The 243793-nt window shown below is 49.2% G+C and overlaps 5 protein-coding genes across 10 annotated transcripts; 3 read left to right on the forward strand and 2 right to left on the reverse strand.

Moving 5' to 3' along the window:
* The first annotated feature begins 21494 nt into the window (after positions 1–21494).
* On the forward strand, positions 21495–34180 carry OSM (oncostatin M). The gene is made up of 2 exons (XM_065568420.1): positions 21495–29437; positions 31026–34180. Exons 1-2 carry the CDS (start codon positions 29402–29404, stop codon positions 31512–31514), a joined length of 525 nt encoding a protein of 174 aa, XP_065424492.1. The 5' UTR covers positions 21495–29401; the 3' UTR covers positions 31515–34180.
* An 11759-nt stretch (positions 34181–45939) lies between these two features.
* On the reverse strand, positions 45940–189635 carry HORMAD2 (HORMA domain containing 2). Of its 2 annotated transcripts, XM_065568149.1 has the most exons (14): positions 189534–189635; positions 185299–185387; positions 178947–179091; positions 176611–176674; positions 173928–173964; positions 170908–170928; positions 169443–169469; positions 167827–167894; positions 161060–161211; positions 159826–160073; positions 140980–141088; positions 138707–138771; positions 87671–87734; positions 45940–50658 (listed from the first exon to the last, which is right to left on the reverse strand). In XM_065568149.1, the coding sequence occupies exons 2-13, from the start codon at positions 185347–185349 to the stop codon at positions 87672–87674; spliced, it is 1050 nt and encodes a 349-aa protein (XP_065424221.1). In that variant the 5' UTR covers positions 185350–185387; positions 189534–189635; the 3' UTR covers positions 45940–50658; position 87671. The 2 variants fall into 2 exon arrangements, with proteins under 2 accessions (XP_065424221.1, XP_065424220.1); XM_065568148.1 differs by lacking the exons at positions 45940–50658; positions 87671–87734 and adding an exon at positions 117207–117885.
* Positions 60735–71167, forward strand: LIF (LIF interleukin 6 family cytokine). Its single transcript, XM_005278805.4, has 4 exons — positions 60735–61095; positions 61366–61488; positions 65409–65587; positions 66695–71167. The coding sequence occupies exons 2-4, from the start codon at positions 61470–61472 to the stop codon at positions 67130–67132; spliced, it is 636 nt and encodes a 211-aa protein (XP_005278862.3). The 5' UTR covers positions 60735–61095; positions 61366–61469; the 3' UTR covers positions 67133–71167.
* LOC135975783 (uncharacterized) lies at positions 181505–184037 on the reverse strand. Its single transcript, XM_065568151.1, has 2 exons — positions 183069–184037; positions 181505–182074 (listed from the first exon to the last, which is right to left on the reverse strand). Exons 1-2 carry the CDS (start codon positions 183643–183645, stop codon positions 181599–181601), a joined length of 1053 nt encoding a protein of 350 aa, XP_065424223.1. The 5' UTR covers positions 183646–184037; the 3' UTR covers positions 181505–181598.
* Positions 189636–192702: 3067 nt separating the features above from the next.
* On the forward strand, positions 192703–226981 carry LOC101939023 (acyl-CoA dehydrogenase family member 11-like). Of its 5 annotated transcripts, XR_010592867.1 has the most exons (15): positions 192703–193165; positions 198351–198583; positions 199333–199432; positions 201030–201147; positions 202127–202269; positions 202413–202562; positions 202803–202897; positions 206370–206469; positions 211676–211816; positions 215929–216021; positions 216865–216972; positions 221864–222035; positions 224312–224378; positions 224718–225510; positions 225681–226981. XR_010592867.1 is itself a non-coding variant. In XM_005278806.5 (14 exons), the coding sequence occupies exons 1-14, from the start codon at positions 192863–192865 to the stop codon at positions 224842–224844; spliced, it is 1950 nt and encodes a 649-aa protein (XP_005278863.2). In that variant the 5' UTR covers positions 192703–192862; the 3' UTR covers positions 224845–226981. The 5 variants fall into 5 exon arrangements, 3 of the variants coding, with proteins under 3 accessions (XP_005278863.2, XP_005278864.2, XP_042711992.2); XR_010592868.1 differs by lacking the exon at positions 202413–202562; XM_005278806.5 differs by having other exon boundaries at positions 224718–226981.
* Positions 226982–243793: the final 16812 nt, after the last annotated feature.

The raw sequence follows: 243793 nt of genomic DNA on the forward strand, positions 1-243793 counted from the left end.
CGTTTTCCTTAATACCCCATCTGCCTTGCTGGGTGTGGAATGGAACAGGTTAATGAACTGAAGTTGTGGACTAGAGCAAAAATGGGGGGAAATGTTCAGTTTTTTGGTCAGCAGATGTGAAGCGACTGAACTGTGCAGATGTGTCAAATTTGCCCAGTTGCTTTGGTGAACCACACCCCCCAAGCACAATGTTTATGTTAACATTTTCCAGACGCACCAGTCAGACTTTGTTTCAAATTTTGTCACTTTTCATTTAAAAAAAAAATCCTTCAAAAACCAAACCAAAAAGCCCCTCAAATTCAAATTTCAATGGCAGCTCTAAGGAAACATTTTGTTTGAGTGAAAGAAAAAAATTGACCTTAGCTACCCCCTGTACCTGAACCATTCATCCCTTTGCCCCACTCTGCAACGGCCTGGCATTCAGGCAGTGTCAGTATTGGCGTCCACCAGAACCAACTGAGCAAACCCCCGGCCCCCATCTGAAACCCTCACTGTGCCTGTGCCTTCTCCTGTCGCAGGCTCCTGCAGAGCCCAGCATTACCGCTGGTGCTGTCCTATCCCTTCTTTTAGGCAGAATGTTCTAAACCCCTCCTTGGATGAGCAGCTTTCACGGTGGAGCCAGCTTGGAAAATAAGGAGAATTTGAAGGAGAAGAACTGGGCTTGGCCCTATTATCCCTGCTGCGCCCTTTGTACCACTATTAAAGCACAGTGAAGGCTGTTAGAGAGGTAAGGAAACTGAGGCACAGAAGGGGGAAGTGAGTGGCCCAAGGTTGCACAATGAGCCTGGGGCAGAGCTGGGGTGAGACTGGGTGTTCCTGGCTCACTGGGCCATAACATCCCTGTATCTCGCTAAGAACGTTCTTCCTCTTAGTCCAAACCTACGGCGCAATCTCAGTCCTGCGCATCTGCCCTCGCTGCTACGTCCACAGGCCCGCGCACTCCTTCGCGCTGCAGCAGCGTCTCCCTGAGGCGCCATGAGGAAGCTAGCCTGTAGCAGTGAGAGGCATGGTCTGAGGGCAGGCCTGCTGAGCATCATGGGCCGCTGTTCTCCAACTCTCCCTCTTCCTCATTCCAGGGCAGTGAGTGAGCCCCCAAGCAATCCAGAGGCATTACCTCAGGGGGGCTGTGAACAGAGGGGAGAGAGTGGGGGTCATTCATTCCCAAGGCCCCCGGAGAGTCTGCTGGGCTCATTAATAACACCCATGTGGCTGTATCTCATCAGGCCGTGCCCTTGCATAGCTCGCTGTTATCTGCAGCTGTGACGTCCTCTCCTGGCCCGCGCTGCTCCACTCACCACCCAGGACGATCTGAACGTGTCATTGCAGTCGGAGCATGAAAAAGGGCCAGGATGTGACAGCACTGGGGGAGAATCTCCTGGGCCTGGAGCGAGCACTCTGCACTGCGTTCTTCCGGCCGCCCCCTGCTCCTGCTCTGCTCCTGCTCCGGGTCTGGCTGTGCGTGCTCATGCTCTGCTCTGCAGGGAAATTCCTGGCGCTCCTGGCAGCCCAGCCCAGGCTGAGCTGAGCGGCGTGGGAAACTGCCCACACAGGCGCTGAGCCAGAGAATCCTTTGGAGTGCAGAGGGAGGGAATGAGCCTGGATTCTTAAGTGTAATTCTCAGTGATTTGGAAATGACTGAAGGGAGAGTGCGTTATCCCTGCGCGTCACCGGCGTGCGGGGGCCTGAGAGGAGCTAGCTGGACTGCTGCTGCTAAGGGCCCTGAAATCGAGGATGTGCCTCTGTTTCCATTCCCCTGCTCTACAATTGCTCCACCAGGAGCCACCTTCCCAGCACGTTAACAGCAGGCTCCCTGCACCGCTGCAGCCTCCCAGCTCCTGGGAGAACATGGCTCTGAGGCCCATTACTCAACCGAGGGACGTTCCAGCTCGGAATCTCCTGTCGGGCTTCGTAGAGCTGGTGCTGGGCGGCTCAGGCAGCAGCCAGCTGCTCCTTATGCCCTTTCGGGGCCGTGCCAGGCTCCTGTTAGTCCTTGGGATCTGCACTGTGCACAACAGAGGAGAGAATTTCCCCTTGATCAGGTTAGGAGAGCCGAGGAATTGCCGTGTTTATCAATCTAGACACTTACTTTATAGGGCCTTGCTCACTGTAGTATGTGAGTGCCTTACAATCGCTCCTGGATTTTAGCCTCGCTGCCCCGTTAGGTAGGGAAGTGCTATTCTCATTTTACAGATGGGGAAACTGAGGTACAGGCTAGTGACTTGACTTGTGCAGGCAGGCTATGGCTGAGCTAGGACTTGAACCCCCGTCTCTCTCTATTAAATCATAGAAATCCAGGACTGGCCGCGATCTCCACTAGACAGTCCTCCTTACAATGCCATGCTGCCTCCAAGCCAAGCTCCAGCTACTCCGCTAGCCTGTCTCACTTGGTCCCAGACTATGATGGACTAGCCCCGCCCCCCCCATGCTTCCTACCCACCATCAGCTGGCTCATTACATGGAGCTCAGCGGGTTCCCCAGTGAAGCTGATCTTTGACCACGGTAACAATCTGACACAAGCAATGGGTTTCCGCTGCCTGCTAGAGCCCCACCCAGCCCAAGGGCCCAGGGAGGGTGGGGGCACATTCACTCTGGGGGGGAAGGAGAGTTCCAGACAGTCTGTCTCCTGCCAGGACTGAACCAGTCTCCAGAGGATGAGAGATGTGGAGGGAGGGGTGTGGGAGAGGGAGGTGCAGTTTCTGGCTGACTAAAGAAAGGTGTCTGCATGGGGAGATTGACCAGAGCAGCTGTGCAGCGCATCGTGTTAGACCCCTTTCCCCACCCTGCATCTGGCTGGTCTCTTTAGCTTGTAAATTCTTCAGGGCTACTCTGCATATATGCAGGGCCTAGCACAATGGTGCCCTGATCTTGGTTGGCCTCAGCCCCTCCTGTAATAAACACAGTTACTAACGGTGGACTACGCTGTCTATACTCTCTAAAGAGTCACTTGATTCCAAAATAATTGGTGAGCTTCCAAAGTGGAGTAATTATGTTGCAATTAAATCATATTTATTCCGGAACTGTGTCCATATGGCAAGCAACTCTGCAATAACTGCTGCAAAATAGCTTAGTCCCCCCTATTGTGGTCAGTTCCCCTGTGTCATCAAACTCTCAGCTGCGCTGCTCCAAGTGGGATGATTGGTGCCCAGGGTGAAATTCAGCCCGTACCCAGAGAGCCAGCGCAAGGAGTGGGCCTTGCTGCTACCATCCCCCAACAACACCCATCAGCGTTGCACAGGGGGGATTTCATCCATTATGAATAAAATAGCCTTGGGGGAAATCATGCTGCACCCCTCTGTATCGCTGGATTTTCTCCCCCCGACAAAGTCTCTGACTCTCCCTCCTCCTCACCTCCCCTTTAACCATCATGTGTCTCAACTGCTGCCTAAAAAGGACAAACGAGAAGAGTATCATACAGCAGATGGGTGCTGGAGGGGGGTTGAGCGGCTGTAGCTCCTGCAGCCTGATGTGAATGAAGGCTGCTGCTCTAGACCTTGCCCAGTGCAATCAGTGGGGACTGGATTTAAGTAAAAACCCTAAAATTGGTTTAAAAGTCTGAGGCTCAACTCCCCACCCCACCCATGCTGAGCGAGGATCCTGACTCCTTATGGTCATAAGCAGCATTAATGCTGATGAGTCTTGGAGTCTGTAGCAGTCCCTGTGCTAAGGTGCTGTGTGGGGGTCTCTCATGGGAATGCATGGTGGGCACCTACATACAGACGTAGGCTTGGAGCTCAGGACCTTAAGCACCAATCCCTGCTCCTGGAGCTTTCGTGCTCCTTTAGCACCTCAAGCCCATCTCCTGCAAAGCAAAGGGTGGGACTGGGAGGTCTAGGAACTCCCTGCCCCTACTAGGGAGAATTTGACTGGGTGCTGGGAACCTTGCCCAGCTCAGAGCATGCCATCCGGTGTGCCTGTCTCCTGAGCCGGATGCTGTGCTGATAATCCCTGCGGCAGAGGGAATAGGGATACCACTGGAGCAGACCCCCCTGGACCAGGCTAAGTGGATGGACCAGATGGGCCAGCGTGGATCTGGATTTGGGGATGGCCCCAACGAGCAGCCTGCAGAGGAAACAGGGAGCTTCAGACAGTGCAACTGCCTTCTTATCTGGGATTAAAAATGGGAGGGATTTCCAGGCGGTGCCCATGCAATTGGTATTAGACAGAAAATACAAGCAGGGGGTTGAATTTTGCTTCTCTTGAGGGCGGAAGCTGCACCATTGCAACCCCCTTCCCACCTCCCATGGGATCCAAAATGGGTTCCAAGCCAGGGGGAAAATTAAGCAAGCAGCCAGTGATGACATTTTACTGGTGTAACTTCCTGTGTGAAAGAGGGAGCAGGGAATTAGCCTTTGCAAGCATGGATGCGTATTTCAGCCTGTTGGGCTCGGTTCATCGGCATGCACGCCTGGCATTGCTGCAGTGTTTGAGCTGCCTGGATTATCAGCACCAGTGGCCATGACAGGTGGGTTTTGTTTCCTGGGTTCCATCTGCTCATGGCATGCTGTCTATGCTGTCTAGTGTTGTCCAGTGTGGAAGGTGGGTTGTCAGAAAACTATAAGGTATAAGGTTAGGGTTACCATATTTCAACAATCAAAAAAGAGGATGGGAGGAGCCCTGCCCTAGGCCTGCCCCTGTCCTGTCCTAGCCCTGCCCTTGCCTCTTCCACTCCCTCCCACTTCCCGCCCCCCTCAGAACTCCCAACCCTTCCCCCGCTCCTTGTCCCCTGACTGCCCCCTCCTGGGACCCCTGCCCCTAACTGCCCCCCAGGACTCCACCCCCTACCTGAGCCTCTCTGCTCCTTGTCCCCTGATTGCCCCCTCCTGAGACCCTCCCCCCATCCTAACTGGCCCCCTAGAACTCTACCCCCTACCAGTCCCCTGACTGCCCCAACCCTTATCCACACCCCCACCCCCAGACAGATCCCTGGGACTCCCACGCCCCATCCAACCACTCCCCACCCCCTGACAGCCCTCCCCCAAAACTCCCGACCCATCTAAACCCCTCTGCTCCCTGTCCCCTGACTGCTCCGATCCCTCTCCCCACCCCTGCCCCCTGACAGCCCCCCCCAGAACTCCCCCCCCGCTCCTTGTCCCCTGACTGCCCCCTCCTGGGACCCCTGCTCCTAACTGCCCTCCAGAACCCCACCCCCTACCTAAGCCTCCCTGTTCCTTGTCCCCTGACTGCCCCCTCCTGAGATCCTACCTGTACCCTGACTGCCCAAAACCTTATCCACACCCCCACCCCCAGACAGCTCCTCCAGAACTCCTGACCCATCCAACCCTCCCCCCTGCTCCCTGTCTCCTGACTGCCCCCTCCAGAACCCCCCTGCCACTTCTCCGACCCCTTGGCCCCCTTACAGTGCCGCTCAGAACAGCGTGTTGGGCTCCATATGGAGCCCAACACGCTGCCGCACTCTCCAGCGGAGTGCATAGCCCGGTCCCCGCCCTCACAGAGTGCTGCGGAGCGGCGTGCTGGGCAGGGGGAGGTGCTTCAGACGTTGCGAATGGCCGGCCGCCTGCGAATGCAGGGAGGGGGAGGGAGGGAGAGAGAGGAGGGGAGTGATCTCAGCTGCAGGGGAGAGGAGGGGGAAGCGGAGGAAGGGCTCTGGCTGCTGGAGCCCCGTGCGAGTGGCACGATCTGTCTGGCTGCCCTGTCAGCCGTGCGTGCTCTGCATGGGGGGGAAATCCGGACATTTACAAATTCCCCCCAATGCTATTTTTAACTCAGAAAAGCCGGACATGTCCGGGAAACCAGACGAATGGTAACCCTATATAAGGTAGCGCAGCATTGTATCGATTTGCCTATGAATGTTCACCCCCTCTGGGCTGGTGGTGCAGGAAAACTTCCCATGCATTACCAGCTCTGGATGGGCAGTTAGATTTTGGGCAGGGTGTACTTATTATGGCTGCTGATATAGCTAACCTGTCCCCTCCATTCGTAGCTCTGCTATTCTGTCACCAGATGCTGGAAACTCTCCTTTGCTCAGCTGACTGGTATTCCGTCCTCTGCTGGCCTCTTCCATGCTGATTGCTGTCTTCCACGGCTGTCCCAGCCTGAAATGATGTTAAAACTGAAACTAGTCATAGGGCCTTTGATAGGAATGTGACGGGTTCCCCCTGGGGTGCCACCTGGAATTGGGGTACTACTGAGCTCCCTTGACCCACCAGCCTGGGCTCCCTTTACACTATACTGCTGTGACCAGCCTGCAGTTTCACTCGCACACATACAGGTAGGGACACACCCAGCTGCAGTTAACATGCAGACCTGTGATCAGCGCTGCATGGGAATGCTCCAGTTACAGAACTTCCCACCTACTCAGGCACGCGCCCCCCCTCTGGAGTGTAAACCCCAAATTATACCATCTTGCACCGCACAGGGAACTGTACAGCTTGAGCGCATGAAATTTGCTCCCTCCCTCAACGTGGAGAGGAATATACAACAGCTTTCTGCCCTGAGTTATAACTCCCACACACTGGTTTTAGACAAAGGAAAAACAAATGTATTAACTACAAAAGATAGATTTTAAGTGATTATAAGGGATAGCAAACAGATCAAAGCAGATCACCTAGCATATAAACAAAACACGCAAACTGAGCTTAATATGCTACATAGATCGGATATGAATAGCAAATCCTCACCCTAAGTGATGATTCAAGCAGGCTGCAGATTCTTAAGGGGTAAGATGCATTTGCTTACAGCTTGGAATCCCCAGGCAGGGCCGGCTCCAGGCACCAGCGCAGCAAGCAGGTGCTTGGGGCGGCCAACAGAGAGGGGCGGCACATCCGGCTCTTGGGTGGCAATTCGGCGGCAGGTCCCTCGGTCCCTCTCAGAGCGAAGGACCTGCCGCCGAATTGCCGCTGAAGAATGAAGCGGTGGTAGAAGTGCCGCAGATCGCGATCGCAGCTTTTTCTTTTTTTTTTTTTTGTGCTGCTTGGCAAAAACCCTGAAGCCGGCCCTGTCCCCAGGTGTTCCATTCACAGGCTAAAAGTCCCTTTAGCCTGGGTCCAGCACTTCCCCCAGTTCAGTCTTTGTTCCTTAGCGTGTTTCTGGGAGTCTCTTTGGATGGGGAGTCAGTGAACCACAATGATATCACTATCCTGCCTTAAATAGCCTTTGTTTAAAAACTTAGTTCCCATACCAGTCAATGGAAAAACACTGATATTCCAAGATGGAGTCCAGCACCAGGTGACCTGGTCACATGTCACTGTAGTGTCACAGCAGCCATGAGTGTCTGCAGCATCCTCAGGAAGGCCCCCAGGTGGGATATAAACTTCTCCTAAGGCCTATTCTGCCCTAATGGCTCATTAACCTGAATGGGCCCTTCCCAGCCAGCCATCTAGATTGAGCCTTTTGCCTAGTGGGTGTTTCCCATGTGTAAAAACGTTTGTAATACAGATACATAGTCAATATTCCTATGTCTAGGGGAGGAGGGATAGCCTAGTGGTTTGCCCATTGGCCTGCTAAACAGAGGGTTGTGAGTTCAATCCTTAAGGGGGCCACTTAAGGATCTAGGGCAAAATCAGTACTTGGTCCTGCTAGTGAAGGCAGGGGGCTGGACTCAATGACCTTTCAAGGTCCCTTCTAGTTCTAGGAGATAGGATATCTCCATTTAAAAAAAAAAACTTCAGATACAAAAGTGTTACATGCATACAAATAGGATAATCATATTCAGTAAAGTGTAATCTTTTCAATGACACCTCACATGACATATCTTGCATAAAATACATCATAATTATGCCATAATCATCATAGCTCTATGAAGAACATGGGGTGCAGTGTCACGAGGAACACCCCCTCCCAGTCTTTAATTGTGCTATCCTTCCGGCCCCCTGCAAGAGAGGCTAGTGCCTTTAGCTCCTGTACAGATGGGCATTGAAGCACAGACAGGCTAAGACCCAGAGTTGTCAAGATGTTTAGGGGTTGCTGAGCTCAGCTGTGCAACACCTCACTGATTGAGGCACTGAGAGCCAAACTCCCCTGGACAGTTCATTGGATTTAGGCACCTAGATGAGTTAGGCGTTACACTGCTGGGCACAGCCCCACCCAAATACTTTGAACAATCTGGGCCTAAGTGACTTGCCCAAGGGCACGCAGCCGTCAGGGAAGGGAATTCATCTCAGGTCTGCGAAGCTGGGACCAGCCTCCTGGGTGCACCCTCCTGGAAGCAAGACTCCAGAGCAAGTGAGAGGCACCATGTGTCGGGTAACCGAGGAAACGTGTGTGCTCACTACTGACTGCCGTGCACCCCCCTCCCTCCTCCATTTGTGCCTTGTTAGTGCTTTCCCTTGGAGCCCCCTGTTGAATTTAGCTTGATCTCTGGGGCTGAGAGGCTGGTCACATGCTCCAAGGGGTGGGTAATAATACTAACAGGCCATTGTAACTTCTGAGGTTTGCAGTTATTGCAGTAACAAAACCAAAGGCGGAGCTGTGATGACAGCAAACCGCGCACTCTGATTGTCCCCTTCCCCCCACCCTTTTGGCTGCCTTGGCTATTGAGATGGCCAGCTCCGTGGGACAGGGGCTGTTTCCCACTCCGGGTATGGTCAGTGCCTAGCACACAGTGGGGTTGCTGATCCTGAGCAGAGCCCCTCAATGGTGCCATACTACACATACTGTAGGGGATTTTTTTAAGCTGCACCCACATGCTCAGTTTACACATCCCTGGGTGCTAGTTAATAAAACACTTGTCACTTGCACAAAAAACAGCTGGCTAGCTGCTTTCCATTGTGATGCCCTGAGCTGATCGGCTTGGCTTACAATGGCAAGAGGGAGCTAGTGATTTTGGGTGGGTCAGTTATGTGGGGTCCAACTTCAGATGCCTCCCAGAGGCCTGATTTTTAGAATGTGCTGAGCACCTGCTCGCTGCAAATCAGGTCTCTGACAGGGTCTCAGACTGGCCAAAGAAGTGTTTGTCCGTCTTTCTCCCGGGTGCTCTGTGATATGCTGCCTGATGCTGAGGCACAGGGTGCGGGACTGGAATAACTGAGCCTGCTTTGAAAAGGACGCAGGAACTAGAGCAGGGGCGGGCAAACTTTTTGGCCTGAGGGCCACATCGGGTTTCCAAAATTGTATGGAGGGCCGGCTAGGGGTAGCTGTGCCTCCCCAAACAGAAAGGCGTGGCCCAGCCCCTACCCCCATCCGACCCCCCCCCCGTTCCCTGTCCCCTGATGGGCCCCCCGGGACCCCTGCCCCATCCACCCCTCCCTATCCCCTGACCGCCCCCTGCCACCCCATCCAACCCCCCCTCCTTCCTGACTGCCCCCTGGAACCCCTGCCCCCATTCAACTCCCCTGTTCCCTGCCCTCTGACTGCCCCGACCCCTATCCACACCCCCGCCTCCTGACCACCACCCCCCCGAACTCCCCTACCCTCTATCCAACCCCCCCCGCTTCCTGCCCCCTTATCGCGCTGCCTGGAGCACCTGTGGCTGGCGGCGCTACAGCCACGCCACTTAGAGCCCCAAGACAGGCAGCCACGCCGCCCGGTGGGAGCCAGCCACACCATGGCGCAGCACAGAGCACCGGGTCAGACTGGACTCTGCAGCTGCGCTGCCCCAGGAGCTCGCAGCCCTGCCACCGAGAGCATTGCGCCAGCGGCGCAGTGAGCAGAGGCTGCGGGGGAGGGAGGACAGTGGGGGAGGGGCCGGGGGTGAGCCTTCCGGGCCAGGAGCTCAGGGGCCGGGCAGGAGGGTCCTGCAGGCCGGATGTGGCCCGTGGGCCATAGTTTGCCCACCTCTGAACTAGAGAGTGCCAAGCCACTTTAAATACTCTGGTTTCAGAGTCGCAGCCGTGTTAGTCTGTATCCGCAAAAAGAACAGGAGTACTTGTGGCACCTTAGAGACTAACAAATTTATTTGAGCATAAGCTTTCATGGGCTACAGCCCACTTCATCGGATGCATGTAGTGGAAAATACAGTAGGAAGATATATATATACACAGAGAACATGAAACAATGGGTGTTACCATACACACTATAAGGAGAGTGATCAGTTAAGGTGAGCTTTTATCAGCAGGAGAGAAAAAGAACTGTTTGTAGTGGTAATGAAAATGGCCCTTTTCCAGCAATTGACAAGGAGATCTAAGGAACTGTAGGGGGAAAAATAAGGATGGGGAAATAGTTTTACTTTGTGTAATGGCCCATCCACTCCCAGTCTTTGTTCAAGTCTAATTTAATGGTGTCCAATTTGCAAATTAATTCCAATTCGGCAGTCTCTCCTTGGAGTCTGTTTTTGAAGTTTTTTTGTTGTAATATTGCAACTTTTAGGTCTGTAATTGAGTGGCCAGGGAGATTGAAGTGTTCTCCAACTGGTTTTTGAATGTTATAATTCTTGATGTCTGATTTGTGTCCATTTATTCTTTTATGTAGAGACTGTCTGGTTTGGCCAATGTACATGGCAGAGGGGCATTGCTGGCACATGATGGCATATATCACATTGGTAGATGTGCAGGTGAACGAGCCTCTGATAGTGTGGCTGATGTGATTAGGTCCTATGGTGTCCCTTGAATAGATATGTGGACAGAGTTGGCAACGGGCTTTGTTGCAAGGATAGGTTCCTAGGTTAGTGTTTTTGTTGTGTGGACAGGCCCAACAAAGAAAGTAACAGAACGCCACTAGCCATCACCTTCAGCCCCCAACTAAAACCTCTCCAGCGCATCATCAAGGATCTACAAACTATCCTGAAGGACGATCCATCACTCTCACAGATCTTGGGAGACAGGCCAGTCCTTGCTTACAGACAGCCCCCAAACCTAAAGCAAATACTCACTAGCAATCACACACCACACAACAAAAACACTGGGGGGGATTGCATGGTGCATGTGTGAACCACAGCTGAGAGCTGGGTGTATTTACATAGGCTGGCTTGTTGGACACATGGACACGGGAGGTGAGAGAGACCTTCCAGTCCCATCTCCCTGCAGGCAGCATGTGGGAGCGTGTCTGTGTTGTAATGCTATGTGATTGCAGTTATGTTATTCAGCCACTAGATGTCTCTCTGTGCTCTAAAGAGTGCCAGACAAGGGTGGTGAACAAAGGAGACACATCTGGAACTCAAGCTGTGTGGGAGGTTGTTTGTGGCTCTTTTCTTTAATAAGCACCTCTTGTTTAAGAAGCTGCTCCCTGCCCCTCAGGAGACCAGAACATGATGGAAGGTCAGTCACACTCAGGGCCTGATTCTCCACTGCCTCAAAACAGGGCTGAAGTGGTACATAGCCCTGGTACTGGCCTTTGCCCCAGGGGTGAATTTCGCCCTTAGTTCTTGCTCAGTTCTCACGTAGGCAGTGGAATCTATGGGAGATTAGCTCAGCAAGGCCTGAGAAAGGGCCTAATCAGGATGTGGCCCCTGATGCGAAGCTCATTAACCTTTCCCTTCCATATTAGACATAGGGAGCCAGATTCTGCTGTCTGGTGTAATTCTAGTGTAACTTCATCGACTGCTGTGGGGATTTATGCCAGTGGATGGCAGTTCCCTATGTCCGGAGAACAATTTTAAAAATGATTGATACATGAAATATTAATGGTGGCGGGAATGTGGGGAGCAGGTGGTTCCACCCCCATCAAAGAACCTGCGCTGGCATGGCCATCCCTCTACCAAATGTTTACCCAACACGAATTGAACCAGATGCTTGTGAGCACCCAGCCATCTCAAGTTCCTGCTATGCAGCAGTGGTATGCAGTGCTCTGCCAAGTGCTCTCACACTCCAAAGCCCTTGAATTCCTATGAAGTCCGCCGGCTCCTTCCTTCCTCTGTCTCCCTGCCTTTTCCAGAGTCATAAGGCAGCAGTGACGTATGCCAAGAAGATTAAGAAACAAGTCACTGCCAGTGTGGTCACAGGCTCTATTTTTAACTGAATTTGGTGTTGAAACCTTCCCCCCGTTCTATCTTTATCCTGGTTCAATCAACGTAACCTAAAGACTCTGACCTCAGAGGAAAACCAGCATTTCCTTCTCTCTTTTTGGGGGCAGGACAGAAGATTCTGGGTATTTGAGACCAGGATTTCCCTCCTCCCACCTGGCCTCTACTTGGGACCGCTTGTGTTTCTCATAGACGGTGACTCAGGGGGATGAGCCATCTCTGGGGAGCATTGTGCATGCTCATGGCATCATTTCAAGAGCATCATGCTTGCTTCTGGGTGTGATGGGTCTGCTCCCCACACTGGCCCTGCAAGAGTGGAATTGGGCCAGGTGGGCCCAATCAGTGATTAGGCTGCAGTAAACAGGGGAGATTTAGGCTGAAGGCAGCTAATTAGAGAGGCTCACCTGTGAGGGACAGGGGGGGCTTTTACAAAAGCTAGGGAATGGGAAGCAGATGGGGTGGCAGGGAGAAGGCTGCAGTCCCTCCCTGGGAGAAGGGAGGAATGTTTGTGGGGCTGCAGAGATGAGTTGCCTGCAGTTACTCCCTGGGAGGAGGGAGTGAGGAGACTGGCAAACCCAGAGGAATGGGGAGGGCCAGGAGGTGCTGAAGCAGCTCAGGGAATGGACCTTGGCTGCTGTGTAGAGGGTCCCGAGAGTAGAGGGGGGGGCCTGGGTTCCCCTGCCAGCCACTGCGGGCATGGCACTGTGAGGCCGTGGAGCAGAAGACTGCCTGAGAGGGCTTGATACATTCCCTGGAAGGGGAAACCACACTAGTGACCTGGCTGGAAGGCTGAGTCATGAAGAGGATGCTGCGGGAGGGTGACCATAAGTCCCGGTTTTCCTAGACATGACCTCGGTTTTTGTCCTGCACCCTGTGGCTGGGCAGGCTTTTGAAATAAGAGGAAATATCTGGAATTTTTCTGCTCCAGATGTTGCAGCTCAGAAAGAGCCATCTCCACATCCCGACTGATGCCTCCCCTGCATCCGCAGCTTCTGGGTCCCACCTGCCCCAGCCGAGCCCGGACCGCCAGGCAAGTGCAGTCAAGCGCCTGTCAGCCAGGCAGCCTGCCCTGCCGTGGGACCTCAGAGCCCGTCCGAGAGGGGTGACGGGGCCAGGCCGCCGTTCCCCACCTGGGGAGGGGGAGATGCTGACTGACGGGTTGGCGCTGCGTCCTGGGCCCGTGCCAGCTGCCCTGCCACCATGACAGGGAGCAACACTGTCCCCTATCATGAGAGTGAGGCTGCAGTTACCCCCTCCAGCACTCAATAGCCCCTCCCACACCCCCAAATACACTCACATCCCTCCAGCACTCCCCTTCCCCTGGCAGTGTCCTCTATTTGGGAACTTGAAATATGGTAACCCTATGCTGCAGTTGCTGGAGTGAGAGAGGGATTGCAGAGGAGAAAGTGGGGGGATGTAACCACTGGAAGGGGTGTCAGCCTGACTGAGGTAATCCCCAGAACCGCCCGCCAGGAGGTATCGCCGTCCAGTGGAGAGTACAGCAACCCATCACACTTGGCGGCAAATACAGGCAGGACGGTTGCCTCTCATATAAGGGGTCCATTATGGACTGGGCCTGACAAGAACCCCAAAGTGAGGGCAGGAAGGGACTGTAAGATGGCTGAACCCTGTGGCAAGGGGCTATAACAGAGACACAGCCCCTAAGGAAGGCAAAAGTGGAAATGCCCCAGCACAGACTTGCTTTGCGGAGGGAAGTTGTCCCGTACTAAGGGGGGGATGCCGGAGTTGCAGCTCCCACAGGGGGGACCGGAGAAGCAGCAGGGGTGGGTATCTGCTCTGTGGGAACAGATATTAGAGAACCAGCAGAGACTGTGGGAAGCCAAAGTGTATTTCCAAGACTGTCTGGTGTGGGTGGCTGGTGAACAGCAGCAGCTGGACAGAATCCTGCAGGAGAAAAGCAGGAGACGTAGTAAGGACCAAGAATGGGAAGGGCGCTTAGGGACCAGGAGGCCGGAGGCCCATGCTGGAAGGTGCTACGGCTTTGGGAGCAGGGGCACCTGGAGAGGGATTGCTCCTATTTGGAGGGAAGGAAAGAGCCATGCCAGGTGGCTGAGACTGAGGCAAGGGCCCAGAGAGCCCCATTCAGTAAGCGACTGGGTCAGAGGAGGACCTGCTTTCAATGTGGGGAGAAGGGCCCTATAACAAGGCATTGCCCCACAGGCCAAAGACAGAGAGTCAGGGAAAGGGCCAGGGTCCGAGGCAAGACGGAAAGGAAGAGCCAGGGGCCTGTAAGGAGCCCATAAGAATGGTGGAGATGCCCATGAGGCAGGTAAAGACACGTAGGTGAAACTGGGGGGAGGAGAGACCCCCAGGGAGGAAAGGAATCAATGCAGGGCTAACACCGAGATAAGCCACATACCAGTGGGGACCCAGACCCTGGGAGCCTGGGTGCTGGAGGACTCGGTGGAGCAGAATGACCAACTGACAGAGAAGCTGTTAATTGTAGCACGGGCCTGCCAGGAGGCTGTACAGGAACCAGAGTTCCAGCGGGAGAAGCTCCAAGGTGCTCTGGAGGAACAGGACAGGCTGCAGCTCATGGTCAGGGGCCTCAGACAGGAAAGGGATGAGCTGAGAGCCCACCTGGGGCAGGTGCAGGGTAGGTATAGGGGGAGGGATAGCTCAGTGGTTTGAGCATTGGCCTGCTAAACCCAGGATTATGAGTTCAATCCTTGAGGGGGCCATTTAGGGATCTGGGGCAAAAATCTGTCTGGGGATTGGCCCTGCTTTGAGCAGGGGGTTGGACTAGATGACCTCCTGAGGTCCCTTCCAACCCTGAGACTCTCTGATAGGTGACTTAGAGTAGAATACCTGGCCACCCCTGGGTTGCAATCTGAGGGGGGGGGTGTGATGGGTGTGCTCCCCACTCCGGCTGTGGAAGTGGGCCAAGTGGGCTCAATCAGCTGATTAGGCTGCAGTAAACAGGGGAGATTTAGGCTGAAGGCAGCTAATTAGAGAAGCTCACCTGCGAGGGAGGAATGTTTGTGGGGCTGCAGAGATGAGTTGCCTGCAGTTACTCCCTGGGAGGAGGGAGTGAGGAGACTGGCAAACCCAGAGGAATGGGGAGGGCCAGGAGATGCTGAAGCAGCTCAGGGAAAGGCAGCAAGGTACAGGGAACGGACCTTGGCTGCTGTATAGAGGGGGGGCTACTGCGGGCATGGCACCGTGAGGCCATGAAGCAGAAGACTGCCTGAGAGGGCTTGATACATCCCCTGGAAGGGGAAACCACAGTAGTGACCTGAGTGGAAGGCTGAGTCATGAAGAGGACACTGTGGTTCCTGGAGCTGCGGAAGAGAAACTGACAGGGTGTAACCATGGGAAGGGGCCTTGGCCTGACTGAGCTAATCCCCAGAACCTCCAGGAGGCAGCGCTGTGCAGTGGTGAGTACGGCAACTCGTCATACTGGGGCTTGCGCTCTTCCTTTACGCCCCCTATGAAATCCCAGCACTGGGGCTGCCATCGTCAACCAACCAAGGCCCACAGTGGAATACAACGTGCAACAGACCCAAGATGATGGTCCCTACAGGAAACTTACAATGCATGGTTCCTTCCTGCAGTGCCATCCTTCCGCCAGTGGTGGTGTCAATCACTGCCGGCAGTGCAGGGGAAGGGAGGCCAAATGGAGGTAGAATGGAGGTAACTTTGGGGATAAAAATGACAGACATCCCTTGAAATGAAGGCCATTGGAGAGATCTGAGTACAGGCAGCTACTGCCACATGCTCCCAGCGAACAACCGACGGAGAGCTGAACAGTATGAGGACCTAGCTGGATTGACAGCCAGCGACAAAGACCAACAGCCTGTGATGAAGATCCTTGGAGAAGAGATTCCAAGGCCAGAAGGGACCACTGTAACCACCTAGTCCGACTTCCTGTATCGCACAGGCCAGAGACCTGCCCCAAAACAATGCATAGTGCAGATCTCTTAGAAAAAACATCTAACTTGATTTAAAAATTGTCAGTGATGGAAAATCCACCACGACCCTTGGTAAGTTGTTCCAATGGTTAATGACCCCCACTGTCAAATATTTACACCTTATTCCCAGTCTGAATGGTAAAGCTCAAGGCAGTCTCAAAGATGGTATGCAGAGATGGAGAAGAAATGGCATGAAATACACCATATTGCAACTTTCCCCAGGGGCATCAGCAAGGGTAGAGCTCAAGACCGTTAGCACCAAAAGCACAGGTTTCCACCGCTTGAACTAAGAGAGCAACTCTGTTAGTTGCTTGTAGCAGCTCTTACTGTCTCTGTGGGTTGGCCATTCACAGGAGACCTGTCACAACAGCACTGGAGAATGTGCAGAATGAAGGAGAGGCATGAAGAGCAAATCAGCAATGATTGTTGGATGACATGAGGGGCAGACAACAGCGGGGATAAGTTCAGAGCAGTGAAACTTGTTCAGTACTGAAAAGTTGGCCTGATGGGTCCAGAGAGCACAGAATTCTCCATAGCGTGATGAAGTACTTATGGGGTCGGAGCCATCCCCAAGAGATTGTCCCGTCTGCATGTATGCTAAACCCAGGAAAAGTGACAATCAGCTGCCTCTTGGGAACCGTGGCCATCTTAAGATTTCCTTCAAGCCTGTGTTACCTATTTAACCACCAGGCAGGGCCAGGTTCTGCGCTGGAGAGCAAAGGCCCCGATCCTCAAAGGTATCTAGGTTCCTAACTCCCACTGATTTCCAGGGACTTTAGGAGCCTAAATACCTCTTCATAGCTGTGCCCAATCATTCTCAGGCTGTGCTCTGTGGCTCAGCAGAGCTCTTTATGGTGGTGGGCCTCAGAATGAGTGGTTGTGAGAACTAGCCAACTTTCTCCCATGCAGTGACTCACAGGAAGAATAGGTTGGAAATACTATTATAATACCTATAGGAATTGTTGTCTAGTATCCTATTGCATCATTGTTCCATCCTGCCTGGTCTATCCTTCCTCTTGATAAGAAGGAATGTTTCTTCTCTGGACACCCACTCCCACCAAAAGCGTATGACTTGAAGCAGGCCAGTTGTTATTCTTCTGCAACATCTAGATCTAGAATAAAAGTAGGTGCAAATGTTCTCCCATTCATAAAACTGCTGCACCTCTTTTCAAATCCTGTTGAACCCTTTGCTGCATTGATTTGCAGACAGGTAAACTAAGGCACCGAGCAGTCAAGTGATTTGCCTGTGCAGTGAGTCAGTGGCAGAGCTGAGATAGATGTATTTCTCAAGTGCCATTTCCCAGGCTTAAACACTAGATCATGTTCCCAGAAACAGGGTGGCTTGCCCTTTAAGGGCTGGAGGCCTGGGGCCAACCAATCTTAGGTTACTAAGAAGGCCCATCTGAGCAGGGACCAGCTGATCCCTCTAGAAAGAGCAGCAGGAAGCCTCAGTGGTGAATGCTCAGGTGGAGCACAGAGGCTGCTGGGAGTGAGAAGCAGCAAATTTGGCAGTGACCCGGTATGAGGGAAAATGGATGGACTTGAGAACTTTAATTTAATAAACCAGAACCTCAGAGGGGCTGTGAATGGACAGAGGGTCTGAGAGTTACTGACAAAGTCCCTTGAATGGGGAGACTGAGGTAGCTGCTGCTTTCAGGGTTGTGCTGAGGGGGTGGCTATACCGACATTCCCTGCCTGTAAAGATGCAGCAAACAGGGGGCACCTTTGGTGGTGTTAAACCTTGTGAGTCAGATTTCTGGGGGGGTTGTTTGTTCCCCAAATCCCTAAGTGAGCCTGGTTCACGTCTGCCTTTCATTTCCTGCAAGAGGAGGCTGGGCAGCGCAGGAGGAATGGGGCTGGATTTGACTCATCTCGGTGACAGACAAGGGAAAACAAAAAGGGCTCCACTAAAAAAGAGGTTCAATATTGCAAACTTGCCATTTTGGCACCAGTCTCATGATATCTGATGTTTTACGAAGGCTCCGATCAGCTTCCTCTTTGGAAATGTGACAATCTGTCCTGCAGACTGCAAATAAATGTTACTCTTTCAACACACCAGTCAGGAGATGATATGAGAATCTCAGCTTTGATTTAAAAAAAAAAAAAGTCTAGCCCTTGTGGTTGTGACAAAAAGCATGAAGCTGTGGCCTAGCGGCTCCAGTGCCAGAAGGCAAAGAAAGAGATGCCAAACCATGGAAATTTTTTAAAAAATCTCATGATTTTTTTAAAGACTGTCTCGGGATTTTTGCACGTTTGGGATTGGCAACACTGGGACTCAAATGGGGCAGCTGGGTTTTGCAAAATTGAGCCCCAAAGTGGTTTGAATGGAATCTCCGCTCAGAGGAGCTTATGCTGTGATATGATACAACCTGGAGAATCCATCCTCTGTGACCTGCAGGAAGTGATCCTGGGAGCCTCTGCAGGTGACTTTGGGTCAAATATGGCAGTGGGGATGCTCTGCTTAGTTCTTATCAATTAAAAAAAAATCTCTGTATTCAGTTGTATCCGGACGAAATGGAACAATTTGGAAAAGACCCCATACACTGGCAGCACAATGGATTTCAGGGGGGAGAGAAAGAGATGAAGCTCAGAGCACAGACCTCCAAAGCAGGGGTGACAACAACAATACTGTAATACTCACAGAACTCAAAGGATTTACGGACACACTGCAAGTAATAACTCTTGCACACACAGGCAGGACTCAAACATGCAGCATGCTACCACCCCGCTGTCCCCCCAAATCACCTACAACAACCTAATAACATGCAAGACAACAACTTAGCAGCATATGGCACCATCAATTGGCAGGAGTGCTGTCTGCATTGATCAGTACAATAGGCAGTTCTCATTAATGGGGAAGGGAAATTAAACCTCATGCTGCAGGGCTCAAGCCGATCTCTATTAGAGTTGAGGATGAACCCTAATGTGGGGGGCAGATGATAGCACACCTGCTACTGTGGGGCTCTTACACCTTCCTTCGATGCATCTGTCACACAGCTGGGCTAGCTGGACCTCAGCTCTGAGCCAGTCTGGGGGTTCCTGTGGATGCACTCTGCCATCAAAGTCCGTAGCTATTCCAGATGAAACAAATCAGAACTCTGCAAGTTAGCGTCTCACTGTGTTTGGATCCACAACTACAGCTACTTCCCTAGGAGACCTCTTGAAACATTTGTTCTCTAACGCAATATAACTCTCTGGTCCAGTGTACAGGCCACGAGACTTGGTTGCTCTTTGCATCAAAGCAATAAGAGCTTCTGAGTAACAACTACGTAACTTTTTATTTAAACAGCTTGTTACTCTGACACAGCAGAAAAGAGCCTGCAGCTCCCTGGTCCCACTGCAAACCTGCCAGCTAGCAGGAGGGTTACACTGCTGCAGCTGTATCCCTGCACAACATTAGCTGTGCCCTACAGAGTTGTGGGTTCTATTCCCAGCTCTGCCTGTAACCATGGACCAGTTACTTCTCTTCTGTGTTTCCCATTGCTCTTATTTATTTAGACTGTAAGTGCTTCAGAGCAGTGACCATCTCTGTACATGTACAGTGTGCCGCTGATCTCAGACAGGACTCAAGGAGCTGCCCCAATACAAGTAATAATAATAAAAGGAAACTGCAAGGTATAGCTTTGAATCTGCCCAATTTTTTCTCTCTGTCTCCCTTACACAATGTATGTCTTGTCTGTCCCCCAGTTCTCTGTCTGTCTTTCCCAAACTTCTCTTTATTTCACCCCCCAGGGCACTTATTCAGATATACACATGCACCCAAAGAATGTACGAGAACAACATTATAAAGAGAGATTTTACACTGATGAGTTCATTCAGGAATGTGTGTGTGTGTGAGAGAGAGAGAGGTCGCATGACATGTAGGTGGACTCCCTGTGCTCCTAGGATGTCACATGTAAGGGAAGGGGATACCACAGGCCCTCTAGCTCTCAGATCTCAGACCTTCTGGACATCCCCGGCCTGCTCATCAGCATGTGATTTGGCAGCTGTGTGAGCCAGGAAGGAAACACCTGCATGGGGGAAAGTTTGTCAGCACTTCAGTGAAATGTCTGAGTGCAAGGGAAACCGAATGAGTTTGTCATGCAGATAAGCAGCATCTTCTCCTAGCAAGTGGGCACAATTTCCTAGAATGTGATTAGGGCTTTATGGGTACAGAGCCCTTCTCTGACAAAGCTGGCCCATCACTGTGCAAAGCAGCGAAAGCACCGTCATCCTCCTGATCTGGCAAGGAAGCACAGATCCAGCTTTGCCTATGCACAGCAACAGAGGGGATGCAGCCTCTGTTCAGCAGCTGCAGGGGCAGGTTGGGCCTTGAGCAATGCCCTGAATTGCACCCCTGCTTTACTGGGGCTGTGGGGCTCTGCAGGGCACAGAACAGCCAGGTATTAGAATGCCCCAGCCACACCCCTTCCCTCCTCCAGCCAATCCTTGGCCTTTGCAGGTTTGCCAACCCTCACAAGTCTCACTAAATTTGCTTGGTTTTATTTTAAAACTCCAGCCTCGAGTCATTTTCTCACCTGGAAATCTTGGCTTTCTTTAAACACGATAGTAAGTTTCAAACCCTCATGGTTGTGGAGAAAAGCTTGAAAATGTGATTTGGGTATAACAGAGAGGCTCGGAAATCAGAAGTTTGGAACACTTAGGGTTGGCAATGCTGCCTTTCCCAGAATTCCCCCTGCCACTTGGGATACAGCAGAGGCAGCCCTAAATTGGCTTGGCGCTAGGCATAGAGGCTGGGGAGGGGTTGACAGGGGTCTCTGGCAATCCTGAACAGAGGGGAAAAGTCACTTCTCTGAGTTGTTGAGTTCAAGGCCAGAAGGGACCATTATCTCATCTCAAGGGCCTGCGAGATCACATCTCAGCCCCCACTCCTGTGCTGTAACCACAAAGCCACCCTCAAATGCCTCAGTCCCTCCATGTTATGTTCGCTCCTTCCTGGGCCATGTTTCAGCTAAGGGCTCTGCAGCTCATGCAGCTCCATCGACATGTGCACAGCTTTAGACCATCTAAGCTGACTGCTGTGAGGTTCTTGACAGTATTCCAGCTTCTTTGGGCTGAAAGGGTTAACAGGAAGAGTGATGTGCAATTCTGCTCTGTAAAGTGATTGTGTAAAAATAGTCCCTTGTTACTCACTGGGTCCACCACCCACATAATCATTATTATTATTAATTGTTTCCGGCAACACCCACTGCCCAACCTCATGGGGCGGCTTGCCCCAGCCAGCTTACAGTCTGATAAAGGGCAAGACCAGGGATCCAGTGTACGGTGGCCCACTTGCTTCTCAAGCTTGGCCTTTGTGTGGATGTCCAGATGGGGCAGACATTAGGGCTTGAGAGATCTGGGTTCAGGTTCAGGTTCCTGGGGCCTCCCTGTGCCTTGGCTCCTCAGCTATACAGCGGGATAACAGCCCTGCCCTGACACACAGGAGGGTCAGGAGGGTAAATGCCTTAAGGAGGCCCCCAGAGGTTATGGTCATAGGGGCTATGGAGGAACCAGAGCTGGCAAAGTGTTCGTGGGATTCTGTGTGATGTGGGCTGGTGGCCCTTGGGGACCAGCTCAGGAAGGGGAAAGGGGTGGGGTGGCAAGACGCATGGGGACATTTATAGGATAAACAGTGCATCAGGACTGGTGTTGTTGCAGAGCATAGGGGACAGCAGCCAATGAGACAAGAAGGGGGGATGGGATGGGGGGGCAGGGGTACTCAGGGCCCTAAAGGGAAAGAAGGGAACCTGGGAGGAGATGACAGTGGGAATTCAGAGTCCTATTTGCTGACTGGATTGAGTTACCTATTCTTCCTGCAGAGCCAGTCCAGCTCTGGGAGAGGGAGCTGGGCCTATTCTGGCTCATGCCTCTGCAGAATCTATTGTTGGAGCCCCCACCTGATTCTCAGATCCCAGGCCAAGCTGGCAGGGATAGCAGCTAGGAGGCCTTGACCAGTAAACAAAGCAGGCTGGTTAGTCACTGGGACTCAATGAAGAGGGGACCCCGGGATGCTATTTTCAGAGTAAACGTTCAGAGCGGAACCACACTTGAAAGTAGGGTGACCAGATAGCAAGTGTGAAAAATCAGGACGGGGGGTTAGGGGTGTGTGTGTAATAGGAGCCTATGTAAGAAAAAGCTCCAAAAATCAGGACCGTCCCTATAAAATGGGGACATCTGGTCACCCTACTTGAAAGCATAAATTAACTCTGCTCGCACTTCAACCAGACAAAGGTGGGGTGATTCTGCAGACTACAGTGGCTTGTCAATCTGCTTTTGACATAGGGTGACCAGATGTCCCGATTTTATAGGGACAGTCCCGATATTTGGGGCTTTGTCTTATATTACTCCATCCCGATTTTTCACACTTGCTCTCTGGTCACCTATTTTGACATGAGGTGAAATTCTCTTCCTAGCGTCCAGCATGATTCACACAAAGAACGCACGACAGATAGACACACGAGGTCTGCAGGGCGTGTGTCGCACGCTGCGGAACAGATTGAGTGCGTATCAATGGAGCGTTATGTAGATTTCTTATCTCTGTCGGATGCTGGAATTGAGACACTGAGAGGAAAGGAGAGGGCGGAGCAGGAAACATGACTCAGAGGCGATGGTATAAACCATTGTAAGATAAACTTGGGGGGGGGGCCTGCCAGGAGCGCTGCCAGCTTTTCTGCCGCCCTAGGCGGCGGAAGGTCACGCCCCGAAATGCCGCCCCCCCACAGAGGTGGCGGAAGGTCCCGCCGTTGAAATACCGCTGCGGTCGCCGCCCCCCAAATTGTAGTGCCCTAGACGACCGCCTAGGTCGCCTAATGGGTTGCGCTGGCCCTGGGGCCTGCTTTGGTGACCAGGAGATGGCGGGGGGCTAATAGCTCACAGTGATGTCTCTAGTGGTAGATGCTTTTCAACTATCATCAAGTCCCTAAGAGGAAGGAGGGGTTGATAAGTCACTGGCTGTATGCTCAGTAGACCTGGCTTCAGTTCCGTAGTGTGCTACAAACTTAGGCCAGGTCTACACTACCCCCCTAATTCGAACTAAGGTACGCAACTTCAGCTACGTGAATAACGTAGCTGAAGTCGAAGTACCTTAGTTCGAACTTACCTTGGTCCACACTCGGCAGGCAGGCTCTCCCGTCGACTCCGCGGTACTCCTCTCGCCGAGCTGGAGTACCGCAGTCGACGGCGAGCACTTCCGGGTTCGACTTATCGCGTCCAGACTAGACGCGATAAGTCGAACCCAGAAGTTCGATTTCCAGCCGTCGAACTAGCGGGTAAGTGTAGCCAAGGCCTTACTGTGTGGCCCTGAGCACAGTCCTGTGTGTCTCTTGATCTGTCAGTGCCTCAATTCCCCATCTGTCAACTGGGGATGTTACTGCTCCCTCTCTGCCTGGTCTCTGTGGGTGGTGAGCTCTTCCTCTGTACAGCACCTCGCACAGCGGGGGTCTGATTGTGCTCAGCCCTCTAGACCCTATGTCCCTTGGGGTTTGGCAGCAGCATCGGCATTCAGAGTGGAGCCAGCCCTTGTACCTGTGAGGTGCATCAGCACTTTGGAGGCAGCACAAAGACAGCAATGAGCTTAGTCCATTTCCCTGGGGCTTCTATGAAAAGTAGAGAACATCCACGCCCCCATGCCCTCCCCTGAGCTATTGCGACAGCTGCAGTCTTAGCCAACACACACTAGGATAGCAGCTAAGGGCTGTAAGAGATTCCTTGGAGCTGGGCAATATAATGCTTGGCACTCATATAGCAGTCTCCATTGTGCAGTCTCAGAGGTGGATGTCATCAGCCAGGAGTGGATTTACCATGAAACAAACCGTGTGGTGGCACGGGGCCCCCAACAACAGCAGGCCCCCCAAAATGCAGGACAAATCTCAGCTGACAACCTGCCTCTGAGTACTGGCCAGTGGCGCAGCAGGGCTCAGGCAGGCTGCCTGCATGCCATGGCCAGTGGCCTCACGCTGCTCCCAGAAGCAACCAGCTGCTGGCACGTCTCTGTGTGCCCCTGGTGGGGGGAGGTGTCTCCACACACTGCCCCCGCCCTGGGCAGCACACGGAGACCCACTGCCCCCTTCCCCCCAAGGGGCACCCAGAGATGTGCCAGCAGCAGGGCTAAGACGGCTCCCTACCTGCTCTGCTTCCCTCCCTCCGCGCCGTGCCAATCCCAGAAGCGGCTGTCATGTCCCTGCAGCCCCCGACCCGAGGCTGACTCCGCAGCTCCCGGGAACTGCGGCCAATAGGAGCTGCGGGGGCGGCGCCTGTGGACAGCAGCGCGTGGAGACACACACACCCCCACCCCTCCACCTGGGAGCTGCTGCCGGGGGAGGGGATGCCGGTCACTTTGGGAACTGTGCCGCCCCCTTGACCCTCCTGCACCCCAACCTCCTGCCCCAGCCCAGAGCCTGCACCCCAACACCCAAACTCCCTCCCAGATCCCGCCCCCGCACCTCCTCCTGCACCCCAACCACCTGCCCCAATCAAAGTTCCTCACTTTATTTTCATTTACTTCCCATTACTTATAATATAGGAGGAGGATGAAGAAAAAAAGAATGAAAAACAAGGGGGGAGATAAGAGAGAATGTTCTTTTTCTTGGCTGGGTCCCGAGTGGGAGTCCCAAAGATGAAGCTGCGCACAGGCCCCACTAACTCTAAATCTGCCACTGTCTTCAGCCCATTTGATATACAGAGAAATGTGCATGATCTTTTTGAGGGCCAGATAACCCACCAGGCCAATGAAAGAGCTGGGAACCAAACCCAGGCCTCCCAACTCATTGGCCTGTACGCTATCACATGGTCCTCTATCTGCAAGCCTGGAGCCTCAAAAGCCCCTCGACCCTGCAGGGGGAAGACTCAGTGAATAAGAAGCTGTGAAACAAGCTACCCCCTTTCCTGCTGGACGGCTAGGGCCTGACAGCCCTTTTCTTCTCTGGCTGTATGGGAGTGTAATTCCATTGCAATCTAGGGAGTAACGCAGGGGCAAAGGCTATAGAGGATGGTCTATCGCTAGGTGCTGCAAGCTTACTCTAAGCAGCATCTTCTAGGTGCCCATAGGAGGGGTAGCTTTTGGTTCAGATACAGCAGCTACCATTCTGATTTTTTTTCCTATTTAAAAATAAAGAGCTCCCCGAAATGCCGTGTAGCTCCAAAGGGTGGAGCGGACTGGTCTTTTTCTGAAGCAGCCCTCTGACTAGGCACTTGGGAAGCTGCTTGCATCACAGATGAGGTCTGGTGGGATCTCGAGGAACTTATTCGAAGAATTAGCTAGTGCGCAGAGACATCATTTCCTCTGGGTGGCCGCACAGCGGAGAACTCATTGGTGCTAGTCATTCCGTTAGCTTCTCTCTTTTTTTCCTGTCACACTGGGCCACCTCCTGCAGTAGGTGTTGGCTAATCAGTATACTAAAGAAAGCAAGTTTCCCCATTTTTGGCCATTAGCAGAGGAAGTGGCAGTGCACTTCACAGCAGGCTGCACTGAACACTTGCCACTCTGAGCATGCTGTGGAACGTGGAGACCTTGGGCTTTCTACTAGGTAGGTTACGACGTTTTCTTCCCTTGCTCCACTCTTCGGCCAATTGCTTGCTGTCATGGCAGCTTTGAAAACGTCCCCCCCAGTGAGTCGCTGCCATTCTCCTTTGGCAGCAGGCTGTGATCAGAAGGAAAGGGCTGTGTAGGGTTTGGTGGAGGAGTATGTGAGAAAGAGTTAGTCCTTTAGGAGACTGAGTCACCCAAGAGAAAAATAGAACTGTGTTGCCAGACTGAAATTCAGCGGTGTTTTGCTGAATCTGTAACCTGTTCTGCTAAGCTGGGTCAGTGGAAAGTGAGCATTGGAAAGCTTTCGGGGGAAATGGCTCTTTTACTGGAAACAACTAAAAAGAAGAGTGAAAACTGGTTGCGAAAATCAGTACTTGCTCCGTCACAGAAGATACACTTTGTACTGGTCTGAAAAACATTTGCCTTAGGGTTTAGCTTTGCAGTTCTTACACCCTAGGTTTGGGGGGCGTGAGCTGCTGTACAAGGGAGTTTGGGGGCACTGGCTGGCATAGAGGGGACTGCCATTGGGTTTAGTCTTGGTTTTGGGAATGAGAGATGGTGCTTTTTGCCTCTGAGTTGTTGGTTTGAGACCAGCCACTACTGGTACCAACCCCAAGTGGTTTCTATTGCATGGATGTTCCATGGCATCTGTGAATGGAGCTTGGTGGGTCTCTCTAAAGGTTCTAGCAGGAGAGGAAGGTGTTCTTGTGTCAGCAGAACTGTAGGCAGCCTCCACAAAGAGATCTCGGGTGGGAGGTTATAGCAATCTCTTCTCGTCCCCCATATCCTTCCACATCAGGTGGTTTGATGGGATGCAGTTTGTGCCTGTTTGTGGACTGCTTAGGGAGTCCCAAAGTAGTCAGTCTGGTGCCTTTCACCATCATTTAGCCCAGAGATATGTAGAGATGGCTGGGGCCTGACTCAGCCCTTTTCTTCTCTGGCTGTATGGGAGCCAGGCAGCTTTCATATGGAGCCAGGCAGCTGTAGACTAGGTCTAGGACTTGATTTGACAGACACATGGGCATGATCTGGTACCAGAGGGAGATCAGCCAGTAGCTGTCTCTTCCTTAACTGCTGGCAGGAGGTAAAAGTTCAGCATGAGGTGACTCCTGGCTACAAGTGGCACCTGTAGGATCAGTGTATGAAGGCTAAGTGGGCCAGCACAGAGCTGAAAACTGTGTCAATATGTAACAATCCTGTTCCATCGCTCAGATACCTCCACCACAGCTAGCTTCAAGTGGCACAAGGGCTGGAAACTAGCAGGGAGAGATGCCTACCACATTAGCCTTCTCCACAGGTTAAATTTTCAAAAGCACCTATGTCCCGAGGTGAAATTCTACTGTATAGCCCAGAAGGACATTTGGAGAGTCGAAGGTGTCAGGGTCAAATGATGTCCTATGACACTGTGAGCAGCGCATCTGAGAATTACGTATACAAATTATCATAGCAGCAGTTATGGTGGGTTAATGGTGCGGTAGTTGTTTTAAAATGTGTGAATGCCTGCATTATATGCAACTCTATATTAATTATCAGAGGGGTAGCTGTGTTAGCCTGGGTCTGTAAAAAGCAACAGAGAGTCCTGTGGCACCTTTAAGACTAACAGATGTATTGGAGCATAAGCTTTCGTGGGTGAATGCCCACTTCGTCAGACGCAGTGGGCATTCACCCACGAAAGCTTATGCTCCAATACATCTGTTAGTCTTACGAGTGAAAAAAGTTCACCAAACTCAATTTCTGTCCAAACGTCACCTTCCCCAGGAGGGAGGGCTGCCTCCAGACCAGGCATACGTGGGGCAGTTCTGCCAGCGTCAATAGAGTTGGCCCCTTTTGCGTCAGGAGTGAACTTCCTCCAAGTCTTGTTTCTTCCCACCTGGGAGCCATGTGGGCGGCACTCTGAGGAATTCAAGTGCTCCCAAGATGCTGCATCTAGCAGCTCTGGCGATGGCCCTGTGGATCCTGGCTCCTAGCACTGGCTAGGAAGTGGAATTTCCATCCCGTGAAAAATTTCTAGTGTAAAAAGCTAAATTGTCCTGAATTGGGACCAAAAGTCAAAAATCTCAAATCTTTTTGCTGGAAAGGAATTCAGAAATATTTCCTGGAAACGCTCCACGTGCCCAGGCTCCCCAGCGCTGTGGCTGCCCACCTTGCCAGCAAGGAGTTGGGCAGCCCCAGGAGCCTGGCGAACCACCTGCCCAGGGAGCAGGGAAGGCTGATAAGCTGGCTGGCTGGCTCAGAGCTGCCCAGAGCGCCTGCCTGCTTTCTGTTGAAAGTTTAGATGGATTTGACACGTTCCCATGGAACGTCCATTGCGTCTAATCATCATTTTCCAACGGCTAAACTTCTGGTAGAAATCCTTTGCCGAACTCGCCTAGCTACGCTGTCTGAGGAAGGGGCACCCCGCCCAGGCAGTACAGAATCATTGAATCGTAGGAGTGGAAGGGATCTCGAGAGGTCATCTAGTTCCCTGCACTCATGGCAGGGCCAAGTATTATCTAGACCATGTTTACTTCAACTGCATCGTGTCATCGAAGCCAAGAGGGTGAATGCTGAATAACCAAAGGCAGATACCACAGTGATGCGTATAAGAGAAACAGGGAGATATGTGGGTAGGATTCACAAAGGTATTTAGGCACCTTCCTCTCCACCCTTGCGGGTACCTTGTATCCCAGCTATTGATCTAGAGAAGTAGATATAGTTAGGGGATAGAGCATGAACAAAAGAAATTACCCTGGAACACCCCGCAGGTTTCTGCCAGGAACACTGGATTGGCATTCGCTGGCGTTGATGAGTCTGCCTCATACAGTGGTTATGGGCTGGATGGAGATGTAATTTGGGCAGTGCCCTGGCCTGGGTTCTGCAGGAGGTCAGACTAGATGACCAGAATTAAACCGTCCAACCTTAGAATCTATGAATGTTGCCCAAGGAGTTATTAGAAATCTTGGATTCTAGTTTTTCTGCAATACTTATGCAGGGGGATGAGGGGAGAAAGCAGAACCTGTAGCTTCTTAGGTCTCTTCTAGTACCTTTCAGATACCCCCAGATACCCGGCTGGGATAGTCCCAAGGGACGAGCCACTCTGTGCTTAGCCCCACAGTGTCATTTACATCTCCAACGAGCATTGCTGCTTAGACGGACAAAGGACACGTTGGGCTCCTTTACTCCAGCCTCTGGGAAATTCCGCTTGGGAGCCAGAACGGCCCCCTACTGGGGAGCCCCCAAGCAGGTCGCCTGAGCATGGGCCCCAGGGGAGAACACTGTTATAGAGCAAATGACTCAGGGCCTCGTAGACATCAGTGGGAGTAAAATCAGGCCACCTATGAGCTAACAGGAAAAGAAACAACACAGGGATTTTAACTGGCTTCCTAAGAAGCAGGCACGTGTCAGCCTTGAGAGCAGACGCAGGGATCCTAGCTCAGTTACCCTGGACACATTAGAATCCACTTCCCAGGGACAGGTAGCCTGGCTCTCACGTCAGTCTTTGGCCCTCCTGCACAAGCATAATGCTACAAAGTTGGGGTTGCAAACATGCAGAGGAATGTTGAAATCCAAACCGAAGATTGTTTTCATTGATGCTTTAATCACGCTGGGTCTCACTTCCCCACCCTGGGAAAATCAGGGATGACTCCTGCTTTTGCAAAGCGCTCCGAGGTCCCAGTGTAAAACACTCTAAATAGCCACGTGTTATTGTTCTTCCGCACATTGTTATATGGCCAGCTGATGCACTCAGCCATTGCCAGTGCTAAAAGAGACACTTTGGGCTCTGATCTTGCCAGCTTTCGCAGAGTGGTATGTGACCAGTAGCTGATCTGAGAGCTTAAAGGAGAAGCAATTACATGTTACTTTTTTTCCTTCCAAAGAAAGCACAGAGGTTTCCAGCTAACACCTCCTTCATTATTGCCTGCCTTGATACAAGGCCTCCAATATGGGCTAAGGTATCTTGGTGTCTCCCTACTATCTGCATCAGTTGATGGGACTCTTTTCTATTCCTTTCTAGCCGTGACTCAGGGTCTCTTCATCCAATGTCTGGCACATGTAAACTCCAGCCCTGCCCCTTGCCGAGGGTGTCATCGGAATTCCCTGGACAAAATCACAGCAAAGACAAGACAGATGGAAAAGGAAGCCAAGGAGCTGTTCAGGTCCTATGTAAGTGCTGCTCTCCAGGGGGCACCTCTGGCTGGGGAGAATCTCTCAAGTGACGCCACTAAGCTCAGCATGGAGGGCACAGCTGCATCCAGCAGGGTTGGGAAAGGTGGTTGGCCCATGCTGGTAACTGCATAACTGTACCCATAAGGTGGCAGCCACAGGGATGGCCCCATGGAGTAAGCAAGGAGCTGACTGATTTCCCTGTAGGTGGAGGCCGGGTGACGTGTGTAGCACCTCATGCCCAGTACATAGGGGCCTGGTACAGCACACAGCCTCCCTCTGTAGGTCAAGCTATAAAGACTCATGCTTTTAGCTCTGGAGGTCACTAGTTCAGTCCCCAGTGTCTGTTACGAAGGTGGCTGTTTCACTGACATGCAATGATGTTGGGATCCTTCTGCCCAAAAAAGGCCTGGGACCTGCTCTGTGTCCTGTCTTATTGCTGGGACAAGAGTTCGCTGGAAATACCATGTGGTAGAGTCAGCATGACTCGCTGGGATGGCAGACTGGTGCGCTGTGAGTCGTTGGAGGTGTGTGGGTGGTCTGGGGGAATAACCCCGCTGACATAGTCACCTTCCCTCCAGCTAGATTTCCCCAGAGCCCATCAGTGCTTCCCTGAGCTTTGGCCAGAATGTGTGTGTGGGAGGGAACTCACAGGCCAATGAATCATAGATCAGAGGAATGTTAAGACGTGTTTGGTGCCTCCAGCAGCACAGCTGGTGCCGTCTGGCTGGATGTACCTGACTGCCATTGTCAAAGAGTAATCACCTGAGAGCTGACTGTGGAGAACACCTCCATCTAGCTAGGCAGGCCCAAGCAGTGTAAGCATTCCCTCTGACATACTCATGTTCCTTAGAGCACCATGACCAGCACAGCCCCCAACCCTGCCATGTTGCCAGAGGAGAACTGGGTTCCAAGCAATATAGCGTGTGGGAGTTTTCTTAGATCTTAAAAGCCACAGTCCTGCCTGCACTGTATGAACATGAAGCTGAAATTTGTCCTCAGCCAACATCTACCATTCTCCTGCTGTGGTTTAGCATGCTGGCTGCTACTCTCCACCCCAGAAGTAGCTGCATTTTCATGTTGTTGTCAAGCACTAGTACTGGATCCTCTAGTCTAGTGCAAGGACTATAGTAGAAAAAGCATGGTTCGGTAATTAAAGCACTGACCTAGGTACCAAAAAGTCTGGTTCTAGCTCTGGCTTTGTCATCAGCTCACTAATCAAGTTGCTTCATGTTTCTGTGCCTCAGTTTCACCATCTATAAAATGGCTGTAATAATATTGACCTATTTCTGTGGGCTGGTGTGACAATTAATTCCTTAACATCTGCAGAGTGCTTTGAGGTCCCACAATAGGTAGTGTCCTGTTGCTATAAATGTAATGTATTGTAGTGAATCATAGACATTTAGGCTGGAAAGGACCTCAAGGGGTCATTTAGCTCATCCCCTCATGTTGAGGCAGGAGTGAGACAATCATTGGCAGGTGTTTGTCTAAGAGGGTTTCCTTTACTGGCCACGTAACAGTGGCCCAAGCGACTCCGTCAATCTCTCCCATGGTGGCTGGCATTGTATCTGTTTATTTTTATTTCCAGTTGACTCACCAGGGCTTGCTTGCGTCCGACCTTCGCCGACTCTGCGATGAGGCTGTACAGTGGTTTCCTACAGAGAATATAACAGACCAGCCAAAGGTTGTCATGCTGCAGGAGCTATACCGGACTCTGGTGCATATGAAGGACGCCCTCGAGAACATCGGGAAGCAGCAGCAGGTGCTGAGCACCCCAGGTGCTGCACTACCTGACAAACTCCAAAACACCCAGTGGGCGGTGAGAGGGCTTCTCTCCAACACCGGCTGCGCCCTCTGTCTCGAGGGCGTCTCGCCCAACTCCAGGCACACCCCAGAGAGACCTGCAGCCACTAACGCTTTCCAGCAAAAGATTGACGGATGCAAAGTGCTCAGGAACTGGCAGAAGTTCCTGGAGAAACTGGCCAGGGGCTCAGTGAAGAAAGCGCCGCAGGCACTCAGAGATCAAAGGAAAAGACGGAAAGGCACAAAAAGAAAGGAGGGTTCCTCCCGCTCCTGAATGAGCCGCACAGTGGGAGCCAGGGAGCCCTAGATAGGTATGGGGACGGAGCCAGGCTTCCGAGAAATACTTGAATGAAATACACAACTCCTGTTTAACCCTGAGAAGCGGCTGCACAGGAGCCCAGTGCAGGTACACCAGAGCCATGTCATGTTCTGGGCCCACACTCAATGTGCTAGGACGACAGTCCCTCGGGGCCAGATTGGCAAAGTGCTTGGCATGCAGCAGCCACCATTGCTCTTGGGGGTGGGAGGGATTCTCTGTTGTTCTCAAGTGGTTGGAGGGGATTCTCCTTCGGTCTCAATGGGAGCTGCTGGGGACCAGGCACTTACGGAAAGCTGGCCTGAGAGCTTCCAGGTACCTCTGCACAGCATACAGAAGCCAAGGTGCCTTTTTTCTTATCAAAAGCACTACTGGATTCTGCAGGAATGGTTCATTACTGCACTGTTTGAGATCCTCTACAGTGGAACAGGCTGGATTCAAATGCACAAAGAACCAGCATCTATCCCAGGGGTGGGCAAACTATGGCCCAGGGGCTGCATCCGGCCCTTCAGACATTTTAATCCAGCCCTTGAGCTCCTGCCAGGGAGTGGGGTCAGGTGCTTGCTCTGCCTGGGTCCTGGAAGCAGCGGCACGGCTCCTACGTGTACGGGCAGCCAGGGGGCTCCGCATGCTGTCCCCACCCCAAGCGCCACCCCCGCAGCTCCCATTGGCCAGCAAACAGGGCCAATGGGAGCTGCAGGGGTGGCACCTGCAGATGGGGCAGCATGCAGAGCTGCCTGGCCGTGCCTCAGCGTAGGAGTCAGAGGGGGGACATGCCACTGCTTTCGGGAGCTGCTTGAAGTAAGCGCCACCTGGAGCCTGCATCCCTGACCCCCTCCCACACCCCAACCCCATCCCCAGTCCAGATTCCCCTCCTGCCCTCCGAACCTCTTGGTCTCACCCTCCTGCACCCCATAGCCTGCACACCCAGCCAGAGCCCTCACCTGCACCCCTGCCCAAGCCAAGAGCCCCGTCCCGCACTCTGAACTCCTCATTTCTGGCCCCACCACTGAGCCCGCACCCCCCAGCCAGAGCTCTCACCCCCTCCCTTACCCCAACCCCCAATTTCGTGAGCATTCATGGTGCACCATACAATTTTCATACCCAGATGTGGCCCTCAGACCAAAAAGTTTGCCAACCCCAATCTATCCTGATGATCCAACCCTAGTTTAACCCATTTTGCCCACTTGGCTGATTTTTTCCATTGCCCGACACCTTGAGCAATTATTTACACCAATGACAAGCGACTGTAATAAAATGCCCCTAAAACAGAACGGTAACAATTTACGCTCACTTAGCACTGGGGCAAATGATGACCCAAGATGCTGGGCAACGGACAATCTAGTCCCAGGTATAGAAACTTAAATTATATGTGAGATTAACTGGTTATTCCAAGTCACCAGCAGCACAGAGCTGTTGGGAGGTTGACAAAGGGTATGTCTACACAGCAAAAGCTGTGCATGGGCTACCTAGCTAGCTTGAATCCAGCTAGCATGAGTAACAATAGCACTGAAGACAGTGAGCTGAGTCCATGCTGGGCTTGTACTTCCTTCACTGCCATGTCTTCACTCTATTGTTACCTGCACTAGCTGGATTGAAGCCTGCTAGCCTGTGAAGCAGAATCATACCAGTCACTCCCAGGTCAGATCAGATCATGAGGTTACTGTGGCCCGGCAGCACTGACTGTCTGAGCATTAAACATGTTGTTAAACTTGGCCTGATTTTCCAGTGATTCAAAGGTCCAGTGACCCAGCCTGACTAAGTCGCTGTGCACTGTGGAGTATGTGTCTCTCCTAACCAGGATTCAACAACACTCAGCACATGACTGCTGCAGATGTTTGTTCTCTTTATGCCCCTTGTTGTGCTTTTCTAGAGGTGGTTTTGAGATCCCAAACCATGGTCTAGATCCTCAGCTGGAGTAACTTGATTTAGCTCCAAAGACTTCAATTCACACCCACTGAGGATCTGACCTGGTAATTTGTATTGCTGTCAAAATGACTCTAGAGGAGTTTTAATTCCTCAGTATTACCTGGGAGTGGCATCATCTGCTGGTGCTGTGCTGATGTCCTAAGGCACCGTTGTGCTGTACCCCTGGAGGGTAGTATGGCACTGATGCCAACATAATGAAACGTGACCTTTGAAACAACCAGCATGCCCTGCTCTGTAATAATTTATAGATTAATATTTGTACAGGTTCTGTATTTATTATGTACAATGGTTTAATTTAAAATAGCTTTGTACTGGAAAGATCTATTTAAAAATATGTGGTTTTTATATATATATATATATATATATATATGTATGTTTTTAATATATGTTAAAATATGAACACAAGAATATTTTATTTATGGATTTAAATGTTTTTCTCTCATGGGAGTAGGCTACCTGGGTCATTCTGATCATTCTGATAAGTCAGACCCACTTATTTTTGTATAACCAGATTGTTAATTTTATTTTAAAATATTTCATTAAAAGCAATGTTGAAATGAAATGTTGATCTGAATTGAAAAGTAGAACCATTCCATTTAGAAAATGGGGAAACAAAACATTTTGACTTTTTTGGAATTTTTTTAATGGGTGGGGTTTTTTGGTTTTTTATTTCACCAAAACAATTCTGTGAAATTGACTCATATTCTCAATGTCTGTGTCTATCTGAATCTGCATTTCTTTGCTGGGGGAAAAATGTTTTGTGAGAAAAATGTCACTAAGCTCTTTGGAAGACCTTGCTCCTTGCTGACTGGGGCAATCTCGCCTTGAAGTCAATGGGCGTTTTGCTTGCGTAAAGACTTCAGGAAGTGGCTCATCCAACTCTCTCTTTTTTCAGCCCTTGCCCATGTCCACACATTTTGTCATCCTGTAATGGAAATTAGTTCAATGGGATTCCCAGTTGCCTGCACTGTTACAAAATAGCCTCACATTTCCCTGTTTTCCTTACTTGCAAAACTCTTCTTATCTGGCCGAGCATAAGATGGCAATCACTGAAGAATGTAGTGCAGCAGAGATAGCCCCTAGAGTGCCTGGGGGAATTTAGGGATTGCCAGACTGGCTCTGACAAGTGGTCCATCCAATTCAGTATCATGGCTTTAACAGTGGCCACAATCAGATGCTTCTGAGGAAGGTGTTAGGATCCGTACAATAAACTGTTCATAGGGAAAGTTTCTTCCTGACTCGGAGCAGTGAGTGACTGGACTACGCCCTGAAGCATAGGGATTTATATCTCTTCCAAATGTTTTAGTTTGGGAGAGAGCAGAACTACCTGGAGCATGGTGTGATCCAAGGCTCCTCCGGCTAAGGCAGAATGCAGGTTTGCTTATTTAGCTACAGAGATAAGCCGAGCTGGAAAAGCTCTTGGATACTGTAGTGAGGGAGGTTCTGCATGCATCACTGGCAGCTCCATGTTGTGGGTGGAAGAGTACACCTTTGATAGCTGTTTGTAGCTGGTCCTAAGGAATTCCGCAACTCCCTCACACCAGCAAGTGTCACAGCAACAATAAGAGAACCGATGCTGGTGGCAGAGAGGGAAACTAGAAATCTACAGCAGTTAAATTAACTAGCCCATTACAGGTGCTGTCCTCTCCCCAATTTCTATCTTTGCTGTTCTTCATGGCCAGGAGCTGATTCTTTCCTTTGCAACGTATCATTATGAATGGATCATAAATCCTAAGAAACTGTCACAGTCATTAGGCCCCAGAGCAAGGTAACGAATTTTGTAAACCAAATTTCTGTTCCCTCAGGGGATTTTTGGCCACAATGTCTAGTAAATGCCAAGAATGTGTAAATGAAACAGATGTGTGGGAGGGAAGGGAGGGTCAGAGTCTAATAGTGAAAGTTAGACAAGAAAGCGACTAATTAGCAATAACCTGAAAGGAAAGTAAAAACTGGTGACAGAGCTCACAGGGGGTTACCTGTTGGAGAAAGTCTGTTTAAAAAATACAGGAGTACTTGTGGCACCTTAGAGACTAACAAATTTGGTGCCACAAGTACTCCTGTTCTTTTTGCGGATACAGACTAACACGGCTGCTACGCTGAAACCTGTTTAAAAAGTAAAACTAAAGGGCAAACTCTTCTGAAATAATCTTCAGCAGCCCCACAGCAAGAGCAACCGGTCGCATCAGCTACAGCCAGCTACTTTATCTGCAGAAAATCAAACATGACCCAAAGCTTATCATTGTAACCAGGCTCTGTCCACCCAGCCTTTCACCAAGGCCACTCACACTTTCAAGGCAACTTGGGCAGGGCAAAAATTTTCCATCAAAACTGGTTGTCCGAGGAAAATGGGTTTGCAACTTAGAGATTTTTTTGAGAAAAATATCAGCTTTCTATGTAAAATTAAAAAAAAAATTGTTGAAAAACCAAAAGCCCCAAAACTGAAATATTTTGGCCAAAAGAACCTAAGTATTTTGAGTCAGCTATTGAACTGTGGTGCCCCATGGGAGTCCTAAGTCAGTTTCCACATGGCCCCATTCTCCTCTATGGGCTGGGTTCTCCAGCCAGCCCACATCATCCAGGATGGGCCAAGTCTAGGGATTCCCAGGCTGTAACTGTCTCCACTCACCAAGAAGTAGGGGGACCATAGTTCCCTAAACTGAAAACGGGACACTGGCTGAGAGATGGTTGGTGCTCAGGGTCGGTGCTCAGCCTGCAAAAAAAATACAGCAGTTTCATATACTGTATACGTATGTTCATCTATTTTACAATTTCATTTATTTTACTTACAATTCAGTAGTTACTAGCATTGTTCCTTGTCTTGCTGCTGTTCTTCAGGGTGTGAAGCCACCTGGCATCACCCCGAGCTCTGCCGTTCGCCCCACATTTTGAAAACCTCTGGCTTATGGTGTTGAGATAAGGCACCACTTAATTGAGCCAAATACCTTTTCTAACTGTATGCTGGATGGTCTGAATAGTAAAAACGGTTTTATTATGAGTAGACCAGTCTATTTAGAATAGTTCATTCTGAATTGTATACGTGTCATCAGTTGGCAAGAGCAAACAGGCCAAATGTCCTGTGACACTTGGGTTGCCAACCCTCCAGGCGCCGACTTTTGTTTTTGCTGGTGGGTGCTTCACTCCCAGTCCCACTCAGCCTCTTCCCCCGAGAAAACTCCCACCACCACCACTTCACTCCACCTCTTCCCACCTCCATTCCCTCCCCCGAGGATCCCCCCTGGCACTCTCTGCCCCCTCCCCTGAGCGTCTCCCACTCGCTCCTCTCCGCCCTCTCCTGCCTTAAGGGTGCGTGATGGGGAGAGGGGGCAGAGAGGAGCAAGCAGCGGGAGTCTTGGGGGAAGAGGAAGAGCGGGGGCAGGAAGAAGCACAGCATGGGAGAAGAGGCCAAGCAGAGACAGGGCCTCGGGGCAGAGTGTGGGTGGAGCCACGGTCCGTGGGTGCTAAGAACTCTCTATTTTTTTTCCGTGTGTTCGCTGGAGCTCAAGCATCTTTTTAAGCTCTGTCCCAGATGTCACTGGGCATGGTTTAGCCTAATGCATGTCATTGTGTTGTTTCTTTTGCTGGCGTGCTTTCTGCCATGGACAGCCAAAGCCAGCCCTGAGAGGCCTTGCAGTGAGAGACCCTTACATATTGCGTCACAAAGCACTATCCCTCCGTGGAAATGGCAGGATTCAGAACCCAGAGATTGCTGCTGCGATTGACAGGTGGGAGGTTTCCTTTTGCAAGCAGAAGGGCTGAGTCTGCTCTCACTTGCACTCAGCGTAAAGCTGGTGTAACTCCCCTGCAGACAAGGACCCAGATCTTTGGCCCTGACACAGCCTCTTTGTACTTCTGGGCAGCACAAAGGGGTCATGAAGCCAGCTTAACCAGCTTCCTGGGGACTTCTGCTGGTGTGGGGGAATCTCAGGGCTGCACAGACCCAGCAGAACCAGACCCATGCCATTTCCCTCGCAGCCCCCAGGATAGGGGGTGTGGCTGGGAAAAGGAGAGGGGCGGGGACACTGCTGTGGTCCAGCAACCTCCAGCTGTTGGAGATGATCATTACCAGCCAGCGCTACTTAGATCAGCCCACAATCAGAAGGGTATTAAGGTGCCTTAAAGCATCTCTTCCCCAGAGCTGTGCCAGCCCTATGCCAGCACAGAGCCCAACAGAGTTATCCTGGAGTGAAACTGGAGTGGGTAGAAAATCACACCTGTATCTGCAGAGTTGTGTGTTGTGTGTTGTTTACAAAGACCCCTTTGTAAACAACAGCTGGCCCCGCCAGAGGCTCCTGTGACATAGTTTTGCTGTCCCTTAGAGATGACCTAAAGGATTTGGGGACGTCTGGATCCAGATGTGGAGCTAAACTTTGTGGCTCAGGCTCATCTCTGCTCAAAATCCTTTAACAATGGGGACCCAGTTAGAGGTTTCTTCTTTTGTCCCAGTCTGGGGTGGGAGGGGGGAAGGCTGAGTGCAGAAATACGTGCACACAGTGCCGGCTGGATGGATTCAGGCAGGAGGAATACAGGAAGTGGTGCGGCTGATTCAGTAGGTGGCCTGCTCCCTCTGAGTCAGGGCCTATTCTGTGCCACAGAGGTGGCCCCATTTCAGTGGTGGGTGCAGGGAGCAGGGGCCTGTTACAGCGAGTTGGAAAATGTCATCTTCGCACCATTGACTTTTTGGTGAGAAATTGAAATCAAATATTTTGATTCAGAAAAGCTGCCTCAGGGCCCCATGGGAGTCAGGTGCTTCATGATCCCTTTCTCCTCTATAGACTGCTGGGATCCGTGGGAGAACTGCACCTCCTATGGTTTCATGGTCTCCCTTCTTGGTAGGGTGACCATACGGCCCAAGCGTTCTGCACTAAGGGACATGGCTGTGAAGGATTCTGGGATATGGAGGGACGTGGATGGTTTTGAGGTCACAGAAGGACATGTGGGTGATATTGGAGTTGGGTTAAAATGGCTTCAAACCCCAGAAATAGAACGTGAACACTCTAGTCCCTGTCGCCCTCAGAAGCACACTGATCGGGAGCGGTGGCACAGATCCTCCTCGTGCTGTATCTTGTTTGTGGCCAGACTCTCCTGCCCGTGAGCCCTGCACTCACATCCATCAGGAATCTGTGTCAATACCTGACTCCTAGGGCCTCATCCTGCTTCCTTGTCAGGGCTGTCAGTCAGGAGTAACTCCACAGAAGCCAATGGAGCGACACAGGTGTGCAACCAGCGTGTCATGATTGGGACTTGGGCGGCCTGGCCTAGTGGGTGGGGCAAGGAGTCAGGCCTAATGGTCAGAGTAGCCAGCCAGCCAGAGTCAGGGAGCAGGAGTCAAGCAGAAGGTCGTAACCAGAGTCAGGAATCTGCACTGAAGCACAGAGCTGGGGTCCAAAACAGGGAATAAGGGTGGGCCTGTAGTAGCCACAGGCCAAGTACTGCTAAGTTATACAGAGAGCTTCTTGGACTGCCCTGCAGGCTTAAATAGTGCACCTGGACCAATCAGAGGGCACCGGGGTACTGCCAAAGTATTTCCATGGGCAGTCTTCCGGTGGTGCTTAGTCGCCCTGGGTTTGTAGTGCATTGATCCCATATGGCTCTGCCAAGTGGCGGCACAGAGGCATCAGTCACCAGGAACCCCATTAGACGCAGAGTCTAGTGGAGTCTCCATGCTGAAGAACACCCCCTGCAAAAAGCCCCTAAACCCAAAAGCCCACACTTCTCCTTTGGTTTACCCAACCTTCCAAACGGGGCCGCATCCCCGCGGAAGTGCACCAACGTCAGCGGAGCTGGGTTGAGTCACACCAGCTGGGGGGACCCAACCCAAGGGCTCCTCCAAACAAAGAAGTCACTCATGGACAGCATCCAGTGCGACGCCCTGCAAAGAGCCATTGCACTCTGGCCCGTGAGCAGCGGATCTGAGGCTCGATTCTCCCCCAGCTTTGCCCTTCGTCATTTACACCTGTGCAAAGGGAGCACGACACCTGCATTAAACTTGGAGCATTTTACATCCCATAGCACAGGTGCAGTGATCATTGGAACCCAGCCCCTCACGCCTTGTGATGAGCAGCCTCAGGCTCCTGCCTTGAGCAGAGCTGTTTATTCTCTGCCCCGGGAAGGGGTTGCATAAATGTACAGGGGGGCCGCTCCACCTGCTGATGTAACTCAGGAGTGCCGCCATTGAAGTCAATGTCATTACGCTGGTGCAAGGAAGAGGAGAATCAGGCCGTCTGAGTCAAAAGTCCTAAGGCACCATCTGGTCATGAGCACAAGAGGAGTCAGTCATTCCCTTGTGTCTGGCCCCGTCAGCACTGCCCAGAGCAGAGCCCTGGAGAATCAGCCATTGCTGTGAGTCAGTCCCTGGAAGGATCATTGCTAGGCAGCCATGCCAGCCCGTCCAAGGGCTGTACACTCTCTGGGTTCACCAAAAGTGCCAGTGCCCACCATCTGACTCTGCTAGGGAACGGTCAAACTTGATGGCACAAAGTCTTCTCGTTCTAGCTCAACAACTTCCTAACTTGCAGCATTTCGACAGGGCCACCCCGTGAAAGGGCCACTGAGGAAGGTCCAGCGCAGTGGCTGCTCCACAGAGGAGGTCCCCCTTTCTCCTGCAAGAGGCAAGCACCAGAGATCCTCAAGAGATGTCACAATGAAGCAGCCAGTGTCAGCTTCCTTTGCAGTCAGTGGACACGCTCCAGGCCTTAGGCTGCAGCGGCTGGATTCATGTTCTACGTCTGTCCAGTGCTCCCCAGCTGAGCTCCGAAGAGGACGTTGTCTGCACGGGCATCGAATGCAAGGACTGAGGTAATATGCTGCCTTCATTCACTGGGGGGCGGCATCTCCGCTAAGTGTGACTGATGCTCTGGAACATGGCCCCAAGGGGGAAGCCAGTCCAGTGTGGTGCAGGATTCATGCAGCTTGCAGGGGGCAGATTGTGTAGTCATGTTTAATAAGGGTGGGAGCAGGACTGAGGGTTTCCTGTGAGAGTCCATGCCCACAGGCAGCCACCGCAGTTCCTGAAGTGGCTTGCGCTGGTTTGGCAAGGCAGGAAGCAGGGTAGCCAGGGGCTGTATCAGTTGAGAGCACCCCTTCTGCAGCTGGTGCTAGCTCAGCTCCTATGGTGCTCTCTCAGTGGAGATCAGACTACCCTGATGGCCCAGAGGAGGCCACAGTGGAGAAAATGATGATGTGATTTAATTATATTATTATTATTATTACTGTTATTTATTTGTATTATCGTAGTGCCTAAGTGCCCTAGTCATGGCTCAGGACCCCATTGTGCTGGGTGCTGTACGTTATTTATTAGGTGCATTACGGTAGCGCCTAGGAGCCCTAGTTATGGCTCAGGACCCCATTGTGCTGGGCGCTGTACGTTATTTATTAGGTGTATTACGGTAGCGCCTAGGTGCTCTAGTCATGGATTGGGGGACCCCATTGTGCTGGGTGCCGAACGTTATTTATTAGGTGTATTATGGTAGCTCCTAGGAGCCCTATTCATGGCTCAGTACCTCATTGTGCTGGGTGCTGTACATTATTTATTAGGTGCATTACGGTAGCACCTAGGTGCCCTAGTCATGGCTCAGGACCCCATTGTGCTGAGCACTGTACTTGCCACCTCGTCTCTCCTGGGGGAGAATCCACCTGGTCTCAGTGGCCATCGCAGGAGGGGCCTGCACCATGCTGCATCACTGGGAATGGAGCTCTCCCTATGGCAGCATTTAACACAGGGCACCCCATTAACTCTGGCCCTTTCTATCTGGCCTTGAGAGCTGACAGCTGGAAACTAACAGAGGGGAGTACGCTGCCCTGCAGGGCAGCCCTGCCTAGGAGAGCAGTGATAGGCCAGTTAAATGTCTTCATGCTTGTCCCCATCCCCTAATATAAGACACCTCATGATGGGAGCTGGGGAGCAGTGCTGGTACGCCACTGGTTTAGCCTCGGTGGATGCCATGGGAGGTCAGCTGGGGACCAGGCAGGGCTGGTAGATTGGAAATTATTGTCCGATGGCAGGCATGTGAATCGCCACTGGGATGGTTCCTAACCAGCCAGTGGAACATTGTGCTAAGAGCATGGGATCTGTTTTCTAAAAGCTGGCTCTTTTGCACTGGTCGCAGAGGGCCGGTCCATTTCACCAGAGCCAATCTGTGGTGTCTCCGCATCTCGTGCTGGAGGGGAGATTTGCTGGAACAATTTGCTTATGATATGTTTTGGACCATGTGAAATCCTATAGAGCTGCTTCAGGGATAAACACATTGCGCCTCCTCATCCCTGCCCCCTGCCCATAATAGAGGCTAAACTTAAATGTATCCCCCAAATTAAAAAACATAGTAAGAGAACCAAAAAAGAGCCACCATGGCTAAACAACAAAGTAAAAGAAGCAGTGAGAGGCGAAAAGGCATCCTTTAAAAAGTGGAAGTTAAATCCTAGTGAGGAAAATAGAAAGGAGCATAAACACTGGCAAATGAAGTGTAAAAATACAATTAGGAAGGCCAAAAAAGAATTTGAGGAACAGTTAACCAAAGACTCAAAAAGTAATAGCAAATTTTTTTTAAGTACATCAGAAGCAGGAAGCCTGCAAAACAACCAGTGGGGCCACTGGACGATTGAGGTGCTAAAGGAGCACTCAAGGACGACAAGGCCATTGCAGAGAAACTAAATGAATTCTTTGCATTGGTCTTCACGGCTGAGGATGTTAGGGAGATTCCCAAACCTGAGCCATTCTTTTTAGGTGACAGATCTGAGGAACTGTCCCAGATTGAGGTGTCATTAGAGGAGGTTTTGGAACAAACTGATAAATTAAACAGCAATAAGTCATCAGGTATTCACCCAAGAGTTCTGAAGTAACTCAAATGTGAAATTGCAGAACTACTACTAGGTCTGTAACCTATCATTTAAATCAGCTTCTGTACCAGGTGACTGGAGGATAGCTAATGTGATGCCAATTTTTAAAAAGGGCTCCAGAGGTGATTCCGGCAATTACAGGCCTGTAAGCCTGACTTCAGTACCAGGCAAACTGGTTGAAACTATAATACAGAACAATATTGTCAGACATATAGATGAACATAATTTGTTGATGAAGAGGCAACATGGTTTTAGTAAAGGGAAATCATGCCTCACCAATCTACTAGAATTTTTGAGGTGGTCAACAAGCATGTGGACCAAAGGGATCCAGTGGATATAGTGTACTTAGATTTTCAGAAAGCCTTTGACAAGGTCCCTCACCAAAGGCTCTTACACAAAGTAAACTGCCATGGGACAAGAGGGAAGGTGCTCTCATGGATTGGTAACTGGTTAAAAGATAGGAAACAAAGGGTACATATAAATGGTCAGTTTTCAGAATGGAGAGAGGTAAATAGTGGTGTCCCCCAGGGGTCTGTTCTGGGACCAGTCCTATTTAACATATTCATAAATGATCTGGAAAAAAGGGGTAAACAGTGAGTTGGCAAAATTTGCAGATGATACAAAATTACTAAAGATAGTTAAGACCCAGGCAGACTGCGAAGAACTACAAAAGGATCTCTCAAAACTGGGTGACTGGGCAACAAAATGGCAGATGAAATTTCATGTTGATAAATGCAAAGTAGTGCACATTGGAAAACATAATCCCAACTATGCATATAAAATGATGGGGTCTAAATTAGCTGTTATCACTCAAGAAAGAGATCTTGGAATCACTGTGGATAGTTCTCTGAAAACATCTACTCAATGTGCAGCAGCAGTCAAAAAAGTGAACAGAATGTTGGGAATCATTAAGAAAGGGATAGATAATAGGACAGAAAATATCATGTTGCCTCTATATAAATCCATGATACACCCAAGTCTTGGATACTGTGTGCAGATGTGGTCGCCCCATCTCAAAAAAGATATTGGAATTGGAAAAGATTCAGAAAAGGGCAACAAAAATGATTAGGGGTATGGAACAGCTTCCATATGAGAGAGATTAATAAGACTGGGACTTTTCTAGCTTGGAAAAAAGACGACTAAGGGGAGATATGATTGAGATCTATAAAATCATGACTGGTGTAGAGAAAGTAGATAAGAAAGTGTTGTTTACTACTTCTCATAACACAAGAGCTAGGGATCACCAAATGAAATTAATAGGCAGCAGGTTTAAAACAAATAAAAGGAAGTATTTCTTCATACAACGCACAGTTAACCTGTGGAACTCCTTGCCAGAGGCTGTTGTGAAGGCCAAGACCATAACAGGGTTCAAAAAAGAACTAGATAAATTCATGGAGGATAGGTCCATCAATGCCTATTAGCCAGGATGGGCAGGGATGGTGTCCCTAGCCTCTGTTTGCCAGAAGCTGGGATTGGGTGACAGGGGATGGATAACTTGATGATTACCTGTTCTGTTCATTCCCTGTGGGGCACCTGTCATTCGCCACTGTCGGAAGACAGGATACTGAGCTAGATGGACCTTTGATCTGACCCAGTAGGGCCATTCTTATGCATTCTGGCAGTGCAATGGGCACAGAACCTTGCCACATTTCCTCTGCTAGCAGGACGGAGTTGCCAGAAGGTGTGTAGCTGGCAAAGCCAGCTCCTATGTCCCCAGCCCTTGCAGCAACCAGTAGAGTGGGTACTGAGGGCTGGGCAGGGTGGGAGCATGCTCTGGCTATCCCTGATTGGTAGATGGCTCCTTTGACACCTGTAATTACTTGGCCAAGTTTAGCCCCTGGGCTACTTTAACCTCAGCAGATAATAGCGAAGGGGATGGTGTAAAACTGGCTGGAGGATCAGGGAGCTGTAAGTGGCTCCTGCCCCACGGGGACTGATTGCAGCAGAGAATCTGAGCCATTGGGTCACTAGCACATTGGTGATAAAACTGGGTCCCCTTGCTCCATTCTGGCTAAGGCTATATGTTTGCCACAGCCAGGACTTTTGTGACTTATAAGGGGGTTGCCTGCCAAGTCACATGGCCTGCTACCCCCATGGCCTTGCACCTCTTTCATTTGTACCATGAGGGCATAAAATGCTCTGAGATGAGAGTTCTCCAAAGATAGCGGTGCTGGGGTTTTATGAGCACTCTGTATAAATGTAAGGGTGTGGGCCAGTGGGGACTCAGACCCATGCTTTTTGTAACCCGAGCCACTGAGTGAGATTCCCATGTATTTATACAGAAGTACTCTCTATGTGCTGGATTGTTAAGGGAGCCCAGCATCTCATTTGCATCTTCTGAAAACCTGACCATTTATTAATCTAAATGAGAGCAAAACTGAAAATCTGACCCTGATTGTCCTTTTGAAACTTTCAGCCCTATCCAGTGTAAAGAAATCTGAGCCAGCCCTGGGTTTTTAAACCATTTTCTTCAGAAGAACACGTTAGGATGAAATGTTTTCAAATCACCCCCACTGCAAAATGAAAGAGATTTGGCTCCACTCAGTGACAACATGTGACTTTCTCTGCAATCAGTTTTCCTCTGAATTTGTGACTTCTGCCCTTTTGCCATGACAAAGCCCTGCCTTTTCCCCAACATTTGCCATGAGAAAAATACCCCCCAGCCTTGGGCAGAGTCTAGAATGGAGGCCCACAAAAAACAAACACACAAATGCCCTTGTTTTTAAGTGAAGGCCTATCATGGTCAGTGCTCTGTGGCTGTGCTCTCTGAGCGCCCCGGAATCCATTGGGAGCTTCCTCAGCTCTCGATTTACGGGGCCAGGAGTGTGAGATCCTTTGACAAGGAGACGATTTCCCTGTGGTTAGAACAGCCGGGTTTCAGTTAAATCACTATTGATAAAAGAAGAGTTGGAAGTGGTCAGACGGCAAGTCACTGCCTTGGGGTGGATTTTAACCACAGGAAAGAGCTGATGTCTAAAGTATCAGAGGGGTAGTCGTGTTAGTCTGGATCTGTAAAAAGCAACGAAGAGTCCTGTGGCACCTTATAGACTAACAGATGTATTGGAGCATAAGCTTTCGTGGGTGAATGCCCACTTCGTCTGACGAAGTGGGTATTCACCCACGAAAGCTTATGCTCCAATACATCTGATGTCTAAAGTGCATCTGAGCTTTTCTTACAGGACCATGGAGACATTTCCCAGTCTCCAACAACACAGAGAGGACTTCAGCCTGCCTGCTGCTAAGGATTCCCCTAGTGTGAGGGACAAGTCAGGGCCATGCTGGGAGTGGGACGTGCACGTGGCTGGCGCATGCTGCACCTGGGCAAGACCTGCTGGCACAATGAGCCCTAAGGGTCGTTACAGGCCAGTTTAATGGAGAGCAGCCTGAGGCCCAGCTGCCCATTCCTGGATTAGGGGAGGAGGCAGAACAGTGACGTCTTTGGGCCTCCCGCCCCCCCACCCCCACCCCGGTGCCCCAAGTCCAGTTCTGGCCCATCTCGGTATCTCCAGCATTGTAGCAAAGAAGGCAACAAAAAAACACAACTTCTTGAAACACGCCAAGCTCCTTGAAACCCTGGGCCTGCCCCCACACCCAGACCCCAGCCCTCCCAGAAAGGGGGTAGTTCAGCCCCTTCCCTAGGAGCTGTTTCCTTGGTAAAGCCCTGAGTCAGCAAGGCACATGCTTAAGTTAGAAGTAGGGTGCAGCTCCTTCTAGGCCGACTGCTGAATATTCCCAGCTCCTGTGATGTGCTCCTCTAGTTATTCCTTTTCTCTCACTCCTAAGGAGATGAGCCGTTCCCCACTTCAGTTAATTCAGTTTCATTTCACTAGTACCTGTGATGGCAGATTCCTGCTAGTTCTCCAACTGGCCATAGAGTCTTTCAGGGTAGACAAGACCTGAACTCCTTTTGTACAAAACAACAGGAGGACGTGAAAACAAACCAACACTTTCAGGCAGTCTTCAAACCATTCTGCTCTAGTGGCATTTTTCACCCACTTTGCAGAGGTCAAAGCACTTATGCACAGGCTTTATTTAAAATCAATGGGACTTTTAAGTCTTTATTTAAAGTTAAACAGATGCATTAAGTGCTGGCAAGAATATAAGAACCAAACTGGGTCAGATCAATGGCCCAGCTAGCCCAGTACCTGTCTCTGACAGTGGCTGGTGCCAGGTGCTTCAGAGGGAAGGAACAGAACAGGGCAGTTATCGAGTGATCCAGCCCCTGCCATCCAGTCCCAGCTTCTGGCAGTCAGAGGCTTAGGGACACCCGGAGCATGGGGCTTCATCTATGACCATCTTGGCTAATAGCCGTGGACAAGGCAATGGAGAATCATCCCACAGCATCTCAGTCCTTGGTATGGAAGGATCATTCATCTCCATGAGTCAAAGGGGAATTTATGGCTGTAATTATTCAATCCTGGGCTTCCCCAGACTGTGGGTGAAGTCCTGAGCTCCTTACTCAGTCCCTACTTAGCCAAACTCTCCTTGATGTCACATTCGCCAAATGTGGGGAACTCTGACCTCAGACCTGGACGTTGCTGCTTGCTGGAGATGAGGTGTTTTAGTTAAACACACACCAGAGCCCCATCCTGGATGCCAGGAGCGAGCCACCTTCCCCTCGCCATCGCTCAGTCAGCCTTTCCTCAGTCTAGCACCCAGGCAATGTGGCTTAGGGCTCAAGCTTTGGACTGGGACTTAGAGAACCTGAGTCCTAGGCCCGGCTTTGCCACTAGTCTGCTGGTGACCTTGGGCAAGGCAGTTCTTCACTCTGTGCCTCAGTTTCCCCAACTGATGACACCAACCACCTTTATAAAATGCTTTGAGACCTAGCGAGGTGGTATTCAAATGTGGCCACTGATTTTGGTGTCTGGGGGCTGATTTCCAGAACTGAAACCACCAGGTGCCATGGCTGCTCAGCTCTTCTGGCCGCCCCATCTCAGCAACAGGCTTGGAGGGGCTCAGGGGCGTGTGCAAGGGGGGGGGCAAGCAGGGGCATCCCCCCCGCAATCAGTGCAGGCCCAGAACTCCTCCGGGGCTGGGGCAGGGAGATGACAGCTCCTCCAGCCCCAGGAATGCAGGGGGAGATCCAGCTCCTCCTCCTGGCTGCCGCGGGAGAGCAAGCTCCACTGGCCCCGTGGCTGCAGCAGGGAGAGCTGCAGAGGGCACAGAAAGTGACCCTCCAAAAGTGGCCAAATTTGTATTCCTGTGCGTGCTCCTGAAGGGGCTGGAACAGTACAGCAGTACCTCCCTCATTGATGCAATAAGCTGAGTCTAAACGTCACAGATAATTGGCATTCCCACCACCTCTGAGAGTGCCCACCCCCAATCACAGGGACCAGAGTATTAGAGAGATGTCTGGGGATGGGAATGTAGCAATGGCCACTTTAAATCAGACCTGAGTCCATGTAGGCCGGCAGCTTGGCTCTGACAGCGGGCAGCACTAGATGCTTTAGACAACTGTGCAAGAAACCCCCTTGTGGACAATTAAGGAACAGCCTGCTCCTCGGGGAAGTTTTTTGACCCCAGTAGTTGGCTTGTGCCCTGAACCATGAGGTTTAAATCCCGCGCTTGGTGTTGCTTAGCCTAACTAATGTATCGGGGTGCTCACTAGCCATAGGAATGGCAAGGCTTTTTTTAGACCACTAGAAAGGAAGGATAAGCTCTTGGGGCCTGGGACTCTAGTATGCGCATGACATCCTGGCCCTATTGTAATCAATTGAAGTTTTGCCATTGACAGGTCCGGCTCCGGGCACCAGCCTGGCAAGTAGGAGCTTGGGGCGGCCACTCCGGAGAGGGGCGGCACGTCCAGTTATTCGGTGGCAATTTGGTGGACGGTCCCTCACTCCCGCTCGGAGCGAAGGACCTCCCGCCGAATTGCCGCCGCAGATCGCGATCGCGGCTTTTTTTTTTGGCTGCTTGGGGTGGCCAAAACCCTGGAGCCGGCCCTGGCCATTGACTTAAATAGGTCCAGGATCTCTCACTACAGCTGTACAGGGCACATTGGAAACACACTCCTGACTGAGCCCCTGGGTGCTGCTTAATCCAAAGAGCAGTAATAATGGACCTGAGGGGCTGAATAGCCAGCTAGGCCATAGGCCCTCCTTAGCTGTGCTAGTGGTCTGCAGGGCATGTAGGGCAACTCCCTCGTAGAACATTGGGAACCAAGGGTATGATGTAATAGTCTGACCAATAATTCCCTTCTCTTACAGCATCCACGGCTCGCCTGGGCCTTGGGGCACATGCTCTCCCGAGCCGCTCTGCCAGTTCAGTCCCTCGCGCACAGGCTCCTTGGCCTTGCAGAACTCTTCTGGTTCTGGCCCTGCTCACATGCCAGCAGAGCTTAGCATTTGGTCAGCTTGATCCATTAGCAGGGTTTCGGCTGGAGCCAGGACTTTGGCAGCTCGCCTCTGGGACCAAGGCTAAGAGGTGCTTTATGCAAGGTGTAACGTGCAGGGGCTGTGGAACACGGAACTTGAGTTTAGCTCCTCAGGTACCTGAAGGGGTGGAATCCACTGACCTTAAAATCCTGGCAGAGCCAGAACAAACTTGTTCTTGATAATGGTGCTGATGAGCTGTTTGCTGGAGCACCTAGCGGATGACAAGGTTGGGGCCCCATTGTGCTGGTGGTATGCTAACATATGAGGTGAGATTTTTTGATGGTTTTTATCGTTGGCCTAACTCAGGTCTCATGGTTAGTAATGGCAAATCTCTCCATCACTGCAAGCCAGTGCTGAGAGCCCCAGAGTAAATGCTAGGCCTTGCCCCAAAGGCTAGAGGGTGAGGCATACCAGGTGGGTTGAGATGCATAGGTGCTACAACTCAGGGTGCAGGCGGTGCAGTAGCCCCCCCTGGCTTGAAGGGGTTTCCATCATCTACAGCGTTTGCAGTTTGGTTCAATGGCTGTCAGCCCTTCTCTTCCCCCCCCCCCCCACACTATACACATTGCTCCAGCCCCCCTGTCGAGATGGCGCAAGAGGATAATGGCAATAACACGGTGTGTGCAATTCTTGCTTGGGCTTGAAGCACCAGTGGGAGAGGGGAGGAGCCGGGTGTTTCAGAGGTTGAGAGAGATGAGAGCCCCACCGCTATGGTCTCTTTTAACATGACTAGAATTGGAGGGTATGTGAGGTTGTAGGCAGCTGGCAAGTTCATTTTGAAATTGAAACAGAGAGGGGCTGAGCTGTGAGCAGTACAACCAGACCCATAACGAATTCCGAATGAGGTGAGAGCTTTTGCTTCTCTAATCTGGCAGACTCAGGAGCCTACTCCAAAAGGAAGAGCAGAAACTGCATCTGCCCTCTCCTTCTTCCTCTTTAGCTCATCCACGCTTTGTTTAGTCAGACATGAGGCTTTTTGCCTCTCCAGAAGAACCTTGAGAATATTCTGTGCATGGCCTTGGCTAGCCTGCTTCAGCTCCACTGCCAGATCGGAGCTAAATGCTGGAATTACTGGGGGAGGTTCTCTGACCTGCGTTATACAGGGGATCAAGACCAGATGATCAAAAGGGGCCCTCCTGGCTTTAAACACGCTGAATCTAGCCTGGGGATTTGCCCCAATACAGCCATCAGTGTAGCTGCACAAATACAACCTCCAGTGAAGAAGGTCAAGCTGCTATTGGCATTGGGCGAGTTTACCCTGACTTCAAGCAGAAATAAACTCCCCCACAGCAAGTAATTGCTATACCTGTCTACACAGGAGTGCAGCCACATTGATAGTTGTAACCAGGGCAAATCCTTAGTCCAGACAAGGCTATCAATGAAGATGGGTATAGAACTGTTGAAAGGCAGAGAATAATCAAACTACCACTTCCATTTTAATGAGTTGTTAGCCCAGAAACCAGGAGGCCAGGCCAGTTATTCTGATCCTCTTTTATCTTTGTTATGATTGGTGCCTAATTTGAACAACACCGATTTACCATTTTTGAGATCTGTATTCCAAAGTGTCAAAATCCACGTGGAGAGGTCCAAGAGGGTGGAGAAATCAGCTACAAAACTGGGGCTGAGTTAATGGGAAGCAACTCCAGTTCCCAGGTTGATGTTATATCCTGAAAGCCATGCAGAACTCCTTCGGGGTTCGGACGGGGAGTTCACTGGGCTCAGCTGAACTAGACAGAAACAGGATCAGCTGCATATAGGGCACCAGTGGTCCTGCAGGTTCTTCAGCCAGTGTGAACTGCAGAGAGGAACCTATTCAGCAGGGCAGAGATTCAGATTTCAGCGATTTGCAGTCTGGAGAAGAATGTTCCTATTGTTCCAGATGGTCTTAATTTTCGTGTCTGGCACTGCTCTGGCTGAGACCTCTTGAACCACGGGTGACTTGATTACAGCCCATACATACCTGTCTGGGGAACAAATATGTAATAATTGTCTCTTCAAGCTAGCAGAGAAAGGTCAAACACAATCCAACAGCTGGAAGTTGAAACTAGACAAATTCAGACTGAAAAAAGGTGTACATTTTTAATGGTGAGAGTAATTAATCAATAGAACAATTTACAAAAGGTCGTGGTGGATTCTCTATCACTGGCAAGTTGTAAATGAAGATTGGGTGTTTTTCTAAAAGCTCTGCACTAGGAGTTATTATGGGACCGGTCTCTGGCCTGTGTGATACAGGAGGTCAGACTAGATCAGGGGTTCTCAAACTTCATTGCACTGTGACCCCTATTACTACATGATCCCAGCAGGGAGGACCGAAGCCTGAGTCCACTTGAACCCCGCCGCCCCAGGTAGGGGGGCCAAAGCCCAAGCCTCACTGCCCCAGGCTGGGGGGGGGGAGTTGAAGCCCAAGGACTTCAGCCCCAAAAGGGGGCCTGCAACTTGAGCCCCACCACCCTCGGGCTTCGGCTTCAACCCGGGGCAGTTGGGATCAGGCTTTGGATTTAGCCCTGGGCCCAGGCCCCAGCAAGTCTAAGCCAGTCCTGGTGACCCCATTAAAATGGGGTCAGGACCCACTTTGGGGTCCTGACCCACAGTTTGAGAACCGCTGGACTAGATGATCACAATGGTCCCTTCTGGCCTTGGAATCATTGAATTTAGGGGAGTCAGGCCCCCTCCTTTGAAAAAAAATCTCACTCCAAATTCTTTAGACTCCCTGGCTTGAGCCACCCTCTGTCACCTTCCCAAATCCGTATTAATTTTAAAAAGTCACTCAGCCCACTCAAATGGTTTTTCCTTGTTAAGTGAGAAAATTGCACCTCCCTCATCGGGGAGGGTGTATTACTGAGAAGTTAGCACATTGCTCTGGAACTCTGGAGAGCTGGCTTCTATTTCTGGTTCTGCCATTGGCCTGCTGAGTGACCTTGGACAAATCGCTTCATGTATTTGTGCCTCAGTTTCCCCCTCTGTAAAATGAGGGCAATACTACTCACCTTCTTTTGTAAAGCTCTTTGAGAGATACTGATGAAAAGCTCTATGTAAGAGCGAGGTGTTGTTATTATTCCCTCTCTTAGAGCTTTGCAAGTGATGCATCACACTGACGACATGATTGATGCTGTCTTCCGATGGGCTCCTACCTGGTTTAGATCTACCAATCCAGAGATGACAGGCTTTGTTATGAGGGGCAGCATGATCTAGTGGGTAGGGCATGGGCCTGCAGTTCAGGAAATCTAGGATCCATTCCAAGCTCTATCACTGACCTGCATTGTGACCTTGGTCAAATCATCTCTCTTTGTTCTCTTGTCTATTCAGATTTTAAGCTGTTTTGGGCAGGGGCTGTCTCCTATGTCTGTGTAGCACCCCGGACAATGGGGTCATGCTTTCAGGTGGGATCTCTAGCTGATACAGTAACACAAATGAATAATAGGTGCTTCTGGGGAATTTAAGCAAAAATCTTGAACTCCAAATTGACACAGGTGGTTCACTCTTTATTCTGTGGCATCCTCTCCTGGAGTGGGGATGACCATATAGACGCTTGGGCTAACTCACACAGGAGTTTTGCAAGAATTGGTGATAATTTCTGGGATTTTAAAAATCATTTTTCTGCCAAGCCAGTGTCCACTCTCACTCCCCACATAGAGTGATGGCTTTTGGAGCTGATCCTAGAATCTCTGACTCCTGTTCATATGTCTTTGATATTGAGAAAGAAAACAGGAAAGATCCTCTGGGCAAAGACTTTTCTAGACAATGTAGCAGATTTTAAAGTTATGCATCAAAGCTTAATTGATGGATTAAATCACAAACTCCCATTGAACTTGGAGAGATTAGTGTGGCTAAATCCTCTAAGTGGCTTTGGAAATAACACAATCCAGCGCATGTACCAGCTCAATGGAGTTTTTACAGCAAGTAGCATCTGCCTGTGGCAGGGGAATTTTTGGTATCTATTATTAATTATTAGTAATTACAATAATACCAAGTAGCCTCAACTGAGCTCAGGGTCCCATTGCACTAGGTATTGTATAGATGCAGAGAGAGACAATCCTTGCCACAAAGAGTTGACAAAAAGACTTTTCCAAGGTCACTCAATAGGTCAGTGGTAAAACCATGGTTAGCATCTAGGCCTGCTAACTCCCCCCAGGGCAGTAACCATTAGGACATGCTGCCTGCTAACTCTTCAGATTGAAGATAGTGCCTCAAGCGGAGTCTGAGGACAAAACGTGATCCCCACGTTAGTGTGGGGCCTGCCAGTTGAGATCCCCTGAAGAGGCCCCTCCACCAACAGCTGCCTTTGGTTTTTTCTTGCTGCTAACAATCCTTTTGTCCATGTCGAGTGGAGCATCCCACAATACAGCTGTTTGAACTGCATGCACAAGGTGGGGTTTTGTGTGCACCCTGATGCAGTGGCAGCTAGTGCGGGCACAGTTAGCGATGGGAACTTACTCCACCCTGGAAGCTGCTGCTTGACCACGTCCTGCTCATTGACATTTAAATCAGATACATGAAACAAACATGCTGGACCCAGTGGACACCCCCAGGGTACAATCCAGCCATGTGCTGGGGCTGTGCGCTCAGGCTCAAAGAAACCCGAACAAGTCGGAGTATCTTCGTATTTGTACAAATGGTTTCCATTGTTTGTTTTACTCACACCGCCTTCTCTAGGGCCAAAGTAAAGTGAGATCCAGTCTTCTCATGGCCACCATCCAGGAGCTGAAATATCACAAGTTCAGCCCTTGCCTCATTTGGGCTAGTTGAGACATTACAAAATCCAGTGAAAGAGGTGAATGCAAAGCTAATGAGTGAGAAGGAAGCGCAGTCTGGTGGATCTGGCACTAGACTAGGAAACATGGGTTCTATTCCTGGCTCTACTCTCTGAGGTTGTAAACTCTCTGGGGTATGGACTCTCTCTGTGTTTGTACATTAACTAGCATAGTGGGGCCCAAATATGATAGTAATACAAATGATTAATAATAGATACCAAATGCCTCACACAGATGCTACTTACTGTGAAATCCCCATGGATCTGGTACATGCACTGAACTGTGTTATCCCATGGATGGTAATAGTTTAGGTAAAATGATTCCTAGCTGCCATCCTCTGTTCTATAATATTTGCTTTTTGTGGCACAGGTTGTGGCAAAGGGGCGAGGCCTGAGTTGATTGGGCATTTGTAACACCTGCCATCTTGGCATGTACACTGGGGAATAAACCAGGAACCTCCAGAGCTTAAAACACCATGGCTCCAGGACTGACTCATAGCCTGTACTCCACAGGCACACAGGGGGCTGCAGTTACATGTCTGCTCCTCAATCAGCACTTGTATCACCTTCCCTGGGACACGACATCACGTCCAGATTCACCCCGCCCCCAGCTGTGTGCTGTGTGCTGTGGCTGCCATCAAAGGTGAAGCTGCAACAACCAGCCAAATTGGGCTTGTGCTCTGTTTTTTTGCTTTGTGAGGGTGAATGGAGCCCTAACCAGGGGCGGATATGCTTTTTTCCTTAGAAATATCAGCAGTGTTCACTGAAGCCTTCCTTCTTTTGCTGAAGAACTTGTCGGGTGACTCAGAAATGCCAGTTGATAGCTTTTCCCGCCTTTAGCTGAAGGAAACACATGCTTAGATCTTAGCACAAGTACAAAGAAAGTGAAAGCTGATTCATCGAGGGGAGAGTCATTTTCATTCAGACTGTTTAATGACCTGTTTTACTCAAACACTCAGGAGGGAAACTGGCTGCTGTCAGAATCCCACCATCTCTCCAGTCATCCATAGAGCCTTCTGGGGTAGGAAAGAGTTGAATTTCGAATACAAAGTGGGAAAGAACCAAGATGAGAAAATAAACATTAAAACTCCCCTATCTTTCATATTGAATATGCATAAGCATCTAGCACAGAAATAATTAATAGTGATACCAGAGCTCATCTAGGGCTTTGCATCAGCAGCACTCAAAGTGCTTTACAAAAGAGGCCATGCTCCCACTGGACAGACAGGGAAACTGAGACACAGCGAGAAAAGGAGGGGGCCTTGATCCCTGACTTGGATCTCTCAGTGCTACTGCAATAATCAAACTTTACAGGCCTTCTTCTTCTGTAATAAAGAAGCAAATTCACCTTTAAGGCCAATGAGTGATCCAGCAGGATGTCAGAAGGCAGGCGCTGTCCCTTTATGCTTTTTTAAAGGTGCTCCCCTAACTGATGAGCACTAGCCATGACCTGAGTAAATATCTCACAGACAGCTGCCTGGGTCTCCTCACTGCAGCTCAGAGTGCTGTAATGTTTGGCATCAGAGGCATTCAGCTCGGAATCAACTTCAGAATAATTTGCTGTTGGAAAGACTTGAGGGAGTTACCTGCATATCAAGGACATTCTTGTATTCTCTATAATATCCCTCGCTGGGGTGGTGAATGACTCCATAAAACATTACGAGGTTCACAGGCCACAGAATGTTTGCTTAAATCTTTGCTGTCATTTTTATACATCATCCTATAGATATGCAGTTTAAGCATTTGTATAATGGCATTAACCCCTGCCTGACTCTCTCTCTCTCTCTCTCTCTCTTTTTTTTTAATTTTCTTTGATGTTCTAATATTCCTTTGCTGACATTGATCAGACCTGCCTGGGGACAAGGTAATGTGCTCATGTGTATATAACTTTTATGCTTTCTCATAGGACAGGGCAATTTGGAACAGAACCACAGAGTCCAGTATCACGTTCCCTTGCCACATCTGGTTTAGAAATCCTCTTGAACACAATGTACCTGTGAGACTCATTGCCACAGGAAGTTATTGAGGTTAAGAACTTAGCAGGAGTCAAATAGGGACTGAACATGTATGTGGATAACAACACCATCCATAGTTACAATAGTAAGATTTTTTTTAAAAATCCCATGAGTTTTAGAGATTGCAAATTCTTTGGCGCCTGGACTGTCTTTTTTGTTTTGTACAGTGCCTAGCACAATAGGGTCGTGGTCCTTGAGTGGGACCCCTAGGCGCTAGCACAATAATGATAATCCTCATGCTTCAGGGCATAAGCCAATTGCTAACTAAAGGGGTCAGGCGGAAACTTTCCCTGGGGGGAAGATTATCCCACGTGTGGCTACTACAGGGTTTCTTGCACCTTCTGTGGGGGATCTGGTACTGGCCCTCATACATGTGGACTCTGGACTGTTATACTGCTGACTGCCACTGGCTTGCTGGATAACCTTGGGCAAGTCACTTCCCTCTCTGTGCCTCAGTTTCCCCATCTGTAAAATGGGGATAATGATACTGACTTCCTTTGTAAAGCACTTTGAGATCTGATGAAAAGTGCTGCATAAGAGCTAGGTGGTATTATTTAGCAATTCCTATTTTGTCTGAGAGCAGCCAATCCAAAATGCTTCAGACAAAGCCATACAAATCTCATGATTCGCCTTGTTGTGTCATACTAAACAGGGTGTAGGAGGGAAGATCTTCCTGATCCCAGTTAGTGATTCACTTATCATAAAGACTGAGGCTGGGAAGCATTAGGGTCTCGTGGTTAGGGCATTGCAATAGCCCTCTCAAGATCTGGATTAAATTCCCAGTTCCACAATAGACATCCTATGTGATGCTGGGCAAGTCACTCAGAGGATAATAACTCTGTCGCATAAGCTTAACCTACTTATTACAACTGCAGATGCTCTTTTTTTATTCATATACATGTCCAGCCCTTTTATGAGTCATGCCAAACTGGCTGCCACCACACTATCTGGTGGCAGTGAGTTCCACAGGCTAAACCAGGTTTATGTCAAAATCTATTTCCATGTATCCATCTACATGTTAGCCCCTCCTTAGCACAGGCCAGGACATTTCAGGTGATCATTTATTCAGCTCTAGCCACTCACTGCAGCCATCCTGACAGTAGGAAGCTGAGGCCAAATTTCAGCTCCACATCCTTCATCTCTAACACAAAAACCCATATTAATTTCTGTGTTAAAATTAAAACTCTGTGTAACAATATATGCACATTAAGTGTGGTCCTCGCAGTCAGTCCTGCAAAGTTATGCAGCACTGGTAATCAGGACTTACTTCACCCTTCAGTGAAATGCAGCCTCCTCTGGGACAGGTTGTGGCCACTGTGCAACAGCATAATATTGTGCAGGAGGGCAGCTCATCAGGGCAAGGCAGGAACCCAAAGAAAGCCCAAACTAGTGCTATTTGGGGAAAACCAAAGGTCTCAGCATTTGTGTTGTATGTTTCACTGTGATTTGGATGCCTTAGGGGGCCAGATAACTCAGGGTCAGCTCTTCCCATCGGATTTCCACTGTCCAGGAATAGCAATACAGTGGGAGGATCAGAGCTTGGGTTATTTCAGACCCATGTATATGGCTCCTTGGAGCATTACAAAGCCAGTGAAAAATGTAAACACAAATACTTTGGCTACAAAGACTCAACCATGTGCCCAGCCCTACTAGACAATAGTTTAAGATAGGAAGCAAAGAAGAATTCCTGCAGAATTCAACAGGGAGATTGTAGGGAGGTGGGACATAGACACCCAAACTGAAATGGAGCAAGAACACCATCGCCTTTCCTGATCAGTGCCAGGGCTCTTCAATGACTCTGAGTGGTCAGGGCTTCGGTTTTACATTTCACTAAGGAATTGGCATCTCCTCCTGTGACAGGTTCAGTCCCAGAGATCCTCTTGGGACTGTCGCCTGATGTGCTGAAACTATTTCTGAGCCTGTTTTCCCTGCCAACGTGGGACTCCAGAACCTGCCTTGTTGAGCCAGACATGCTAGTCTGCTGCAACACAGATTCAGGGTCTGGGCCATACCCCCAAAGCTACAGACTTTAACCAAAAACAGCTCAGCAGGTTACCTGTCTCCAGCACCCAGACACCTAGACCCCAATAGGATCCAAACCCCAAATAAATCCGTTTACTCTGTATAAAGCTTATACAGGGTAAACTCATAAGAATATAAGAATGGCTGTACTGGGTCAGACCAAAGGTCCATCCAGCCCAGTATCCTGTCTACCGATAGTGGCCAATGCCAGGTGCCCCAGAGGGAGTGAACCTAACAGGTAATGATCAAGTGATCTCTCTCCTGCCGTCCATCACCACCCTCTGACAAACAGAGGCTAGGGACACCATTCCTTACTCATCCTGGCTAATAGCCATTAATGGACTTAACCGCCATGAATTTATCCAGTTCTCTTTTAAACCCTGTTATAGTCCTAGCCTTCACAACCTCCTCAGGCAAGAAGTTCCACAGGTTGACTGTGCGCTGCATGAAGAAGAACTTCCTTTTATTTGTTTTAAACCTGCTGCCCATTAATTTCATTTGGTGACCCCTAGTTCTTATATTATGGGAACAAGTAAATAACTTTTCCTTATTCACTTTCTCCACATCACTCATGATTTTATATACCTCTATCATATCCCCCCTTAGTCTCCTCTTTTCCTTGTCCACCCTCTATAACACTGATAGAGAGAGATGCACAGCTGTTTGCTCCCCCCAGGTATTAATCACTTACTCTGGGTCTATTAATAAACAAAAGTGATTTTATTAAGTATAAAAAGTAGGATTTAAGTGGTTTCAAGTAATAACAGACAGAACAAAGTAAGTCACCAAGCAAAATAAAGCAAAAACATGCAAGTCTATGCCTAATAAATTACAAAACTGATTACAGGTAATATCTCACCCTCAGAGATGTTCCAATAAGCTTCTTTTATAGATTAGACTCCTTCCTAGTCTGGGCCCAATCCTTTCCCCTGGTACAGTCCCTGTTAGTTCCAGCAGACATCTCAGGTGGTAAGCAAGGGCTTTCTCATGATTGCAGCCCCCTTTGTCCTGTTCCACCCTCTTTATAGCTTTGTCACAAGGTGGGAATCTTTTGTCTCTCTGGGTCCCTACCCCTCCTTCTAAATGGAAATGCACCAGATTTAAGGTGGATTTCATTATCAGGTAACATGGTCACATGTCCTGTGAGACCCCAGCCTCCATTCTTCTGGGCTGGCCTGCACATACACAGGAAGGTTTGCAAGTAAACAGAGCCATTTACAGTTCATTGATTCTGAAGCACCCTTAATTGCTTCCCACTCAATATGTTTACATCAGTAATATAAGTTTATATCTTATTCTCCTAACTCCAGACATAGAAATAATACATGCAAACAAATACGATGATCACACTCAGTAGAGTATAAGCTTTATAATGATACCTTACACGAAATCTTTTGCATAAAGTATATTCCAGTTACATCATATTCACATTTATAAGCATATTTTCATAAAGCATGTGGAGTGCAACGTCACACCTCCCATCATAGCGCTCCCTAGTGCCTTGCTGAGGCATTAGTTCAATTGGATGACACAGTTGGGTGCACGCTCCCTTCAGTCATTACTCAGGGAGGAGAGTGCCCCCCTGCTGCATAGCAGCCCCTAGCACTGCACAGGGGAATTGGAATTAGTGAGGACTCAGAGTAGATGGCGCCCCCTACTGATTGCTCACACCAGTGCCTGCTGCACTACTCCCCCTAGCACCACACTGGGCACTGGAGTTAGTACTGACTCAGAGTAGACAGCAACCCCCCCCTACTGAATTAACCATGCCACTGCCTGCAGTACAGGCTCCCTAGCACACGCTTAGGCATTGGGGTCAACATGGATTCAGAAGGGAGAGTGCCCCCTACTGAGTCACCTGCTCTGCTCCCTGCAGCACAGTGCCCTCTAGCACCCTGCTGGACATTGGGTCAGTACTGACCCAGAAGGATGAGCTTGCTGCATTGAGACACAAGCATTGCCTGACTGTTCCGTGGAGCTCTCCCACCCAGGGACTTGAACATGTTCAGCCTGCTGGTGTGAACAGGATATAAACTTGTTAGAACTGCCTCCAGCCTTGAGCACGGCTTTAAAAAATGACTTTAACCCAGCTATGCCCTATCTGCACCTTATAGCACAGCTATGTTCAAGGGCAATTGTGCTTCTGACGTCATTGGGGCTGTATCACTGGCCACCAGCCAAGGAGCCAGCCCTGTGTGTTCAGACAGTGGCCACACGGCAAAAGGGGCCAAAGTGGGAATTGGGAAGGAGGTGATTTCAGCATAATCCCAGTGTTGCAACTGGAAAATAAACTGCAACTTCCTGAGCAGGTTTAGCAGCCAGCCTGAGCACGCACTGCAAGGGAGCGTCCCGGGGAAGATGGCTCTTGCATTTCTGGCAGTGCTAATATAATAAAATCACCCCCCCTCCTTGAACCAAATGCAGGGTCTGAGCCCACAACCTACAGAGCTAGAAGCATGAGCGGTTGCTACCAGAACTAAAGGGTTAACGCCTTTCACTAGCAGCAGCACAGCAGGGCTAGTGGAAAATTTTCCATCAAAACTATTTTCTGCCAGGAAATTGGGTTTTCAGCCTAATGAAGATTTGTAATGAAAAGCATTTGCTGTCGGTAAAAGACATTCAAACCAATGCTTGGTACCAGAAACACTTTCCTGTGTAGCAAGGTGGCTATTGCAAGGAGCCAGCCCTGACCCCCTAACAGTGGACGGGCTAGTTTCCATGTCCATAGGCTATTGTCACACAGGAATGTGCAGTGAAGTGACCCGGGACGCAGGGCCGGCTCCAGGCACCAGCCCACCAAGCATCTGCTTGGGGCGGCGCCTGGAGGGGGGCGGCACGGCGGGGCGCTCTGGCCCGAGAGCGGGGCCGCGACTGGGCTCGCTGCCCTCCCCGCGGCGTTCCCGCCGCCGGGGAAAGCGGAGCCGCAGCGGGCTTGCCATCCTCCCCCTGGCACTCTGGACGGTCGAGGAGAGCGGGGCCCCGGCCGGGCTCGCCGCCCTCCCCCCGGCGCTCCGGCCGGTCGGGGGAGAGCGGGGCCCCGGCCGGGCTTGCTGCCCTCCTCCCGGCGCTCCGGCCGCCGGGGAGAGCGGGCCCGCAGCTGTGCTCAGTGCCCTCCCCTGCCGCGCTGGGGGTGGGTGGGGCGCGGCAGGTGGCTTTTTTGCCTAGGGCAAAAAAGCCAGAGCCGGCCCTGCCGGGACATCCCTACAATAGCGCAGCACGGAACAGCTCATTCACTAGCACACTTCAGCACTTGAGCTGGCAGAGAATTCCCAATTGATTGCAGTCATGTTAGAGACCATGACACACAGCTGAGCAGTTACAATTCCATCCCTTTCTCTGTCCCCCTCCCTGATTCATGTAAATGTCTATTTTGTAACATCCCCTCCCACTTAAATACTTTCCCTGCCAGAATGACCTTTGGTTCCATTCAGTATTAGCTCTAACCCTTGTTATTTTCTAAATGAGACAGTCCCGGTGCTCTACCTGTGCATTACACAGCATCTGAAACGATGAAAAGTAACTGTTGGGGGGAAACCCCCAGCAGGGGAGGTGGGAGGTGAAAGTACTCTAAGGAAGAAGACTCACCCTCAGGAAACTGCAGCACTTCTCCCTGGGTGAGTCGCAGTATTGTCCTATGAACGTAGGCAGAATTTTTTTCGGGAGTCAGTTTGCAAATTCATGGGTTTTCCTTTAATCAACCCATCTCTCTGCTTCAAACAATTCCAGAATGAAGCATTCAGTAAAACCACAGCATGATGACCTCAACATTATCACAAAAAGTTACTTAGAAATAACCATTCACTGTTTCCAAACCGATCGCTACTTCCTGATTGTTAGTTTGAATGAATCTGCCTAACTTCTTCCCCCCCACCTCTTTCTTACAGACCGTATATAAACCAGTGAAATCCCCCAGTATGAACATGAATTTCTGAAAACTCCTTCTGTCAACATCAATCTCTCTTAAGTTGCTCCTGGGATACAGCTCAAAATGAAGTTCATTCCAGCAGGTAAAACCATCTTTGTCAATCCTATTTGATTTTTTTTTAAACTTTTCTGATTTTGAAGCAATCAGTCACACCTTTTGTCTGAGGCTCTTCTGTTTGGCGCAAAGAGAAACCCTTAAGAAACTTTTTCGCTAGTCTTAGCACCTCTGGGAATTGGCAGTAAAAAGCAAACATGCCTCTCTGGCATATTTCCACAAACATCTGGAAATTTATACCACTCTAAATTCTTCCAAAGGGTTTTCGAATTCTTTTGGGTCTCTCACTGCTGAGAAACACTGATAACTCTTGTTTAATTCGATTTTTGAAAAAATCAGAGAAATAAGGAAGTTGCCAATTGCAAAATGTTTTTGGATTGAAAAGATCAGAGTCGAGCTTATCTAAAGGATAGACACTGAAGCTAGAATGTTGTTCTCGTGGCCTGAGTACAAGTCATGTCTATGTGAAGTGTTGTGGGGTAGATTGCGCTATGCAAACCAGTGCAATAGGGAGAAAAGAGTTTTAAGGGTTTTAAGCAGAGCAGGCAGCTTGGCCCACTAGCTGGTGCACTTGGCTGTGACTCAGGAGCGCTGGCTTCTAGTCCCAGCCCTGCCACTGGCCTCATGAGTGCCCTTGGACAAATCACTGTGCCTAAGTTTCCCTCTCTGTGAAATGGGGATAATGGTAGTGAGTGCCGCCTTAAAGCACGTCGAGATCTAATGAGAATGAAGCTACAGAAGAGCAAGGTATTACTGAGACTCTGGGCTAGAGAAGCTGAATGAGATTGCAAATTAATATTAATTTAGTGGTGAATGTCACAAGCCACCTCAGCACTGCTGGGCTCTCTGACAGTCCCACAGCTGAAATATGCATGGGAGAAAATTGCATAGCACTGGCCCACACCAGACCATGTTCCTCCCTACTGGGAGTTTAATTACATTAGGGAGGGCATTGGCTGTGTCCTTTGCTCTCCATCCTCCTTTGCTTTTCCTGAAAATGCCCTTGTCCTGAACATGAGCACTGCTATGTGAGTGATTGCAACACAGAAGGGAAGTCCTGTCAGTTGCAATGTACAAATTAGGGCACGGATGCTGCTGCAGCGAGTGTAAATAAAGTAATTATCGTATGACTTGTGACCTGCAGCGATTCCGAGGTTCTGACAAGTGTGGACAACTTCAGAGTTTGTCAGATACCAAGAACTATGTGGTTTTTCAGCAGCTGCATTGTGACATTGCTTGTTGAATTGGCTGTCTCTAGGCCCAATCAGCAGAGGTTGAGTTGAGTATGTTCTACTTTGCACAGGATCAGGCCTTTAAGATACTATGCTCCATAGAACCTGAATAGTGTAATTTTTCTCCCTCACTGTGCAGTTTATAGCATGGGACTGCAGGGGTCAGGACCCCAAGTTCTAGCTCTCCAGATCTGTACAGTATTCTCAACTCTGCCACTGGTGCCCTTGGTTGTGTCACTCTGTGACTCAGTTTCCCCATCTGTAAAATGGGGATGATAAGGTTTACCTGTCTTTGTAAAGGGCTTTGGGATCCTTGGATGAAAAGCAACATGTAAGTGCCAAGGATTATTATTCATAACAATAATTCATATCAGCACCATTACCACTATGTGATACTATTCCCAAATGGCAGCATATTAATCTCTGGGTTCTATGGGAGAACAAGAGAACAAGCAGGAACGTCCAGGGGTTGAAACAGAGAGGGAAAGGATACACAGTTCATCTTTCATAACATCATTTGACCTAACCCTGCTGTGTTCCTCTGTGACACATTGCTTTGGTCACCTGGCAGCTGTCCCGCTTGTGGCTGTGTGCTGAATTTGGTGCTGGTACCCCAGGTAGTGAGGGGGCGGGTGTGTGTGGTGTGTGGGGGGTGATAGTTGGAGTCTCAGCCCAAAGGCAATGGGTCATCCAAAATTATCCTGAAAACCCCCCGCCTCAGCCTGGTAATATCATCAGATGCAAGATTAGGCTTCTGCTATTATTAGCTATTCATATTACAGTTGGCCTACAATAATGACATATTACACCCGAGACAAGGGCCCCATTGTGCTAGTCTCTGTCCCAAAGACCTCACAGTCTAAACAGACAAGAGGGACAGAGGAAACTGAGGCACAGCGAGTGACAGTGACTTGCCCTAGGTCACCCAGAGGCAGAGGTAGGTCTAGAAACCAGGGGTGAGATCCTGGGGACATTGATGACAAAACCTCTGTTGATGTCCCTAGGGCCAGGCTGTCACCCCAGGTTTCCAATCCTGCTAAACCACACTGACTCCTGTGAGTGCACCTGGGAGCCTGGGATTTTGACACATGGCTGCAGGCATTGATGCCTTCCTGCATCCACTCCCATGATGGGGCTGCCTCTCATGCAAAATGGCTAACCTGCGAGGGAGAGGTGGGATCTTTGCCTATGGGGCTGCACCAGAGGCGGGGAGCCCGAATCAGTGCACAGTGAGACACAGGTCAGCAGGCAGTGATGCAACACACAGCTGATTGTGGATCACCAGCAGGCCACCTCCCGGGTGGGGAGGATCAGGAACTCAGGGAAAGACAAGAGCTCACCTTGATGTGGAGGGGGGCTAGAAAGAAGACTCTGCTTGAAGAATAATAGCACTGTGTCTTTAAATATGTAGCAGGGCCAGGAAAGGTCTGAGGCAGAAACTCTACAGTGAATCAGAGAGAAGCTTTAGGGATAATGCCAACCTCCTAAGTCTAATAAATCTCTTTGTTCAGTGCTATTGTCTTATGACAGGTGCTGGGGGAAACCACTACTCCACTCAGACTTAGCCTGGCTGGCCGTCCGGCCCCATCCATAACGCAGTTCTATGCATATCAGCAGTTTCTCCTACTAGGCATTCAAACCAGCATTTTTTCAAGAATGCTCATTGGTCTAGGGGGGTTCTTAATAATTCCTAACATCAGTAGATGGCAAAGCAGATAGTATCATTATCCCCACTTCACAGAAGGGGAAACTGAGAAACTTGTCCATGGCCACCCAGTAGGTAAGGGGTGGAGCTAGGAATAGAACTCATGTATCCTGAGTCCTAAGCTACAGTGCTAGCCACTAGACCACTCTGCTTTTTAGATGAGCCTCTTGGTGACACCTCAGTTGGCCACTATTGAAACTTTGATCAATGTCAACAACACGAGCCCAGAGAATGGGCACAAAACCCACACCCAGCCCTACCCCCTGCTTTGCATGCTTGACTAAAACTGACAGGTAGTCACAGGCAGTTGCGCAACTTGAGAACACAAAAAGCTCCCAGAGGAAAGAAAAACACAGGGGAATTCCTGCTGCATTGCAGGGCAGTGCTGAGCCAGGGGGCAGTGCTCAGGGGGAGCTGGAGAATGCAGACAGCAGAGCATTGAGGGTTGGGGAGACATGGGGAAATGGGAATTTTCTTCTTAACTACACTGGTAGAAGTGAGAGGAGAATATGGCCCTTAGGACAAACTCCAGCCCCTATCTACAGAAGCTACACCGGATACGTGGGCATGGGGGAGCAAAGGGAAACTGGGTGCAAGCCGGATGGTTCAGGGCAGGCAGGACGTTGCCTCTGCTTTATCAAAGAGCAGCCCATGTGCCTCAGTAGCACATGGTTCTGACTGCAGGGGGATGGAAATGTTCTTGGTCCCAGAGATCAGCCGCTCCAACCCAGGCAATAGCTGGTTCCCTTCCCGGTGATCTGACACCTAGAGAGATCCTGCCCGGAGGCAATGGGAGAGAGCTTCTTTTGATCCTTCTTTCCCTCCAGCATTGGCAAGATCAGGAGCTATTAGTGACTGAGGCTGTCCAGTCCCAGTGACACTGGACGCTTTCCCGGGGGAGATCTCAGAGCTCTCATCTGGCTGGGTGGGCACTGGACTCTGAAGTGAATGGCGCTGATGGCTGGGTCCCAGTGGCATCATCTCACCGCGCCCGCTTTCCTCTGTCCACAGGTGTTGTCCCCTTGCTGTTGATGATCCACTGCAGATTGGTGGTTGGCAAGGCACTGCCGGTGAACACCCCCAGCCCCATGTGCGAGAACACGCATGTGTGCAAACCCAACGTGGCTGAGCAGACCCGGAAGCTAGTGGTGCTGCTCAATGCGACGGCTCAGGATCTCTTCAGCATCTATGTAAGTTCCCATTGGAGCCTCAGCTCCTCCTAAATTAAAACTGTGTGAGCTACTCAAGCAGGATACAGGCATGTCCTATTCGGCCAGCCAAGCTGCTCGTCCCCAAGGACATTGCATCGGGCAAGCGGAACGTGCTTATTGCTAGAACCCCACGGGAGGAGTTTACATAAAACTGGCAGGTGTTTGCTTGACCTATGCAGGACCTTGGGGATGTCAGCTGGGGATGCGGGTGCTCAGCACCTCTGAAAATCAGACCCTGCCCTGGATTTTCCCATCACAAATATAGGATGGGCAATGGAGCGCTGGCCTGCAGGGAGGAGTGGGGATTAGTGGGCTAGATTTTCAGGAGTGGAGTGCTGAGTTTAGATGCCAGCCTCAGCTGGGGAAAGCCTTCCAGCCCTTAGGGGGTTACATTTCTATCACCCCTCCCCACTGCACAGTTCGGCACAACTAATGGCTCCTGCTATCCCTGTCCCAGCTGTGGACAGAGCAGGAGGGACTGCAAAGCAGGACCAAAGTGCACTGGTAGGTGAGTTATTGGTGCAGTTGGGGGATGGCAGAGAAGAAGGACGGCCCAGTGGATTGGGCATGAGCCCAGTCTTAGGAGACCTGCACACTAATGCCTGTTCCCCGCAGCTGGCTCGCGTGACCTTGGGCAAAGGGCTCCGGGCCTTGGTTTTCCACCCACATGATGGATGGGGTATTAGTCCTGTAAATCCTTTGCAAACTGCCAGATGCTCAGGTGCTATAGCCCGGGGAGATAGAGAAGTACCTCGCGAGAGGTGCCTTAGCTCCTACAGCATTGCCAACCACAAGGGTTCAACAGTCCTGAGTCAGGCTCTTGTTTACTGAGGTTTCTGAGCCTTTTGGGCACAACTGGGCCAAGTTTTCAAGCATTTGTGCACAGCTAGGAGAGCTAGAAACCTCCTTGTTTAACAACAGCTGAGATTCTTGCAGGGCTCCAGGGGCAGGGCTTTAAAACCCATCCTGCAGCATGAGACGTGTGATAAAACAGTGAGCGGGGGAGGGCTGAAGGTGGGGCAGTGTGTGCGAGGGGCTGTGTGACTGAGATTCCCTAGTCATTTTTTCCCCTCCCGCCTCCCCCAGCTGGACTGCCAGGGCGACCCATTCAGCAGCCACCTGGATGAACTCTGCAACGCCAATGGAACCAACTTCCCTGACTTCGACGTGAACCGAACCAGCCATAAGAAGGAGATCATGGTGGCCTTGTACAAGGTCTTTGCCTTCCTGAACGCCTCGCTGGGCAACATCACCAGGGACCAGGAAGAGCTTAACCCCACGGCCAAGGAGCTGCGGGAGCGGCTCCAGAACACCACCAAGACCACGCGGGGACTGATCTCCAACCTGACCTGCCTGCTGTGCACCAACTACAAGGTCTCCCAGGTGGACGTCACCTACGGCAAGAGCAGTAAGGGCATGACCGTCTTCAAGAAGAAGCAGCAGGGCTGCCAGGTGCTGAGGAGGTACGTGCAGGTCGTCTCCCAGGCGGCACAGGTCCTGCTACCTCACCTCTCGCAGGCATGAGCTGCCAGACAGACGGACCCTGCCACTCCCCCAGGGCCTGTTGAGCCCAACTGCGGAGGGATCAGTGCAGCACGGCTGAGGTGAGCAGGAGTCTGAGTCAGGGGCATCTGAGAGGGCACATGACAACCAGCTACATACTCCGGAGGGCAAGGAGGCGGGATTGCCCTTTGGTCAGCCCTCTTGGTTTGGAAAGCCCCTGACCTTTAAGACACTCAGCTTTCAGGGAATTCATCCATCCAGTGGGGCTGCAGTGGCCCCCTGGTGTGGGACTAGCTCCCCCTTGACATCCGCCTCCATCAAGCCCTCTGCACTTGCCCAGGGCACCTCTGGACTCTTCCTTCATGGGTGGTCTATTATTAATAAGCCTTGTTTGCTTCCTATTTATTATCTCCCCCCAATCCCTTTTGTAATATTGCTCCCCCAGCGCCGTTATTTATTTGAATGTTAATGAGGGTGAGTTCTATCATGTTTGTCTGGTATTTTAATTGTGTCTTTATGACGCTGTTCAGTGCCCAAGTGCCTTAGGGATAGGGCGCGTTATAAATTACCTGAATTATTAGTCTGTGGGAGGCCAAATGGGCTGGAATTGAGACAAAGGACGGTTTGGGCAGAAGACCAAGGAATGATGGCCCAGCACTGAGATGCGCCAGGCTGCAGACCAGTCTGGCAATGGCCCTCGTGGATGCACCATTGCTTGGGTTGCTGAAAAGCAGGCTGGGGAAAGCATGAGGGAAGGACACTGCCGAAGCCCCAGCAAGATGGATTGGGTAGCTCTTGTCCATCTCTGGGCCACCCTTTCCTCTGACTTCAATGGGGAAATGAGCGGAGAGTTTAGTCCTTTGATTTTAGGAGGTTCTGCACTGCAGCTGGGAGTTAGGTTTCACTGCTTCTTCTTTGTCCCTCTCCAGCCCCCTCTGCACTTGGGGCCTTTTTTAATCTTGATTAGAAACAAAGCTTTAGAACTGCTGGAGCACTAGACCTGTCGCAGGATCCCAGGTGCTCTGTGAGACACACCTCACGTACGGGTATAAAATCACCAGTGGCAGGGATTTAAGAACAGGGTCTGCTCCGCTGAGTCCAGCTTCTGCAGTAATGGGCGCCCTACAAGTATTCCACTCCAGCCTAGAATCTGACTCTTTGGAGAGTATCCCATGGGTTGGGCAAACTGTGGTATGCCCTTCTGTGAACCTGAGCTGAGGTCACACAGCTGCTGCAAAGTCCACACATTCAGGGCTGGCATTAGGGGGTAGCAAGGAGGGCAATTGCCCGGGGCCCTACGCCACAGGGGGCCCCACATGGTGGGGCTTGGGCTTCACCTTCCGAAATGTTGCAGCAATCCAGTGTGTGAGCAGGTAAGGAAGGTGGGATAGGAGCCCACTCCTTAGTTTCTGTCCTGGGCCCCAGCGAGTCTAACACCGTTCCTGCACACATTGTCTTTGTGAACGCCAGTGTGAGACTCGGCCTTGCTCAGAGTTAACTGAGGAGAATGTCTCAGAGAGCAGGTCCAAAGCCCATTGAAATCCATAGGAATCTTTAATGGCTTCAGCTCAGGCCAGGAGGCTGAGATTTTCCAGGTTGAACTAAGGACAACCAATGAAAATGGCTTTGATAATCCCATCCTGGCCTCTCCAGTCACACAGGCTTCCCCTTGCACCCACACGGAAAGGGAACGCCGCTCAGATCGCTCTCTGTCCTGGCTCCCCTTTGTGCACTATGCGCCACATGGCGAATGCAGTCTTGCAGGCTACTGGATTCATTTTCAAAGTGGCAGCCTTTCTATCATGGGGATGAATCATTCGGGGAAAGGCCTTGGGGTGCTTTAAAACCAGTGAATGAGTTTTCTCACAAAAATTTCATTTAAAACAGAAACCAAAACTCCCTATCAAACTCAGTACCAACTTCCACCATGGCAGATGCTTGGTGTTTGAGATGCTTTTCCTCTTTGTGGAGGAAGAGGGTCTGTTTCTAAAGAAAGATATCAAAAGATGAGTTACTGGAAAACCAGAACCATTTAACTCATTCTCCCCATCACACTCCTCCAAAAAAAGTGTCTGGGATCAGATAAAATGAGACCTGGATTTGAACTACCAGGATCTTGACAAAACTTTTCAAAATCTACAGCAGCCCTAGTTTTGCCCATCTCTATAAGATACTCTGAGAGCATCCAAAAGGAGCTAAAGGACACAGCTGACTTGTGTGATCTTCAGCTCAAGATTGGGTGTCCTTTTAAAAGATCTCCTCTAGTTCAACCTCAAGTAATTGGGGTCAATGCTGGATGAATCAGCTGGCCTGTGTTAGGCAGGAGGTCAGATTAGATGATCATAACAGTCTCTTCTAGACTTAAAATCTAGGATGGTGAATTTCTTATTTATGGCCCATAACAATTAGAAGTGGGGAGTTGGACAGAAACATTGCACTATCTGAGCAATCTTGTAAACTCCTATCTATTTGTATTTCCTTGTTGTTACTTGCACACAGTATTAAGGCACTTGTCAGGTGAGTGAAAGGTGTGGTTACTCTGAAGCAGACATGCTTTCTCTTCTGCACTGGTATCTTCCATGCAGCTGGCTCTGCAAATTTGACTATTTACTATGCATCGCTTGGACTGTTAAACCGGAATGATGAGAAAGGCACTCAAATTGAAGGGCAGTTGCAAAGGGTGGATGATTTAGTTGGGGTTGGTCCTGCTTTGAGCAGGGGGTTGGACTAGATACCTCCTGAGGTCTCTTCCAACCCTGAGACTCTCTGATTCTATGTGGGGGAGGGTGGGCATTGAAGTGCTGGTTGGCCAGCTACTATTTTGGATCATTCTCCCCAAACCCCAAGCAGCTGGGGACAGAACCCATAGTTTAAAAGGCTCAAATATCACTGATTTTGTTAAATCTTCACTTACGTTTTCAGTGACTTCACCCCTGTAGTGAGGAAAAGGGCTTTTCTCATCATGAAGGCAAAAGGGGGCTCAGGACCCCGTGAATGTAATTAATAGTCCTTATAAAGGGATGAGTGATTGGAATGTCTCAAGGGGAAGACAATAGTGCTGGTTCTCTCGAGGCAGCCGGGCTCTGGTGCCCTTATTGCAAGCACCTTCCTCCAGCATGTCAGTGGCCCCCTTGTAGAGTTAGAAGCTGACCAGCGCGGGTAAATCTGGCAACCTTGGTTCCCCTTTTACTCTAGTGTAAATCAGCAGTGACACCAGTTCAAGTAGGGCAAGTGCGAGGGAACCAGGTCTCTTTGCTAACTGACCTCCATCGTCTCCCTGATGCAGACAAGGTTTGTGTTCTCATTCACCTCGTTTACAGATGGTGAAACTGAGGCAGCACAATTTCAACCTCTGCTTTTGGGAGTCCGACTTGAGACACCGAGAGTCTGATTTTCAGAGGTACTGGAACACAAGCGCAACTCCAGATGAAGTCAGGGGATTGCCACCACCTCTGAAAATCAGGGCCGGGTGCCTCCGGCTGGGCACAAGTATCTTTAATTCTAACCCCCTCCATCAAAGTGCACTTTAAAGGCTGTATCACAAGTATTCTTACACTGACAGATGAATACTGTATCCAGACCACAGAAGTAGCTGTCTAGTAGATTCAGCCCAGGGCTGGGAGTAAAGAAAACCCGAGTTCTAATCCCAGCTCTACTGATTTGCATGACCTAGTTGCTGTAGCCTCTGTTTCCCCTGTTCCTTACATTCGTTCAAATCACAGTTTGCACCCCTGCAGTGGCTCAGACTCCACATGGCTTTGCTGTGCAAGGGGCCATATCTCGCAGGGATGTTGTGAGGCTATTTAATATTTGACATGAGTGCTAATTACAATGACATGGAAAACTATTTATGTGCTCCACAGTGACAGGGTAGCCTGTGTGTGTTACGGTGTCTGTGTGTCTGTAAAACCTTATGGGAAAGTATGCCCCATGCCACATGTTTGACAGGACTTTTAATAATAATTATTAATAATAATAATATATTGTATGATATTTAAATATTTATTTTTATACTTTTTAGAATGTCTTTTTTACAATAAATATTCTGAAACAGTCTCTTTTTTCCCTGTGGTTTTCTTAGCACTTCCCTGTTGTGTTACATTTATTACCTCTGGTCTTCCCCCAAACTGCAGTAATTGTAGAGCTGTGAATGCATCTCCTGCTATGTTGCATCTCAGCAATGCTGGATTAGTTTCTCCAGAAGCTATTTCATTATGATCTCAAGCCAAAGGCCACTGTAGACAATGGGCATCTTTCTAGACTTTGGATCAGGTCCTAGGAATCAGATTTTCAAGTGTTCAGCACCCCCAATTGGGGCAGAATTTAAAAAGTGCTCAACGTGGGGGAATATCCCCGTGGCCTGGCCCCTGAATAGGGGCTGTAAAAGTTTCACATCCTCCCCCAGATGGGCACATGCTGGGGACAGAGCAGAGGCTGGAGGGAGCATGCACTATGGTCATTCCTGTCAGCGCCAGTGCCCCTGGCAGCCTGGGGGAGGCTTAGAGCCGCTCCAGTTGCCTAAATTACACCAGGAGCTGTGGCAGTCCTTCAAGCAGCTGGAAACCCAAGGGTCCAAGTGGCATAAAGCCACCTTTATCCTCCCTCCCTCTGGGCTATGACTCTGGGCTGTGTATCCAAGGGTTGGCAGGATCAGGCCCTTATCAGCTCTTCAGAAATAGGACCATGGGGCTGAAATCACTGGGGACAGAGCTGAGCTTGGCACAGGAGCTGGCTGTGAGACAGCTGGCCATATGCCACCTCTGCACCACTATGTTGGGGGCCATGTCGTCCCTCAGTGACATTAGAACAGCCAGAGTTGCTGCCCTAATCTATGTCCAGCTGCTCATGGTCCAACAGACCCTTCCAACAGCTGGAAATAGCCAGGGAGTAGCTCTGGCCATACTCCCTTCTCTCCAGGACCACCCCTGTGCCAGAAGCTGCAGCAGTGGGTTGCAGAGTTGCCTGCAACTCTATGCCTGCCAGGGACTCTCCCTATGCTGGGCAACCCCCCCAGAGGGCATCTAATGGATTATGTATCAGAGGGGTAGCCGTGTTAGTCTGGATCTGTAAAAAGCAACAGAGTCCTGTGGCACCTTACAGATGAACAGATGTATTGGAGCATAAGCTTTCATGGGTGAATACCCACTTCGTCATGCATCTGACCAAGTGGGCATTCACCCACGAAAGCTTATGCTCCAATACATCTGTTAGTCTTAAAGGTGCCACAGGAGACTCTGTTGCTTTTTAATGGATTATGGCAGCTTTGCAGCTTCTTTACGCCATCAGAGACAGCGTAAGCGCTGTGGGACACCAATGAGATTCAGTGCATGAAGCAACTAGCATACTGCTGGCATTCCATAAATAATGCTGCTGCACAGTGGGAGAGATCACAGGTGTTAAAAAGCCCACAGCCAGTGAAGGGAAACAAACCAAATCAGATAAAAAAATAACCACCTCAAAGACTCCAGCTCTGCCCTTGGAGAGGTTCATAAAAGTCTGGCTAAGCCCAGACCACCTAATTTTCCTACAGAACAATGATCCTGTGCTGGCCAATAAAATGGGATTGTACCAGTTAACAAGAGAGCGATTATGAGCACACTTGAGCAGTATGATGAAATCCTCCTCCAGAGCCCATGGGCCTCCAGCCAAGCCTCCCAGGCATGAGACAAAGCGGATGAGCTAAGATCCTGTTTGATCATCCCTCATGTCTCGGAGGAGCACAAAATCTCTTTCTCTTAATAACATGCCCCATCAGGTTGTTCAGCCCAGGCTTTACTAATCACAATTGCTCAGGCGCACCTCTGTAAAGGAGAGAGTCTAAGGCTGCCATCTGACCCAGAGCAAGGCGAAGTTGTTAATGTCATTTATTCTTTGGCAGCCTCTGCAACTTCATCACTGCCCTGTGGCTCTCTTGCTGTTGTCGGAGAGCTGGCTGCTCTGTGTTACTACGAGCCTCTGTGGGTGGCAAGGAGCAACTCCTCTCTATGCCATAACGAGAGCGGGCCACAGCTGGGGATTTTGGGATGCAGGGAATTTTGATATTTATGAATTTACTTTGGTTCCAATTTGAAACTAAAGCAAATTTACCAAAGGTTTCCAGCGAGCTGGAGATCCCCACAACTGTTGTTTCAAAAACACTAAAATAAGGTGTTCTTGGAACAAAATGTGATACTGACATTCTAGCTAGCAGCCATGAAACTGACAAGAATGTCAATTTCACTTAGCTGCTCTGCTGCAGCTGGGGCTTTCTGGGCTGGCAGGCTACCTGCTGGGGCTCCCAGGACTGCTACCAAGTCCCAGGACAGAGCACTTACCACAAGTCCATCCTTCCTCACATAGTAACTAATCCATGGCTATCTAGGAATTTACAAGCATCCTGGGACTTGAGAGACCTGGGCTCAAGTCCCTTCTCTGCTGCAGACTTCTGTGCAGTCTCAGGGAAATCACTTACCCTATCTGTGCCTCAGTTTCCCAGTTGTAAAATGCACATAATAACCCTGCCATTGTGCAGGGAGGGGGTTGTAAAGATAGACACATGAAAGATTGTAGGTGCTCAGAGGGGTCACATAGATAAAAAGAAAGAGGGGGCTACCAAATAATTACTTACTTTGTATTTGGTTTTACGTTTACAAAGAGATGCCCCAGCCCAGGATCTAGACCTAGGCGGCAGTCAGCAGACTGCTCACCACACTTAGCTTCCAAAGGAGAAGTGGTTCAGTTTTCTTGTCTTCCAGCACAAATTTCTGACTTCAATCTTAATGCACAGCAGCGGCCTAGGCAGCCACTGGATCCCTACAGAAATTCATGCTTCCTAAAGGGCTCAGGCCTGCAGCCTGAACTCAGAATGACTCGCTGGACTCAAGCCCAGGCATATCCGGGCCCTGCTCCTCACCCTAGTTTCAGTTCATCATTTTAGAACCACTGAGTCAGCCAAAAGCAGATAGTAACATTTTATGATCCTACTGAAAGATTTAAGCAGCACTAATTAGTGTAGCAAAACTTCCTGGTGCAAAGCAGAAGCAGGAGTCCTGGCCTTCCACGGTCACCCCAGCGACCTGCTCTCTCCTCACACGCTGCAGAGGCAAAAGGATGGCAGAAGGGAATGTGTCTCCTGCCATGCACAGGCCAGCAATGTTAGGCCAGCTCCGCCCCTAATACCAATGGATCCTGGACCTGATCCAAAGGCCTTATAGTCAATGGGAGTCTTTCCACTGACGTCAATGAGTTCTAGATCTGGCTCAGAAAGTCCCTGTTGAAATATGAGATTTTCTTCAGGTTTCACCAAACCTGGGAAATGCTCACCATGGAATAGGCCACCGAGTGGGTCAGAGCATCAGACACAAGTGGAATGACTAAGCCCCAGAAAGAAAGAGTTCCAGTTTAAACAATCAACTTGCCCTTTACAATGGTTAAAGAAACCCCTATAGTCCACAGATGCTGCTAGGTGGAAGTTACCCAGAAGAGAGGAGTAGGAGCTTTTGAAAGATGTGATGTCAGATATGTGATGTCTGCCTGCAGAGAGGGCAATTATTCACTGGAGCCCCCTACCTTACAGTAGCAGCAACTAGCCGTTGGAACAACTCACCAAGGGATGTGGCTGATCATTTGCAGTCTTTGCACTATAATTGGATGTCTTCCGAAAAGACATGCTGTCTAGTTCAGCCACAAGTTATTGGGCTTGATAATGTCACTTATCTAGTAGGTGAGAGAAATTCTCCAAACTACAGGAGTCACTGAGTAAAATTCTCTGGCCTGTGCTATACAGGAAGTCAGGCTAGATGATCCCTTCTGGCCTCACCATCTATGAATCGATACATGGGATTCTTCAGGCTTGGGTAGAGTTTTAGGGTCTTTCTTCCAGAGAGCCTGGCTCAAGCCAGAATCTGGCTTAAAACATGCCTGAGCTCTGGTGAGAATTAGATCTGGAACTGATCTCCATAACTTGGGGCTGTCTTTAAGGGAATTTAAACCAGATCCCTGAATCTAAGCACCCACCACTGCTGGAAGGTTCTGATTTGAAAGAGATTGTGGATCTGAAATTCACATAGCCAAGGACATGAAAACAAGATCTTAGTATTTTAGAAATTCACCTGTTCCTGAGACATTATTAATTATTATTATTATACAGACCTCCAAATCAGAGATCATGGTCCTCTCCCGGAAGAAAGTGGACTGCTCTCTCCAGGTGAGGGGGGAGCAGCTGCCTTTAGTAGACGAGTTCATGTATCTAGAGGTCTTGTTCACAAGTGATGGCAAGTGGGAGCATGAGAGAACGGGTGGATTGGGGCGGCGGCAGCAGTGATGCGGATGCTGTATCGATCTGTGGAGCTGAGTTCTTGGATGAAGCTCTTGGTTTACAGGTCGCTCTACATCCCCATCCTCACCTATGGTCATGAACTTTGGGTAATGACCAAAAGGACGAGATGGTGGGAACGAGTGGTGGAAATGAGGTTTCTCCACAGGGTCACTGGACTTGCTCTCCGACACAGGGTGAGGAGCTCAGCTATTTTGGAGGGCCTCGGAATAGAGCTGCTACTCCCCCTGATCAAGAGGAGCCAGATGAGGTGGTTCAGGCACCTGATAAGGATGCTCCCCGGGAGGCTTCTGTTGGAATTGTACCAGGCACATCCCACTGGGCGTAGGCCCCAGGCCGACCCAGGACCTCCTGAAGGGATTATATCTCCTGTCTGGCCTGGGAACGCTGCGGAATCCCCCAGGAGGAGCTGGAATCTGTTTGCAGAGGAAAAGGAGGTCTGGACCTCCCTACTCTCCATGCTGCCGCTGTGACCCTCACCAGGAAAAGCGGCATAAAGGGAAAAGAAGAAGAAGAAGATTATTATAGAGACAAGATGGGTGAGGCAATATATCTTTTATTGGACCAATTTCAGGTCAGACCTGAAGAAGAGCTCTGTGTAGCTTGAAAACCCATCTCTCTCACCAATACAAGTTGTCCAATAAAAGACATTACCTCCCCCACCTTGTGTTTCTAATATCCTGGGACAGCATGGCTACAACACCACCGCATATGTATCATTAGTACAGAACTTCCTAGAGACCCCAACCACATCGGCGCCCCATTGTGCTGGGTGCTGAACACACATATAGTGAGAGATGGGCCTCGCCCCACAGAACTTACAACCTTAAGTAAAGACAAGACATAACCGGCAAGTCAAACAAATAAATGGGCCTGAGGAGGAAGTGAGGGCAGAGCCCCAGTAATTCAGCATGTTTTACTTAGACTAGCTACATCTCAAGCATTTATTCTATCACAAAGAAGGGGATAGAACATCAAGAGTTGAAGGGAAATAAAGAAAACATGGGCTGGATTCTGCCCTTGTACAGGGGTTAATCAGGAATAATTCCATCAAAGGTAAAGACAGATGTAACACTCATTGTGAGATCAGAAACAAGCCCTTTGGACTCATCCGAGATTGGTGTACAAAGCTTTCACGAGCGAGTGTTTAGACTCTTTGTAACCGAGATGGCCCTCAAAGCAATGACAGCAAGCAGCAGTGGGTAACACTCAGCGAGAGTGCTGAAAACAGAGAGGGACCACAGCTTCCAGTCCCTTTCCACAGAGATTACCTAAGGGCCTGGAAGGCTCAGAGGGCCGGAAGTGAGTTATGGAGCCTGTCATTGGAGTGAGGCTCTCGCAGCACGTTGTGACCCCTTCGAAAGGGAACATCTACACGTCAAAAACAACCCCGCAAACAACTGGCAACAAGCCTGTGAGCCTGGGGCTACAGACCCAGGCTCACGCTGCAGCGTTGCAAATAGCAGTGGAGACGCTCCAGCTTGGGCTGGAGTTCGGGCTCCGAAACGCACCCAACCCTCTGGGCCCCAGAGCCCGAGCTCTGCCCGACACCAGAACGTCTCTATCGCTATTTTTAGTGCTGCAGCATCAGCCCCACGAGCCTGAGCCATAGGCCCAGCATGGGTGTCATAGGCCGGGGGGGCTGTGCCTCCCCAAACAGCCTGGCATGGCCTTGCCCATGTTCTGCCCCCAGGCCTCCTCCTGCAGTTCCCAGCACTCTTCCATGGCCCAGGCTGGCTGGGGCAGGCCGGCCTGTTGCCGGGACTCGGTGTGGCTGGTGCTGGGGCCTGGGCCGAGCTGCCCGCCCAGTTCTTGGACCATACCACCTGGCTGCCTAGTGCTCCAGGGTTGGAGGTGCTGGGACTGGCTGCCTGGGGCTCCAGGGCTGGGACGCTCGGGGGGGCCAGGGGCCATGGTGGGGGTGCTCTGGACTCCTGTGGGGGAGGGGGAGGGGCGGGGCCCTGGGCAGAAGGGGAGGTGCCGGGGGCTAGCCTCTCTCAATGTCTGGGTTCACAGTGGCTGCCCATGAGGGCCAGGTTCCGAGACTTGCTGCCAGAGTTTTTTTGATGTGTAATTGTACCCTTACAGGCTTAAGTCCAGCTCCTGGTAGGCAGATGCCCACATCCCACCTGACATTAAATTGATCCTTCTTGCTAGTTTCACAGGGGAGACCTAGGAATGACTCAGCAATCAGATGCTTTGGTGCTGGGTGCTGAATACAAACCCAGACAGACAGAACTCACCCCCAGGCCCTACAGGTCATGGCCCCAGATTAGGGTTGTGGCCGATTGTTGCATTGTGACTAGACCTGCTCAGTGAAGGAGAAAAGGATTTCCAGTGGTGTCAATGCAGCTATTTTTTGGGGGGATGGAGAGATTCCACTCCCTGTTTCCATGCCCTGCCCCACTGGGAACCCTGTCCTGTACCAACTCGTGCCCCCCTCCTGCTGCAGGTGTCCCTCCGCTGGGGAGTCTCCCCTCTCTTCCCCACATAGTGCATGGGGGTGCTGCCAAGAGGAGCTGGGTTCTTGGCAGACTCCCCTGCATTCTGCTGCACAGGACCAGACTACTGGTGTGTTAATTACAGCTTCATTTGGTCCAGGCTCCAGACACCCTTCCCTCTGGGCAGAGGGGCAGCCCGCCAAATTTGAGTGTTGCTGCGACCCTGTGCACCAGGTCATAATGCCACTTGCTGAAATTTGGCCTGCCGCCCCCTGTCTGTACAGAGGGGCAGCTAGGTCACATTCCAGTGGCATTGCGACCATGCAGCCAGAGCCATGTTCCAGACCGCTCCAGCAGCGGCTGCATTTAAAAGTGTTCGGGCCATGGGCCCCCTGGCTCTGTTGCCTGTGAAACTTTGAGCAACTGCAAAAACCTGGGGGAGGAAGGGCATTCACCCTCCCCAGCCACCTCGATTACCACCCCTGCTTTGGTCCTGCAAGTGGCCTGTCTGCTACCTTTCACCATCACAAAAGTTCACTTCTCCTTAAAAAGGAAATCAAATGTGTGTGTGAGGTTGGGGGCAAATGGGGCCAACTCTGGGAACAGAACATTCTGCTTCATCTTATACCCTGAGTCAGCTATAATATCCTACTTTATCATCAACGGCAGCACCACAATCAGATAAAGTATCTGATCACAGCATGCAGTTATCTTGGCCTTGGCTGAAAACAGAAAATGCAGAAACTTCTGCTACTGTGTCTGTGGCTTTTTGCCTCGGATGGGGCAGCATTAATAAGAACCTACTCTGCAAAGAGGCTCTCAGCTATGCTCCATTTGAAGAGCAGGCTTTAGAAAGAGCAGAAGAGATCCAGAATGATCAAACACACAGCAATAGCCCCAACTTCTCATTAACAATGTCTCAGGCTTTCACCAGTAGAACTCAAAGCACTTCACCAAGGAGATCAGTTTTGTTATCTCAATTTACAGGTGGGGAAACTGAGGCACGGAGAAGCAATGTGACTGGCCTAAGGTCACCCAGCAGGTCAATGGCTGAGCTGAGAATAGAATTAAAGTCTCCTAAGTCCCACTCCACTCTAGCTACTATGCCACATTGAAACCTCACGCAACTTTCTTTGGCATAAAATCTTGCTTAAAAACTATAGCCCAAAATGCACCACACAGTTAAATGAAACAGCTACAAAGTTGGAACTGCTCACTGTGTCAAGTTAATCATGCTTAAGGCTATGCAAGCCCTTTGCAGGGCCTTAAATGTGACTTGCAAGGGAGAAAATAATGGTGTTTTATCCTATTTTTCTTCCACATCATGGTGAAAGAAAGCCTGAATTAGTTTTTTTTTTCTTCTTGGTTTTTACCTTAAAAATCTCTGGAATTTCTAGTCTAATTTTCTGTTTTTGTTGGAGGTGTCTGTGGATAACTAGAGAACTTGAGTGGATGCTTTCTCAGGGCGAAGCTGAATCTTTCACTGAGTTCTTTTCTCCCAGCTGTTTGCCAGGTGTACGAGTTAAAAAGTGTTAACAAAAACCAAAACAAACAGAAAACAATTGTAAACAGTCTGATACCAAGGCCCATATCTTCAAAGGTATCTAGGTGCCTAAAGCCCATGAGCCCAAAACCAAGTTTAATTTCACTGGTGATTGTTAAGGCTGGCTCCAGGCACCAGCGCAGGAAGCAGGTGCTTGGGGCGGCCAATGGAAAGGGGCGGCACGTAGGAGTCTTTGGCTGCGAGTCCCTCAGTCCCTCTCAGAGGGAAGGACCGGCCACCGAATTGCCGCCAAAGAATGAAGCAGCGCGGTAGAGCTGCCGCCGAAGTGCCGTCGATCGCGGCTTTATCTTTCCCCCTTCCCCCCCGCCGCTTAGCGCGGCAAAAAAGCTGGAGCCAGCCCTGGTGATTGTGGTGTCGTAATCCCTACTGATTTTCCATCCTTCCATAGAATCTGTCAAGGGAAAGCAGGAAGAGACAAGACCTGAACTGATTCTAGCAAAAGCAATGAGGAGTCCTCGTGGCACTTTAGAGACTAATAAATTTATTTGGGCATAAGCTTTTGTGGGCTAAAACCCACTTCATCAGATGCATGGAGTGAAAATTACAGTAAGCGGTATATATATGAAAAGATGGGAATTGCCTTACAAAAAAGTAATTTTCCCTCTGCTGACACTCACACCTTCTTGTCAACTGTTGGAAATGGGTGTTGTCCACCTTGATTGCTATGGCCTCGTTAGCACTACAAAAGTAATCAACTGTTGAGAATAGACCACTTCCACCTTAACTGAGTTGGCCTCATTAGCACTGACCCCCCAACTTGGTAAGGCAACTCCCATCTTTTCATATATATATACTGCTTACTGTATTTTTCACTCCATGCATTGGATGAAGTGGGTTTTAGCCCATGAAAGCTTATGCCCAAGTAAGTTTTGTTAGTCTCTAAGGTGCCACAAGGACTCCTCGTTGTTTTTGTGATTCAGACTAATACGGCTACCACTCTGGCCTGATACTGTGACAAAACAAAATCAAACAACCAAAGCCAAATTTCCAGGCCTTCTGTATCAATCATAAAGAAGCAAAGAAAGAGGGGAGATAAAAATGATGAGTCATTTCAGAAGAGCTTTGAAAACAGCAGGAAAGTCAATATGCTTGAGAGCAGATGCCAAGAGCAGCGGCTGTGATGACAGTGTGAAAGGTCAGTGCTAGACCAGTGAAAGGGGAATAAAGTGAAAATATGGACTTGATTCAACTCTTACTTACTCAGGTGTAAATTTACACTGGTGCAGTCCTTTGTGTGGACTTGCCTATTCTGGTTTAAGGACAATGTGATCAGGTTTGCCTCTGCAGTGCCCCCTTGTGATCCATCTTGGCATGACTCACCCTGCCACAGGTCTCTGCTGGTAGGTTGCTGTCACTTGCAAGGTCCAATGCAGTAGTGTTTGAGCCCTCCAGCCCAGCCCGCCAGCCTTATCCCTTCTGGAGTATTAATGTCCACAGAAATCAGGACAAACCACCATTCAAACAGGGTCTTCTAAGGAACCTTTGGCAGGACCCCCTCCAGCAGGGCTCTACAGAACTAGTACCAGGGTCTAGTCAATCTCTTTCCCAGGAGGCTTGTTCACCCAGCAAACTGTCAGCCTCTGTGCAAACAGGCTTCTGCACATCAGAGAAGCAGAGCTCTGTTCTCGTCCCTGCTACACCCTGAACTGGGCTAGGTCTCGTCCTTAGCTTCCTTCTCCATGCCCGAGCTTTGCTGCAGGTGTAGCGGGGTGGGGCCAGTTGGGTCCACTGGCTCTCATTAACCCTCTCCTTGCCAGTGTGGGGGCCTGACTACCCCATCACAAGTGACTTATTTAAGTTTAGCTTAAACGTGTTCCCAGTGGATTTAAGTTAAACTGAACTAAGTCTGGTTTTAGGGAAATAAAAGTGTTCACACAGCCCTTTGCACTGGTTTCATTATGTTGGTTTTAAACACACATCTGTGGTTAAGCCGGCACCACTGTCATGTAGGCAAATGTTTTGCATCATTTTCTAGCCCTAGCAAGGAACACAGCCAGAAAATTAGCTGGGAAGATGAAGGCTTCAAGAGCAAGAAAGAAAGTGGGGGTGAGACGTCTCTTCCTAGAGACAAGGGTGATGAAAGAGTCATGACCAAGATCTAATCTCCCTTTGGCATTTTTCATATCATTTCATTTCTGCAAAGTTTCCATCTGCCTTTGCTGTGATCACTGATGCTGATACACAAAGTTTGCAGTCGAGTGGCACATCAAGGGTAGCAATGGAGGAACCAGCTGCTGGAGTTCCATCTTCCTTTGAACCAGACTGGGACTTTTAAGCAGGAGGAAGAGTTCACCTGCTACAAAGATTGGCTTTCATCTACAAGGCAGGGTCCAGGTTCCCTCCTCACAACCTGTCAACTCCTTACCCTGTAGATTTCCCATTCCACGCTACTGGCTCTGAGCTTCATTGCAAACCAAGCGCAAGGCCTTGTCTGCACTAACAAAGAGAAACGTTTGTAGTCGAACCAAACTGGTTTAAGCACAAATAGTTATGTGCATTCACACTAGCCATGCTAGTTTTGACCCTTGCCATAATGGTGGTATCCAGGACTGCTTCAGCTGCAATCTGGGTGCCTGTCCCACAAGTTTCCCAGCCAATCTCCCAGAAGCAATGCATTGTGGGAGATTTCAAAAGGCCGCTGGTGTGCCTGGAGATGACTATTTGAACCATGTCAGCTTGTCTGTGTTTGCACCAGCTCTACATTAGTTCAGACTGAAGCTGCTCAGCTTTAACTAGCTGCTGAGAGGTGGCTGGCTGCTCGAGCCAATTATCAGATCTGTTGACATCTATTTGTGGGTATGTCAAATGTTCTAGGGGCTTTAACTGCATTCATTTTTTTAGGGTAGACCAGGCCCAAGGGTCAGACCCTTAATTCCCACTAGCAAAATCGTATTCAGTTATTTTCATAATAGAAAAAGTTCTTTTCTCAAAGTTTTTTTTGACAGTTACATTTAGCCCAGATGATTTCTTCTGCTCAGTTCCTAGGCTGGTGTTTCTACAGGACAGCATGTGACTAATGAATACAATATGTGACCATCTGGGAGCAAGACAAAGCCATGTTGGGAGCAGAGATGAAGCAGGGATTGAGCCAAATCCATCCTTCTCTTGACTTCATCAGAGTTACACCCAAGGTGAATTTGGACCAGTGTTTCCCTCCAGAAGGAGCTATTATTGCAGATACTGTGGGCCACCCCGCCTTGTTAGAGATGAAGTCGTAGAACTCTCTGGGCTTCAAGCTGCGTTAGGTCACCAGGCCATTTACAATGTAAGGAGGTTTGGACTGTTCATTTCCTTGCCTGGACATTCTGCCAACCCTGCACTCAGAACATGATGACACAAATCCTGAGTCCATCTGGAAACTGGGCCAGTCCCCAGTATAAATTAGAGCAGCCTCAGAGCAGTTCTAATTTACTCCAGCTGCCAATGGCCCCGAAGGGGTCGCTCTGGCAGCTGGGGATCACCAGGGAATAGAGACATCCTGGCCTTACCCCTGCACTGGAGACAAGAGGGGTGAAAAACAATAACAGAAAATGCGAAAATGGCAGAAGTGCTAAATGACTTCTTTGTCAAGCCGGGCCTTAAAAACCTCTAAGGATGGAGATTCCACCACCTCCCTAAGTAACCTATTCCAGTGCTTCACCACCCTCCTAGTGGAATAGTGTTTCCTAATATCCAACCTAGACCTCCCCCACTGCAACTTGAGACTATTGCTCTTTGTTCTGTCATCTGCCCCCACTGAGAACAGCTGAGCTCCATCCTCTATGGCAGTGTTTCCCAAACTTGGGACACGGCTTGTGTAGGGAAAGCCCCTGGCAGGCCGGGCCGGTTTGTTTACCTGCCGCATCCGCAGGTTTGGCCGATCGCAGCTCCCACTGGCCACAGTTCACTGCTCCAGGCCAATGGGAGCTGTTGGAAGCGGCAGCCAGTATGTCCCTCGGCCCGCGCTGCTTCCAGCAGCTCCCATTGGCCTGGAGCAGCGAACCGCGGCCAGTGGGAACCGCGATCGGCCGGACCTGCAGACGCGGCAGATAAACAAATTGGCCCGGCCCACCAGGGGCTTTCCCTACACAAGTGGCGTCCCAAGTTTGGGAAACACTGCTCTATGGAACCCCCCTCAGGTAGTTTAAGGCTGCTATCAAATTCCCCCTCACTCTTCTTTTCTGCAGACTAAACAATCCCAGTTCCCTCAGCCTCTCCTCATAAGTCATGTCCTCCAGCCCACTAATCCTTTTCGTTGCCCTCCACTGGACTCTCTCCAATTTGTCCACCTCCTTTCTGTAGTGGGGGGCCCAAAACTGGACACAATATTCCAGAGACACTGAAGCAAAGAAAACCTTGGACCAATGAGCCATGTTTAATTTCAGTCATGAAAGGGAAAAATATGAGCTTGAATATGCTGACAGCACTTCTCAGGCCCATGAAGGAATAATCATTTATGCTGTCTGTGCATGTTTCTCTGTGTGTACATGCATGTGGGCATGGGTGTCTGCATATGTTTCTCTGTGTTTGTGTGCATGCATAGGTGTGTGCATGTCAGTGCATGTATGGATCTGTGTGCATGTATGCGCGTGTGTGCCTGCCTGGGTGTGCACATTGGTGTGTGTTGTGTGCATGTGTCTACGTGGACATGTCTATGCATGTGTGTCTCTGTGTGTGGTGTGTCTATGCACGCATGTTTCTGTGTGTATTTCTGTGTGCGGGTGTCCCGCATGTCAGAGTTTTGACTATGCCTCTTAGAAATCATAGAATATCAGGGTTGGAAGGGACCTCAAGAGGTCATCTAGTCCAACCCCCTGCTCAAAGCAGGACCAATTCCCAACTAAATCATCCCAGCCAGGGCTTTGTCAAGCCTGCGGAAATGGCAGAAGTGCTAAATGACTTCTTTGTCAAGCCGGGCCTTAAAAACCTCTAAGGATGGAGATTCCACCACCTCCCTAAGTAACCTATTCCAGTGCTTCACCACCCTCCTAGTGGAATAGTGTTTCCTAATATCCAACCTAGACCTCCCCCACTGCAACTTGAGACTATTGCTCTTTGTTCTGTCATCTGCCCCCACTGAGAACAGTCTAGATCCATCCACTTGGGAACCCCCTTTCAGGTAGATGGGAATGATCATGTCCCTCAATCTGCTGGCAATGTCCCCACTTATACAGCCCAAAATGCCTTCTTGGCAACAAGAGCACACTGTTGACTCATATCCAGCTTCTCGTCAACTGTAACCCCTAGGTCCTTTTCTGCAGAACTGCTGCCTAGCCATTCGGTCCCTAGTCTGTAACAGTGCATGGGATTCTTCCGTCCTAAGTGCAGGACTCTGCACTTGTCCTTGTTGAACCTCTTTTTGGCCCAATCCTCTAATTTGTCTAGGTCCGTCTGTATCCTATCCCTACCCTCCAGCATATCTACCACTCCTCCCAGTTTAGTGTCATCTGCAAACTTGCTGAGGGTGCAGTCCACGCCATCCTCCAGATCATTAATGAAGATATTGAACAAAACTGGCCCCAGGACTGACTCTTGGGGCACTCCGCTTGATACCAGCTGCCAACTAGACATGGAGCCATTGATCACTACCTGTTGAGCCCGATGATCTAGCCAGCTTTCTATCTACCTTATAGTCCATTCATCCAGCCCATACTACTTTAACTTGCTGGTAAGAATACTGTGGGAGACCGTATCAAAAGCTTTGCTAAAGTTAAGGAATAACACATCCACTGCTTTCCCCTCATCCACAAAGCCAGTTGTCTTGTCATAGAAGGCAATTAGGTTAGTCAGGCATGACTTGCCCTTGGTGAATCCATGCTGACTGTTCCTGATCACTTTCCTCTCCTCTAAGTGCTTCAGAATTGATGCCTTGAGGACCTGCTCCATGATTTTTCCAGGGACTAAGGTGAGGCTGACTGCCTGTAGTTCCCCGGATCCTCCTCCTTCGCTTTTGTAAAGATGGGCACTACATTAGCCTTTTTCCAGGCATCCGGGACCTCCCCTGATCGCCATGAGTTTTCAAAGATAATAGCCAATGGCTCTGCGATCACATCCACCAACTCCTTTAGCACACTCAGATGCAGCGCATCCAGCTCATGGACGTGTGCTCATTCAACTTTTCTAAATAGTCCTGAACCACTTCTTTCTCCACAAAGGGCTGGTCACCTCCTCCCCATGCTGTGTTGCTCAGTGCAGCAGTCTGGGAGCTGACCTTGTTCATCAAGACAGAAGCAAAAAAAGCATTGAGTACATTAGCTGTTTCCACATCCTCTGTCACTAGTTGCCTCCCTCATTCAGTAAGGGGCCCACACTTTCCTTGACTTTCTTCTGGTTGCTAACATACCTGAAGAAACCCTTCTTGTTACTCTTAACATCTCTTGCTAGCTGCAACTCCAAGTGTGATTTGGCCTTCCTGATTTCACTCCTGCATGCCTGAGCAATATTTTTATACTCCTCCCTGGTCATTTGTCCAAGCTTCCACTTCTTGTAAGCTTCTTTTTTGTGTTTAAGATCAGCAAACTGGTCCTGGTCTCCTCCCTGGTCTCACTGTTAAGCCAAGCTGGTCACCTGCCATATTTACTATTCTTTCTACACATCGGGATGGTTTGTTCTTGTAACCTCAATAAGGATTCTTTAAAAATACAGCCAGCTCTCCTGGACTCCTTTCCCCCTCATGTTATTCTCCCAGGGGATCCTGCCCATCAGTTCTCTGAGGGAATCAAAGTCTGCTTTTCTGAAGTCCAGGGTCCGTATTCTGCTGCTCTCCTTTCTTCCTTGTGTCAGGACCCTGAACTCGACCATCACATGGTCATCAAAAGCAAGAGGAGATGTTTGGCAGCTGTTTCTTGACTCCTGCCCTCAGTGCAGCCTCCAGCCAGACAGTAACTACAACCCTGATGATCTAGCAGACACACTTCCCTCAGGGCTTTCCAATTGTGTTGCTAGTTTCTTTGAAACAAATGATATATTGACAGTAATAAATATGTCACAAGAGCAACAACTGGCTTTACGTGTGTCTGGGAAAATTCCCCCTCCAGAGGCATTTTCAGGAGAGGATGTTTATAAGCAATGTGCCAACCTGCCAGAGAGCTGACACAAGGGAAAGGTGGTGCAGACACAGTAACAATGGACAATAGAAATGAGTCAGATCCAATGGTAAGGTTTGGCCAGGCACTCACAGAGATTTAGGTAGGTAGTGGCAGAATGGGGCAGACGCTAGCACAAATCTGGCAGAGGGTTGGGTGGGCACTGGCCGAGATTCAGGCCAGCAATAGCCAAGTGGATCACACCTTTATTACAGCAGGGGATCCATGTGAGCGGAGACGAAAGGAAAGGAATCGATCAACTTCCAATATTCCAACAAAGGGCTGTAACCAGCAGTGCCTGTCTTCATCTGTGAGAAAGCCAGTGTTACAGTGGCTGGTGCTACTAGCCAGGGCTAGAGAAGCTAATCATTATTTTGGATATTGACTTGAAAATGTCTGTTCATGACAACCAAGGAGGAAGGCAGCCAGGGAGACAAACATACACAGGGTATGCTGTTGGAAATGCTAATATTTTGTTTCAAAGCACAACCTGAATCTAATCTATCATCCATACCCCTCTATTCCCCCCCCCCCAGTCATCTATTTAGATCTCCTTGTCATGTCCCCATGCTGCTTCCTCCCACATCCATGCAGATGTGATTCCCTGATCTTTGTACTCTTCCAGGACACTGGAAGAACACTTGTGCTCAAGGAGTTGGCATCACAGGATATGCTTTGTATGTTAAGGCTCTATCCTTCATCACTGTAGTACGTGAGCACCTCCAGTTAAAATTCAACAGTCCCCTCTCTCTTCCCTACCAGCAAGAGACAGGCCTATGGCTTTAAATTGGTGAGAACAGGGACACTATTAGGCAAAAGCTTGGCAAATAAGTAGGTTTCGACCCTTGCAATATGAAATTGGGGAAGGCTGTAGACCTCATCAGGTACGTGTAGACTGAAAAAAACAAAAAACCCCAAAACACAACCCCCCAAAATGCAGCAGAGTCTCAGAGGCCAGGTTGACGAACTGGGGCTCGCACTACTAGTCAGGGATGTCTTAGCAGCATCCAGAGGGGTCTGACTCCATCAGTAGCACCCCGCATGCTGACCAGCATGTTGCTTGGCACAGCTCCTTACCTGAAGGCAAAGTAGGGAAAACAAGAGATCGGGGCACATTTTAGTTCCTACCCCTGACTCACTCCCATTCTATCAGCAATTTGCCTAAAGCTTCCTCACCTCACCCACTCTCTGGGCCACAGGGTCGCTCCTGGGTGTGGATGTGGAGCTGCAGCTTCCTTGCCTAGGAGAAAAAGGGGACAGAAATGTAGTTGCTGCGCACTCTCAGCAGAGTGCATGGCTGACAGTAGCTCTCCATCCTCTGGGCCGAAGTGCCTATAGCTTAGTCTAGAGGGACTTTAATGGAGCAGAAGGGGTGTAAGTGACAGGGTGATCTGGCCCACTGTGTAACAGAGAGTTGTTTTTTGACCACAGCCTCAGAAACCCCAATGGTTGAATGCGCCTTCTGGATATTCACAGGAAGGCCATGCATGTTCCTTGCACAAACATGCACAATGGCATTGTAGCCGTGTGGGACTCACCCCTGTGGCACCTCCTGCTGGTGTCCTGGGAATTAGCTTGTTTTCCAGCCTTGGAGCACCCTCTGCAGGAGCTGGGCCCCTGCATCCCTTCCTGGACTCCGGTGCCCTGTTCTCTGGGATGCTGCCCCTGGCAGTGACCCCTCACTCTTAGGGTCTCCCCTCCCTGGGGAACCCCCACCCCCTATCCCCACCTCACCTCAGTCACAGGCTACTGCCAGTCACCAACTAGCCCCCACTCCCTGGGGCAGACTGAAGTATCAGCCACTCATCACAGGCAAGGTTGGGTTTGGACCTGCTGCCTCTGCCTAGCCTTGGGCTGTCCCCTGCAACCTCAGTACCTGTTTGGCCTTATACTAGGCTGCAGCCTGGGGGGGTTTCCAGGCCAGAGCTCCCCAGTTCCCTTGGCTTTCCCCCGGCCCTGCTGCACTCCAGGTACCTTCTGTAGCTCCCCAGCAGCCAGGCCCATCTCTCTCTACAGCCAGAGAGAGACTGTATGTCTGCCCCTGGCTTCCCTATCTTTTATAGGGCCAGCTGACTCTGCTTGGGGCATGGCCACAGCTGAGGCTGCCTCCCAATCAGCCCAGCCTAAGTCTCCCAGTCCCAACCCTCTCCAAGGGCTGGCGTTTAACCCCTTTCAGGCCAGGAAAGGTGACAACCCCGCTACAGGCATCAAGTTTATTTCAGACTCTGAAGTAGCCAGCGGGGTCAGACAGTGAATCTTACACTGAAGCATGGTGCATCCAGGTCAAGTTACCAGCACCTTTCTGTCACTGGAGGTTTTTAAGTACAGGTTGGACAAACCCATGTCAGGGTTGGTCTCAGGTTACAAGGTCCTGCCTCAATGCAGGGGGCTGGACTCGATGACCTCTCGGGGTTCCTTCCAGCCCGATGTTTCTATGAGTCTATGATATACAGTGACGTCTTTATCAGAGCAGTCCAGGTGGAAGTCTTTTTGCTTCCAGCAATGTGATTTGTACACAAACAGGATAGAACATCTCTACTGTCTGGATTCTTTCCCCCCTGAGCAAACAGTTTGTTTTAGTCAGTGCTGGATGTTTCCCAGGCCCCTGAGAACAATTTTTTGGGAAGGGATATTAAACCTCCTGCTTCAGGGCTTAAGCTGATCTCTAACTATTAGAGCTCAGGGTGAAACCAAATGTGGAGACAGATTATCCCATATCTGCTACTGTGGGGTTCCTCTGGCTCATTTGGTACTGGCCACTGTCAGGGTCAGACTAATGGATTAGATCAGGGGTTCTCAAACTGGGGGTCATGAGGTTATTATATGGGGGTCACATGCTGTCAGCCTCCACCCCAAACCCTGCTTTGCCTCCAGCATTTATAATTGTGTTAAATATATACAAAAGTGTTTTTAATTTATAAGGACGGGGGGGGGGGGGGTCGCACTCAGAGGCTTGCTATGTGAAAGGGGTCATCAGTAAAAAAGTTTGAGAGCCACTGGATTAGATGGACCGTGGATCGGATCCATCCCAGTAGTTCCTATGTTCCCTTTTTTATTTCCTAACTGGCCTCAGAGAGGAAAATTTCCTCCAAGAACAGACTTACCTTGCCTAGTGAAATCCAGCATCCTTCCCCTGCTTTAGAATTTATTCTTACTCAGCAGTTATCAAGACTTCCTTGTCTTCTAAATAGCTTTTTGTCTGACAGCAGAGCCCAGAACAGGCTGGGTCTCACTCCCCTCCCACCACCCCCACAAGGAGCTGCGCTCTTTGCAAAGAGTTGCCTATTCCTGTGCTTTCTTTGATTGCAGCTGAGGTGTGTTCCTTGGCTCTGGGAACAGGCGGAATAGCTGGCGGGTCCTTTCTGAGATCAAGGAGCCTTTTTCCCTCTCTTCTCCTGTTCAAGTAGGCTAGTCCAGCTCCTTCATAATTTATACCTAGTAGTCCAAATTCTGGTCCCATTGAAGTCAATCGCAACACTCAAATCCAGCTTCAATCGAACCAGAATTTTATTTCAACTCTGCTGCGAGCAGGTCTTGAAAAAAAAGAAGAAAAAAGACCAGATACCTTCAGAGCTAGCTAAAGGAGTAGCCCTGCTAGCCAGCGCCTGATAGGAAAGAAGAAGCTGGGAACCCAACAAGGCCCGAGGCAATGCTCTAATGAAATGCCCACCCTCAATTGCTGAGAAGGGGGAAGGTGCTGGGATTCCTACGAGGGCAGTCTTTTGCATCAACCTCTAATGTCAGATAAGTTTGATGCCCCCACTCCTGTTGCCCAGGGCTAATGAAAGAAATAGGGAGGAGCTAAACCAGGTTGGAAAAAAAATTACCATAGAAAATTTCAAGTTTTTAGTGAAAAATCTCAAACCAATAGACATAAGATTCTGAAATGTCACTTTTCAGAGTAACAGCCGTGTTAGTCTGTATCCGCAAAAAGAAGAACAGGAGTACTTGTGGCACCTTAGAGACTAACAAATTTATTAGAGCATAAGCTTTCGTGGACTACAGCCCACTTCTTCGGATGCATCCGAAGAAGTGGGCTGTAGTCCACGAAAGCTTATGCTCTAATAAATTTGTTAGTCTCTAAGGTGCCACAAGTACTCCTGTTCTTCTTTTTGTGAAATGTCACTATGGTGTCTCATGGGAGTTGTAGTTCAGATGTCTCATGTCCCCATTCTCCTCTCTGGTCCCAACTCCCTGGTTGGACTGCATCTCCCATGATGCATCACAGTCTCCTCTGTTCGTGGGGGGGAGGCAGTGCATCATGGGAGTCACTTGGCAATGCTGCATAATGGGAGATGTAGTCTGAATGGGAAGCCCTGCCCATAAAGGAGAATGGGGGTCATGCAACAACTGAACTATAACTCCCATGAGGATCTGTGGTGCCATATCACGTTCTAAATATTTTGGGCTTCAGTTCTTCTAAAAAATTCTGTAGAAAGAGGTGCTTTTCGTGAAAAATTTTGTTCAGTCTAAAACCCAATTTTCTGTCAGAAAACAGTTTTGATGGGAAATTTACATCCAGCATTAGTAGAATCCTGTCCCCATTGCACCCTGCAGCTTCTTTGCTGTTGAAGAATCTCAGCTCTCTTTAAGCCTTCTGGCTGCTGCAAGTGTGCTCCTCCACCCCTCCCAGACATCACTGAAACACACCGCATGGGCTCCTGTTGCACAGAGCAGGTCGTATGACTCGCCTGAGGTAAATCAGTTATAAGCTGTGCCAACATTTCACGTGTAGGATCCTGGGGCTGACGAGGGTCTGTATACAGTGCAATTGGGAGTGTGACTGCAGTAGGTGTAGACATACCCCAGCTAGATGAGGAAGGTGAACCAAAAAGTCCCTCATGGCTGTTCCTCCCCAGGAACAACCCAAATCCCCAGTGCCCTGCTGCCCATTCTAAGCCTATTCAAGAAGGAACTTCTCCATTGGGAGCTAAAGGCTTCTTGACCTGCATGCCCCATATAAGCCAAAGCAGCTTCTCTGACAGACAAGGCAGGCAGTGTAAAGGCTTCAAGTGAGGTCCTGCTCACTGACTCTTATAACTTTGAGGATCAAGGGGAGGAAACAGCTGAGCTTGGACTTTACCATTTAGAGATACATGTAATTTAGTGTTGATCTGGGCTCCCACTGAATCCTTCCCCTGGCTTCCTCCTTGTAAGTAGATGCCCTGCCCCATGCTCAGGAAGGTTGGTACCTCGTCAGCAAGGGGCAGGGCCAACTACAACCTCAGCACATATGACACCCAAGGCTTCCTAGAGAGGAGGCCATCACTGCTTTTGAGAGCAGCAGCCTGAATACCACTGAGGGAAGCACCCCTCCAATAATCTGGGGGGTAGTCTTTGAGGGTTTGGGGAGAAAACCCCCCCCCCAAAAGGTGGTAGGGGAGAGAAGGAGGTGTACTGTGCACAAGCCGCCTCTTCCCAGAATCTGAGGCAGACTGGGGGTCATGGGAAGCATCATCCTTCCCCCCCCCCCAAGTCTGCGGCACAAAGCTGGGAGTTATGGGACTTGAACCTGGATGGACACTGCTGCAGGGGTGAAGCATTCAGCCTCTAAGGCAGTGTTTTTCAATCCGTGGGTCATGACCAAGTACTGGGTTGCGGCATGTCAGGTGCTGGGTCGCCTTGCTCTGGTCAGCATCACTGACCGGGATGTTAGAAGTCCCGTCAGTGGTACTGTCAGGCTAAGGCAGGCTAGTGCCTACCTTTCCCAACACCGTGCTACGCCCCAGAAGTGTCCAGCAGTGGGTCTGGCTTCTAGGCAGGGGGGCCAGCGGGCTCCATGCACTGCCCCCACCCCAAGCACTGGCTACACACTCCCATTGGCCAACAACCAGCCAACGGGAATGGGGGAGGGGGGGGCGAGAGTCACGCAGAGCCACTTGCACGCCTCCACCTAGGAGCCAGACCTGCTGCTGGCCGCTTCCGGGGCACAGCGTGGTCTGTGGTGCCAGGACAGGCAGGAAGCCTGCCTCGGCACCCCAGCTGTGCCACTGACCGTAAGCTGCTGGAGGTAAGTCTGTGCCCCAATCCCCTGCTCCAGCCCTGAGCCCCCCAAACTCAGAGCCCCTCCTGCACCCCAAACCCCTCATCCCCAGCTCAGAACCCTGATCCCTCCCACACCCCAACCCTCTGCCCCAGCCCTGAGCCCCCCCAAGCCCAGAGCCCCTCATTCTTGGCCTCACCCCGCACCCCAACCTCTGCCCTGAGCCCCTCCCACATCCCAAGCCCCTCATCTCCAGTTCCATTGGGTCACAGCCATCAACAATTTTCTTCAACTGGGTCCCCAGGAAAAAAGTTTGAAAACCACTGCTCTAAAGGAATCAGACGCTTCCCATTGTCTCCTGCTAATTAAGCAGGGTCTTCTGTGAGGAGCTCCATAGGAAGTCTGCCTCACCAACCTCAGCCAGAGGAATGGGGGCCACAAGACACAGCATCAAGAGTAGGGTTATGATTGAGGCTCCTCAGTGGGCTGAAGAACCTTCTTGTAGCTGGCTAAGGAGCAGGTCCCAGCAGCCAATGACTGTCACAAAGACAATGACTCTATCAGGGCCATCCCTGGGGAGCAGAACACCCCCCCTACCCCAGCCCCCGCCCCACTCCACCCCTTCCCCTCTTCCCCCCTGCTCCGCCTCCTCCCTGCCCCCATTCCACCCCCCCCTTTCCAGCTTCCGCCCCCTCCCCCAAGTGACGCCAGGAGCCGGCGGGGCATAGTGGGGCAGGCTGGGACTGGGTTGCTCGTTGCTGCCAGTGCCAGGCCCCCCACTGACCCCCCAGACCATCCTGGACCCCGCATCCCGAAGCACGGGGCCCCCAAAGTGTGGGGCCCGGGGCGATTGCCCTTGTCCATCCTATGTGTCAGCTCCACATACAATTTTTGGGTGGGGGAGAGAAGATCCTGATGGTATCAGCCTAATAATCCCACCTCAAAGAAGCCAATAGAATCTTCCAAGCAGAGCCTTCAGGCTTAGACAGCCATGAAGGTCACACAGCAAGTGAATGCCAGGTCACAGTTACAAGCCCTGTCTCACAGTCCTAGTTTCTAGCCACTGATGCCTCCCTGCATTGCCCATGTACCTGATATAATGGTGGCCTATCCATACTCCATGTGGAATCCTGTATGTATTGAGGGATTTATATGCATCAACTCTCTAAGCTCCACTCTTATGAAACCCAAGGAAAATACCCTCTGTTTCTTAAAGGACTGCAGAAGTACTGAGTGTCAGCGAAATTCTCATCTCCAGTGAGAGAAGCTAGCGATGCATAAATGTTTATTAGACCAGATGGTCAGACCTGAGGTCCATCTACTCCAGTATCCCATCTCCAACAGTGGCCAGCACCAGAAGCTTCAGAGAAAGGTACAAGCAGCTCACAGGAAAATGTGGGCTAATCTACGCCACATTTAGGTCCCTGTAGCTCTTGCAAATGTATACGATAGAGTCCACTGATAGAGAAAGGTGAGGTTATTAAAATAGCATGGCCTAGTGGTTAGGGTGGAAGAGTAGGACTCAGGAAACAATGGTTCAATTCCTGGTTCTAACTCCAGTTTGCTGAGTGACTTTGGGTAAGTCCCTTCCCTATGCCTTAGTTTCCCCTTCTGCAAAGTGAGACATTGATAGTGACCTCTTGGACAAAGTGCTTTGAGAGCTACAGATGATATAGGGGCTAGGTATTATTATTACAAAATCTCTGCAGCAGGAATTCCTTTTGCATATTCTGCAACTGTTCTGTCACTCTTTGTGACAGTTCCAGATTTGAAACGTGGCCAGAATATGCAACAGAGATTCAGACTAAAGATAAGAGAGACAGTGCAGACCAGAGACCAGAATTGTGCCCTATAAATAGAAATTCTGCCTTCAAAGAAAGGAATCACATCTTCCCAGAGCCCGTTTCACAAGGCTCTCCTGGTATTTTAATGGTAGATTAAATTCTAAACAGGGTTATGTTAGTGCAAACTCCAGACAAGTTTCCAATTAACAGAACACCAGAGATTGGGATTCTGTTCTTGGGCCTATCACTGATGGGATGTATGATCTCAGGGAAGTCACTGCCTGGCTCAGTGTCTTAGTTTCTCCATTTGTAAAATGGGGATGACACTTACCCTCCTGTACAAAGTACTCTGAGACCTATAGATGAAAAGAGAAGTGTTGAGGATTATAATAATTATCAGACAATTATTATTCTGATAATAATAATAATTATTATTATTATTATGACAGGAGAGGAAGTATCGAAGAATTAAAAGCCTGTGAAAATTCCAAAATTTACACAGAAACAAAACTTCTGGCCATCAAAAAGTATGAAGCATCAAAGTATGACAGAGTAAAGACCCTGGATGTAATGAATCTGAATCACTCAGCAATGGGCTGACTGTGTGTTGCTCTAAGATCACTACATGTCCTAGCAAGGCCTGAAGTTTTCTGCCAATAACAACAGCCACAACCACACGCAACAGACCATTGGAGTTTCCTTAGTGCTGAAGGAAACTGAGCAGCAAACAGTTCATAGACGCGACTTCAAAGGCATCCTTGCATCAGCAAACCCACCCTTTACACTTCCGTCTAGATGTATTGCAGGTTTAGGGAGTTTCACACACTCTACTTGAGAAGCAATTACCAAAGCATTTGAGTCATGAGACGTCTCATTGACCGTTATTCCCTTTGTCCAACAGGGAAGATTGCCAAGGGCAGAAATATTTTTGCAAGCGCCGACTATGGCACACACTGGCACCACTGAAACATTCTCACTCGAGTGCATAATCAGGGCTTCCAGTATGCTCCCGTTGCTAGGGTCTGGGGAATTTTTATCTGGGACCCTTGATGTGATCTTTTTCAGACCAAAAATCCTGACTCATGAAACCATGACGTGGAAGAGCTTGCTGTGTAAGCGCTGATCGAATTAGTAACATGACACCAGCTTGCTCTCAGGAAGCATGAGGAAAGTAAGCTTGTGTTTTGAGACATTTGTGAGACCTGAGTATTTTTTTCACTGTTCTTAAGTGAAAGGGGAAGAACAAAACCCCAAACCCTCAGCAATTCCTCAGTAACAAATATCACCCCATTACAGACAATGTCTCCCTGTTTAAAGCAAAATGAAGTGAAAGGAGAACTGGAAAATATATGTTTTCCCTTTTGCATTGCAATCAGTGGCAAATGTGCTCATCCTCCTCTCTGATGAACAGCTGACAATTTAACAGAGAAATGATGACTTCCCATCGCTGGGAGCCAAACATATTGGCTCCTAAGATCAGCCTAGGAAAGAGAACGTGGGCCAGCTAGCCATGTGATTCCTGTTAAAGCAGCAGGTACCTAAACTTTGGGACTGCAACTTGCCATTGGGCCAAAAATTGCCTGTGAGTTGACATTGTTCTTTAAAACCAAAAATAGATGCACAGAAGTAGAATGCTTGTTCATGCTTGTACCTTCCTTCCCAGAGATATTGCCTGCTGATTGAGGGTCAGATGTTCAAGAATGCCTGAACCCTGAGTTCATCAGCAGCAAGCACTGGTGGATGACCTCCCTTAGGCTCACCCAGCAGTTGCAGAATGGCTGGAGGACTGATCATGTTTGGTCCTCAGAACCCATTTTGGACACTTCTGCCCCAGAGTCACTGGCTAAGACCTTCATGGAGTACTTTGAAAGTGGAGAAGTGCATGCTCTGGGATGACAGGCCAACTTCTGTTCTCAGTTACCCCAGTGCAATCCCATTGCACCTCCAGTAAAGAAACCTGGGTAACAGGAAGAGAACACAACATGGAATATTTATGAAGGGAACACCGATGTCGTGCTTACAGGCCACTACACTTTGACTATACGTAATTCTTTCGGGATCTTTTCTGGGGCAGATCTTGGGCTTGATTCTCTCCAGTTTTACACTGGAATAACACCACTGACCTCCATGGAGATACCCCAGATTTACACTAGGGTAAATAGAAGCAGAATTTGGATTGTTCCTGGGTCATAATGCAGTCTCTATGTACTGCTCTGTGGGCCTAGAGTGTCTCCAGTTTCAGTTGATCTAGCCTCCCTTGCATAGGGGAATCTTCAGGTAGCATACAGATATTCTATGCCACCTATTCCACCCACCTCCCAGCTGTGTGCAGGGAGCATGGTCAGGGCTCTCCTATGCCCTGGGTATCCCTTAGTGCAACAGCCCCATGGGGATGACCATTAGCCATTGGCACAGGTTAGATCAGCCTTAATTTTTTATTAAGTTGCAGTCAGTTACACTTTTTCAGTCCCGTTATCTTCACTGGGTTTGTAAAAATTTCACTGAGAGAAGGATGTGATCTGCAGAACTTTTACTCTCTTTTACCATTGAGATGCTAAAGGAGCACTCAAAGATGATAAGGCCATTGCGGAGAAACTAAATGAATTCTTTGCATCAGTTTTCAAGGTTGAGGATGTGAGGGAGATTCCCAAACCTGAGCTATTCTTTTCAGGTGACAAATCTGAGGAACTGTCCCAGATTGAGGCGTCATTAGAGGAGGTTTTGGAACAAAATCGATAAACTAAACAGTAATAAGTCACCAGGACCAGATGGCATTCACCCAAGAGTTTTGAAGGAACTCAAATATGAAATTGCAGGACTACTAACTTTAGTTTGTAACCTATCATTTAAATCAGCTTCTATACCAAATGACTGGAGGATAGCTAATGTGACACCAAGTTTTAAAAAGGGCTCCAGAGGTGATCCTGGCAACTACAGGCTGGTAAGCCTGAATACAGTACCGGGCAAACTGGTTGAAACTATAGCAAAGAACAAAATTGTCAAACATGATTTGTTGGAGAAGAGTCAACATGGTTTTAGTAAAGGGAAATCATGCCTCACCAATCTACTAGAATTCTTTGAGGGGGTCAACAAACATGTGGACAAGGGGATCCAGTGGATGTAGTGACTTAGATTTTCAGAAAGTCTTTGACAAGGTCCCTCACCAAAGGCTCTTAAGCAAAGTAAGCTGTCATGGGATAAGAGGGAAGGTTCTCACATGGATTGGTAACTGGTTAAAAGATAGGAAACAAAGGGTAGGAATAAATGGTCAGTTTTCAGAATGGAGAGAGGTAAATAGTGATGTCCCCCAGGGATCTGTACTGGGCCCAGTCCTATTCAACATATTCATAAATGATCTGGAAAAAGGGGTAAACAGTGAGGTGACAAAATTTGCAGATGATACATAACTACTCAAGATAGTTAAGTCCCAGGCAGACTGAGAAGAACTATAAAAGGATCTCTCAAAACTAGGTGACTGGGCAACAAAATGGCAGATGACATTCAATGTTGATAAATGCAAAGTAATGCACATTGGAAAATATAATCCCAATATACATATAAAATGATGGCATCTAAAAAGACAGTTACCTTTTCCGTAACTGGTGTTCTTCGAGATGTGTTGCTCATGTCCATTCCACAATAGGTGTGCGTGCTTGCTACATGCACCAATTCCGGAAGTTTTTCCCCTAGCAGTACCTGTAGGGGAGTGCCTGTAACGACCCCTGGAGTGGGGCCTTTATGGCGCGGTATAAGGGGCGCTATGTGCTCCCCCCACCCTCAGTTCCTTCTTGACAAACAGCTTCGACAAAGGGGAAGGAGGCCGGGATGTGGAATGGACATGAGCAACGCATCTCAAAGAACACCAGTTACGGAAAAGGTAACTGGCTTTTCTTCTTCAAGTGATTGCTCATGTGCATTCCACAGTAGGTGATTCCAAGCTATAGCTGTTGGAGGTGGGTAGGAGTTCATAGACACTCAGGATGGAGTACAGCCCTGCTGAACCCAGCGTCCTCCCTGGTTTGGGAGACGATCGCATAATGCGAGGTGAACGTGTGAACCAAAGACCATGTGGTAGCCCTACAAATGTCCTGAATGGGGACATGGGCCAAACAGGCAGCCGACGAGGCTTGCCCCCTAGTCGAGCGTGCCCTCACAATCGGCAGCGGGGGGACTCCCACCAGGTCGTAACAGGTACGAATACACAAGGTGATCCAGTTGGAGAGCCACTGAGTGGAGATTGGCCGACTTCTCATGTGTTCGGCTGAGGCGATGAACAGCTGCGAGGACTTCCTGAATGGCTTTGCATGTTCCAGGTAAAAGGCCAGAGCCCGTCTCACATCCAGCATGTGGAGGCGGTGCTCCTCACTGGATGCATGGGGCTTGGGACAGAGCACCGTCAGGAAGATATCCTGACCCATGTGGTAGGTGGAGACCACCTTGGGGAGGAACGAAGGATGTGGGCGGAGTTGGACCTTATCCTTATGGAACACCGTGTACGGGGGTTCAGAGGTCAGGGCCCTGAACTCCAAGACACGTCTAGCTGATGTGATCATCACCAGGAAGGCCACCTTCCATGAGAGGTGCAACCAGGAGCATGTAGCTAGTGGTTCAAACGGGGGACCTGTCAATCCAGCCAGCACCAAGTTCAGGTCCCACTGCGGGACTGGGGGCACAACATACGGGAAGAGACGATCCAACCCCTTAAGGAATCGGCCAGTCATAGCATGGGAGAATACTGTGTGGCCCTACACTGGTGGGTAGAAGGCCGATATGGCTGCAAAGTGCACCTTGATGGACGAGGGTGCTAGGCTTTGGGCCCTAAGGTGAAGGAGGTAGTCTAAAATGAGCTGGATCAGAGCAGCCACAGGCGAAACACCCCGATCAGCTGCCCACCGGGAAAACCGAGAACCACTTTGCCAGGTAGGCCCAATGTGTGGAGGGCCATCTGCTTTCCAGGAGGATGCGCTGAACCCCTTCTGAGCATGTCCTCTCCTCCCAGCCTAACCAATGAGAAGCCACGCCATGAGGTGGAGTGCCGCTAGGTTGGGGTGGAGGAGGCGGCCTTGGTCCTGGGATAGCAGGTCCGGATGGGATGGCAATGGCCACAGCGGGGTGACTGCCAGGCTCGTGAGAGTCCCGTACCAATGTTGCCTGGGCCATGCCGGGGCAATCAGGAGGACCCGGGCCCTGTCCATCTTTATCTTCTCCAAGACCTTGCCGATCAGCGGGATCGGGAGGAAGGCATAGAGAAGTTGGCTCAATCAGGACAGGAAGAAGGCGTCGGAGATGACGCCCGCGCACAACCCCCCGCCCACCCCCTGAGCAGATGTGGGGACACTGGTGGTTCTGCCTTGTCGTGAACAGGTACATCTGGGGAGTGCCCCACTTTTGGAAAATCCTGTGCACCACCTCTGGGTGTAGTGACCACTCGTGCTGAGAGGAGAAGTCTTGGCTCAGGTGATCTGCCCATGAGTTCCAGGCTCCCGGTAAGTGGTGGGCTTCTAGGCAAATATCATGGGCTATACAGAAGTCCCACAGCCTGAGGGCTTCCTGGCAGAGGAGCAGGCCCCACCTCGCCAGTTGATGTAGAACATCAAGGCTATGTTGTCTGTGAGAACCCTGACCACTCTGCCCTCCAGGTGTGAGCGGAAGGCCACGCATGCCAGATGGACCGCCCTGAGCTCCTTGACATTTATATGTAGGGCAAGGTCCCACGTGGACCACAGACCTTGGGTCTGAACGTTCCCCACATGGGCTCCCCACCCCAGGTCTGACGCGTTGGATACCAGCTCCACTAGTGGGGGCCCAGAGTGGCGCACATGGACAGGAGGAGCACCACGTGATCCTGCACCCAGGACCTGAAGCTGCCCTTGACCTGCCAGTCGTCGAGAGATGGGAAGGTCTGGACCCCGTGACGTCTGAGGTAGGCTGCTACCACAGACATGCACTTTGTGAATACGCTGGGAGCAGGGGACAGGCCAAACAGGAGGACCGTAAACTGGTAGTGCTCCTGCCCAACTGTGAAACGGAGGAAACGTCTGTGTCCCTTGAATATATGAATGTGTAAGTAAGCGTCCTGCAGATCGAGGGCAGCGTACCAGTCCCCGGGATCCAGGGAGGGGATGACGAAGGCCAGAGAGACCATGCGAAACTTGAGCTTTACCATGTACTGGTTCAGGCCTCGCAGGTCCAGGATGGGCCTGAGCCCCTCGTTGGCCTTTGGGATAAGGAAGTAGCGGGAGTAGAAGCCCTTGTGTCTGAACTCCTCTGGTACCACCTCCACCACTCCTCGGCCAAGGAGCTGCCCCACCTCCTGCTTGAGCAGGGCCTCGTGAGAGGGGTCCCCGAGGAGATGGAGGGTGGGTGGGCAGGGTAGAAGTAAACTGGAGGGTGAAGCCCCGGGAGATGGTGTTGAGGACCTATTGGTCCAAGGTCAGCCACGACCACTCCAGGAGAAAAGCACACAACCAGTAGGAGAAGGGAAGCTTTATTGCGGGTGGATCCATGGTATGAACTGGTAAGTTGCCTGCAGGCATCCCGTCAAAACTGATGCTTTAGAATCATAGAATATCAGGGTTGGAAGGGACTTCAGGAGGTCATCTAGTCTAACCCCCTGCTCAAAGCAGGACCAATCCCCAACTAAATCATCCCAGCCAGGGCTTTGTCGAGCCTGACCTTAAAAACCTCTAAGGAAGGAGATTCCACCACCTTCCTAGGTAACCCATTCCAGTGCTTCACCACCCTCCTAGTGAAATAGTGTTTCCAAATATCCAACCTAAACCTCCCCCATTGCAACTTGAGACCACTACTTCTTGTTCTGTCATCTGCTACCACTGAGAACAGTCTAGATCCATCCTCTTTGGAACCCCCTTTCAGGTAGTTGAAAGCAGCTATCAAATCCCCCCTCATTCTTCTCTTCTGCAGACTAAACAATCCCAGTTCCCTCAGCCTCTCCTCATAAGTCATGTGCTCCAGCTCCCTAATCATTTTTGTTGCCCTCCGCTGGACTCTTTCCAATTTTTCCACATCCTTCTTGTAGTGTGGGGCCCAAAACTGGACACAGTATTCCAGATGAGGCCTCACCAATGTTGAATAGAGGGGAATGATCATGTCCCTCGAGTTGCTGGCAATGCTCCTATTTATACAGCCAAAATGCCGTTAGCCTTCTTGGCAACAAGAGCACACTGTTGACTCATATCCAGCTTCTTGTCCACTGTAACCCCTAGGTCCTTTTCTGCAGAACTGCTGCCTAGCCACTCGGTCCCTAGTCTGTAGCAGTGCATGAGATTCTTCTGTCCTAAGTGCAGGACTCTGCACTTGTCCTTGTTGAACCTCATCAGATTTCTTTTGGCCCAATACTCCAATTTGTCTAGGTCCCTCTGTATCCTATCCCTACCCTCCAGCATATCTACCACTCCTCCCAGTTTAGTGTCATCTGCAAACTTGTTGAGGGTGCAATCCACGCCATCCTCCAGATCATTAATGAAGATACTGAACAAAACCGGCCCCAGGACCGACCCTTGGGGCACTCCACTTGATACCAGCTGCCAACTAGACATGGAGCCATTGATAACTACCCGTTGAGCCCAATGATCTAGCCAGCTTTCTATCCACCTTATAGTCCATTCATCCAACCCATACTTCTTTAACTTGCTGGCAAGAATACTGTGGGAGACCGTATCAAAAGCTTTGCTAAAGTCAAGGCCTGTTTACCCTTGGAGGGCCGAGGTTGGGGTGCAGACTGGGATTGCCCCTCCAGGTGTTTCTTATAGTCCCTTGACTTTTTATAAGGGGGCTCATATTTAGAGTGGGCGGCCTGGGTGGGAGCCTGCTGTGTCTTAAACTTGGTCCTGGCCAGGGCCGGGAAATAGAGGCCAACGGTCTTAAGCATTGTGCGGGAATCTTTCAGGCCGTGCAATTTCACGTCCGTCTGTTCTGCAAACAGGGCCTTGCCAGCGGACGGAATGTCCTGTAAGTAGTTCTGCGCCTCACTGGACAGCCCAGACGGCAGGAGCCATGATGCCCTTCTCATGGACACCACAGAGGCCATGGATCTTTCAGCCATATCTGCAGCATCCGAAGCTGCCTGAAGGGCTGCCCTGGCAGCCACTGTAGCCTCCTCCACCAGAGCCTTGGACTCTTTTTTGTCACACTCTTGGAGAGAGTCCTCAAATTTGGGCAGAGTGCCCCACAAATTGAACTCATATCTCCCCAGAAGGGCTTGGTGGTTCGCCACCCTCAGCTGGAAACTCAAGGACAAATAAACCTTTCTCCCGAATAGATCCCGTCTCCTCGAGTCTTTATTCTTAGGAGAAGGGGCTGGTTGGCCCTGCCTCTCCCTGTGGTTGACCGACTCGACCACCAGGGAGTTGGGGGCAGGGTGGGTGTACAGGTATTCATGCCCCTTAGCAGGCACGAAGTACTTCCGTTCCGCCCTCTTATAGATGGGGGACACGGAAGCTGAGGTTTGCCACAAGGCGTTCGAAATCTTTGCCATCCCTTTATGGAGTGGGAGAGCCACCCTGCCCGGTGGACATTAAAGAGGGAGTCCGAGGGTTCCTCCACCTCCTCGGCTTGAAGGTTGAGGCTTGATGCCACCCTTTTCAACAGTTCCTGGTGGGCTTTAGAGTCCTGGGAGGTTGAGATAGGGAGGCCGACAGTCTCTCCGAATCTCCGGCCACCGAGCAAGCCACCACCGGGGGCTACGGGGCCCATTGGTACCATGGTGCCAGCCAAGGAGCTTGGTGCCACTGCTCCTGCTGTGGCACCGGCGGAGCAGGCTGTTCAGCCTGACTAGCCTGCCCCATCAATTGATGACTGCGAAGGAAGGCTAGGCTGGCATATGACCTGCCACTATCCAGGGACTGGGACAAGCGGTGGTGTCGGGAACGATGCCGACCACGAGACCGTGATCCCGGCATGGAGGAGCGGGAGTACCGCCGGTAACAGCTGCTCCGTGATTGGCTCCGTGGTGGGGATCTCGAGTGAGACGAAGAACAGGAACGGCGTCGATGCCTGAACCGCAAAGCATAGGTGGTGAGTTATATGGGCCCGTGCTCCACTAATATTCAGGAACGTGGGCCCAGCTCCACCAGTGTTTGGGCTTATATTTTTCAGAGCTGTCCCATCCATAGGAAGGACTGGGACAACCGCCCTGGGCCCCACACTTTGTGGGTCCCTGCGCTTCAGGGATCCAGGGTGGCCTGGGAGGTTAGCGGAGGGCTTGGCAACCTGCCCCACTCTGCTCCTCCCCACCCTGCCTCTTCCCGCCCCTGCTCCGCCCCCTCCACACCCCCATTCCACCCCTTCCTCCAAGCCCCTGCCCCCTCTCTTTCCAGCTTCTGCCTTCTCCCCCAAGTGATGGCAGGGTAGGACAGAGCAGAGCGTGGAGGGCTGGGGCCGGATTGCTTGCAATTTAATGTTGATAAATGCAAAGTAATGCACATTGGAAAGTATAATCCCAACTATGCATATAAAATGATGGGGTCTAAATTAGCTGTTACCACTCAAGAAAGAGATCTTGGAATCATTGTGGATAGTTCTCTGAAAACATCTACTCAATGTGCAGCAGCAGTCAAAAAAGTGAACAGAATGTTGGGAATCGTTAAGAAAGGGAGAGATAATAGGACAGAAAATATCACGTTGCCTCTATATAAATCCATGATACATCCATGTCTTGGATACTGTGTGCAGATGTGGTCGCCCCATCTCAAAAAAGATATTGGAATTGGAAAAGATTCAGAAAAGGGCAAGAAAAATGATTAGGGGTATGGAACAGATTCCATATGAGGAGAGATTAATAAAACTGGGACTTTTTAGCTTGGAAAAGAGACGGCTAAGGGGAGATATGATTGAGGTCTATAAAATCATGACTGGTGTGGAGAAAGTAGATAAGAAAGTGTTTTTTACTCCTTCTCATAACACAAGAACTAGGGGTCACCCAATGAAATTAATATGCAGCGGGTTTAAAACAAACAGAAGTATTTCTTCACACAACACACAGTCAATCTGTGGAACTCCTTGCCAGAGGATGTTGTGAAGGCCAAGATCATAACAGGGTTCAAAAAAGAACTAGATTAATTCATGGCGGATAGGTCCATCAATGGCTAATAGCCAGGATGGGCAGGGATGGTGTCACTAGCCTCTGTTTGCCAGAAACAGGGAATGGGCGACAGTGGATTGATCACTTGATGATTACCGGTTCTGTTCATTCCTTCTGGGGCACCTAGCATTGGCCACTGTTGGAAGACAAGATACTGGGCTAGATGGATCTTAGGTCTGACCCAGTATGGCCATTCTTATGTTCTGATGTACTAGAACTGATGATTTGATAAGTTAAGAGCCCAGCTCAATTCTCAAAGCCTACAGAGATTAGGTAAGGGTGAGAGTCAGATGCTCCCCCATTTTGTGTGTGTGTTTAAACTGAGCTCATTTGCTCTGGAATCATTGCTAAACATGGAAACCAATGATGCCATTTTATTATTATCAATACTGAGATGGCTCCTAGAGGACTCAATCAAGACCAAAGTCTCACAGTGCTAGGCACTGCACAAACACATGGTGACAGATGGTCCCTGCCCCAAAGAGCCTGCAGTCTAAATAGGCACAACAGTCAAAGCATGAGAGTGGAAGTGATTCACTCAAGGTCACTGCAATGGAGTGTACTCACCTCTCACGAACACCCCCTGTTTCAATGCCTGTGCCTGCATCCTCTCTCTCTCTCTCTCTCTCTCAATTTGTGGTGGGTCTTTGGCAACTCAGCCCTCCGGCCAAGTCTCACACAGTCTGTTTGTGAGATAAAAGCAAAGCAAATCCCTTCCAGGGTAAAAGTCCAACTGGGACCTCTCTCAGAGCCCTATGACTCTCTCAAGCTGTCCCTGCTCCGGTATAGAGTGGTGCCCCAGGGCTCCCTCTCTGGAGGCAATGTCTTCACCCTCTCAGGGCCTTTCTGGCTGCAGCTCTCCAACTGGACCACTACAGTTCAGTTCCCCTTCTGGGATGTCTCAATGTTCAGGCCACTTTCCCAGTAGCTGGTGGGGAGGACCTGGGCCTACTCTCTACTCTGGGTCCCAGCCCAGGCACCCTATAGTTAGCAGCCACTTCCCTGTAGCTCCAGCACTTTCTTCACCCTTACCTCAGGGCCTTGTCCTTGTGGCATTCCAGCAGCCAGCTGGAGCACCATCTGCTCTTCTCCAGCTCTAGCAAGTAACTGAACTCCCTCTGGCCCTGCAGTTCTTATACTGACCTGCTGGGCCCTGATTGGCTGCGTCCCACACAGCTGCTCCAGGCAGCCTCAGGATCTCTCTACTGCCCTTTTCTGGGGAGGGGTGTGGCAGGGCCACAAGGCCTCCAACTGGGAGCCTCAGGGCCTAGTCCACTCCATAACACCCCTCCCCCTTCAGACAAGATTGAGGTGGTGCTCTTGCAGGTAATGACTCTGCTTACCCAGTCTTTTGCCCTAGTTTAGCAGGGTATTTACTCTCTCCAACCTTTCTGTTTAGAAAGTTCCTTTGCATGTGCCCGTTTGTCAGGGATCTCCCTCCCTGGCCTCTCTTACCTAGGGAGCTTTATAGTCCTTGCCCTGGTTTCCCTGCCAGGCCTCTCTGCCTGGAGAGATTTGGCAGTCTCTCACCACAGTGGATCAGGGTCTTCTCCCTCAGGCCTATCTACCTGGAGAGCTTTTATAATCTTTGCCCCTTTTGGTCAGGGCTCCCTGCCAGGCCTCTCTTACCTGGAGAGATTTTTCAGTTCAGGCTCCTTCCTTAAGTATCTCTGGGACATGCCTTCTACTAATTTTGCCCTGCTTCCTCAGGGTACTTCTCTTCATGGCCTTTCTACCTGGAGAGCTATTCATAGTAGTTTGTGCCTTGGTTCTCAGGGTCTTTCTCCCAGGTCTCTCTACCTGGAGAGCTTTTAACCATCCCCTTGCCACAGTTAGTTAGGGTTCCTCTCAGACCTCTTTGTCTGAAGAGGTTTTAATTGTTCAGGCTCCCTGGGAGCTCCTTCTATTCAGGGCCAACCTATCTCAAAGGTGAGCTCAATCAAAGTTACCCTTTAGCCATGTTCCTTAGCCAAGGGAGATCTTCTTGTTTGGCTGACATTAGGAAGTCCACCAGGTCAATGGCAATACCCTTATCTTTCTCAGAGAAATATGAAGTGATCACAGCCTGGGGTCCCTCTTTTTGTAGGTAGCCCATATGGCGCACATAACCCTTCATAGTCATTGGATCTCACTGTGCTCAATTTACAGAGTCAATTCTCGAGGGCAGACCTGCCCTTTTAAACATAAATACACAAGGAAAGCATCTTTTCAGCAGCAGCTCCCTGGCTCCCCTGAGGATTCTCATGGCTAAGGTATTATATCTTTAATTTAGTACCACTGGCTCTGGATGCTTGAGCAAACTGGACATTCATGGATCGGATACCAGTCACAGGTCTAAGCAGATAATAGCGGAATTTAAAATACCAACTTTATTTCCTATTGATATATTTTCCTTTAAGCATTTTCAGCCATCTTACCCTGTCAGTGAAAGGGAAAAAGTCTGTGTGAGATTTGAGGCCACTTCATTGTATCAAGGAGGACTTTGGTTTCCTGTTGACAAGCCTAAACTTTCATCAGCACAAATAAACCCTCCCTGCACCTCCCGTAAAACACCTGAATATCATGAAGAGAACATGTAATGAAATGTTTGTGAAGGAAACAACCACGTTGCACTTATAAACCACAGCGGTCTGACCTTACATGCTTCTGGCCCTTGGGGCAGATCCTGTGATGTAAAGAGTGTTAATGAATGTTAACTCTAGTGGCAATACATTTAACGGTGCATGCTCTCAGAGGCACCTCATCCAGGAAAGAATCCATTAAATACAGAGGTGTTTTAACTGCATTAGCTGGGCAGACAGAAAAGTGTTTAGAACACAGGCCATGGAGAGCAGGGAAATCATTTTCCCTTTCCAAGAGAAGCCAGGGTTAACTGTACCATGAGTGCATCCTTATTATATATTATGATTTGTATTACAGTAGCACTTAGAGCGCTCTACTGCAATTGTGCTAAGTCAATGGAAAATTTTGTATATGACAAGATTGCCCTAAAAGTCTATTTATTTAGCATTAAAGCAGTGTGTCTCATTAAAGGATATTTAGAAAATGCCATGTTATGTTTGCTGGACTCTAAATTAGCTCCATAGAAAGTTATTACATGGCTTTAAAAATTTCAAATTAAAGTATACTTGACCACTTGACATGAATCAGTCTTGTAAACTGGTCATGGAAAAAGAACCATCTCAGACACAAAACCCACTCCCCACCTGTACCATGACAGTGAGAAATCTAATGGTATTTTACTCACCCACCAAAAAAATTTATTCACTTCAGTCAAGGGTGTGTGTGGGCTTTTGATAGGGTAACTATGCTTTGGTGTAGGAGACGTTGACCATAAAAACTTCAAGAATGCCAACCCAGTGGGGCATGACTAAGGGATGCAGTATACAGCAGCAGGCCACAATTGTCTATATTACCTGCTGATTGAAAAGGAAAGATGAAGGGCACTGGAAATTAAAGTGCCATTCAAAATACTGAGATGGTCAAGGAACATAGTTCTTGAGACACGATTTTATCAGTTGAACTGTACTGATGAAAAATACAGGGGGAATTCTGATCTCATTTACATTTGTGCAAATCTAGAGGAATCGCTCGATGTCCTCTAGATGTTCACCAATGGAAAGGAGAGCAGAGTTTAGTCCTTCTAAGCTTCTCTTACCGACAGGAGGTTAAGTTTCATTTCTTCTTGCTGGTCTATTTTGAAAGCCCGAAGTGATCAGATTAAATAAACTTTTTTTTTTCAGACTAGCTCCCATGGAGCTGTGGAAATCCCTAAAAATTCTTCAATTTTCAGTTGAAAACCACACATTTATACCTGTTGTAATTCTGCTCTGTGATGCTGCAAGTAGGTGTATTTTGTTATTGAGTGCTAACTGTGCGTTATGTGTAAGGATGTGGTTTGAGACCGATTCAGCTTGACTTCCTGGCTGTCACACAAAGATGCTATTCTTCTTGTTAAATGCTACCTGAGTTAGAGTGTGATTTTTAGAAACATTGATGACTCAGACGTGGCTCCCACAGGTGTAGGATTTCCACACGCACTTGGTTAAAAGGCCTGTGGTCATGATAGACCAAAAAGGGTTACCACTACTCACCAACTTTCTGAAAACCCTGTAGGAAACATTCACTTTCACCCTACTGCACTTTCCCATATATTGTTTTTTTAAAAATAACTGCTTTGTAACATTCACCATAATTTGCATCTCTTTGACAAATAAAAGGGAGGATGCTGTCTATGATTCTCTGTATTACTCACAGATTTACTAGCATGGAAGTTACATTTTCTTGTACTCTGGCTTACTTAGTCTCCTCTCACTGCACACACATAGCTGTTTTTAGCATTCGTGGGATTTATCAAATGCTGCATAAGAAAGAAGAGACCCTTTGGAGAAAACTTTTACAAGGTAGTTTAGTTCACTAAGAATCATGGACCTGGTACTACTAAGTAACTCGTTTTATGTTGGGGTGTATCACAGTTGATGATGATTAACGTGTAACATATTAAAATCAGTTATTGATCATTTAACTAGAAATGTTGTTGAAACAAGCACAAGAGAAAAGAGGTTTTCGCTTTAACTGGCATGACAGAATTTCTAATGAATAAAAATATATATATAGATATATAAGTGGCTTGGACAACTGCAACTTGCAGTAAAAAGTCATTGTTCTAGAATTTGGTGATAATCAGTGGTTTGTGGGGAAAAGAGAATCAGATAATACTGTGGAAATTCATCAAGAGATACATTATTTCTAATCAGCCTAGATCAGCAGGGACCAAAAGTCATTATCTTGTATTAACTGATTAGGAGCCTATGTGAAATGAGTCAGTGAGTCTCAGTCCAAGTTTGTCATGATCAAGTCTCCACATCACAAAAACACAGTCCCACAACTGGTCCCTGGGCTGGCAAAGAGGCCAAGGACAGAATAGACAAGGAGGGTGATGAATTCTACTGACTTTAGTGTTAAAACTTCCAGGTTGACACACATTGGTGGAACTCATGTTATAACTGCCCTATAGAGAAATAAAGGACTCCAGTTAAAGTGTGTGTGTGAAATTGATTAAAAATAAACAGGATAAACAAGATTATTGAGAACACTTATTTTCCTGCTTGTTTTTGGTTAGTGGGCAAATCAGCTAGTTACAAACAACCGCAAAGTTACAGCCACAATACTGAAGGCCAGGCAAAAATTCAGGTCTTCCAGCAGGGCCGGCTCTGGCTTTTTTGCCGCCCCAGGCAAAAAAGTCTCTCGCCGCCCCCCGCCGCCCCTGGCGGGGAGCGTGGCAGGGGAGGGCACCGAGCCCGGCCGCGGCCCCGCTCTCCCCGACCGGCCGGAGCGCTGGGAGGAGGGCGGCGAGCCCGGCCGCAGCCCTGCTCTCCCTGGGTGAGCGCTGCCCCCCTCCAGGTGCCGCCCCAAGCACATGCTTGGAGGGTTGGTGCCTGGAGACGGCCCTGTCTTTCAGGTTTCTATTGTGGTATGTCTCTTGGATTAGGCATCAGTCAGTAAAACCCAGTTGGATGCTGTTGCAGGTTCAGCAATGCCTGGTATCAGCAGGCTACTCTGTGGTCCACCTACCTTGTACAGAAGAAAGTGGAAAGATAGCTGTGATATCATCCCATTTGTAATGCATGACTCAGCTAGCTGTGGAGATGAGTTCAGTTGAGTATTCAGTATTGTTCAATTTCAGATGCTCTTTTACTCCAGTTAGTACATTCCAATCTAGCTTCTGGCTCTTCTAGAAGCCATAGTGGTCAGGCCATGCAAGACCTCTTGCTGGGTTTAAATGAGGGTCAGCCAGCCAGTTTGGTCAGACTGGATTTCCCAGCAGATTTTTATATGACCAATCAAAGATTGCTTTGGCAATTAAAAGAGGTTGCTGGATGTCTGGAACATCTTGCAGCGGTTCTAGCAGTAGAGTCAGTTGACAGTGATGGACAATTGTGTGTCTTTGGAGAGGAATTGGATAGGTGAGGTGCCTCACGGATCTGTCCCATCGCCACTGTTCAACATACAGAAGGATGGCTTCTAAACACTATGGACCAGATCCTCAGCTAGTATGAACTGGAGTAGTTCCATTGACTTTCATGGAGCTACACTGATTTACACAATCTGAGAAATGTGCCCTGTTGCCCTGGATTTGAGGGGTGTATATACACCAGAATGTGATCAAGCCAATTGCAACCATATTATGTGCACTCAGCAACTATACATTCATAAAATAAAACACCACATAGAATCATAGAATCATAGAATATCAGAGTTGGAAGGGACCTCAAGAGGTCATCTAGTCCAACCCCCTGCTCAAAGCAGGACCAATTCCCAGCTAAATCATCCCAGCCAGGGCTTTGTCAAGCCGGGCCTTAAAAACCTCCAAGGAAGGAGACTCCACCACTTCCCTAGGTAACGCATTCCAGTGTTTCACCACCCTCCTAGTGGTGAAAAGTTAATTTAAAAACAGGCTTTCAAAAGCAAGGTCATAGCTTTAACTATTTCCCCATGCTAATTTTTCCCCCTACTGTTACTCACACCTTCTTGTCAACTATTGGAAATAGGCCATCCTGATTATCACTACAAAAGTTTTCTTTCTCCTGCTGATAATAGCCAACCTTAATTGATTAGTCTCGTTATAGCTGGTATGGCAACACCCATTTTTTCATGTTCTCTGTGTGTATATATATCTTCCTACTGTATTTTGCACTGCATGCATCCGATGAAGTGGGTTTTAGCCCACGAAAACGTATGCCCAAATAAATTTGTTAGTCTCTAAGGTGCCACAAGGACTCCTCATTCTTTTTGCTGATACAGACTAACACGGCTACCACTCTGAAACCTATCCTAGTTCTGGTTCTGAGGCCTGGTCTACACTACGGGTTTAGGTCGACTTTAGCAGCGTTAAACCGAATTAAGCCTGGACACGTCCACACAACGAGGCCCTTTCTTTCGACTTAAAGGGCCCTTTAAACCGGTTTCTTTACACCACCTCCGACGAGGGGATTAGCGATAAAACCGGCCTTTGCGGGTCGGAATTGGGGTAGTGTGGACGGAATTCGATGTTATTGGCCTCCGGGAGCTATCCCACAGTGCTTCATTGTGACCGCTCTGGACAGCGCTCTCAACTCAGATGCACTGACCAGGTAGACAGGAAAAGACCCACGAAGGTTTGAATTTCATTTCCTGTTTGCCCAGCGTGGAGAGCACAGGTGACCACGCAGATCTCATCAGCACAGGTAACCGTCATGGAGTCCTCCCAGGATCGCAAAAGAGCTCCAGCATGGACCGAACGAGAGGTACGAGATCTGCTCGCCATATGGGGAGATGAAGCAGTGATAGCTGAACTCCGTAGCAGTAAAAGAAATGGAAAAGTATTAGAAAAGATCTCCAAGGCCATGAAGGACCGAGGCCATAACAGGGACACACAGCAGTGCCGCGTGAAAATTAAGGAGCTACGGCAAGCCTATCACAAAGCCAGAGAAGCAAACGGAAGGTCCGGGGCAGAGCCGCAAACTTGCCGCTACTACGCGGAGCTGCCTGCGATCCTAGGGGGTGCAGCCACCACTACCCCAACCGTGTGCTATGACTCTCTCACTGGAGAAACACACAGGGAAGACGGTTCGGGGAACGAGGAAGATGACGATGGAGGTACTGTAGGTAGCTCACAGCAGCAAGGAAGCGGAGAAACCGGTTTCCCCAACAGCCAGGATATGTTTGTGACCCTGGACCTGGAACCAGTAACCCCCGAACTCACCCAAGACCCTCAGGGCACACAGGAGACCTCTGGTGAGTGTAACTTTGTAAATATTTGTAAACATTACAAAAAAAAAGCAAGCAAGTCTGTTAACGTGTATGGGGATGGAGCGGAAATCCTCCAGGGACATCTCCAGAAAGCTCTCCTGGTTGAAATGGGGTGATTTTATTAAGGGGGACATTCAGAGGCGCCCGTTCCTGCTATTCTGACCAGAAATGTTCCCCGCTGTTAACCACGCGGTGGGGGGGAGGGGTGAAGTGATCATCCCAGAGAATCGTGTGTGTGTGTGTGTGGGGGGGGGTTTACTTGTGTTTGTGCCGCATGTTAACCGGGAAACCGCAGCCCCCTCCTTTTACATTGAAACCCCATTTTAAATGGACAACCCAATTCATCCTTGATATGGGAAATGCGCTGCTGTTTGCAACCTTTCCCGCATGTTAAGAAGGTTAAAAAAGCCAAAACACTGTGGCCTACGATGGCTGCCTGCAAGCCGAAATATGCGACCTTGTAATGAAAGAGTGTACCCATTGTTCCCTAAAATGTGTCTTTTTTAACCACCTCTCCCTTCTCCTCCACCAGCTGCAAATGTTTCTCCTTCGCAGAGGCTCGTGAACATTAGAAAGAGAAAACGTAAGACGAGGGACGAGATGTTCACGGAGCTGCAGATGTCCTCCCACGCTGATAGAGCACAGCAGAATGCGTGGAGGCAGTCAATGTCGGAGATGAGAAAAGCCCAACATGAACGAGAGGAGAGGTGGCGGGCTGAAGACGATAGGTGGCGTCAGCTTGCAGACAGACGGCAAGAGGCAATGCTCCGTCTGCTGGAGCATCAAAGTGATATGCTCGAGCGTATGGTTGAGTTGCAGGAAAGGCAGCAGGAGCAGAGACCGCCGCTACAGCCCCTGTGTAACCAACAGCCCTCCTCCCCAAGTTCCATAGCCTCCTCACCCAGACGCCCAAGAACACGGTGGGGGGGCCTCCGGCCACCCAGTCACTCCACCCCAGATGATCGCCCAAGCATCAGAAGGCTGGGCTTCAATAAGAGTTAAAGTTTTAAAATGCAGTATGTCCTTTTCCATCCCTCCTCCCCCACCCATCCCAGCTACCTTGGCAATTATCCCCCTACCTCTGTAAGGAACTAATAAAGAATGCATGAATGTGAAAAAACAATGACTTTATTGCCTCTGCAAGCGGGAGGGGAGGGGAGGGTGGGGTGGGGTGGTTGGTTTACAGGGAAGTAGAGTGAACCGGGTCGGGGGGGGGGGGGTTGGAGGGTTCATCAAGGAGAAACAAACAGAAGTTTCACACAGTAGCCTGGCCAGTCACAAAACTCGTTTTCAAAGCTTCTCTGATGCGCACCGCGCCCTGCTGTGCTCCTCTAACCGCCCTGGTGTCTGGCTGCGCGTAATCAGCGGCCAGGCGAGTTGCCTCAACCTCCCACCCCGCCATAAAGGTCTCCCCCTTACTCTCACAGATATTGTGGAGCGCACAGCAAGCAGCAATAACAATGGGGATATTCTTTTCGCTGAGGTCTGAGCGAGTCAGTAAGCTGCGCCAGCGCACTTTTAAACGTCCAAATGCACATTCCACCACCATTCGGCACTTGCTCAGCCTGTAGTTGAACAGGTCCTGACTCCTGTCCAGGCTGCCTGTGTACGGCTTCATGAGCCATGGCATTAAGGGGTAGGCTGGGTCCCCAAGGATCACGATAGGCATTTCAACATCCCCAATGGTCACTTTCTGGTCCGGGAAGAAAGTCCCTTCCTCCAGCTTTCGAAACAGAGCAGAGTTCCTGAAGACGTGAGCATCATGTACCTTTCCCGGCCATCCCACGTTGATGTTGGTGAAACGTCCCTTGTGATCCACCAGGGCTTGCAGCAGCATTGAAAAGTACCCCTTGCGGTTTACGTAGTCGGTGGCTTGGTGCTCCGGTGACAAGATAGGGATATGGGTTCCGTCTATGGCCCCGCCACAGTTTGGGAATCCCATTTCAGCAAAACCATCCACTATTGACTGCACGTTGCCCAGAGTCACTACCCTTGCTATCACCAGGTCTTTCATTGCCCTGGCAAATTAGATCACAGCAGCCCCCACAGTAGATTTGCCCACTCCAAATTGATTCCCGACTGACCGGTAGCTGTCTGGCGTTGCAAGCTTCCACAGGGCTATCGCCACTCGCTTCTCAACTGTGAGGGCTGCTCTCATCTTGGTATCCTGGCGTTTCAGGGCAGGGGAAAGCAAGTCACAAAGTTCCATGAAAGTGCCCTTACGCATGCGAAAGTTTCGCAGCCACTGGGAATCGTCCCATACCTGCAGCACGATGCGGTCCCACCAGTCTGTGCTTGTTTCCCGGGCCCAGAATCGGCGTTCCACGGTATCAACCTGCCCCAGTAACACCATGATTTCCACATTGCTGGGGCCTGTGCCTTGTGAGAGGTCTATGGCCATGTCAATTTCCTCATCACTCTCGTTGCCGTGCTGCAATCGCCTCCTCGCCTGGTCCGGGTTTCGCCTTGGCATGTTCTGGCTCTGCATATACTCCAGGACAATGCGCGTGGTGTTCATAGTGCTCATAATTGCCGCGGTGATCTGAGCGGGCTCCATGATCCCAGTGCTAGCTATGGCGCCTGGTCAGAAAAAAGGCGCGAAAGTAGTATCTGATGGACCAGGAGAAGGAGGGCGGGAGGGAGGGAGGGAGGGCCGAGTGACGACATGGCGTACAGGTACAGGAACAGGGAGAAACACAAACAACTGTCACACAGAATGGTGCCCCCAAAGATTAAACTGGAAACCCTGGGCTTAGCAGGCCGTTGATTTCACGGAGGAAGGGGAAGCAAATGAACACAGAACAAATCTATTTTTTACATCTTAAGGTGGCAGCCGACGCTGCAGCATGAGTGACAGCCATACCAATACGACGACGATGGGTACCAATCATAAAATACCATCATCTGCCAAAAGGCAAGGGGCTGCTGCTGTGTAGCAATGCAGCCCCACGTCTGCCAGCCCCCAGCATCGCCCTCGGCCTCTTCTGGGTGCTTAGCAGACAATACTGGGCAATTGGCAGAAAATAGTATATTATGACTGGTAACCGTCATCATCAAAACAGTAGCATGTCTGCCCAGGTGGCCATGATTGACAGCCATACCAGTATGACGACGACGGGTACCAGTCACAATATACCATCGCCTGGAAGGGGCTGGTGCAATGCAGCACTACGGCTGCCAGCCCCACGGCTATCACTCATGCTACACTGTCTACCGCCAAAAGGCAGTTAGCAGCTGCTGCTGTGTTGCAATGCAGTCCCACGTCTGCCGGCACCCAGAGGACATATGGTGACGGTGAGCTCAGCTGAGCTGAGCGGGCTCCATGCTTGCCGTGGTATGTTGTCTGCACAGGTAACCCAGGTAAAAAGGCGCGAATCTATTGTCTGCCGTTGCTGTGACGAGGGGGGAGGGGCCTGACGACATGTACCCAGCACCGCCCGCGACACTGTTTTGCATCATCCGGGCATTGGGATCTCAACCCAGAATTCAAAGAAAAGGCGCGAACCGCTTCTCGGCTCGAGCTGTGGCGCAAACGTAGTATCTGACGGCCTAGGGGAAGGAGGGAGGGGGGCCGAGTGACGACATGGCGTACAGGCACAGGGAATTAAAATAAAGAACGGTGGCTGTGCATCAGGGAGAGACACAAACAACTGTCACAGACTGGTCCCCCCCAAAGATTAAACTGAAAACCCTGGGTTTAGCAGGCCGTTGATTTGACGGAGGGAGGGGGAAGCAAATGAATACAGAGAAAATCTATTTTTTTACATCTTAAGACGACGGTGCAGCGTGACTGATAGCCCTCGGCATCTTTCTGGGTGCTTGGCAGCAAATATGGGGCGGCGTATGACGATGGTCTTCAGGCCTATTGCACAATCGGCTGCTCGGGGAAGACTCTGCTAACGTGCGATGACCCGACTTGTAATAGGCCGGCTAACAGTCATAATACACCATTTACTGCCAAAAGGCAAGCCCCACGGCTGCCAGCACCCAGATCGCCGATGAAGGCTACCAGTCTACTGCACCGTCTACCGCCAAAAGGCAGTTAGCAGCTGCTGCTGTGTAGCAATGCAGTCCCACGTCTGCCGGCACCAAGAGGACATATGGTGACGGTGAGCTCAGCTGTGCTGAGCGGGCTCCATGTTGTCTGCACAGGTAACCCAGGTAACCCAGATAAAAAGGCGCGAATCTATTGTCTGCCGTTGCTGTGACGGGGGAGGGAGGGGCCTGACGACATGTACCCAGAACCGCCCGCGACACTGTTTTGCATCATCCGGGCATTGGGATCTCAACCCAGAATTCCAAGGGGCGGCGGAGACTGCGGGAACTGTGGGATAGCTGTGGGATAGCTACCCATAGTGCAATGCTCCGGAAGTCGACGCTAGCCTCGTACTGTGGACGCGGTCTGCCGACTAGAGCACCTAGAGCATTTTATTGTGTGGACATACACAATCGGCTGTATACAACCGATTTCAATAAAACCGGCTTCTATAAATTCGAACTAATTTCGTAGTGTAGACATACCCTTAGACTGTGCTCATCACCATGGTATCTGAGCAGTTAAGGCAGTGGAATCTTTGCTGTGGTGGGTCCTTGATTCTCATCTCCATTGCTATCCATCCTAGTCTCTCTCGCTCCTCACCATGTCTATAAAGTGATTTAAAACCTTTTCCCCAGAGGGTTTTTTTTAATCAGTATGACCAGGACTGACCTCAGCTATTACATTCCTCCCATTCCTCTATTATCTATTCATAGATTCCAGCACCAGAAGGAACCATTGTGATCATCCTAGACTGACCTGTATAACACAGGCCAGAGAACTTCCCTGAATTAATGTTAAGCATTGACAATGCACTCAGGGCTGTACAAGATACAAAATACAGATTCCTTACCCCAAAGAGCACAGAAACCACATTCTATTGCTTTGGATCTTCTTACATTTGATTTGAATTGTAACCAAGGAGGCTTTTCATTATAGTAATGTTTTAAGTGTGCTGTATTTCAAAATGGTTTACATCACACAACAGCCTAAGCCTCTTGGTATGAGGTGGGGTGATGCTTTAGAAATAAATTGATCATATAACTATAGCAACACTATTTGCAAAGTCAGAAGAAATTACTCAGTGGCATAAAATGTCTAGATAATTTATTTCCACAGATAATAACAAACCAGAACTATTCTCTGGAAATGGCAGATTTGATGCAGTTAGGTACAAACACCGAACCATCTGACTTGTGCTGCTTGCAGACACTGGCACCTTAGAGAGATCATCCTGAAATACTGCAACTGATGCTGGGGGCCACATTAGAGAGTGAGAGGGAACACAGTCAGTGTGGGAATGAAACCCAGAGAAGCTGCCCAGGAGAGATCACTGGTCCTCAGCTTCAGAGCATCCAACAAGTATCTCTAATCTAAAGTGCTGTGAGAGTAACTTTGCTTGCTATCTCTATTCAATAAAATGTTTAAAACCAAAAGAGAGATATATAACATATGTAAAAATAGAAATATGTACACTGTCTAGAGAGTTAAATATGAACAGAAAAGATTAGACATCTCTAAAAGAATGCATAAGGTGTGTTATATTCCAAATCAGCACATTCTACAATGTCCTATATGCCACAGCAGCTATCAGTTCCTGAGTGCTGGAAGCACCTGCACTGGCTCACTGACCTTCCTCTTCTTCCTTGGCTTCCCCATCTCTTCCTGGCTAAATGCAAGGTCCAGGCTGTATGTCTGCAAGAACCACCAGAGAAGGAGATCATGCTCATAGCACAGACTGCTGGGTGGTTTCTAAGCAAAATATGAGACAAGAAAGCCAAACTTCAAATCCCACATCTTATTTCAGGGATCCTTTTGGTTTGGCGAGTTCAGCCTTGCTCTCTAGAAAGGAAATCAGGCAGGGAATCAAAACTAGGGTCCTGAACAATCTGGACTGGTTGCTTTGTTAAGGCAGGAGCACATCTGGCAGCTAGGAGCAGCATCCATTCCTCACTGCTGAAAGAGAAATCTTTGGGGAGTTGATTAGTGTTTGGGGGTAAAAACGCTCATCAACAAATTCATCTAACCATTCAAACAAAGAGCAGAAGGATGGTGTTCTTTATGTCTGCATGTACTAAACAAAAGGCAGCTGGAAACTGGTTCTTGGCAGGAGACATAGGGTATGTCTACATTGCAATTAAACACCTGGCGGCTAGCCCGTGTCAGCTGACTCGGGCTCGTGGGACTCAGGCTGCAGGGCTATTAAACTTCAGTGTAGACATTTAGGTGTACGCTGCGGATCCCTAGATACCAAACATACTGGAATCAACATACCATGGTGATTGGTGTAGACAGACAGACAGACCAAAAACTTCCTTACTCGTTTTCAGTTGCACTAGACACTTCAGTTGTACTTTTCAAAATAATGATCTCGTATTGCACTCAAAGCTGCTTATGTCATTGTCCCTTATTGCAGATGTAAAGTGCAATCTTTGGTAATCTAGCCCTTACTGCTAGGAACTGAAGGAATGCTCCCAATACAACACATATTCAAGGCCACTAGTTGGCATGATGTGGTCATTGCAGAATTTCTCAGTCATATCGTCAAGACTTTCTATAGCCCATGTGGCTTTGGAATGGGGATTCGTAACATATACGTATCTATGGTCTTTCAAACATGTGAAATACACAGATTACAGGTAGCATGAAAATAGTCCAAACTTTCCCCCATTCCATGATTCAATCTGTGTTTTTAACTTGTTTCTGTTTCCTCCTCTTCATTACCTACCAAAGCAGAGACATACTTGCTAACAACTTCCTTTCTTAATTCAAAAATGGAAAAAAACAGAACCACAAAGTGAGGCAGGCATGCTCTAGGCCAGCAAAACTCCCACTGAAATCAAAAGGAAGTTTTTGCATAAGAAAGGAGCAGTGATAGGGTTGCCAAGTTTGGTTGGACGTATTCCTGGAGGTTTCATCAAATGACATAATCTTTAATTTCTGGAGACTCCAGGACAATCCTGGAGGGTTGGCAACCCTAAACACTGAACAGATCTCTAGGTCAGAGCCCCCAAGCTGAGAATGGCTGCTCAAATGGGCACTTCAAGCAGGTATTTATGCTACACCCCATGGAATCGCTTTGTCCCATCTGCTTCCTTATCCCACACAAAGGGCGCACAGAGGGAAACTATCGGGTCAGTACATTCTCCCACTGGCCAGATGATGAATCAAAGGCTAGATTCCCAGTTAGCGGTGTAGGGAGACCTTCCTTCTGTGCTGCTCTCGCCATGGCAGGAATAGGAGTCAAATCACTGCTGACTGGTAGATCACAAGTATGTTGTATTCCCTTCAGCAGAACCACAAAGCATTCAGGAAGAGTCAAGTTTCTTCACCCAACATTAACTCTCTGCAGATCTGCACATCTTCTTGTGGGTCCTGAGGCAGAGCAAGTTGGTTAGTGAAACTCTTCCCTCTTCTCTGATCCCACCTAGATTTCCCACATGGCCTGGACTATTTTTAGGTGGAAGAAAATGGCCATGGAGAGGAGTGTCCATGGGAGAATCCCAATGACTCCATGCAGCTGATTTTATCTCTACAGAGTGGTATCTCTACTGGTAGTGCAGCTTTGTTCCCCTTCACAATCGATAGCACGAGCAGCATAAGGATCTGAGTATGGAACTATAAAGATCTTTGCAACACCCCTAACGACAGACAAGTATTAACCCCACCCTTTGAAAAGTGGAAATTAAATCCTAGGGAGGAAAATAGAAAGGAGCATAAACTCTGGATAATGAAATGTAAAAATACAATTAGGAAGGCCAAAAAAGAATTTGAAAAACAGTTAGCCAAAGACTCAAAAAGTAATAGTAAAATTTTTTTTAAATACATCAGAAGCAGGAAGCCTGCTAAACAACCAGTGGGGCCACTGGACGATCAAGATGCTAAAGGAGCACTCAAGGACGACAAGACCATTGCGGAGAAACTAAATGAATTCTTTGCATTGGTCTTCATGGCAGAGGATGTGATGGAGATTCCCAAACCTGAGCCATTTTTTTTAGGTGACAAATCTGAGGAACTGTCCCAGATTGAGGTGTCATTAGAGACGGTTTTGGAACAAACTGATAAATTAAACAGTAATAAGTCACCAGAACCAGACGGTATTCACCCAAGAGTTCTGAAGGAACTCAAATGTGAACTTGCAGAACTACTAACTGTAGTCTGTAACCTATCATTTAAATCAGCTTCTGTACCAAATGACTGAAGGATAGTTAATGTGACGCCAATTTTTAAAAAGGGATTCAGAGGTGATCCCGGTAATTACAGGCCGGTAAGCGTGACTTCAGTACCGGGCAAACTGATTGAAACTATAGTAAAGAACAAAACTGTCAGACACAGAGATGAACATAATTTGTTGGGGAAGAGTCAACATAGTTTTATTAAAGGTAAATCATTGCCTCACCAATCCGCTAGAATTCTTTCAGGGAGTCAACAAACATGTGTACAAGGGGGATCCAGTGGATACATTGTACTTAGATTTTCAGAAAGCCTTTGACAAGGTCCCTCACCAAAGGCTCTTAAGCAAAGTAAGCTGTCATGGGATAAGAGGAAAGGTGCTCTCATGGATTGGTAACTGGTTAAAAGATAGGAAGCAAAGGGTAGGAATAAATGGTCAGTTTTCAGAACGGAGGGAGGTACATAGTAGTGTCCCCTGGGGGTCCATTCAACATATTCATAAATGATCTGGAAAAAGGGGTAAACAGTGAGGTGACAAAATTTGCAGATGATACAAAACTACTCAAGATAGTTAAGTCCCAGGCAGACTGAAAAGAATTACAAAAGGATCTCTCAAAACTAGGTGACCGGGCAACAAAATGGCAGATGAAATTCAATGTTGATAAATGCAAAGTAATGCACATTGGAAAACAAAATCCCAACTATACATATAAAATGATGGGGTATGAATTAGGGGTATGAATTACCACTCAAGAAAGAGATCTTGGAGTCATTGTGGATAGTTCTCTGAAAACATCCACTCAATGTGCAGCATCAGTCAAAAAAGCGAACAGAATGTTGGGCATCATTAAGAAAGGGATAGATAATAGGACAGAAAATATCCTATTGCCGCTATATAAATCCATGGTACGCCCACATCTTGAATACTACATGCAGATGTGGTAGCTCCATCTCACAAAAGATATATTGGAATTGGAAAAGGTTCAGAAAAAGGCAATGTTATTATTTGTATTACAGCAGCTCACAGAGGTCCCAAGCTTGGTCCCACTGTGCTAGGTTCTGTACAAACTGACAAGTGAGAGACTCTCCCTGCCCCCGCCCCCGCCCCCATAAACTTACAATAGAAATAGACAAGACAGAAAATAGGTGGAAAGGGAAAGTCTTGCCCAATTTCAGCAGCAGAGCTAGGACAGAACAGAGGTCTCTAGACTCTTAGTCCAGAGCCTTATCTACGAGATCACATCACCTCCTTGGATGTAAGCAAAGGCACTACTACAGGGGTTTGCAACCTTTCAGAAGTGGTGTGCCGATTCTTCATTTATTCACTCTAATTTTAGGTTTCACGTGCCGGTAATACATTTTAATGTTTTTAGAAGGTCTCTCTATAAGTCTATATTATATAACTAAACTATTGTTGTATGTAAAGTAAACAAGGTTTTTAAAATGTTTAAGAACCTTCATTTAAAATTAAATTAAAATGCAGATCTTATCAGTTTAGTGCTGTGGTTCTTAACCTGGGGTGCACGCACCCCCTGGGGATGCGAGATGCCCTTTCTGGGGGTGCGAGATTTTTTTAGAAGGTAAATCATCGAAAAAACAAATTAAGCACAGGCACGTAAGTACAACTACTTTTTCTCATCAAACCTATGTATTTATTAACATTATACATGTTTTAACGATTACTGTAATATACAAACAAAGTTTTAAAGTTTTTAATTGTAGTAATTTTTGATAAGGGCTGCAGAGCACTGGGACCAGGTCGGGAGCAGAGCCGGCAGGAGGGCTGAGCAGGGCCGGAGGCCCGGACCCCAGCTAGCAGGGGGCCGGGCAGCTGGAACCCCAGACCAGCAGTGAGGTGAGCGGGGCCGGTGGCTGGTATCCCAGGCCGGCAGCAGGCTGAGCGGGGTCGATGGCCGGGACCCCAACTGGCAAGGGGCCGGCAGCCGGAACCCCAGACCCGCTGCCGGTCTGGGGTTCCGTTCGCCAGCTCCTGCCAGCCGGGGTCCCAGCCGCCGGAACCACTCAGCCGCCGCTGGCCAGGGATTCCGTTCATTCAGGCTGGCAGCGGGCTGAGCGGGGCCGGTGGCTGAGACCCCGGCTGGCAGCAGCGTGCCAGTAAAAATTGCCTCGTGTGCCACCTTTGGCACGCGTGCAGCAGGTTGCCAACCCCTGCACTATTATGTACTGACCTGCAGAATGCAATACATTTCAGCACTGTACTGCGTAACAAGGTGCTATATTTCTTAGTGGAATTTTTTTGCGTAGAACTGCAGCTAAAATATGAATCATGCCATTACTAACTTCAGGCATAAAATAGGGCAGCTGGATGTAGTCTGGGAAAAGGTATTATGTTAAAAACAGACCCAGATTAAAGCCCTCTTAAAGCCTGGGGCGGGGGAGGGTCTGGCAGCAAAGTAGCTGTGATCTGAACTACCATGCAGCGTCATCCCCAGCAACACACTGCAAAATGAGGGTCCAGTTCTCTTCTACACCATTTCCTATGAACAGGTAGCATTATGCCATCTTTGCCCCCCTCATAGTCTAGAGTAGTCACAGACCTGCCAAGCCCTCAGTATAAGTTAAAGCAAACCTAGGGCTCCTCTAACTTATTTTCTGCTTCCCATAGTGGATTATGGGAAGGAGAAAATAGCTAGAGAACAGCAGCATCAGCCACACCCCCTCTTTTCCCTGGCCTGCCTGCATGGTAGGGGCTGAGAGTGGGGCTGGCGCAGAGCCACCCTGATGTTTTATGCCAGCAGGGAAGTCCCTTACCCCAGAGTCCCAAAGTGTTCAAATCCAGGGAAGTGACTTACAGTCATTCCCTGGTAAATTAAAGAGCATATCAATCAATGCTAAGGAGAATCATGCCCCATCACCTAAGCCTGGAGGACAGCATCTACAACACAGGTCCTGGAAGGTGTAAAACAGCAGAATGATCCTCAGGGATATGTCATAACAGCAGATAATTTTCAAGAGGGAAAATAATCTCAAGAGTCTTTTAATTAAAGTGAGCTGGTCAAAGTGCTATACATTCTATATAATCAGCTGCAACTTATCCTGACTCACTGGAGCTGGAGTGCTCAGCACTTCTGAAAATCAGGCCCAAGGCTCTTCAAACTGAGCCCAAAACCCAAGGAACCCCAAATCAATGGCCACTTTAATCTCTCTCGCTACCTCACCTCTACAACGGGGGTAATTCTTATCCGCCTCACAGCCACGGATTAATCCTTGCTTACAAAGTGCAGCAAGAGCGCTAGCTGGAAGATGCTACAGAAGCAAAAAGTGGTATTGCAAGGCTCACTTCTGATCTGATACCAGTTTACCCTGATGTGATTTCACTGACTTAGGTTCTCCTGACTTATTCCAGCATGAGTGGAGAATCAAACTTATTAGTTTTTTAAACCTATTCACTCAGAGCAGAGGAGGCAGAATGAAAGCCTGTCATTGCAGCGTTCCTATGGAAACTTGCCATTCTCATGTCCCCAGTAAATTATGCCAAGACGTCACTGTCTGCTAGTGACTCTTCTTTTTCCCCTTGCTCATTGTGGTGAAAACACTATCATGAAACATGAGTTCCTCTTCTACAGGCTGGGAAGCTCACAGACCTTATCTCTACCTTGAGGTTTCTCTTGTGCCTTTTAAGGGACTAAGGAACAGAATGTTCAAGTTTAAAAAAGAAAAACAGGTTCAGAATAAAAAAGTTCCAGATCCTCTCTACTCCCTCACCAAAGCCCCAATGGGTCTCCCAAAGGCACATGGGGCTGCATTAATAATAATACTTAGCTCTTATCTACCACTGTTGTTTGCAGTGGTGTTGTAGCCACGTTGGTCCCAAGATATGAGAGCCTAACAGAACTGATAAAGAGCTCTGTGTAGCTCTAAACTGAAGCTTGTCTCTTTCTCCAGCAGAAGTTGGTCCAATAAAAGATATTACCTCACCCACCTTGTGTCTCTGGCTCTTACCTAGCATTTTTCATCTGTGGATCGTTCGTATATCTGATTGCAAGATTGGGGCCCAGCTTTATGGCATGCTCCCCACTTAGAATCATAGAATATCAGTGTTGGAAGAGACCTCAGGAGGTCATCTAGTCCAATCCCCTGCTCAAAGCAAGACCAACACCAACTAAATCATCCTTGCTTTATCAGACTTCCATGCTGACCCACTGATGGACATTCTTCATGGCAACTACCCTACTCAGCCCACAGGGGATATCAAAGTTAATGTTGAATCAGTCATTCGTAACTTTTGAGGGTTCCTCCAGAGGGGGTTTGGGAGCCAGTGGCCAGCATGTATACCATGAACCTCTTGTGGAGATAGTGCTGCTATGGAGGCTGACAGCCAGTGGCAGAGGCTCTGGGCATCCATGTGGATGTCCCTCTGGCAGATCTCAGGAGATCTGAGGGTTTCAGATCTAAACCCCACCAGCTCTACTGGGAAGCAAACCTCACTTCTCATTGTGCAGATCACTAGGACACTATTTCTTACACCCTAGACAGGAATAACTAAGGTTAAGATTCTGTCATGGGTATTTTAGTAGAAGTCAGGGTCAGGTCATGGGCAATAAACAAGAATTCACAGAAGCCTGCAACCTGTCCCTGACTTTTACTAAAAATACCATGGCAAGTGGGGAGACAAATAGAGCACTGCCAGGAACTTGCAGCTGCTCCAGCCCTACCCCTGCTCCTGCAGTAGGAGCTGACCCAACCCTGGCTGCTAGTCTGGCAGGCCACCAGCCACTGTTCTGGTGGCCCTGGGGGCCGCTGCTCCTGCTCCAGCAGCACTGGGGCTGGCTGCCAGCAGCGGCTCTAGCTCATCCACTGCTCCTGCAGCAGGAGCTGACGGCCACTGCTCCATTCCCAGTGGTGCTGACTCAACCCCAGCCACTGCTTCAGCTCTGCCCCAGAAGTCATGGAGGTCCCAGAAAGTCACACAATCCGTGACCTCCATGAAAGAATCCTATCCTTAGGAATAACTCATGCAGAGAATGAATGGCCCTATCCAAGACACAGCTAAGAATCTGATGAGAACCAAGAGAAGCAGCCAGGAATTTCCTGACCTCATAGTGCTGTCTTGTTCCTCCCAGAATGGCCTAACAGGAAGAGAAGAGGCAAACTCAGCTCTGAATTTCTCTTTGCACTGATTGGGTGCACGTAACCCCAGCTGTATTGGAAGAGAGATGTTCTGGGAAATTCTCATCAGATACAGCATTGTGTTGATAAGAGGACTAGAGATAAGCTTTTTTTGCAAATGTTTAAGATAATGACGTTACTACAAAAAAAACCAGAGAGTCCTGTGGCACCTTTAAGACTAACAGAAGTATTGGACCATAAGCTTTCGTGGGTGAATACCCACTTCGTCAGACGCAGGGTATTCACCCACGAAAGCTTATGCTCCAATACATCTGTTAGTCTTAACGGTGCCACAGGACTCTCTGTTGCTTTTTACAGATCCAGACTAACACGGCTACCCCTCTGATACTTGACTACAAAAAAATGTTCTTCCATCACTCAGCTGAGATGCTGCAGCAGGAAATTTTCACCTTGCAATGGCTTTCTTTCCCCGGCTCTTTAAAAACTGTTTTCGGTGGAAGCTCATAGGACACAGACATCAAGGACAACGTTATACAAGCCCCATCCAGGCAAAGGCCCATTTGTATTAGTGGGACCCACCACAATCTGCCTTCACGGATATGACTGTAAGATGCTCAGCCTTAGTCACTAACAGGATGCTGTCATTCTGTCCAATGGACATTGATGCTCCTTGTTATACTGTCCCATCAATCAAAGGCTGCATTCCCACTGGCTTCAATAAGGGGTCAGTCCCTCAGGCAATCAGAAACAAGTGAATTTGAAATTAAAAGTTGAATAGTTTTCAAATTGCAAAGGCACCGTGCAATTTTTAAATTAATCTATTTTTGGTTGCCCAAGTTTGTATTTGATTTGTTACTCCCCTTTTAACTGATAGCATAGGCTTCCCAGAAACAGCAGCAACCACTGCCTGTTGGAAAACTGAAATATTTCTTAAGACTAGGTGACAGAATTAAACGTTTAAAAAAATTAGGCCTTCACTCTGTTTGCTAAAACTCCTCAGGTCACTAGGAACCACTCTGAGGCCTCAAGGCACAGCTTGCCGTATGAGAGAAAAACGTGGATATATACACACGGCAACCTTGTACTCATCTTTTAATGAGATCTCAGTCCAAGTGGTAAGTGTATATTTGGTTGGATGCCTCTGATCTATCCTGCAAAAAGTTTGCTAAGGCCTTGATGCTTGGATGAAGCAAAAAAGATCAGGGCCTCATTGTGGTAGGCACTGTACAAATATATCGTAAGAGACAGTCTCTGCCTCACAGAGCTTACAATATAAATAAACAAGACAGAAAAAGCATGGAACGGGAAACAGTGGCACAGAGAGCTGACGCGACGTGCCCAGGTCACACAGCAGGCCTGGAACAGCACCCAGGCCTTGAGTCCCTGTCCAGTGCCCTAACTGTTAGGACAGTGGTTTTCAAAGGATGGGGTGGGCCTCCAAAGGGAATGTGTCAAAGGAGATGCCAGCTGTGTGCCTTTTTCCCCCCTCTTTCTTAAGAGCTCCGGCTGTGAGTCCCAGGTGGCTGGGGCTTGTGCAGAAGGACCATGCACACCAGGAAGGTGCGGATAAAGGGGACAGCTGGAGCCCTGCCATCCAGGCTTGGGCTTTCCTCCCCTTCCCTCAATCCCTCACTGGGAGACGAGGGTGCTCCGGCTTCCCTGGGTTGGCAGCAGCAGCGCAGAAGTAAGGGTGGCAATGGGGCACTAAGTCTGTTATGAAAAGTGATACTGACACATATCACTTTTCACATTGCCACTCTTACTTCTGTGTTGCTGCTGGCACATGCTGCCTTCAGAGCTGGGTGCCCAGCCAGCAGCTGCTGTTCCACTCTGCCTTCAGAGCTGGGGGTTGGTGGTATATGTCCTTTTGGGGGTTGGGGGGTAAATGACTATAGACACAAAGAAGGGGGGGCCCAATCAAATATTTTGAGAACCACTGAGTTAGGGTATACCTACACTTCAATAAAAGACCTGCAGACCAGCTGTGGCTGGCCTGGGTCAGCTGACTCGAGCTTGCGGGTTTCAGGCTGCAGGGCTATAAAATTGCAGTATAGATATTCAGGCTCAGGCTGGAAGCTCTGAGACCCTCCCTGCTCATGGGGTCTCAGAACCCAGGCTCCAGCCCAAGCCTGAATATCTACATTGCTATTTTTAGCCCCAGAGCCCAAGCCCTGTGAGACTCAGTACCACACGTTTTTTACTACAACAGAAACATACCCTAATGGCCTGATCTGCTGAAATCCTCTTAAAAGCTGTTGGAATTGAAAGTACCAAGCATTTTTCAGGATGGAACATTCAGTCTCCACAAAAGACACAAACAATCAAACAGAGCCTTGCACTTTCTGAACTTCCATTCAAGAAAGATTAGGTGTTAAACATTTAATATCAAACACACAAATGTTTCTGTTGTGATATCTTTATCTTCCTGCCTCAAGATACTGCCACCAATATGCTTTATGGATCAAAAACTTCAAAGAAACACCAGCACAGAGAGCAGTCTACAACACACCTTAATTTAACTGCAAGATCCCATTTCCATTAGCAAGTATCCATATATGAAAACACTAGGTTGAAACCCTATATCTTACCCCACTCAAAGGTTGGTACCTACTAGAACAGCAGTGGAGAGGAGCATGATATCAAAATATAGAATTGTGGACTAGATCCTCAGCTGATGTAAAGCAGCATAGCTCTATTGAAGTCAATGGAACTAGGCTAAATTACACCAGGTGAGGATATTGTCCCATTTGTCAAACGCTAGAGGATTAAGTAGGAAGAGAAGCTTTGGTTGGAAGCAGCAAGTTCTTCTTTAAATCCAAGCCTGTTTGATCATTGAAAAATATAGAAGTAGTATGAAAAGTAAATGAAGGGGCTTCTGCTTTAGATTCAATATGTGTAAAAGTCCTTCTGTAAGCCCATCCTTAAGGCCTTTATTAAAAAGTGTATTTATAGTCAGAAAAGCCCATCTTTTTGCTCTGTGTTTTGTGACAGACCCAGACCAGTGGGGTACAGGAGTCTGGTAGAGGGCAAATATACTGGTCACTGGATGAGTAGTTTTCTGTTCCCTGAGTGACCAGAGCAGGGGCTGCACTAGAGGGACCTGCTAGAACCAGTTAAGGCAGGCAGGCTAATTAGGACACCTGGAGCCAATTAAGAAGAAGCTGCTAGAATCAATTAAGGCAGGCTAATCAGGGCACCTGGGTTTTTAAAAGGAGCTCACTTCAGTTTGTGGTACGAGTGTGAGGAGCTGGGAGCAAGAGGCGCAAGAAGCTGAGAGTGAGAGGGTGTGCTGCTGGAGAACTGAGGAGCACAAGTGTTATCAGACGCCAGGAGGAAAGTCCTGTGGTGAGAATAAGGAAGGTGTTTAGAGGAGGCCATTGGGGAAGTAGCCCAGGGAGTTGTAGCTGTCATGCAGCTGTTACAGGAGGCACTATAGACAGCTGCAGTCCATAGGGCCCTAGGCTGGACCCCGGAGTAGAGGGCGGGCCCGGGTTCCCCCCCAAACCTCCCAATTGACCTGGACTGTGGGTTCTTCCAGAAGGGAAAGGCTCTGGGCTGTTCCCCAACCCACATGTTGAATCTCTGAGGGAAGAAAATCCGCCAATAAGCGCAGGACCCACCAAGATAGAGGAGGAACTTTGTCACACTGGTGTTAGCAGTGGGATCTTGGGGTGCACAGCGCAGTGGAAGAAGGAGGGTGATTTAAAAAAAAAGAAAAAAAACAACAACAAAAAACAAACAAACAAAAAGGGAGAAGGTTTATTTTTTTTCACCACAATGGATGACGTAGTGCAGGCACTGATACATGCTACGGCGGCCCAGCAGGAGGCTACCCGTGTCCAGGCAGCTGCCCAAGAGGAGGCAGTGCGGCTGCAGCAAGAGACTACTCGCCTGCTGATGGACCAGGCTGCTCAAGACCGAGCTATGTTGCGGGAACTGGTAAACCAGGTAAAGTCCCTTACAGAGCTGAATCGTGGCCATGATGGGACGCGGCTCATATGGGCCAGCCATTGGCTGCAGAAAATGACACGGGAGGATGATGTAGAGGCATACCTTCTAGCCTTTGAGAGGACAGCCCTACGGGAGGCCTAGCCTCGAGATCAGTGGTCTGGCATCCTGGCCCCATTCCTGTGTGGGGAGGCCCAGAAGGCCTACCATGATCTGCCTGAAGAGGCTGCAGCAGACTACCCTCAGCTGAAAGCAGAGATCCTGGCCAGGGATACCCCTTCCTGAGGTAACGACAGCAGTGCAGGCCCAGCAGTATCACGGTTGGAGGTACCAGGAAGACAAAACCCTGCGGTCCCAATTGTATGACCTCATCCATCTCACACAAAAGTGATTGCAAACAGAGTCCCGGAGTCCGGAAGAGATACTAGCGGTTCTGGTCATCGACTGATACATGAGGGGACTACCACCAGACCTTCGTGCCTGGGTAAGCCAGAACCTCTGACAAGGTTGTCGCCCTGGTAGAGAGGCGAAGGACAGCGAGGGAGCTGACCCGACCAGTTAAGGAAGAGGCACCCCGGGTTAAACTAGCAGCACCAAGCCCTAAAGTTCGGGTGACTGGGCCACGAGGAGAGCCCAGGTGGAAAAAGAGAGAGGCTGAAGGCCCATCAGAGGCCACAAAGAGTTGGAGCACTGAGTGAGAAGAGGATCGTGATGTTAGACTGCCCAAACCAAGAGACCAGGGAACGCCTAGGGCTCCATACAGATGTTATGCCTGCGGGGAGTGGGGACACATAGCTGCACAGTGTCCCAATGCTGAGGAGCCTATGCAATGTAACCTGGGGAACTGGGCAGATCCATGCTCCCTAATCCACCTTGTGCAGGGTCTCACTAACCCCACATATGTATACCAGACCAGTGAAACTAAATGGAGTAGGGACCACGGCACTGGTTGATTCGGGGAGTGCTATCATGCTTATCTCAGGGAAGCTCGTGAAGCGTAGTCAGCTGCTGCAGGCTAAACGTACGGGGATAACATGTGTCCATGGGACAGTTATTTACTACCTCACCATCCCAGTAAAAATCGAGATCCAAGGGAACACTACTGAGGTAGCAGCAGGTGTAGTCCCTAAACTCCCATACCCGGTGCTCATAGGGAGGCACTTCCCAGGGTTTGGAAACTTACTTCCAGTAGGGGGATTGGAGAAAGATGGGGACCCTAAAATTGGTGAGGCATCCTCAGCAGACTGTCAACCCCCAATCTTCTCTGAAATATCCCCAGATTTGTTCTCCACTCCCAGACAGGGTAGAAAGACAAAAAGGGAAAGAAGGGCAGCTAAGGCCTTGGGAACCTGAATACTGAACCAAAGACAGAGGGTCACTCTTGTAGGTAGGCAGACCCGCGCACCTGAAAAGGAGGCCATGCAGGAGGGAGAAGCACCTGAATCTGACCCCCACCCTTATGCTTCTGAACCAGTAGAGGCAAAAGAGACTGGGCCCCTAGATCTTGGGCAGATTAGCCCCAAGAGAGGAAATTTTGGACGGGACCACGCAGCAGACCCAAGGTATGACAACATTAGGAAGGAGGTGACTGAAATAGATGGAGTCCCCGTGGAAGGAAAAACCCAGGGACCAGGACTTTACTTCATAATGAAGAAAGATCTCTTATACCGGGCTGCACCAGTACAGGGGCAGAAGGTACAGCAGATCCTAGTACCTCAAAAACACCAGAACGCTGTATTAAGTCTTGCTCAGTTATCTTTTGGGGGTAGAGAAGACTCTGGCATGAATCTTACGACGGTTCTTCTGGCCCGGAGTACATGAAGAAGTGCGGAGGTACTGTGCCACTTAAGGGCACCTTTAGTACCCCTTCCCATCATAGAGGTCCCCTTCGAGCAAATAGCCATGGACCTAGTGGGACCCCTGGAGAAGACAGCTCGGGGCCACCAATATATACTTGTTGTTTTGGACTATGCTACTCGCTACCCAGAAGCCATCCCCCTGCGGAACACGGCCTCTAAAACTATAGCCAAAGAGCTGGTGGGGATCTTTGCCCGAATGGGGCTACCGAAGGAGATATTAACTGACCAAGGAACCCCATTTATGTCGAAGCTAATGAAGGACCTCTGTATGCTGTTCCATATACATACCCTGAGAACTTCGGTCTACCATCCGCAGACTGATGGGTTGGTAGAAAGGTTTAACTGAATCCTCAAGGCTATGATAAGGAAGGTGGTAAGTCGGGACAGGAAGGATTGGGACACCCTACTACCCTACCGTATGTTCGCTATCTGGTAGGTACCACAGGCCTCAACTGGGTTTTCCCCCTTCGAGTTATTATACGGGCGTCACCCCCGTGGCATACTAGATATCGCCAAAGAGATCTGGGAAGAGGAACCCAATGAGGGGAGAAATAATAGAGCATGTAATGCAGATGCGAGACCAGATAGCCCGGGTTACCCCTATTGTACAGGAATATTTGGAGAAGGCACGGAGGCCCAGCGAACCCATTACAATCGCAGGCAAAAGTGCGACTGTTCCAACCCGGGGATTGGGTTATGGTGTTGGTACCCACGGCAGAAAGCAAGGTTCTGGCCCAATGGCAGGGGCCCTATGAGGTGGTTGAACCCGTGGGGGAAGTAACCTACAAGGTGCGGCAGCCAGGACGCAGAAAACAAGAACAGATTTATCACGTTAACCTTCTGAAACCTTGGCATGCACAAGAGGCATGCACAACGGTCCAAAAAGACCTAACCCAGGAAAACAAGCCTTCCAAACAGGTGAGAGTGTCTCCCGATTTAACACCAGACAAGAATGAGGTGTCTGAGATGATCTTCCAGAACCAAGATGTGTTCTTGACAAAACCGGGTCGAACAACCGAGACATATCACCACATCGTCACGAACCCTGGGGCCAGAGTAACAATGAGGCCCTATCGGGTGCCAGCGGCAAAAAGGGAGGAAATAAAAGCAGAAGTAAAAAAATGCTGGAGTTGGGGATCATCGAAGAATCCTAGTCAGTGGTCTAGCCCAATCATGCTGGTGCCCAAACCTGATGGCACCACAAGATTTTGCAATGACTTCCGGCAACTAAACGAAGTATCCCAATTCGACCCGTACCCCATACCTCGCATAGATGAGCTAGTGGACCGTCTGGGTAATGCCCGGTACTTGACTACCCTAGACTTAACAAAGGGGTACTGGCAGATTCCCCTTGCAGAAGATGCAAAGGAAAAGACTGCGTTCTCTACACCAAAGGGTCTTTTTCAATATACTGTCCTCCCTTTTGGACTACATGGGGCCCCAGCTACCTTCCAGCGCCTCATGGACAAGCTATTATGCCCGCATAACAGTTACGCTGCTGCCTACTTGGACGATGTGGTCATTCATACTCCAGACTGGGAAACCCACCTGGAGAAGGTGGAGGCAGTCCTCGATACCTTCAGGCGAGCTGGCCTTACAGCAAACCCTGCCAAGTGCACTGTAGGGTTTACAGAGGCCAAATATCTTGGCTACATTGTGGGAAAAGGTCTGGTAAAACCCCAAGTGAACAAGTTAGAGGCCATCCAAAATTGGCCCCGACCAAGTCGCAAGAAACAAGTCTGGGCGTTCCTAGGTGTGGTGGGGTATTACCGACGATTTATCCCCCACTTTGCCACAAGGGCAAGCCCCCTGACAGACCTAGTGAAAGCCCATGGACCTGATCTGGTGAGATGGTCTGACGCAGCAGAGGAAGCATTCACAGACCTACGGACTGCCCTCTGCAGTAACCCATACTGATAGCCCCTGATTTCACCAAGGAATTTATTCTGCAGACGGATGCATCGGAAGTAGGGTTGGGAGCTGTTCTATCACAGATGGTCGGGGAGGAGCAACACCCAATTCTATACCTCAGTCGGAAACTCCTTCCAAGGGAACAAAAATATGCAGTAATGGAGAGAGAATGCCTCGCTGTAAAATGGGCCATGGAAACATTGCGCTACTACCTGCTTGGATGCAGATTTGTCCTCGTGACCGACCATGCCCCTCTTCAATGGATGCAGCAGAACAAGGAGAAGAACAGAAGGGTGACCAGGTGGTTCTTATCCCTCCAACCTTTCCAGTTCCATGTGCAACACAGAGCAGGGAGCCGTCATGGCAACGCCGATGGCTTGTCACGTGTGCACTGTCTGGTGTCCCAAATTGCCCAACCACTTGGCGTTGAGCAGGGGGAGGGATATGTGACAGACCCAGATCAGTGGGGTACAGGAATCTGGTAGAGGGCAAATATACTGGTCACTGGATGAGTAGTTTTCTGTTCCCTGAGTGACCAGAGCAGGGGCTGCACCAGAGTAATCAGGAACCTGCTAGAACCAGTTAAGGCAGGCAGGCTAATTCGGACACCTGGAGCCCATTAAGAAGAAGCTGCTAGAATCAATTAAGGCAGGCTAATCAGGGCACCTGGGTTTTGAAAGGAGCTCACTTCAGTTTGTGTTGCGAGTGTGGGGAGCTGGGAGAAGAGGCGCAAGGAGCTGAGAGTGAGAGGGTGTGCTGCTGGAGGACTGAGGAGCACAAGCGTTATCAGACACCAGGAGGAAGGTCCTGTGATGAGAATAAGGAAGGTGTTTGGAGGAGGCCATGGGGAAGTAGCCCAGGGAGTTGTAGCTGTCATGCAGCTGTTACAGGAGGCACTATAGACAGCTGCAGTCCACAGGGCCATGGGCTGGAACCCGGAGTAGAGGACAGGCCTGGGTTCCCTCCAAACCTCCCAATTGACCTGGACTGTGGGTTCTTCCAGAGGGGAAGGTCTGTGGGCTGTTCCCCAACCCACATGGTGAATCTCTGAGGGAAGAAAATCCACCAATAAGCGCAGGACCCACCAAGATAGAGGAGGAACTTTGTCACAGTTTGTACAGCACCTAGCAACATGGGGTCCTGGTCAACAACTGGGGCTCCTAGACATTATGGTAATTCAAATAATAAATAAAATAAAATAAAACAATAACAATAACAATGGCCTTTTCTTCAACAGATCTGCACCCTGTATGTCTCCCCCAAGTCACATCTGCTGACCTTATGGACAAAAATAAGACTTCAATACTTTCTAATCCTGCTTTCCCTACACAGCTTTGGGAGAGGGAGCTGGAGTCCATCCCTACTTGAAGCTCATCTACAGATCAATGAACTCAGCTTTCAGTATTTCTCACTTGCTTTTTATGAGCCCAATTTAAGCCTTAATAGGGTAGCTCAATTGCACATTGGTACTTGTATTTGAATGTCCATTTTTCAATTGCACAAGCTTTTGACTTGATGATGCACAAGACAGACAGAATGAAGCAGCTTGACTCAGATCCCAGGGTGAGTTTGTAGGACTGGCAGTTAAAAAAAATACCAGAACTCTGGCCAAGATTTTTAAAAGCAATTGGTGATTTTGGGAACCTCTATTTTTGGGTGCTCAACTTGTGATATTTTAGAGGAAAGGAAAGTGATCAGGAACAGTCAGCATGGATTCACGAAGGGGAAGTCGTGCCTGACTAACCTAATTGCCTTCTATGATGAGATAACTGGCTCTGTGGATGAGGGGAAAGCAGGGGATGTGTTATTTCTTGACTTTAGCAAAGCTTTTGATACTGTCTCCCACAGTATTCTTGCCACCAAGTTAAAGAAGTATGGGCTGGATGAATGGACTGTAAGGTGGATAGAAAGCTGGCTAGATCGTCGGGCTCAACGGGTAGTGATCAATGGCTCCATGTCTAGTTGGCAGCCGGTTTCAAGTGGAGTGCCCCAAGGGTCGGTCCTGGGGCCGGTTTTGTTTAATATCTTTATTAATGATCTGGAGGATGGTGTGGACTGCACTCTCAGCAAGTTTGCAGATGACACTAAACTAGGAGGCGTGGTAGATACACTAGAGGGTAGGGATCGGATACAGAGGGACCTAGACAAATTAGAGGATTGGGCAGAAAAAAACCTGATGAGGTTCAACAAGGACAAGTGCAGAGTCCTGCACTTAGGACGGAAGAATCCCATGCACTGCTACAGACTAGGGACCGAATGGCTAGGTAGCAGTTCTGCAGAAAAGGACCTAGGGGTCACAGTGGACGAGAAGCTGGATATGAGTCAACAGTGTGCTCTTGTTGCCAAGAAGGCTAACGGCATTTTGGGCTGTATAAGTAGGGGCATTGCCAGCAGATCGAGGAACGTGATCGTTCCCCTTTATTCGACATTGGTGAGGCCTCATCTGGAATACTGTGTCCAGTTTTGGGCCCCACACTACAAGAAGGATGTGGAAAAATTGGAAAGAGTCCAGCGGAGGGCAACAAAAATGATTAGGGGTCTGGAGCATATGACTTATGAGGAGAGGCTGAGAGAACTGGGATTGTTTAGTCTCCAGAAGAGAAGAATGAGGGGGGATTTGATAGCAGCCTTCAACTACCTGAAGGGGGGTTCCAAAGAGGATGGAGCTCGGCTGTTCTCAGTGGTGGCAGATGACAGAACAAGGAGCAATGGTCTCAAGTTGCGGTGGGGGAAGTCCAGGTTGGATATCAGGAAAAACTATTTCACTAGGAGGGTGGTGAAACACTGGAATGCGTTACCTAGGGAGGTGGTGGAGTCTCCTTCCTTGGAGGTTTTTAAGGCCCGGCTTGACAAAGCCCTGCCTGGGATGATTTAGCTGGGAATTGGTCCTGCTTTGAGCAGGGGGTTGGACTAGATGACCTCTTGAGGTCCCTTCCAACTCTGATATTCTATGATTCTAAAGAGGCTTGAGGCTTAGTCTAAGGGTGGGTGCTCAGCACTTTTTGAATACCTAGTCCTTACAAGCTGTCTCAAGTTGGACACCCAAATATTGAGGTTTCTAGAGACACATCAGTAACTTTTGAAAATCTTGGTCTCAACTTTTAACTTGTAAAATTTGATCCACAGTCAGTGAGGGAAATCAGGAATCCTAGAATGCCATGTTTACGGTCACATTTATGGGCCTGGTTTAAACTAAAGCCCCATCTACACCATTCTGGCAGTGTCCTTAAAGTAGGTGTACATTACATTTATAGGCCTCTTTGCATTCTCAGAGCAGTTTAAAGGGGTATTAATGTAAATGAGAATCAGGTCATCGGAGTATAACCACAATAAAGACCTCAGGATTTCTTCTACAAAAACTCATCTGAAAACATTTACCTGACTATAAAAAAAAATTCTGTAATAAGAGACTGTACTAATTCTACGAAGCTGTCTACAAAACAGGATGCCTTCATTCACTCACCAATCATTATGTCTGATAAAATGATTGCTTCTGCTCATATCACCTACACTTGACCACATCTGGCAATACTTAACCCATAAACTTCACTCAGTGCTCAGGCTTCCTGATTCAAGTGGAATCTATACTGGTCATTTGGTTTGCCTCCTTTCTACTCACAAATTAAGAAAGTTCCTTTGGTATGGAAAATAAGATTAATTCAAATTAGCAATGGCTTTATCAGGATGATCTGCTTCTTCTGACTAATGACCTGATTTCATTTTCCCCTAAATTGACCTAAAAACAAAAAATCAGCCAACTTTTAATCTTCCATGATGAATTTTTTGCCAATAAAAATGGTACTAAAGAGTCAATAAAGTGAAGAAACCCTTGTCAAGCAGATCAGTGCAGTGCAGATGGATTTGAGGGGTGAATATTCTTTAGAGGTGTTCAATGGGTAGAGCGACGCCTCCGTTTTTTCAATCACCAACATTGTGGTTCCGAGCACCACCTTCACAATCGCCAACACCATTGCGTGCCGACTGAAGTTCATCACACTGCATGAGGTATGTGTCTGATGCTATGAACAGAACATGATGTCCCACGAAGGATGTCAGAGCATGATTCAGTGGGACAAAATGAGTTACCAAAAAGAAAAAGGCTCCTGTTTTCACACTGATGATGAAATAAACAACAATCAGAAGGAAACTGGAGGCTGTACTTCAGAGAAAGATGTGGTTAAAGTTTGATAAAGATCAATCTGGGCACAGATCTTCATCTTTGAGAGACAAACGGATGGCAACTGTTTCAGACAGGGATAGTTTAGCTGCTGAAAGGCAAAGCTCACTTGGTAGCACATTCTTATCTCTGAGTTAGAGAGTCATGGGTTCAAATTCCCACAACAGTGTTTAGACTCCTATCCAATGCTGACACCACAGTGGAGTACTAGGGGGTAGCTAGAGGTGCCACCCTTTGCATGATATGTTAAGCTGAGGTCTCCACTTGCTGTGTGGGTGAAAGATAGACTCCCATGGTCTATTATCATGCGAATATGCTCGTGGAGCACTTCTTTCATCACTCAAACTAACTCACTGTGTAAGGACTTAGTCCTGCACCATTCAAGTCAATGGGAGTTTTTCCATTGACTTTAATGGGGGCAGGATCAAGCCCTAAGTTGTTTGGAGACTGATTGTTCAGTGGCTGGCACTAGTTTACCAATCGTGTTTGTCCCATGGTATCTGAGGCATTGCACAGGAAAATACTAGTTTCTTAGACATTCTGGTGAGTGAATATTGATTTTTCAATGGAGACCAGTGCACAGATCCCCAAGTATGAAATGTGATGTATAAAATCAAATTCTAGGCTCCTGGTCAATGTTCAAATAAATGGGCTTTGTAAAGAAGTTTTCTGCAGTGCTTTGACAAACCTGTTACCTAAAGACAAAGAACCAACAGAGCCTGTGGTCCATGCACTTCCTCTTGGGATGGGGATGGGAGATCTAATTTTGACCAGTAGATCTAAATAATCCCCAAACACCACTTGTGGTGTTGCATACATTCATTGAGGAATGCTGCTCCACGATGCCCAGAGGGAATGAAGCCAGGTTAGGCCAATGACCCATCCAGTCTGGTATCCTTCCACCACAATGGCCACTACTGGATGCTTCAGAGAAATGTGCAAAAACTCTTGTAGAAGACAGTTATGGAATAAACTGCCAATACGAAGTTTCTTTCATTGTTGTATGCAGTGTTTTTGTAGTCATGTCTTTCCCAGACCTGAAGAAGAGCGCTGGATAGCTCGAACACTTGTCTCTTTCACTAACAGAAGTTTGTCCAATAAAAGATGTTACCTTACCTACCTTGTCTTTGTAAGCCCCATCAGTCAGGGTTTATGCCCTGGGCCATGAGTTTATATCCTTTACAAACTTCTATCCTATTTAATAAAATTGTTGATATTCTTAATCATATTTATGTTTCATTCTTTTTAAAAAAAAATCCTAGTAAGTTCATAGACAAAATAAAAGGACATGGCAGTGAATTCCAGTTCTCTGGGAGTTTCTTAGTGCGAACCACAAGCAAGCCACAGTGATGCTCACCTGCTGAGAAGCCTTAGTGCAGGGTACTCTCTCTGTCCCCTTCACTCCCATGAGTTCTTTTTTACCTAAAATGTAAACATTATAATATCAGCTGTGGCCATGGCTACACTCAAAACTTCTAAGCTGCCGCGGGAGTGCTCCCGTGCTTTGAAGTGCGACTGTGGTTGCGCGCCAGCACGCTGCAGGTACTCCACCTCCACGAGGGGATTAGCTTACAGCGCTGGGGCACTGTTTACAATGGCGCTTTACAGTGCTGTAACTTGCTGCACTCGGGGGGTGTTTTTTCACACCCCAAGCGAGAAAGTTGCAGCGCTGTAAAGTGCCAGTGTAGCCAAGCCCTAAGTCTACCTTAAAGACAGCATTCAGCAGCGTGACTGGATTTGATAGATCAAAATCTCATGGTGGCTTTGAAGTTACACTTTGTTTTCAGACAGTGCTGACATTTCATTCTCAGAAACAAACACTCTGTGGTATATTCTCATCTGAATGTGCAGCAAATTACTTACAGAAATTTATCCAGAAATTTATACTAAAACTCAATATTTTTAATTGACTAAAATACTATTTACTGAATGGCCCACTAAGTGGTGTCATTTCACAAGCTATATTTGAGAGCTTGGAAAGTTATGTATAAATTTACAAAAAGAACAGAAGTACTTGTGGCACCTTAAAGACTAACAAATTTATTTGAGCATAAGCTTTCGTGCTCAAATAAATGTTTTAGTCTCTAAGGTGCCACAAGTACTCCTGTTCTTTTTGCGGATACAGACTAACATGGCTGCTACTCCGAAACCTATAAATTTACAGTATCAGAAGTTGGATTATGAGAGGGACAATGTGGTGAATTTGTTCAGTTTTAACATATAGGTGGGATTTGTAATGTCTGACTGTAGCTATCCAGAGGACAATAGGATCGTTATAAAAGTAGATAATACAATTCAATATTGATGAAATATCTATTTTCTATGTATTAGAACAATTTACTGAGATGCAGAAGTGGAGGACAAAGTGATAAGAATTGCATTTACTGTTAACATTTTACAAACTAAACGTACACATCAAGGCCCACTGTTATCCTCTTAATGAATCCAACCCAATTTGCTTTTTAAGAGCAGTTTAGACAACCCCAGTCAAGCAGGGCCAGTGCAAGGATATTTCGCGCCCTAAGCGAAACTTTCACCTTGCGCCCCCCTCCGGCCCAGGGAGCTAGGGCCGTCCCTAGCTACTTTGGTGCCCTATACAGCCCCCCCGTAGACCTCCACGGGGGAGAGGGGTGGCTGGCCCCAGGCCTCCGCTGGGGGGCTGTGTGGGGCCCCGCCCCAGGCCTCCACGGGGGGGAGGGCTGGTCCCAGGCAGCCGTGGGGGGCGTGGGGCTGGCCACTTCCTGCAGGAAGTGGAGTGACTCGGCCCCAGGAAGCCAGGGGAGCAGAGCAGGCTGGGGCCGGGTCACTCCACTTCCCGCAGGAAGTAGCCAGCCCCCCATGGAGACCTGGGGCCAGCCCCCCGCTCCCCTCCGTGGAGGCCTGGGGCCCCAGCCTGCTCTGCTCCCCTGGATCCCAGGGTTGGGGGGAGGAGGAAGGGGGGAACTTCTAGCCTCCCTAGCCTCCCCTCCGCCTGGGGAAGCCCCCCTGCGGCAGCTCCCCGCCCCCCCCCTCCACCCGGGCAGCCCCCCCTGCGGCAGCTCCCCGCCCCAGCTCACCTCCACTCCGCCTTCTCCCCTGAGCACGCCGGCGCCGCTCCACTTCTCCTGTCTCCCAGGCTTGCTGCACCAATCAGCTGTTTGGCACGGCAAGCCTGGGAGGGGAGGAGAATTAGAGTGGGAGCGGCGTGCTCAGGGGAGAAGGCGGAGCAGAAGTGAGCTGGGGTGGGGAGCAGTTCCCCTGCACGCCCCCCCCGTTACTTGCTGCAGACAGCCCTCCCCGCATTCCCCTGCCCCAGCTCACCTCCACTCCACCACCTCCCCTGAGCGCGCTTTTTGGCGCCCCCAACCACTTGGCGCCCTAGGCAGCCGCCTAGTTCGCCTAGTGGTTGCACCGGCCCTGCCTGACAGGGATGGGTTTACTTAATCCTGCCTCAACACAGGGTGGGTGGGGGAGGGGTTGAACTAGATGACCTCTTCAGGTCATTTTCAGTTCTTCATTTCATGATTCTACAATGTTAAGCCATCCTGGAAAGATTCTGCTCACCCGGGGCAGGTCAGTTGATGAAACACATGTATTGTGTCATTAATGCAGTTGTTCAGGAGCCTTTTGATTTTAAAGCAGGACCTTTACCTGTGTCTTGAGGGTTAAGAAAAGATGCTTCATTTTTGCAGCCTGGATCTGCATCAGTTTCGCCCTTCCTATTTTTACTTGACTCTACTATGATGGGCAGAGGGTTGTTCTGTGAAGAAAATGGTGCATTCCCTTAACAGCCTGACAGAAAACACAATGCCTAAGGGCTTGTCCATACAGAGACTTTGCGCACATCAAGCCATGGTGTAAATCTACAGCACACTAGCTTGCCAGGGATTAAAAGTTGCACAGTACACTCTGACAACAGTACATCAGAGAGTGCACTACAAAGCTTTTAATGTGCAGTAGCAGGGTCCACATGGCCAGTTAGTGCACAGCAAGCTTAGGGCACTGTAGATTTATGCCCTATCTTGCCATGCACTAAGTCTCCATATAGACAAGCACTAAGAAATAAAATCTTACCCACAAGAACTACTCAGATTGAAGACAGAGAGGATAAAAATCAATGGTTTTAAAAAAATAAATAAAAAAAAATCAGATTTTTTTGATAAAATGGTTTTTGAGGGAAAAACCTATCTAAAGATAGTTTTAATTAAGATACATTATAGCTCAAAGATATCGCATCATGAAATAAGGATTATAAATTCTAATTCTATAGTATGAGACAATATATTCATGTAATGTTTAAGAAAAGTTTTGTAAATGAGTTCCAATAGTTCATGGATTAGGGACACCATTTGATGGGATTCCAGGGGCTTCTGTATAGATTATTTAGGTTAATCTTTCTATCTACCCAATGGGACTCAGTGCTCAGTCTAGAAGATACCATCAGAGATGCTTAGTTTTACAGTTCTCAAACTGTGGATTTGTGTTTCCAGAGACAACATGCTTGTTAACAGCAAAAATGTTTTTAAATAAATAATATATAGAGGAGAAAAATAACAGACCTCAACCCTATTGTCCCTCTGCAAATTTGTGTACACAGTCAATCCCTTACCTCTCTCTAAGGCCTTGGCTACACTTGCGAGTTACAGTGCAATAAAGGAGACCCGGGTGCACTAGCTCACTCCCTTTCCACATTGGCAAGGCACGTAGAGCGCTCTGACTTCACAGCTACAGCACTGTTGGTACTCCACCTTGGCGAGAGGAATAACGTTTGCTGCGCCCCCCTGGAGCGCCGCAGCGCCAGTGTGAATGAGGTGTTGCATTACTGCGCTATGATCAGCCTCTGGAAACGTCCCATAATCCCCTTAAGTCAAGTTACCACTCTTGTCACTGTTGTGAAATCAGCTGCAGGAATGCGGAAAAGCCCTTTCAAAGCTCTGTTTCGGAGAAGCTGGCTGCTTATCAGCGCCAAGAAAAAGTAAACATTTACTGTTTGCTTTGAGTGAGTGAGAGAGAGGCAGGAGGGGAGGGGGTCTGAACTTACAAGACAGCATGCTGACACACTCTCAGCACCCCAAAAACCCACTCTCTCTCCCCCCACATACACACAACACACTCCTTGTCACACTCCACCCCAGCCCCCTATTTGAAAAGCACGTTGCAGTCACTTGCATGCTGGGATAGCTGCCCATAATGCACCACTCCCAATGCCGCTGCAAGTGCCGCAAATGTGGCCATGCCAGTGTGCTTGAAGCTGTCAGTGTGGACAGACTGCAGCGCTTTCCCTACTGCACTCTATGAAGGCGGGTTTAACTCACAGCACTCTACATCTGCAAGTGTAGCCATGCCCATAAAGTGCAAAGTTTCAAAAAGTTCAATGAATAGAAGATTGTTGGGGGCGGAATAGATCTGGACAAGGAAAAGAAGTCTGGAGATAAATGTGAGAAGGGAGGGACAGGTAGTAGAAACAAAAGTGAAACTGTTTGAGCAACATATTCCAGAAGTCTTGAGGTCTCTCTGAGTGTAGCCTTCATTGATTTGAGATCTACCATGCCATTCTCTCACTACGAGGGAAAACCTATAATGGCAGCAGGCCATAAAAGAAACCCAGTTTAGTAATATTTTAATGAAGTTCCTCTACCTGTGGGTAAGACAGGCATGCGTGCAAAATGCAAACAGTGCAACAAAGAAATGCAAGGTTTGGTTGCCCAAATGAAACAACATCAGGAGAAGTGTTCCTTCTCAGGAGGAAGCTGCATTGAAGATGATGAAAGGAACATGTCTGAACAAGCAGGATCTTCAGATTGGTAAACTTTTTTATTTCATACTTCTTTCTTAAGGACAGCCTGTCTTCCTTCTGGACTATTCTTGAATTCTCATGTTTGAGCAAAAAATAGAGCTGTTACTCTTTGGTATTATCATTTTAGATGTAGTTGTGATCAAAAATAAATAGCTGAAATAGGCAGATCTTCCTTTTACAATTTTAACTTTAAAGTAGTATTGAGTGTCAGTGAATGCAATGAGTAACACTAAATGAGCAGTATGGTAATAATAACTAAATAACTGCATTGACTTATTTTGTTTAGGAGAATCCATCCTCAACATACAGGATTCTGAAGACTATCCACCTTCAAGATCACCATCATTTTCTATAGTTTCAGAGTTATCTGCCAAAGATAGTGTTTCAGTCACACCATGTATGTCACATAGCCACAGTATATCACCTGTAGCAAAAAGAAAAAAAAATCTCCATCATCCAAAAACAACCATAGATAAGTTTGTGATAAGAACCAGCAGATTACAAAAGGAGGTAATTGATGAAAAAATTGCCTGGTTTGTTTATGCAACGAACTCTCCTTTCTGTATGATTGAGAACCCACACTTCATTAACATGGTTCAGTCATTAAGATCAGGATACAGTCCATCCAACAGAGCAGATGTCGCAGGCAAATTGCTGGATAAAGTGTATGAAAGAGAAATTGAGCAGTGTGCAAAAGGTCTAAAGGGTAAAATTGTTAACCTGAGTCTTGATGAGTGGAGCAATGTCCACAATGATCCTGTTGTATGTGCTTGTGTGACAACAGAAGAAGGGAATGTCTTCCTTACAGAAACAATTGATACATCAGGAAATGCGCACACAGCAGAATACTTACAAGAAGTAGCAGTAAAAGCTCTAACAAACTGTGAAAAAAAATGCAAATGTCTAGTAAGCAGCTTGGTCACAGACGATGCTGCAAATGTATCCAAGATGAGAAGAAATTATTTGGAAGCGAGTGAAGAGAGTTCCAAGCTAATAATATACGGTTGCAGTGCTCATTTGATGCACCTCCTAGCCAAAGACTTCAGTGTTCCAGAAATAAAGGCTAATGTTGTTGAAATTGCAAAATACTTCCACAACAACTACTTTGCAGCAGCTGCTCTGAAAAAACTGGGAGGAACCAAGCTAACTCTCCCAGAAGACGTGTGATGGAACTCAGTAGTGGACTTTTTGAGCACTATATCAAGAACTGGCCTAATCTGATGACAGTTTGTGAACAAAATCGTGAAAAAATAGATGGCACTGTCACAGCCAAAGTTCTCAACATTGGGCTTAAGAGAAATGTTGAACACATGTTGAGAATCCTGAAGCCTATTTCTGTGGCCTTGAACAAAAGGCAGGGAAATAGCTGTTTTATTGCTGATGCTGTTGAAATTTGGAAGGAACTGGGTGAGATCTTAAAAAGAGAAATATTCAATGACAGAGTTAAATTACAAGCATTAAAAAAACGCACGGGACAAGTACTATCTCCAGCTCATTTTCTTGCAAGTATTCTCAATACTTGATACCAGGGTCAAACGTTAACTGCTGAAGAAGAGACGTTGGCTATGACATGGACATCCAGCAATGCCATAATGCCAACTATAATAAACTTCAGAGCTAAGGGTGAACCATTCAAGAAATATATGTTTGCTGATGATGTTTTAAAGAAAGTCATACCAATGAACTGGTGGAAGTCACTTAAGCACTTGGATTCAGAGACTGTTGAAATGATAATCTCACTTTTAACAGTAGTAGCTTCTTCTGCCGGTGTAGAAAGAATATTTTCTTCCTTTGGACTAATTCATTCCAAATTGAGAAATCGTTTGGGACCTGAAAAAGCAGGAAAGCTTGTTTTTCTTTTCCAGATTATGAACAAACAGGAAAATGAAGGTGAAGACAACTCAGTTAGCTTCTGAAGCCAATATTTTAAGTTTCTCATGTTGACCTGGCTGACATAGTCGATTTAATTTTTGTTTAAAAAAAAAAATTTCATATGCTCGTTTTGTTAAAATATTATATGTTTGCTGTTGAAGAAAAAAAAACAGAATACATAACTGTGACATTCCCCTCTGGTGTTATCTGGACCAGTGATCTGCTAGGCTTCTCCAATCCTTGACTCTGGGAGCCAGCCTGACCCTGCTCTGCTGTGAGAACCTCACTCCTGGGTTGTTCATGCACAGCCTCTGGCATGTAAGCTGCTCCCAGCTACTTGCAGGTGAATGAGACTAGCCAATATCCCCGGTCCCAGACACAACCATAGGAACCTCTGTCTTGCAGTGCCCAGTTATGCCTGCTGGATGCTGCAAGCTTATATAATTTTGAAAATTTAACAAAGAAATTGATATATACCAGGCTTGTTCTCCCAAGGGGAGTCTCTGACACACTGCAAACCAAATGCAGTGCTTCAGGTAGAATAAACAAACAGATTTATTAACTATAAAGGTAGATTTAAGTGATTATAATTCAAAGCATAACAAGTCAGATTTGGTCAAATGAAATAAAAGCAAAACGCATTCTAAGCTCATCTTAACACTTTCAATGTCCTTAAAAACTTAGATGCTTCTCACTACAGGCTGGCTGGTTACTTTTCAGTCAGGCTCTCCCCTTTGATCAGCATTGCTTGGTGGTGGTGGTGTCTGTAGATGTAGGTGGGAGAGAGAGAGAGCATGGCAAAGTCTCTCCCTTTTATCATGTCCTTTCTTTCCTCTTGGCTTTGTCCCCCCCACCCCGCTTCAGAGTCAGGTGAGCATTACCTCATCACAGTCCCAAACTGCCCAAAGGAAGGGGGTGACTCCCTCAAGGGTCAGATAACAGATTATTTTGTTGCTGCCTAAGCCAGTGTCCATTGTTCCTGTGAGGCTGGGCTGGGTTTGTCCCATCCATGCCCTGATGAGGTGTGAACTGCCTCTCTGTTCTTGGGGAGTTTTTGCATGGGCTTGCTTTAAACCATGAGGATACATTTTCAGCCTCATAACTATATACATGAAATTATAACCTTACTATAACATTACTGTAACAATTACTATAACATCACTATAACAACCATGCTCAGCGCATTATGAGCCTTCCAAAGACACCCAACATGACAAACTTTGCATTGGATACCACACAATCATTTTAAAAAGATGAACCTGGGGGTGTAGGGTGTTCCCCCGAGGTACAGAGCGTCACAATAACATTGTTGTTTTAGTTAAATAAAACAATTTAAATGTCTGTCTGGTGACAGTCTCCTTCTAATACAGCATGGCAAGAAAATCCTCCAAATATTAATGATTAACCTGTTGAACTGGAGATAGTTCATCTTCCAATGACTTCATAAATATCTGCTTCAATTACCTTTGGTAAATGAAACAACCAATCATTCATTTTCTGATATAGCTGTAAAACGAATCCAAAACGTTTTCAAAATAAATCACTTTAAAAATGTAAAGTGTGTACCTTCTAAAAATGAAACCTACATCTATCTCTGAGTTGTGAAGAACATGTATTAAGGTTATAACAACCAACAGGAATGCACTTTTATGTAGAAATCCACAATTAAATCGAGTCTTCCTGACTAGTGATTTAAATCACGATTTAAATCAAATCCACCCTGATTGCAGATCACTCATTCTGAATTTAAATGCTTTCAGTGCTTTTCCAATCCCACTTACCCATCCTCAACTACATGCCCTGCGTGGAAATGTAACAAAGAGATGATTTTCAAAAGAGGTCAGGGCCAGATTTTTAAGAGGTCAGCACCAAAAGCTGGGGCCAGATTTTCAAAATTGCTCAGCTGCCAGCACCTCCCACTGTGACATTCACGGGCAGATTTTCAGATCAATGTACACTGAACTGTGACAGATTTGAGACCTGGGAAGTGTAAAGAGTTCAAACAGTGATGCTGAAATGTGCCGGATGGGCATGGACTTTTGGGACAATAAGCTGTTGAGTTTCCTGGGAATCCATGGGGAATGGTTAGTGCAAATTCCACAACCACATTTATGCAAAAACTCAGCCTTTTGAAGCTACGACCTGAGGAGAGAGCCTGTCATAACTATAAAGGGATACAGACTAACACGGCTGCTACTCTGAAACCTATAAAGGGAAGGGTAACAGCTCTCCTGTGTACAGTACTATAAAATCCCTCCTGGCCAGAGACTCCAAAATCCTTTTACCTGTAAAGGGTTAAGAAGCTCAGGTAACCTGGCTGACACCTGACCCAAAGGACCAATAAGGGGACAAGATACTTTCAAATCTTGGGGCGGGGAAGGCATTTGTTTGTGCTCTTTGTTTTGGGGGTTGTTTGCTCTTGGGACTGAGAGGGACCAGACATCAATCCAGGTTCTCCACATCTTTCTGAACAAGTCTCTCATATTTCAAACTTGTAAGTAAACAGCCAGGCAAGGCGTGTTAGCTTATCTTTGTTTTCTCAACTTGTAAATGTACCTTTTACTAGGGTGTTTACCTCTGTTTGCTGTAACTTTGAACCTAAGGCTAGAGGGGGGTCCTCTGGGCTCTTTAAATTTGATTACCCTGTAAAGTTATTTTCCATCCTGATTTTACAGAGATGATTTTTACCTTTTTCTTTAATTAAAAGCCTTCTTTTTAAGAACCTGATTGATTTTCCTTGTTTTTAGATCCAAGGGGGTTGGATCTTGATCCACCAGGAGTTGGTGGGAGAAAGGAGGGGGATGGTTAATTTCTCCTTGTTTTAAGATCCAAGGGGTTTGGATCTGTATTCACCAGGGAATTGGTGAAGAGTCTCTCAAGGCTACCCAGGGAAGGGAATTAGCATTTTGGGAGTGGTGGCAGCGGACCAGATCTAAGCTGGTAGTTAAGCTTAGAAGTTTTCATGCAGGCCCCCACATCTGTACCCCAAAGTTCAGAGTGGGGAAGGAGCAATGACAGAGCCATTGACTGGTGACTACCTGTTCTTAGAGATCAAAGGCCTGAGCTGTATAAATAAACTGCTGAATTGTCCAGGTGGGTCTGGTTCCTGATCTAAAACCTGACAAACATGTAACCAAAGGGGCAAACTCAGCCTAGGGTTTGAAAGACTGACACAAACCAGAGCTCTGTGTTGGAGCTGGGGGTGACCTCTGATAAGCTTTTAGAATGCATATAGGTTCTTTTATTGTTTTTTATATGTTTTCTCTGTAATGCTTTTACCCGAAGAATAAATGCAGTTTGCTTTGTGAAAGCTGGTTGGTGACTGGTGAGCACTGTTATGGTCCCTAAAGAACGAGTAAACCACAGGTGCTGGACCCCAGTCAGACCTGCTGGAAAAACCACAGCGAGGTGCAGAGGGACTGCAAGCCCAAACCCCCATCTGAAGGGAGAGAGTGGCAGGTCTCTCCCCAAGGAGAGGTGATGACTGGGAAGCCTAAAACCTAAAGCTGGTGCCCTCGAAAAAGACCAGGGGTGGGTAGGTGGGTGAGGGACAAAGGTGCAGTTAACCCCGAAAACTGTGACACCAACACGCTGAGCTCTTTTGAAAAATCCGACCTCTATGGCTCCCCATTTTCCATGGTTAGTTATTGGTTATGGGAGCACAGCATCTCGCTGAATGATGCCAAGTGATAGAGAGGCACCACAATTTGTACATTTCTCTTAAAAGGCTGGGTACAATATAATGGGAATGGTTCCCATACTGGGGTAGGAGGATTGTGGGTTTGTATCAGACAGAGCTAGTGGAATACAGTCTCCACCATCTTTATTTAACTCATTGGCAGGTTTTCAGGCAGCTCCTCTAGATGCATGCAGGCACAGAGTTTACAGCAGCTAGATCAGGGGTTCTCAAACTTCATTGTACTGCAATGCCCATGACAACAAAAATTACTACATAACCCCAGGAGGGAGGACCAAAGCCTGAGCCAACCTGAGCCCCGCCACTCCGTGGGGGGGAGGGGGCCAAAGACAAAGGGCTTCAGCCCCAGTCAGGGGGCCTGTAACCTGAGCCCTGCCATACAGAGCTGAAACCCTTGGGCTTTGAGCTTCGGCCCTGGGTAGTGCGACTTGGGCACCAGCAAGTAGTATGGGCTGGATGAATGGACTGTAAGGTGGATAGAAAGCTGGCTAGATCGTCGGGCTCAACGGGTAGTGATCAATGGCTCCATGTCTAGTTGGCAGCCGGTTTCAAGCGGAGTGCCCCAAGGGTCGGTCCTGGGGCCGGTTTTGTTTAATATCTTTATTAATGATCTGGAGGATGGTGTGGACTGCACTCTCAGCAAGTTTGCAGATGACACTAAACTAGGAGGCGTGGTAGATACACTAGAGGGTAGGGATCGGATACAGAGGGACCTAGACAAATTAGAAGATTGGGCCGAAAAAAACCTGATGAGGTTCAACAAGGACAAGTGCAGAGTCCTGCACTTAGGACGGAAGAATCCCATGCACTGCTACAGACTAGGGACCGAATGGCTAGGTAGCAGTTCTGCAGAAAAGGACCTAGGGGTCACAGTGGACGAGAAGCTGGATATGAGTCAACAGTGTGCTCTTGTTGCCAAGAAGGCTAACAGCATTTTGGGCTGTATAAGTAGGGGCATTGCCAGCAGATCGAGGGACGTGATCGTTCCCCTTTATTCGACATTGGTGAGGCCTCATCTGGAATACTGTGTCCAGTTTTGGGCCCCACACTACAAGAAGGATGTGGAAAAATTGGAAAGAGTCCAGCGGAGGGCAACAAAAATGATTAGGGGTCTGGAGCACATGACTTATGAGGAGAGGCTGAGGGAACTGGGATTGTTTAGTCTCCAGAAGAGAAGAATGAGGGGGGATTTGATAGCAGCCTTCAACTACCTGAAGGGGGGTTCCAAAGAGGATGGAGCTCAGCTGTTCTCAGTGGTGGCAGACGACAGAACAAGGAGCAATGGTCTCAAGTTGCAGTGGGGGAGGTCCAGGTTGGATATCAGGAAAAACTATTTCACTAGGAGGGTGGTGAAACACTGGAATGCGTTACCTAGGGAGGTGGTGGAGTCTCCTTCCTTGGAGGTTTTTAAGGCCCGGCTTGACAAAGCCCTGGCTGGGATGATTTAGCTGGGAATTGGTCCTGCTTTGAGCAGGGGGTTGGACTAGATGACCTCTTGAGGTCCCTTCCAACTCTGATATTCTATGATTCTATGATTCTAAGTATAAGCCAGTCCTGGCAACCCCATTAAAATGGGGTCACGACCCACAGTGGTGTCCCAATCCACAGTTTGAGAACTGCAAAGCTAAATAATGTATTTCTTCTATTTCCTCTTCCCGACTCTTTCAGTGGGAAGGTCTGAAGGTCCAAGTTTGGACACTGCCAAATACAGGGCATATATGGGAGGCCTTTCACCTTGGCAAGGCAGGAACCAAGTCCTACACTCTCCAGTCATTATAGATATTAGGGTTTTAGGCCTCCATTTCCTACACATAATCCCTTTAACTTCCTAACCTACTAATACGTAGCTCACCAGGTTCACAACATAATCCCTGGAACATACCCTAGTAATCAGATTCGTGTGATATTCTCTGAGCTGAGATCTCCCATGGCAAGTGACCCTCTAGACTGGCTCAAACTTACTCCATCATTTGCAGACAAATTTGTTGTTCTACAAATCCCACTAATACCATGTAATACAGGTAGATAGGGCCTAATCCAAAATCCACCAATCGTTGGGACTCTTTTCATTGACTTCAATGGGCTTTGGCTCAGGCATCTAGACAGGTACACACACAGAATAAAACTTCAGATAGATGTGTCAGAGAGATAAGAGGCAGAAATTCACATTTTGATTTGACATGAGGCTTCATAACTTTGAAAAGGTCATTATTGGTACACATTGGAGTCTCTCTTGTTTTAGGCCTTTGGAAGCGGAACAACTATTCCAGAATAAAGTCACTTTTATTTCAGAATCCAGTAACCATACAGGGAGTTATTCCAGAATAGCTACCGTGGAATAATTATTCCGTTATAGCTATGTTGGCCAATAGCCCTGTGTAGACAAGCACTTGTATTTGGACTGTAGACTCTTTGGGGCAGGGACTGTCGCTTCTTAGGTGTTTGTTTAGCAACTAGCACTGTGGGTCCCTGCTCTATGTTTGAGGCTTCTAAGTGCTACCAGAATACAAATAATAACAATAATGTTTGTGACATGGTTAGGTCTGAGCTGTACAAGACACTAATGTGGAGAGAGTCTCTCCCAGAAGATCTCATGATCTAGAAGACAGACATGGGAGAAGTAAGGACACGCTGGGAAATCCAAAGAAGAGAACACTTTTTAAAAACACCACCACCACCTAGCCTTTATATTGCACTTTACAGTTGTAGATCTAAAAGCACTTAACAAAAGAAGTGATCATCATTATCCCCATTTCAGAAATGAGAAAGCTGAGGCACAGGGAGTTGAAATGACTTAGAATAATAGAATAGAATCATAGAATATCAGGGTTGAAAGGGACCTCAGGAGGTATCTAGTCCAACCCCCTGCTCAAACCAGGACCAATTCCCAACTAAATCATCCCGGCCAGGGCTTTGTCAAGCCTGACCTTAAAAACCTCTAAGGAAGGAGATTCCACCACCTCCCTAGGTAACCCATTCCAGTGCTTCACCACCCTCCTAGTGAAAAGGTTTTTCCTAATATCCAACTTAAACCTCCCCCACTGCAACTTGAGACCATTACTCCTTCTTCTGTCTTCTGGTACCACTGAGAACAGTCTAGATCCATCCTCTTTGGAACCCCCTTTCAGGTAGTTGAAAGCAGCTATCAAATCCCCCCTCATTCTTCTCTTCTGCAGACTAAACAATCCCAGTTCCCTCAGCCTCTTCTCATAAGTCATGAGCTCCAGCCCCCTAATCATTTTTGTTGCCCTCCGCTGGACTCTTTCCAATTTTTCCACATCCTTCTTGTAGTGTGGGGCCCAAAACTGAACATAGCAGGGCTGCCCAGAGGATTCAGGGGGTCTGGGGCAAAGCAATTTTGGGGGCCCCTTCCATAAAAAAAAAGTTGCAATACTATAGAATACTATATTCTCGTTGGGGACACTGTGGGGCCCGGGGCAAATTGCCCCACTTGCTCTCCCCCCCCCCCCCCCCCCGTGGGCAGCCCTGGGACACAGTACTCCAGATGAGGCCTCACCAATGTCGAATAGAGGGGAATGATCACGTCTCTCGATCTACTGGCAATGTCCCTACTTATACAGCCCAAAATACCGTTAGCTTTCTTGGCAACAAGGGCACACTGTTGACTCATATCCAGCTTCTTGTCCACTGTAACCCCAAGGTCCTTTTCTGCAGAACTGCTGCCTAGCCACTCGGTCCCTAGTCTGTAGCAGTGCATGGGATTCTTCCGTCCTAAGTGCAGGACTCTGCACTTGTCCTTGTTCAACCTCAGATTACCCAGCAATCCAATGGCAGAGCTGGGCATCGAACAGCCAGTCTCCTGAATCTCAGTTGAGTGCTCTAGCCACAATAATGAGATGGAGAAGAAAATTATGTTATTTACCCAAGGAATTAAGGTTTTTCAAATTCTAAAGAAACGGGATGTCAGTGGAAGAAAAAGACGGTTACTCACCGTTGTAACTGTTGTTCTTCGAGATGTGTTGCTCATATCCATTCCATTAGGTGTGTGCGCGCCGCGTGCACGATCGTCGGAAGATTTTCTACCCTAGCAACACCGGCGGGTCGGCTGTGGAGCCCCCTAGAGTGGCGCCTTCATGGCGCTGAATATATACCCCAGCCGACCCGGCGCCCCCTCAGTTCCTTCTTGCCGGCTACTCCGACAGTGGGGACGGGGGGCGGGTTTGGAATGGATATGAGCAACACATCTCGAAGAACAACAGTTACAACGGTGAGTAACCGTCTTTTCTTCTTCGAGTGCTTGCTCATATCCATTCCATTAGGTGACTCCCAAGCCCAACTTAGGTGGTGGGGTCGGAGTGAGACATTGCTGTGTGCAAAACCGCTGATCCGAAAGCAGCATCGTCCCTGGACTGCTGCACTAGTGCATAGTGCGCTGTAAATGTGTGGACTGATGACCAAACCGCAGCTCTACAAATGTCCTGGATCGGAACTTGCGCCAGGAAAGCCGTCGAGGAAGCTTGGGCCCTCGTGGAGTGAGCGGTGAGGTGCGGTGCTGAGACACCTGCCAGGTCATAGCAAGTCCGGATGCAAGACGTAATCCATGAGGATAGGCGTTGTGAGGAGACCGGTGAACCTTTCATTCGGTCGGCCACTGCAACGAAGAGTTGCGTCGTCTTTCTAAAGTGCCTTGTGCGGTCAATATAGAAGGCCAGGGCCCTGCGTACGTCCAGAGAATGCAAACGTTGATCCTGGCGAGTAGCATGTGGTTTAGGATGAAAGACCGGGAGAAATATATCCTGGTTGATATGAAATGGAGAAACCACCTTAGGGAGAAAGGCAGGATGTGGGCGGAGCTGCACTTTATCCTTATGAAAAACTGTGTAAGGGGGCTCGGATGTAAGCGCCCTGAGTTCAGAAACGCGCCTTGCTGAGGTGATGGCTACGAGGAAGGCTGTCTTCCAGGATAGGTACAGAAGTGAACAGGTGGCCAGTGGCTCGAATGGAGGACCTGTGAGCTTGGAGAGAACCAGGTTGAGGTCCCACGTCGGAACGGGCTGACGTTGTTGTGGGTACATCCGGTCTAAGCCCTTGAGGAATCTAACGACCATCGGGTTAGAGAATACCGAAGACGCGAGTTCCCCTGGATGAAAGGCCGATATAGCGGCCAGGTGAACTCTAATTGAAGATATCGCCAACCCTTGCTGTTTTAGGGAGAGGAGATATTCCAATATGAGAGGAATAGGCGCCTGTAACGGGGACGTGGCTCGTTGTTCGCACCAACAGGAGAACCGCTTCCACTTGGCCAAGTATGTGGTCCATGTTGAGGGCTTCCTACTGCTCAGCAGAATCTGTTGGACAGAGTGCGAGCACTGCTGCTCTGCCTGGGTGAACCATGGAGCAGCCACGCCGTGAGGTGGAGTGATTGCAGGTCGGGGTGACGCAGGCGGCCGTGGTCCTGAGAGATGAGATCCGGGCATAATGGAAGCGGGATCGGTGTCTGAACCGAGAGCTCCAATAGCGTGGTGTACCAATGTTGTCTCGGCCACGCTGGGGCGATCAGAATCACCTGTGCCTGGTCTCTGCGCAATTTGAGCAGTACCTTGTGGACCAGAGGAAACGGAGGGAAGGCATAAAACAGGTGGTCTTTCCAGGGAAGGAGAAACGCATCCGAGAGGGAGCCCGGAGCTCGACCTTGCAGGGAGCAGAACACGTGGCACTTCCTGTTGTCTCGAGATGCAAACAGGTCTATCTGGGGAAACCCCCACTTCTGGAAAACGGAATGTATGATGTCCGGACGGATAGACCACTCGTGTGTTTGAAAGGACCTGCTGAGTCGGTCCGCCAGAGTGTTCTGGACTCCAGGGAGGAACGATGCCGTGAGATGGATTGAGTGGGCGATGCAGAAGTCCCACAGGCGAATGGCCTCTTGGCATAGAATTGACGAACGTGCTCCTCCTTGCTTGTTGATGTAAAACATGGCAGTGGTGTTGTCGATGAGAACTAACACACAGCGGCCACGTAGGAGATTGAGAAATGCCTGGCACGCCAGGCGCACCGCCATCAGTTCCCGAACATTGATGTGCAGGGCTATCTGGGGTGCAGTCCACAGGCCCTGGGTATGGTGTTCGTTGAGATGGGCGCCCCAACCCAGGGATGAAGCGTCTGTGACCAGGTGCAGAGAGGGTTGTGGGGCGTGAAACGGCATCCCCTCGCAAACCACCTTGTGGTCTAGCCACCAGGAGAGGGAGGTCAGGACCGAGTTCGGGACCGTGACCACCATGTTCAGGCTGTCCCGATGTGGGCGGTATATTGATGACACCCAGGTCTGGAGTGGGCGAAGCCGAAGTCTGGCATGCCTGGTTACGTACGTGCAGGAAGCCATGTGACCCAGCAGGGTAAGGCACGACCTCACCGTGGTAGTTGGGAAGGCCTTGAGTCCTTGAATGAGGCTCGTGATGGTGCAAAAGCGATTGTCTGGCAGGATGGCTTGTGCACGTCTGGAGTCTAGAACCGCGCCGATGAATTCTATTCTCTGGGTAGGTTCTAGAGTGGATTTGTCCTTGTTGAGTAGGATACCCAACTTGTTGAATGTGTGCACTATTATGTGGACGTGATCTCGAACTTGTTCTTTGGTGCGACCGCGTACCAGCCAGTCGTCTAGGTACGGGAACACCTGTATCCCTTGCCGACGAAGGTACGCTGCCACGACAGCCATACATTTCGTGAACACCCTTGGGGCCGAGGATAGGCCGAAGGGAAGGACTGCAAATTGGTAGTGCACCTTGCTTACCACAAATCGCAGGAAGCGTCTGTGAGGCGGGTAAATTGCAATGTGAAAGTATGCGTCTTTCATGTCGAGGGCGGCGAACCAGTCTCCAGGATCGAGGGAAGGGATAATGGCCCCCAGAGAGACCATGCGGAACTTCAACTTTACTACGAATTTGTTGAGTCCGCGCAAGTCCAAGATGGGTCGCAGACCTCCTTTGGACTTGGGAATGAGAAAGTAACGGGAATAGAATCCCCTGCCCCTTAACTCCACTGGAACCTCCTCTATGGCCCCCATAGCAAGGAGCGTGGAAACTTCCTGTATAAGAAGTTGCTCGTGAGAAGGGTCCCTGAAGAGGGACGGGGAAGGGGGGGAGAAGGGGGGAATTGAAGAAAACTGGATAGCATATCCCCTGTCCACCGTGCGAAGGACCCAACGGTCCGAGGTTATAAGGGACCAGGCATGGTGGAAATGGGAAAGGCGATCCCGAAAGGATGGGGCTGGATCCTGGGGGATGACTGGGGCGCCGTCCTCGACCGCACCTTCAAAAGTTCTGCCTGGGGCCTGAAGGTGGTCTAGGTGGCCCCTGGTTCTGACCAGGTTGAGGGCCGGTCCACCTTCTTCTACCACCTCGTCCTCACCTCCGGGCCGAGTCCTGTCTCTGACGAGGCGGGGGGGGGTAGAAGCGCTGAGGCTGCGGTCTAAATGGCCTGCGCTGAGGGCCCACAACATGCATCCCTAAGGAACGCATGATCGTCCTGGAGTCCTTGAGGCTCTGCAGGCGAGAGTCCGTCTTTTCTGAAAACAACCCTTGACCTTCGAAGGGTAGATCCTGCAGGGTTTGCTGCAGTTCCTGAGGCAGACCCGAGACCTGGAGCCAGGAGATCCTCCGCATAGCGATACCTGAGGCCAGGGTTCTCGCAGCAGAGTCCGCTATGTCTAAGGAGGCCTGTAAGGAGGTCCGAGCCACCTTCTTACCCTCCTCTACCAGGGCTCCAAACTCCTCCCTGGACTCTTGGGGAACCAACTCCTTGAACTTCCCCATAGAGTTCCAGGAGTTAAAGCTATAGCGGCTCAAGAGCGCCTGCTGGTTAGCCGCTCTAAGTTGCAGCCCTCCGGCTGAGTAAACTTTACGGCCGAATAAATCGAGGCGCTTAGCCTCCTTTGATTTGGGCGCTGCGGCCTGCTGACCGTGGCGCTCCCTTGCGTTCACTGATGCCACCACCAGTGAACACGGCTGGGGGTGGGTATACAAGTACCCGTAGTCTTTAGACAGGACAAAGTATTTCCTTTCCACCCCTCTCGCTGTGGGTGGGATAGAGGCAGGAGTCTGCCATATCGTAGAAGCATTGGCCTGTATCGTGCGGATCAGGGGTAACGCCACCCTCGATGGGGCATCCGCTCCGAGGATATTCACGATCGGGTCGTGCACCTCCACTATCTCCTCCGCCTGCAGGTCCATATTACGGGCCATCCTGCGCAGAAGATCCTGGTGAGCCCGAAGATCTATTGGAGGTGGACCTGTGCACGATGTGCCCGCCACTGCCTCATCCGGAGAAGAAGAGGAAGATGCCTCCGGTGGAACAGGATCCAAGGGCTGGTCCTGGTCTCCCTGTTCCTGGGCCGGAGCATCACCTGCGCCTGGGTCCAGGGCGTCAGGTGGTGCGGACACAGAAGCCTCCATGCCCCCTGGCGGAGGCCGAGAAATGGTGGACTCCGGGGCCCTTCTGACGGAGTGACCAGAGCGAGAGGTCGAAGCAATTGGAGCCCCTTGCGCCTGATGGTACGCCCACGGGGTCCAAAACGACCAGTGAGATGGGCCATGAGAATGGTCCTCTGCCGTGTCCTGCCAATGGCCCAAGTCCTGTTCCTCGGCTTGCCCCTGAGGGGGGTATGCCGATCTCGAGAGGTCCTCCGAGGAGCGAGACACCGATCTCGATGGCCACGGCGGTGCCGAGAGCGTCGAGACGATTCCCGTGGGCTGCGGTGCCGCACGGTGCCGGTCCGGAGATGATCTATCTCTACGCGGTGCCGGCGATCGGTGCCGGGACCGCGACCGGTGCCGATGACCTCGTCGGTGCCGGGAGTCGGACCTGGACCTCGACGAGGACCTGGAGTATGCCCGGTGCCGGGAGCGGCCTCTCGACGTCGAGCGTCGACCGTAGCGGTGCCGAGAACTACGTCTCGACGTTGATCGGTGCCGACGATCATAGCGGTGCCGAGACGTAGAGCGGTGCCGCGAAGAAGATCTTGGCCGCGAGTACGACCGGTGCCGAGGTGATATTCGGCGCCGGGACTGCGAGCGGCGTGGGGACCTGCTTCGGGACCTGGATCGGTGCCGAGGTTCCAGCCCTTGCGATGGAGGGCGCATCAAGGCAGGTTTCCCCCTCGACTGGACCGGGCGAGTCAACGGTGCCGTCGGTGCCGGTGGTTGGGGCGGTGCCGGCTCCGTGAGAGCTATTAAGTCTCTCGCCGCCGCGAAGGTCTCTGGAGTCGACGGGAGGCACTGTATCACCGCCGGCCTCGGTGGAGACGCTATCTGCACCGGACTCAACGGCCTCGGCGCCGGAGTCGACGGTGCTGGAGGCATCTGTTTTCGGTGCTCCACCGGCGGACGCGGCTCTACCCCCGGCACTGGGGGAGCCGGCGTCTTCGGCACGGAGGTCCCCGTCTTATGGGCTTTTTTATGCCCTGGGGATAATGACCGGCGCCGAGGCACTTGCTGTGCTTGCGGTGCCGACGAGGTCCGGTGCCGGGGAGGCTTGTCCGACGCCACTCGCGTGGTCGTCGTAGCCGGTGCCGCCGGGGCACTGCGCACCGAGGCGCTAGGTGCCGGGGCCTGGCTTGTAGATGGAGCGTCCGGACTAAGTGCTGCCTCCATCAGGAGTTGCCGGAGCCGAAAGTCCCGCTCCTTCTTGGTCCTTGGTCTGAAGGCCTTACAGATCTTGCACTTATCTGTTTGATGGGACTCTCCCAGGCACTTCAGACAGGAGTCGTGCGGGTCGCTCGTGGGCATAGGCTTAGCGCAGGAGGCGCACTGCTTGAAGCCGGGAGCGTTGGGCATGAGCCCGGCCCCGCGGCCGGGGGAGAAAGGGGGAGACGACCCCCTTAATCCCCTGAACTACAATAACAACTTTAAAACTATTTAACTATTTAACTATAAACACTAGAACTACAACTATAACTATAACTAAGCTAGGGAGAGTGGAGAACAGCTAAGCAGCGCTCCACAGTTCCAACGACCGTCAGGGGCGGTAAGAAGGAACTGAGGGGGCGCCGGGTCGGCTGGGGTATATATTCAGCACCATGAAGGCGCCACTCTAGGGGGCTCCACAGCCGACCCGCCGGTGTTGCTAGGGTAGAAAATCTTCCGACGATCGTGCACGCGGCGCGCACACACCTAATGGAATGGATATGAGCAAGCACTCGAAGAAGAATAGAGACTTTAATGAGAACCAGGCCAAAATCTATTCTCAGTTATGATCATGCAGTCCCACTGGCATTGGGCTCAGGAGAGGTAATTTAATGCCAGAAAAGGTACATGAGACAATTCTGATATGACAGCATTTTAATGTTCACTTTGCACTGATGGAAATGATGCCACAAAGTTCAGGGTAATGGAGACTCAGATCCGACGGATTTTTAAAAAAGCATTTTTCAATCTGTTTACAGAAGAGGGTGAAGACAATCCAGAAAAGCTAGATTATTTGGCTAAAAACAATTAGCTCCCTGAGTTGATCTCCTCCACAGATTCTCATTCTCAGATTGTGCACTCAGAACAAAAACCTGATACAACTTACAAGTCAACCTTAGGTCACTGTACTACTGGGGAAAATTTTAAAACACTGATCCACACATAGACCCAATGGACAAGAAGAACCAGGATGGGTCTATGGAGAAGTCACATTCAGAGACCATAAATTACAGCTATGTAACCTAGTTTCCCATCATTCTGCCTTCCTTCCTACATTGCCAGTGTGAAATCCTAGGAGTTGTACCATTGATTTCAATGAGGCAAGACTAGAGACATTATTATGATGTCCAAAACAAGAGTTTTAGCACCACCAGCAGCTGTACAGTTTTTCATCCATAGATCTTAAAGCTCTTCACAAGGGTGGGTGGGTGTCATTAGCCTCATTTTGCAGATGGGGAGAATGAGATACAGAGAGAGGATGTGGCTTGCCCAGTGAGTCAGTGCAATGTTGGGAAAAAAAACTTTAGGTCTACTGACTTCTAGCACCCTGCTCATGCCACTACAGCACTGCTGCCCTACCTCAGAATACTGCTAAGCGAGAACAGGTTAAAGCTGGAATTCATAGAAAATGTCTCTCTTTTCAGGGGAGACAATAAAGGCAAAGCCCACTCCCCACAGTAACTGCTGGTGACTTGGAGCCATTTCCTTACCTTGGTACTACTCTCTTCTTCGTCACAATCTAACCCTTGATGAGAGATCTCAGTAGGGCCATTCTCCTGGATCAGGCTGCTTCCCAAAGTCCTCATCCTCTTGCTCTCAGTTGTCAATCTTACTTTCAGGATATGAAACCCAGTGGATATGGACCCAACTTTCAGGTTGACAGGGTCTCCATCAAACAACAAGTTATCTGGGCTGCTGTCTTCCTTAAAGCCAGGGGGCTGGTAATCATCAGGAGTTACTGCACAGGGAAGAGTGTCCTCAGTTGATAGACTAAATTCTAAGCCACTTTAATCTGCAATGATGGACAAATCCAGAACCTAGCCCAAGTAATTAGGCGGGTCTCTGGATAGATTTAATTGGGGTGTGAAATGCAAAGGAAACATCCTCCCCAGGACATCAAAGCTTCTGCAGCCCAATGGCAGGAGAAGTCTCCACAAGTCTTTCTGCAGCCCCCTGTTGCCCAGATATACTTGGGTAACCCCACTATCTTCATATTTTCCCCTCACTTTACATCATCTAGCCAAGCAATGAGGTTGTAGAGGTGCAATTGGGTAACATCTGCTCTACAGAATTTTTATTATTAGTGAAGATACACAAGAAAGAAAGAGACCAGTTTAATCTCAGATTGAAGTTTGTGGGGCTGGCCCGAGGAGGAAAAAAAATCTTTTTATGTGTAACCTTGCAAAGGGATGGTGGTCTAGTGGAAACCTCCTGCTTTGTATGCAAATTAAAATCCTGGCTAATCTCTTACAGAAGTAATAAAAATTCTGTCCTATGATCTATTATGCAAGATGTCAGACTAGATTATCGGAACGGTCCTTTCTGGCTTCAAAGTCTATTAACAGAGCACATTTGAGCTGGAGTCACTGAGAGATAATAAACTTGGAAATCTGAGATGCCATTTATACACTCACTTTCTGGATAAATACCAACCTAGCCAAGTATGTTTGCTCCTCATACTGAGGTAAAGGGAAAGGATGTGTCCCTTTTCCATTGCCCAGCTGTATTTCTTAAAAGTTTGTGACTATTTCCTTAGAAAGCATGTGTCACATCTTTAAGCACTGAATGGCACTATTCTATTTTGCATGCTGTCTCATCACAGCAGCTTTCTGGGTCCAGATTTCATCTTTCTATTCTTTGTTCCCCTTTACCGTGGCATGTGTTGCTCATGGGAATTAACAGGAGGGGAAATCAGCTTGACAGGGCAGACCGTTCTCCACTTACCATCATTGTAGTAGAAGAGTTTCATGGTGAGGGTAATGTCATTGGGAAGGGGCCCGAGGTTCTGCATTAAGAGGTACAGCTTACGAATCAGCAGGATGCTGCCTTTCTTAATCTCTTCACTGCTCACCCCCTTTGCAAAGCTCATTTTGGTGCTGGAGCCAAAACAAAAGAGCAACTAAATCATTAATGTCCAAATCCCAATTAAAAATATTCAGCTCCCACTGGTTTGTCTTGCACTATAGTAACAGAGCTTCAGTGCTTTTATGTAGTCCTAGCATGAATAGGGAAGTGACACAGACATTCAAAAGTGGGAGATGGCATGAAGGAACACAATAGTCCAGAGTTAAGAATCGTGTAATTGACAAGTGAACAGATATTGTAACTGGGGCAATAAACTTCATTATACAAGTGTCGTGATTCACTTGTTTGTACATGACTAAGTTTGGCACAAACAGCCACAATACAAGTGCCTTTCACCTACTTGACTAGCTTCTAAATAATTTTCCTCTAACGAATGGGGGGAATTGGGTGAGAATCACATGTACAGCAAACTCAAAGAGGTTATGTTCAAGTCCGTCCTGTTCTAATTGAAGTGTGTGGAATGCCCTAACTTCAGTCCTAACATGACATGCTAGTCCAGAGATAAAATTTTCAAGAGTGCCTAAGAGACACAGGACCCTAACTCCATTGACTCTCAATGAGACTTGGGCTCCTACGTGTAGTTTATTCACAGAACAGGACATTTTAATGCAGCCTGTAACCTGTTTAGAAAGTCTTTGCAAGCATACAGTCTTGCTACCAAAAGTTACCAAAAGTTGAGATGATTTAAGAAAAGGCTTTTTTCTGGAAAGATAAAAAGACGTAGCCCTAAATATGTCTAGTGAGTAGAGTTTAGTGTCTGTAGGCGAATCTTGAAGCTTACAAAAAAATATTGGTAAGGCAATAAATTGACTTATATGGAAGACCAAAACTACTTTTGGTAAAAAATTTGGATGATGCCTTAGAGTAAATCTGTCCTTATGAAACAAAGTATACAGAGAATCAGCCATCAAATCTTGAATTTTTGTTACCCTGCCAGCCAAGGTGATGACTACCAAACACAAAGTTTTAACAGAGAAGTGATAATGGGAGCAGCGCGAATGGCGAACCGCGGCCACTGCGAGCTGTGGGGAGTCGTGCCTGCGGATGGTCAACATAAACAAAATGTCTTGTGGCCCACCAGCGGATTACCCTGATGGGCCACGTGCCAACGGTTGCCGACCCCTGTCTTAGTGATTGCAGCAGTCATTCACCATACTGCAGTGTCAGACATCCAGTGAGGCCTGCAGAGCTGTCTTGGCCACCAACTGGCCTTCTGTAGCCACTGCCTTCAGTTCATCTATGGTCTCCTGAGGAGGTTTTTCAGACAGATGTAAAACCTTTCCCCTGAAGAAAATTGTTTTAGCTAATAAGTCTTGATTATCAGCTATGCAAGTCTGCAAACTAACAGATGAGTAAACTTTTCTCCCCAGAAGATCCATCTGCTTGCACTCCTTGTTCCTGGGTTTAAGTTTAGGGGGTCCAGGCAGCTTAGAGCTTTCCTAAGTTATCATTACAACCAAAGACCCAGGGCCTGTGTGTGTAACAAAGTAGTCAACCCCCTCAAAAAAGTACAAATGATCTGCCCTCTTAGATGGCAAACTCAAGAATGTCTTTCATTAATAGCCATGGTCCAACAATCCTGGGACACTAGGTGCAGCATGTCAAGAAGTTATGAGACTTCTCCTGGACATTCTCCATGAGACTCTCTAAAGTACCCACCATTCTTTTAAGGAGGTCCTCAAAGGCCCCGACACTGCGTATTGTGGACATATCAGACAGAGTCATGGTCTTGTTAGATGGCCAAGGAATAGGCTGGTCCTCATATTCCTCCATGAGGACATCCTCATTTGCAGGAGCTTCTGATAAGATGAATGAGACTCCCTAAAAGAATCACTAAGGGAAAAGGGCAATTTTACTCTGGATCTTGATGAATCTATTGAAATCCTGGGTGCAGGTGGGCTTCTGAAGGCCTCTCCCTCAGGCTAAAGGGAGGAGTCAATAAACCAAGGGTTCAAGTAAAGGCAGGGGATAACAAATGATTAAACAGGAATGGGAGATGAAGGTCACAGGGTCAAAAGCAGGAAGCCAGAGGGAGATGCTGAGCAGAGAACCCCAGACAGAGCCCACTGCGAACTCTGCGCGGATATGTGTGCAAAGAAGAAGAAAAACCCCACAGTCACAGAATACTTCCACGTCCAGCATCCTCCTCCTGGTATGGTGGATGGCCAGCTTGGCCAGCGCCAGGAAGAAGTTGACCAGGAGGTCTTGCGACTTCATGGGGCCATGGATAGGGTGTGCAGACATCAGAAGGTGCTGGGGAAAGTGCAGCCAGAACCTGAGGAGAAGGTTCTGGAAGAGCTGGAATAGGGGCTGCAGGCTGGTGTATTCGAGACAGATATGCACCAAGATTTCCATCTTGCCACTGAAGGGGCAAGTAGTCCGGAAGGGGGCTGTACCACACCAAATACACACCTGTGCACACGGGTCCATGAAGGAGCCACCAACTAATATTCCCGGCGGGCCGTGGAACCAAGGTGGAATACAGACTGATCCACCAGGGCTCCTCACCCCCCACAGATGGTAGGAGGCCCTGCCACTTGGTGTCGGGGCAGGAGACAAGGGTGAGGAAATTAAAAGTATAGAGCACGAGCATGTACAACTGTGTCCTAGGCATGGTTCAAAAACACAGAGGGGGCGGCCGGAGGGGCTAGCAGGTGCAGGCACTTGATGACAAGGCCCGGAGGGCCAGGGGCAGGTAGGGAGCATCCCTAGGTTGGATCTTGAAACAGATGAATAAGCAGTCGATGGAAGAGGCTGAGGTCTCCACAGAGACCAAGAGGGCTAGGTTTGCAAACCACATGGGAAGGGCATATGGTACCACAAATGTGGAAACCAGGGAACGAGACCTTTCTGAAGCACTCCTTCCAAGGCCATTCACATGTTGCTAGGGGAGTTGGAGATCTCCTAGAAGGGCTCCTGATGCCATGCAAAGATGAGGATGAAAATGTATAAAATTCCTTTCACAGGGGAGCTGATTCCTGAGGTGTAGAAACAGGAAGAGCCTCACATCTGACAGCATGAGAGGTAGTCACCAACACCACAGAGGTTGGACATGGAAAAAATTTCATCTTCGGAACGTTCGGCTGTGGTACCAAAAGAGTCCTGGGTACTGGAGATAAAGGAGAGAAATCTAGCAATGGGGACTCCTGTTCCAAAGTGATAGTAGGTGATGTCAAAGCAACCTTAGTGGATGAAGAAGGCAGCGCCCATGACTCCAAGATATATGGTACTGATGCCCACAGTACCGAGATAATATTGTCAGTCACCGAAGGTATAGGATATAGTATCGTAGCTAAGGAACATGATTCTCCCAGTCTTTGAAGACTCACAATAACAATGTGGTTTCAAAGGAGCCATTTTAGACAAGTTCTTTGTTAGTACTAGGGATGGCAATCGGTGCTGAGCCCTGTCTGGAGATCTTTGTTCTTTCCTGCCTCTTGCAGCAGGAACTACTGATTGACCTGAGGACAACTGACAAGAAAACTCAGAGAGCTTGACAGCAGCATGAAGTCTTCTGAGGACAAAAGATCTATCTCCCAGAGAGATGTCTCTTATAGCTGAAGCACTCATTGAAACTGGTTTCAAAGCCAGAAGAGACTGTTCCCAAGGGGGTACCTCAGACACACTCCACATAGATCTTTCCGTTAAAAATAGTTTTAAACAGGCATCATGACCCCTCTGTATGTGCTTAGAAAAAGAGTTATAAATGGCACACTAGCTAGGGATATGAGACTCCCCTAAACACTTTCTAGATGCATCATTGGCAAGCACAACAGTCTTGCAGGCAGGGCAGATTTTAAAGCTCAGAGACCTGTTCTCCACCATCAGAACTATTCCTTGGTACTAAGGCAAGACTCATAGAAAGCAAAATTGCTTTAATTTGTGTTTGCTTGTTTTAGCAGCAAGCTTAAATAAAACTTACCAAGAAAATACATTAACTCCAAGCTAACTAACTATACCTCTAAAGTACTAAAAGGCTAAGAGGAAGCAGGAGGACACTAAGGGCTGTGACTTGCTACCATGGGCAGTGAGAAAGAACTGAGTAGCTGTTGGGGCTGCCCCTCCTTTTTCACCCTGATGTAGGGGGCATATGACGCAAAAAAGAGGCTTATAAGAAGTGGAAGATTGGACAAATGACCAGGGAGGAGTATAAAAATATTGCTCAGGCGTGCAGGAGTGAAATCAGGAAGGCCAAATCACACTTGGAGTTGCAGTTAGCAAGAGATGTTAAGAGTAACAAGAAGGGTTTCTTCAGGTATGTTAGCAACAAGAAGAAAATCAAGGAAAGTGTGGGCCCCTTACTGAATGAGGGAGGCAACCTAGTGACCGAGGATGTGGAAAAAGCTAATGTACTCAATGATTTTTTTGCCTCTGTCTTCACGCACAAGGTCAGCTCCCAGATTGCTGCACTGGGCAGTACAGCATGGGGAGAAGGTGACCAGCCCTCTGTGGAGAAAGAAGTGGTTCGGGACTATTTAGAAAAACTGGACGTGCACAAGTCCATGGGGCCGGATGCGCTGCATCCGAGGGTGCTAAAGGAGTTGGCGGGTGAGATTGCAGAGCCATTAGCCATTATTTTTGAAAACTCATGGCGATTGGGGGAGGTCCCAGATGACTGGAAAAAGGCTAATGTAGTGCCCATCTTTAAAAAAGGGAAGAAGGAGGATCCGGGGAACTACAGGCCAGTCAGCCTCACCTCAGTCCCTGGAAAAATTATGGAGCAGGTCCTCAAGGAATCAATTATGAAACATTTAGAGGAAAGGAAAGTGATCAGGAACAGTCAACATGGATTCACGAAGGGGAAGTCGTGCCTGACTAACCTAATTGCCTTCTATGATGAGATAACTGGCTCTGTGGATGAGGGGAAAGCAGTGGATGTGTTATTTCTTGACTTTAGCAAAGCTTTTGATACTGTCTCCCACAGTATTCTTGCCACCAAGTTAAAGAAGTATGGGCTGGATGAATGGACTGTAAGGTGGATAGGAAGCTGGCTAGATCGTCGGGCTCAACGGGTAGTGATCAATGGCTCCATGTCTAGTTGGCAGCCGGTTTCAAGTGGAGTGCCCCAAGGGTCGGTCCTGGGGCCGGTTTTGTTTAATATCTTTATTAATGATCTGGAGGATGGTGTGGACTGCACTCTCAGCAAGTTTGCAGATGACACTAAACTAGGAGGCGTGGTAGATACACTAGAGGGTAGGGATCGGATACAGAGGGACCTAGACAAATTAGAGGATTGGGCAGAAAAAAACATGATGAGGTTCAACAAGGACAAGTGCAGAGTCCTGCACTTAGGACGGAAGAATCCCATGCACTGCTACAGACTAGGGACCGAATGGCTAGGTAGCAGTTCTGCTGAAAAGGACCTAGGGGTCACAGTGGACGAGAAGCTGGATATGAGTCAACAGTGTGCTCTTGTTGCCAAGAAGGCTAACGGCATTTTGGGCTGTATAAGTAGGGGCATTGCCAGCAGATCGAGGAACGTGATCGTTCCCCTTTATTCAACATTGGTGAGGCCTCATCTGGAATACTGTGTCCAGTTTTGGGCCCCACACTACAAGAAGGATGTGGAAAAATTGGAAAGAGTCCAGCGGAGGGCAACAAAAATGATTAGGGGTCTGGAGCACATGACTTATGAGGAGAGGCTGAGAGAACTGGGATTGTTTAGTCTCCAGAAGAGAAGAATGAGGGGGGATTTGATAGCAGCCTTCAACTACCTGAAGGGGGGTTCCAAAGAGGATGGAGCTCGGCTGTTCTCAGTGGTGGCAGATGACAGAACAAGGAGCAATGGTCTCAAGTTGCGGTGGGGGAGGTCCAGGTTGGATATCAGGAAAAACTATTTCACTAGGAGGGTGGTGAAACACTGGAATGCGTTACCTAGGGAGGTGGTGGAGTCTCCTTCCTTGGAGGTTTTTAAGGCCCGGCTTGACAAAGCCCTGGCTGGGATGATTTAGCTGGGAATTGGTCCTGCTTTGAGCAGGGGGTTGGACTAGATGACCTCTTGAGGTCCCTTCCAACTCTGATATTCTATGAGGCACATGTACAGCCCCAAGAGGCACGGCCAGCTAAAAGATTCCAGGCTCACGCACACAGGGCACATACACCTACAGTGAGAGCCGAACAAATGTTTGAAGAAGAACAATCCTTATGGTGTCAATATTATGCTGCACCCAAGGGTGGTCATTGGCAGCCAGAGATTGAACGTGGGACCTCTGAATTTCAAAGCATGAGACTATTGCCTGAAGTACAACATCCTGCTCTGTTAGCCCAGGCTGTAGCAGGCTCATCGAATTCTATGTATGGCCCAGCCACCACCAGAGGGGGGCACAGTGCTACACAGAGTGGGGGTGGGATACATCAATCTTGTCCTTAATGCAGCTCTGCTATGTCAAGGTGTTACAGCACATGTACTGTGATATGTAAGCTCATCAGCGCAGGAGTTCAGATCCTGCAGGATGCTGAGTGCCCTTAATTTCCACTGAGTTCAATGGCAGATGAAGCCCTTCAGCACCTCATGGTATTGGAGGGGTGCATGATACAATCACAAAGGAACAGTTTTTGCTTTAAAAATGTTTTGATGAAGCAAATTTCTCACTGTGTATTTTTCACAAATAAAACAAAGCCATTACCTGACGATATCCATCTGGGGACCGTCCTTTGTATACTTGAATTTGAACTGATACAGCTCAGTCACCCTCTAGACATTCACAAAGGGAGCAGAAAAAAAACAAGTCTTTCAGCAACATGTTCCCAAAGAAAGCTCAATAGATTGTGCAGGAAACTCTCTGGTGTCCATGCTTCCTCATTCCTATGCCTGTCTAGCAGGATCAAATTACTGACTAGGCTCCATTTTGATCTCAAAAATCATCTGCAGATTTTTGTCAAACTTTCTTAAAAGAATCAAATGCAAATTCACTTCTGGGCTGAGAAGAAACATGAGAAACTCCAACTCAAAAGGAAGCTGGGGGAGAAAAATCAGGAGCCACTTAAAACAGGAGGCCATAAAGTTAACTAGAGCTTACACTAGTGATGTTATGGTTAGGGCTGGTCGAAAATTTTGCATCCAAATGGTTTTTCAATGGAAAATTGGTTTTTTGACTAAATAATTTTTTTTTTGCAAAAAGTGTCTTCTTTCTGCAGATTTTTTTTTGTAAAAAAAAAAAAAATTAGCCTGAAAACAGAAAAATATCAATTCTGAAATGGTGCCGCAGGGTTTCATGGAAGTTGTAGTTCAGGTGCCTCTTGCTCCCATTTTCTTCTTGGGCCAGGCTCCCCAGCCAGACTACATCTGCATGATGCACCTTGGCCATGCAACTGTCATTGCCAAGAGGGACCTGTGATGCACCCTGGACACACCCTTCCCTTGCCAAGAGGGGACCTATGGTGCATCATGGGAGATGCAGTCCTACCAGGGAACTTATAGAGGTGAATGGGAGCGTGAGGTGTCAGAACTACAACTCCTATGGGACAGCGGCAGCATATCAGAATGAAAATATTTCAGTTTTTGATATTTTGCTGAAAACTCAAAATTTTCTGAGGAAAATAAGAAACCGTAAACAGCTCTGACTAGAACACATTTAAAGAGCATTTCAGTAAGGTTTTGGAGGGGAATAATAATCCCGGCCTTGGTAGTAAATTCTTGCTCTTCTTCCATGAGCAGCATTGGGGGGCTGTGGAACAGTAGTGGATGAGCAGAGGTTCTGTCTTTATAGGACAGATGAAGACATAATGGCTCACGGGGCAATATAGAGCAGGGTGATATTCGCCACTGTACAAAAGGACCAACAAGTGCTCTATGCACCACCTACATCCCAGGGCTGAAGTGGTGAGTAGGCCTTGCAGTGGACCTCTCTGATCAGACTGAAAGTCACCCTTTAACAGTGCTGCTGACAGTTGGTGCATAAAGGAACAGTGTGCATTATCCCCAGCTCCTGCTTCTGGTCTTCAGCAGAGGGGAGCAAGGTCCTACCTATGCCCCTGAGCTACCCAACAAGCATCACTAGATGCATCAGACAGGCCAACAGCCTAGTGTTCAACAGGGGCACTTGATCACCACTCTGCCTGGCATCTGAGTTGGTCTGCTGGGCTGAAGGAATAAGAGAAAGAGGTAGCTTATGTCTCCTCGCTCAACCATGCATACCTGTCAAATCAAAGCAGAATTTAATCCTATGAGCCCATTCTGAATATAGTACAACTCACCCCTACAATTTATTTCCCCCCTAAGTAGAGCTCGACTCCTTCTTACCTGTGGCTCCTTGGGATTGGTGTAAATCTGTTGTAAGAAAGTATAGTGAATGCATCTTTCTCTCTGATAAAATGTAGCAGTGAGAAGTAATCAAACAACTGAATCTCTGTCATGCCCTAAGAACACGGGGTATGTCTAGACTGCAATCATGAGTTGTGATTAGGGTGACCACCCGTCCCTTCGCTTAATTGATGTCTCTTGACCATTTTAAACACTAAATTGATGCTTATGATAATTGCATTGTATACTGGAGGGCAGCAGAAATGTACACTTGATATGCTAAGGTAAATCGTGTTTCCCTAAAATGTCCCTTAAAATAAAGCACTGTCCCTTATTTTTCCATCCAACAAAGGTGGTCACCCTAGTTGTGACTGCAGCTTGAGCTAGCTAGCTTTAATCTTGCTAGTTTGTTTATGGGAACAGTGAAGCTGCTGATTTGGGGCTGGCTTGTATAGCCCATGCCAATGCTTGCAATGATGCAGCTTTTCTGCTCCAGGAGCAAGCTCTCCATAAAAGATCAAACCATAGGACCATCTATATATAACAGCCTTCCTCTGGCAGCAGACAATACCTGTTGCTGCAGAGTAAGGTGGAAAAAACATCCATTATATGAAATTTTGAAGGGCTCAGGGGAGATCCCATCCAGACCCTCACCAGCGATCAATGAATGCCCTCATGAATGAGGATTAGTTACCCAGATCTTCACTATGGTGTCTAGAATACCTACAAGTGCTTTACAAAGGTATGCGTCAGAGGCTGGCCGTGCACAATCTCTGCAACACCAAGGGTCCCAATGGCAACTTGCCAGAAATCTGAGAGCTAAAGTGTTTGTCCCATCAGTGGCAACAAGAAGGCAACTGAAGAGGGTGCTCATAGAGAGGGGAAGGGAAGGAGGCAGTTGCCCATTTCTGTTTGGGGCATAGGCAGAAGGAAGCAGCGATGTGAAGCACATGGCAGTACTTGTAGTCAGTATCCTAGACCTGGGCTCTGACTACACTACAGACTTGTGCTGGCACAGCTACATCAGCCAGGGCTGTAAAGAAGCCTCTACAGTAGATGCAGATATACCAGCAAAGCTGTGCTTTTACTGGTATAGCTCGCTTTGCTTGTGGGGGGTGGTTTTACTCTAGTTAGAGCCACACTAGAAGCACTTTGCCAGTATTATATACTGGCATTCCTAGACCAGTAAACCATTCCTAGTGTGGACATGGCCTTAGTAATTTAAGGATGAATATTGTCCACAACTGATGGAGGCAAAATCTGCATCCAGCAAATGTTCCCATGCAACCTAAGAAATTAGCATTTATCTTGTGAAGAGAGAGGTTATTGCTCTAAACTGAGGCTAACCCCATTGCCATGAGCTCTTTAACACTCCCGAAGTACAGACAGAGATGGGCAGAAGGAACCTTGGTTTAACACCGTGGGGGAAGGAAAACACCTTGCTTTCATTTAACGGATGACTTACTGCCAGGACAGCCATATGTAACTGGAAGAGAAAATAAGAGCCTAGTCAAAATCTAAGTGCCTAGAGTAATTAAGGAATAAATACATTCAATGAAAAAAGAACAGGAGTACTTGTGGCACCTTAGAGACTAACAAATTTATTAGAGCATAAGCTTTCGTGGACTACAGCCCACTTCTTCGGATGCATATTCAATGGTTTGTGAGTCAGGGCTTTTCAGACAGTGCTAATTCAGATGCACTTGGGTGCAACATCAGTGACACCCTGTGGCCAGTTTTATTAACTACATCGGGGTCGGCAGCCTTCAACACGCAGCCCATCAGGCGAGACATTTTCTTTATGTTGACCGTCTGTGGGCACAACCCCCCGCAGCTCCCAGTGGCCGCGGTTTGCCATTTCCAGCCAATGGGAGTTGCAGGAAGGGAGGAGGGATAGCTCAGTGGTTTGAGCATTGGCCTGCTAAACCCAGGGTTGTGAGTTCAATCCTTGAGGGTGCCATTTAGGGATCTGGGGCAAAAATCTGTCTGGGGATTGGTCCTGCTTTGAGTAGGGGGTTGGACTAGATAACATTTTGAGGTCCCTTCCAACCCTGATATTCCATTCTATGAAGTGGTGGCCCGCAGCTCCCATTGGCCAGGAATAAACAAAACATCTCATGGCCTGCCAGTGGATTACCATGATGGGCCGCATGCCAAAAGTTGCCAACCCTGATCAACAATCATTTTTCTAGGCATCTATAAATAAGGCCCTACCAAATTAATGGCCATGAAAAATGCATCACAGACCATGAAATCTGGTCTTTTGTGTGCTTTTACCCTATACTAGATCGATTTCATGGGGGAGACCAGCATTTCTCAAATTGGGGGTACTGACCCAAAAGGGGGGGGGGTCTCAAGGTTATTTTGGGGGGGGGGGGAACATGGTATTGCCTTCCTTACTTCTATGCTGCCTTCATAGCTGGGAGGCCAGAGAGTGGTTGCCTCTGACTGAGGGCCCAGCTCTGCAGGCAGCAGCGCCCATGCCATCCTTACTTCTGTGCTGCTGCTGGCAGTAGCTCTGCCTTCAGAGCTGGACTCCCAGCCAGCAGCCACTGCTCTCCAATTGCCCAGCTCTGAAGGCAGCACTGCCGCCTGCAGCATTAAGCTTAGCAGTACTGCACCTCCCCACACACACACACAATAACCTTGTGACCCCCCGCCCCCTCCCCACACAACTCCTTTTTGGGTCAGGACCCCTACAATTACAACACCCAGCAATTTCAGATTTAAATAGCTGAAATCATGAAATTTACTATTTTAAAAATCCTATGACCGTGAAATTGACCAATATGGACCATGAATTTGGTAGGGCCCTAGCTATAAAATATGTGTATATCCAGTCTTGCCTCACAGTGCTCTCGCTTAACACATTACTTCTATTTAAAGCTCCTTGATACTGGCACCCTTCTATATTCAAGTCCAATATAAGATCCCTTTTTTTATAATGAATCTCACTATTTTTATCCCACCTACAATTAGCTACGAGGTTTCAGTCTTTGATCTCTGATATGGACTGCACTATAGCAAGGAACTGTACTTGAGAGTAGCTTTGTAAACCACTTGAAAGCTTTGGCTAGAGAAAACATTAATTCACTTGCCTACCGAAACAAAGGAACTGCCTCAATAGATCAAACCAGTGATCCACCTGACCCAGTACCCTCTCCCTGACACTGACTAGCACCAGATGCTTCAAAGGAATGTGCAAAAAATCTGAGAATGGATAATTATGGAATAACTGCTCACAGGAGTTTTTTCCTAATCCCTGTCAGTTAGAAGTTGATTTATGCTCTGAAGTATGAGGGTTTGAATCTCTTATAAATGGTGGAGACCATTACCTATTTAAAGCTGACTGTTTGAATTGTCGGTAAGCAAATATTTGAGTTCAGAACATTTCACATCATTTCATCTATAACAACAGTAGAATTGACATAGACAAGCGTCAGTCTGATCAGCAGTGCAGATATCGACAAGAATCCATCTGATTTAGGCAAGAGTCATTCTGCTATAGATGAGAGTTAGTCTGATGAACAATGCTGATACACAGAGAGCAATCAGCCCTTTGTATTTACAGGTCAGATTTTTCCTCAGATTGAGTAAGTGAGGGCTGGGATTACTTAAAAATGTGCATTTATTCTGAAACCGGGTACTCAAACCTTGTATTTGACAGAATACAAGAAGAAAAGAAAATCTAAACTCAGGGCAGGTCTACACTTAAAACGTTGCATCGACACAGCTGCGCGCCGCTGTAGCGTTCAAGTGAAGACGCTCTTAGGTCTTCCGTTGGCAGAGCTAATCCAACTCCCTGAGAGACAGTAGCTGTATCGACAGGAGAAGCTTTTCTGTCAACATAGCACTGTCTACACGGGGTGGCGGGTGGTTGGTTATTATAACTATGTCGCTCAGGAGTGTGGATTTTTCACACCCCTGAGCGATGTAGTTATACCGATATAAGTCTGTAGTGTAGACCTGGCCTCTGTATGGAAAACAGAGATGACAGTAAAATGAAGAAAACGGAAAACAGCAAAGAAAGGCAAGGAGATGGGAAAAGAAGGGGTGAAGGAAAGAGGGAGCAGAGAAGAATATGGCAAAAGAACAAAGGCAGGGAGAGAGATTTGCTTTGACTGACAGAATCTGCATCCATCCATTAAAGGATGTGAATGTAGAACAGAGAATGCAGGGGAGAACCTTGCAGACTGCAAATTAATGTGGAAACTATTCACAACAAGCCGGTCTAGACACTAATAATGGTTACTACGCTTCGCTACCTAAAGGAGTAAGAGTCAATATCACAAACACACAGAGCAGCTTTCCTTTCTTCCCTGCGGCACAGATCTCCATTGTGTACTTGTTCGGTATGTGCAGTTTCCACTGGGATCACTGACGAATATATAGCAGAGATGGAATGCACATGGAAAATTGGAGCAGAGTTTTGCCCATTGTTTGTGAAGAAGGATTATATTACCAAAATATGAAAGAAAAACTTACATAGTTCTTTTCCAAAGCATCAAAACAGCCCTGAATCCTGCCAGGAAATAAATGTTAGTAACTAGTCATGACAGTCTAGGAGCAGGAAATCCTCACTGATTAGATGGAGTTTAGAGTGCACATTTACAAGCATTAAGCAGTACAGAGCTGACAACATTTTTAGCTTTTAAACCCCTCTGCAGGTCACTCAACAATTAAGGATCTCTTCTCCCCTCCATATGTGTGCACAGTTTATACACTAAGGCTCTGGTCCTGTGAACTTATTACCAGGCATCCTGGGACTACTCAAAACAGTAAACACTAGACTGGGTAATAATGGCCAGATCTTTGGACCCATTCTGTCCCTTTTGTGCTGATGGATCCAGCCAGCTGGGTGTTCCTTTGGCATAGCTGCGAGGAAGGCGGCATGGTTGGAGTGCTGCTGCAATCATAGAATCATAGAATATCAAGGTTGGAAGAGACCTCAGGAGGTATCTAGTCCAACCCCCTGTTCAAAGCAGGGCCAATCCCCAACTAAATCATCCCAGCCAGGGCTTTGTCAAGCCTGACCTTAAAAATCTCTAAGGAAGGAAATTCCACCACCTCCCTAGGTAACGCATTCCAGTGCTTCACCACCCTCCTAGTGAAAAAGTTTTTCCTAATATGCAACCTAAACCTCCCCCACTGCAACTTGAGACCATTGCTCCTTGTTTTGTCATCTGGAACCACTGAGAACAGTCTAGATCCATCCTCTTTGGAACCCCCTTTTAGGAAGGCAGTTATCAAATCCCCCCTCATTCTTCTCTTCTGAAGACTAAACAATCCCAGTTCCCTTAGCCTCCCCTCATAAGTCATGTGCTCCAGCCAGGGCCGTCCCTAGCTATTCTGGGGCCCTACGCAGCCCCTCTGTGGGAGGGGAGCAGGGGGGCTGTCCCCAGGCCTCCGCGGGGGGAGCGGGAGGGCTGTCCCCAAGCCGCTGTGGGGGCGGGGCTGGCTTCAGGGGCAGAGGGGAACCACCCCCCAGCATTCACCGGCGGCACGGCTGGGACCGGGTCTGCACTTCCCACTGCTGGTGGGTGCAGGCCCGGCCATGCTGCGGAGCTCAGGAGAGTGGGGGCAGGGCTAGGGCGGAGCAGGGGTGGGAAGAGGCAGGGCTGGGCAGGGAAGGGGCAGGGCGGGGAGTGGGGGCGGAGCAGGGCAGGGGCCCTGGGGAAAAGCCTGAGCAGGGGCTGGAGCAGCACGCTGCTGTGCAGGGCACCAGGAAATTTGGTGCCCCAAATTTCCTGGTGCCCTACGCAGCTGCATACTTTGCGTGTGAGTAAGGACGGCCCTGGCTCCAGCCCTCTAATCATTTTGTTGCCCTCTGCTGGACTCTTGCCAATTTTTCCACACCCTTCTTGTAGTGTGGGGCCCAAAACTGGACACAGTACTCCAGATGAGGCCTCACCAATGCCGAATAGAGGGGAATGATCACATCCCTCGATCTGCTGGCAATGCCCCTCCTTATACAGCCCAAAATGCTGTTAGCCTTCTTGGCAACAAGGGCACACTGTTGACTCATAGGGCACACTGTTGACTTTTTATGATCATAATTTTAGGCTGCTCTAAAGTATCCTGAGACAGTGCAGAACTGGCCCCAGGACTGGAGAACTGTATATGGCTCCTCTGCAGCCTCCTCATCTGTGCCTAGTGCTTACAGGACACAGCAGAGAACTGAGCCATGAATATTTGCAGGATTGGGCCCTTGCAGTAGTTAAGCAACACAGAAGTGCTACACTCCCTATAACAACTCCCTCTGCTGACAGTAAGGAGTAATGCCATTTTTCTGAAACCTGAAGAAGAGCTCTGTATAAGCTTGAAAGCTTGTCTCTCTCACCAACAGAAGTTGGTCCAATATTTCCTCACCCACCTTTCTCTCTATGTTTCTGAAATGCATTTATTAACTATAACTCCAGAAAGCTAAGGGCCTAGTTATGCCCCCAGAAACAGACACAACTTCCAGTGAAGAGAAAACAGCACATACTAGTTAAAAATCAATCAAGCATAAACATCACTTTAAAAACTAGAAATAGCAAATATGTAACCTATGGAAACAAGTAACCTCACAACTTTGTTTAGAGTGACCCACAATCCTCCCTTACCTGCTTTGTTTGTTCACTTGAGGGCCTGATCCCGCTCTCATTGGGGTCAATGAGATCACATTTACATTGGAAGCTCGTTGGAGAGGGACCATGTCTTTGTTATATAAAGTGCCAAGCACACACAGCTTTTATAATAAATCAATGGGAATTGCTTTGGCAAATCCAATAGCATTGGCCCTGAAGGATTTCAAATTTAGGAAGTAAAGGCGTGTAGTACAATACCATATTGCTGTTCAGCATAATCTTATCATAGGACTTGTCTACACGAACAGTTAGACAGCGGAAATCTGAGATGTAAATCAACCCCACACTAGCTTTCTGCAGTTTAAGTGCCTGAGTGCACTCTGCTGACATGGGTTAACAGCTCTTTAATGCATCTTGAGCTAGTCCCATTTCAAAGAAGACAAGATCAAAGCGCTCCAGCAAACCGTCCATGTGTACCAGCAGGGTGCACATGGACAGTTGGAGTGCAGCAGACTAGTGCAGGATAGATTCATACCCCAGCTTGTTGTGGTCTAATTGTCCATGTAGGCAAGCCCTAAGTTTCACTGTTATTCACTTACCACTTGACTATCTGCAGTGACCCCAGGCAGCTTTTATCTTCCCGAAGGATTTTTAGACAGAGGTCTGCAAAACAAGAGTTAGCATATAGTTACAAAGCTTATTTGCAGCCACTGAGCAAACATTAAAATCTAGTCAGTCAGCAACATATGAAGTATTTTATCTGGAAACACTTCTTGAGCTGGAAGATTGGTTTTAACAGCATCCCAGGTGGGCTGACACAGGCTCACGCTGTAGTTTAAAATGCCAAAGACCTTTGCTGAGATACACTGAACTCTTCCAGGACAAAGTACTGGAGTTACAGATTTATTGAGTGTGGCTTCATTTAGAAATGCCAACAACTTCCTTTCCCCTCAATCCCCATTCTCATCTTATTCTGGCACTTCCCAACAGCACCTTTTAGTTCTGCACTCTAGTGTTCACTAACACACAAATAAGCTAAACAACTGTGCTCAAAATGAGCTAATGCTGTGACGTTTCCCCACCGGACTCCTTTGGCCCTTTTGTCCTCCGAGTTTAGGAGTTAGGATCCACAAGCAGAAAACTCCTAAAGTTGATGCCAATGCTGATATGCCAACCACAGAGGTTAATTAATGCCTTGGGGCCCAATCCTGCAGTTCTCACAGGATCTTAATATAAAGATGCGGATTAATCAAAGTTTCATCAGCTGGTGTTACCTTGCCACAAGTCTCACAATACCTTGTGTTTTTCTTAAAGCCTCATCTCTGAAGCCATCTGATTATGTGAAGTATCAGGGGGTAGCCTTGTTAGTCTGTATCCACAAAAACAACAAGGAGTCCAGTGGCACCTTAAAGACTAACAGATTTATTTGGGCATAAACTTTTGTGGGTAAAAAACCCACTTTTTCAGATGCATGGAGTGAAAATTACAGATGCAGGCATTATATACTGACACATGGAGAGCAGGGAGTTATCTCACAAGCGGAGAACCAGTGTTGACAGGGCCAATTCAATCAGGGTGGATGTAGTCCACTCCCGATAATTGATGAGGAGGTGTCAATTCCAGGAGAGGTAAAATTGCTTTTGTAGTGAGCCAGCCACTCCCAGTCCCTATTCAGACCCAAATTAATGGTGTTAAATTTGCAAATCAATTTTAGTTCTGCAGTTTCTCTTTGAAGTCTGTTTCTGAAGTTTTTTTGTTCAATGATAGTGACTTTTAAATCTGTTATAGAATGTCCAGGAAGACTGAATGTCCTCCTACTGGCTTTTGTATGTTACCAGTTCTGATGTCCGATTTGTGTCCATTTATTTGTTCACGTAGAGACTGTCCGGTTTGGCCAATGTACATGGCAAAGGGGCACTGCTGGCACATGATGGCATATATCACATGAGTGGATGTGCAGGTGAATGAGTCCCTGATGGTGTGGCTGATGTGGTTGGGTCCTCTGATGGTGTCGCTAGAAACTAGAAACTGCAGAACTAAAATTCGTTTACAGATTTAACACCATTAATCTGGGCTTGAATAGGGACTGGGAGTGGCTGGCTCACTACAAAAGCAACTTTACCTCTCCTGGAATTGACACCTCCTCATCAATTATCGGGAGTGGACTACATCCACCCTGATTTAATTAGCCCTGTCAACACTGGTTCTCCACTTGTGAGGTAACTCCCTTTTCTTCATGTGTCAATATAATAATGCCTGCATCTGTAATTTTCACTCCACGCATCTGAAGAAGTGGTTTTTTTACCCACAAAAGCTTATGCCCAAATAAATCTGTTAATCTTTAAGGTGCCACCGGACTCCTTGTTGTTTTTGTGATTATGTGAGAATCTCAGCTTTCATTTACAAAATTTCCAGATTGTGGAGAAAAGCTTGAAAATCTGACCCCTAATGGCTCAAAAAAACAGAAGGCAACTATAAAAAAAACCCTGACATTTATTATAAAAATCCAATGATTTTTAAGCCAGTCTCGTGATTTTGGAGGAGCCTGATACATAGTTTTGGAATGCTTGGGATTGGCAATACTGATGAAATTGCTGAGTAATGAATGCAACTGGAAAAAAAAAAAAAAGCATTGCGAGAAACAGCTGATGGTTGCCACTAGCTCTAAGTTGTCTTTCTGCCATAAGAGCTTTTTCTGTATCAGGGCTGCCGGATAAGGCCCATAGGCTCACATCCTGAAAGATATTTAGGTGCCTAATTCCCATTGATTTCAATAGAAATCTGGCACCTACATACCTCTGAGGATTTGAGCCATGGTCAGCAGTCTTCCTACAAAAGACTGAACTTGTCAAATATGTGAACAGCACTGGACTAATCTGTACAGGGCAAAGATAATGCATAGAAACATGCATGTAGCATGCATTGAAAACATTACCATCTAAATAGCGAGTTCCATATGAGCTCTCTGGGAAGAGCCCTCTTAGGTACGTTATACAGGAGACAGAGATGGCCAAAAGCCTTTTCACCAGCACCATGGACTGCTGGTCAATGGCAATTTTGTGTGGAAACAACACTGATTCCTGAAAAAAAGACAAAGACAAAAATATTATTGGTTTTAGACCAATACGAAGGCCCAGAGCTAGAGGGGAGAATTAGCAGGTTTAGAGGGAGTCTTAGGCCTTGTCTACACTACGAGAGTAGTTCGATTTTACTTGCATCGAATTTTTGTAATCGATATTGCAAAGTCGAACGTGTGTGTCCACACTAAGGACAGTAATTCGACTTTGTGCGTCCACACTAACGGTGATAGCGTCGACATTCGAAGCGGTGCACTGTGGTCAGCTATCCCACAGTTCCCGCAGTCCCCTCTGCCCATTGGAATTCTGGGTGTAGCCGGCAATGCCTTCTGGGTAACAAAATGAGTCGAGGGTGCTTTTGGGAAACTGTCGTCATCCGTCCATCACTCCCGCCCTCCCTCCCTGAAAGCGCCGGCGGGAAAACAGTTCGCGCGCTTTTCCAGTCATTGACAGCGCGGACGCCACTGTACTCCGAGCATGGAGCCCGCTGCGACCATCGCTGCAGTTGTGGCCGCTCTCAACGTCTCGCAGCTTATCATAAAGGTTTCCCTGAGGCAGATGCAGAAAAGTCAGGCAAGGAGGCTACGGCACCGCGGTGATGTCCTGAAGTCTGAGAGTAGCACAGACCTGTCAGAAAGCAGGCGACCCAGCGCCGAGGACATCACAGTGGCAATGGGTCATGTTGATGCCGTGGAACGGCGATTCTGGGCACGGGAGACAAGCACTGAGTGGTGGGACCGCATAGTGCTGCAGGTCTGGGATGAATCCCAGTGGCTGCGAAACTTTCGCATGCGGAAGGGAACTTTCCTGGAACTTTGTGAGTTGCTGTCCCCTGCCCTGAAGCGCAGTGACACCCGGTTGCGAGCTGCACTGAGTGTACAGAAGCGAGTGGCCATAGCCCTGTGGAAGCTTGCAACGCCAGACAGCTACCGGTCAGTCGCGAACCAGTTTGGGGTGGGCAAATCTACCGTGGGGGTTGTTGTGATGCAAGTAGCGAAGGCAATCGTTGATGTACTGCTGCCAAAGGTAGTGACCCTGGGAAACGTGGAGGCGATCATAGATGGCTTCGCAGCGATGGGATTCCCAAACTGCGGTGGGGCCATAGATGGAACTCACATCCCTATCCTGGCACCGGACCACCAGGCCACCCAGTACATTAACCGAAAGGGATACTTTTCCATGGTGCTGCAAGCACTGGTGGACCACAGGGGACGTTTTACCAACATCTACGTGGGATGGCCGGGCAAGGTTCATGACGCTCGTGTTTTCAGGAACTCTGGTCTGTTTAGACGGCTGCAACAAGGTATTTACTTCCCGGACCACAAAATAACTGTTGGGGATGTGGAGATGCCTATAGTCATCCTCGGGGACCCAGCCTACCCGCTAATGCCCTGGCTCATGAAGCCCTATACTGGCGCCCTGGACACTGAAAAAGAACTCTTCAACTACCGGCTGAGCAAGTGCAGAATGGTGGTGGAGTGTGCTTTTGGCCGTCTCAAGGGGAGATGGAGAAGCTTACTGACTCGCTGTGATCTCAGCGAAACCAATATCCCCATTGTTATAGCAGCTTGCTGTGTGCTCCACAATCTCTGTGAGAGCAAGGGGGAGACCTTTATGGCGGGGTGGGAGGTTGAGGAAAATAGCCTGGCTGGTGATTACTCACAGCCAGACAGCCGGGCGATTAGAAGAGACCAGCGGGAAGCGCTGTGCATCCGGGAGGCTTTGAAAGCAAAGTTCCTGAGTGAGCAGGGTAACCTGTGATTTTATAGTTTGTGTACTGAGAAGCTAAACCTGCCCCCGTTTCTTTACCCAGGTAATGTTGACTATCCTATCCAGTTACATACCCCCTTCACCCCCCCTCCAACACACGTGTCGAAATAAAAATAGTTCTACTTTGTTAGAGCACACCGTTTTCTTTAATACTGTTTTAGCGGGAATTTTTTAAAACTGGGACGCAGACTGTGGTGCGGGGCGGGTCTAGTGTTGTGATGCGAATGCAGCTTCTAAACTCAAGGATTGACAGGCTCCGCTGCGGTGGGATGCTTGTTTCAACGGAGCCTGTCAACCCTCCTGATCGGGACTGTGTGTATGGGAGGTCTATTTGACTTTGTGGCAGGGGGAGGACGGTTACAGATCCCATGCTGTGTGGCTCTGTGATCCTGTCTAAGGACCGGCGCTTAAGATCTGTAACTGCCCTCCCCCGCCACAAAGTCACAGAGCAACCCACCCACCCCAACATTACATCAAAACAACCTCCCAGACTAACCGGGGCAACTAGTCACTGCATCACTGCACTGTGTATGTGCCCTGCTGCTGTGCCTGCCCCCGACTATGTACCCTGCCAAAGGAGACTGTCCTGTCCAATTTCCAACCCCCTTTCCCCTCCTCCTCCAAAAGAACATGATTGAAACAGTAGTTAACAGAAACGAATTTTTTATTATCAACTACACATGGCATTGGGAGGTGAAACTTGGACGTGGGCTTGTGTCAGGCGGGAAGGAAAGAACTTTTCAAATGTTGGGAAATGAGAGCCTTCTGCTACTAGAGCTCTCTGCAGGGGTGGAGTGAGAGTTAGCAGGGACTCTGCCGCCTCTCCTTCTTTGCACTTTGGGTGAGGTGGGTATGGGACTTGGTGGCGGGGGAGGGCGGTTAGAGATGGACTGCAGCGGGGCTCTGTCCTCCTGCCTCCGTTCCTGCAGAACATCCACAAGGCGCCGGAGCGTGTCCGTTTGCTCCCTCAGTAGTCCAAGCAGCGTTTGAGTCGCCTGCTGGTCTTCCTGCCGCCACCTCTCCTCCCGATCCATGTTGGCTTGGTGCATTCGGGTCAAGTTCTCCCGCCACTGGGTCTGCTGTGCTGCCTGGGCTTGGGAAGAGGCCATAAGCTCAGAGAACATGTCCTCCCGTGTCCTCTTCTTCCTACGCCTAATCCGCGCTAGCCTCTGGGAGTGTGATTCCAGGCTAGGTTGTGAGACAGTCGCAGACGGGGCTGTGGAAATGGGAAAAAGGGAGTGAATTCCTCTGAAAGATAAATGTAGTTGTGAACAAAGAACATAGTCTTTCTCTGTGAACAAGACCATGCACAGCACCTTTCACATGCGCACTCAGCACAAGGTCGAATTCTCGGCCTTCGCATTCAGTGCCTGGGGTCTTGAACAGCACATTTGAGAAGCGAGGCAGCACAACGGAATTTCTGTTGCAGGCAGACATGGTAAGCCGTACACTTGTGGCAGTTTAAAACTTTTATATTACCACTGGCCTCATTTCACATTTAAATCAATGTCAGTCCCTGCTGCCAGCAATCCGGCAAGCGGGAACTCTGCCCCTGTCCCACCCCCTCGCGGCTGTCCCCGGGAATGATCCCTTTCGGCTGCCCCTCTCCCGCCTCCACCGCGTGGCTGCAAACCAGCGGTGACAGTTCTGTAAAGGAACGGGAAAGCAGTCCCAACACTAACATTCCCCTACCTAATTAAAAGCAGGTCACCATGGCCGACATCACCCTGATGAGGATCTCCGAGAGCGACAAAGAGAGAATGCTCCGGGAAAGCCTCCAAAGACCAGGGCCGTATGCCGCCCTGCTGTGCAGAGCAATGATCCCCGAGTACCTGATAATCTCGTGGCGCGGCAACGTGTCGTACTTCGGAGGACCCAATAAGGCCGCTCTCCCCAAGAACCTCATGCAACGGCTTTCAAGTTACCTCCAGGAGAGCTTCATCGAGATGTCCCAGGAGGATTACTGCTCTATCCCCGCACATATAGACCGCATTTTACTGTAGCTGCAGTAGCAGGGAATACACAGTAGAGCGGCTTGTGCAGGACAATCACTGAAAACCGGACATTGCTAGATTTCTTTTCAAAACTTGCACTGCCCCTTACTAAACCGTTAAGCGCCTAGGGCACACTAATCATGAACAACCCATTCTTTTAATTGTTAATATTCCTGTTTTGTTAAAAATAAATGTTTAGATGTTTACAACACTTACTGGCTGATCCTTCACCAGATTCTGTGTCCGGGGTAATGGCTGGGGACGCTTCGTAGGGGATCTCTGTAAGGGTGATGAAGAGATCCTGGCTGTCGGGGAAATCAGCGTTGTGAGAGCTGCCAACTGCCTCGCCCTCCTCATCTCCTTCCTCATCTTCCCCGTCCCCTAACATGTCTGAGGAACCGGCCGTGGACAGTATCCCATCCTCAGAGTCCACGGTCACTGGTGGGGTAGTGGTGGCGGCAGCACCGAGGATGGAATGCAGTGCCTCGTAGAAACGGGATGTCTGGGGATGGGATCCGGAGCGTCCGTTTGCCTCTTTGGTCTTCTGGTAGCCTTGTCTCAGCTCCTTGATTTTCACGCGGCACTGCGTTGCATCCCGGCTGTATCCTCTCTCTGCCATGTCTTTAGAGATCTTCTCGTAGATCTTTGCATTCCTTCTTTTGGATCGCAGCTCGGAAAGCACGGACTCATCGCCCCACACAGCGATGAGATCCAAGACTTCACGATCAGTCCATGCTGGGGCTCTCTTTCTATTCCCAGACTGCACGGCCATCACTGCTGGAGAGCTCTGCATCGTTGCCAGTGCTGCTGTGCTCGCCACGATGTCCAGACAGGAAATGAGATTCAAACTGGCCAGACAGGAAAAGGAATTCAAATTCAAATTTTCCCGGGGCTTTTCCTGTGTGGCTGGTCAGAGCATCCGAGCTCGCACTGCTGTCCAGAGCGTCAACAGAGTGGTGCACTGTGGGATAGCTCCCGGAGCTATTAGCGTCGATTTCCATCCACACCTAGCCTAATTCGACATGGCCATGTCGAATTTAGCGCTACTCCCCTCGTCGGGGAGGAGTACAGAAGTCGAATTAAAGAGACCTCTATGTCGAACTAAATAGCATCGCAGTGTGGACGGGTGCAGGGTTAATTCGATTTAACGGCGCTAACTTCGACATAAACGCCTAGTGTAGACCAGGCCTTAATTAGGGTAATTTTGGTCTCCATAGTGTGTATGCCACTCACTTACACATTGGTAAACTAAGTATAAGTAGCTCAAGGAGCATCTAACACACTTGGCCCAAAGTTTACTGCTACACAAAAGCTTTTGGTGACAGTATTAATATATTGTCACACAGGCAGAGAACTATTGCCACAGTTCCACAGGGCTGGTAGATGCGGTGTTACTGAATTCCAGTGACAAAACAGGGCTCTGAGGCCTACACACTGGAAAAGAAGCACTCTTCCAGAGGGGTTCTTCTCAACTCTTCAGCTATTTTGAGTCCAGAAGGCAGACGCAGCCTGCAGACAGGCTTCCAACAAAGCCAGAGGTTATATGCAGATCTGGTTTCTAAAAGAATGTGGGATTCTGCTTAGTAAGAGCTAAGCACTCATATACTTTTCCATGCCTAGGACTCTGTTTATTATGAATAAGGCTAAGATTTTGAAATGGGCAACAAACAAAAATTCATGTGGTCGTGACTTTTACTAAAAATAACCATACACGCCATGGCAGAGGCGCACAGCCCCAGCTGCAGCCCCCACTGCGGGGCAGGGGCACACGGCACCAGCAGCAGCCCCTGCCGCAAGCCATGAGGCAGAGGCACATGGCCCCAGCAGTGGCTCCCGCCAAAAGCTGCGGGGCAGGGGCGCACAGCCCCGGCGGCAGCTCCCACCGCGGGGCTATGTGGGGAGCATAGCCTGGCTCCAGCCACAGCTTTAGCTGCTGACAGCTGAAGAAGTCACGGAGGTCCAGTAAAGTCACGGAATCCGTGACTGCCGTGACCTCCGTGACTAAATCGTAGCCTTAATTATGAATACTAAACATCAAGTAGTGGTGATGATCTAGTGGTCCCTTCTGGTCTCCATAACACCTGGTATTAACATGCAAAATCTTTGTGAAAAGGAGTCCCACTACCAGTTCATTGTCTTTTTCTCCTCTAGGGAGGCTCTGCATGCCCAAGGAGTTATACGTAGCCAAGCACCAGAATCCAGCACCTAGGCACCGATTCGCCTACAAATCCTCAGGCTGCGTAGCCAGCCTCTTCTTGGCTACCCTGGCCTGGAGACAGCTGCTTTCAAAACCCAACAAAGACACAGTATAATCAGCACTGAGCACACCGCCTGCCCTGGGAGCAAGGGATGGGAAGGGTAATCAAAGCCAGGTTTCCAGCTCTGCAGGGCTGAGTACTACTAGGCCAGCATGTTGATCAGTAACATTAAATCCTAAATCCTGTACCTTGGAGGTTTTATGCTTCTGTCCAGTATGTGAGAGCTGAGCCGTGGCCATAGCGCCTCAAAGTGCTGCCTTCCACATGCAACTAGAACCTGCAGAGAAATAAACATTAACCACTTGGCAAATACAGGATTCCTCGTATTTCTCATCTTCCTGAGCATAAGAACCAGACTGCATAAGAACTCTCTCTAGGTTTGAAAGCCGAGCTCTTGCCAAGACAGCTAAATGGTGTCAGACTGACGTCACTCTGTGCCACCGTTTGGAAGTTCACATGGCAGGAAGAACCCCTCAGTATCTATAAACAAACTGTCAATAGTACTGGAAATTCAGTGCCAGAGCCACAGCTGGAGGGAATTGTTGTGGCTCCAGAGACTTCAATGAAGCTAGGCCAATTTACATCAACTGAGGATCTGGCTCTCTATCTCTTTGACAGATCTCTTTGATCCTCAGGCTGGTGCACAGAACAATGCTAATGCTCAGAAATGCTGAGCCGACTCCCAGACAGCTGTTTTAACAAGCCAAAGAGCATTGTGCTTTTAAAAGAGCACTGTCAAGCTGAAAGCAAAATATTAATCTTGACCCATTTTAAGTCTCTATCTGAAACATCCCAAACATTTTTAAAATAATAGTAATCCCCATTTATCTTCCATAGAAATAAAGGGATTTAATCCCCTTTTAAGTGAAAATTTTATCTGAGCCTTCCTACTGAGCCACTATAGCTGTCTTCATAATATAGCATTTTTCACTTTCAAAATTCTTGACAAACATTAACAAACTAAGCCTCATTTCATTCCCCAAAGGTAGAGCAGCATCATAGAATCACAGAACTGGAAAGGACCTCAAGAGATCATCTAGTCCAGTCCCCTGCACTCAAGGCAGGACTAAGTATTATCTAGAACATCCCTGACAGGTGTTTCTCCAACCTGCTCTTAAAAATCCCCAATGATGAAGATTCCACCAACCTCGCTAGGTAATTTATTCCAGTGCTTAACCACTCTAACAGTTAGGAAGTTTTTCCTAATGTCCAACCTAAATCACACTTGCTGCAATTTAAGCCCATTGTTTCTTGTCCTAGCTGCAGAGGTTAAGAAGAACAATTTTTCTCCCTCCTCCTTGTAACAACCTTTTATGTACTTGAAAACTGTTATGTCCCCTCTCAGTCTTCTCTTCTCCAGACTAAACAAATCCAATTTTTTCAATCTTCCCTCATAGGCCATGTTTTCTAGACCTTTAATCATTTTTGTTGCTCTTCCCTGGACTTTCTCCAATTTGTCCACATCTTTTGTTGAAATGTGGCGCCCAGAACTGGACACAATACTCCAGCTGAGGCCTAATCAGCATGGAGTAGAGCGGAAGAATTACTTCTCATGTCTTGCTTACAATACTCCTGCTAATAAATCCCAGAATGATGTTTGCTTTTTTTGCAACAACTTTACACTGTTGACTCATATTTAGCTTGTGATCCACTATGACTCCCAGATACCTTTCCGCAGTACTCCTTCCTAGGCAGTCATTTCCCATTTTGTATGTGTGCAACTGATTGTTCCTTCCTAAGTGGAGTACTTTGCATTTGTCCTTATTGAATTTCATCCTATTTACTTCAGACCATTTCTCTAGTTTGTCCAGATCATTTTGAATTTTAATCCTATCCTCCAAAGCACCTGCAACCCCTCTCAACTTGGTATCGTCCGCAAACTTTATTAAGTGTACTCTCTATGCCACTATCTAAATCATTGATGAAGATATTGAACAGAACCAGACCCAGAACCAATCCCTGTGGGACCCTATTCGTTATGCCCTTCCAGCATGACTGTGAACCACTGATAACTACTCTCTGGGAATGATTTTCCAACCAGTTATGAACCCACCTTATAGTAGCTCCATCTAGATTGAATTTCCCTAGTTTGTTTATGAGAAGGTGATGCAAGACAGTATCAAAAGCCTTACTAAAGTCAAGATATACCACATCTACCGCTTTCCTCCATCCACAAGGCTTGTTACCCTGTCAAAGAAAGCAATCAGGTTGGTTTGACATGATTTGTTCTTGACAAATCCATGCTGACTGTTCTTTATCACCTTATTATCTGCTAGGTGTTTGCAAACTGATTGCTTAATTATTTGCTCCATTATTTTTCCGGGTACAGAAGCTAAGCTGACTGGTCAGTAATTCCCTGAGTTGTCCTTATTTCCATTTTATAGATGGGCACTATATTTGCCCTTTTCTAGTCTTCTGGAATGTCTCCCGTCTTCCATGACTTTTCAAAGATAATTGCTAATGGCTCAGATATCTGCTCAGTCAGCTCCTTGAGTATTCTAGGATGCATTTCATCACGCCCTAGTGATTTAAAGACATCTACCTTGTCTAAGTAATTTTTTACTTATTTTTTCCCTATTTTAGATTCTGATCCCACTTCATTTTCACTGGCATTCACTATTTTAGACATCCACCAAACTTCTTGGTGAAAACCGAAACAAAGAAGTCATTAAGTAACTCTGCCATTTCCACATTTTTTGTTATTGTCTTCCCCCCTCATTGAGTAACGGGCCTACTTTGTCCTTGGTCTTCCTCTTGCTTCTAATTTATTTGTAGAATGTTTTCTTGTTTCCTTTTATGTCCCTAGCTAGTTTGATCTCGTTTTGTGCCTTGGCTTTTCTAATTTTGTCCCTACATACTTGTATTATTTGTTTATATTCATCCTTTGTAATTTGACCACTTTTCCACTTTTTGTAGGACTCTTTTTTGAATTTTAGATCATTGAAGATCTCCTGATTGAGCCAGGTGGTCTCTTGCCATACTTCCTATCTTTCCTAGGCACAGATTGTGCCTCAGTTTCCCTGAGCGGTTAAAGCCAACACCTTCCAACTTGGAGATGCCTACACTTACTCACCTAAGCCCATAATTAGATACCTAAGTAAGTGGGGAGCCTGATTCTGATCTCAGTTCACCATGAAAATCCAGAGTCACTCACTGTAATCAATAGTTATTCCCAATTTACACTGGTATAAATAAAATCAGAATCTGGCTCCTGATTTTTAGCTCACTTTAATTTACTGTGGAGATGTCGTAGGTGTCTCAAATTGAGACAGTAGTGGCTACTTTTGAAAAGTGACTTAGCCAGACCACATATGGAGTCAACTGTAGAGCCAGGATCAGAACCCAAGAGTTGCTTGGTCTTAGCCCTAGCATGTCACCACTTTTCAAAAGTTATCATTCCCAGCTCCAGCTATACAGAGGAAAAGGCACATGAGGATTTCTGTGAAATGCATGCTGGATCATATTGCCAATGGAACTACTCCTGATTACACCAGTAACGTGAGAGGAGAAGCCCAGTAAATGAGGCACATGCTCTTGGAGCACGGGCTCATGTAGATTTTCTTTTACAGCTGATAATTATTGGGCTTGGATAATCTGTGTAAAGTATGGGGCATAAAGGCACATGGCCAGATTCTGCTCTGTCACAACACTTGGCCCACAGGCAACACATATGTTGGGAGGGTTTGAAAAGGAGGAAGGGCTACTAGGCTCCCTCTTAACGCAGCAACGATTAACCATGTGTCCATGGAGAGCCTATGGAGGGGGGACAAAAGGGGCTCCAAGTAGAGCGCCACCCAATGTAGGCGGGTGTGTGAGTGTGCGCAGAACACTGCCCCCTCACAGAGTGTGGTAGAGTGGGACAGGTGGGGCTCTAAGGGTAGGGTGACCATCCGTCCCATTTTTAAAGGGACAGTCCTGTTTTTTGGGACTTTTTCTTATATAGGCACCTATTACCCACCCCCACCCCTGTCCCATTTTTTCCACAGTCGCTATCTGCAGGGCCGGCTCCGGGCACCAGCTTCTCAAGCAGGTGCTTGGGGTGGCTGCTCCGGAGAGGGGCGGCACATCCAGGTATTCGGCGGCAATTCGGCGGACGGTCCCTCACTGCGCCTGGGAGCGAAGGACCTCCCGCCGAATTGCAGCCGCAGATCGCGATCGCGGCTTTTTTTTGTTTGTTTGTTTTGTTTGTGTTTTGGCTGCTTGGGGCGGCCAAAACCCTGGAGCCGGCCCTGGCTATCTGGTCACCCTATCTAAGGGGGATATGATATCCCCCTCTCTGGGTGTGTGTGGGGGCACACAGGGATCAGGGCATATCACCCCCTCGGGGGGGGGGGGAGCCGATGGGGATCTGGGGGATACCGCCCCCTCAGGGTGTTTGCGGGGGTCTCGATGGACCGGGCCCTTCCCGCTGCCGGTACCTCACCAAGGAGGGACTCCGGAAGCCAGGCGCCACCGCGGGACCGAGCGAGCGAGAACGGAGCCCGCGCGCACCTTGACTACTCTGCCGAGCCCGCCTGCCCAAGCGCCTGCCTCGCCACAGCGGCCCCGCCCCCTGCTCGGGCCGGGCCGGGCCAGGCCCCGCACCCCGCCCCCTAGAGCCCCGTGCTCAGACCGCTTCCCCATCCCCCCCAACCCCCCGTGCTCAGACCTCGCCCCCCCCCAGCGCTCTGTGCTCAGACCCCCCCCCCGAGACCAGTGCTCAGACCCCCCCCGAGACCAGTGCTCAGACCTCGCCCCCCCAACGCTCTGTGCTCAGACCCCCCCCCGAGACCAGTGCTCAGACCCCTTCCATCGCCACCAGAGCCCCGTGCTCAGACCCCCCCCAGAGACCAGTGCTCAGACCCCTTCCATCGCCCCCAGAGCCCCGTGCTCAGACCGCTTCCCCATCCCCCCCAACCCCCCGTGCTCAGACCTCGCCCCCCCCAGCGCTCTGTGCTCAGACCCCCCCCCCGAGACCAGTGCTCAGACCCCCCCCGAGACCAGTGCTCAGACCCCTTCCATCACCACCAGAGCCCCGTGCTCAGACCGCTTCCCCATCCCCCCCAACCCCCCGTGCTCAGACCTCGCCCCCCCAGCGCTCTGTGCTCAGACCCCCCCCGAGACCAGTGCTCAGACCCCTTCCATCGCCCCCAGAGCCCCGTGCTCAGACCCCCCCCCGAGACCAGTGCTCAGACCGCTTCCCCATCCCCCCCAACCCCCCGTGCTCAGACCTCGCTCCCCCCAGCGCTCTGTGCTCAGACCCCCCCCCGAGACCAGTGCTCAGACCCCCCCAACCCCCCGTGCTCAGACCTCGCCCCCCCAACGCTCTGTGCTCAGACCCCCCCAGAGACCAGTGCTCAGACCGCTTCCCCATCCCCCCCAACCCCCCGTGCTCAGACCTCGCCCCCCCAGCGCTCTGTGCTCAGACCCCCCCCGAGACCAGTGCTCAGACCCCCCCCGAGACCAGTGCTCAGACCCCTTCCATCGCCACCAGAGCCCCGTGCTCAGACCCCCCCAAGAGACCAGTGCTCAGACCCCTTCCATCGCCCCCAGAGCCCCGTGCTCAGACCGCTTCCCCATCCCCCCCAACCCCCCGTGCTCAGACCTCGCCCCCCCAGCGCTCTGTGCTCAGACCCCCCCCAGAGACCAGTGCTCAGACCCCTTCCATCGCCCCCAGAGCCCCGTGCTCAGACCGCTTCCCCATCCCCCCAACCCCCCGTGCTCAGACCTCGCCCCCCCAGCGCTCTGTGCTCAGACCCCCCCCCAGAGCCCCGTGCTCAGACCTCTTCCATCGCCACCAGAGCCCCGTGCTCAGACCCCCCCCAGCGCTCTGTGCTCAGACCCCCCCCAGAGACCAGTGCTCAGACCCCTTCCATCGCCCCCAGAGCCCCGTGCTCAGACCGCTTCCCCATCCCCCTAACCCCCCGTGCTCAGACCTCGCCCCCCCAGCGCTCTGTCCTCAGACCCCCCCCCAGAGACCAGTGCTCAGACCCCTTCCATCGCCCCCAGAGCCCCGTGCTCAGACATCCCCCCCCCCAGCGCTCTGTGCTCAGACCCCTTCCCCTCAGGGACCAGTGCTCAGACCCCTTCCATCGCCCCCAGAGCCCCGTGCTCAGACACCCCCCCCCCAGCGCTCTGTGTTCAGACCCCCCCCCCCAGAGACCAGTGCTCAGACCCCCCCCCCAGGGCTCTGTGCTCAGACCTCCCCCAGAGCCCCGTGCTCAGACCCCCCCCAGCGCTCTGTGCTCAGACCCCCCCCAGAGACCAGTGCTCAGACCCCCCCCAGCGCTCTGTTCTCAGACCCCTTCCATCGTCCCCAGAGCCCTGTGCTCAGACCCACCCATGCTTGTTCTTTTGTTTTTCATAAGAACAAGGTTGTCTTTTGCATCTGTCCTTACAAAGGTGTTGCCTTCCTTTCAATTAAATCAAGATTTTCCCCCTCTGAGTTTCTGCTCAAGGCCAGCAGAGAGCGGACCTGACTTACTAGCTTTCCACAGGGCCCTAAGGAGCAATCAGAAGAGAGCTAAGCTTTTTTTCAAATGAAGATTTGGGCAGGGATTTGCAAAGGAACCTCAGAGGGTTCCCGCTGCCCGGCTCCTACTGACTTCAGTGAGATTGGAATGCTGCACTCCCATTGACTCCATTGAAATCCCTTTGTTAGTGTAAGATTCCTTATCCTCACCTTGGGCCAAAAGGGGTAAAATCAGGTGGAAGGATTCTAGCAGGTGGCCATCCAGTACTCTAGGGTGACCAGATGTCAGGATTTTATAGGGACAGTCCCAATTTTGGGGTCTTTTTCCTATATACCCCCTACCCCCATCCTGATTTTTCACATTTGCTGTCTGGTCGCCCTACAGTATTCCTTCCATGTCTTCCCTAAGCACCACAGGATGAATGTCTGCAGCATTGTGTGGTTGGGTGCTTAGCCCGGAAAATGCTGAGGTGGAATGGATGGGACACACATTTTGTTTCAGCACCCTCTACTGTGGTGAGCACAGTCTCTGTCTTCTCACCTGTGTTATCTGAGGCTCAGCTGTTATTTAGAACCACCTGCTCAGTGCTGGAGCAGCTAATGTCACCAAAAACTACATTGTTTCTTTTGTGTTTTCTGTGACTTGGCTGACCAGCCCAGATCCCTATGCAGGAGGTCAGTTAAATGGGGAATGTGCTACAGAGGCCTTTCCCTTTGTATTGAAGTCAGAGTGGGCTAATCAAATTCATTCCCAGCTATAGAACTCTTACAGGGAAAGATGCAAAAACCTGTGCTACCACAACAGAGCCCCAAGAAACAGGCCAACATGCCTGGGAACAAGTTAATGCTGAGGGTGGGTTTTTGGTTCAGTACCTTGGTGGTGGTGGTATTTCCCCTCTTCATCTCTCTAATTGTGTGTACTTTGTTTATTTGCAGACTATCACATCACATACTATTCTCGGTAGTCCCCAGCTTTGAGAACTTCATGTGGCTTCCCCAGCTCTGGGAGTGTCACAAATAGGCGGGTTCAAATCAGTGATTTGGCAGACAGGCAAGAAGAGCCAGCATAAATGTTGCACACATGCACCCTTATTGGTGCTTCTCTCTTCTCCCTCCCCCTGACCTTTCCTCCACTATGCAGCCAGTAGCTGCTGGAAACCCAACCCCAGAGGGAGGGGAAACAAGAAGCGTTCCTTCCTGAGCTACTGAAGGGATCCTGCGATTAAATGCAGACACAGTCGTGGACTGAGTATTGAACCCAGGGCAGGTCTGAACACCAGCAATTGGACTAACCCACTCTCATGTTTTGCAGGGTCAGGCTTGTCAGTCGCTTACCTACGTGCAGCCCTGGCACCAATCACAAGCTGTGGAAGCTGGGCTGCTTCCTGCCTCAGTGCCCAAAGTTGAGCTGTAGAGGAACCAAGATGTCTGCCGGTCAGAGTCAGAAAGCTGAGACCTGGGACAAATGCACCTTACTAGAGCTGAAGGTGCCCTTTGCCAGGACTGAAATTGGGACCTTTTTCCAAGAGCAACCCAGGATTGGAAACCAGTACCTAGAAGATGCTTTTCTTCAGCGTTACTTGAAAACACACCTGCCATTCCAGGTTTGACCTGTGTGTGTATGTGTTGTGTGTGCAGTACAACCCCCTATTGCTGAGACTGTGGACACCTTTTCAGTCTGTGGGCATTGCAGAGCATAGGTGCTGGAATTTGCAGTGCTGGGAGTGCTGCTCCACCCACTGGCTTGAAGTGGTTTCCATTATATTGAGGGTTTACAGTTTGGTTCAATGGCTCTCAGCACCCACACTTAGGGTGACCAGATGGGATGAAGAAAATATCGGGACACATGGGGGGGGGGAGTCCCGCCGGCAGAGCAAAAAAAAAGAAAAGAAAGCGGAGTCCTGCTGGCAGAGCAAAAGCAAACAACCAGGAGTGCGAAATATCGGGACAGTCCTGATTTTATCGGGACGTCTGGTCACCCTACCCCCACTATCCAAATTGTTCCAGCTCTCCTGCTGCAGAGTGAAAACCCTGTATATCACCGATCCCTTAGCTCCTTTATTGCTGAACCATATATCATGCACAGGTGGATTACTGGTGCTTTCTGACTATCCATTCATTTGTCTTGAAGTTGTGATGAAAAATGGTGATGGGACATGAGCATGTTCCAGCAGAAGTGAAAAGGGTTTAACAGAGTCTTTTGGGTAGGTTTGGGTGAGACATGACTCCTCTGTTCTGTTAGGCTATTAATGCCTTCACTGCATGCCAAGCATGGAGTAAACAATCAGGGGCTAAGTTAACCCATGGTAGCCTAACCCAGGATGACCACATTGTTGTGTTGTCATGCCCCCCATCAGCACTGGTGCTGCATCTGGCTCTGACAAACAACGCAGCTATCTGGGCATGTATCCCAGGGTTCACAGCACCACATCTCTCTGTGCTGCTGTATGCTCACATTTGCAGGATGTTGTGGGACAATTTGTCTGCCTGCTCTGGTAGCTGCAGGCTCCTGCACAGACTTGGTAGTGGACATTGTTGTAAAAAAAATATATGGAGATATACCTATCTCATAGAACTGGAAGGGACCCCAAAAGGTCATTGAGTCTGGCCCTGTGCCTTCACTAGTAGGACCCAAGTACTGATTTTGCCCCTAGATCCCCAAGGGGTCCCCTCAAGGATTGAACTTACAACCCTGGGTTTAGTAGGCTAATTCTCAAACCACTGAGCTATCCCTCCCCCCAAAAATATATATGGAGATATACCTATCTCATAGAGCTGAAAGGGACCCTGAAAGGTCATCAAGTCCAGCCCCCTGCCTTCACTAGCAGGACCAAGTACTGATTTTTGCCCCAGATCCCCTCTCAAGGATTGAACTCACAACCCCAGGTTTAGCAGGCCAAGGCTCAAACCACCAAGCTATCCCTCTCCCCATGTCAAACACCAGAGTTGTGTGAAGCTGAAGAAATGACAAAGCAGAGGAGAAGCGATTGATTTCTGATCACAGGACTTATGGGAAGGGATTGGAAGACCATCATGTCTTGATTGTTATGACTCTGTTGTCACTGCTGTTACCTCAAGGTAGTAATACATGTAGATAATACTTAGTTCTGCCATGAGTGCAGGGGACTGGACTAGATGACCTAGCAAGGTCCCTTCCAGTCCTGTGATTCTATGTTAATTGCTACGCTGGGGTCTGATGTAGAGCTCAAGGAGAGGTGGCTACCTCACTGTATAGGACTGATAGAGGAGAGCAGATGTGTGAACACAAAGAGTGTTAAGGGGAAGATCCACAGCTGGGCCTGAGTTAAGTCTGCATTGAAGTGAAAATTTCCAGGAGAATAGGCACTGAGATGCCTGCAAACCCTGCTAAGCCATTCTGTTTCTCTTGCTCTTAATTTAACTACACTTTGCGAGCAGGGCACTTAAAGAAGTTCCCCTCAGGAGGAAGAATGTGTCCATTTCAGTCTGCCACTGGAATGAATGATCAGGAGTTCTTGTGTCTGCCCTCCTGCAATATCAGTCACTAGGCTTTGTGTTTGCCCTTGGACAATAAGGCCAGAGCTTGGCATTGTATGGGGTCACTGCAGATGGGGGCTGGATTTGCAGACCTTATGCAGGGTGATCGATGTTCTCTTTGTATCATTGAGCTCAGCTCTGTAGGAATCCCCAGTGAAGTTTGGGGATGGGACAGAGAAGGAATGGGGAGTGTGGCTTCTTCCCCCTATGAAAGGGGGCATGCACTGGCTCCACAGGCTATTGTAGTTTTTCAGCTATTGGGGGCCAGATCCTTCCATTGTTTCCCATGCTGAGTAGCACTTGACTCTGATTTGTTCCACTGCAAGTCATCTTATTGCTTCTAAAGCTAGGTATTACTCAGGGTGAAAAGGGTGGGAGAATCTGGCCCTCAGTGATTGATCTGAAGCTCTTTCTGTCACTGTTTGGTCTATTCTTTCGCTTGACCCTGCCATAAAGCCATAGTCCTGTGTCTGTAACACTGTAATGTCTGCTTTGGGGATTTGCTTTTTTGACAGCTGTGCCTGTTGCTAAAGAGAAGGATGAGGTGTCACAAAGACAGCATTGCAACAATGCTGCCAGATCAGGTGTATGAACAGGGCCTGAGAAGGAGGATGCCCTGGTTAAACATGAACACCTTCTTTACTGGCACCTGTGGCAAGAATATTTTGAAGCCCCCTGAAGAGCTGATGGATTCATGCTTTCATTCTGATGTGTGTCCCCTGGTGTGAGAGCTCTCCTCTGAAGAGAGAAAGTGGCTGGGACAGTATCCAGCAAATCGCTGCAAGATATTTCATACAGTTACATATTTGGCCACAGAGAGGCAGTGTTGTCCCACCATTGAAAGGGAAGATCCAAGCTTAAAAGACCCCTTACTTAATGCAACAGGGGTCTGGTGATTGCTGCATGAGACAGGAAATTGTACAGGAGTGTGTGAAGCTCTGCACGTGCCATCCAAATACCACAGTGGAGCCTGAGTCTCCATGCAGCTGTGTTCAGAGGTGATTAACAAAGAATGCTGTTAGGGTGGTGGTGGTGGTGGAAGATCTGTTGATTCCAGGTACTCTAACATGATTTCTGGCAACTGGAAGAAAGTGTATGTTCTCTTTGGCTGCAAAGTCCAGCTGCAATGAAGTCCCCTGTAGCTCCCAGCTGTGAGCTTAAATGTCTTCTTTCAATGCAAAGAAAACATGATGGCTACCATTGAATTTAACAGCCGTCCAGTAGGAGTAGTGGGGCCAAACAACCTCACTAGTCTTAAAATGGAGTTTGATAAGTTTCTCATCAGGATTATATAATGAGGTTGCCTGCAATAGCTGGAATCTGGACTCGGTGACTCAAGAGGTCTCTTCCAGTCCTGTGTTCCTATGTGTGCTTATTGTTGGTGCTGGGGGAGCCCATCTCTTTCTAGGGAAGCTTATTCTGTTTCTAGTGGTGGAAACATATCTGACTGTAGAAGTGATGATACAGATTTGTGAACACTTGGTTTCTGCATTGCTGAGCTTCCCCATCACCGAAAGAGATGGAACTCCTCCATCTCTCTGTAAAATGCCCTGTAGCATAAGGGATCACCTCTCTATCATCTCTGTCTTAAAGCATTTCTAACACACCAACCATTGGGCTGTCCGAGCACTGAATACGGTTAAGCACTGAATGAGGCTGTATGGCAGTTAGTGAATTCTGCTTTGGACTAGATGGTTAGTGGATGATCCTAGTGGAAGTGCAGCATTAAGATGCTGCTGGGATGTTATAGTCTATGGTCACAAATGCAGGGGCAGTGATCTCTTGCTACTGGGTGGTAGGCAAAGAGCCTCTTAGAACTCTTGGGCAACATCCTGAATTACAAAGCTAATTGTGGCAGGTCCATTTGGAGTGCGTGTAAATTACCAGGCAGGTTGCCGGTCTCTCCCTCCTGGAAGGCGGGGGTGGGGGGCACTGTTACTTGGAGGTGAACAGAGCAGTGCACTTGGGGTTTGCTGCAAGCTCACCATCATGTTTTACCTCCAATGTCCCTGCCTAGTGAGATGCCTGGCAGCGTTTGGAGACTTGCTTAGTGAGGTCCTGCTGTGCTTCTCGACTGAGATTAACAGCTACTGAGACCCAGGGCTCTTGCATTTCCAAAGCAAATTCCAGAACAGTGAAGCACATGCAACTTGGATTCTTAGACTGTGCCTGTAAGGCACAGGCCTGTTTGGGGGTCATGGAAGCCACCTGGCCCTAAGAGGCCCTTGTCAGGGGCTGCCTGGGTGTCCCAAGTGTCCAAGGCCACTCTGCCTAGTGGCTATAGTCCCCAGTATCATTGCCCAATGGCAAGAGTCAAGATCCGCTCTGCCTAGTGACTGTAGTCCCAAGGCAGGGGGCTAGGGGAACCCAGGCTCACCCTACTCCACTGGGTTCTAATGTAGACCATATCCGTGGCCTAGGGTCTGGTACCTTTATTTACACCCCCAAGTTACTTCCTATCCCTGGTATCTGTACTTCCATTGGGGTCACAGTGTCTTGGGATCTCTCCTGGCTTCCTCTCTGGAGCTCCTTCCCCTGGTGACAGCAAGTTGTCACCCTTGGCTCCTACAGTTGATGGGCTTCCAGTGACTTGGCTAAGAGGCTCAGTCCCAGCGGTCCCTGTTACCCTAGTACCAGCGTGTCTCACAAGCTTGGCAGTACTTAGCCTCACAACACTTCTGTGAGATAGGGCAGCCTGATCCCCATGTTATAGATGGGAACTGAAGCACAGGGAGAAGTGACTTGTCCAGGTCCACACAGGGAGTCACTGGCAGAGCTGGGAATGGAACCTAGGTTCCCCAAGTCCCAGGCTAGGGCCCAAACTACTGAACCATCTTCCTTTCCTCATCAAATGGAGCGGTAACTGCTCCTTCCTCTCCAGATGGTGCTGGCAGACTCTCCCGCTAGGGTCCCTGTTGTCAGTAAATGAGTGCCTGTGTGCTGCTCTCTCAGGGTCTGGTGGATGGTAAAGCTCTGTTGTCTTCTGGAAAATCCAGAGGGGCAGCCAGGGTGATTTGCTTTGCGAGAGGGGAGCATGGAGGCAGTGTGACAGTGGAGTGACACTCTGATCCCAGGCTAAGAGAGAGGCTGCTGTCCCAACTCGTAAGAGATGCCATCAAAGAGCAGGCCAGAGGGGACAGGATGGGCAAAGAGATGGTTAGTGCCATCCAGGAACAGGTTCCATCCTTTGCTTTGACAGATATTTTAGGGACTGCCTGCAGGTTCCTCACCCCACCGAGTGTGTTCTGAGGTCTCCGTGGGGCTGCCTTGCAGGTGCTGGAGAAGGTGAGTCTGGATCTGGAGAGGTTTGGGGCCCGTGTGGCGGCCGAGATTGACTCTCTGGGGCGTGAGTGCGAGTTGAATCCTCCTGCACTGCAGCACTATGATGCTTGGGGGCGGCGTGTGGACCACATTGTCACTTGCCCAGCCTGGAAGAGGATGAAGGAGATTGCAGCGGAGGAGGGGCTGATCGCTGAGGCCTACGAGAGGAAATACTCCATCTGGAGGTAACCATATGGGTATCAGAACCACTCCACAGTCTCAAGCATGTGCACCTTCTAGGGCCCAATCCTGTGCATGGTGCTGGGCGCCTCTTGCAGGTTAAGCTTCGAAGGTTGATGTTCAGCACATCACAGGATTGGGTCCCCTGTCTTCTCATGGGTAATAAATGCTGTATAGGCAGACTCGCCCTTACCCCGCCAGAAAGAACAGCAGTGTTTCTGCCCACTGTAACACACCACCTCATTATCAATCAGTCTTCACTGCCTATAATTTTTCATAATCTTCTATCATGTCACCATGCTCCTTCATTGCTCCGGGGGCCTAACTCACCCACACACTCCAGCTTGACACACACACACACACACACTGCACTGGAATACTCTGACATAAAACTGGAATAACACAGGGCTGGATCTGTCTCACCGGTAATTTTGAGGAGCTCCAGCCCCAAGAGAGAGCTCTCAGTTATTACCATGCTCTAGAACTGCACTCATTGCATGCTATCTACCAGGGCACAAGCCTGGGGCTCATTTGTGTCCTCATTCTACCAGCCTTTGGGCCAGGACTTTGGTTCCTGCTCTCTCTGTCACAAACTGGTTTGGATTGGAGACTGTTCCTCCTCTACTCGCAGAGCTGGGTAGCCCTGATACTCTCCAGTTTTTATGGCTGCACCCACTTCTCTCTCCATATTGGGAACCTTGCTACAGCTGAATTGCTGTGGGGCATGTTTATCCCTGATTTCTTTTTTTGGTAGCCGTGTGCAACAGGTTGCCAAGCTGTACCTATATGCACCTTCTGCTGGCCTCTTCACCTGCCCGCTGGCCATGACTGATGGAGCAGCTAAAGTCATTGAGGTAAGAATGCAGCTAGTCACTAATCAGCACAGGCTATTTCATTGCAGGTGTCTGCATTCGTTGCAAAGGCAGCATGGCTAGGGTGGACTGGGAGATCCTCTAGGATGGACCAGTTGATTGTGACTGACCAATTGGTGACCACTGCTCTAGCTGTTACTGTAATGCAAATAATAAGTCTTCCAGCCACTTTCATTTCAAGGCCATGAGTCCCTGATTCTCCATTGCCTTGCATCTTGTTCATAGAATATCAGGATTGGAAGGGACCTCAAGAGGTCATCTAGTCCAATTCCCTGCTCAAAGCAGGACCAATCTCCAGACAGATTTTTGCCCCACATCCCTAAATGGCCCCCTCAAGGATTAGAACTCACAACCCTGGGTTTAGCAGGCCAATGCGCAAACCACTGAGCTATCCCTCCCCCCTTCAATCATTTACACTTGTGCAAAGTGGGTGCTAAATGCCATGGCAAGATCCTCAACTGGTGTAATTAGCTGAGCTCCATTGATTTTCCTGGGCTGAGGACTTGGCTGGGTTTGCACAGGTGTCTGTGCCTACACAAGATACAGAGCAGGGGAGAATCAGGCCCTGAGCTCACCAGCATAGTTTGGCCTTTGTACAGTGAGCAAATAATCCTAAGGGCCTTGTCCTCCCTCCAGCTTGCTGTGTGCTGGTGTTGTACATTGTACCCTGGTGCACAGGCTGCTGGGGAAACTCTTGGGCCAAATCTCTAGAGAGGCTGAAGTCAGGGGGAGCTGAAGGCGCTCCCCCTGATGTCAGCACCTCCCAGGACATGTCCCTGTGTAATGGAGTCTGGATCTTATTTTTGTACAATGCTACTGTCAGCCCTCTCCCATGGAGACGCTGGGCCATTTCCGAGACTCTCTGCAGCAGTCACCAGACATACAGGGATTCAGGACATTGAAAGATTCCCTGCCCTGGTTGGAGTTTGCCTATTCTGACCCAGGGACAGGTTCCTGGATGACCCTCTGCAGCTTGTGAAGGCAATTGTTTCACAGTGTTTAAGGCCAGAAGGGACCATTAGATCACCTAGTCTGACCTCCTGTATGTCCCAGGCCGCCATCCCCAACCAGAGATGCCTCTATGGAGACTTTACTTAGACTAAAGCATTTCAATCCTAAATTGTGTGTCACAGTGAGAGAACGGGAGACACTGAAATGCCACCAGTGCCCGAGGCCCTGCAATGGCAGGAAATTGATTAGGTGGGATATGCCCAGGTGGTCCCAACAGGTGATCCATGTGCCATGCTGCAGAAGGAAGTGGAAAAAAACCCCAAAGCCCTTGCCAATCTCACCTAGGGAAAAACTCCTTTCCAACCTCAACTCTGGATATCAGTGTGACCTTGAGCACGTGAGCAAGACCCACCAGCCAGGCATCTGGAAATAGGATTCTCTGTACCACCTCAGAGAGCTGGGCCAGCCTGTTTGGTGTCCTGTAACTAGCTGTGGCTGATCTTTGATGCCTCAGAGGAAGGTGGAATCCTCTCCCCACCCCCTCCATGAGTGTGGTCAGTGAAATATGTAGATGGCCTTTCTGGATCTTTCTCTCATGAAATTCTTGGTTTTCTTCCCCCCGCAACAGTCTCTGGGTATTTCCGGGCCCCTAGCGAAAGCTTTTGGCCACCTGACATCACGCGACCCCAAGAAGTTCTGGACCTCTGGCCAGTGGATGACGGAACGCAAAGGAGGCTCTGATGTTGGTAAGTGTCACAGGTTGAAAGTGGCTCCAGTGGAAGCGCTCTGTATGGCCGTATTTCTTTAATAACTGACAAGGCCGATAAGACCACAGTGGGCCGTGTTAACAATAACGTAAAACAATTGGGGCTGTTTTCAAAACCATGTAGTGGATTAAAACCAAGGGAAACCATGCATCTGACACCCCCTGCGCCCCCAGATGGTCTGACAATCTCTCTTGTTGCCACCAACACACAACAAAACAGATCTTCCAGGCCACTACCACACACCCACTCAGCTGTCTAGAGCCACGGACCCTCCACAGAGAATGCCCTGCGCCCACCTCTAGAAGCTCAGCCCTGAACCCAGGCAGCAGAAGTGTTCTAGCCAGCATCTGTTGTGATGGGACAGAGAACTCTGGAAGACCCTGTTTCAAATGCTAGTCCTCTTCTCTTGTTCCCAAGCAAATGTTGGTGATATGGGGCTTTAAGGATGCAGAGAAACCTCAGTGCTGCATATTGGAGACAGAGGACTTTGGGAGGGGAGTGTTCCCCTCAGCAGATCCTGGAAGGTTAGGTGTAATTCCCTGCTGGGAGAAATGAAAGGGCCAGCTGAAGAGTGAACACTGTTGGGCGAGGCAAGACTGCAGGGCTCCTGGGTACAGAGTGCCCGTTGCCATTCTTGGTGGAATGGGAGCCGTGGTAGTGTTGCATCATTATGCCTATAAGTCAAGCTCATTCCTCTCCTATCAGTGCTGCCAGTATTTGCTGTTAACCTGGAGCAATTGGTCTGAGCTGCTAACACTCTAGCTGGGCTCCTTTTCTATGGAGGTGTGAGTATTTCACCCTGGTTGCACTTCACCCAAGGACAGTGAAGAGGATTAGTTGCTGATCCGTGTTTCATCTTGACAGAGCAGAGCAAAGAGGTGCTGCTTAAGCCACAAGCCAGAATTGCCTGTCACAGATGCTTCCCCTAAAGTCAAGATCTTGTGCTCTTTTCTTGCAGCTAGTGGCACAGAGGCAGTGGCCAGAGAGCAGCCAGATGGCACATATTGCCTCTACGGCTTTAAATGGTTTACATCAGCCACTGATTCAGACATGACGCTGACCCTGGCAAGGATCATGGATACTCAGGGACGTGTAGAACAGGTGAGTTTCCCAGTGGAGCCCAGGAAGGTGGCAGAGAAATTGTTTTCCTCCCCTTCCATTCTTCATCACAGCCAAATACTCCTCATTCAGCCTATGTAGAACTCCCTGCAGTGAAGGGATCTCTCACATGTCCTTCTACATAGGGCTCCAGAGGCCTGTCCCTGTTCTTCTTGGAGGTGCGAGATAAGGAGGGGAAGCTGAATGGCATTGAGGTGCAAAGGCTGAAGGAGAAGCTGGGGACAAGGCAGGTGCCGACAGCTGAGCTGCTGCTGGATGGATCCAAGGCACATCGGGTATGCAAGGGGCAGCAGTGGAGAGATCAGGCGGCTCTCCCCTACTCAATGGGCTGGGCTGGCAGACACACACGGTGACACGGGGGTGGGGGTTTCAAGGCAAAAAGTCAGATTTTTCAGGTGACTGAGGCAGATTGAGATGGAGGGAAGAGTCCATTTCCACCAGCCCATTGACACACTCCGCTTCCAAAGAGATTCCTGGGGGGATTTATTCTAGCCTTTGTTCCTTGATGCTTTCAGATCTCTGCAGAGGGTCGGGGTGTGGCCTCCATTGCCAACATGTTGACCATAACTAGGATCCACAATGTCATCTCTGCAGTGGCTGGCATGAGGAGGTGAAGCCCACATGGATCTCCATGCCCCTTGGGGAGCAGCCAGGCGGACAAAGGGGCTCAGCTTTGCGTGCTGTGGTGGGGCCGTGTCTGGGAGCTAAGTGATGCAGGGAAGTGGGAGGAGAAGGTTGTTTCTATCTCACAACATCCTGGCTTTCAAACTTCCTATTTGCTGTTTTTGTTTCAAGTAGGATTTCCTAATGTTGGCTCAGCTTGTGAGCTGCTTGGGGCAGGGTCCGCCTCTTAGCTCTGTGTTTGTAAGTGCCTACCAGAGGGGGGTCCTAGGCAGTACAGCAGGGCAGATAATAATGTGCAGCAGAGCCTATGCAAGAGGCCACACTTGCTGGGCAACCTCCTGTCTTAAGAGTCGCAAAGAATGCCCCCAAATTTACGTTGTTCCCATCAATAGCTCTCCAGGTGAAGAAATGTAAATTGACAAAGCTCCATTGACTTTCCACCCGGGGAGGGCTCCCAAGTGCTCTGCTGTCAGCGGGACATGTGGCAGCCCAAGCTAGATCCTGAGCCACACTGGCTGCTGCTGGTGTTATAGCAGCGCCCCAGGGCCCCAGTCAGAGATGGACAAGCATCCGGCACAACAGGGCACCAGCCACCTATGAATACGTGGGAGCCCAGCTGGATCCAAATGGGGGGATAGTGGAGGTTCCACTCATGTCCCCACTGCTGGGGAGCGGTGGAGAGAAGACACCGCTGTCACCTCCCCCGAGTCAGGGGTGAGGTTGGGAAGGGAGGAGTGCAGGAGCACCAGGGATGAATGTGGCGTGTGCATGAAGGTGTGGGGAGCCAGCAGTGGCTCAGGGACTGGCTGTTTCTCCTACTGGTGTTGCTGGGACAGCCAGGGAGTGCAAGAGAAGGGTTTGTCACTCCTGTCCCTCCTGGTGGGATTGGGTAGGCATGTCAGCATCCACTCAGGGTAGGAGCTCAGGAGGTGGTGGGAAGATGTGAACTAGCAGGTGTGGAGGGAAAGAGCATGACAAACTTCCCAGGGACCTGAGGTATGGTCGCAGCAGAAGCTGGACTCAAGCCCTTGGCCTACCTAGAACTAATCACTGACACTTGTTCTCATTGAGGATCAGGCCAGCATCACCTGAGCAATTCTTGGCTGAGCTGGCATTGAGACTGACACGCCAGAGCCATGTTAGACCTCTCAAAGCATCTACTGGGGCTGGACTGGGGGCCAGAAACATCCTCCAGAGAGACTTTGTGCTAGGACCCAGGCGCTGCCTCTCCCCATCCCTGCCATACGGCCTTGGGGAGAAGACAGCCAGCCAGAGACTCCAGTGGGCATGGGCAGAAGCCACCAAGGCAGGCACCTCTGGCCATTCCAGCTAACTCTGTAGGACCTTCGGTGACTTTCTCTGCTCTGTGCTGATTAGTTGTTTGCTCCAACCCTCCCCTTCCCCTCCCTCACCTGCTCTTCCCTTTAGCGGCACTCCATGCCTGCCTCTTATTCTCCTCTCCCCTGCCCCCTCTCTTTCACGGCACTGACATGCCATGTGCTGCTAGTGCACGGCTCATTCGACTGGCATGTTCTGCCTCCTCCCAGCCCGCATCTGTCTGATCTGCTGAGAATTGATGCTGTTCGGGGCAGGGACTGTCCACTACTCAGTACAGTGCCTAGCACAAGGAGCCCCCCTTCTTAGTTGGGCCTTTGGCACTACCATCCTAAGCATGATTACTAAGAACAACCGGGAGCTAGGTGGTGTAATAGAGAGCCTGGAGCACTGGGCCTGGTGCCAGATTTGAGGCCTGAACCAAAGGCTGTAGGCCTGGCCTTGGCAAAAGAATAACACACTAAATATTTATGCAAATACCTTTCAGAAGGCTAGTACGGATACATCCCAATCTTGTACAAGAGCAGATGGTTTAACAGAACAATGAATAGGGATGTTGTGTCTGAGATATCAGGCACAAGGGGAGGTAACAAACGTGTCAAGAAACTGGCAGGGTGGTAGGTAAGTTGTTTGTCTCAGGCTATAAATGTCAGGGTCCCTTGCCTTAACCCTTTGTATGGCCTAGGGGACAGGAGAGACTCTTGCTGCTGACTGAGCCACTCCTTGCCACAGGCACTGGTGTTAGCATACCTGTAACCATGGAGCCAGGGCGCTAGGACTGCAACTTGAGGGCAATACACCAGGCCGAGTGCCTTTGTCACCCTGTGCCTGTGCGCTCTCTTTATAAGTAACATCGAGGTCTGTTAAATTAGCAGGCTGCATGAGCTGCTAGTCCAAGGACAGATGCATTGAGCAACCTAAACAGTATTACCAAGGCAACAGCATTCCAGCCTTCAGCACTTGACAACAGGCGAGTGAGCAGGAAGAGGTTTGCTGGGGTGATGGGGAAAAGTAAGCACTGCTGCGGGTTAGCTGTCTCCTAGGCTGACTATACAGTATCACTTCCATCTGCCATGGCAGGGTTATTCTGCATCCCCAAGCTGTGAATGGCTCAAAGGGGAAGTTAGGAAATGGGTTTAATATATATGGGAATGTAAAAGCTGCAGCCACTAACCCTCCATGCCTAGGGTGACCAGACGTCCCGATTTTATCGGGACTGTCCCGATATTTGCTTCTTTGTCCCGTGTCCTGAACAATGTTTGGTCAGGACACTGGACAAATAAAAATTTTTGCCCTTCCAGAGGGACTCTCGCCCCCCCCCTTGCTCCGCCCCCTCCGTCCCCCATTGACTCCCTCCCCAAATCCCCGCCCTGGCCCCACCTCTTCCCCAACCACGCAGCATTCCTCCTGCCTCCCAGGCTTGCAGCTGCATGGCGGCGCAAGCCGGGAGGGAGAGGGGTGGTGGCGGTGCCTGGATCCTGGAGCTGGTGAGTCAGCTCCGGCACCCTGGCACTGGGCAGGCGGGCAAAGGGAGGGAGACCGGGGGGGGAGGGGCTCAGCTCTGAGCCCCCCGCCGCACCAGAGGGCTCCTGCCCAGCCCCCGGGCCGCTGCACACCAGGGCCCGGGAGAGCAGCGCGGAGGCTGCTCCAGTCCTGCAGCCCGCAGGGCAGCACAGAGCAGGGGTGGGGCCAAATCCCCGCTGCTGCCGGTGAGCCCCGTGCCTCTCCCTCGTGCTCACGGCTTCAGCTCCTTCCCGGTGGGACGCGCCTCCCGCCCCCTGGCCGACCCTGGGCACATGCGGTGCACGTCCCGCGCCTCTCCCATTCAGCTGCGCTCCAGTGGCTCCTTCCTGGCGGGAGGGAGACTAGGCATGGGGGACGCACGCCACATATGCCCAGGGTGGGCCTTGGGCAGCGGGAGGCGCCTCCCACCGGGAAGGAGCCGCAGCCGCGAGCGGGAGGGAGAGGCGCGGGGCTCCCTGGCAGCAGCAAGGATTCGGCCCGTGCCGCCCACCCGGCCCCTGCCCGCTCCGCGCTGCCCCCGCCCGGACCCACTGCGTCCCGATATTTTATATCTCTGATCTGGTCACCCTATCCATGCCTGACTGCCCTTTCGTCCCTAGGATGATTAACCTGGCCAGAGAGTATGCCAGCAAGCGTGTCGTCTTTGGGAAGCTCATCAAGGACCATCCCTTGCACATGCAAACCATGGCCCGGCTGGAGGTAAGGCTTCCTCACACTCAACTGGCTCGCTCGCTCACTCAGACCGCAAGGCAAAGATTCACCACTGCTGCAGGGAGCTGTTAATCAGCGAGGCCACCTGCCACTGTTGTTCATAACCAGACTGGTCAGAGCTCTGTGGAGTTTTGTTACTGACACTCTCAACCCTGCTTTAGGCACAAGGCTGCCAGAACTGGCTAGTATCGATCCATGGCACATTAGACAGGGATGTGACACGTACTCCAGCAGGATTTGAGCTGAGCTGAGCAGGGATTCAGCCACTCTGCAGGAGCCTGGATTTGCTCAAACAGCAGACAGGGGCAGAGCTATTCCTCATAGAAGTACATGGATGCCCATGTAACCTAAGCGCATGTTATACCTTGCCCTTGGGCATGTAATTGAGCCTGGGACCGCTGGATCTCAAAGCATGAGCCTCAGAGGCCTGAGCTAAAAGACCCAGCTCCATTAGCCCAGGCCATAGCAGGCTCATTAACTTTGACAGGAGACCCAGGCACCAGTAGAGGTGGACAGAGCACCCGAGTGGGTTTCACCCATGTCCAAAATGGTCCCTGAATGATTTGTGGAATCCCTGGTGCAGTACATGGTCCTCTATTATTTAAATTCTATGGGGACTGTAAGCACTTCAGAGCAGTGGGTGCCTCCCACTCTATCTGTGCAGCACCTGGCACAGTGGGGCCCTGATCCTGCTCAGGCGCTCTAGGCCTGCTGTAATACAAATAAATAATAACAATATACAGACAAACAGGACTGAGGACTATAGAAGCGAGCTGGGTGTGAATCATAGAATCATAGAATATCAGGGTTGGAAGGGACCTCAGGAGGTCATCTAGTCCAACCCCCTGCTCAAAGCCGGACCAATTCCCAACTAAATCATCCCAGCCAGGGCTTTGTCAAGCCGGGCCTTAAAAACCTCCAAGGAAGGAGACTCCACCACCTCCCTAGGTAATGCATTCCAGTGCTTCACCACCCTCCTAGTGAAATAGTGTTTCCTAATATCCAACCTAGACCTCCCCCACTGCAACTTGAGATCATTGCTCCTTGTTCTGTCATCTGCCACTACTGAGAACAGCCGAGCTCCATCCTCTTTTGGAACCCCCCTTCAGGTAGTTGAAGGCTGCTATCAAATCCCCCCTCATTCTTCTCTTCTGCAGACTAAACAATCCCAGTTCCCTCCGCCTCTCCTCATAAGTCATGTGCTCCAGACCCCTAATCATTTTTGTTGCCCTCCACTGGACTCTTTCCAATTTTTCCACATCCTTCTTGCAGTGTGGGGCCCAAAACTGGACACAGTACTCCAGATGAGGCCTCACCAATGTCGAATAAAGGGGAACGATCACGTTCCTCGATCTGCTGGCAATGCCCCTACTTATACAGCCCAAAATACTGTTAGCCTTCTTGGCAACAAGAGCACACTGTTGACTCATATCCAGCTTCTCGTCCACTGTGACCCCTAGGTCCTTTTCTGCAGAACTGCTACCTAGCCATTCGGTCCCTAGTCTGTAGCAGTGCATGGGATTCTTCCGTCCTAAGTGCAGGACTCTGCACTTGTCCTTGTTGAACCTCATCAGGTTTTTTTGGGCCCAATCCTCTAATTTGTCTAGGTCCCTCTGTATCCGATCCCTACCCTCTAGTGTATCTACCACGCCTCCTAGTTTAGTGTCATCTGGAAACTTGCTGAGAGTGCAGTCCACACCATCCTCCAGATCATTAATAAATATACTAAACAAAACCGGCCCCAGGACCGACCCTTGGGGCACTCCACTTGAAACCAGCTGCCAACTAGACATGGAGCCATTGATCACTACCCGTTGAGCCCGACGATCTAGCCAGCTTTCTATCCACCTTACAGTCCATTCATCCAGCCCATACTTCTTTAACTTGGCGGCAATAATACTGTGGGGGAGACTGTATCAAAAGCTTTGCTAAAGTCAAGGAATAACACATCCTCATCCACAGAGCCAGTTATCTCATTATAGAAGGCAATTAGGTTAGTCAGGCGTGACTTGCCCTTGGTGAATCCATGCTGACTGTTGCTGATCACTTTCCTCTCCTCTAAATGTTTCATAATTGATTCCTTGAGGACCTGCTCCATGATTTTTCCAGGGACTGAAGTGAGGCTGACTGGCTTGTAGTTCCCCAGATCCTCCTCCTTCCCTTTTTTAAAGATGGGCACTACATTAGCCTTTTTCCAGTCATCCAGGACCTCCCCCGATCGCCATGAGTTTTCAAAAATAATGGCTAATGGCTCTGCAATCTCATCCGCCAACTCCTTTAGCACCCTCAGATGCAGCACATCCGGCCCCATGGACTTGTGCACGTCCAGTTTTTCTAAATAGTCCCGAACCACTTCTTTCTCCACAGAGGGCTGGTCACCTCCTCCCCATATTGTGCTGCCCAGTGCAGCAGTCTGGGAGCTGACCTTGTTTGTGAAGACACAGGCAAAAAAAGCATTGAGTACGTTAGCTTTTTCCACATCCTCGGTCACTAGGTTGCCTCCCTCATTCAGTAAGAGGCCCACACTTTCCTTGACTTTCTTCTTGTTGCTAACATACCTGAAGAAACCCTTCTTGTTACTCTTAACATCTCTTGCTAGCTGCAACTCCAAGTGTGAGTTGGCCTTCCTGATTTCACTCCTGCATGCCTCAGCAATATTTTTATACTCCTCCCTGGTCATTTGTCCACTCTTCCACTTCCTGTAAGCTTCTTTTTTGCGTTTAAGGTCAGGAAGGATTTCACTGTTTAGCCAAGCTGGTCGCCTGCCATATTTACTATTCTTTCTACGCATCGGGATGGTTTGTTCCTGCAACCGCAATAAGGATTCTTTAAAATACAGCCAGTTCTCCTGGACCCCTTTGCCCTTCATGTTATTCTCCCAGGGGATCCTGCCCATCTGTGAACCTGCACTCTGGCTCTGATGAACCAGCTGGGCTGTGGAAGGGGTTTCAAACCTTGGTCTGGATTAGCAGTTTGGTCCTTCTCTGCTTTACAGAGATCAGAGAAGAAAATATTGTTTGTTATGGTAAATCACCAAAAAACAACCTGCAGAAACTTATTGTCCAAAAAGGGATCTAAAATACAAAGGGCCCTGCTCACTTCCCCAAACCCAATCAAACCTTCCGTTTCCTTCTTGCTCTGAGCAATGTAACATCATGCAAATGCTTGGCCCCATGGTAGGACAAGTTCCTCTTTCATCCCCACCTAATATATAAGAATCCTTTTTCAGGGTGATGGTGGTGGGGGAGAGATAGCTGTATCTCCAAGCTATTACTATCAAACATAGAAGTTGATGTTCTAGCATCTCTGAGTCTGTCCTCAGAACAGTGATATGGCCAGCTGGTCTAAATGGCCTCTGCAGAGCACATCAGAACAGATGCATGCAGAAAAGCTTAATATCATGTTGCCAGGGAAATGAGCCACTTATCAAGCAATCAGCCCGAGTTTTTGCAGGTCCTGACAAGTGGTTGCACCTGCAGTGCTCCTGCCTCTCTGCAGATCATAGAATATCAGGGTTGGAAGGGACCTCGGGAGTTCATCTAGTCCAACCCCCTGCTCAAAGCAGGACCAATCCCAACTAAATCATCCCAGCCAGGGCTTTGTCAAGCCTGACCTTAAAAACCTCTTAGGAAGGAAATTCCACCACCTCCCTAGGTAACCCATTCCAGTGCTTCACCACCCTCCTAGTGAAAAAGTTTTTTCTAATATCCAACCTGAACCTCCCCCACTGCAACTTGAGACCATTATTCCTTGTTCTGTCATCTGATACCACTGAGAACAGTCTAGATCAGGGGTCTCAAACTCAAATGATCATGAGGACTAGTACATTGGCCCGAGAGCCGCATTACTGATACCTCCCCTGCTGCTGCCCTCAGCCCTGCACCCACTCCACCCCTTCCATGAAGCCCCGCCCCTGCCCTGCCCCCATTCCAACCCCTTCCCCAAAATTCCCACCCCAACTCTGGTGTGGGGTGTGGTGGGGGCTCAGGGCAGGGAGTTGGAGTGTGGGGTGCAGGAGGGGTGAGGGGTACAGCAAGGGTGCAGGGTGCGGCAGGGGGCTCAGGGCAGTGGGATGGGGTGCAAGAGGAGTGTGGGGTGTGGCAGGGGGTCAGGGTGCAGGAGGCCCAAAACTGGACATAGCAGGGCTGCCCAGAGGATTCAGGGGGCCTGGGGCAAAGCAATTTTGGGGGCCCTGTGTTGGAGACCCCTGGTCTAGATCTATCCTCTTTGGACCCCCCTTTCAGGTAGTTGAATGCAGCTATCAAATCCCCCCTCATTTTTCTCTTCTACAGACTGAACAATCCCAGTTCCCTCAGCCTCTCCTCATAAGTCATGTGCTCCAGCCCCCTAATCATTTGTGTTGCCCTCCACTGGACTCTTTCCAATTTTTCCACATCCTTGTTGTAGTGTGGGGCCCAAAACTGGACACAGTACTCCAGATGAGGCCTCACCAATGCCGAATAGAGGGGAATGATCACGTCCCTCGATCTGCTGGCAATGCTCCTACTTATACAGCCCAAATTGCTGTTAGCCTTCTTGGCAACAAGGGCACACTGTTGACTCATATCCAGCTTCTTGTCCACTGTAACCCCTAGGTCCTTTTCTGCAGAACTGCTGCCTAGCCACTAACCCTAGTCTGTATCAGTGCAGGGGATTCTTCCATCCTAAGTGCAGGACTCTGCACTTGTCCTTGTTGAACCTCATCAGATTTATTTTGGCCCAAACCTCTAATTTATCTAGGTCCCTCTGTATCCTATCCCTACCACTCCTCCCAGTTTAGTGTCATCTGCAAACTTGCTGAGGGTGCAATCCATGCCATCCTTCCATCTTTGGAAGGATGTCATCTTGTGTCCTGTGCATCACTGTGGAAGGATGTGGACTTGTGATGTCGTGGTATAGCTGAAAATTGTATCAGGTGCCTGGAAGGAGTATTGATCTGGTGTCTGATGGAGCCTAAAAAAGTGGCACTGTCCCACTCCTAATACTGGACCATGGTTACAGAACTACCAAGGGAGCGAGGACCCCACACCTGGTCTGCAATACCTGGGCAGAGCAGCCTTTGCCTCTGCAGCTTTGGCAGGGGCTTGGTCGTGATTCAAGGTAATTCTCCAAGTACAAGGTCAGATGTGGCTGATGCATGCCTGTGCCCATAGGGATTGCACGTGAACGCTCCCTGCTTCTTCTTTCCCTGCAGGTGGAAACTCGAGGGGCCTTTCTCATGCTCATGGAGATAGCCAGGCTGCTGGGATTAGAGGAGACCAAGATGGCCAGTGAGCAGGACCTGCATCTTCTCAGGCTGCTGACGCCAGTTGCTAAGCTCTACACTGGGAAACAGGTATTGGGTGGCCACATTCGATCAGCCTGGGATGGGCTCTGTGCCGCATGTCACTGACCTTGAGCTGGACGGAAGAATGAATTACAGGGAGAATACAAATTGCAGCAGCAATACAGTGTCCAGGGCTTGGGGTAGAAAGAGGAAAACCTGCTCCTGCAAGGCTAGCAGAACAATGGAATGACTGCTGCCAGTTAGGGCAGGTGGGTTAATTAATTGCTCTGCATTGTGAGGAGTGGAGGTCAGCTATAGGGCACGGGAGAGGTGTGTTCCGATCAGTGATTGGTGAATGAGGCACATGTCTGATCAGAACAGATGGAACAGTGGTGTGGGTTTTTTAAAGTGCATGTACACTTGGCCATAGGCATGCGCACGGGGTGTGCCCAGGCACACCCTAATCATGCCTGAGCTCGGTCTGGGAAGGCTGCTCCTCCCCCTCCCCCGCTGGAGGCTTGGGGCGGGGAGGAGGACAAATAGAAGGCTGCAGGGAGATCAGCTGTTGGCAACTGCTAATCAGCTATTTAGCATGCTGCAGCAGCCCTCATTACCCCTTTGGCTGGCTGCAGCCAATCAGCTGTTTGGTGTGAAGTCGGACCTATCAGCTGTTTCCCCTACCCCTACTGCAGCTTGGAGATTGCAGGCAGAGGTGAGTGAGTCTTTCTGATTTTCAGGGTAGAGGAAGCTGGGGTACGGGGGACCAGCAGCCAGGGTACAGAAGCTTCTGGGCTAGCTGCAGAGGGGTGGGCAGCCTCTTGGCTGGGGGGAGATGGGCAGGCAGCTTCTGGGTTGGCTCCAGGGGACTGTGGGGGGTGTACGGGCCAGGGGCTTTCTCAAGGACTGAGCCAGCCAGTCTCAGCCCACCCTAGTGTTTCCCCCAGGACCTGTGTTCCCCCTTCAGTCAGGAGAAACCAGCTCCAGACTCCCTTAGTGCTGGGCAGGGGGGCAAACCAAAGGACATAGCTCCTTTAAGAAAAGTTCTTCCTTGTGTCTTTTGAGTGAAATTGGGCTGGGGCCTGCAGCTTGCCCCCCTTCCCCTTCTTTACCTGTCCAGAGGGGCTTCACTCCAGGCCCAGTTGCAAATGAGCAGCCTCCCCAAGCCTGGATGCTGTCCAGCCCCCTCCTATGTAGGCTCTGGGAGCTTCCAGCCCCTGTGGTTCCCTTATGCCTGGGAAAGTAATGCTTGCCCAGCTCAAAGCTATCTCCCCCTCCTCCATGCCCAGATCAAGCCTGCCTGAGGGGCTTTTCCTCCAAGAGGCAATTTATCCCCTCCCCTGCCAATCAGCATCCCCTCCTCCCAGTGTAAGGAAGGATTGATTCTCTTCCCCTGGATCCACCTCCACCCTCCAGCTCCTGGGGAATTCGTTCCCTTGCATCCATCCCCCTCTATCACTTCAGGTCAGGAGATGCTGCCCTGCTTCACCTTGGGACACCTGAGCTCCTCTTGTTTCAGGGTGCTGAGCTGCTGCAGCCTGGTGGAGTAAGCAACTGGCCCCCACTCCCCTGCCTTTGGCCATGGTCCCACCAGGGGCTCCCCTCCCACAAAAGTTGTAGAGTGTGTGAAGGAGTCAAAGTGGGGTGGGCTGCAGCCCTGGGATTGGGAACAGCTGGAGCAACAACACAGCAGCCACACAGCAGGATGAATGAATGGGCCACTTCTATGCTGGGCTGTTGAATTAAATTTCTCTCTGTGTCAGAGCGTGTAGTTTCTAGGCTGGCTGCAGGGAGTGGGTTTCGGGGGAGACAGAGCTGCTTTGAGTGCGTGGGTGGGAGCTGCTGCTAAACAGAGCTACCAGGAAGTGGGGAGCAGAGAGAGATGGGAAAAGGGACACAGATGGAGAACAAGAACTGGGAAACATCAGGAAGGGGAGATACCAATGGTAGACACGCTTTCAATAACTAGGATGAAAGTGTATAAATGTTGAAAATAGCCTCCCCTTAAAACTGGCAGAGTAATCCTCCAGCACCCACATCTCACCCTTAAGGCAGGAGGGGCAGAAAGGAGTGAGCAGCTGGTGGGAGGCATTTAGGGGAGGGAGTTTGCAAGAAGGAGGTTTTCTAGGGGGATGGGGTAGGAAGAGGTGGACTGGGGGTGGAGCCTTGGATAAGGGGGTGAAGCCAGGATGGGGCACCCACCGGCAAAACCAAAAGTCAGCACTTATGAGTCGGGGTGACAGGGTCCCCCCTGCCTGCGCAGGGTGTATTTATTGCCTGTACAAACTTCCCCAGCAGCTGCACAAAGTTGTTGTAATTGTGTCACACAGTGAACCCCATGCTGCTACCAAGACCCCCCTTACTCCCCCACCCGGGCCCGCCCAGCCAATCGCTGCCTCCCCAGCGCTACACGTGACCTTTGACTTACCTCAGTCATAGCACTCTTTCACCATTGCACTCCAGCTTGGTTGGTGCTCTCAGTGCCTGCCCCGTAAGTGCCATCACGTCATTGGTCAAGGGGATGTCCAGGGGGTGGGATTTGGTGGGGACTCTATTCTGAGCGGTGGCATGGTAAGGGGGCTGGGCCGGGTCACGGTGGGTTGGATATGGGCCTGACGGTCTCGGTAGCAGTCGGGGATGGGGAATGGGGGTGTTGGATAGGGTGTGGAAGTCCCAGAGGGCCTGTCAGGGGCAGGGGTGTGGCTAGGGGTCAGGGCTGTCAGGGGACAGTTGGTGGGGATAGTTGGTGGGGTCCTGGGGGGTGATTGGGAGCAGGGGGGGGTCTCTGGAGGGGGCGGGCAGGGGACAAGGAGCAGGGTGGTTGAATGGGTTGGGAGTTCTGGGGATCCTGTCAGGAGGCAGGGAGTGGTTGGATAGGCGTGGGAGTCCCGGGGGTCTGTCTCGGGGTGGGGGTGTGGATCAGGGTCGTGGCAGTCAGGGGACAGGTAGGGGATAGGATCCTAGGGAGGCAGTTACAGTGTGGGGGGGGGGGGTCTCAGGAGAGGGCAGTCAGGAGACAAGGAGCATGGAGGCTTGGATAGGGTCCCGTGAGGGGACAAGGAGCAGTGGGGGTTGGGGTTCTGAGGGGGGCAGTCAGGGGACAGGAAGTAGGAGGGTGTGGATCGGGATGGGGGTGGGGCTTGGGTGGGACTCCCTGGGTGCACACCCTAATGAAATGTGCTGTGCATGCCTATGCACTTGGCTGAAAATATTTTGCTAAATTAAAAAAGAGAATTCTCCTTTGGGCAGAGACCAAGCAAAGACAATTCACTCCCCAAAGGAATTTGTTTCCTACAGTTATGAGCAATTGAAAAAGGGGCTTGGGTTTGTGTAGAAGTTCAGTTTCAACCTTAACTCTATAGAAGTCTCCCCTGCTGTTTCTCTCTCTCTAAATGTGTGCAGAAGTTTGAATGGATCCACTTATCCAGGGAGGGAGGTAATGTGTTTGTCTTGAAACAAATTGCTTTACTTCCAGGCACTATTTTTTTGCATTATTTATCAATGGAGCATGGGGATTACTGTCTGCTTCTCAGGGCAACTTGCTGGCCTCTCACAGTTGACACTCTAAGCTGCTGAACTTCAAGATTTTGACCAAGTGGCCCTTTGACTAGGCGCGTTTCCCAACCTGCTCTACACACAGTACTTACAAAATCAGACATAAAATACAAAAGTGGCACAGCACACTGTTACTGAAAATTTACTTTCTCATTTTTACCATATAATTATAAAATCAATGGGAATATAAATATTGTACTTACATTTCAGTGTCTAGTATATAGAGCAGTATAAACAAGTAACTATGAAATTTTAGTTTGTACTGACTTTGCTAGTGCTCTTTATGTAGCCTGTTGTAAAACTAAGCAAATATCTAGATGAGTTGATGTACCCCCCAGATGACCTCAGTGTCACTCCAGGGACACATGAACCCCTGATTGAGAACCATTGCCCTAGATCCTCTCCCCAGAGAGTCCCTCCAAATCCCTTTATGTCCATGTAGGGTAACGAGTCACCTGCCTCACTGAGTCAGCATAACCCACTTAACCCTTTCCCTGCAGGATCAGCACCCAAAACTGTTTGGCTGCAACATAGTAATTAGCATGGAGGACAGCATGAGCCATTTCTCCATCTGGGTAATTTGGATCTTCCAGTTCAAATCCTGGAGTCTTGCGCTCTGTGTTTTGCAGGCGATTGCTGTTATTTCTGAGGGACTGGAGTGTTTTGGAGGGCAGGGCTACATGGAAGACACAGGCTTGCCAGTTGCACTGCGAGATGCCCAGGTAAGAAAACACAAACTAAGCACGACAGTTCTTCTCCATAGCTCCTCGCTTGGTGCCCCTCAGGCATCCCTTTGCAGTGCTGCACTGCAGTCTGGCTCTCTGCCAAAGACAGATTGCCAAATGTGTACGCTCATGCCTAATGTCATGGCTGTCCTCTGCCCATTTGCCAGCCCTGCTCTTGGACCCCACATCACCACAGAGCTCTAACACTGTGATAGAACTGACCAGTCTGTCATTGTTCTTCTCGTCTTGATGGGCCATTCCCCGTCATGTCACTCATGATTGACTCCTGCCCAGAGGCGCTATTGAGCTGTCAGCCACATACTGACTTCCTCTGCCTGTTTGCCCTCATATGGACTCACTCTTTCCTTAGAGAACCGACCCCTCCTGCTTCACACCTTCCCCTGGGCTGCTCCCATAAACTTGGTCTCCCCCCTCTCATCTCCCCTACAAGCCTTCCTCACCTCCCTTCACAGTTCATTCCCTCTCCAGCCCTTGTCTCCTCTTTGGGCTTTGCAATGCCAACCTCCCGTACCCCATTCAACCCCAGCCTCGTCTGCTCTTCACAGCACTCCATCTGCCCTAGCCACCAGCCTTTAACCCCGTCCTCTTTCCCCAGCCTTTAACCTCGTGTTCTGCAAGCACCGTGAAGTCCTGGCTCTCCCCCCGCGTACATCTGCTCTTTCTGACTTAGCAGTTCCACTTCTCCTTGCTCATCCACTCTCCTGACTCTACGCCTAGCAGCTCTACCCTTCAGTCACTATGGGATGTGTGGAGGAGACCAGTCTGAGAGTTCCTGTCATTGGTAAGAAATCCCAATAACCTGTCCCTCCTCCTTCACAGGTGCTGACCATCTGGGAGGGAACAACAAATATCCTCTCACTTGACGTGCTGCGCTCTCTCACCAAAAGCCAAGGCCAGGTTCTAGATGCATTCTGCTCTGGAGTGCAGGTGTGTTCACTCACGGCAACATTGATCATCCAGAGGTACCACCTCCCTGGACCTGGCTTCTTGCTCCTACTGCAAGACCTGCTGGGAACACCACTGCTTTAGAGTGCTGAGTTGATTGCATCCAACCAGGCATTTCCCCCACTCTCACTCAGGGCTGAGGCTGCTGCTGCCTGGCACCCCATGTTCCTTTCTTATGGCTGTGGTTTGGGAAGGGGAAGACCCCGGAGGGATTTGACAGCTCTCCAGCTATGGCTCTTGGTTTCAACAACCATGAACTACTTTATCTGTTGCATCCTTGAGCTGTAGGTGGTGAAAAAGGTTTGACTTACTGAACCAATTCTCCTGTCAACAATTCCCATGCCCGCATGGCTGTCCCACAGAAGAGCCTCAACAATGTGAAAAATGCCCCAAAACTTTCTCTGGAGTGGACTGAAGCCCTTAAAAAGCCCACCCAGCTTTGCATTTCGTTTAACACTATTCCAGTAGGTTCGAGTGACACCAAGCAAAGCATGGCGAAATGGCTGTCTCATTGCATCTCTCCATGCTGCAGCCAGCTGGGCCTGTCGAGGCTCATTCCACTTGGGGCTTCCAAGCTCAGATCTGGCTAGTCAGGAGACAGTCGGGCTTCTCTGCAGCCAGGTACCAAGCACTATTGCTTAGACTAGGCTTCTAGACGAGAATCCTGTTTTGACATATGGGTGTAACATGACCTGCTTCTGAGCTGCCGGTGCCCCAACTCTCCTGGCCTCTAGAAATTGGATTTATTTTGGGTTTTTATATTACCCACTGTTTTCACTCACTGCCATACCACTCCCTGGCATCAGAGTGTGGAGCAATATGTGGGGCCAGTTTTATTGGCTATGGCTTTGCTACAGTACTTTGGATGCATTTTAAAATCCACTTCTACTCTGAGAAGTGACATTTAAAAAATGGTGGTATGGGGTTCCAGGATTCTTGTATGCCAACAAGTTCATATCAAATTTGATCAGCTCACAAATGAAACAGGCTCTTTCTGAATGTCAGCTGTGCAAAACTCAGCCTGGGCTATGTACAAATAAAGCCGAGTGTTCTGCCTTTTCATGCATCATCAACAATGATTCTGCAGACCAGTTTGTGCCCTCAGTGAAATCTGCGCAGCCCTATTGAAGTAAATAAGTAAATATGATTTGCAAGCAAAGCCCCCTGTTTTTGGTGTCCTCCCTCTTATTTTTAAATATCATAACCTTGAAAATGATTCTCCATTATAAGAAACAAGTCCAGTTCTGGCTGTATTGTTTGTTGTTTGCAGTAAGGAGAGGCTAACCAAAAAGAGTGGCAGCTCAAACAGTTTCTGATGGATTCAGAAATACCTAGATTCTAAAGGTCATTCCCTGTTTGACTACATCAGTCAGAAAAGTGATGGTAAAAATGGCCCCCTTGATGCTGCCCTCCTGTCAGTTATACTCTTATGGACTTAGAGTAGGTAGACAGGGAGGAAAGCCAAGCTGGAGTTGTTTCTGCCTTTGACATGATCACTGAAGCTGCTGGCTGAGTTCTTATTCCAGAATTTTTTTTCTCCTTATAACAGAGGAAGGGGAAAAAACCCAGTTTGATTTTCCTGTACGTTGAATTTACACCGCTGGCAGTTGGGGGGGAGAAAAAATCGTGTGTGTGTGTGTGTGTGTGTGTGTGTGTGTGTGTGTGTGTGTGTGTAAAAAAAAATAAAATAAAATAAAAAAAAAAAAAGAGAGATGAAAGGATTTGCTGCAGAACACACCTGTCGCTGTTCTGCCCAGAACCATGCTTTGAAGCGGATCAGATTTTGGATCTACAGTACCTGGGTCCCTTTAAACACACAATTTGGGCCAGGAGTCGGCGACCTTCGCACACAGGCCAGCAGGGTATCTGCCGGTGGGCCGCCAGACATTTAGTTTACGTTTACTGTCCGCAGGCACAGCCGCCAGCAGCTCCTATTGGCCACGGTTTGCCGTTCTCGGCCAATGGGAGCTGCGGGAAGGGATGTGCTGGCCACCGATTCCCACAGCTCCCATTGGCCAGGAACGGCAAAAGTGCAGCCACTGGGAACTGCAGGGGGCCGTGCCTGCGAACGGTCAAGGTAAACCGAATGTCTCTCAGCCGCCAGCTGATTACCCGGATGGGCCGCGTGCTGAAGGTTGCTGACCCCCGGTTTAGGCAGTAGCAGTTTGTTACACAGCCAGTTGTACCAAGGCATTACAGTAGAACCTCAGAGTTATGGACACCTCGTCATGGTTGTTCTTTCCAAAGTTAACAACTGAACATGGACTTAGACAGCTTTGAAACTTTACTAAGCAAAAGCAAAATGCTGCTTTTAACCATCTTCATTTAAATGAAACAAGCACAGAAAGTTTCCTTACCTTGTTAAATCTTTTTTTAAACTTTCCCTTAATTTTTTAGTTTACATTTAACACAGAACTGTACTGTGTTTTTTGTGTCACTGCTGCTGCCTCGTTGCGTACTTCCGGTTCCAAATGCGGTGTGTGGTTGACCAGTCAGTTCGTAACTCTGGTTTTCGTAATACTGAGGTTCTACTGTAGTGTGGTATATGAATCTACTGTGTTTTGAGAAACCTATATACCTTTGGCTTCGCCCCATCCTGTTATGCCTGTGTTTCTGCCTTTGGAGTCTATGCTATTTGTTGGCATCAATCTCTAAGTTACTTTTGCAAAAGGCTTTTTAAAACATCTCATTAGTATGCTGTGGGCTTGGAGGTTCCTTTGGACTTTATCTTGGCAACAGACCTAACCTGTACTTAGGAAGGTGGTAGTGCAAGTAAGTTTTATAGAATACAAAATTGTGTTGAATTTTCACAGGCTGACTCCTACTGAGCTAACAGGCTGTGTTTTCCAGTAACAAGAGTAGGAACTGCATGATCACCTCAAGTATTGGAAGCCTAAAAATACACAAAACTACTTTTTAGTAGGAGATCAGCTACTAATAAGTGTCAGTTTCACAAATAATATGCAAATAAGAGATTAAATCACATGACAGTCTCTACGCAAAAGAATTAATGGACACAAATCTGACATCAGGAATCATAACATTCAAAAACCAGTAGGAGAACACTTTAACCTGTCTGGTCATTCAATGACAGACCTGCGGGTGGCAATTTTGCAACAGAAAAGCTTCAAAAACAGACTCCAACAAGAAACTACTGAGCTTGAATTGATATGCAAACTAGATACAATCAATTTAGGCTTGAATAGAGAGACTAGGAATGGCTGAGCCATTACAAACATGGAATCTGTCTCCCCATATAAGTATTCTCACACTTCTTATCAAACTGTCTGTACTGGGCTAGCTTGATTATCACTTCAAAAAGTTTTTTTCCTCTTAGAGTTGGTAAGACAACTCCCACCTTTTCATGCTCTCTGTATATGTGTGTGTGTATATACATATATATAATCTCCTCAATATATGTCCCATTCTATGCATCCGAAGAAGTGGGCTGTAGCCCACGAAAGCTTATGCTCAAATAAATGTGTTAGTCTCTAAGGTGCCACAAGTACTCCTGTCCTTTTTGCGGATACAGACTAACACGGCTGCTCCTCTGAAACCCTTCTACAAAATGCTACTCTAAAATACCAGCTCCTCTTTGCAAATTAACCATTGTAACCCTTCTGTCATATTGTAATTCAGCAGAAAAGCACAAATTGCAGAACTACTGGGGTAAAGATGTACAGTTCTGTAAAACATAGTGCCCCAGATGCTTGGGCCAAGACCCCTGCCTTCAGTGAGGTCCATGTCAAAACACTTCAAAGGGGCCAGGATTTCACACACACACTGCAAGTTTTTCAACCCATTGACCATGGAAATGCTGATCCAAACTCAGCATCAGTAATATGGTGTAGTGATGCATAAGGACATTTATATATTGGATACAAATACATGCTATGTGAATCAAGAGCCCTTCTGAGAGCTCACCCTGTGGCAGCATGGGAAACCCAGATTAAAGGCTACACTCGATCTCGCACACCAAGGCAGCAGTGTGCATGCTGTAGTATTAATAGGAAGCCAGTGTAGAGTGGTATTAAGGTCTCACCGCTGACCTTCTGTCATGTTTTCCACACTACAGCTAGGCCACTGGGAAAATGGCAGCTTAATCAGAGGAGCAGCAAAGCCCCTTGGAACAGCCAGAGCCCTGCCATCCATTCTCAGGGAGTTGAGCACAGGCCTGGCTGCTTTGGGCTTTCCCACATATATGTGACTCGTAAGGGACGGATTCTTCAAACCTGCCTGTTAGCTCAAGGAGAGCAGTAGCTGCAGCCACGCTCTGAGCACAGCTCTAACATCTTCATGAAAGTGGAAATATTTGGATGTAGAAGGACAGATCAGATACAGTGGTGATGGGCATGTATAATTTCTGCCTGATACAGATATGTAATTACAGGGTAGTGTGTACACTAGTTGGTATCCACACCTTAGATCTAGCTCAGTGTTTTTCAGTTAAACTAATGCTGCAAGTATCAGGGGCTAGCCGTGTTAGTCTGTATCTACAAAAACAACAAGGAGTCTGGTGGCACCTTAAAGACTAACAGATTTATTTGGGCATAAGCTTTCGTGAGTAAAAACCTCACTTCTTCAGATGCAACATCCGAAGAAGTGAGGTTTTTACTCACGAAAGCTTATGCCCAAATAAATCTGTTAGTCTTTAAGGTGCCACCAGACTCCTTGTTGTTAATGCTGCAAGTTTCCTTCAAACAATTTTCTCCTGAGTGCAGCTGAGCAGCGTTCTGTCAATGTTGGCTGGTGTGGTATAAGCTTCCCCATGGCAGCCTCAGTGAGAATTGCAGTGGTTTGAGCTCTTTCATTAGGATTTCAGCAGCTGTGTTTCCCTACAGGAGGCACTCGATAACTTTTCCTTTCTTTGCAGGGGAAGCTGGAGCTGGCTTCCAGCATTTCAGAACTGGAATCTTCTGTGCAGCTACTCCAGGATGCTCTCCACAGGCTTGGCCAGTTCACTCAAAGAGTTGGCTCAAAGGGGGCAGTTGCGATGGAGTTAGCAGCAAGAGACTTTGCCTACACTCTGGCAAGGATCTACACAGGTAATGGAGAGAACTGACAATCCACTGCAGAGACTCCAAAATGACTCTGAATTTGTCCTAGGATGTTCAGTTTCAGGGATCCTGGGGTAGGCTTCAGCTGGAGGAGATTGGTTTTCAAATAAAAAGCAACAGAGGGTCCTGTGGCACCGTTAAGACTAACAGAAGTACTGGGAGCATAAGCTTTCGTGGGTAAGAACCTCACTTCTTCAGATGCAAGTAATGGAAATCTCCAGAGGCAGGTATAAATCAGTATGGAGATAACTAGGTTAGTTCAATCAGGGAGGGTGAGGTGCTCTGCTAGCAGTTGAGGTGTGAACACCCAAGGGAGGAGAAACTGCTTCTGTAGTTGGATAGCCATTCACAGTCTTTGTTTAATGCTGATCTGATGGTGTCAAATTTGCAAATGAACTGGAGCTCAGTAGTTTCTCTTTGGAGTCTGGTCCTGAAGTTTTTTTGCTGTAAAATGGCTACCTTAACATCTGCTATTGTGTGGCCAGGGAGGTTGAAGTGTTCTCCTACAGGTTTTTGTATATTGCCATTCCTGATATCTGACTTGTGTCCATTTATCCTCTTGCGTAGTGACTGTCCAGTTTGGCCAATGTACATAGCAGAGGGGCATTGCTGGCATATGATGGCATATATAACATTGGTGGACGTGCAGGTGAATGAGCCGGTGATGTTGTAGCTGATCTGGTTAGGTCCTGTGATGGTGTTGCTGGTGTAGATATGTGGGCAGAGTTGGCATCGAGGTTTGTTGCATGGGTTGGTTCCTGAGTTAGAGTTGTTATGGTGCGGTACGTGGTTGCTGGTGAGAATATGCTTAAGGTTGGCGGGTTGTCTGTGGGCGAGGACTGGCCTGCCTCCCAAGGTCTGTGAAAGTGAGGGATCATTGTCCAGGATGGGTTGTAGATCACTGATGATGCGTTGGAGAGGTTTAAGCTGAGGACTGTAAGTGATGGCCAGTGGAGTTCTGTTGGTTTCTTTTTTGGGCCTGTCTTGTAGCAGGAGGCTTCTGGGTACACGTCTGGTTCTGTTAATTTGTTTCTTTATTTCCTTGTGTGGGTATCGTAGTTTTGAGAATGCTTGGTGAAGATCTTGTAGGTGTTGGTCTCTGTCTGAGGGGTTGGAGCAGATGCGATTGTACCTCAGTGCTTGGCTGTAGATGATGGATCGTGTGGTGTGACCGGGGTGGAAGCTGGAGGCATGAAGGTAGGCGTAGCGGTCGGTGGGTTTTCGGTATAGGGTGGCGTTAATGTGGCCATCGCTTATTTGTACAGTGGTGTCTAGGAAGTGGACCTCCCGTGTAGATTGGTCCAGGCTGAGGTTGATGGTGGGGTGGAAGCTGTTGAAATCATGGTGGAATTCTTCCAGGGTCTCCTTCCCATGGGTCCAGATGATGATGTCATCAATGTAGCGTAGGTAGAGAAGGGGCGTGAGTGGACGAGAGCTGAGGAAGCGTTGTTCCAGGTCAGCCATAAAAATGTTGGCATATTGTGGGGCCATGCGGGTGCCCATAGCGGTGCCACTGGTCTGGAGGTATATATTCTCACCAAATTTGAAATAATTGTGCATGAGGATAAAGTCACAGAGCTCAGCAATAAGTTGTGCTGTGTCATCATCAGGGATACTGTTCCTGACAGCTTGTATTCCATCTGTGTGTGGGATGTTTGTGTAGAGAGCCTCTACATCCATGGTGGCTAGGATGGTGTTTTCTGGGAGGTCACCAATGCATTGTAGTTTTCTCAGGAAATCTGTGGTGTCACGGAGATAGCTGGGAGTGCTGGTGGCGTAGGGTCTGAGTAGGGAGTCCACATATCCAGACAGTCCTTCAGTGAGAGTGCCAATGCCCGAGATGATGGGGCATCCAGGATTTCCAGGTTTGTGGATCTTAGGTAGTAGATAGAATAACCCCGGTCGGGACTCTAAGGGTATGTTGATTTGTTCCTGTGTTAGTGTAGGGAGTGTCCTGAGTCGATGGTGCAGTTTCTTAGTGTATTCCTCAGTGGGATCTGAGGAAAGTGGCCACAGGACCCTCTGTTGCTTTTTACAGATTCAGACTAACACAGCTCCCCTCTGATACTTGATGGTTTTCAAATGTTGTTCAACAATGGTGGTATAAGGAAGGCTGGTCACTGCCTCCTTTTTGAGCAGAAGGAGATTCAGGTATGAACCAGCAAGATGCTGTGATGGAGTAAGGAATACCCGACCCTTCCATTACATTTTGCTATTGGGATGGGAGTCTGGAAACATTTATACCTAACATGTGCTTTTTGCAGGGGCTCTCTTACTCGAACACGCAGCCCAGCCTGATGCCACCTCCACAGACACTTACACAGCTCAGAGGTAAATGGATCCCCTTTCTCCAGCCGCCTCTTCCAAGCAGATCCCCTAGGTGTATTCAGCAGGCACCGCACCACACTCCTGTGATCCGATCCCTTTCAGGTAGTCAGTCACACCTTCCTCTGTGACAGACCCAGACCTCAACATCCGCTGCTCATGGAGACCACTATCGGTCCTGCTGTGGTATTAGTGAAATCTGATCAGTCCCCTCCATGGTGTTCATGGGGATTGCCTGTCCACAGCATGCCTTTCTAGAGATTGTAATACTACTAGGGGTTAGGTTGCAACAAGTATTGTCCATACAATGGTTTTGGTTAAAAGTTATTTGCATTCCCTACTCAGGTGGTGCAAACAGGATCTCTGCCCCGTAGACCCAGAAGAAAAAGCTGGCTGTTATGATGACAAGGCAGCTTCCATGGATACCTACTTGGTTTATGAGGGAAGCCCAGTTTTGAAAGGAAAGCTATGACTTAACTGAAGCTAACTGAGAAAATCCATACCTCACTTTGGAAGAGAAATTGGATTATAATCCTGGCCAGTGCCTGGTGCGTCCAGTACAAATTGCATTTGCTTATAGTGTGCTTAATATTTAGGGTTATGCTAAACAAATGGGCTATGACCATCTAAGTATCACCAATAGTCTCTTTCAGGAGGTGTTGAAAAGAAACATGCTTAGAATGTTTTAGGGAAACACCTGGTGGTCAAATGCAGATAATGAATTTAATAAGACACTGACGTGCTAATGAGTATTCTTTTCAACACTGAGACAAGGAAACAACCAAAGCTACATCTGAAGCCTGGTCTAAAACACAGATGTTGCAGAAGTTTATAAAATTGTTTTTTAGCTTTGCAACACCACTTCCCTACCCCCTCTCTCTGAGCCCACACCCTACATCTGCAATGCTGCCTCCAGCAGCTGTGTGTCAGTGGAGAGTTCCCCTCCACAAGGGCATTCTCCACTGGCCTCTTCAGCCACAAGCATCTGGTTCCAAGGCTGTAGTATAAATTGAGAACATAAGTTCCATCTACACTGTGATGTAACCAGGGTCTCAACCAGGGCTGGCTCTGGCTTTTTTGCTGCCCTCAGCAAAAAGGCCTCCTGCTCTCCCCGACCGGCCGGAGCGCCGGGGGGAGGGTGGCGAGCCCGGCCGCGGCCCCGCTCTCCCCGACCGGCCGGAGCGCCGGGGGGAGGGTGGCGAGCCCGGCCGCGGCCCCGCTCTCCCCGACCGGCCGGAGCGCCGGGGGGAGGGTGGCGAGCCCGGCCGCGGCCCCGCTCTCCCCGAGCGGCCGGAGCCCCGGGGGGAGGGTGGCGAGCCTGGCCGCGGTCCCGCTCTCCCCGGGTGAGTGCCGCCCCCCTCCAGGTGCTGCCCCAAGCACATGCTTGGAGGGCTGGTGCCTGGAGCCGGCCCTGTTCTCAACTCAGCAGTTGCTAAGTGCAATAGGTCCTAGCTGCAGCTGGGTAGGACAAAGGACCATATCATACATTAAGATTAAAACTGTATCTTATCCTGTAACTAAACCTATAGCCAAGCTAGCTAACCATTGTGTAGTATTTTGGCTAGCGGTGCTTGTGATTTTCTCTTTAATTTCTTCCTTGTTACAAATTTTTGCTTTAACTTAAGATACTTGGACTTGAACATGGAGACTCTAAGCTGGGGGCCTCTTGTTGGAGGCCCTGGAAAATAGGACACTGACCTCTGAGGAAGCTGAGTCTGGAGCAGATGTAATGGTTTGAGCACCTGGCCAGAAGAATAAAGACGAGATCCTCTTTCCCAGGCAGAGATGGGTCAGCATGGTTATAGGGGGGTGCTTGGTAGAGTTCCAGTTACCCTAGGGATGGGTCTGAAAGAAGTGGTTACATTTGATTAGTGAGGAAGTGTACCCAAGGAATTGTTAAATAGAAACTTGATGTTATTGAGACATGCATATCACAAGACAGCCTCGTGCAGAGAAGTACTTTAGGGCAAGTCTACACTACAAAATTAAGTCAACCTAAGTTATGTCGACGTACAGCCATCACGGTAATTGAATCTGTTTTCATGTCCACATTACGCTCCTTGTGTCAGCAGTGCACATCCTCACCTGGAGTGATTGCACCAATTTAACTGCCAGTATGGGACATAGTGGGACAGTTCCTGACAGGCAGTAACAGTCAATGTAAGCAACACAATGTCTACAATGACACTGCATCAACCTAACTACATTGACTTAAGCACTACACCTCTCGCGGAAGTGGAGTTATTAATTTGATGTAGTGGGCGAGTTACATCGGTGCGAACTACATTGTAGTGTAGATGCTTATAGAGTTAGGTCAATGTAAGCTGCCTCTGTAGTGTAGACCAGGCCTCAGTGTATTAGAAGTTGAATTGTTAAGGTACAGTACTGAGCCAAACTTATCCCTATATGCTGTTTAAAAATCAAACTTTGGTGAGATCAAATACACAATGTAGTTGATAAAATTACATCAGAAATGTAAGATCTAAGCAATTTTTTTTATAATCCTTATCAAATCAGTGCAAACAACTTAAAATGTGAAACCATTTCTTTGAACAAGATGGTTGAGTGATTTGGCTATTCTGCAATAAAGGAGTTGGGAAAAGGTTCAATACACGTTGCATTTGTCTTTTTAAAGTACATCTAGTGCTCAACATTTAAATGAGACCGAGCAGGTCTCCTTGCCATACCCGGTAAGTGGAACTCCCTATTGAATTGAACTTCAAATTATAAAGAGGGCAGATGTGGGGAAGGAATCATAAATACACTGCACCTACGATAGCCTTTTTCCCCCACCCAAAAATTAGAGACATGCAGTGTGCTCATTGCCTTACCCAGCCCAGTGGGTAACTCTACCTCTGAATACAGTTAACTATTGTTACCAAAGACATGCTATTTCTTGGCCAATGACATCACAGAATCTCAGGGTTGGAAGGGACCTCAGGAAGTCATCTAGTCCAACCCCCTGCTCAAAGGGGGACTGGTGCGTCCAGTACAATCCCCAGACCCCTAAATGGCCCCCCTCAAGGATTGAACTCACAACCCTGGGTTTAGCAGGCCAAGGCTCAAACCACTATAGCGAGGAGGGCTCTATGCCTGCTATGATAATCACTTGGTGCTGAGGCATTCAGAGCCTCAGAAGTGCACAAACAGTCAGCCTAGTTCTACTAAAGCTACTGCATAAAAAGCTACTGTGGGATGAGACAAGTCACTTCAATATGAATCTTGCTCCAGGCTCCCAGAATGAGAAAGTTGCTTCCTACTGGTAAAGGAAATTAATCTTTGCCCTCCAGAGAGCTCATTCATTTCCCTTGCACATGTGCCTTAATGGTACTGCAGGACACAGGACATGAGGTTTCCAGTTTTAGGTTAAAATCAATAAAACTATCAAGGCAGACATGTAGGTGTCGTTACTTTGGAAAGAAGGGAGATAGCTGTATTATTTTGTATGAATATATGTACTGCAGTTTATCTGCTTGATATCATTCTGTCTGATACACAGAGTCAAATGAAGGGTTGTTATGAATAGCCAACAGGAAATGACAGAATGGTGGAGATCAGACATCTGGGGTAAACACCTTCAAGGGAGTTAAGATAATAGGGGTTAGGTTATTAATTGGGAAGATCTTTTCTGGGCACCAGCAACTTCATACAGTTGTTTTGCCAAGGCCACAGCCTAGATCTCAAGAAGGACCATAAGCAGTTAAGAACCTTGGCCTAGAGAGGAAGGGGGATGGGGAGCAGGGAGACACACACAGAATGCTGTAGGGACTGTCTGTCTGTCTGTCCCAGGCCAGGAGTAGGGGTGGCTGGGCTAAGAAAAAAGAATAAATTTAGGTAAGCTCCAGACATTTAGGTCTTTTGTTATTTTACCCTTTTCTCTGCTTGCTATCTGCCTTTGGCTGAATAGATTTAAAATTTTTATTAAAGTTAATGTTTAAAATTAAATATACACAAGTTAAGAGGGAAGGTACTGTATGAACATCTGGGGTCGGGCTTGAGTTATGAGGGATTACAGGTATTGGTTGCAAGGGTGAAGGGATACATACATATCACATAACCAGCATAGACCCAGATTGGGGTGCGGGAGTTTTTAAAGTGTCAGTGGCTAAGTGAGCTTGGGTACACCACCCTGGTATATATAAAGAGTCCAAGTCAGTGTAGCGAATAAGTACATGGGTGGGGTGCGTTCCTTGGTTCATCAGGGAAGGAAGGTTATTTCCCTGGTCAGCAGTCTCGATTATTCAACCTGGTATTGGTGTCCTGTGATGTGTTTCGTATAGATGTCTCTGGACCACCTGATGGTGTTGGACACCAGGAGCCGTCTCATGTGTCGGGCGTAGCGCTGACTAACTCCGCACGCTCTCAGTACCGGCTCGTTGTGGGGGCCCCAAGAGCCCAGGGCTCCCACGATCAGGGTGTGAATCTGAACCTCGTAGCCCTGGGCTCTCAGGGTGTCGGCCAGCGGGGTGTACTTCAACGCCTTCTGTGCTCAGGCCTCGTGGGAGGCCAGTGACCTGTTTTGAAGAACCTGTTTTTCAGTCACTTTAATCAGTTGTCGTCACAGACTCCTAGAGGAAAGGGGCTCACACACGCCAAACAAAAGGGACTGTTGTACTACAGTTGGTATCCAGAGGGGCTGCAGCCCACACCACTTGTGAGGCATGTCTACACTGCAAGCAGGGGTGTGTGATTTTGGCACATGTAGACCATGCCTGAGCTAGCCATGTCTAGTTAGTTCGGGTACTAACAGCAGTGAAGTCGTCGCAGCACAGGCTGTACAAGCCCATTCAGGATCCTGGGTACTCACTTGGACAGTCAGCATGTGCTGAAGTCTGGGCTGCCGTAGCTTCACTGCTACTGCTACCCAGGTTAGCTAGATTCAGGCTAGCTCAGGTATGCCTACATGTGCCAAAATCACACCTCTGACCTCTGTGTAGATCTGCCCAAAGCGTGGTAGGACCGTATGGTGCCATGCAGAGAGGGGTGAAAGTACTGAAACCCCTCACCAGAGAGATGCACTTGAGAAGGCCTAAAAGGGGGCTAAAGCACAGCTCACCCTGTACGTGTGCTAGATCCAATATACAATGACCCACATTTAACTTCTAGCATTAGGAGTTGTTTGCAGAGGTGATTAACAGACCACCAAGATCCTGATGCTTGCTAGGAGCCAATCTCCTGGAGTGCAGGGCTTTGGAGGCTATGACAATCCATGTTAACTGGGAGCTTGGGCTTTTTTTTTTTTTTTGTGGCGGCAGGGGAGGAGAGGGATTTTCAAAACAAAAAAATGTTTAAGCCCTACATATACACTGAGTTACAAAACACAAGGGACTGTACAATTGTCACTGTGTATGTAAATGACAAATTTATTAATACCTGAATAGTCACTTGGAGGTGACAGCAGAACAAATGGTGTTACAAACAAGTAATCCCTAGGCTCTAACAATTTGTACTGCAGCTAACCCGCTCTCCGGCCTGAGATTTGCATTTGTTAAGACACTTAATGTCCTTGAAGCAACTGATCAGATTTCAGATGCTATTTTAATAAAAATTCCACTCCGAATGTACAACCAAATGCATCATCTGTGACCACTGCAAGACAATTAATTTAATAATATAACTCTGGGAATTAGGTAAAAAACCATACCTCTTAAATAATAAGATAAAACTCTAAAGCAGCATTTCAAAAAATTGAAAGTCCAGAGGGTGTGCTGACCTTAAAACCCCAAAAGCAACAATCTCTCAGCCCCAGAGCCTGTACTGTGAGCATAAAATGAAAGGATGGAGATCATTCTTAACCTGTCCCTAATGTTTGTACACTGTACAGTTAGCCAGACAAATGTTGAGACTCAGGGTTATAACTCATCTTTTCCAAAAATAACTCACTAAGCAGCACTGACAAACATCCCCTGCTGGGTCCCATCAATCAATGGACTCTAGCTGAAGAGAACATTCTAACATTTTAGATAATCTAAATCTTGCTCTGGATCCAGAATGTGAACCAAACACACTCCAGAAACTGAATTTCATACAGCAGTGGTGGCAGCAGTTCCTGTACCTCATCATCATCATCATCATGTTCCTATTATGCCTCTGGCATTTAGGGCAGCGACGAAGCTCCTCCACTCCTGTCTGTTTCTGGCAAGTCTTTCAATGGTTCCCCAGCTGTGCCCCAGGTTTCTCAGCTCGGCTTCCACAGATCTTCGCCATGTTGTTTTCAGGCGGCCTCTTTTTTGCTTGCCTTCAGGTGTCCATATTATTGCTTTGTGTATCCAGTCTGCAGACCAAGCAAGAGAGCAACAACCTTCAAATCGCCACAAAGCTGCCACTGATGTTGGTCATAGTTTATGCACCTCAAAAGTTGTTTCATGTTGTCCTAGGTTTTCTTCATATGGACTGCATGACCAACTGGAATTGGTGGCAAAACATTGCCATTATGCAGTAAAACAGCTTTAAGACTCGTCTTCGATGAATCAATGAACAGTCTCCACTCATCTGGATCGTGAACGATGTTGAGGGCTGCCATCACACCATCGATGTTGTTGCAGGCTACAAGATCATCTTCCATGAAGAAGAATGGGACAAGGTCCTTCTGATGGTCACGGAACATGGAAACCCTAACATCACCTGCCAGGAGATTCCACTGCTGTAGTCTGGAGCCCAACAGCTCTGCCTTACTCTTGGGTAGTTCCAAATCCCTGACAAGGTCATTCAGTTCACCTTGTGTTATGAAGTGTGGTCAGGGCCAGCTCCAGGGTTAAAAAAAAAAAAAAAGCCGCGAACGCGATCTGCAGCGGCAATTCGGCGGGAGGTCCTTTGCTCCCAGCGGGAGTGAGGGACCGTCTGCCAAATTGCCGCCGAATACCTGGACGTGCCGCCCCTCGCCGGAGCGGCCGCCCCAAGCACCTGCTTGTCAGCCTGGTGCCTGGAGCCGGCCCGGGTGTGGTTCAAAGGAGGAGGATGGGAAAAAATGTGGGTCCTGTGACATTGATGGTTCAGGACCAGAAGTTTCATCCTCTTCTTCGTCTGACTCAAGTGAGAATGATTCTGGTGCATCAGGAACCGGCAGTCCTTCTCCGTGGGGTACTGGGTGTATGGCTGATGGAATGTTTGGATAATGCACAGTCCACTTTTTCTTCTTTGACACACCTTTCCCAACTGGAGGCACCAGGCAGAAGTAACAATTGCTGGTATGATCTGTTGGCTATCTCCAAATCACTGGCACTACAAAAGGCATAGATTTCCTTTTCCTGTTCAACCACTGGCGAAGATTTGTTGCACAAGTGTTGCAGCATATGTGTGGGGCCCACCTCTTGTCCTGATCTCCAATTTTGCAGCCAAAAGGTGATAGGCTTTCTTAACCATAGTGGTTATACTGCGCTTTTGTGATGCAAAAGTCACTTCACCACAAACATAGCAGAAGTTATCTGCACTGTTCACACAAGTACGAGGCATCTCTGCTCACTTTGGCTAAACAGAAATGTGTCCCTTTGCAAAATCAAACACTGACAAATAAGAGAGCATGACTCTGTATGATTTCTAGAGCTGATATAGGGCAATTTGTTCAGCAGAGTGATGTAAGCTTCGTTATGATTGCATCATCCATGACTTCTAGGAATAACATGATGCAATTCATATCATGTATGACGCAATGTCAGCTTCAGATTGCATCATTCATTGTTTTGCCTAAAAAGCAAGTACTGTCCAAACCCAGTCATAGATTTATTCATAGATCCAGTCAAAGATGTATTTTAGTCATTTCTGGTTTAAATTGAGATCCCTTCCCTTTATAACTCACTTATCCTCCGCCATTCCCAAGTCAAGGGTCGTATAGACTGACCCAATAGCATATCTTGAAAACTAGAGCCAATCAATAATTTTAAGCATCATTTTCGTTCTCAGTAACCCAGAATTAGTAAAGTTTGACTACATTTATTTCAGAAGCATTTTGGCTGTAGAGCAGTGTTATCAATATAATGCCGTTTGTCCGCTCTCACAAGGTGTTTGACTTTGCCTTGCTCTACTGCTCGTGGTATTTGTCCTTTAGCTTCTGGGATTTTGTGTCTAAAACTATTTTCTTCAGGGCTCATCTGGTTTCTCTGGCGTTCCATGTGCTGGGTGTAATCCACTCCTTCCTTCTCTTCTGCCTGTAGCCTAGACAGGCTTCACTGCTCTGTTTACAAATTATGGTTACTTTGTCCCATTTCTTGTTGATCTCCTCATCTGCATTCCCCGCCTCTTCATCAAGGTCTGCAAGAGCTTGAAACCTGTTCTTTAACTGCAGAATGAAGACTCTGTATTTCAAGGGACTTTAGCTTGTCAATAACATAACTTCTATGTCCCTTTTTTGGTGGACCCACACTTCTCAGTTTTAGCTTGATGGAGGCTGTCACAAGATGGTGGTCGCTGCCAACATCTGCACCCCTTCTCACTTTCACATCTGTCAGTGAGCGTCGCCATTTGCCATTGATCATGATATGGTCAATCTGCTTCTTATCTCTGTCATTTGGAGAACACCATGTCAGCTTGTGAATTTCACTATGTTGAAACAGGGTTCTGCGATGACTAGGTCATTCGTATTACAGAAATTAACAAGCCTTTCTCCGTTTTCATTCATGGTGCCACACCTATGTCTTCCCATTGCTCTGTCGTTGTTTGTGTTGTCCTTCCTGACCTTGGCATTCAGGTCTCTAATGAATTAGGTCGTGGTGTGGTACTCTCTCTAACTCTGCCTGTAGCGTAAAGTAGAATTTGTCCTTTACTTCTTCATCGCTGTCATTTGTCGGAGCATAGCACTGAGTGAGGATAATATTATTATGTTTCCCTTTCAGTCTGGCTCTCATAAGTCTACTGCTGATAGATTTCCATTCAATCAGGGAATGCTCCACTACCTTCTTCAAAAGGATGGCAACACCCTCATGGTGTTGTCCATCATCCTGTCCAGAAAACAGCAAAGTTTCTCCAGAGGCTGTTGTTAATCTTCCTGATCCCGTCCATCTGCTCTCGCTGACACCCAGGATGTGTAAGCTGTAGCATCTCATCTTTGCTGTGACCTGAGCTAGCTTCCCCGTTTCATACATTGTCTGTACGTTCCAAAAAACAAGTTTGGTTTTTGTCTTGGTGTTGAGCACTTCAGTCTTCATGCCAGTGGCTTCCTTCCTTTCAGCTTTCACCACTGGCAGTCATACGGGTCATTGACTCCCAATGGCGATCACACACAGAAATGATTGATTTCTCCGTTGCTGTTTCCATAACATATTTTGTTTTTTTATGGGACAGGGTTGTTAGCCTTATGCCTAACCCCCAACTTGGAGGACCAGGGTGTCTGTTTTGTCTGGTTCCCTCCCCCACAGACCAATCTGGCATGGTTGAACCCTACCAGGAGCAAAAAGCCCCCACCGACACAGACTCTGGGGATCATTAGAGCACGCAAACTATCCTGCCACGAGAAGACACGGACACCAGAGGACAGAGGTCCTGTACACCTGCCTCCAAAATACCTAGTTGTTGCCCTACTCTTTACCTGACTCTAGAGCAGTTCTCACAACAAATTTATTGGTGGCCTCCAAGTGCGGCCACCAACTCTCCCTTAATTAATTGTAGGGAAAAAAAGTAAATATTCACAGATTCACGTCCAAATCATTGTAATGTATATTTGTAGGGTTTTTTGGCAGACTCAATAACAAAAATAATGCTCCCTCCCCTCCCCCATCCAGGGCTTAGTGGGTCCTGGGGCTTGCTGTGAAAAATGGTATTTGTATATTTGTTAATATCACAGCATATTTACTAGCTACCTGGGAGGCTATGGAAAGTTATAAGTGATATTAACGAACATAGAAGGATCACTTTTCACAGATAGCTAGTAAGTCTGCTGTGAAAAGTGATACTTGCATGTTTGTTAATATCACTTTTCTCAGCAAGCCCCAGAACCCATTAAGACCTGGATGGTGGGGGCCGAAGCGGTTAGGCTGCAGGGGCCAGAGGCAATGGGTGCGGAACAGGGGGGCCCCAGGGCAATGGGGGGGGGAATGGATGCAGGGCTGGGGAGGCAGCAGGAGCCCAGGGTAATGGAGGGGGAAGGGGTGAATGCGAGGCCAGGAAAGCAGCAGGGTCCTGGGAGGGGGAGATGGATACAAGGCCATGGGAGGCAGCGGGGGCCAGGGGCAATGAGGGTGGATGATGAGCCCCACTGTTGCGTGGCCATAGCCAGGGCCTGGTGTCTGCGGCCATGCAGCCAGGGCCAAGGCTCAGTGCCCACAGCCAGAACCCGGAGCTAGGGACAGGAATTGCATGGCTGAACCCAGGGATCAGAGCCTGCTGCCAGGCAGCTGAAGCTATGGGTCAGCACCCAGGGCTAGTGCCTGCCGCCACACGGCCAGAGCCCGGAGCCGGGTGCCGGAGTCCAGGAGCGCGTGGCTGGAGCCAGGAGTCAGTGCCCGCTGCTGTGTGGCTGAAAACTGTAATGTTGCAATCAATATGGTTTTATAAAAATATGCTAATGAGTGAATATAATGTAACTGGAATATGCTTCATGCAAAAGGTCTCTTGTAAGGTATCATTACAAGGCTTAAAATCTACTGAGTGTGATCATCCTAATTGTTTAAATGTACCACTCTTGTATCTAAAACTAGAAATATGAAATATAACTCTGAGGGCCTATTGTAATTATGCAAAGTGTGGGCCATTAATGGTGGTTTGGAATCTTGATGACTCCCATTAACCAGGACCATTATCTGCAGATGGCTGTGTTTTACCTGTGAGTCTTCCTGTATACGTGTGTGCTGGCAAGTGGGCAATGAAGTCTTGCAGTGACATGTGATCATGTCACCTGAACTGGAATCCATCTTTAACCTGGCGTCTTTCCATTGAGGAGGGGGTAGGAACCCAAAGAGGGACAAAGGGTTCCCGCCTTATGCAAAAAATATATAAAGGGGTGGAAGAGAACAAAGAGAAAAGGAGCCATCATGAAGAATCCCCTAGCTACCACCTGAGCTGGAGCAAGAGCTGTACCAGGGGAAAGAATTGTGCCCAGGCCTGGAAGGTGTCCAGTCTGAGGGGAAAAAAACTTACTGAAGCATCTCTAAGGGTGAGATTATCTGTATTCAGTCTGATTAGACATAGATTTGCGAATTTTATTTTATTTTGCTTGGTGACTTACGTTGTTCTGTCTGTTACTACTTGGAACTACTTAAATTCTACTTTCTGTATTCAATAAAATCATTTTTTACTTATTAATTGACCCAGAGTATGTATTAATACCTGGGGGAGCAAACAGCTGTGCTTATCTCTCTATCAATGTTATAGAGGGTGAACAATTTATGAGTTTACCCTGCATAAGCTTTATACAGGGTAAAATGGATTTATTTGGGTTTAGACCCCATTGGGAGTTGGGCATCTGTGAGCTGCTTTCAGGTAAACCTGCAGCTTTGGGGCAAGTAATTCAGACCCTGGGTCTGTGTTGGAGCAGACGGGAGTATCTGGCTCAGCAAGACAGGGTGCTGGGGTCCCGAGCAGGCTCAGCAAGACAGGGTGCTGGGGTTCCGAGCTGGCAGGGAAGGCAGGGGTAGAAGTAGTCTTGGCACATTGGGTGGCAGCTCCCAAGGGGGTTTCTGTGATCCAACCCATCACACTGCCGCCGCATGGCCAGAACCCGGAGCTAGGGACAGGAATTGCATGGCTGAACCCAGGGATCAGAGCCTGCTGCCAGGCAGCTGAAGCTATGGGTCAGCACCCAGGGCTAGTGCCTGCCGCCACACGGCCAGAGCCCGGAACCGGGTGCCGGAGTCCAGGAGCGCGTGGCTGGAGCCAGGAGTCAGTGCCTGCTGCTATGTGGCTGGAAACAGCACCTGCTGCTGCGCGGCCAGGGCCAGGGGTCGGCACCACGTGGCAGGAGCCTGGGGACAGAGCTGTGGGTTGGCGCCTACTGCTGTGCAGCTGGAGCAGGGGATCAGCACTAGGCCCACGTGGCTGGAAACTGGGGCTAGCACCTGCCACGGCATGGCCAGAACTGGGGGCCAGAAGCCGACTGAAGCTCTGCGGCTGGGAGTCAGTACCTGCTGCCCTGCAACCAGAGCCAGGGGTTGGTGCCCAAAGCCCCGTGCTTGGTTGGAGCCTGCTGCCGTGCGGCTGGGCTGGGGGTCAATGCCTGTGGCCAGCGCCTGCCACCGCGTGGCCGGAGCTCGGGACTGGAGCTGGGAGCCAGCACCTGATGCCACGCAGCTGGAACCAGGGGCCGGAGGCTGAAGCCCCGCAGCTGGAGGTCGGGGCCATGTGGCCAGAGCCAGGGGAGGGGGGTGTCAGTACCCGCTGCCCCACGGTCCGAGCCTGGGGCCGGAGCCAGGTTCCTGAATTCCCACTACTGGAGCCTGCCGCCCAACCCCCACTTCCTCCAAGGTGTGTCAAGAACTCACCTTGCTCCTCCAGCGTTGTGCCCCAACTCTCTCCAGAGGCAGTGCAGGGCTACGCATCCAGGAGCAACAAAGAGGGAGTGGGAGAGGCCGATGCTTTGCTTCCCCTTAGAGTACATGGAATGAACAGCTCTTCCACCACCACCCTAAGAGACGCATCTTTGTTAATCACCTCTGAACACAGCTGCATGGGGAGTCAGGTTCCAGTGTGGTATTTGGATGGCACATGCAGAGCTTCACACACTCCTGTACAATTTCCTGTCTCATGTAGCAATCACCAGACCCCTGTTGCATTAAGTAAGGGGTCTTTAGGCTTGGATCTTCCCTTTCAGTGGTGAGACAACACTGCCTCTCTGTGGCCAAATATGTAACTGTATAAAAAAGCCAGTTACCTTTTCCGTAACTGGTGTTCTTTGAGATGTGTTACTCATGGCCATTCCACAGCAGGTGTGCGTGCTTGCCATGTGCACTGGTGCCGGATGTTTTTCCCCTAGCAGTACCCATAGGGGAGTGCCCCTAGCGACCCCTGGAGTGGTGCCTCCATGGTTTTGGGGACCCCCGCCCTCAGTTCTTTCTTGCCAGACAACCCCGACAGAGGGGAAGGAGGCCGGGATGTGGAATGGACATGAGCAACGCATCTCTAAGAACACCAGTTACAGAAAAGGTAACTGTCTTTTCTTCTTCGAGTGATTGCTCATGTGCATTCCCCAATAGGTGATTCCAAGCTGTATCTGTCAGAGGTGGGGAGTTCACAGACACTTGGGATGGAGCACAGACCTGCCAAACCCTGCGTCCTCCTTGGTTTGGGAGACGATCGCATAATGCGAGGTGAACATGTGAACCTAAGACCATGTGGCAGCCCTACAACTGTCCTGAATGGGGATATGGGCCAAAAATGCAGCCGACGAGGCTTGCACCCTAGTCGAGTGTGCCCTCACAATTGGCGGCGGGAGGACTCCTGTCAGGTTGTAACAGGTACGAATACACGAGGTGATCCAGTTGGAGAGCCGCTGAGTGGAGATCAGCCGGCCTCTCATGCGTTCGGCTGAGGACTTCCTGAATGGCTTTGTACGTTCCAGGTAAAAGGCCAGAGCCTGTCTCACGTCCAGTGTGTGGAGGCGGCGCTCCTCACTGGACGCATGGGGCTTGGGGCAAAGGACCGGCAGGAAAATGTCCTGACCCATGTGGTAGGTGGAGACCACCTTCGGGAGGAACGAAGGATGTGGGTGGAGCTGGACCTTATCCTCATGGAACACCGTGTACGGGGGTTCAGAGGTCAGGGCCCTGAGCTCCAAGACACATCGAGCTGACGTGATCGCCAACAGGAAGGCCACCTTCCATGAGAGGTGCGACCAGGAGCATGTAGCTAGTAGCTCAAACGGCGGACCCATCAGCCGGGCCAGTACCAAGTTCAGGTCCCACTGCGGGACTGGGGGCCTAATGTACCGGAAGAGACGATCCAATCCCTTAAGGAATCGGCCAGTCATGGCATGGGAGAACACCATGTGGCCCTGCACTGGTGGGTGGAAGGCTGATATGGCGCCAGGCCCTGGGCTCTAAGGTGAAGGAGGTAGTCCAAAACAAGCTGGATCGGGGCAGCCACGGGGGAAACCCCCCGCTCATCTGCCCATCGGGAGAACCAAGACCACTTTGCCAAGTAGGCTCGGCGCATGGAGGGTCGCCTGCTTTCCAAGAGGACGCGCTGAACCTTTCCTCCCGGCCTAACCATTGAGCAGCCACGCCATGAGGTGGAGTTCCGCTAGGTTGGGGGGAGGAGGTGGCCCTGGCTCGTGAGGGTCCCGTACCAATGCTGCCTGGGTCATGCCGGGGCAATCAGGAGGACCTGGGCCCCGTCTGTCTTTATCTTTTCCAGGACCTTGCTGATCAGCGGGAACAGGGAGAAGGCATAAAGAAACTGGCCTGACCAGGATAGGAGGAAGACATCAGAGATAGCGCCCCATCCCAGCCCCTCGCCTGGAGCAGAACCGGGGACATCGATGGGTCTGCCAAGTCGTGAACAGGTCCACCTGGGGAGTTACCCACTCCAGGAAAAGTCTTTGCACCACCTCTGGCTGAAGAGACCACTCGTGCTGAGAGAAGAAGTCCCTGCTCAAGTGATCCGCCCATGAGTTCCGGGCGCTTGCTAGGTGGTAGGCCTGTAGGCAAATGTCGTGGCCTATACAGAAGTCCCACAGCTTGAGGGCTTCCAAGCAGAGGAGCGGGCCCCACCTTGCCTGTTGATGTAAAACATCGAGGCCGTGTTGTCCCTGAGAACCCTGACCACCCTCCCTTCAGGCGTGAGTGGAAGGCCACAAACGCCAGCCGGACTGTCTGAGCTCCTTGACGTTTATGTGGAGGGCCAGGTCCTCTGCAGACCACAGACCTTGGGTCTGAACATCTCCCACATGGGCTCCACACCCAGGTCTGATGGGTCGGACACCAGTTCCATCGACGGGGGCCTGCCTCTGAACGGGACCCTGCGGAACATGTTCCCCGGGGAGGACCATAATTGTAAGGAGGCAATCACAGGCTCGGGCACAGTGAGGACCTTGTCCATCCTGCCTGGGAGTACACCGAGGACAACCAGAGCTGGAGGGGCCTCATCCTGGGTCTGGCATGGCGAACCACATATGTGCACGCCGGCATGTGACCCAAGAGCTGGAGAAAAACAAGGAGTCTGGTGGCACCTTAAAGACTAACAGATTTATTTGGGCATAAGCTTTCGTGAGTAAAAACCTCACTTCTTCGGATGCATAGAGTGAAAGTTACAGATGCAGGCATTATATACTGACACATGGAGAGCAGGGAGTTACTTCGCAAGTGGAGAACCAGTGTTGACAGGGCCAATTCAATCAGGGTGGATGTAGTCCACTCCCAATAGTAGATGAGGAGGTGTCAATTCCAGGAGAGGAAAAGCTGCTTCTGTAATGAGCCAGCCACTCCCAGTCCCTATTCAAGCCTAGATCAATGGTGTTGAATTTGCAAATTAATTTTAGTTCTGCTGTTTCTCTTTGAAGTCTGTTTCTGAAGTTTTTTTGTTCAATGATAGTGACTTTTAAATCTGTAATAGAATGACCAGGGAGATTGAAGTGTTCACTTACTGGCTTATATATGTTACCATTCCTGATGTCCGATTTGTGTCCATTTATTCTTTTTCGGAGGGACTGTCCAGTTTGGCCAATGTACATGGCAGAGGGGCATTGCTGGCACATGATGGCATATATGACATTAGTGGATGTGCAGGTGAATAAGCCCTTGATGGTGTGGTTGATGTGGTTGGGTCCTCTGATGCTGTTGCCAGAGTAGATATGGGGACAGAGTAGGCAACGAGGTTTGCTACAGGGATAGGTTCCTGGGTTGGTGTTTCTGTGGTGTGGTGTGTAGTTGCTGGTGAATATTTGCTTCAGGTTGGGGGGTTGTCTGTAAGCGAGGACTGGCCTGCCTCCCAAGGTCTGTGAGAGTGAAGGATCATTTTCCAGGATAGGTTGTAGATCGTGGATAATGCGCTGGAGAGGTTTTAGCTGGGGGCTGTATGTGATGGCCAGTGGTGTTCTGTTATTGTCCTTGTTGGGCCTGTCCTGTAGTAGGTGATTTCTGGGTACCCGTCTTGCTCTGTCAATCTGTTTCCTCACTTCCCCAGGTGGGTATTGTAGTTTTACGAATGCTTGATAAAGATCTTGTAGGTGTTTGTCTCTGTCTGAGGGGTTGGAGCAAATTCAGTTGTATCTGTAGACAATGGATCGTGTGATGTGTCTTGGATGGAAGCTGGAGGCATGTAGGTACGTATAGCGGTCAGTAGGTTTCCGGTATAGGGTGGTGTTTATGTGACCATCACTTATTTGTACTGTAGTGTCCAGGAAGTGGATCTCTTGTGTGGACTGGTCCAGGCTGAGGTTGATGGTGGGGTGGAGATTGTTGAAGTCCAGGTGGAATTCTTCAAGGGCCTCCTTTCCGTGGGTCCATATGATGAAGATGTCATCAATGTAGCACAAGTAGAGGAGGGGCACTAGGGGACGAGAGCTGAGGAAGCGTTGTTCTAAGTCAGCCATAAAAATGTTGGCATACTGTGGGGCCATGCGGGTACCCATAGCAGTGCCACTGACTTGAAGGTATAAGTTGTCCCCAAATCTGAAGTGGTTGTGGGTGAGGACAAAGTCACAAAGCTCAGCCACCAGGCTTGCTGTGGCCTCATCAGGGATACTGTTCCTGACAGCTTGTAGTCCATCCTCACGTGGAATATTGGTATAAAGTGCTTCTACATCCATGGTGGCCAGGATGGTGTTTTTAGGAAGAACATCAATGCATTGTAGTTTCCTCAGGAAGTCGGTGGTGTCTCGAAGATAGCTGGGAGTGCTGGTAGCATAGGGTCTGAGGAGAGAGTCCAAATAGCCAGATAATCCTGCTGTCAGAGTGCCAATGCCTGAGATGATGGGGCGTCCAGGGTTTCCGGGTTTATGGATCTTGGGTAGCAGATAGAATACCCCTGGTCGGGGTTCTGGGGGTGTGTCCATGTAGATTTGTTCCCGTGCTGTAGCTGGGAATTTCTTGAGCAGATGGTGTAGTTTCTTTTGGTATTCCTCAGTGGGATCAGAGGATAGCAGCCTGTAGAATGTGGTCTTGGAGAGTTGCCTGGCAGCCTCCTGTTCATAATGACTACAGCGCCTCCTTTGTCAGCCCCTTTGATGATAATGTCAGAGTTGTTTCTGAGGCTGTGGATGGCATTGCGTTCTGTACGGCTGAGGTTATGGGACAAGTGATGTTGTTTGTCCACAATTTCAGCCTGTGCACGTCTGCGGAAACACTCTATGTAGAGGTCCAGTCTGTCATTTCGACCGTCAGGAGGAGTCCACGCAGAGTTCTTCTTTTTGTAGTGTTGGTAGGAGGGTTCCTGTGGGTCAGTGCACTGTTCAGTGGTGCGTTGAAAATATTCCTTTGAGTCGGAGACGACGAAAGTAGGCTTCCAGATCACCGCAGAACTGTATCATGTTTGTGGGGATGGTGGGACAGAAAGAGAGTCCCCGAGATAGGACAGACTCTTCTGCTGGGCTAAGTGTGTGGTTGGAAAGATTGACAATGTTGTTAGATGAGTTGAGGGTACCATTGTTATAGCTCCCAGTGGCAGGTATTAGTTTAGATAGCTTACTGTCCTTTTTCCTCTGTAGAGAAGTGAAGTGTGCATTGTAAATGGCTTGTCTCATTTTTGTAAAGTCCAGCCACGTGGAAGTTTGTGTAGAAGGCTGGTATTGTATGAGAGTCTCCAGTTCTGAGAGCTCATTCTTGATCTTCTCCTGTCTGCTGTACTGGATGCTGATCAGGTGGTTCCTGTTTCTTTGAGAGTGTGTGGCACAGTCTCTCACCATACTCAGTGTAGTATGTTGATTGCAATGGATTTTTTACCTTCAGTCCTTTTGGTATGATGTCCATCTGTTTGCATTTGGAGAGGAAGATGATGTCTGTCTGTATCTGTGCAAGTTTTTTGTTGAGGCTGATGGATTTCCACTCCATACGGCTAAATTTCACTCTATGCATCCGAAGAAGTGAGGTTTTTACTCACGAAAGCTTATGCCCAAATAAATCTGTTAGTCTTTAAGGTGCCACCAGACTCCTTGTTGTTTTTGTAGATACAGACTAACACGGCTACCCCCTGATACTTTACACCATGCAAAGAGCTGGAGACACACTCTGGCTGTTGTCACTAGAAACTTTGTGACTGTGTCGATGAGCCCTTTCAGGGTCTCGAACCTGTCTGGTGGGAGGGAGGCTCTGGCCGACATGGCGTCTAGGACTGCCAAAATAAACTCTATGCGCTGTACCGGGACTAATGTGGACTTGGTGTCATTCACCAACAGGCCCAGAGTGGTGCACGTGGACAGAAGGAGCGCCACATGATCCTGCACCTGTGACCGGGAGCTGCCCTTGACCAGCCAGTCGTCCAGATAGGGGAAGATCTGGACCCCACGGCACCTGAGGTAGGCCGCCACCACAGACATACACTTTGTAAATACCCTGGGGGCAGTGGACAGGCCAAATGGGAGGACCGTGAATTGGTAGTGCTTGTGCCCAACCATGAAACGGTAGAAGCATCTGTGCCCCTCGAATATATGGATGTGGAAGTACGTGTCCTGCAGGTTGAGGGCAGCGTACCAGTCCCCGGGATCCAGGGAGGGAATGATGGAGGCCAGGGAGACCATGTGGAACTTGAGCTTCATCATGTGCTGGTTCAGACCTCGCAGGTCCAGGATGAGCCTGAGTGCCCCTTTGGTCTTCGGGATAAGGAAATGACGGGAGTAGTACCCCCTGCGTTTGAACTCCACTGGCACCACTTCCACCGCTCCTAGGCCAAGGAGCCGCCCCACCTCCTGCTCGAGCAGGGCCTCGTGAGAGGGATCCCCCAGGATGGACTGGGACAGAGGGTGGTTGAGTGGGGTAGAGGTAAACTGGAGGGTGTAGCCCCAGGAGATGGTGCTGAGGACCCATCAATCCGAGGTCAGCCGCGACCACTCCAGGAGAAAAGCACACAACCAGTTGGAGAAGGGAAGCTTTACTGCAGGTGGATCCCTGATGTGAACTGGTAAATCGCCCCCGGGCGTCCTGTCAAAACTGCCATTTCCCTGCCTGTTTGCCCTTGGAGGACCCAGGCTAGGGGGCAGACCGGGACTGCCTCTACAGACTTTTTTATAGTCCCGCGAATTTTTATAAGGGGGCTCGTATTTAGACTGGGTGGCCTGGTCGGGAGCCTGCTATGGCTTAAACTTAGGTCTAGCTAGAGCTGGAACATAGAGGCCAAGAGTCTTAAGTGTAGTGCGGGAGTCTTTCAGGCCATGCAGTTTTATGTCTGTCTGTTCTGCAAACAGAGCCTTGCCGTCAAATGGGAGGTCCTGCAAGGAGTCTGCACCTCACTGGACAGCCCAGACAGATGGAGCCACGATGCCCTTCTCATGGACACCGCGGAGGCCATGGACCACGTGGCTGTGTCCACCGCATCCAACGCTGCCTGCAAGGTTGTCCTGGCAGCAG

This window comes from Chrysemys picta, chromosome 15 (assembly GCF_011386835.1).
Source record: "Chrysemys picta bellii isolate R12L10 chromosome 15, ASM1138683v2, whole genome shotgun sequence".
Classification (NCBI taxonomy): domain Eukaryota; kingdom Metazoa; phylum Chordata; order Testudines; family Emydidae; genus Chrysemys; species Chrysemys picta.

Coding starts and splice junctions, on each gene's coding strand:
- OSM (XM_065568420.1), top strand. CDS start 29,402: ATGGAAAAGGAAGCCAAGGAGCTGTTCAGGTCCTAT. Junction 29,438..31,025: donor AGGAGCTGTTCAGGTCCTAT/GTAAGTGCTGCT, acceptor TTTTATTTCCAG/TTGACTCACCAGGGCTTGCT.
- LIF (XM_005278805.4), top strand. Junction 65,588..66,694: donor AGGATCTCTTCAGCATCTAT/GTAAGTTCCCAT, acceptor CGCCTCCCCCAG/CTGGACTGCCAGGGCGACCC.
- LOC135975783 (XM_065568151.1), bottom strand. CDS start 183,645: ATGCAGAGCTCTCCAGCAGTGATGGCCGTGCAGTCTGGGAATAGAAAG. Junction 182,075..183,068: donor ATCTGGTGAAGGATCAGCCA/GTAAGTGTTGTA, acceptor CCATTTCCACAG/CCCCGTCTGCGACTGTCTCA.
- HORMAD2 (XM_065568148.1), bottom strand. CDS start 185,349: ATGGCCACGGCTCAGCTCTCACATACTGGACAGAAGCATAAAACCTCC. Junction 170,929..173,927: donor ATGCTTTGGAAAAGAACTAT/GTAAGTTTTTCT, acceptor TTTCTCTTCCAG/TTACATATGGCTGTCCTGGC. Junction 161,212..167,826: donor CCCCAGATGGATATCGTCAG/GTAATGGCTTTG, acceptor TTTTGGCTCCAG/CACCAAAATGAGCTTTGCAA.
- LOC101939023 (XM_005278806.5), top strand. CDS start 192,863: ATGTTTTGCAGGGTCAGGCTTGTCAGTCGCTTACCTACGTGCAGCCCT. Junction 201,148..202,126: donor CAAAGGAGGCTCTGATGTTG/GTAAGTGTCACA, acceptor CTTTTCTTGCAG/CTAGTGGCACAGAGGCAGTG. Junction 211,817..215,928: donor AGCTCTACACTGGGAAACAG/GTATTGGGTGGC, acceptor TGTGTTTTGCAG/GCGATTGCTGTTATTTCTGA.